Genomic DNA, 286,647 nt, shown 5'->3' with positions numbered 1-286,647 from the left:
CCCCTTCTTGGCTTCTCTGCTCAGCTGTTCCCTGCACACTTCTGAGGTGATGCTAGGTCAGACCAAAGTGGGACCTTCAGGAACTTCCAAGATCCTCTGGCGGCCGCTCCAGACAGGTCTTTACTGCCCCTAGATGACTAACTCCTCGTTGCCTAAAATTCCTTCATTTGAGAATCATGCTTTTGCATTATCAGTTCTAACCTCCTATTAAAAACAAAAAGTTCGTTTTTCTCCCTGAATTATAAAAATATATAACTGTGTAAAATAGAAAAAACTAGAACCTCCTCCGCACTCCGCCAAAGTCTCAAAACATTCACACACCCAGTACCTAAAGAGAACCACTGTAATATTAAGAAGTGTTTCTTTGAAGTCTTTAAAAATAAATCTGAGTTGTTTATTATTATTATTATTATTATTGCTTTATAGAGTTGTGATCATTCCTTATATCAATTCTGATTCCTTTGAAATAAAACCATTCCAACAGAAGCCTTTGTTCATGTTGCTTCAATCCTGGCTCCGCTCTGCTATTACCTGTGTAATCTTGGGCATGTGTGTCACTTAACCTCTCTGTGCCCCAGTTTCCTTTGCAGTTACCTGCAAAATGGAGATAACACCAGTATTTACCTTACAGAGCTTCTGCGAAGATTCAGTGAGATAATGCAGGTAAAATGCTCTGCCGACAGCGCAGTGCTGTGAATGTTAGCAATTTGGTCTATTGCTAGCACAGACATGGCTGATTTTGTTTTCCAGTGGGTGTGAATACTGCTACAATGAACACCCTGCGTGTCCGCAACTTTGTCCATATTGAGGGGTAATCCCTTAGAAGATACTCCTAGAAATGAAATTGCTAGACCAAAGGATCTAGACCTTTTTAAAATTCCTGATACAGATTGCTATTGACACTCCTGCCAGAGTGGAAGAATCCTGGTTTGATTTACTATTTATGTATTTGTTTATTTATTTATGCACTTTCAGCTTTATTGAGATCTAATAACGTACCACATACAACATTGTGAAAGTTTAAGGGGTATGATGTGATCATTTAATACATGCATATGTTGCGAAATGTTTACCATGTTAAGGTAAGTTAACACCTCTTGTGCTTCATGTAATGACAACTTTGTCGCTGTTGTGGAGAGCCCTGATTTTAGGTGTAAATCTGCATTCTGCAGGAAAGAACATCGAATCTCTCCTCTTTCACCCTACACAAATAACTTTTGTGGGTAAGGGTTTAGAAGCCGTCTCTCTCTGAACATGCTTGCCCAGGAGTCTGATAAGACATCTTGGCATCATCTAGGGACTTGTTAGAATAACCCTGAGAGCTCGGTTTCGTTCTCTGTAAAACTGGGGCAAGGATCTTGCCCGAGGCGTGGTGAGGCATAATCAATAGCTAGTGGCTGGAGCTGACTTTTGTCCTCCTGGTCATAAAAGACCTTTGAATTCCTTGGCCACTTTTGAATTTTTCAGGAAGAGTGATAACATTTAGAGCAAAGTTCATGCCCGTTGGCCAGCCTGCTTCTTTCCAGCACCCATGAGGCTGAGGGTAGAGAGGGGATAATCAGTCCCATAAGTGTCTGGCGGGTTCATTGGAGTTGGGGTCGTTGTGGTAGAAGACATTTCCCTGTTGATCCTTTCACATGTCACCCAACAGGAAATATCCCCATGCTTTATCTGCTACCTTACCCCTGATACAACTGAAGGTGGTAGGTTTTGACATACAGTAGACAGAGAACTTAGAATGAGGTGAGGCTTAGCCCTGATATGAGAAACTGATCAAACCATCACCACCCAGCCACCCGCCAACACTCCCCAGAAAGATTGCATCAAAATCCTCTCCACCTGGGTCTGGAACCTACATTTTATCAAGCTTTCCAGAGGATTTTTATCATCTAGCAAGTTTATGAAGGAAACATAGGGACCTACATATCCAAATAATATCTGCTCAGATCTCTCTGTGCTCAAAAACCTTTAGAGGCTTCCCACACTTCAGGCTAAAGCCACAGCTCTTGAGCATGGCATGCTAGACTTCAGGTCTCCTGCCCCTCTCCCCTCATCCACCACCTGCTGCACACACTCTGAGCAGTTCCTGGCATCTGAATACGCCTTGGACTTTTTGAACCAGGAGACCTTGCAAGCTCTTGCTACTTTGTTAACTTGATGAGATCCTTCCCAATGCCTAAGACTCAGCTCCAGTGTTCCATCTCCAGGAGCGTCCCTTGATCTGGCCTCAGACGGAAATGACTCCCTTTCCTCTGAGGTCCCATAGATTCTCCTCATCTACACCCTCACGTGGCTCTTGTCACTTTCCACCTCATTTTATAGGCTTTGTTGGCCTTGTCTCCTCAAAGTTGTGAAATGCAAACCTAAGCCACAAAGATATTCACTGAAGCATTGTTTACCATAGGGAAATAACACAGATGTTCCCAAAGAGGTGACTGTTAAAATATATTATGAGACTTCCTTCAATAGGGTGAAGAATATAGGTTCACAAGAACCAATTTATTTTTCTCTCGTTGAATATTGAATCTCTCAGCACTCAAAAAAACACCTATCATATAATAGATATTTGGGTTTTTTGAAAGAACAAAGAAATAAATGCTATAAATTAATTTCCACGGGACATCCTAGAGGAATGCTATCTAATTATTGTTTTGCTGCATAGCATATAAAGTGGATGGACTAGAAGAACAAGTGGTGGTTTGGAATGCTATGGGAAGGGGGAGCAGGAAATTCAGATTATAGAGAGAGCAGAGATTATAGAGAGAGCAGAGCTATCAAGTGGGATTTGGGAGGGTGTTAGCTGGATGATGAGCAATATAACTCTCCTCCACAGCTCACAAAGTCTTCAGTAAAATATACAGTCCCAGGAACAGGCAGTGCGTTGGGGATTGTATGTTTCTAAAGGGTGGAATGAAATACAGAGACTAGCTTCAATCACTTCAATCAGAGAACACCCATGGGTAACCAGTCACATCTGAGTATTATAATATAGAAGAAAATTTAATGATCTGGAAAGATGTCCACAATATATTATTTAAAAAAAAAAATAATTGGGTGCAGGAAGGGAATGTGCAATCGCAATCTCATTTTGGTTAAAATAGAAAAACATCTGTTTATGTCGGAATGGTGAGATTAAGAAATATTTTTTCCTTTATGATTATTTATGCTTTGTATTTTCTTTAACGAACATGCACTGCCTGTGAAATTGAAAATAACGCGAATTATTCAATGAGCTTGAGCTATCCTTACTGTGTTTGACTGGTGAGTAAAGAAATTGAGCTACAGCTGAAGTGACATTGTCGAGGTCAAGCCAAGGCTGAGTGGACAAATTGATTCATGGCCAGTTCAGTGACCTTTCATTTGACCGGAAGGAAACACCTTCCTACCGGTATTTTGAGTGCTTCGGACACACAGCATCTGAAAGATATGAAAGACTGGACCATTCCCTCTCCCACTCACTCCCGTTTGCTAAATTCCAAGAAATAGTCATTGTCGAGGAGGTTGTCAGTGGCTATAAGTGCATTCCTTTTCCTCCCATTTCAAAGGACACTCACCAGGTTTTCTTTTGCACTTCAGGTCAGTAACATGACCCTCCAGTTCCTCTGGGCAGAGAATCACATCAGCAGGATGGGCTGTGAAGCCTCCTGCAGGTTGAGCCAGTTATAATCTGTGACTCATATCTGCAGATAAAAATTCTCTATAAAGGTGTCTGTTGAGTGAGAGGGACACTCAGAGAGGCAGAGCTAGAAAGGCAGCTGGAAAACATACCTAGAGCATGAACTTACAGCCTCAGAACTGAAAGGCCCTTTGAGAGCATCATCTACAGAGGATGTGGGAAACTGAGGCTCAGGTGGCACAGAGCAACAGTGCAGCCCGGGCCAGAACCCAGGTAGTTTTTGCTTCTTAAGCATCTCTACATGCCATCTTTTTCTGCCCTTCCTCCCTTGCCAGTCACAGAGATTCTACGACACCTCCCTAGCCGATCTTTTGGCCCAGGGCTATGCTGCAAAGGGCCCTGTGAAGCACATTCAGGAATTTGGACTCTAACCTGGGGCAATGAGACACCGTGGAAGAATTTTTAATCAGGAGAGCAAAGGGTCAGGTCTGGATTTCAGGTGGCCACTGAAAGCCTCTGCTATGTATAGAATGGACCCAAGGAGGTTAGAGTGGACTCACGGAAACCACTGGGGAAACTCCTGTAATTGTCCAGGTGAGAGGGATGGCAGCCTGGACCAAGGTAGTGGCAGTGGAGATGGAGATAAGTGGGTGGTCTCCCTGACTCCCTCAGGCCCTCACTGATCTCCTCTTTCGGCACTTGAAGTCAGTATCACCCAATTTAATACCTAGTAATGGGTTTATATTTGTTAGGATTCTTCTAGGTATGATTTCACAGAAACCCGACTCTAACTCAAGCTCAACACTGTTGAGCAGTGTCAGGCACATGGTATGTGTTCAGCAAATAATGAATGAAAAAAGGAATGAATGGCTCTTGACTCTTAGATCATTGTTCTTGCTGCTTACACACTAGGCACTACTAACCTTAAGCTTAAGTCCTGTAACCTCGAGTACTCTGAAGGCCATCTATTCTGGGCTTGCACCGGTTCAGGAATCCGCTCTACAACGTGCCCGACAGATATTCATTTGGCCTGTTTTTGGAATTTTCCAAGGACAGAATACTCACTACTTCAAACAGCAATCCATATTTCAAACCAGTAAACAAACAGAAACATATTTTTTTGAATCATCTTTATTGAAGTATAATTTACGTACCATAAACTGTACCAATTTAAGCAGAAAATTCAATGAGTTTGAAAAATGTATACAGTTATGTAACCAGCACCACAATACAGCTTAGAATTTCTCCATTATGCCCCAAAATTTGCTTGTCTTTTGTAGTCAAACTGCTCTTCCCACCCCTGGTCTCTATTTCCTGTCACTATAATTTTGCCTTTTCTGGAATTCTGTTTAAACAGACTATACACTATTCTGTCTTTTGAGTCTGGCATATGTCACTTAGCATAATGCATTTGAGATTCATCTAAATTGCTGCACATGTCAGTAGCTTATTTCTTTTTATTGCTGAATAATATTCCATGGAATGGCTACTACCACATTTGTTCATTCAGTTTCTTTATTCAACCCACCACTTGGATTGTTTCCAGTTTTTGTCCTATTATTAACAAAGCTACTATGACAATTCACATATGCGCTTTTGTACATATGTTTTTCAAATTTCTATTGTATAAATACCTACAATAGGATTTCTGGGTCCTTTGGAAGGTATAAGTTTAACTTTTTAAAAAACTGCTAAACTATTTTCTGAACTGGTATCATTTTATATTTGTATTGTTTTGCATTCCTGTCAATATTGTGTGAGAGTTCCAGTTGTTTCACAAACAACTGGCACAAACACTGAGAATAGCCCGTTTTTAAAGCTGTGGGCACTGTAGAGGATGTGTGGTGGTATTGCATTGTGATTGTCATTTGTGTTTCCCTAATGACTAAGGATATAGAGCATCTTTTCATGTGCTTATTTGCTATTCATGTAAAATTGTTGTAACTTTAAAGCAATATTTTCTGCTGTTGGAAATCTCCAAGCTCTTTTGGTTTATTTCCATTTAACAAATATTTTTGGTCACTTACTTCATGTCATTTACTGTGAGGTCTGATGTACCTAATATTTAGACCCGGTCTCTGGCCTGGATTTGCTTAATCTCCTGGGAAATGGATGCTTAGAAGGAGACAGTGAAGGGCATTCTCCCCGGCAAGGGGTGATTTTGGGGGGAGGGAATGGGAATGTGTGGGGTGGGGGCTCAGGGGAACTTCCACCTTGGCTTTGAACTCTGTCATCACAGAGATACAGACATATTGTCATCATTCATCACACGCTCATCGAGCACCTACTTGAGTGGCCCAGATGTTGTGTTGACTTAGGGGATGGCCATAAACTAGACAGACATGGTCCCTGTCTCAAGGATCTTGTAAAACGAGAGCAACTAATTCACTCTTTTTCCTTTCGGCTACTTATATTAAAAACATATATCAACTTATCAAAGAATTGCTAAGTGATTAGAAAACATCAAAACATAGATTTAGGGCTAATTATATGTTATACAATTTTGCACTGATGTCTCATCAAGATGTCTTTCATTTACATACATACTTATATAGAGAGAGAGCATTTTGTTTTTTCACGTAGATTGCCTCACTGGGTCCACACCTGTTGTTCCAAATCTTGTCAAGTTTAACACTTGTTCAAGGCAAACCCTTCCAATTTGGACAATAAGTTATATGTTTACCCCACCTGTCATAGAAACTTGAATAAGTCATTTCTCCTCCCTGAGCCTCAACTTCCTCATTTGTACAACAGGCCTGGCTGTCCATTTCACAGAGATGTGGCTCCCTCTTCATTTAAAGGCATCTTGATATGCTGCAGTAACTGCGCTAGGCTTTGGGCGATGCTGTGGGTTAACAAGACAGGGTTCCTGCTCTCCTGTCTTGCTTGTAGACAAGCAAGATAACTCCAGAGATTTAATTTAGATCGGATAGTCAGGGAGAGTCTCTCTGAGCAGGTGAGTTGGGGCTAAGGCATGAAGAATGAGAACAGAGCATAAGGGGATCTGAGGGAAGAGCATTCCAGGTCAAGGGAATAGCAAGCGCGAAGTCCCTGAGTCAGGAGATAACTCATTACAAGGAATAGAATAGAGTTTGTGCGTAGGGTCGTGTTCTATAAACAGTGAAGAATCCCAACCGCAATTATTTTACCAGAGGCTTTTAAAACACTGTCACATCCTTTATCTTGAATGGTCCTCAAAATAAATTTTAAAAGATTGGAGGAGGAGGGAGAAGAAGTATTATTAATCCTGATTATGGAACAAAAAAAATTCCAAAATGGTCCCTCTATACATCTATGCTTAAATTTGACTTTATGTAGCTCCATTATCTTTTATTGCTTTAGATAACGGGACTCTTTTGGGAATTAGAGACATTTTTATACCTCTCTTTCTATTATGATATTTAATTATGTGGTTAAGTCCTCATGTATACTGATTTGCATCTATAGTCATAAGGATATTAGTTTTTAGTTTCCTTTTCTTGTGATGTCTTCTTCTGGTTTTGGTATTAGAGTAATACTGCATGGAATAAGTTGAGAAGTGTTCCTTCTTCTTCTATTTTTTAGAAGAGCTCGTGAAGAAGTTGAATTGATTCTTTTTTAAATATTTGGTAGAATTCGCCAGTGAAGCCATCTGGGCCTGGAATTTTCTTTGTGGGTAGTGCTTTGATTACTAATTCAATCTTTTTACTTTTTTCGGTCTATTCAGATATCCTATTTGTTATAGAATCAATAGTTTATGTCTTTCTAGGAATTTACCATTTCGCCTAATTTGTCTAAGTTATTGACAGTTGTTCAAAGTATTCACATAGATTCCTTTTTATTTCTGTAATGGTTGACAGAGTAATGTCCCTTCTTTTATTTCTTATTTTAGTAACTTGAACCTTATCTTTTTCTTGGTCAACCTAGCTAAAAATTTGTTCATTTTGTCAATCTTTTAAAAGAACCAACTATTGAGATTTTCTCTATTGTTCTTCTATTTCTTTAATTTTGGCTCTAATTTTTATTATTTCCTTTCTTCTGCTTGCTTTGGGCTTAGTTTGTTCTTTTTCCAGTGCATTAAGGTGGAGGTTAGATTACTGATATGAGATCTTCTTTTTAATATAGATATTTAATGATACAAATTTGCCTGTCTCCTTAGTTGTTTAACTTCAGAAGTCTGGGGTTCCATTGCATCCTCCCACCCACCCCGAAGAGGCTGGACTACAATAACCAGGTCTTGAGTCAGGAAGGCTTCGCTGGGTCCTGATACTGCCACTTAGGTGACCTTGGCTAAGAACCTGCACCTCTTGGGTCTCAGTTGTTTCTAATCTATAAAATAAAGTGGCTGAGCCACAGCATCTCCAGGGGCCTTCTAGTCTAACTAGCTTGGAGGGCGGGCTCACATCTGGCACTTCTCTGTATCCCTGTGGAGTGGACATCTGTTGTTTCTGCCTACTCAACACCTCTCACTCTGAAAAGGGCACATGATTTTTTGGGGAGTGGGGAGACACCCTTGCCCCCATATTATATCTACACCTGTGTGTGTGTGTGTGTGTGTGTGTGTGTGTGTGTGTGTGTGCATGCCATGGATCCCTCGACGCTCTCTAGAAGCCTATGGGTCCCTCCTCAGACTGATTTTTTTTAACTGCATAATATTGATGATATATGATTTAAAAGAAGTTGATTATATTGAAATAGTTATCAAATGATTAGAAAAACAAATTTGTCATATAGTAATAAGTATTTCTTTATCAATACATTAAATAACAAGATCTAATTTGTCTAATAACTACCACAATTTCAAAATAGTGATGAACATAAATAATATTTTGAGATATTTGTGACAATTGTGATACAATATGAGATGTCTCTGATTTCTGTTGGTGACAAAATTATAGGTACATTCATAATAGAATGGAATGGAAAATTTCAGTTAGAAGTTAATAAAAAGAGAGGTATAATATTTTCGCATTCAAATTAATGGTCTTTTATTTTAAAAAACCTTAGTTTTGGAGGTTTACATAAAACTGCTTGACTTGTGGATTCAGAGTTAGGCATATAACCCAGTGAGAGCCGATCAAAGCCAGGATTGGCTTAGCAATAGGCATTTGTATCAAACTGACACAATCAGAGTGAATCCCAGACTTTTCCTGGACAACTGAGACCGTTTCCTCTGCTGGACTTGCCAAGGAGATGGGTTTAGGCCTGAAGCATAGCACCTTGCCATCACCAGGAGAGAACTTGCCTCAGAATGAAGCCAACACAGAAGAAAGCAGAGTTGAGAAATGAGCATCTAAATCTTCTTGGGAACATTCCTCTTTTTAATGTGTTGATTATGAAGCCAATACATTATCTGTTAAAGCCAGTTTGAGTAGGATTTTCTGCTCTTTGCAACCAAAGCAGTTATAATGAATACAGTCTTGCAAAGCCTAGCAGAACGGCAGGCGCTGAGTAGCTTGTTGATGAAAGAATGATAAATGAATTTTAAACAATGTAGTAACATGATTAATATTATGTACTAAACTCTTATATGCAGATCTGGCTTGATTGTGTATTAATAGATGAAGAGCAAAATCAAAATATGCATTCCATAGGCTTCTGTTGGTTGAATGAATGAAGGAACATGTCCATTGTCATTCTTTTCTATCCCCAGCTTTGCCTATTCTTCAGTGGCATAACCAGGACTATGCAACCACCTGGAGAACACAAATCTAGACAACAGTTACAACTCAGGTCAGCGGCACACTTACACTGGGGAATACCACACGGCAATTTAAAGGAATCAGGTATGCACTGATTGACCTATATGTACTGATACGGGAAGACCCCCAAGACACATTACGAAGGAAATTACAAAACGATAACACAGAATGATTAACTTTCATTAAAAACAAAATCTCTCAAGCAAGACTTTGAGTTTCTCTGTGTCTATGTAAGTGGTTAAATAAAAAAAAAAGGTTGCTCATGAAACGCCAACAATGGATACCTCTGAGGAAGGAGCGGCATTGAGTGGAAGTGGTCATGGAAATGTCCTTTCTCTGTATTGTTTGCATTTTTTTATACACGGATAAAATAATTATGGGTCACTTGCATAATTTAAAATCATTTATAATGAAAAAATAATATAGCAACTCTGACAGAAGGTGGAATATTCCCTTTCAGCTTTTTTTTTTTTTTAACCCCCAAGGTGTCTGTCAGTATTCTCAGGGAAGCTGAAGAGGGCAGGACTGTGACCATGATGGTCTGCTGTGCCCTTGATGCTGGGCCCAGAACGCTATGCTGCACCCTCCATACCTTGCCATGCTCGTGAGGCCATGCCCTTTCCACAGGGCTCTGCAGTTCTGGCCACTCCAGGAGCCAAGGAGATTCCACCCCATATAAAACGCTCCTGGGGTGGCCTACTGACCTGGATTCTCCTCTCGGTGTTCTGACTCCAACAGGCTCTGCTGCCAAACTCCACACGGCCCAGATGATTTCTCCCGCAAACGGGAGAGGGAATCAGAGCATCTCACAGTCAGGGAAGACAGGCCTCAGAGAAGACACCCATCTGAGGCACGTTTGGGATGGCTCATCCAAACATGAGCTTAGGCTCATTCAGTCTAAGTTCACTGGTGTGCAGACCGGAACTCTGAGTCTCGGAGTGGAGAAGAGATTTATCTAAATATGAGTTTGGTGCCAGAGTGAGACTCCAGCCCCATCCCCAGTTCAGAGCTCATTCTAGGGAAGGTTCCCAAAAGGTCAACCACAGAACTACTGGTTTATGTTGAGATCTCGAGTCTCTAAAATATCCCTGTTACAGTGCATATCTGTTACTTAAGTGAAACATTTAGTACCCAGCAATACAGTTTATCAGAGGACCTGGTTTTTAGTATAGAAGGCAAACAGCAAGTTACATTTTACTTTATTGTAAAAACAAAATTGTAACAGCACATGGGAAAATATTAAAAGAAATTATTTCTGCCACTCTAATCATGCTTCATTTGTTCACCTTTATGTCACTGTGACACAGGAACTTTACATGTACATTTATGCGTAGAGCCAGAATCATTTAACAAACTTATAACCTTGTTTTACTTAATGTTATACATGTTTTCCTGTACATTTTCCATACAGTTTTCTACCTTCTGCAGAGTATTTAATCATATATAACCACATCTTCATTATTCTTATAAAGTACTTTATTAGGAAAAGCACAAGACACAATACACTACACAGATTTAACAAATATTAATAATTAAAAAAATACATTTTTAAAGAAACATTACAGGTTACACTTGGAGCTCTCTTCTGTGCATATACTATAATCCTCCCAGGATAAACTACATAATTTGCAAGGCCAGTGCAAAATAAAAATGCAGAGACACATTCAAAAATTACTGTGAGGAAGTGGTTCCATAGTGTAGTGGTTAGCATGTCTGCTTTATACGCAGAAGGTCCTGGCTTCCTGTCCCAGTGGAGCCATGGTCTGTGCTATGGCCATGTCACTTAGATGGGAGGTCACCTAGGGAGACCCGCTGCTATAGGCATAAATAATAATAATAATTTTAAAAAATCATCATGAATTTCAAGATGGGGATAGCAGAGCACTCAACCAAGCGTGGGGCCCTTCTAAGTGCAGGGCCCAGTGTGACAACACGGGCCATACACCTATGAAGCCAGCCCTGGCTCCCCTTCTCCTCTAGCTTTCCTACTATTGATCTATGTCTTTGCCATCCCATCTTTATGCTTTTGCTTCATATACATGTATTGACTAACATTATGGAGTGTTGTTTTGCATATTTAAAAATATTGCAAAAGTGGCATAATACTCAATGTGTCCTTAGGCTGGTTGCTTATTGCACTTGTTTTCGTGATTTATCTGTGTGGATTCATGTAGATGTTATTGATTTTCACTACTGTCTGATACTCCAGAGATATCTGTGATCTTACCATAGTGTGTAATCTTACCATAGTTCTTCTTTCCAGTACCCTCTGCATTTTTATTTTTTAACCACAATTGACAATACTGCAGTGAACATCTTTGGACTCAGTTCTGTGCACACGTGTGAGCTTTTGTCTACGGTCTGCAACTGGGTGGGGAACCAAACTGTTCTGTCTTCTCAGATGTTGAGGTTATTTCCAGTTTTTTGCTTGGCGAGCGTGTGTTCTCCCTGTGTGTCTCTACTTGGATGTCTCACAGTCATTTGAACACCCTCTTAAGACACGTCCCCCCATGTTGCCTCTCCTCCAAACCTCATCATCCATTGAAATCAGAAAGGGTGAGTGTCCTGACACTTCCTTTTAATTCCCCCAAGACTTCTTACCTGTGATCCAAGCCTACTGATTCCCACTCTAAAAGATGGCTCTAACTTATCTACTCCTCCATCTATCTCCTCCTTTCATTGTCTTGGCTCAGGACTCTGCTTCTCCTCCGGGCTCTTCTCCCAGCTCCTAACTGGTCCCTCATCCCCTCAAGTCTCCAGCCTCCCAATCCTCCACTGAAAAACTTATTCCAGCCTAGGAAGTTGCATGTTGACTCATCTCTCCCCTGCACATTGTGCAGATCAGAGTTGGGAGTTACACAAGAGCAAAGATTGTCTCATGGTTACTGCTCGTAGGCCTGTAGCACCTGGCATGCAGCAGATTCTAAAACTACTTACTGAATCAAAGTATCTATATAAAAACATCATTCTGTAGTTTTCCTATCTTTCGAATTAGGCCCTTAGGATAAATTGCCCAAAGGAGCATTATTGATGACTTAAGATAATGACTGTAAATTCAAAACCTTTTGTAGGTACTTAATCCACACAAAACTCCAGGGCAGGTAGTACAGATAGGATGATCCTCCCCAAGGAGTGATTTTCACAAAGCCAGTGACAGAGTATTCTTGCTATCTGCTTGCCTTAATTGATAGGGTTACTAAATTTAAATGTTTCCCTTTAATGTCAGTTGACTGTCTCTTTAAGTGTTGCTGTTCTGGTGCATATATATATATATATATATATATATATATATATATACTACACACACATGTACACACATATAGCACCAGAGATGGTAGGCCTTGGGGACCCTCCAAAGCTGGCCTCTAGGTTCTAGGGAGCACAACACCAATCAGAGGTCAGGCTGGATCTTGTAGGGACATCTCTGGGGACTGTCCCTCAGGACTGTGACTCTGCTGTTCATGGGCAGAAAAGTGAAACCTAAGGAGAGCTCAAGTTTTTAGTGCCGTGTGTGTGTGTGTGTGTGTGTGTGTGTGTGTGTGTGTAATTACCATCATCATCAAAGAAAATAAGAAAATAACTGCATATCTGGGCCTTTATTTCTCCATCCATTCTATGGGCATAAGCAGGGTTCTGTCTAGGACCTTCTGCTCTGCGGGCAGATGAGGAAACAGTTTGTTTCTATCCCTACCCTGCTTTATTATTCTGCATTCTTTTACCTGGACAGTGAAGCCAGTGAATAACATGCTCTGCACTGCCCTCCACAGTTCTAAAGTCCTATCATTCAACGGAAGGTGGAGATGGCTTTCTGAATTAACAGAAAACAGGTGTCTTTTTAGTTTTTCTTGGCTTAAGTTCCCGCCTCCTGGACAAAAGCTGGGAAATAGGTGCGTGTCTGGCTCCTTGGCCTAGGTCGTAGAATCACAGAGTTGTGAGTGTCTGGCAGGAAACCTCAGTGATTATCAACACTTATGTCCTATCTCCCTCATTCATTCAACGAAAATTTGCTAAGCAATTGTGTTGAGTAGCACGTGGGCAGGGATAGTAGCTGTTGTAGTCACTGATTTATCCATGGCACTTATGACATACAGGTGCTCATTAAACATCTGCTGACTGATGGGCGATTTCCTGCAGCAGTCATTGAAGGGAGCCTATTAAATGCAGATTCCTGGGCCCACCACCGGAATAACCTTTAGAGACAGGGCCCAGGTGACAGTCATGCCCTCCAGGGTTGCAGAACCATGGTTGTAGTGTCTGAATAAAGCATTCTCCTATTACCAGAAGGGAGGAGAAAAGGCTGATGTTCTTACTTCAAGTCTACCATTCAAGTCAAATAGGTTCATTTTGCTGTTGCCATTTCTGTGAAGCCTTCAGGAGTCTGGGCTTCACCTGGAGCATGCGCAGGGCAGACTTTCACCAATCTCGGGAGAGGCAAGGCCAATAAAAAGGCTGAGAAGATAGGAGTTGAGCCACATGAAGTCCAAGCTTAGCATTATTGTTACCTTTCACTTGAAAGTCATAAAATAAGATAGGTGCCACTGTTCCAGCTTCCTGGGAGTGGTTAGCTATAAAGTTTTTCTCAGTCTTTTCAAGGGATTATGCCTTGGACTGTGCGCAGACTTGGGTTCAAATCTCGGCATTTCTCTAACTGCTTGGTCTTGAGCTAATCACTTTAACTCTTTCTAAGCCTTAGTTTCCTAAGTCATAAAATGAGCAGCGCAATGTCAACTACGTAGGATTGTCAAAAACAACCCGAGATGATAGATACAAACAAAGTCAAGTGTCTGGTATATGTGCTCAGTACAAAAAAGCTGCTAGGTTTTGGCCGATACCTATAAATTGTCATCATATCTGGGCCGGAGTGTTTAGTCGACGGTCATTTAGCCCAGCTCTTTCATTTTACAGGTAGGGAAATAGCCTTCCAGAGGGGAAGCAAATTGCACAAAGTCATCCAGCACTTTCAGTTTCTTGGGGGATTCTAATCTCAATGAAGAACTTCAAGTTCCTCCACAGACTAGAGGGGGTGATGAAGCTGACAGTGTGGGTGGCCTGTGATGAAAGAATTCCTGGAATAAGATGCTTTTGAAAAGGAAGCTAGATATTTCAGGTGAGGTGCCTTTTCACTTGAGTTTCTTGCCAGCCAGTAGCTTATTCTGAGGGCACAGTGAGATTCGTGAGAAAATCCCTGAAGCTGGGCAGTTTGTGGCTTTTCTAGTAACACTGAAGTTTTAAAGACAAATGCATTTGGGTGAGCACTACTGGGTTCTTCTCTGGGAGGCCCTGCCTTGTACTGCAGTTCTGCAAGGCCATGGCCAGTGACGGCAGGCCTTGGAGACCCTCTAAGTCTGGCCTCTAGGCTCTAAGGGGCACACCACCAGTCAGAGACCAGGCTGGATCTGGTAGGGACATCCCTGGGAACTGTCTCGGAGGGCCCTGACTCTGATGTCCATGGGCAGCAGCAGAAAAATGGAGTCTTAGGAGAGCTCGAGTCCTCATTGCCAATGGCGATGATGCTGGCGATGGTGACACAGTGAAGAATAGCAAGTCCCTCTGCCCATTGAGGGGTCAATCAATTCTTTTTTTTTTTTTTTTTTTTACATGCATATATTTCACTCATTCCTTCCAAGGTCCCTGTGTGGAGGAAACTGAGTCTCATACTGGTTAAGTAGTAAGTGACCAGAAGCACAGAGTTAGTGAGCACCAGGATTCAAATTTAGATCTATTGGAGTCCAAGGCAGCAGCATTCTGTAGGTGCTGGAAGAAAGGTAAGTAACACTAGCCACTGTCTTCAAGAGATATATACTTTATCTCTATTTTTACAGATGAGAAAACAGAAGGCCAGAGAGTTTAGCATATTTCCCATGAGGTTGAGCACTGTGCCAGGCACTGCATTATCTCTTCAATCATCATAGCAGCCCTATGAAGTAAGTAATTATATGGTCCCCGTTTGTGTAGGTGAGGAAACCGAGGCCTGAGAGTAAATGACTTTTAGGGGTTCAAAATCAGGCAGTCTGATTGGAAGGCCCATGCTCTTAACTTCCTGAGTTGTCCACAACTGGAACAAGATATGGCAGAGCTGGTCCAGCACCCAGGATTCCTGACTCCCAGGGTTGTGCTCCAAGGCCAGATGTAGACTCTCTGTTGGAATTCATTGTTCCTTAAAAGTGCACTGGCCGAAAGCCCAAAGAGTGAAATCACACCCTGCGGTTCTGGGAAGCTCAGATTGGAGAAGAAGGAAGCTCTTGCTCTGGTGTTCAAGTCTGGGCAGGTGTACTGGGACTCTCTCTGTTTCCTCCTCTGACTGGGAGGGAGTCCATGCTCGAGCGGGGTGGGGCACCCTTGTGACTGCAGGTGAGGGGAGAGCAGGAGGCAGGCGCGCACAATAAAATAGGCCTAACTCTGTCCCGCCTTCAAGCCTTTATTGGGGCCGTGCCCTCATCTCCTGCCTGGCAAACAGCAGACCGTGAAGATGGGAGTTCAAGGTTGGAGTGAGAATACCTGAGTTCAGGTTCTAACTCAGGCACTCACTCCATGTGCACCTTTGACTCTCGGCAGTTTCCTTATCTATACAATGTGTGGTGGTGGTGAGGGATCAAAATTCTCCTGGTTTTTAGTTAACACATTATTTATTAAGTACCTTCTGTGTGCCAGGCGCTGGAGACATGGCAAGTACAAAAGCAGATTCAGGGTTTGCTTTCGTGGGTCTCATAGTCCAGCAAGGAGAGAAATGCATAGATCAAATCGTCACTAAAATGTAAAAAGACAGCTGGGACCAGTGTTTTAAAGGAAAGGCCTGAGGAGCTAAAGGAACCCATGACCGTGGGGAGAGGGCCGGGTCTGACAATCTGAGGGGCAGTGGGGAAAGGATGCCCTGAAGATGTGGTTACAGGGTGAATGGCTGCTAGGCAGGGCCAGCATTCTGTGTGTAGAGGCTATTGTGAGATGGTTCATCTGAGCAACTTGGAGAAAACTAGTGGGCCGGGGGAAGCCTGTAGGAGTCTGGCTACTTCAAGGCACTGTATGCCATCGTAGAAGAAATCATTAAAGTTTTTTTTTGTTTGTTTTTTAAAGGGTGTAGGGCAGTGAAAGGAGAGAGGGGGTGTGTGTGTGTGTGGCCAAACTAACAGAATATGAGTCAACGCATCTTTTAAGGGAAAGATAAAAATGCCACCCCTTCTTAGGAGCCTTCTCTGATTTCTCCACCTTTGACACTTGGTATCCCGCCCTCTCTGGCCTTGCAGCCCGGGTAGAGAAACTCAAGCCTCTGAGGCAGTCAGATCTAGGCTTTGTTTTTCTGCTGTTGAAGTGTACTGTGGCTTCAAACGAGGTCCTCTGCCTTTTCGGGACTCAGTTTCCCCAGCAGCGCAGAAGCGGGTTGTCTCGAAGGACCCGCCCAGCGCTAAGGCAACGTGATTCGTTCTGGCAAAAGTGGGGGGCTGCCCGCATTGCTGCGCAGGAATCGGGCTGCAGGCTGGGCACCGTCACCCTGCTGCAGGCGCTTTCCTCGAGGCTGGGGACTACTGGAGAGGATCGTGGCTTCAGACGCGGCGCAGGAAAGTGGGGGCTCGACCCCCGGCTTGCGCAGGCACCAAGCGGCCCCGCCTCCGCAGCCAGCGGCCCTGCGGCAGCTTGGGCCTGAGCTCCGCCCTCCGCCTCCCGCCTGCCTTGCTCCCTCCTCCCGCCTCCCTCGCTCGCTCGCTCCCTCCCCCCGGCCGGCTCGGCGCTGACTCCGCGGCACGCTGCAGCCGCGTCTGGAAGATGGCGGGGAACGACTGCGGCGCGCTGCTGGACGAAGAGCTCTCCTCCTTCTTCCTCAACTATCTCGCCGACACGCAGGTACCACCAGCTGGGACCGCGGGCCCAGGACCAGGGGTGCTGAGCTGCGGAGGCTGCCACCGCAGTCGCGGAGGCCGGGAAGCAGCGGTGGGCTCATTGAGGGATCGGGGGTTCCAGGCTGCAGAGCCCCCGTTCCATGCACCCTGCGATGCGCTCTGTTGGGGGGGGGGCAGGGAGCTTGAGGTCCCCCCCGCGCAAGCCAGAGCGTTGGGGGCGCTACGGCTACTGGGGAGGGTCTAGCCTTGGTGGCTTGCAATCTGCGTCCCCCGCCGGCAGAGCGGAGGGGTACCGCGCTTCCCTGAGGTGGAGCCGCGCCAAGGTGTCGGGGACCCTCAGGCAAGCTCTGCGTGCTGGAGGCGCGCCCTCAGGCTCGCGGCACTTGCTGCCGTACTTTCACGTGGACTTGTGGCCCCGGCACAGGTGCCCGCCTCCGTTCTCGGAGTCCCCTGGTTCTCCGGTCTCTAGTCCCCACGGTGGCTCCCCATCGGCCCAGTGGCTTCTCATCCGCGCCCGCAGCGCGGAGTTTCCTGCCAGTTGCCAGCTAAGGGCATAGGGGTCTGAGGGGCACATGGACATGCGGGCGGGGATCGCACCTTCTTGGTTTCAGAACCCGGAGGAGCCCCCTGTCCCCCCCGGGAGAAAAGCATGGCAGGATGGGGGTAGAAGGACCTTCTTGGGGCGCCTGGGTCCCCCTGCGGCGCGCGGCCCGGGTGCGCGCTCGGCGATGCTGGGGGAAGGGAAAGAGAGGCGGCGTCCCGGGCTCTGGCTGCGCCTGGGAGCCCCACCGGCGACACGCGCGTGACAGGGGAGGGTGCTCTAGTGTGCTGGGGTGGTGGTGGGGGGGCGAGGAAGCTGACGACTTGGAGATTGGGAGGGAGGGGGTGCTGCTGAGACAAGCGGCCACCGAAAATGCCTGCACAAGGCGCGCTCGCCCCCCACCCCTTTACTGTCCCCTACCCCTTGCCTGTTGCAAGCATAAAGTTTGGCCCCGTAGTTAGGGCTTTTTCTCCCGGCGCCAGGCTGCGGGAAGCCGGGAGAATGAGGATGCGGCGGAGCCCAGAATGAGACTCCGGATGCCGGCGCACGCTTGGGCTCAGAGAGGGGCCGCCGGGCGGAACCGGGCGCGGCTCGCGAGGACTAGTTTGGTACCTGGAGTAGGAGCGCCAGTGCCGGCTCGTTTTGCATAACACTGAAAGGGAGGGGGAAGGAGGAGGAGGGCGGGAGGGCTGAGAGGGAAACTTTGCTTCTTGTTATAATCTGCCTGTCTTTAGGCGGCAGCAGCTGTCATGGGACCGGGTGGGCGGGGAGAGGCTTGCAAGCTGACTCCGAGCCGTGAGACGCGACTTGGAGGGGACGCAGCAGCCGAGACGTTCAGCTCCCGGCGGACGCCGGGTGGCGACTCCGGGCTGGCGGCTGGGATGGCGCGCCGCGGCGTGGCGGGGTGTCGCCTAGAGGAAGCCCGCCACTCGCCGGAGAAGACCAGCCCTCGTCCGCTGCAGACGTCCATGCGTCAGGGAGGCGCGGGGCCTCGTGGTCGGTGGCGGGCGCGCTCGGGTGGGTTCCGGGCAGCGGCTGAAGGGGCTGGCGGCGTGCGATCGCCCTTCTCAAGACCGGGGTTGGGGGAGCGTGTGTGCCGACTGGGGCTGCGCGCGCGGATGCGTGTGTTTGTGTGCACACGCCGCGCGCGTTGAGCGCGTACTTTTACCTCTGACGAAACCGCAGTAGAGCTCCCGCGGCGGTCACCGGGCGCCGTCACACGCCCTGAGCCCAGGTCTGCGCAGAATGTCGATCCTAGACCCAGCACAACTACCGTCCCCAGAGCCCTTCGCCTCGCCCTCCCGCCGGGGACTAGAGGCACTGGGTGCAGGCGGGGCAGAGTTGTCCCTGGGAATGTTCTGTCTTCAGCCCTGGCTCTTGTCTGGTGTCACCAAATCTCTAGCCTAAGATACGGGTGAAGAAGGCCTGAAATAGCCAGAGACTGGTTCAGGGACCCAGAGCAATAACTGTCCCAGATTTTAACTCCATCTACAGTGTTCTTCTGCTCACCAATAATTATTTGCCCTATGAGACGCCCAGTGTGCTGACCCAGTAGGGAAGGATATTTCACCCAAGGAAACTAGAAAATTGGGTAATCAAATGTCAGCAGAAGCAGTTCAGTGAAAGTTAATCTGGGACGTTTGCTTTTTTTTTTTTTTTTTAAACCACGTGACAGGCTGAGGCTCTTCTGGTGATTTTTGCCGGCCCAACTTGGGAAATGTAATTGATAGCGGGAGCTTTGCAGCCGGCCCTAGAAGGCTCAGAGAGCCCAGCGGGAAGAGGACCAGGGCGGGCCATCACGTGCCTCCTCATTTTACAGTTGGGGATAGAGGCTGTGAGGGGTGAGCGGCTTGTACAGGACCATGCAGCCAGCGGGTGACAGAGCCACCCAGGGCTCCTGACTACAGGTCCTGTGTGTTACCTCGAAATAGCACTGGACTTGGAGTCAGAAGGCCTGAGTGGAGTCGCCTTCCCCACTCCCTGGCTGCGTGACCCCAGAGCAAGCCATTTTAACTCTTGGAGCCTCCTATCTACCATCTGTCAAATGGGGCTATTGATGCCGGCAGGAGAAACCAAGGGCCTGGTGGTGGGGGTGAGCACTGTTTGCATGTGCCTTGTCTGGTTCCTGCAGTTTCCTCCTTGACCCTTCCCTTCTCCCTTTGGAAGGGATGGGGAAAGTGAATAAAAAGGTAATTTATTGTCTTTATTCGAAAGGCTTGTTGTCTTTAGTAGCTAATCCAGGGTTAGATAGAGGGAGGACTTCTGTTTAGGAGACTTAACTTTTATCCATTCTGGCCAAAGTTCAGAAATCCAGCAGATCAAGGATTGTGAAAGTTTCTTGGAAAGGTTTGGGACATGTATTCCAAAGGACTTTGGATTGGCTTCACCTTTGCCCAGGCTGTGCCCCTTGCCTGCAATGCCCTCACCTACCCAGCCTGCATGGCCTTCTCTAGCAGGCTTTCCCAGCCTGGCTTGCCCCGCTTTCTCTTCTGCTTTCTTAGTTTGTGTTATACAACCGAACATTTTGTGTGTGAGTACTGTGTCCCAGTAAGATTCAAGAGCTAGAGTTGTGCCTTTCATCTCTTTGTGCCCCTGTGGCACCTGTCACCATGCTGACTTCCTTTGCTCAGCTCTTGGCTAGGCACATGAAGTACAGGCAGAGGAAGCTCCTGGGCTGGCCAGGGAGGCAGCTGGGCAGTGAATATGGGGAGAGAGGAATGCAGAGGGCTGCAGCTGTGGGCAATGACTTAGGCTCCAAAGGCCACACAGTAAGCCCATACTAAATATGGATCGTTTGAAGTCACTTGGGACATTGATCATAGATGTCCGAAATGTCAGAGTTGGCAGGAACTTTATAAATCATCCGGTCCAACCCCTTATCATTTTAAAAATATTTAATTGTAGAATTGTTAGAAAATATTGGCAAGCATAAAAAAAGAAATTGAAAATATGTAATCTTACCCAAGGGTTCACTATTAATTATTATGTATACTTCCAGACTATTTTCTTTCCTATTGATTCCTATTGATTATATCTTTGTAGAAAAATGGAGTCATTCTTTGTATATTAATTGTAACTTGCAATCACACTGTTGTAACTTGCTTTTTTCCCCTCCTCTAAACAATATACTGTGACTACCCACATCAATAAATATCCTACTTAATGTCATAATATCTTAATGATAATATAGTATTTCATTGAGGGTTGAACCAAAATGCATTTAATCAATTCTTTATTGTTAGTCATTTAAGCTGTTTTTTTTTTTTTTTTTTTTTTTTTTTTTGGTTTTGTTTTGTTTTGATTTTGCTCTTGTAAGCTGTGGTAAAATGACTATCTTTGCATATATCTTCTTTCCTTCATTTAAATTTCTAGAAGTGAAATTACTCTGTCAAAACAACTATGCAGGCGGTTCGTAAATGCATTTCTAGATTGCTTCTAGAAAGATTGTGCTAATTTACACACTTACCAGCATCGTGTGGGAATGCCTGATTCCCTATTCCCAGATAACTCTTGGTATTTTCATTGTTTTTCATTTTTACCGTTTGTTCATCAATAAATTCCATCATTCTTATTGTTTTAATGTGCATTTTTTGATTACTTGGGATGCTGAACATTTTTATGATTATGGGCCATTTATGGTTCCATTCTGTAAAATGCTGTTTGTAAACTTGGTCCATTTTTCAATTGGTATTCTATCCCTTCATTGCTCTAAAACTGGAACTGGGCATCGAGAAGGGCCCCCGCCACATGGAAAATTGGGGAAATGGCTTGAAGTCCAAGTGTTCTCTTGCAACATCTGAAATGTTGCTGCCTCCACAGCCCCCAGAGTAGGGCCAGCTTCTTTTCCAAGTCAGAGTTCTAGCCAGCTGTAGGAGCAGGTTGAAGTGCAGTCTTTGCTAGGTACCTTTGCCTACCCTTTGCCTGTGTGAGACCGGGGGAAGTAACTTCTTCACCCAAGCCTAGAAGGCAACATGTTTACTGGCTTTGTTTATCGGAGGCCTGGGCTCCATTTTCACTGGGGCTCCTTCACTAGTACTAATGATCAGGACACCTATGAAACCTAGGAAAGGCAATGGCCCAGCAACTGGGCCCCAGGGGCTCATATTTCCCCTTCACCTTGGGGCCCTCTTCTCTCCCGCTAGTATAAGCCAGCCAGAAGCTCCCCCATTGCCAGGGTGTGAGTCACCCTTTTCCTTCTCTCTCTGGAATAATAGGAAGAATACTGCTTTGAGTCAGAAGCAGTCTTGCAAATGGGGCCTTAGGCTTGAAAATGAGGCCATAATTCAAGCATTGCAGGGCTAACAGCTATTTCCATCATCGTCACCATCATCAACATTTATTGAGCATCCTCTAGATGCCATGCATTCTGCCCTGCCTTCTATTTGCATTATTATGTTTCATTCTCATAAAGATTTTACAAAGGCTTAGGTGCTATTTTTATCCCCATTTTATACATGAGGATTTTACAGTTTCAGAGAACTTACTGACTTGCTGAAACAATTTACCTACACTACCTTGGGAGTAAGTAGAGCCAAGATTAGTGGGCAAGGTTCCCAGACTGCCTGACTCCAAGCTCTGTGAAGACAGGGACACCTTTCTAGTACTGTCATCGTTGTGTTTCCAGCACCCTGAGCAAATGAAGGCACAGTGTGTGGCGAGGAGACAGGATTCAGAAGTTCCTCTACTTCTCTAGGCCTCGATTTCTCAATTCGTGAAATGAGGCTAATAGGCCCTAATTCTCAGGGTTGGTAATTAAATAAGATATACAAAATGGCATCAGCTGGCTACTCATAAAACTTAGAATTTTTGAAGCACATTAGAAGGGCAGAATGAGGTAGAAAGCTAACTCCCATCCATGCAATCTTTTTTTTTTTTTTTTTAATGTAAAAACTGAGACTTATACTTCTGTTATATAAGGGCGAAGGGAACGCAAATACATTCATTTGGAAGAGAATGAGGAGAGTCATTTACTGTCCTCCTCCAAGGTAGTCACTCACATCCATGCTGTCCACACAGCCGATGCAGAGTCAATGGGGTTGGGTCGGCCCTTCTGTTCCTTTCTCCTCTTCTGGTCTTGGTCCTTGTCCATTCACAGCTGGATTCCTGCATTACTACCAAACAGACCTTGGCCACACTAGGCTTTGCCCTCTCCCACTTGTCCTTGGCCCTGATGGCAGATCAGTCCTAAAGTGCATGTCTGATGTCAATCCTTTGCTCAAACGTCACTCATGGCTCCCCAGTACTTTTAAAGCCTAACGTTTAACTGACCATCAGCTACTCGAAGCTGGAGAGTTAGGCCTCCGACTTTGTCCTTAGTTGTTTGCTTTCCCTTTGGGATCCTGATCCACCCAGAACATGTCATGAATTTTCTTCCCGGGAGCTTAGACTCATTGCTCTTCTGTCTCCTGTCTCCGTTTCCACCATTTGCATCCCTCGTCCCGCAGGATCCAGCTCCCAAGCCCTTGTTTTGGCGACGCCTTCTCGCTCACCCCCAGGCGTAGCTGCTTCCTGTGTGTGGCAGCATGCACTCGCTTCGAAGTCAGCCTACCTGGGTTTGAGTCCTGGTCCTTCAAATTGCTGGCTGTGATACCTTTGGTAGGTCACATAAACTTTCTGAGCTTCCATTTTCTCATCTGTAAAGATAAAGATAAATATTCCCTTATGAGGTTGTTATAAAGAGTCAATGAAAATCAAATGGCAAAGCGTGTGTAAAGCACCTAACACAATGCCGGGAATATTAAATAAGCACCAAATAATAGATCCGTCTCTTCTGATATGGTTCACATTAAGTGTTACTTAGGAAATCACTCCAGATTGTTAAGCTCCACAAGGGCAAGGGTTTTTGTTTGTTCCATTCAGCATTCCCCCCCCCCCCCACAGTGAACAGACAAGTGCCTGAAACACAGTAGTCATTCAGAATCCTCACTGAGCTAGACCTTGAGCCTCTTCAGTGAGGTAAACACTTTTTTGTATCTTCAGACCATGTGTTTCTGAGAAGAGACAGATTAATAAATGATGATGGAATGACCTGGAAAATCCTCCTCATATCTCTACCCCTACCATTATAACATACTCATAGCCTACCTGCACGGCAAGGCCCCGCTCACACCTGTCCTGTCTGGAAAGCCTTTTGAGCTAACTGTTCTTCTGCATCTACCACTGACGTGGAGACTGCCACTTCCTATCCTGGGCTGCCCGTGTTCTTTTATCCCTGTGACTAGGTTGACAGCTCTAGGAGGGCAAGAAATGATATTTTTATCCTAGACTAGCACTGGGGTATCCATTAAGTAGATGAGTTTTTGAACAGAAGAATGTTTTATAGGATTAGGTATCAGGTTCTCTGAAAAGAATTTTGTATTTTAGAAATTTTACTGTGGAATATGTCAGACTTACACAGAAGGAACAAGTGGCAGGAAGGATCGAGTGCAATCCTATGCCCCGATCACAGCTTCAGCTGTTTGGGACCTGTTGCCACTCTTGGCTATCCACCCGCATACCACATCATCATGTCATCCGTGACTCTTGCAATATGTATCAGCAAAGAGACTTTTGAGTACTATTGCATTCTAATAATTGTAAGCTTGTTTCTGTTTTCCTTATTTTGTAAGTGATGAAATTAAGGCACAGAGGGTAAGGCACTCAAGGTCTTGGCAGTAGTGAGTGTCTAACCTGGGATTTGAATGTTGACCCCTGAGCAGCTCTCTCTCCCACCAGGCTTGGGAAAGCCCTTAGGGAGCATCTATCCCTGCCTTTTTCAGAAGAAGGGACACTGAGACACAGAGGAGAAGCCACCCAGCTGGAGGAGGCCCAGGTCCCTGACTCCCTGGCCAGTTATTTTCCAATATCAGGACTCAGAGGGGTGGGGTGGGAGTGGTGGGCTGATCTTAGTGATGGTGGTTTTAGATCTGGGGCAGGGTCGGCATGGATAGTCTTTGGAGATACACTGTTGCCTAAGGTGGTTGTGGGACCCCGGAGTGCAGTCCACCAGCCAGCTCTGCAAGTTTTTCCTGCTCTCACTGTTTCTAAACCCAACCCCACCCACTCCCCTTGCAGTTGATCTTGGGTTTTCCCACTAGGTGCTCAGGACTGCTCAATGAGGGAGACAGAGCCACAGGGTCAGCAGCCTAGGTTCACAGAGCTGAGAGGTGGGACTTGGCATTGCTGGGCTAGGCACAGGATCCACGGGCTCCTGGTAGCAGCCGGACTCCTGGGCTCCCTGCCCTGCCCTTTCCTTGGGGCAAAAACTGAGTTTCTAAAGTAGGAGAACTGGTCTATAGTAGGAGGCTTTTACAAACAGGGATAGCAAAGCCATTGATTAATTGTCCCCAAAGGCTATTGTTATTGCTTGGTCTTAGAAAACAGACTTTCCTTTCGGCTTGATTCTTCCTTCAGGTAGCAGAAGGCTTTGAATCCTGGTACAGGAACTCTGTTTGGCAAGCCCTGTGGCTATGGCACAAGATTTCTTTTGTGCCTCAGTTTTTTCATCTGGGTAATGGGACTAATAGTAGTACATGCTTAGTGAAGGCTAATGGAAACATGCCTGTGAAGTGTTTAGAAATGCTCAGTCATTAGGAGGCATCCTTAGTATTTAAAACAGACAAATCTAAACCCTGATGTTTATCTTCCCACCTGAGCTTGAGGTCCTTGATCCTGTCTAGGCTCTCAGGTTTCTTTTTCAGAGTGATATGTTTTTCTTTCCCCTAAACTTCTGGGGGAAGAGGAATCCATCCATCCATAGCAAGTGTGATAATAATGGCTTTGAAGAAACAGTCTAATTAGATGCCGCTTGAAGGGGTAAGAAGAAATATCAGATAGTGGTTAAGAGCTCTGGGCTTTGGATTCTAAATGCCAAAGGTTTAAATCAGGTGTCCACCACTTAATATCTGGGTGACCTTGAGAAAGTGTCTTAATTTCTCTGACTCCAGGTGCCTCATATGCAAAACCGGAAATAATACTATGTTCTTCCTGGGATAACTGAAGAGGATAAATAATGCTTGACATAGTAAGCTTACAATAAATGGAAGCCACGATGACGATGACACCAATGTGAATTTGAGCTTTCGGGGAGTTGCGAGTGCCTTAGAGACTACCTTGCTGAATGTCCTTACCTTGGATTGAGAAAAAAGACTAGGAGCAGACCAGGGGGTGCCTTCAGATCACCCAGCCAAGGCAGGACAGGGCCCCCGGCGGCCGTCTACTTGGCCAAGGCCGGCTCTGTGTGGCAGAGACTCAACTGTCTGGGACCCGCTGTCTGGGAACTCAGCTGCACAAGCCCCGTTGGCTGAGATGGATGCTCCCCAGCAAGCTCTGCAGCCATGTGTTTTTCTTGTGCTTGCCTGGCAGAACATAGTCATGTAGCAGAGAGAGAGAGCGAGGAGACAGTGGAAACCAGGCCCTGAGCAGTTGCAGTAGCCGGCCCACGAGTGGCTCCCTGATGTTGCCATGGCAAACAGCCTTGGCAACGTGGCTGCTTGAACCTTTATTTCTGGTCTTAGGTTCCTCTCAGGGAAGTGTGGTACCCAGGACACTGGGGAGGGCCCTGCCCTGGCTCCTTGACACCGAGGATGACCTGACTTTCATGCTGCCAGTAATCGCAGGCCACAGCAACCCCTGCTCAAAACATCTGCAGGCCCACCCTGTACCACCTGCAGAGCAGACTCCTCGATATGGCATTCAAGGCCTCAAATGCCTATTTATCCATCTAGTCATCAAATACTGTGTGACCGTGCAACACCGTACCCACTGCTGCAAGCGCAGAACAATGTAATATTCTTAACATGGACCCCAGTGTTAGGTGTTCCTAGTCTGTCCTCATCTGCAACTACATTCTCCAGCATTAATGGTGATGAGAACAGTTAACAACTGCTAACGCTTTCAAGCGATTACTCTGCCAAGCCCCATGCTATATTATTCGCATGTACGATCACATTTAATCTCAGGGGAACCCCATGAAGTCATCCCCACTCTTTGAGTGGACCGAGGCTGGCTCCAGAGTTTGCGGTGCTGGCGCTGCCCTACAGTTCCTTCTCTATGCCAGACAACCACGAGGACCCCTACCGCGAGGCGTCTGTCCCCCTCTCTGTCGCCAGCTGCATCCTTCACTGTCAGCTTGAGTGCCACCTCCTCTAATTCTTCCTCTCAGAAGTGGCCCCTTTTTGCTCTGTGATCCCACAGTCTGTTACAGATGGATTTCATGCCCTGCCTTCACTCTGTACTTTGTCACCCTGATGAGCTTATATTTGCCCTCCAGCTACCCTCAAACAAACAAACAAACAAATAAACAAGGAATGCTAATTAAAAAGGAGAATTTTGCATGTCCTGCCAAGGAGTTTGGATTTGGCAGGCAGTGAGGAGTCAGCAAGAGTTTATATTAATATTGTTATTATTAAAAATAGTAATCATAGAATGTAGCTAACACTTAGTGACCACTTAGTATATGGCAGGTATTAAGCTAGAGCCTTAATACCAGCTACATTATCCTGTGTAATCCTCAGATACCCAGTGAGATTGGTACTACGACAAATGAGAAAACTGAGGCTTTGAAAAGTTCAGTAATTTGCCCCCAATCACCCAGGCAAATAATAGGAAAGCTGGATTTTGAACCTAGGTCTGCTTGGCTTCAGAGTACATGATCTTAACTATTGCATTGTGGCTAATGTGTCTGAACACGTAGTCAAAACTGGAATGGGAGCTATGGGAAGCAGGAAGGAGGCGTCTTCACTTGACCTCGGTGTGGAGGGCGGGGGCTCAGTGGAAGTGAGTGGGATGTGGGGGAGAGAAGGCACACTGTAAGGGACTTGGAGTAGTGTCCCTCCAGCTAGGACAAGGCTGCAGAAGATTTGCTTTGCGGGGGATTTCCATGGAGAAGGAATATCCATTTATTCAGGGTCCACTGTGTGCCAGGTTCATCCCCATTCCTGACCTTCCCAGATCCTTGTTAAATGCACAACTCTGGTCCCAGCCTGCGATCCCCTTTGTTTATGCATTTATTCTTTTCTCTAACTGGTCAAGACCAGAGCCCCCTAAGGAAAGGGATCTCATCAAGCTGGTTCACCATCAAATCCCCCAGTGCACACTGTACACCCCCAATAAATATCTGTTGACTATTTGATGAAGATTGAATGAATAAACAAATGCTATTTGATCTTTCAGAAAATTCACCAACCATTTGCCTGGCTCCAGAGGCCCTGTCTCTGTGCTTGGAGCTGTGCTGTGATGCGTGTGTGGCGGGGAGGGGATAAGGGGATTGTACTGATCCCTACCCGGAGCCCATTGCCCTTGTCTCCAAGATAAACCTTATGCACAAAAGAATGAAAAGCAAAGACTTTTTGGTGCCTCCAGAACTCTCTATCAGAGCACACTTCCAGCAGGCAAGTCTTTGTGGAATGTTAAACCACTGTTAGGATTCCAGTCTGTTCCGAAGCGTTGCTCTGGCCTCACTGAGAAGGGGCTCAGAGCTTCAGGAGTCTTGGTGTCTGTGGGGAAGTGTCTGGTCTAATGTCCCTCCAACTTCCAGGAAGATTGAAACCAGCACCTTACTGGGGTTCATGTCCATTGCCCAGTGGCTTATTCCAGAGGGACTGGGCAGGCCGGCCTCCACTCCAGAGGAAGAAAGTGGGGATCCAGGGAGGTAAAGGGGGGACAGAACCCTGGGAGGGTGGGGGATGAATACAACACTCACCGCTCACGAGGATTAATTTCATGCCGTATCTTTCCTTGCTTGGCATCCCTTCAAGACTCAAGTCCCTCCCACATCTGATTCCCCTTCGCCCTTCTTGCTGAGTTCCCATTAGTTCTTAGTGTACGTGTAATTCTTACGAGCGTGGCAGTCTCATCCAGGCCTTGTGACATTAGAAGCAGCAAGTCAGTTCTGTTAGTATGTGTCTGCAGGCACTGGGCAGGTGTGAGGTTGCATCAGAGAGAGAAGCACGTGGACTGTGGCACCGAAGGCCACTTGGGGCCTTTGAGTGAAAAGACAAGGAAGCCCCTTGTTCCTGAGTATGTTACTGGATAAAAGTATGAAGCTAATGGGCCATAGAGAGCGTGACATCCCTGAGGAAAGGTATATTCTGCTCAGTGTTCTCTGTTCGAGGAAGCAAAGAAGAGTGAAATACATTTGGTACTAAAATAGAAAGTCTATCAAAAGCAAGAAAAGTTTCAAAGTTATCTATAAACTTAGCTTATTGTGAGCACACATTATTCCTTGATGCCAGATGCTCAAGTTCGCCTAGCTATAAAAGTTTCTCTAAAAGTGAGTGCTGTCTATGGCTAAGCCACCCTAAACGTGCCCCGTCTTGTCTGACCTTGGAAGCTAAGCAGGGTTGGGCCTGGCTAGTACTTCGATGAGAGACCACCTGGGAATACCTTTATGCTGTAGGCATAAAAAAATAAAAAAAAAGAAACAAAAAAGAAAGGAAAAGAAAAAGAAATAAAAGCGAGTGCTATCTCCGAATGTGAGATGTCGTCTTTTGTATTTCCAAGGCCGCATGGCGTAGTGGAAAGAAAGTATGTGGCAAAGGCTGATACCACAGACTTTCTTGTTTATTAATTTGTTCCTCTTTGGTTTCCTGTCGTCCCTGTGGGAATGGAAACTCCAAAGGACTGGACTTGCCAATCTGCTTTTTTCTGTGTCCCCAAGGCCTATAGCCTAGGGCCTGTACATGGTTGGCATTCATTAGATGTTTCTTGAATGAATAAGTGAATTCGTCCAATTCTTGTTGTGCTCTTAATCTGTATTGGCCACTGTGTGGAGCTCATTTAACCCTTCCAACAACCCCAGAAGATAAATACCATTATCCCCATTCTTTAGACGAGGGATCTGAGGCTCAGAAGGTGAGTTGTAGGGCTGGGAGATTTAGCTCTTTTGCTGACCAAGCCACGCAGAGGCCCCCAGGGGCCCGGCAGGCAGTTGTGACTAGGAAAGACTCGTGCCCTAGTGACCCGGTGACCTCACACCACTTTCTTCTGAGGGTTGGACAACACCTCTCCCTAGTCCTGTGGGGCAGCTGTGGGTACTGCTCAGCAGTGCCTTAGGCCTCTAGCTTTCCCCAGCACTTGCTCTTTGTCCTAGTGGCTAAGGGAGTGGCTGCCTGGCTTACACTTTGTGGACCAGCACCCAGCAGGAATGTGGCAATCTCCCACCTCTGGGGGTGCGGGTCAGGGTGGTCTGCAGGCTGGACACTGAGGCAGGTGATCCTAAAGCACAGTGGCGTTCTCTTGCCGCAGAGCCCTCTCCCTAGAGGCAAAGTAGGCCCGATTAGAGGGTCAAGTCGTGCGAGAGCAGGGTGGGTTCAAGAGTGAGGTGAAAATAATGAGAGGGAGGAGGAGGATTTAGACTCCATCCCAGAATGAGAAGAAAGACCTCCTTTGCTCAGGTGACCTCATGGTAAATTTTCAGTGATCCAGTTGCGGGACCACCAGAGGAAGAACAATACGGGCCAGTTCCAGGTGACGGTGTCCATGGGAGGCAGGCTAGAATAGTGATAAAGACCAGAGCTCTGAGTTAGGGTTTGCCATTTAGCAGCCGAGTGAATCAGGGCATGTTCTTTAATTCGCTTGGGCCTCAGTTTCCTCACCTTTGAAACGGGATAATATTATATGTCTCAATTGGTGGTTGAAACACTGGGAAGATAACACTGTCTGAATAACCTAGTGCAGTGTCTGGGTGTTGTTAACAATAATAATGACAATCAGCGACTGGATGATTTGATGACAGATCGGTGTAGGGAACCGGTAGGCAGACCCCCATGCTTTATAGCTCGTGTATCATCATTCGTTGCCTCCTCCTTTTTCTATCTGTGTAGCACGTATTCCCGCTGGGCGGGAAGCTAGGACCGTAGGTTTGAACAAGGCATGTTTCCTGTCCTGTGGCCATGGAGGGTGGCCAGCGCAGAGGGAGTGTCCAGACAGCTCTTGTAGCAGGAGGAGTATCGCCAGATAAGTGGCACACGATGCAGAAGGGCATCCTAGGCAGGGACCAGCCTGTCATAAGGCCCAGCACATCCTACGGCTGGTGAATGAGCAGTGAGTGACTGGGGGGAGGCATGAGCTGGAGGACTCCCGTGAGAGTGAAGAACAAATGGGATGACCTAAGTGCCCGGAGGAGTCACAAGCAGGAGCACCAGGATTTGCACCCCGAGAATCTAGCCGGAGGCTGCTTCGGGTGGGGGATGGGGTGGGAGCTGTTGGGGAGGGTGACTTTGACAGTGACTAGGTTTTCCCCAGGCCTCACAGGTAGGATGGAATGAGTGGTATCACCCCGTGGTCTGTGTCCCCAGTCCCTGGGCGTGGAGCGGAGGCGTGAGGCTGAAGCATAGCTTCTCACCAGCAGTCCTGGGCGAAGTCCTTTGCCATCGTGGTGGGGCCAGGCCCGTACAACTACCAGGTACTCGACAGACGGGAAAATTGGTAGCTTTACACAGCAAACCCTCAGTAAATTTAATGATGATAATTATTGCCATAATTAGTATTACTCCTATTACCACTACTATTATCCCTTTGACATGTGACTGAGAAGTTCACATAGCATTTTCACATTCATAGTTCACTTCCTTGTGAGAATTTTTATTTTCATTTTACAGATGAAGAACCTACAGCCCAAGGATGTAGAAGTATCTTGACCAATGAGGTTGCCCTAGTGGGAACTTGACAGGAATGTGGGATTTGTGGCCCCCCAAGTCCACCTGGTCAAGAAGGGACAGTTTTTGAAAGGGGCCCCTTAGCCATTCATGTCTGTGCCTTGTCTAAACTAAGTTCCCAGGATTATCTCTATAGAGCAACAAATCCCCAGTCTTTCTGGAGTTGCAACATTCTCCTATTGTGTGATTTCGCAACAGTTGCAACTCCTCCAAGAAGTGTGACTTCCACTGATTCCTCTGTAAGAATTAGAGAAGTGGAAATCTTTTTGAGAATTTCGCGGCTGCACTGGAGATGAGTGGAGCGCCATGGTGAAAACGTTGAACCTTTGGGTCTGGAAGAAGGGCATGGGTTCAGGCTCCTCTTTGCTGTGTGACCTTGGACAAGTCAGGACCCTTCTCAGGGCCTGAGTCTCCTCATCTGTCCCATCTCTGCCATGCTGTGACTCATCATTTTTCTATCAGGGAGCTGTCTTGCTTTTGTAAATTCTGCTTGGGGCAGAACTGTGAGGTTCTGGAAAGAGAGAGAAAAGGTTAGTTAGTTACTGGGGACAGATGGAGCTAGGGAACTGTCACATCCCAGACAGGCAACTGAATTTCCCTACAGCCAGCCTGGCAAAGCCAGTTGCAGGTTCTTAACCTTGGTTGCATCCCCTTTCCTGGTGACAGGTGCTGACTTCTCTGTGAACTGCAAATTGGAAGGAATGTGTCATGGGATCTTGTGCCTTAAAACGAGTGGGTTTGGAAGGAGGAGAAGGAAGAGGAGGAAGTCCAGGCGGGAGAATCCCCGATTTCCAACCTCCCCAGTGAATCACGGAACATTTGGATAAGTCACTCATGGGGGTGGAAAGATTGGGTGAAAATCAGGAACTTCAAAATCCTCTACAGCTAGATTCTATCTAAAATTGATGTCTTCCTTTTCCCCACAGTCCTGTTTTATCCATTTTGAATCATTTTTTGTAATGTGTCAAACTGCCTTTCAGTTCTCTCTATTTCAGTTAAAAAATACTTAACAGGGGAGGGAAGGTGTCAGTGAATTCTCAGATACCCTGGGGGTTCTTACACTCGGTCTTGGGTGCTCTCTGAGGGCCAGGATGGCCATTCGTGGGCCCTGGCCCTTGGTGTCTCTCATACAGAGCTGCTGCTGGCTCAACCATGAGGTGTGCAATTATTTAAAGAAAGCTCACATCAAGTGGAAAAACAGCAACCGTACTGACCATGTGGCCAGTAGGCAATTCAACACCAGAGCTACCCAACTCCCTCCGGCCCTCACCAGCTGCTGCATTTTGCAGTCGGGTGGATTAGGTGGCGACAGGACTGATGGGCAGGGCCAGGTGCCCGCGGTGGGTGCCCGTGCAGGCGGCCTGGTCCTGCTTCGGCCTGGAGGACAGGATCTGCCTGCATCCAGGCCAAGCTCTGCTCTGAGCCTTACCGAGAGTTAAAAGTTTTAAAGCAACTTGGTTGGATTATAAGGGAAGCTAAAAATTATGGCATTTAAAACAAAAAATTTATATTGTTACAACTCAGGCGTATGTTTCATTGTTCCATGGTTCACCATTGACCTCAAAGTGTTTTGAAGAAATAATCGATTGCCTTAAATTTCTTATTTCGTTTTATATTTTGGTTGGTTGTTCAACAATAGAATATGTAGTTAAGTTAATATTAAAAATCTTTTTAATAAAATAAATTTAATAATTTAAAAAATTTCCAGTGTTAGGAACTAACTTGTCATAGAAAGTGAGGCTACTCCCATCTTGTAACCTCTTCCTCTCGAGAAAGAACTCTTAGCAGTTTGGTGTGTTTAAATGCCTTTCAACAGAATATCTGATTATCTGGGTTCTTAAACATTTTTTATATAAATTATATATATTTTTTTATTGTTACAAAAGTGGCAAGTGTTAATTTATTGAAATTTGAGAGACTACAATTAGGTAAAAGGAAAACAAAATTCCAGCACCTGGAAATAACTAGTCAAAAGCAGTGTGTTTTTGTTTGTTTTTTTCTTTTTCTTTTAAGTAATGTCGTAGGTTCCACCTCCAGCTAAGCTTCACTTCTTGGGCACACTTTTCCTGCCTCCCAGCAGCTATTTATGGGCTGATTTCTGCTGGTGACCTTGAGAGGGAAAGATCTAGACTCTAGACGTGGTTGAACTGTTGCATACCATGTGACCTCTTCCAGCCCCTCTTCGTCCTTCAGAAAGTGGGAACTACCCCTTCATTGCTGTGAGAATACAGGTATCATGGATTTCAAAGCTCTTTGCAAGTCGTAGGGTCATAAACAGATATAAGGTCACCGGTGTTATGTGTGACTTCACCAACCCGCACCCGCCACAGTTACTGCTGCTGTTTTAACTTGGAAATATCTGATTACCTCCAAGTATTTCACATGACCAATTGCCATTATACCCCAGGATTTACTTGCCCCCAAGGTTTGGCTTTTATTCCACACACTGACTACCACATCCGTCTGTATATACGTCTGTTAATATGTGCAGAGCGAGATAAACACCCTTGCTGGTAGAGAAGGCATTCGAACCCAGGATTCCTGATTTAGACTCTGAGGCTGTTTGAAGTGTTAACTGATCCCCCTTGTGATTCAGGCTTCAATTGGAGCAGACCCAAGGGGAAGAGATTGTACATGTTTCTGTGGGTGGGGGTGGGGGTGGAGGCGGGGGCGTCACACATAGCATGCTCCAGGAAGATACAACTACCTAACAAGTTAATTTTCATACTGGTTTCAACATACGGCATTGTTCAATGGACAAGAGACAATAGACAAATCGCTTTTATATTTATTTTGAAAATGTAATATGTGCTCCTGCTTGAAAAATTGTAAAAGTATTGAGTGGAAGTCATCTTTGTCCTTATTGTATTCCTATCCGCAGAACAACCCTGCTACCAATTTCTAACATGCTCTTCAGAGATAAACCTTGCAGACACCAGCATATATATATATATGTTCTAATTTCCTGATTCCACTTTTTGCACAAATGGTAGCAAGCTAAGAACATTGCTGTGCAACTTGCTTTTTTCCACTTAATAATTTATCTTAAAGATCATCATGTACCATTATGTAAAGAAAGAACTACTGTATTTTTTGGCTTGACTCTAGTTTGCTTAATTAACCAGCCCTCTGTTGGGGAGTTAGGTTATTCCTAATTTAGTGCTGCTACTGTTCTGCAGTGAACATCTCTTGACTGTTAATTTGTATGTGTGTAAGTAGATGTGTAGGGTAAATACCATGGAGGTGAATTGCCCAGTGAAAGGCAATTGCCCAGTGCATTTAAAATTTTGATGAATATTGCCACATTCCCCTTCATGGAATTCTATCAGTATTACATTCCAACAGAAATGAATAAGAAATGCTTGTTTCCTCACACCTTTACCAACACAGTGTGGTATTAAACTTTTTTGATCTTTGCCAATCTGGTGTCTCTGTAGTTTTAATTTACAGTCTTTCTCAAATGGTTAGGAGTCACTGGTTTCTCTAAAGAACTGCCTATTGCGTTGGTGATGTTTTCTTATTGATTTGTATGGGTGGGCTTGTTTTCCCCAACCTTCCCTCACAGCACCCTGGGACTGTCTCAGGCTCCGCCCTCCCTTCTGGCAGCCTGGGTTGGAGGAGAAAGCCCACTGATTAGGATAGGGATTTAGATCCTGGTCCTGCCACCTACCTGCTGTGTGATGTGTGACCTTGACAATTCAATAACTCTTGAGTCAGTCTCTCCCACTCTGAAAGGTGAGGATGTTAGTTCAACAGCAGGGTTGTTGGATAGATGAGATAATCAATGGGAAAATGGTTTATAAACTGTAGAAAACTGTAGAAACATCACATTAATATTTACTTAGTTTCGAATGAGTGATAAGTTTTAGATCCCTAAAACTTTAGAGCCTAGTCATCTTGGTTAAACAGGTGAGCAAAGTGAGGTCCAGAGAAAATGGACTTGCCGGAGTCCTATGTCAGGGCTGGCCTGACGGGCAACGGGGCCCTCAGTTGTCTTGCTATATGGAAGGAGCCATCGACAATGTAAATCGAGACATCCTGATTTTTATAGTAAATTATCCCAGCTTGCATGACAGCCTTTCTCTTTCCTGGGAATGCTGTGTGTCCATATCCCAAGAGTCTGTACTTCAAAACTGAAAAACACCTAGATTGGAGTCCTAGTTCTGCTACCTGTTAGCTGCAGACTCTCCATCCAGTGACTTTACCTTTTGGGCCACAGTCACCTTTCCTATAAAGTGGAGGGCTGTTGAAAGATTCTGTAACCACGGTGGTTCCCCGTTTGGCACATGATGGGGCTTGGTCGATGATGTCATAATTACTGTTTCGCTTTGCAGGAGGCATGGCTGCCTGTGGTCAGGGAGCCAGGGACTGGCGTCTGACACCCTGGGTTCAAGGCCTTGCCCTGCCCTCCCTTGCTGGTTGGGCATCTTACTTCACCTCTGAGGTAATGATAGGAGTCCTGGACACACAGGGATGATTTGAAGAACCAGTGGACTTTGTATATAAAGTGCTCACACTGTGTAGGAGGCACTTAATAAAAAAAATAAGTTATTGAAAAGACACTTATGGAAGTGCCTATTATGTGCTGGCCCTGGTACAGATAGATGCTGGGGATTTAGCGGAAAAGAAGCAGGGGCCCTGGCCTTGGAGAGCGTATGTCCTAGTTTATTGTTTTATGTTTATTATTGCTCTTAGTCATAGTAATGGCAGCATAGCCATCTGGCCAGCATTAGGTCCTGATGTAGATTCTGTTTGGCCCGTGCCTAGAAACTCTAGAATACATACTCTGAGGAGATTGAGGGATTTTTCCTGCCCCTATAGATTCTGCAGATCTCTTCCTGTAACCTTGGGGAACTTGACTCAGCCAGCCCACTTCCCTTGACCTCCCACAAGCCATGAGGACCTCTTCTGCTGACCTGTGAGCAGAATGGATCAGAGCTTCCTTGACTGGGGCCCACAGCCCTAAGGTCCATTGCCTTGTTTGACATGCCACCAAGACTGGATCTGGCTGGGCCTGGATCTCCCTGGCTCATTGTTCTGCCAAGGGGCGTTTCCCTCTCATCCAACCCATATTTAATGCACATTTCCTGCTTAGACCTGGGGACACAGCCGTGAGCTAGATTCGGTCCTGCCGATGGCAAGCTGGCATAAGGAGACAGAAAATAAACTAGGTGATTGCAGCTAGTGATAAGCCCTGAGAAGACAATCAATAAGATAAGAACATGTGATGGGAGGGTGGGAGGGAGTCCAGCCACATTAGAAGGGGTGGTCTGGAAGCCCCACTGAGGTATGCTGAGGCCTGAGAAATTAGAAAGGAAGCAACCTTTTAGAGAAAAGGGGTCTAGGCAGTGGGGACAGCAAGGGCAAAGTTCATGAGTGGCTGAGCTTGTCATTCTCACAAAATATACCCAACTTATGCAAACTGGATTCAAGGGAGGCTATGTAGAGACCTGGGTGTCTGAGCATCTTTTCGGAGCAGGTGATACGCTAGTTATAAATCAGAGCAGGCCCCACCAGAGGGGATTTCTAAGTGAGCCTGGGTAAAGTGAGTGAATAAATGCATTTAAGGCCATCGCTTGAGCTACAGTATCTCTTTGAAATGAGTAAAATCTTCAAGATCTTTGTAAGTTGCAGAATTGAGGACTTCCCCTAGTTCAGAATAGCTCTGGCAGGCTGTCCTAACAGATGAGGACTTCCAGACTGGCTCTCCAGCTAATGGTGTCAGCATCCGCAGCCACCGTGGACACAAAGTCAATTTCCACCCTTGGATCTGCGATTTAACGCCTGGCTGCTCAGGTAGCTGCAGAGAGTGGAGGTCAGTGGGGCTAATTGGGTGGCTTAACAAGAGAGAGGTTCTTAGAATTGGAATAACTGGGCCCAGGGCAGGGTCAGGATGCAGATAAACCAGGAGGAATAGACCAGGTGGCTAGGCCTGAAGGAGGCATGGAGGCCCAGCCAGAAGGAGACGCTGGTCAGAGCTGGAGTGACATAGATTAATGTGGAGGCCTTGGACTCCCACGGACACCGCTGCTGAGGTGGGCACTGTGGGGCATTTTCTGGCCTGGATTAATCTCTCCTAGCAACAGACTGGGTGATTGGGACCTTTTCTCCTTCCCTTCCCCGTAAACCATGACCGTGGCTCCCTATGCCGCACATAGTACTGTCTGTCTGTGGTCAGTACCAACTGGTTCTGGGGGCAGGTATACCACATGATGGCCATGTGAGGGTACAGCTCACAGTGGCAAAGCTCAAAGGTCACTTGGCCATCTCATGTCCTACTGAATTGGGCTCCGGCTGGGTAACCTGCCTTTGGGGCAAGTCTAGCCTCTTTCCTGGTTCTCGGTCAGAATTCCCTTACTCATCCATTCACTCATTCACTCATTCACCTAATCAATCATACTGTCTTTTCGATTGTTCATTTATTCAACAAACATTTATTGAGCCATAGTGCGTGCCAGGCTCTCTGTTGAGTGCAAGGGGCGCAGTCAACAGGACAGAACATGCCGCTGCGCATTATGCACATCACCATCATGATGATTATGCTCGTCATCGAAGCTCCGCACGTCCGTTACTGTTGTGAGATGTGCTTCAAAAGACAAGTACTAGGACCTGGCTGGGGGAGACAGACCCACGCGGGAGCTCCAGGGTGGTCACGTGTCAGGGCGGGTGCCACCTTTTGAGATCCAGGGTAGTATTTGCGAGCTCATTGTCTAGGGATTCAAAGGTGACTGCAGGCCAGCTCTGCCAATGTACTCGAGCCTAACTCCCACGCTCCGGTGGCATTTTGTGTCTCAACTGTGGGGTCATAGCCTGCTTAAAAAAAAAAAAAAAAAATCAACAAATTTTTAGTAGTTATAAATTTTTCACATTTTCTCGTTTTAAAGCACATATAATTGATTAAAGAATTGGCCATTTTATATAGTCACAATTCCTCTGATTTACAACAGAGTAACTCCTGTTTGTTTTTCAAATATAAACAAAAATTTATTAAAATAATTTTTATAAAAGAATTAAATCTTTATCAAAGAAAATTAAAGAAATCGATATACCCTCCAAAAGGAAATAAAAGCCACCCGTACTTTTACTATTCTTCTCATAATACATTTTTTCTTTTGAAATAAATCAGATCATATTGTCTTTGTGACTTTTTCACTTAGCATTATATTGGATAATAGATTTTTATTAAAGTCTCATCAATCTTTATTAAGGTTTATAGAGGGTCTTTTCCATGACCTTATATTTTTTAACTCACTGTTTTGATGGCAGCAGATAATGTTCCTCATGGATATAGATTGAGATTCTGTTTTTTTTTGTGGTTTGGTCTCTCCTAGAGAGCCAGTTAGGTTTTATTCATAACCTCAGGCAAGTAATTGACTCCCATTTGCCTCTTTATTTTTTTGTAAAAATGGGCAATAACTACCTCTCTCTTGGAGTGGATGTTTGGGGTTAGCCAGCAGATGGGCCCAGTGCCTGGAGAATGCCATAACAAGAGCTGCTACCTTGGACCAGGCAGTGGGGTGGGGGGTGCTGCTGCCATTCCTGATTTGGTGGCCAGGAGCTGGAGATGCTGAGGGTTTAGTTGCCTGTCTTACACGGCTGCTGACCTGAGTGGAACTTAAGCAGCATATAAATGAGAGTCGGGCTGCGCCCCAGACAGGTGGGCTGGTTCGGTGCAAAGATGGTGCTTCTGCTGCTCTTCTCTCCCTCACGGACCAGAGGAAGTGCATTTGCTTGAGGACGACCCACATCCGTCACTAGGCTTTCTTCCAGCAGCAGTGTGGGGCGGGTGCAAGGCCCCTCCTTGGGAGCTGGTGAAGGGCCTGGCTGCCAAGTGCCCCTCAAGCTGAGGGCCACCCACACCTGCCCTGGATATCAGGTTCAGAGAGACTAAGCCACCTGCCCAAGTCAGGCAGTATGTTAGTGGCAGGGCTGGGATTTGAACCCAGGGCTTTCCTACCACGTCTTCCATGTTAGATTATGTGGGGGTTCAGAATGAGTCACCTCAAATTGTGCCTCTGTGGTGTGAGGATTGTTTTGAGCTAAAGGCAAACTTAACCACAATCTCAAGAGAAACTTCTGTCTGTCTCTTAACTATCGTAGAACTTGAATTAGGGGCCTTGCCCATAATAAGAGATGGTCAGAAATAACCTTTTTTGACCTATCTATAGGGCAGGGCGTACATGTGGGGTCCCTGACTCTCTCATATATATGAGGCGCCTATACATACATATCTATTAAACTTGGTTATTTCCTCTTGCTCAACTGTCTACTGTCTACTTGATTATTAGACCAGCCCAAAGAACCTTGAGAGCAGAGAAGAGTTTCTTCCTCTCTCATGATTCCTTCACCCAATGGGATGGAGTATCTGTTACGTGCAAGGAGCTATGGGGAGACAGAAAAAGAAGGGGCATGGTTCTTGCTGAACCGGCGCACACACAATGCAGGAGATGCTGCAAGGGTCAAGGCTGCAGCTGGGACGTCCTTCGACATACGCCGAGCTGGGGCCTGTGCGCAGCACTTGGACACAGCGTGAGCAAGCAGACCACATTGACCAGCAAGCCACAAACTGTCAGAAGGTCGAGGCTGATGGGTCCAGTGAGGGAAAGAACACTATGTCAACGGTTCCTGGAAGAATTGCTGGGGTGGGCTTTGATATTGGGCTACGCCAGCTACAGTGCCCCTGAAGTCAGGGACAGGACCATGGCATTGAATGGTAGCTAAGGGCAGCGCTTTTGACTAAGACAGTTGTAGTGCTGGGTCTGAAGATTCTGCCATTTAAAATGTTGTGTGAACTTGGGCAAATGGCTTGGCTTTTCTGAGCCTCCTACCTTGTTTAAAAGGATACAGGAATAAAATAAGAATACATGTGCCTAAGGTATCTACAGCAGCCATGTGATTGTCATCACAACTCCTTTATGCCACTGTCCCTCACAGTGGTGGCAGCAGGTGTGCAGAAGTCTGCGACATGCTTGGGATTGGCATTGCTTATATATTGTGGAGTGAAATGTAAGTGAAGCCCAAATGCTATGCAAATATGACAGACACTGTCCTACTAACGATCTCATGCATCTGCCACACAAATAAGAAAGGGACGGAGGCTTGCTGTGCCTGGCTACCCCTGAAGAAGGGGAGTTGCGGAGTCATTTCTGGAATTTGCCCGGAGGTGTAGCAGATCCCATCTGACCTGGGCCCGTGGCGCATTCCTAGTTGCTTGCCCATCCTTGAAGTAAAGGAAGAGGAAAAGGCTCTTGGCCTGAACTGGGGGAAGCAGGAATGTTTCTGGAATCAGGGCATAGTTCCTGCTGCTTCAGTTAATAAAGACGGCACGGGGCGTTTGGTGCATTTGCTCAGTGACTGGTGCTGGCCCAGTGTCCGGGCCCTGCTCACACTCCACAGCGCTGTTTTGGTTTTGTGGGCCCTGGAGGGACAGATTCTGCAGTTCTTATCCTGCCTCTGTAGCTTATTGACATGCCAGGCTGCGGGTCCCCATTATCCCCAGTCTCCTCATCAGTAACAAGGGGAGCACCCACTACCCTTCGGATGCCAGTAGCATCAGCCTGGTGGAATCATGAGGGTAAAACAGTGTAATGCATGCTTAAAGGACTTAGCACAGTACCTGTCACCAGTGTTGGTGACATGTGGGTGTTGAGCTGAATCTGTAACTTCTATCCTCTGGCTTTCCCTATGGTCTCTCCCTTGAGTTCCTCGGGTCCCTTCCGGGAGGTACACTGCCTGCCCCCTGGCCCCTGTCTCCCCCCTTCCCTGGCCTGCAGCCTCCCTCTTTCTGGCCCCGGCCCGGCCCTGCAGTTTCCATTTGGGATTCCTGGAGGAATCACAGTGGCGTTGAGAGCTTCACCGTGGCCCCTGGTCCTGGCTCTTGAACTTTTCTTCTTTTCTCCTATGAAGTTATAACTCACTTTGGCTCTTAAGTTGAAAGAAAGGCATCAAACACGTGGTGTGTGTCTGTTTCTTGTAGTCAGGGGATTTCGGTCGTGAAGGGTGGAGTTCAGGGAAAAGAGTGGGTGTTTTAAGCCTCTGCCGAGGCCCATCAAGCGTGGTCCCGGGTGTGGCTGAGTGGAATGTGTACGTGAGGTTGAGGGCATGGGCGTCCAGAGAGCGGGAACGCCTTCAGAGACCACCGCTCCTGGGGCTTTTACCCTGTTTTGGTCAGAGCTTCTGTGAGGGACTCTGAAGACTGTACGGACTCTTTTTACGTAAGAAAAAAAGAGTCAAAACACAGAAAAGTTTGCGTGTGATTCCGTAGCCTGATAGCCAGGCATAAGCCCAAAATAGGAACTTCTATTTGAGACCCTCCACCTTCATTGGACATAGGAACCGAGGTCCAGAGATGGACCCCCACACTCCACAAGAATTGGTAGAGGGGCTAGGGGCCAAGAGAGTGGGGATCAGAAGAAGTGGTGGTGGGGTGGCTCGGCCAGAGGCAGGGCTGGCGGGGTGTGCTTGGGAGTGGGGCTCATGGAGAGATGGCCCCAGAGGGACATTGGCCCAGGCATAATGGCCTCCAGCCCTGCAGAGGAGGCTGGGTCCACTATGGCGGCTACAGAGGGGTGGTGGGAGCTAGTTAGAGATATGGGGCCATTGAATTCATGGTGGAATTAAGGTGGTATGAGGATGACGTGATCCTTGGTTAGGAAAGGTACTGGACTCGGAGAGACCAGGCGTTGTGTTGGAAAGACCTCAGTTGTCACTGTTTCCTGTTTTTTCATTACAATTTTTTAAATATGCAGTACAATGTTATTAACTATAGTCCATGCACTGCAGGACTTATTTTATAATTGGAAGTTTGTTCCTTTTGACCATCTTCACTCATCACCCCCTCCCGCCCCTGCTTCTGGCGACCACCAATGTGTCCCCTGTATCTGTGAGTTCGTCGTTTTTAAGATTTCACGTATACGGTATTTGTCTGTCTTTGTCTGGCTTATTTCACTTAGCCTAGTGCCCTCAGGTTCCATTTATATTGTTGCAAATGGCAGGATTTCCTTCTTTTTTTTTTATGGCTGCGTGGTATTCTATTGTGTATATATATATGTGCCACATCTTCTTTATCGATTCATCCGTCCATGGACACAGGTTTTTTTCACACCGTGGCTATCGTGAGTAGCGCTGCAGCGAACGTGCCGGTGCAGCTTTCTTTTTGTTGTTACTGTTTTGTTTCCTTCTAATAAATACCCAGGAGTATTAACCTTCCTACTACCTGCCAACCAAGCCTAAACCAAATATCAGGCCTGCTCCTGGATCCCAGAGGGTTTAATGCGCTCTTGGTCTCCGCCCACAGCCAGCCTAGAGCAGCAGCTCATCCCTCCAGGCCTGGGTTCATACCCTACGGTCCTGCCTGTGCCCTTTACAGAGCATGGTAGCACCCACCATGGTTTCATTGGGTCCCACCGAAGGCAAATGTGAGATGATGGAATTGTCTGTTCATTTACTTCCCGTCCCCTGACCCGCCCCCTTCCACCAAGTCAGGTGGCTGGCCTCGTTGGGGAAGGTGAATGTTCTCTGAGTGGCTCTGAGAGAAGCAGATTTCCTGTTTGCACTTGAGAGCCTGAGTGTGCACCCAGTCCACACTCAGTAGGGGAGGTGGAAGGGTGTGAGGAGGAAAAAAAAAACAGCGTGTTTCTTTCCAAGTCGGTTTGGCTGGCAGTGCCGGCCTGGCGTGGCTGGCAGTGCCGGCCTGGCATGGCTGGCGTGGCTGGCGTGGCTGGCGTGGCTGGCCTGGAGATGAGGACAGGGTCCCTGCTTTGAGTGGACGGAGAGCTGTCCTAGCAACTCCCCGGCCCCTGCCCCTCTGCCAGGGGAGGAAGTCGGCTCTCTGCTGGGAACAACAGTCCTCTTTCTGCAATGTTGGATGTCTCAGCCCATTTCCCACGCTGGCTTGGCCGGCAGGGAAGGGTCTGGTCTGGGGTGTAAAGTTCAGGGAGGTTGGGTCTGGGGCCTGAGGGTGTGTGTGCAGGGGTTACAGGAGCCCACAAAGACATTCCTGTGCCTCCAGCTTTTCTCCCTGCTCCAGGACATGTGGTCTGTGTGGGACCTGCAGCAAAAATTCCTTGATAATAAAATAATTGTTTAGAAATGATGGGTTCCCAGAGGAGGAGTCTTCTTCCTACTTTTTCCTCTAAGTCTGTGGAGACACCATGGAGCTTTGAGGATGTGCGGCGAGGTGGCGTTAGGATGTCTCACAGGCATGGGGTCTCTGACTTTATCGAAGGGTAGGGTTGGGTCTTAGAACTGCTGGAAAATCTAGAGCCTCGTTCTTAATGTAGTGGAATTCTAGAAATCTAGAACCTTCTCAAATCATGAATTGATGGATATCCTTTGGTCTAAATTTCCTCTTAAAGTAAGAAAGCATCTCTCAGCATTCCTGGAAAATGCTGTAGTCACTCAGCTGTCACCTCTAAGGACAGAGCATTCATTCCCACTGGGGGTGTCACCTTCCCTTTGGGCATCTGACAGCTTAGGTGTTACTTTCACTGAGCTGAACTCTGCTCCCCTGGAACTTTCTACTATTTGTTTACATCCTTCTACATACAACCTTGTGTTTTCCCCTGACAAATGATAATCAAGATGGCTAAACGATAAATTGTAGGACAGGTGGCTTCTCGCTGGGACTGGAAGCCCGTTGAGGGTGGGGAAAGCAGCCCTTGGTTTTTTCACTTATGCATTGGATAAGGGATGTATTGGCTTCGTAAGGCTGTTGCAACGAAATACCACAAAGGAACTCAGGGGTTTCAAACAACATGTATTGATTATTTTAGCGTTCTGGAAGTCAGAGTCCAAAATAGGTCTCACTGGGCCAAAATCAAGATTTTGGCAGGGATGCATTTTTTCCTGAAGAGTCTAGGAGAGAGAATCTGTTTCCTTGCCTTTTCCAGGTTCTAGAGGCTGCCTGCATTCCTTGGCTCGTGGTCTCATTCCTCTGGCCTCTGCTTCCATCATCGCACCTCCTGTTTGACTCAGACCCTCCTGCTTCCCTCTGATCGAGATCCTTGTGATTACAGGGGACCTACCCAGGGAATCTAGGGAAATCTCCCATCTCAAAACGCTTAACTTAATCACAACTGCAAAATCTCTTTCGTCATGTGGGGTGCCACATTCACAGGTTTGTGGGATTAGGATGTGGACATCTTTGGGGGACATTGCTTGACGTAAGGGTGAACTCCATTATTTCCAGAGTCCCCACACCTCTTCGCTGTCGCTCCTCTGTGAGAGTTTAGCCAGGGTGACTGACGAGAGCATGTATCTGGAGAATGTGCCCGGTGGAAAGAGACTGAGAACATTGGGGTGAGGTGGAGTGAAGAAGTCAGGTCCCAAAGAGGCCAAGGGGAGCATTGGGATGGGGAGCATTGGGATGGGAAACCAGATCGTTGTGAGGTCTTGATCTACTGCGGCTGTGGTGTGTGGTTGGGATGGATGTGACACAGTGTGGGCTCAGGGACCAGTAGAGCCAAGAGCCAGCAGGGTGAGCCATCGCCCCACACTGTGCTAGGGTGGAGAGCCCTCTGCGGGGCCTGCTCTGGTCTACTCTGGGTTGAGGTTACCCCAGGACCCTTGGATAAACAGGCACAAGTGTAATGCTAGATGTCGGGTCAGAGTTTGTTTTAGTAGCTTTGGTGGTGAAGGCCTTTGCTGTGAGTTTGCTGAGCTGGTGATTGTGACCTGTTGCTGTGAGGGTGTTTGGCAGGGACTTTGCTGACTGTGTTGATGATAGGTTAGGGTGCGATGGTGTCTGTGTCGTGCTGGCCGTCGTGGGAGGTGGGGTTTGTGCTAATGATGCATCCATTGTGGTGTTCGGCGTGATGGATTTGGCTGTGGCGGTAGTATGGTATCGCTGTGGGGTGTGTTGTGTTCTCTGTGACCTACTGAATAACAGGTGGTGGCATTGTGGTGGGGTTTGGGGCGACAGCGCTTTATGACCTCGTGGTTTAGTATGACGGGGTCCTGTGCTGCTGGTCATACCATGGGGTTTACGGTCATGGTCCCAGCCGTGGTGGTGGTGTTGGGTGGGGTGTGGCGCTTGGTGTTTTTCCTTAATAGTGCTGACTGGGCTTGTGCGTTCAGTGTGCACCTTCTTGCAATGGCAGTTGGGGTCAGACGTGGCTGTGGTGGTGCTTTGTGCAGCCAAATGAGGTCTACATGCTTTTTCTGAATCAAAACACAACCTCGCCGCCCAAAACATGATGGCCTTTGTACCCTGTCAGTTTCTCTGCCTAGTGTTTTGCGGGGGCCAGTATGTGATTGAACGTGGCAGTTGACCTTTCTCAGCCCACAGGAGGGAAGACACGCTGGCTCCTTCTCTGGCCAATGGGCAGGGGTGGGGCAAAGCAGCCTCTGCTCTCAGAGGTTGTGTCTCAGTCTGGTCCCGTCCGGCTGCCCTCCTCCAGCCTGACCTCCTCCTGGTCCTTTCTCCACCTCTGTCTTGTGAGGTTCTATTCTCTTGAAATGATTGTTGAACTCCTATTTACCTTTCAAATACTCAATCCTCTTCCAGAAAACCTTCCCTGACTGACTCCCTCTCTCCCACCTGCCCTGACCCTGAGTGACCTCTGCCCATTTTGGGGGTTCCGTCATCCCTCGCTGTTAGGACCACTCACTCTCAACTTTGCATTTTACTCCTTTCTTGAGTAAACTTTTATTCAGTGCCCACCATTTGCCATCACTGGGCAAGTGAACAAGACAGACAGCATCCCTGCCTTCTTAGAAAGGGATGGAGTGAGGGAAAATGGACCTTTCCAGGTGGGAGCTGAGTGTAAACTTCTGAAGGAGGGGACTCGATTGCCTGGTTTGATGGTGATTCTTTAGGGCTGGGTGACTATAGGCAGGGCCCAGCCTACCAGCCTCTCCTGCCAGGCACCCTCCTGGTATTTCGCTGAAATGTCGGAGCTCTGTCCCCAGGATCTCACCCAGCCTGGTTCTGGGGCCCCATGGCAGCCTGCACACCCTGTCAATCAGAAAGGAGTTGTCTTACAGGTGTGCCTTGGGCCTTCGGCCTCAGCTTTGCCTGTTTTGGCCATTTTAGCACTACTTTGGGGAACAAATGAGGCACTTGTCCTGGGGTCCCCCTTTCAGCTCTGACCTGAGTGCCCTTTGATAGAGGCTAGGAGGTTTATAGCAGCAGAAGTCCAAAGGTAGGTTCCTTTCAGCGGCCATGAGGCAGAGAGCCTGGTGGAGCCCCCTGCTCCCCTTGGTGAGAGGACGCCACAGTAGAGAAGTTCAAAGGGTAGGCTCATTGGCTTGGGTTAAATCGAGTGTTTCTGCTCACTGTGTGTACTGGGCTCCGATTTCCTAACCTAGGAAATGGGACTGAAATTATTGCATACCCCTAGGGGGTTGTAAAGTTTAAATGAGAGGATACCGGTAAAGTGCTTAGCAGTAGGCCTGGCCCCGAATAAGGGCTCAGTGAAGATTTGCTGCTGCTGTTGTCTTTCTGGGGTCCGGTCTCACGATGGATGACCTGCCCGACCATAGCTGTCACGTCTGAGCAGGGAGTGAGGGATTGGTACTCCCAGCTGTGGCATTCATTCATTCAGCATGCAGGCCACATCCCTTAAAAGCCAGGCTGTTTTTGGGGTGCCAGGTTTTTAGGGATGAGCATGGCTAGGTCACTGCCCCACATGTGATCTGACTGCTGAGCGGGGTCTGATCCTCGCCCCCTTTCCCTCCTATCTGTGCCCTGCACTGATCGTGGTCACTCTTCTTTGTCACTAGGCACTGTCGGCCTGCTAAGAAAGTGGCTGAGATTCTCCAGGACCTGCTCATGGGAGTCATGGAGATGAGGCTGCTGAGGGCCTTTTGCCCAGGAGCTGAGAGCTGTCCCCAGATCTTAGAGTCCTTTGGGTAGCTGGTTCACAGTATAGATTCCAGGTCCTGGGTCCAGGTTGCTCGGGTCTGGGATTGGGATTGGCCCATATGTGTTCACAAGCCCCATGTATGGGTGACTCTGATGTGACTGGTCCACAGACTGGCATTTGGGGGCCATGAATCATTATTGAACAGAGAGAAAACTGAGGCTCGGGGTAAGGTGAGGACTTGGCCAAGCCCCAGAGTGGGTGAGTGGCAGAGCCGAAACTTCAGTCTAAGATTCTGGACTCCAAGTGTAGTGCTCCTTACTGTCCGGCATGGCTTTTTGGTATTATTACTCTGCCTCGGCATTTTCTAGGGTCTAGGTGGGCTCGTCTGAGATTGGAGGCCGTGACCCGCAGAGTGACATGTACCTACAATCAGAGAGCAGGGAGAGCTGCAGCCGGTGCTGGCGGCTGTTAGGTAGGCACAGACAGACAGAACTGGTTACACAGCTCCACCTGAACCAGCCTCCCCTTTTCTCCTTCGGTTAAGTGTGTTCACGGGCAGTTAAGGGGAATATGAGGGCTGTGTAAGGGTGTGTAGGGGTGGGGTAGGGCAGCTCCCTGCCATGGAGGCCTCTAACAGCCTCTTGACAGCTTCACTTAGCTGAACTCTCACCCCTCCTGCAGGAGCCATAACTACAGTCCGACGAGGCTGCAGAGGAGGCACTTCTGTGGGTCACTGGGGGCAGGGGACATAGCAGTGGTAGGAGGAGAGTTGGAGTCCCAGGTTCTCATTCCCAATATCATTACCGACTCCTTGTGTAACTTTGGACCGTTTCCATGGCCCTGCAGGCCTTCAATTTCCTTCCCTTCAAAGCTCAATCATTCTTGCTCTGCCCACTGTCCAGGTTGCTTGGAGGATGCAGTCGAGCGAGGCAAGCAGAGGATTCTTGGAAGAGAGAAAAGCATGCCTGAGATGGCACACAAGTTGAAACTCTCAGTGCCCGTGGCAGACAGAACTAATCGATCACCATGCTATCCCCGCTGAATCTAGACAGGCCTCAGGATCCTCTGCAAAACAATGCTTCCAGCAGTCCTCTCCATGAACTGGAGCTGGCTGGCACTTGAAATAAACATTTCCTAAGAGATCTAGAAAGGGATGCTGAATCTGCACCTGTGTCTATTTTGTGTTGAAGGCTTCCGGTAGGGATACCCATTCTTCCTCTGTCCTAGGATGGGAGTGAAAAAGTGCTCAGGGCTCTGTATCTCTGTGGCTTTTCTAATATGCATCTCTCTTTGGACCTCCTTCTCTAATTCACCCTTACTCCCACCCCCTGCTCCCCTCTCCACACACACACACCTCTCTCTATGGCAGCGCCGAAGAGTTTCGAGGCATTATTAGGTCCACTGGATGGTCTATAAGGAAATCGAGTGAGATGGAAATCAACTGATAGAGTCCTCCCTTGCCTCCTCTTGTCATTCTTCCAATGCAACCAAGCTGCCTGAGGCCAACATTGCCCCCTGGTGGTTAGCATTGAGGGAGCACTGATTGCCTAGCTTTCTTTCCACTACCTCCTTTCTTCTCTGGCAAGCCATGACCCCACTTCTTTTCCTCCATCATTGTTATTAGCTTCCTCAAGCAAGTATATTTCTTTTGGACCCCTTATGCACTCCATTCTAACTTTTACAGGTATTGTAGAAAAGACAGCAGAGTAGGTGATGGATGTGCTGAAAGACCACGGGATGGAAGCAGGAAGGGCCTCGTTTCCATTGCTAGCTTATTTTGTGACCCTGGGCAAATTCATTCCCCTCTATGAGCCTTAGTTTCCCCATATGCACTGTGAAAATTTTGCCTGTATTCAGTGTTTCCCAAAAGGGGTGCCCAAAGCTTTATAGGCTAGACATCTTTTCACTGTGTGGGACTGCCTATGCATTCAGGACAAACAGCATCTCGGGCCTCCAAGTCAAATCACTGTGCCAGCCTGGAACTCCCAAATGCCCCCTGGAGTGGGACCATCCATGGATCAGGGCATCCTGAGATCATTTGTGAGGTGGATGCTGGCTTGGGGAGGCCCAGGTAGGGTGTTGGTGCCATCTACGGCTAGGCTGCAGTGAATTCATCCAGGGGCCTTGGGAATGACCCACCCAGAGGCCAGCACCTTAGAGTAACAGAGGGACCTGAGCAGTTAGACCTGAGTTCATACCCTTGTTCTCGCATTTGCTAGTTCTGAGGCTTCAGACAGGTTTGAACCGGACAGTGTGTGGTCCCTAGTCGAGGGCAGAAATAGCCCAGTAACCTTTTCCCTTTGACAACAGTTGGGTGAGACTCTACACGTGCATGTGTGCACGCACACACACACGCCCACGTCCTCACGCTCCTGCCTGGCCCCTGCCCTTAGTCCGGATCCCACCCTCTACCCAACATTTCCTGGCATGTGACACTTTCCAGTTTGCCAGAGGGAGGTCAGGATTTCCGTTTTGCAGATTCAGGGCCTCAGGCTCTGAAAGGTGATGCGACTTGTCTGACGTATCAGGGCCGAGGCCAGAACTCAGCCTGAATCCATTTTTGTCGTTGTCGTTATTGCGGAGGCAGTTTTGAGGTTTGTTTCATCTACTGTTTATCGAACACTTTGTATGTGCCAAGGCTTTGGAATAGCTTTCTCAGTCACCTCTCTCTCTCTCTCTCTCCCTCTCGCTCTCACTCTCTCACACACACACATGCACACGCACACACACATGCACACACACAGTCTGCCCATTTTACAGATGTGGAAACTCCTGAGAGAAGTCCCCAAACACATGCCCACGTCACCCAGGTTGGCACGGCTAGGATCCGAGGCCGTTCTGTCTGTCTCCAGAGGCAGTTTCCCTCACCCGCATGCTCTCTGACCTCTTCACAAAGCCCAGCACCCCTCGGCCATCGCCAGCCCTGCTCAGCAGTAAGGCCTGGCCAGAGTGGTGCTGACAGCTAGGAGTGGGAGGGGGCTTGCTGGCTCTGCACCCAGGAATGTGTATTCCACTACCCTCCCACATTGGGAGGGAAGGGTTAAGTTCTGCCTCATCCTTCACGGATCACAGAGGCCTCTTCACTCCTTTTACAGCCTGGGTCTCCTCAGGAAACTGCTTGTAGCCTGCCCCCTCCCCCTCCATCCTAACTTCTTGCCTTCTTTGGTCCTCTCTCCCCGTGAGGGCTGTACCGCCCCATCCTCCTCCCAGAGCTCCAGCTTCCCAAGGGGGAAACACTTGGATACAGGGAATTAAAACTCTTCTTTGAACGAACACACATAGCATCCGGCTGCTCACAAGCATGGGCCAGCATCAGCTGGGGCTCAGCAGATGCCTTGTGCTCACAGGGGATGCATAAGGGAGGCAGCCTCCTGAACTAAGAGTGCTGAGGAGGCCCGTGCCCCCAGCAAGACTTGAGTCTATCTCTTACGCCCACCTACATCTTGGCAGGAGGGGAGGAGGTCTGTGAGGCCTCCTGACTCCACCTAGATCTCCAGTGGCCAGAGAGACCCCAGAGGCAGTGAGAAGAGCTTCAGAGCAGGGCTCTCGGGCTCTCTGGGTCAAGGGGACTTTCAAGGCTCTGTCATGGAGACCACCCACCATCTATTGCTTGCATCTCCTGCCATCACACCAAGCAGCTTGTGTTTGCACATGCCCAGTCACAGGGCCCTCGACTACCACACAAGGCTGCGCGTGACCATCTTTGGGTGGCTCTCTCTCAAGCGCTTCCTTAGGATGCATGAGCTGCAGTCTTGACTCCCACCCTTGGCCCTGGCTCAGCTTCGTGGGACCTCACAGAGTGAAGCTGTCACCTCCTACAGGTCACAGCCCTTCACGCCCCCTTTCTCCCAGGTTTCCCACCAACACCCCAGTTCACACGTCCTGGATCTGTAACTGCCTGGTGGTGGCTGGGTGATCTCAGGCAAGACCTGGCACTTGTGGCCTTAGTTTTCTTGTTTGAAAAAAGGGAAGTGTGACTAGCTGCATGATCTCAGAACTATCTCCTTAGTTTCCAGGATTCCATCGAAAGGGATTATCCAGTAGGTTCTAGAAGCATCTCACTGGGAGATGAGCTGTCCCCAGTGCCTGTATTTCACAGGGAGTTTACTTACAGACCAGTCTTTTAGGTGAGTAGGTACCCTAGGAAGCTGTTTCTCCCAACAATGTCACAGGTCGAAGGGCCATGTCAGTCTCCTCCTCAGAAGAATTTCCCTTGATTTTCATTAGCTACTAGATCTGATCCCAGCTGGGCTCTGAATCTTCCATGCAGCTCATAGAAGAGTCCTGAATTGTGTATCCCATCTCTGTCACATCTTGGGTACACGTCACAGATCATGAAGCTTCTCTGAGATGAGTCTCCCCATCTTTTACATGGCGGTGAGGGTGGTTAGACTCCCACGGACTGAGTGCAAGTGCCTGGCACGAGGTAAGTGCCTGGCACGAGGTAAGTGCTCAGTAACTGGACAACAGACGCTGTGCCTGGGGGAGGGGCCACATCTTCTGCCTGCGTGGTCGACTTCCGGTATGCCGTGGTCGACTTCCGGTATGCGGGTGTTGCTGGACCATCTCAGGCACCATACGACATTCGTGCCTTTAGGTTTTTATTGAGCATCAACTGTGTACTAGATGCTGAGGCTACAATTTGATGAAAAGACTGACAGGCCGCTGTTTCCATGGAGCTCTCCGAGATACAGAGATGAAGAGACCAAATGGCGACAAGCTCTGGGACCAGGAGGGGTGCAGAAGGAAGGACTAGTGTTTGTGGGGGGTGGAGCCATCAGGGGAGGCTTGTTCCAGGATTGACTTTTGAGACCTACTGGGAAGAAAGAGCATTGGCAAGCCTGGAGGGATCCCTAGAGGAGGCCGGTGTGGTAGGAACCAGGTGCGCAGGGCAGGCAGACACAAGTGGGGGTGGGGGCGCCTCGCGCGGGCAAGGGCAGGGCATGGACCGAGCCCCCACGGTGCCGTGTCCTGGTGCCTTCACCCCAGGTAGCTCACCTCTCTGTGATGTTTGATAAAGGAGGAGACAGAGCCCACCGCCAGCCCTGCCATGCGAGGCTCTCCCAGTTCAGTTGGCATTTCCTGGCACCCCGGGCCTGGCAGCAAGTGAGTTTCCCTATCCTCAAAGCTGAAAGGACATCTGGGTGAAAGGCCTTCCATCCTGGAAGGTGGAAAAGGGGAGCAGAGCCACGTGAGGTTGGAGTGTTGTCATCCCACCCACCCAGGAGGGCGAAGCTTTTCTCTGGGTCTTCTCTGACCCAGAGAAGAGCCCTGTGTGGAGAGTAGCAGGAGCCTAGTTTGGCCCCAGGCCTGCAGGGTTCAGATTCTCATCCTGACTTGTCAGCGGTTCTCAGTATGATCCACATTGACTCACCTGACCTTGAATTAGGTGGATTTCAAGTCAAATATTACCTAGTGTTGGTGGGCAGAGTCCAAAACAGGGAGGAGGATATCTGGGTTCTGGTCTGGCTTGTCACAAACTTACCACTGAACCTGAGACAGGACCCTTCTCTTTTATCTGAGCGAGAGGTTTGAACTAGGGGTCTGTCGCTAAGGCGCTTCTTGCTCGTACAGTCTGTTATTTTAGTTTATTCTAGTTTTGCAGATCCTTGGCAGAGGGGTGTTTGGGGGAAGGAAATGTGAAGCATGATGAATCTCAAAAAATTATGGATAGTCCTGAACATTTAACTGTGTTAATAGAAGTCCGGGGCCTAGAACTAGGAAGGAGATGGTTCTGTCGCCAAAGTAAGCAAACAGATGTGCTCTCAGAGGAAGGACTGGAAAGCGAGATGACTCTAAACCAGGTGTTCTTCCAAATGGCAGGCGCTGCAGAAGTGTGTAATCCAGAGGAAACAAGATTCCAGGGAGGACGCGAGAGCTGCCTGCAAATATTTGACATGGGAGAGGAGTGGCACTGGCGAATGGAGGTCATAAGGAGAGCTTCCAGCACAGGCTAAGAAGGAGCTTTCCAAAGGGCCAGAACTGCCCCCAGATGGAATAAACCAGCCTGCGTTGGATGGTAGGGAGTTTCCTGTCAGGAGAAGGATGAGAGGGCAGGGAGGAGAGTCACCTGGCAGGCTGGCTGTCCTTTGTCCTCTGGGGCCCTAGACTGGATGATTCCTGCCTGTTCTGGATGGCTGCCATTCTGTGACCTGGGTTTAGGTCTGAGCCTGCCAGTTCCTGTAGCATGACCTGAGGCCGTCATTTAACCTCCAAGTGCCTCAGTTTACTCATGGGAAAAGGAGAGAGAGCACCTGCCTGTCTTTTAGGCTTCTCGTCCAGAGTGGTTGAGGTAAAGGCTTTGGAGTTCTTTGCATGATGCGGCCCCAGATGTGAGCGAGGGATGATTATCATTTCCCCACTCTGCCTTGTCTGCTTGCCACCATGCTGACATTTGGGTTGTGGGCAGGACGTGGGAAATTTCTTTTTTTATAGCTCAAGCTAACTGATCTATATAGTTAAGGTTCCGCCTTAAGGAATTCAGTCTTTGGGGGCAAGGGTGAAGAGTAAATGCAGAGGTAGCAAACCCTGGCAGGAGTGCTGACATAATCCGTGGCCAGCACGGGCATCACTAAGCAATCGCCTCACTCTTTCCTGCTGATCAGGGATAAGGCCTCATAATTCTTACCCACATGATGACAGTTACTGTGAGGATTCGGCTTAAGAGGTGGACTCTATTCTCCAGGGGTGTATATATTTTGGTGGGGAGTGGAGGTTGGGTCACCTGTGAGCTAAATTAAATTTGACTGAGATGGCTTCTTGGTGGAGGTGGTTGTAGTCTAAACCTAAGAAAGGGTGAGATTAAAAGAAGAGAGAAGCAAGACGGGCACCCCAGGCCACAGGCACAACATAGGCAGAAACCCCAGTGGCATTGCTTGGGAGAAGGCCTCGTGGTCAGCCTGCGTGAGCACCGACCCGCGAGCCTGGTCCCTGCTCTACAGTCATTTACTGTGTGACCTTGGGCGAGGCCCATTCCCTTTGTGTAAGGTAAGGGATGAGAGCTGGCCTAATACTCTCAAAGCTATAAAGAAGCTCTAAAAAATTTTTTCTGCAAAGAACAGCATCCCCAACACACACACACACACACACACACACACACACACTCACACTCACGCACACACCTCCCCAAGCAGTGGGCAGTGGATTCCTAATGAATGCCTTGTTGGTGGCAGCATATTAAAGTGTGATCCAAATGACTCAGAAATCTGGGGGCTGGCAGCAGTAGCTATACCAGGATAGTTATTGAGGAAAGAAGCAAGACGTAGGCTGAGTCGGGCCTGGGCTTGACAGATCCCTGGATTTCTAGAGGATGGAGCTTTTTCTCTGAGGTCAGCAGAAGGTTTGGGTTCAGTGCAGCTTAGCTGGGTATTTGGGCCTCTGAACCATTTCAAGGCGCCTTTTCATTCTTGGCCAAGAGGGAGGGGAGGCTGGCTATGGGCAAGAGAGCTGACAGGTTCTCATCTATTTATAGCTGGGATTTTGGGGTCACGCGGCCCTGGGTTCTAGGATGGCCCCGTGCCTGGCCTTGCCAGCCAATCACAGGGCAGCTGGCCCCAGGGTCCTGCACATTAGCAGGTGCCCTAATATGAACTCACAGGGCTGGCCTGGGCTCTGGCCAGATGCTCAACATTCCCGCCTGACTCCCAGCGGGTCTCTGGTGTGCCGCCAAGTGCCTGCTGGGACAGAGGTGTGGGGGAGGGCAGAAGAGAGGAAGAGAAGAAAGGGCTTGTATGGAGGCCGCTGGTGGGGCTGTGAGGTTCTCAGCTCACAGGGTGGATGGAAGGTCTGGGTGCTTAGGACAGAGGTTCCAGAAGGTCTGGGTGCTTAGGACAGAGGTTCCGGAATGGGCACCGGAACTCCTGGGTCCTGGTGTCAGCATCATGGTGGAATAAGAGAGAGAGAGCCCATTGGCCCGCTCAGGCCTTCCTCACCCTTGGGACACATCTCCTCCCCTCCTGCCACACTCGACACCCCAGAAGCCACTTAGTTAACTTCCACTGAGACGTGCAGCCACCACTGGGATAACGACTTTGTCTTGACCAATCAGCACATTTGCTCCATCTGACTCTACTGGAAACTCAGTTAACGCTGTGCAGTTTTTCATAAAGATGGTATCGTGTTAAGGTAAAGGGGATCCATGACTTTGATGATGACTGCATGGGGTCTGTGAAATAGCAAACATGGGCTGGAGTCGTGACCTCGGGGAACTCATCTAATCTGTTGGGTCTTAGGTTTCTCATCTGTGAAATGGGGAGAACTCATCAGGATGCTTAAGGCCATATTAGAGGATTAGAGAGCATCCATTTGCTCTCTAATAGTGTTATAAAAACAAAAGCATGGCAACAGCCATATCCACACCCCCGCCTGCACACACACACACACTCACACACACACACACACACACACACACACACACACACACACACACACACACACAGGTGCCTGGGCTAGTCTGGGCCACGTGAGTATGGGAAACAGCCCAGCTTGCCTTCCTGAGGCTGACTGCACGGGTCCCCTGCTTTCAGGTGCCCCAAACTCAGCAGGTCCAGAATGGAGGCCCTCATTGCATTCTCTGCCCCCACCCCCACCCCATTCCCCTCGCCTCTTCCACCCAGATGGTGGCAGCCCTGAACGAGGTAACCCTCCTTAATTTCTTCCTCTTTTTCATTTTCCACAGCCCAGCCATCACCAAGTCTTTTCAATCTTACCCCAGAATATAGATCACAAGACACCCAGTTCATCTGCTTCTCTTCATTTTACTTCCTCTCCACTCAGAGGCCACTATGTCACACTGGTCAATGAGAAAGCCACATAACTGGACCTCCTGGTGCTATTTTTCCCTATCCTTCCATGGCAGCCAGAGTGCAGATTTGTCATGTCACCGTCCTGTAGAAGCCCCCTCAGCGGAGCCCTGTGATCTTAGGGCAGAGGCCAACCGTACCACCACCGTGGCCGAGAAGTCCTTTAGGATCTGGCCTCGCGTACTTCCCCCTCATCCCTCCTGAGTCCTCTGACCCTCGCTCAGGCCAACCGAGCTGCTCTCAGTTCTTTCTCTTGTGTTCTGATCACCTGGGTACTGGTCTGGGGCTTCCCCATCTGACCGGATGGTGGGACCCCATCTTTCTATCACGGCTGTAGCCTCAGTGCTAGGTAGGTGCCTGGCACATGTCATCACTGAAGTAACTGTACAGGAAAGAGGAAAATTTCCTCTCAAGACAGGGGGTACTGATATTCAGGGTTTGGGAGGGCTGGAGAGAAACCTCACTCAGGGTGGCAAGAACTCTGGATCCCAGGCTGGCCTCTTCCTTTGAGGCCTCCGTCTCTGGTCTGTATGACGAGGGGTTGGACAAGATGTCCCTGTCTGAGGGCCCTTGCAGTTTTAAAGGATGGACCTCAAGATAATCATGCTAAGAAAAAGTTCAACAGAAAAAGTTGAAAATCATATGATATCACTTATATGTGGGATGTAAACTTAAAATCAACAAATGAACAGAACAAACAAACAGACTCATGGACATGGACAATAGATTAGTGGTTACCAGAGGGTAGGGAGTGGGAGAGGAGTGGGGAGGTAGATGGGGTAAAGAGGGTCAAATATGTGGTGACGGAAGGAAATCTAACTACGGGAGGTGAACACTGTAAATATATACGTGCCTTACTGTTAAAGTGTACAGCTGAAACTTATTGGATTTCATTAACCAATGTCACCATAAAAAATAAATTAATTAAAAAAATAAAAATAATAAAAAAGAAAATAAAGGTAAAGCAGAAAAGAGACAAAAAGGCTAACTGCATGAACTTTGCAGCCGACAGACCCAGGTTTGAATCTTAGCTTTCATCCCTCATTGGCCAGGTGACCTTGAGCCTCTCTGAACCTTGGTTTCTTCCTCTGTGAAGGAGGGGTGGTATAATCATTTCTGCTGTCTCAGACGATAGGGTACAGGGCCTGACACTTAGTTAGTACCCAATAAATGGGGGATTTCTACTTTGTAGTTTACAGTCTGATAATGGAATGTGGCTGTTCGAATAACTCATAAATCTATCTATCATTAAGAAATATTTTTCCCCCATATATTTTAGTGCCAGGTATTTATAAAGAGTCTCCTGTGCATTTATTTGGTCTTTTTCTCCCCTGAGATCCCAGTTGTTCCCCTTCTCCGTACACAGGAGAAGACTTCTTGGTCTCCTAGTGGTACCACATAAGGGGTCCAAGTGTGTCTATGGAACCTGCTGTGGGTTAATGTTGTGGCTGTCAGGGACTGGTAGCACCTCAAACCCAGGTTGGCACTCAGGAGGCCAGAGAATAGAATTGTTCGCTGACCCTCCCTGCACATCTACAAGGTTATCTGCCCAAGGATCTGGGCTCAGAGTGAAGGCAAGCTGAGGCCTGAGTCTGACACCCATTCTTGGTGGGAAAACGCCCCCAGGGCCAAGAGCCAAGATCAGAGGCAAGTGGTATCTGTGCAGATGCCTTCCCAGACCCCCTGTCACAGGGCGGCCTGTCTAACCCCAGCTGCATGCATGCTGCAGACTATCCAGAAACTGGAGTTTGAGATGGTCAGGGAGGAATGTCTTACTTAGATGGTAGGAAAGGTGGAGAAGAATTTAGAGGGTTGGAGTGAAGACCACCTAACCGCAGTTAATGTCAGTAAAATGAACAAAGGAATCAATGAACAAAAGAATGAATAAAGGTTTTCTGCCAATAGAAGCAGGATCTTCTCCCAGGCCTCAGAATCAGAGCATTAATCCTTTGGCTCAAGGCTTACCAGTTTCATTAGGTGGCTAGAGTAGAAAAAAGACATTAAAAGAAAACCATAGAGTTAGGCTCAGTGATTTTCAAACTTTTTTTTATTCCACCCCAACATGCATGTTAGAAAACACAGGCTCAACTCCCCTAGTTACCAGCTGTGGCGCGGGTAAGAGAAGCCGTGGGGCCCTATGCCTGCTGGATTTCTTTTCCAACCGCATCAGAATGTGAGTGTTTAATTGTCAGGATTGTTTTGGTTGTAAGTGAAAGAGAGTTGACTAAAAGCCACCCACCCCACAACCAAAAAAAAAAAAAAAAAAAAAGAAAGAAAGAAAAGAAAAAGAATTAACTGAGTCCAGGAGCTTTATCTTTCCACTCTGCTTTCCCCCTAGGCTCTTCCCAGTCAGTAGGAAAAATGGCCACAAGGCCTCCTGAAGATCAGTTTAGCAACTTCGACTGGGAGCAAAGCATTTTTTTCCCCCCTAAAGTATCAGCTAATAGCCTGGGCCTGACTCCTTGTCTGGATTGGGGCCACACGTTTAGCCCTGAGCCAATTACGATATCTGGGAAATGTGGGTTCAGCATCACTGACCCATGAGATCTAGAATAGGAAGGTGTTATTCTCCAGGGAGACGGTGGAGGGATGAAAATTGTGCCCTTGAACCATCTCCTTTACATTAAAAGTGAACTCATTCTCTAGGTTGGGATTTTAAAATGTGATTAGCAACTGGTAACCTACCACCCCTTTCACCACCGGTCTATAGCCACCCAGAGGAAACCTGCTGACATTGAAAGCTAAGAACATCTGCTTTTCGCAATAGCTGACATGATTGCCAGTCATGAAAGTGAGGCTGTGGGGCCAGCTGTAAGTACGCCATCTGTGTTGAGCAGTTTCTTGGATGGAAGGAAAGATGGAAGCTGCTGTGACCACATTCTGTCCACTGGGACACTATAATCTCTGGAAGGATCTGCAAGGAGGTTGACACATGCAATGATGTGACTGAGCTATAGGTTCCCCTGTTTCCCAATCATAATTAGATTTGGAAATAATCTGAATTTGTATAGAAGATTCTGTCTATAAAATGGAACAGTCAGGTCTGATCATCTACCATCTGTGATCAATTGGTAATGACTGTCAAGAGAATTGTGTTGGAGAGTCCAAAGCTATGCTCTAGCTCAGCAGGAAGGAGGCCTGTGATTGATTGGCAGCCTCTGCAGCAGGCAAAGGCATTGAAAATCTGGTGTGATCACTGTGTAGTAGCCATTCCTGTACTTTTTTCCCCTTTAGCTCTCACTTTAGACTCGAATCAAATGAGCGCTTGCCTGGGAAGTGACTTAAGAATTCACAGACTTACATTGCTGGCTGTGTGTCCATGTGGAAATCATTTTCTCTGCTGAAGCTCACTTTTCTCATCTGCAAATTGGGACAAATAATCCAGCTGTCTGAGCCAAGCAGGGTTGTTATGAGGATTAAACGAAGTAATAAATGTGAATTATTTTGTCATACTTACAATAACACCAAGCGAAGAAATAAGCAAAGAAATGAATGACAAGGTTTATCGATAATTTGCTTTTCTGTCCATCACTCTGGGTGCATTCCTTCTGTTGGGAGTGAGTATCAGTGACCCCACCTGTGAAATGGGACCTGGTGATCCGTAAGGAATATGTGAAATGTACAGATTTCTGGGCTGGGGCAGGAGTTTGGACAGTGGACAGTAATGATTGCTTCGTCACTTGGGAGCTTATTTAAAATGCATTTCCTGGGTCTCCCCCAGAGATGATTTCAGGGCCTCTAGGGTATGGCCCAGGAACTGCATTTTTACAAACTTCCCCAGGAGATTCTGCAGCAGGCGATCAGAATCAAACCTTGAGAATGCTGAGTCCCTTGATATCCTTTTGACGACCAAAACCCATTTCACCTACCCCAGACTTCAAAAGGTACAAACGTCCACTTATAAAATAAGTCCTGAGGATGTAATGTATGGCATGGTGACTATAGTCAATACTGTACTGCATATCCGAAAATTGTTAAGAGAGTAGATCATAAAAGTTCTTCTTACAAGAAAAAAATTTGTAACTATCTGTGGTGACGGATGTTAATTGTGATCATTTTGCAGTATACACAAATATTGAATCATTATGTTATATATCCAAAACTAATATAGTGTTCTATGCCAATTACATCTCAATTAAAAAAGGAAAAGAATATCCTTTGATTCTATGAGGTTTCTCCTGGGCTTCCCCTCTGTCAGTCATCCCACTCCAAACTCTTAGGGCAGCCAAAAGACCCCGCAAGATGCCCAGAACTCCTTAACAGTTTTGAGAGATGACTCTGCTTCTTCATGAGCTCCCTGCCTTTCTGGAGGTATGCAGGGAGCCCCAGGGCCTGCTCCGAACTGAGGTCCATGAGCCAAACAAATGCAAAGTCTCCTTTGGTGCTGTGATTTCATTACCTGGAGAAGCTCATCTTTTAGAGCAAAAGTCAATATCTGCAAAATGGGTGGCGATTAGAGCATATTGAAGCTGGAGGGAAATTATTTTTCACTGCAGGATGACTTTTCTCCCCTCTGCGGACAGAATCTTCCCCGAAGGCCCAATGAGTAAAGGAAACTAGGGGAGCTGCTCTGAACAGACTGGCCCCACTGGCCACCTTCCCCCTTTTTACAACCTTTGTTATAGATTAAGATAATGAGGCCCATATCCCAGTGCCGGGTGGTTTTCCTGTTTAAATATGAAAGGATACATCTATAAAAGTTTCACTCATTCAACAAACATGGCATGAATGAGCACCTGCTGGCCCTAGGGGACCCCAAAACATACACCATAATCCCCTGGCCTTGGGTTTCAGGCCTCCCTAGGGGAAGTGAGGCGGAAGCAGGGCTGAGGGTGCCCCGTGGGCAAGACTTGGAAGGGCAGGGCCTTGAGGATGTGGTACGGAGAGCAAAGTCATCTTAGCAGGGAAGGCGGGAGCGGGGTGGAGTGGTGGAGTATGTACAAAGGTGCTGAGGTGGGACCATTTAGGGTGTTGGGAGTAAAGGGTAGGGCAGGGCAGGGCAGGGCAGGAGGCTGTACAATGGGAATTAATGCAGAGAGTCCTCTGTAGCCAGCAGGGCTCTTTCTGCTGTCCCCAGAACCCCCAGGGAGACTTCTGATCCTTCTGGGATAGGATGGGGTTTGGAGGGGCAGATGTCTTCCCTCTTGAGGCATCTAACATGTGGGATCCCTGCCCCTCACTCTTCACAGCAGCTTCCCAGATGCAGGATGGGGAAAGAAAGGCCAAGATCACCTCCCAGAATGAATTCATTCCATTTTGGGGATGGAGTAAGGGTAGAGTTCAGATTCTAAGTGTCATTTAAGGACTATAATTTTGTGGAGACACTGGACTAGGAAGCTGAGGTCTCATCTTGGCTGGCTACACACTGCTTTCCTCTCTTGTTACAATCTTTTTGAGACTCACTTTTCCCACCTGCAAAGTGGGATAATATCGATTTCTACTTTGGGTTGTCTTTAAGCTCAAAGACTATACTGATGAAAGATAAGAACCAGAAGAGCACACAGACTGGATGTGCAGTGATATTGATTAATTAAAGCAGCCTGCATCCTTGGGTGCTTGGGTATCCTTTGCAGTTTGCAGAGCCAGCTTCCATATAAATCCCATCACAGAGGACATTGCCACCTTTGTAACATTCTTCCTTATATGGAAAAAATGTGACTGCCATCCATCCGTGTCTTGGATCTGCCCTTCGGGCCCCAAGAAAGAAGTTCATGTGTCTTCTTGAAGACTTTCAGAGATGTGCAGATAAAAGGACAAGGACACAGCCTTAAGACCAGACATCCTCAGCTACTTAATCCAGTCAGAGACAAGGCGGAGCCCAGGTCCCTGGATTTGGTGGTGGGTGTGCTTTCCCTCCCTCCTGCTGGGTGGATCTCCCCCAACACAGCCTGCGGGGGGGGGGGGGTGAGGGGGCAGCTGCTGTGGCCTGCTCTTTCATTTTCTCCTTCCTGAGAACTGGGTGGAGTGCTGGGTGGAGGCGTTAGGGGAACTCTTGGGCTGGAGAGTGGTTTCTGCCTGCCAGGAGGAGCCCCTGACTCATAGGAGATTGTTCTCCTGTCAGAAGGGAGAAGTAGTTATATCAACAAGTCCCAGGGGAAAGACTAAAGGAAATTGGTTCATCAGAGCATCTTCTATCTTCTGAAAATCCCAGTATAATGTTAATAATAGCATAAGTAGCCCCTTGTTTACAAGAATGCCCTCTCACTGCCTCACTTGGCATCCATGCAACGAATGTTTATGGGGAGAACAGCTCACGCCCCGGCCTCCTCATGCCTCAGACACATCTCATTCCACAGCCTCTGCCTTCTGCAATCAGGTACCGAGACTGTGGTGGCCAAAACCATTACCACAGAGACAAGGTCCTGTTGTTCCTCAAATGATTCTCCTCCAGAGCCCACTGATTCTTGTTTTAGAGCGAGCCTCAGCTTGGAGATCTGGCTGGCCAATCCAGTGCAGGTGGGAAGGTACCTGAGCGAGGAGGAGAGGAACTTACTGAAGACAGCCGGCTGCAAGCCAAGACCTCAACTGCCAAGAGATGATGAGCGAAGGGCAGAGACAGGCAGCTCTGAAGACCCCGAGGGGAGGGGCAGTGCTGTGTCGGGGCAAAGAACCATGTTGAAGGGATGCTGGTTAAGATTGTTCCCCGGGGTCAGCCACGAAGCTGAGCAGTTCACTTTTTGGCTTAAAAGTCTAAAATGTTTATTGTCTGGTTCTTTGCAGAAGTTTGCCAACCCCTGATGGTTTGAGTTATCAAGGAAGGGTTAAAATTCAGCCTGAGTTAGAGCAAGACCAGGAGGCGTGAGGTCTCTTGGGGAAGGACTTGTAGACAGACCAGCTGACCGTGTGGTCGCCCATGTATTGGTGCTGTAATGAGTGGAAAGGTTTCAGATGGTCTGGATTTCATAGACTTATCGAATGGTAAGGCCAAAGAGGACATTAGACGGTATCTAATTTGACTCTTGCATATCTATATGGGGAAACTTAGGCCTGGGAATACAAGGGGACTTGCTTGGGAGGCAGCTCTCAGTCTCAAACCCAGGCCAGAGCACTTTGTTCTGATTTGCTATTTTATGGCACACGCAACACGTACACACACACGCACGCACGTGCACGCACAAGCAAAATTCTCTAAGCAGGAAAACAGCGAAGAGACGTGTTTGCCTCTAAAGCGCAGTTGCTTATTTTGTCTTTTCTCTGTTCCTTGCCTTTGCATTAGGAGAAGGGGGGGCAGGTGGGCAAGGATTCTGCTTTGCCCTATATAAGGAGGCTGCTGTCCAGCCAGGCCCATCCCATGGCAACAGGGCTAAAATGGAAACAGGGAGCTCTGTTTAAGGCAAGCTCCTGCACAACAGCTGCCTCCCGCCTGCTGTGGAGAGACCATTGTTTGCCGAGCACCTGCCCTTCCTGCGGTAACCAGATTGGAATGTAGGCACCAGGGGCCCACGGTCCTGGAGTGGGTCCTTTGTGCAGAGTTGGTGTCCCCTAACCCCGTGCATGCCACCTATACACCCTGCCTTGTGGCCAGGGCAATAGGGCATTCACCAGGAGCAGCCTGATGCAGTCAGAGGATGAGTCAGAGACTTCCCTGCTCGGAGCCTCAGTTTCCTCCCATGGAAAATAGGAGAGTTAGAATCAGTTCTGTCTAAGTTTAGGCCCCTTTCATTCTGTTGTTTTATAATTCTGGCACCTGTGCTCCTTTGAAGAGGCTCCGGAACAAAAGAGTTTTTGTTCTTATCCTGGCATAGAGGTCAAATGTCACGGGTTAGGGAGTCAGATTTCCTGGGTTCCATCCCAGCTCTACAACTTCTTTTGTTGGGTGTCTTCAAGGGAAGTTAGCAAACCTCTCTGGGCCTCAAGTTTCTGCACCTGTCAAACGGAGATAAAAAGGGAACCTACGCCTGGAGGTACTTGTAGCTATACACGAAAGCATAAGGAGGAGAGTGGGACAGAATGGCCGTCAAGGTCTTTTGCTGTCCGGGGTTCCTGATCCCCAGCCTTCAGGCAGGCCTCCCACCTGCTTCTGTGTCGACTGTGGAATTTCCTAAGCAGAGGGCACGCCACAGCTCCGGGAACCTGATCTGGAGATTAGAGGCCAGGGAGAGGCAGTTGAGAAAGGAGTGTGGGAAGTTTCCAGGGCACCGCAGGTAGAAGTGACTCCATGTGTGGGTGCCACATCCCTGCTGGCCCCACCCCCTCTAGGCAGAGTGGTCCAGGAAGGGAATGGCTTCTGAGCAGGATGAGGTTGCAGCATCATGAGGCCTGGGACACCCTCGCTTCAGCCCTGGCCCCACTGCATCTTTCTGTAGAATCGTCCTTCCCTTGTCTTCTGTTTGGGCATGTTTTTTGGAGGGACTTTTTTTTTTTTTTTTTTTTTTTTTAAAGCAGTATAACACAGTAATTAAGAGCCTGGTTTTGGCATCAGACAGCCCTCAACCAGCTGGGGGAAACTCATTGGTTCTCCTCAGTTTCTTTTTCTGTAAAATGGAAATAATAGCAGCTGTGAAGATGATATGGCATAATGCATGTCAAGAACCCAGCCCATTTTCCCATACAAAATAAGCTCACTCGGTAAAATCTGAAGAGTGCCCCTTAAGTGCCAATATACAGGAGGAAGCAAGACAGACTAGTGTTCAGCGATCAGGAATGTCCATGTGAGTGGGGATGGACAGGTAACAAGCACATGAACAGAACGGACAAGATTATTTCAGAGAGTGATGTGGGTCTTGAAGAAAATAAGACACAGCCATGTGATGGAGAGAGTGTCAGAGTAGGGACGGGTGGCCACTTTATAGTGAGTGGTCGGGGAGGCTTCTCTGAAGAGGGGACGTTTTGTCTAAATGTCAGAAGAAGCCAACCATCTAAATATGGCTTGTGCAAAGGCCCTGGGGCAGTGAATGATGTTTGAGCTCTGATATAAAGAATTTCTGGATGCCAGGGCCAAGGCAAGTGCGACAGAAAGTGGCCAGAAAGGATGCTGGCAAGGTAGGCAAGGGCCTTGTAAGCCACGGATGTTCGGATTTCATTCTAAGTACTGTCGGAAAGTCTTTGGAGAGGTTTGAATAGGGAGTGGGGTGGCATTGTCTGATTCACATATTTTTTAAAGATTATTTTGGCCACTGTGCGAAAGACCAGCTTGGGATGGGATTGGGCACGTATGGACGTGGGAGACCTGTTAGGCAGCACTGTAAGAATCGGGTAAAGCACTGTAAGAATCGGGTAAGAGTTGGTGACAGCATGGGCTCGTATGGCGACAGCAGGGATGGAGAGAAGAGGGCTGAGTTTTGGAGAGAGAGAGCGGACAAGGCTGGCTGATGGATCGGATGTGAGGGTGAGGGAAAGAAGAATCCTAAGTTTTGCCTCTGAGCAGCTGGGCGAAGGGTTTGCCATTTACGGGCAGGAGGAGGACTGAAAGAGAAACTGCCTTGGGTAGGAATAGAATTCCATTTGGATATAAGGTTGAGATGTCAATAAACCACCCGAGTGGAGATGCCAAGGAGACAGGATTTGAAAGGGCTCTTTTGCAGGAGTAGCTGAAGATACAGCTAATGCATAGAAGGACACAGCCTGTTTTGAGCTGCGGCAGACTGAGTGCGTTTCTAACAGGGACTTAACGCTCTTGCATCCCTAAGCTTCTGGATTAGCTTTAAGGGCCTCCCTCACTCACCCGACAGCCTCGCATGACCCACATCCTTCCCTGAGCCCCTGTTGGGCTCCAGGCCACTCAAACCACTGCCCTAGAGGACTGCTGATGGCACGCAGGTGGATCTTTAGGCCTGATTTGTCTGGGGGCAGAGCCTAGTGTAGCCTGAACCAGCTAGCCCAAAAGAACCTTTACAGGGTGTACCAAGCACTGAGTAAAATACTTTATAACTGAGCTTCTTAACCTCATGTCCACTGACCAACCCCAGGGGATAGAATTCACGGGGTCTGTGAACACGTATGGAAAAAATATTACATCTTTATTTTCACTAATCTCTAAGTGAAAATTAGTGTTTCCTTTTGTTATGAATGTAGGTGACAAACCATAAAAGTATTAGCGGTACCTGTGATTTTTGTCACTAATGGAAATCTTAGGTATTTTCGTATCATGTTACAGTTCTTTTAGCTATCTATAAATATTTATGCTCATAGCTACTTTGAAATTATGGGAGATTATTATACTTGCTACTAGATATTATACAATATAGTAATAAGGAAGCATGTTATATTCCTGTAACAAATTTACTCTTGTTGGTATTTTATAAATATATTTTGACATTATTTGTTTCCTTTATAATCCTGTATTTTATTTTATGCATTTAAAAACATTCTGAGAAGGAGTTTGTAGCTTTCCCCAGATTGCCAATGGGACCCGTGGCTCTAAAAATGTTAAGGACTCCCACTTTACAGGCATGATCTTATTTCTATTTTATAGATAAAGAATGCTAAGGCTCAGAGAGGCTCAGTATCATGGCCAGGGTCACACAGCTGGTTGAGTGACTGAGCCCACATTAATACAGCTCTTTTTAATTCTAAAGTCAATGTTCTTAACAGTCCTGTTGCCGTCTCTACAGTAGTACCATCAAAGAAAACTACAACCAATTTAAGCAGAATCTACAGCGCAAAAGTCATTCATATTTTATCTGAAAAAATTAATATAGCTTTTGCATTTTAGTCCCTAGCATGCCCCCCCCTTTTTTTAATAATAGTTTTCTTTACTAGTGAAATTATTTAATTTTCCATGATGCGGAATCTTGGGAGGGAAATGGAGTTCTGAGAAGAGGCACCATGCCTGTCCTGTGCCTTTGAGTATTTCCCAGCCCAGCACTGTGTCCCCCGTGGGCGTGTGGTTAGAGCCCGAGAAGCCTGTTCTCCACTCAGGGTTGTTTTACATGCTGCCTTATAAGCAGGCAGCCTACTGAGCAAATGAAAACACCAAGGCCTCAGGCCATGGGGTGACTTGCCTTATAGTCACATAGCTTCAGCCAGTGGATTTCTAGTTCGAACTCTTCCCCGCCTGTAACTTTGGTCCAGTTCCAATATCACTAACTTAGCTGAGTGATCTCAAACGTATTATTAACGTTACTGGGACTTAGTTTCCTCATATGCGAAATGGACTACCCATCTTTACTTGGTTGTTAAACAGTATACATGAGAAGTGTGTAGTACGACACAAAAGAGAGGTTCATCGAAGGGTAGTGTTTATCATGGGCCAAATATGACCAAGTTCTCGGAGGTCCCAGGCAGGGGCTGAGTGCTGAGGAGGGCAAAGACCACCTTGATACCTGCGAGGTGAGATGGGATCATCACCAAGCTCCCACCAAGGCTGAGAGCCACGTCCAACCTGAGGTCCAGGCTCAGCAACAGCCCAGAGCTTCCTAGGTGAGCAGTCGGGACTGGGGACTGGGGGACAGGCTGCCACTTCTCATCTCTGTCTCTGCCCTTCCTCAGAGTTCCAGCACCAGCGTGGTGGTTTTATTTCATGCGCTTCTATACTTAATAAGCAGGACCATGATGAGGTTTGGTGACCTCAGGGCCCAAATGGACTGTCTGTTGGCGTAAGTGGTACTTGAGTCATTTCCCAGGAAAGAGTGCTGGGCAGGCTTCCAGGAGCTGAATTTACCCTCTGATTCTCTGCTCTCCTCTTCTCCTTCCCACCCCCAAGCTCCATTTTGGAGTTTTTAGCTTACTTGCCTCCATAATACCAAGGACCAAGATAAAAAGCAAAACAGTTACTCATTCACCAGGGATGTCTGTTGACCCAGGCCCTGGGGATCCTGCCTGGCTGGGGGCCCCCATGTTTATATGCATGTCGAGGACACAGGCTCAGTGGAGAAGGTGCCCAGAGAGATGAAGGCAGAATGTGGCAGGAATTAAGAGGAGAGACAGGCAGGGGCAATCAGGGCAGGCTCCATGGGGGAGGTGGCATGTGAATTGGTCTTTGGAAAATTGGTCGAAGCATGTGTATGTCTAAATAAAAATAAAAACTTCAATGAATAAAGAAACATATAAAATAGAAAGTAAATATTGTCTGACTTCCCCCTATCACCAAGCAACAAACTCAATATTTTCTTGTGCAGCCTTCTAGCAATAATCTATCAACATAGGAACTATTCATCTATCCTTCCATCCATTGATTCATCATTTTTAAAAAATGTACAAACAGGATGATAGAATGTTAACTTCCCCTTTTCTCTTAACCCAGTCGTTAATCTTCCCATAGCAGTGCACGTGGGGTGGGTGGCTCTGACCAGTGGTGTGGTCCTTGCAGGCAGCTGGAAGGGCATGGACGAGATGAGAAAACCCATAGTATGTATGAGGAATTTTGGCAGAGAATGAGGGAAGAAGTACTGCCAAGTGGTTAGGAGCCAAGCCTGACCTTTGAACTTGGAAGACCTGGGATCAAATCCCAGTTCTACCACTTTCAAGCTGTGTGATCCTGGGCAAGTTTCCTCACCTCTCTGAGTTTCCATTCCTTCATCTTTCAAAGGTAGCTAATAATAACTCCCTTCGGGACTGTCGGAGATTTTCGGTGAAAGCGCTTACCACTCACAGAGGCACTTGGTAAATGAGAACAGCCCCCCACCATTGTTGCTGCCATAGCTGTCATGTGTCAGCTGGGGCAAGGTGCAGCTGAACCCTGACAGGTAGGGCCAGGTGCATGTTTCTGGAGCGATTTTTAGAGAGAGGAGGGCCAATAGATCAATCTGAAGCTTAAAATAGTCTGGAAGTGCAAGAACAACAATAAATAAATGGGTTCCGGATGCTTTTAAATCTTGGCATTTCCTGATCTCAGCTCAGCTGGTCCAGACAGTTTCATCAGCATTTACTGCTGAGGCCGGCTGCGTACGCCTCCCCTGGCCATGGTCCAAAGCTGCTTTCAAGAAAATCAGATCTAGAAACGTTTGGATCTTTGGCGCTGGGCCTGCAGGCCATGGATGTAAGTTGAGGATCAGGCAGCGTTGGGGTTTGTCTCATGTGTGTGTAAAGTTAAGGCCTAGGAGATAAATGAGAGGGAAGGTGAGACCTCGTAGGACGTGGGAGTGAGGTGGTTGCCAGAGAATGGAGTCTTTTATTCGCTCTGCAAGTGTTTATTAAGCACTTACTATGTGCCAGGTGCTGGGGTTTGCATTAATCAAATGTCCATGCAAATAAATGTTTAATTTACCAATGGTGATAAGCTCCAGAAGGCTCAGGACCTCCAGAAGGCTGCGAAGGGGTACAATAGGCCTCCTCATCTGGTCTGCGGGGCTTGAGAAAAACTTCCCCCAGGATGTAGAATGAAGGATAGATAGGTGATAACTAGGCAAAGCGGGTCTATGGGTGAGGATGACGTTCCAGGCAGAGGGAACGGCAAAGGCTTTATGGGGGGAGAGATTCCGGCAAGTACCAAGGTGGAAAGAAGGCCAGGGGGGCCAAAAGTTAGGGTTAGGGGAGTGAGTTGATACTATGAAATGATGATACAGAACAGGTAGGCAGGAGTCAGATCATGCAGGACCTTACAGGCCTGAGGAAGGGTTTTGGTCTTTATTGGGGAGAAATCAGGGGCAGGCACATCTGCATCTTGAAAAAGATGTCTGTGGTTGCTCTGTGTCCAGTAGCCTGGACGGGGCTGCAATAGAAGCAGGAGGCCATGGCTGCCATTTAAGGTGCAAGTTGATTGTGGTGTGCACTGAGTCAGTCAGAGTCTGAAGAGTAACATGATTGGGCGACGAGGGGGCCTCAGTGGCCCAGAGAAGCTGCAGCTGTTCCAGTGGTTGCTTCAAGATTCCCGTGCCATAATCTCACAAATGGCCCTTGTCGTTTGAGCACTTACTTCACACCAGACACTACGCAAATTCTTTCTCATTAAATCTTCACAAGAACCCTAAGGCAGTGGGTGGGCTATTATTATTCCCATTTTACTAAAGCCCAGAGAGGTTAAATCACTGGGCAATGTCGCATGGCTCAGCTCCCCATTGTCCAGCTCTTTTGGGTTGACTGTCTCCTGGGTTAGTGTCCTCCAGTTAAGTTTGACCTTTCTCAGGGCCCAAGCCCTCTACTTCTGTCTGTTGTCGTAGTGCCCCTTGGCATCGTGTCTGCCCTTGCCATAGGACTGGTTCAGAGCTGGGCTGGAAAGGCATGGTCATGTGTGACCTGAAGGGACACAGCCCACTGGCCCTTGCTCTTCTATCCCTCCCAGCCTGCTGGCTTCTGGCAGTGCTCGATAGCCCCTGTTTAGGGCATGAGCTGAAATGGCCTCGTCTCTGGGTTTCACATGTCGCCTGCCTCCTGGGGATTCAGATGGTCGCTACTGCTTGTTTTTTATTTTGCTTCTTAATTTCCTCTCCTCTCCTTCTTTCCCTCTGTCTCCATCTGTTGCTGCCCCATGGGGATCTTTTCTTCAACTCCCAGATGTGCAGGCAGGACTTGGAATGGAAGGAGAGGCCTTCTTCCTTCTGGCATCTCAGGAAGGGAAGGAACCAGCAATTTGGGCAGCTGTTGCCTGCTAGACACTGGGCTGAGCTGTGGGCATGGGTGATCTTAGGTAACCCTCGCAGCAGTCCCATGAGGTGTATACTTCATCTCTACTCTACAGACGGGGACACGGGGGCTCAAAGGATGTAGATGCCAAACCCAAGTTACATTCTACGATCTGACTCCTGATTTAAAAGTTTTTGCTTCCCAAACTTTAGTGTGTGCGCGAGTCACCTGGGGACCTTGTTAAATGCAGGTTCTAATAAGGAGGTCCAGGATTCAGCATGGGATTCTGGAGAATCTAACAAGCTCCAAGTGAGGCCGATGCTGCTGATCCAAGGACCATACTTTACGTAACATCGTGAGGAGCTCCCGCGTGCCCTCCCCAACACTGGTGCAGACACGCACTGCCAGGATGCTCCAGGCCATAGTGCTTGCTGCACCCACAGGCTTCCCGACCACACTCGGGACATCTCAGACTGACCCTGCACGTCTCAGCCTCCAAGCTGACTGACCACGGTCTCTAAGTCTAGCCAGTGTTGGAATATGGGGCAACTAAGCTCAGAGAAGTGCAGGGACTCATCCAATGTCCCATGCCAATAGTGCAGAAAATTCAGGCTTGTGACTCCCGTTCAGTGCTCTCCATTATTGCTTCAACTAGGAGTTAAAGGTCTCGGGGTTCTAGTCCTGCCCCTCTCCTTAACTTGCAGTGGGACTTTAGGCAAGTTACTTCCCCTCTTTGAACTTAAGCTTTCCCATCGTAAAAATGGCTTAATCTCTGCCCTGTTATGAGGATCAAATGGGAGAATATCTAATTTACAGCAGAAAGGATTTGTTTCAAGCCTGAAGACCCCAATCTTAGAAGGGCAGAAGAAACCTTTAGGGTGAAAAATGGATTCAGGTGGCATTTACTCACATGTGGGCATGGTGGGAAACTCACTCCATGAAAGATCCCTCTGTTCTCTTTTTGAGAGTTCCCTGCTTCCTACTTGTTTCCCATCGGGCTTGGCTAATAATCAAGCATTGTCAGATTGTTACCCTTTCAGAGTTCGGTGCCTGTAATTCCACCATTAGCACACATTACAGAAGCCCTGGCTCTGGCAACAGAGCCTGTGGCAATACCACCCTGTGGGACACGTTTCTGTTACATGGGAAAAAGGCAAGAGGAATGTGTGATTTGTTTGACACAAATTCATTTTGCACGCCCAGTTAACACACTGCTATATACAGCAGGTCCATCTGTGGCTGGCAGGAGCTGGCGCCTTGGCCACACGGCGCATGAGTGCGTGGGGGTCCGCGAAGCAGGCCTCCTTGGCCTCCCTTCTCCTCTGGCCCTCGCTGACCACATGACCATGGAGGGCCTGCTGGGGCCCAAGAGAATCTGTTTCCCACCAGCTTTATCTGGGAGCACATGGGTCTGGGATTCTCATCATCTGACATACTGGAAAAGGAAAGGCAGGAGTTTCCATAAGGGAATAAATGAATGCAGAAGGAAACCACCACCACCACCCCAGTAAAGGGTGGCGCATGAGAGGGAGGCCTTGCCAGCATCACAGTGATGCGAAGCAGAGATGCCCAAGCTGACCCGAGAAGTGCGGGCTCTGCTCACCCCTTCTCCCACCTGCCCCCACTCATTCCACAAAGGTTTCGTGAGCGCTTGCTTTGTGCCAGATACCGTTCCACGTACTGGGATTCAGCAAAGGACAAGCCCAGGCCCCTGTTCTCATGTAGCTTACATTCTAGAGAGGACACAGACAGTCCCTGGACTCGGGATGTGGATGACACACGACGGTACAATCCACAGTGGCCAAGAAGGTCGGGGAAGGCCTCTCTCGCTGGGACCGAATGCTGGCTACGTGGTCTGGGACTTGGGAAGGTGTCCCAGGTGGAGCTCAAGCCTGGAGGAGTTTGTTCCCGAAGAAGACGGCCACTGAGTCGGCAGTGCGGGGAGGGCGGCAGAGTCCAGGAGATGGTGGGGGAGCGGGCAGGCCCAGGCTACCGCGGGCCTCGTAGGCCCAGTGAGAACTTCCGGTTTTTGTCAAGGGCAGTGAGAAGTCAGGGAAAGCTTTTAAGCAGGAGAGCGAGTGACTCACTCTCATCTTAGCTCTGCCTCCAGCTCCCCAGTGCTGGCGGCTGAGTCCCCTGCCTTGGTTCTCTGCACCCAGCGATTTGTTACCTGGGCTTCCGGAGCCCATAGAGACTCTCAGAGGTACTAGCAGGGCTTTGAGAACTCTTTTGCCTCCCCATTGTTTCAAAGTCTAGTGGGTAAACCTGCACAGAGCTGGGAAAAAGGCTTTTCCCCCATGCTATCTTGGACAGCAGCGGTCACCATGAGTGGAGAACAGGAGGCCGTGGCAGCAAAGAACGTGGCGGTTAAGTCTGGATTCACGTTTCACTAAGCAGAGAGAGTCATGTCGCCTCTCTGATCCTCAGCCTCTTCATCTGTTAAAGGGGTGAATTTTAAATACCCACCTTGCTGGGCACTCTTGAGTGGTGGGCACCACCTACTTGGGGAGTGACTTCCTAGTCTGGGTATTCAAATTAGCCTCATAAAGCCCTTAAATTGTCCATGAAATAATGAGTCTGAATAATAGGTATGAGTGTGTGGGCATGGGAAAATATAGAATTCATATGCAAATGTAATGTCACTGTATTTCTAATATGTAAGAGAGAAATAGAAATTTGGCTTTTTATGTATTTGTTTTTTGCCGAGCTTATACTGTTGAATTCACCCAGGTTAAATAAAAGTATGATGGGTTGCCACTGTATGGTTTTCAGTTCATAAAAATGGAAAACCTAAATAATCAACTCCCTCATAATCCCTCCTACTTCAAAGCCCAGGGCCCTGGCGGGCTGTGGGGGTGGAGATCAAGCAGGGGGTTCCCTAGGGAGCCCAGCGTGGGAACTACAGGGCCAGATGGGCTGCGCAGCCCCTCCTGGCTCCCACGCGGTGCAGCAGCCCCAGCAGGGGCAGTTGTGGGTTGAGCATTGCTGAGTCATCTCTCCCTCAGCAGGTCGTGTGTTGGCTGACAAGCCGAGGCTGGTATGTTGATGGCAGAGCCCTGATCCTAGGTTCTCGGGGAGCCGACTTAAGCCCCTGCCGGCTGGGCTGGGGGTATCCTTAGCTATCCACTGCCTTTCCACCCATAAGACAGTCCCCTCCCTGCTCAGAACCCCCAGGAGGGAACCACCTTCGGGCTGCCCTTTGTAGGGGAGCGTGCTCCCCACAGGCTCCCTGGCACCACAGCAAGGCGGCCGTTGGCGCTGGGCAGCACTGGGCTGAAGATGTGAGCTGGCACCTTGCTGGCCTGTTGAGCATGACATTTCCTCAAATGCCATGAAGGGGCTGCCTGACCTTCACTCCCCTGCCAGGACCCCCTTTCTGCTTCTTTCTGGGTTATTTATAACAGTGTTAACAAGTAAAGGGCTTCTCAGCCGATCCCTGGCCCGGCTCCCTCAGTCTCTCCTGCCAGCCAGGGCAAGAGACACATAAATAGAACCCAGGAACACGGACACTATAGGACCCCCGAGAACACCTCCAGACAGAGTGTGCTGGGCACTTTTTTTTTTTCCTTCTAGGTTTCTGACACTTTTTCAGATTTATTTTTATTTTCTTGTAGTAAACTATACAAAACAAAATTTACCATTTTAATAATTTTTACGTACACGATTCAATGGCATTAAGTACATTCACAGCGTCGTTCAAACGTCACGATTATCCATTTCCAAAATTTTGTCATCATCCTGAAGCCAGGTACTTTTTCAGTCCGTCTGACACATGAAGATGGCTCCCCCCCATTTCCTTCCTGTGGGCATATTCAGCTTTTGAGGAAAGCCCTCAAAATGTGGCAAGGAAGGAAGGGACCTGCCCGTTTACGATGGCCGCAACTTGACGAGACTGTTGGTGGTCACCCCTTTCAGCCACGCGCAGGGGGCGCATGTCTCAGGTTGAGCGCACGTCCCCGTCGGCCTGCCTTCCACGTCAGGAAAGGGATGAGAATGCCAGTCAGCGGAATGAAGGGGATGTCCTGGTCGCGGGACATCTGTTCTTACCTCTCTCTTCTTAAGTAAAATCGACTCATTCGGCAAACTTCACTACTTTCGTTATAAATAGGGCAAGCGTTTTGCAACTCACCTCAAAACTGAATGCCACTCACCACTCTGTGGGACCACTGATTTTACCTTTGATGAGAATTTAGTAACAGTTCCTTACTTAGGGACGGCCCTTTTAGAGCTTCCCCACTTTTTCATTCAAATGACCTCGTTTTACAGGGCTTGGATAATTCCATAGCAACCAGAGGGTTATAGGCCTCATTGCAGAGATGGGAAAACTGAGGCCCCAGAAGGACATGATCTACGATGTGACCCGATCTCATTTTAGTCACCTACACATACAGTAACTTGTTCACCATCTCATTCCATCCAGACCAGGATTAGGGTGAGGCAAAGGAGATGCTTGCTTGGCCCAGGCACAAAATTTACAGAGATGCCAAAGAATTCAGTTGTCAAGATAAATCGAATTTTAATGCAATGTTTAAAATAATAACAATAGATGACAAAATTTCCATGCTGAACAAAATCCCAAATAAAAAAAAAAAAAGGTAAGAAAGAAAAAAAGGCAAAAACAGTAAGTGTCATGCAGAGCCAAATAGGTACCTGAAGCCAAAGGAAAAATCAGCATCAATGACCCTCTCTTTATTTAGAATTTTGATATTTTGTACAACATGGATTTTTTTTTTTGCATTAGTTATTTTTTCTCCCACACTATTGCATTAAATATGATCCATCTCGATACTGAGTTTTTTTTGGTGCCCAAGGCAGTTGCCTCCCTCACTTCACCCTAATCCTGGCCCTGATTCCGCCTTGCAATCTCGGTGCCCTACTGTGACAGAGGATGCCCCTCCCTGGTCCCCGGGCCTCAGGTCCCCATATGCTAAGACCTTTTCAACCACCCCTGCGTGTCAAGAGAGCAGCTGAGGGTGGCATTTGATCCCTGCAGTCTATTTTTGTGCCTGCCCTTCAGTGACTGATAAAATGTTGCGCTCGGTAGAGCTGATGTGTTGAAATGGTGAGTGTCAATGTCAGGTGGTTTGTGTGATCGGATATCTTCATTCTTGACCTCGCAAAGGGGCCTGGAACCAGAAAAGAAAAGACGTTATTGGCAGTTTCGCTCCCCCAGAGCTGGACAGAACTGAAATCGTTATCTGGTAACTGAGGCTGCCAGGCAATTTGGCCTCCTCTTGGGGCTGTTACAGAAAAAAATGTCCATTTTGTACTCTCTTGCTTTTGTGCACTGCCCTTTACAGTTTACAAGGCACTGCCACGTTCATCTCATTTTGGTTATTGAGCACCTACTATGTGCTAGGCCCTAGAGAAACAGCAGGGAACAAGACAGACACGGCCCCTCAACCCGTAGAGCTAGCTACTAGCTAGGGGAGGCAAGAATACACAAGGAGATAAATGAACACTAGGGAAGAGTTGGGAGATAGTTGGTGGTGATGGTTGCACAACAATATGAAGATTCCCGATGCCATTGAATTGCACACTTAAGAATAGTTACCATGGTAAAATTTTTGTTATGAATATTTTACCATCATTTTTTAAAATCTGGGAAATAGGGAGCAAATATCAGAAGTACTAATTGAGGGGTGATGGGTAAGAGAGAGACGGGTGGCCACTTTCGGATATAGTGGTCAGGAAGGCCCATTTGGTGGGGACACTTAATCTGGGATGGGGGTGATGAGGGAGCGGCCATGCAAAGATGAAAGAGAGAGGAGATGTTTTAGGCCCAGGGAGCTGCCGGCACAGAGGCCCTGGGGTGAAAACTCAAGCTGTACACCAGCCATGAGGGAGCCAGTCTCTGGAGATGCACAGAAGCCCGGTGGCTCCCCGTTACCAGCAAAGGACGAGCCAGGGCCAGCTCTGCCGCAGCGAAGCATAACAAGAGATACCTGCACAGCCTTTGCTGTTCACGAAGCACTTTTCCTGCCACTGTCCCTTGAATTCAAGAGGCCCTTGAATTCAAGTGCATAAAATTGACTGCAGTTGTAGGCAAACACAATGTGGATGTCACGCTGCCCTAAGATACCCTTACTCGCTTGCTCGCTTCTGTCAGAGAATGTACTTCGAGCTTTTATTGTTTCAAAATCAAAATGAAATGCACCACTTTCTGGGCCTGGGGCAGCCTGTGCCTGCTAAAAGGCAACCCCGAGAGGTGCCAGGATCTGCAGTGGGGAGAAGAAAGAGCTGACAGTGCCCTCTGAGACAGGGGAGGGAAGTCTGGGTTCTGCATAGCCACGTACCAGGACATCCAGGAGTTGCTCCACCCCAGGTAACCTCACCTGGGCATAGCTACAAGAGACTTTACAGATCCCTGTTGGATAAGGGGCTGCTTGCAGGAAACAGAAAGTGGGGAAAGGAGATGCCTGAGTAAGATAATACCCGACCCAGGAGACTTTCTGTTCTTTCTTTCCCTTGCCTTTAGAGGGGAAAAAAAATGTAACACAAACACTTTGGTGTACAGGGCACAGCTGTTAAGGAAATGGCCTGTCATTTTGGAAAGAACTTTGGATGGAGACTCTGGAGATCCCAGTTTGTGTCCTGGCTGTATGGATCTTGGGTGACTCCCCATTCATTCTTTCTATCTGCAAAATAAGGCATTAGTCTTGAGAAGTCTTTCTGCAGACTCTTCCAGTGCCCTAACCCCTGGTTCTGTGGTTTGGCGGTCTATCGTAAGGATTTATTTCCTGTCCTATGAAGGTGGGATCCATACACGATAGTCACCTTCTCTGATGAGAGTGGGAACTGTGGCTGGTGGTGAGGGCGAGAGAAGGGAATTCCTAGGAAAATGTCAGTGAAAACAAAAAATCATCAAACATAATGCCTTACATTACCTTTTAATGAAGCCGTATGACACATCCACTCCTTTTTGCCAGTCTTTTGCTATAGGATTGCTTGCGGTGCTGGCTCTGAAATTCCAGGTCATCTCTCTGCACAGTCCACAACCCCAGCGCTGGCTCCTGGTTCCAGAGTGGGGATTCATCCCGTGGGACCAAGAATTTAGGCTCTTGTCAAGTAATCTGAGTGCAGAATCCTTCCAGATTCTTGCCAATTTCTCCAAATCTTTTACAATGATCTCACAGACACATTTGACAGCAGGTTTTTTTTGGTTTTTTGTTTTTGTTTGTTTGTTTGTTTTAAGCAACTCAACTTTATTGAATCCTTCCTTCCACAGCCTTCAACCTAGTTTCCCTTAAAATCATTTCTTTTGTATTTATAGTTTCTGTTTATGAACCACTTAGTTAAATTTTATAATTATAGTTACCAATGGGTAACACAACCTACTCCCAGTAAACAACCCAGCTGGTGGGAGCAGACGTGTGGATGACATAGAATGCCTTATCTGAGGCCCTGAGATATGTCGGGCATTTTTTACAGGGGTGATGGAGAGGGTTGGTTAACTTGGCTGTTTGGTTAGGTGATCGGGGAGCTTCTATTGTACTGAAGGCCTGAGGAAGTCTGGTTAGGATTAAGTCTGTCCTGGCCTTGCAACCCAGTTCTGAGCACAGGACCCCATTTTGTTCTCTGGCCTGGAGAACCCACTCTCATCAGAGCTGGTGACCTTCTGTCCAGTCACCTTACCCTAAATCTTGAGTGGGCAGCTGCATGGCTGGAACTTAGGGTCCCATTGGCCAGGGCTGAGCATCAGGAGGTTGTGTTTGGCCGGCCGGGGGTCACACACATGCTCCCGCATGGAAAGGGCCTTGAATGCCAGCTTGAGATGTTTAGCTGCGAGTGTTTTAGCAGGAGATTCTTTTAGTGGTCTGGTTTATCTCTAATTCCAGGATGTTTTGTTCTTTTAACATAGGCTCGGAGCCCCTCCAGTTTTCTACTTATTCTTGCTGGAGCTTAACTTCATATTTGCAGCCTCCTGAGTCTTATTTCAGAGGATGCTGTAAGTTTTCCTATGGAGACTAAGACCAATTACTCTTCCTACTGTTCTCCTAGAAGCCTCTTTAGGAGTTTCGAACTCATTTAAAAGACAGTGGGAAGATTAATTTTTTTTTTTTTTTAATGGAAGAGAGATGAATTTGTCTTTTCCATTGATGGGTGACAGAAACTCCAACTGTCATGTAATCTAGAAGGGACATTTACAAAACCGAGGCGTTCACGGAATAGATTGGCTTCAGGCACAGCTGGATCCAAGTGTTTAAATTATTATTTTTTTTTATCCAGGGAATCTGTCTCTCTCTGCTTCTTGGTTCTTCATGTTCTGTGCTGGCTTCGTTCTTAGGCAGACTCTTCCCAGGTGGTGACAAAGATGGCTGCCAGCCTCTGCAGAATTAAATTCAACCAGCTGAGCCCCTTGTCCAGATGCTCCAGAAAATTCCTGGTGTTTACTCCTACTGCTGTCAAACCAGTTGTTGTGGTCACTGGATGGAGCACGTTAATTAGCCAGCTCACGCCTACCTGGGTGGAGGAGAGCGGCAGCGGCTGCCCCGAGGAAAATCGGTGGGCTGCCACCATCAGGAAGGGGGATGGGTGGGGAGCCAGCCACATAACAGACGTGGGAGGAGGAGAGAAAAAACATTTGCGTAATGAAATGGCTTTGTGGGGACTTCATGACTACTTACCTCGCTTCCTTCCTAGACAGCAAGTAGAGGCACAGGGTCCTAGGCCTAGACCAGGCCAGTTCTAATTGACTAGTGGTGGCTGCTAAGGCTCTGTGTTGAGTAACCTTGGGGCTCAGCAGGAAGGAGAGCTCTGATTAGTTAGTGGCATTTGTGCTTAGGGAGGCGTGAAAGCGCCAGGTACCTGCCACCCTAATAGATCTCGTGGTCAGTCTGGGCATTCCTGACAGCAGTTTAAAAGGGAAAACTTGCCTTAGGCCATCAAATAGAACTTCTTGTCAGTGGCGGAGGCCCCAAGCTGGTGGTAGGGCAGTACTTAGGATGTCCAAGATGGCGGTCAAGAAGTCTGTCAGACCTGGGGTGGTGGGGACTGGTGCTCACCATCCCAGGCAAGCCCAGAGAGAGCCAGCGTGGTCTGGCTGTTGAGGCAAGATCATTCCTCCAACAGAAACCATGAGTAACACTGGAATCGGGGGCTGGTCAAGGTTGAAGGAACACAGGATGAGAGATCGAGTAGGTTTAGGACTGAGGGGAAAGGTCAGCAGACAGATCTGAGAAGCATTAAACCTCCCATCAGTCAAATGGAGACACTGACCATTGACTACTTGCTGTATCTTGGGAAGGTACCAATGAAACCATAGCTGTGAATGTCACTTGAATGTCAACTGTGGTAAGTGCTGTATCTGTAACCGTAATTCATGCTAGGCTCCCAGCCTATGTTACTTTAACTTTATAAAGCCCTGGGAGGCAGGGTACTTTCTATTCTCCCAATTTTGTCAGTAGAAATGGAGGCGGCAAAAGTTATATCCTGACCTCAAAGGATTAGTATTAGCAAAGCCAGAGCCTAGTGCTTTGTCGTCCTTGTCGAGGCCTCTTCCCATTTCAAGACAGTCCTCTCTGCACCTTTGTCTCCCCGTCTTTAAATTGTTTATTCATTAAATGCTGAGTTTGACCTAAATATTTCCCCCAAACCTATGTGGATCTCAGAGACCGGATAAGTACAGAATTGTATCAAATACTTGAGTAAGAGAGGTGCCTATGGTCTGTCTGTCTGATTCTTTTTCCTAGAGGGTGCAATGAGAATCTGAGTGGGAAGGTGACTAGGGACAGACCCAGAGCCCAAGCTCTGTCACTACAGCTTCCTTCCACTCGGTAACTCTGAAAATATGCTCTGGGCCAGGCACTAAGCGAGGCGATTTGCTGATTGCGGTCAGGAAAGTGGAGCCACCAATTTTTCCTGAAGATGCATTCTTTCTTCAGCAAGGAATCGATTTCTGCCAAGATGCACAGGCTTCCAATGAAGCCACTGAGGTGAAGCTGGATGAAACACCACTAATCCACTGCCAAGGGCATCTATCTCCCTGGTTTGGGGCAGCCACGGCCCTTTCAGACTGGGATGTGGGGTTACTGGAGGAATGACGAGGAAGGCTCCGCCACCAGCAGGGGAGTCCCGCAGCAGGGGGGTGAGCAGACCTGTGGAGGGGCTGAGGCCGCCAACAGCACAGCACGTCTGGCCCCAGACCGTCTCTGCATGGCCACGGACTTGCCACGTGTCTTGGATTTTTCGTGGCCTTTGTCTGAAACTCCATCTCCCCATCTGTAAATGGGAATAAATGGTCTCGGATGTTCCTTTTAGTTTTCAGAAGCAGGATGTCAGACGATGGCACAGGCTTTGTAGGGAGCAAAGAGACTTGGGTTTGAATCTCAGCTTCACCTTTCTGGGACCCTGGGTGCTATGGGTTGAATTGTGTCCTCCAAAAAAGGATATGTGGAGTAGTCCTACCCAGAGGTGATCAAATTAAAGCGAGCTCGTTAAGGGTGGGCCCTAATCCAGTATGACTGATGTTCTTATCAAATGGGGAAATTTGGACACAGAGACAGGCTCGCGTAGATGGAAAACACATGACGCGACAGAGGGAGAAGACGGCCATCCACAAGCCAACACGAGAGGCCTGAGAAGTAGCCAGCCCTGCCGACACCTAGATCTCGGGCTTCCGGCCTCCAGTGCTGTGAAGCAATGCATTTTTAGTTGTTGAAGCCACGCAGCCTGTGGTGCTTTGTTACCGCAGCCCTGGCAAACTGATATAAGTGACTCGATCTCCGACTTTCCCGATTCGTCACGTGGAGACAGTGATACCCGCCCTAGAGGGCTGTTTTAAGAATCTGATGAGAAGATGCACTTAGCGTGGTCCTCGGCATATAGTAAGCTCTTACTAATAGCAGTAGTTTGGTCCTGTGCTGTGAACTCGGGGCTCCACGGGTGGGGCCCGTGGAAGGTGGCCAGTACAGAACAAGAAGGCCTTAAGCCAAAGAGAACTGGGTCACCTGAGGCACCCCTTCAAAAGCCTCTCTAAAGATGGAAGAGGCCAGAGAAATCACTACTAATGCAGCGCTTAAAGGTTTTTAGCTAGAGTGGCCTCGGCCTTAATTGACAAGGCCGTGGAGCTGAGGTTTCTTTATTTTTATGTCCTGGGTACACTATGAGTGTGTCGAGCTGCTGTGGGTAATCAATAAGTGCAGTAGCCGTGTCCATTTTATGGGTGTTTGTAAAGGAGGTGGTGTGGTTTTGATGGGTAGGACACTCACTGGATGACCCTGAGCAAACCCATTATCCTCCGTGGGCCTCAGTTTCCATTAGCAGCAAAGTAATGGTGGGAGATAGACCCACCAAGGTGGGCGTTAAGTGGCATCCCTAAACCTGGAAGTTAAGTGTCAATTCCTTGTGCTGATAGGCATCGTACACGCATATCATATGAAGAGCGTAAAAGCTATTCATAGCTTTTATCTGGTTCTTGAAGGGGCCTCTAATTTTCAAATTTTCCACAGTAGCTCAGGGCTGCTGATTCCCGGCTGGTCTGGGATTCCAGGACTCTGATTATAAAGTTGTTTCTCAGCTTCAGGAGCAAGTCCTACAGAGGTGGCTGCAGTGAGAAACTAGGATGAGAGAGATCAGAAATATACAGAAAGAGCTCCCCGCGAAGCTTATCGCCGGGAGCTTCGCTAGACATGGAGGCCCCAGCTGCCCAGCACCCTTGAGTCTCTGCTCTGGGGCCCCCTTCCTGCTTCGTAGGCCCTCGGTGGATCCGGGTGGTGCCTACCCATCCCTCCACCTCCTCCCTCCTGGATGCCTTACCGGCCTCACCCATCTGCCTGCTTCTATGCTGGCCCCACCCGCATTACACTAACCATCCCTACCCGGTCTGCCTCCACCTGCCTCTCTGAAGGCATCTGCTCCCATCCCCCCAGCTCACCGAGCTGCAGCCTCACTGCCTTTCGGTCAGTGCGTCTCACCCCGGAGCTCGTGCACACTTGGGCCTTTGCCTTTGCTGGGCCCCCTGCCTGGAATGTTCTTCCCCATGTCTTCCACAACCTGTCTCCCTCCGCCTTCAAGCCTCGGCTTAGATGTCATCTCTTCTAGGAAGCTTTTCCTGAACCCCCATTAAGACAGATTCTCCTCCCTGTTATCCTCCATCAGTGCACCTGGTTCGTTTCCTTCCTAGCGTTAACACAATCCATAATGAAACATTTATGCGCTTCCTTCCCTCGCTCGGGTGTCCACTTGTGCAGGAATGAACTGAGTCTTGTATGTCACTATACCTGGCTCTTGGCATTTAATAAACACTGGAATGTACCCACTATCATGGCTAAAATTAAAATGAATGACAATACCAAGTGCCGGTGAGGGTGCGGAGCAATCAGAACTCTCACGCAGCCGACGGGTGTGTACAGTGGCACGATCGCTTTGGAGAACAATTCTGTAGTATTTATAAAGTCACACATACATGGACCATATGGCCCAGCAATTCTACTTCTAGATATTTACCCAAGAGAAATAAAAGCATATGTCCACACAAAGACAAACAGAAATATTGCAGACGTATTCGTAATAGCCAAAAACTAGGAACAAATCAGTCATCCACCTAGAGCAGGTGATACTGCTGTATCCCACAGTGCCCCTGGGCAGGGAGGAGAAAGGAGCCTCCCAGGGGCAGCTGAGAACCCAGCAAAGTGTCCCTTCGGCTGTGGCGGTTGAGCGATGGTGACGAGCGGTTAGGGTGTTGGCGGGGCCCGGAGTGACATGGTACTCTGTATTCGTGGACGTTTAAAATGTGTGGGTTGGCGAAAGATTGGGCATGGGCAGATGGAGGGCAAGGGAGATTCGAGGATGTCCCTGGAGACAGAGAGAGACTCGCTGAACACCATGCTCCCTGACCTGAGAGCAGGGGACCAACCACTTGAGAGAAGCTGACCCTCGTGCTATCCATGCATGCAGGATTCTTGCAAAACGCCAATTAAGACATTTGACCTAAATTTGGATAAAAGCCTTTTTCCTGTGTCAAGTTGAGCTAATAATACACATTTATTCATAATTTATGAAGCCTAGTAAGTGGGAACAATTAAGGAAAAGGCCTGGCCAAAACCTATTTCTCCTCAGTGTCACATGGGCCCTTTTTTGTTCTCGAAGGCAGTCCCACCCCTCTCTGCCTGCCTTGAAATGCTGTTATTTTTATTTTTTGTAATTTGTCATTGCTGTGAGCTTCCATTTCCTGTGCACTTACTCAGCCAGGCTCTAGCAATGCCCTGTTTCATGTTAACTGTGTGTGGCAGGTGGTGTCCCGTTTTACAGATGAGGCAGTTGAACTGCAGAGAGGTGAAGGGATGTGCCCAAGGTTTCGCAGCTGCTGCGTGGGGATCGTGATCGATGTCTGCCAGACCCCAGGGCCGATGGCGTGCTGTTCAGTGTCAGCCTCCCGGCTCTGGCTATTTCAGAAACTGATAAACTGGGGAGACCAGGGTCAGAAAATGATTGCCTTCGGATCCAGGGGTCTGGGCTTAGGCCTAAGCGTCTGTGTTATTTCTAACACACTCCCAGTGCTCACACTGCCCGTCGTGGGACCGCGCTCGGAGGCGCTGTGTCAGTCGGCGCTATTACTGGAGTCCTCCATGCCTTTATCCCACCCCGCCCACCACTGTCGGAGGGTTTATGGCCTTCTAGACCTTTCCCTGTGCGTTTGCATGTGTGTTATTGTACGCAGAGAAATGCGTAGCCTGATTTTTCTCTTCACACGTGTGGGATGATATTCTACCTGCCAATATTCTGCTATTTAGTTTTTTATTTAACGTGTCGTAAAGAGAGTATACATCTGCCTCATTCTTTTCAACAGCTCCATAATATTCCATGATACAGGTGATTACAGTTTTATTTATCTATTGTCTACTGATGGGTGGTCTTACACTTTTAGACGTTATAGATATTCCTGTAAAATCCCTGGGAATGTGACTGTTTATCCACAACACAGTAATCGCTCAATAACATTAGCCATTATTATTGCTGTTTTTGTGTTTCATTATTACTATCGAGGGAATGTTGCCTTCTGGAAATTCCCTTTCAGTGCGGGGCAGTCATGTGAAGGAGTAGCTCTATTTATAGGTGCTAATAAAGTTTTCAATAAAACATTTCTGGTAAGGGAAAGGAGGTGGCTAGGTGGGCAGGGCCTTGCGGGATGCGTAGGAGTACAGAGGAGAAGGGAAGGGAGCAGCAGGCAGGATTGCACTGCCAGGGCCTAGCTTAGCTCCTGGTAGATTTAACGATTGCAGGAGAGCAGGGCAGACTTTTACATTTCTTGGGTACTCGGCAAAATCAGGCCTGGCCGAGGGCGACTGAAGGTCCAGGCTGGCAGCATCATGAGTAAGAGGGTCGCCACTTGGGTCCAGCCAAGCTTAGCTCTGACCAAGCCTCCTTCCTTCCTGTCTCCTCAGGTGGGGTGCGAGGAGGAGCAACTCTGCGCTGACTTTCCAGAGCTCGACCTCTCCCAGCTGGACGCCAGCGACTTCGACTCAGCCACTTGCTTCGGGGAGCTGCAGTGGTGCCCCGAGAGCTCCGAGACCGAACCCAGCCAGTACAGCCCCGAGGACTCGGAGCTGTTGCAGGTATATCCTCTCGAGCACGCCACCCCCTGCTCAGCCATTCCCCTCTCTGCCGCTGAAAGCCTGGTTCTGCCCTGCACCACCTTCTCCTGCACTTGCTCATGCAGAGAAGTCTCCTCCCGGCACCTGCCTCTCCTACTGGATTTGTACTTGATCTTGGCAGCCCTCGCCCCACTGCGGGCCTGCGTTATCACCTCTGGAAAGTTACAGCTGGGAAGAGCCGCTTTCTCCATACACCCCCATCGGAACCCAGCCCCTCTGTGGGTCAGGGAGGGTTCCAAGTCCTCCCTTCCCTATGGTGTCTCACTGAATTCTTATCTCTACCCTGTGAGGCAGGCGCCATTATTCCCCATTCTACAGAGGAAAGAGCTGAGGCTTAGAGAAGTTAAGTCATGTGCCCAGGGAAGTTTACTTTACCTACTCAGCAGGGAGCTGGATTCAAACCCAGTCTCCCCGCCTCTCGAGCCAGGGCTTTATAACTATGGTGACACCATACTGGGAACCACTCACATTTACTGAGCACCTGCTCTGTGGCAGGACTGTCCCTGGTTGTGTATACGAACTCATTTAATTATCTTATAAACCTCTCAGACATAAGTACAGTTACCCCCATTTTTTAATCGGAACCTGTAGTTTCTTTAAAATGAGGCAGCACGCTATGCATACATATGCCTCTCATCCAGGGTGCTCCCAGCGCCCAGCCTCCGGGGCATGTGATGGGTGATGTTTATTTCCTTTGAGAAGCCCTCCAGAATGGAAAAATATGATGTCTGGGGTTTGCTTCAGAATAAAGCAAGTTGCATGTGTGGGTGTGTTGGTGGCCTGGAGAGAAATAGACGAAAGAAGATTGGCCATGTGGAAGGCGGGTGATGGGTACATTCGCATTCATCATTCTTTCCTTGAAATATGCTTCTCCATAAAGATTGGGGGAAGATGGTGCGGTTCCCTGCGCCTGTCTGGCAACATAGTAATAATAACAACGTACCGTCTGCCAGATGCCGTGCTGGTGTGCCGTGAGCATCATCTGAGATAGTCCTGCTGAAGATTACATCATTCCTTCCAGAACTGTTTATGGAGCTCTGTGTGTCAGGCACTGTGTTCATCAGTGGACTGGGCAGTCCAGAGGGGAGGTTGACCCTAGATCAGCGAACGCATAAAGAGTAGTCATTGAGACAAGGGCGCCAAAGGAAATAAACCTGAGATGAGAAGAGGGTCTAGAGACTGACTGGGTGGTCAGGAAAGGCCTCTCTGAGGAGGGGATGCTTCAGCTGAAGGAGGAGAAGGAGGAGCCTCATGACGATCAGAGAGCAGCGACAGAGCTTTCCTGAGGGAAGAAGCAGTAAGTGCAGAGCCAGGAAGCAGGAAAACTTGCTGTGCTGGGGAACATAAGGGCTGGAGGGTAGTAGCTAAGAGGAAAATGCCGGGAGATAAAGTCAGGGAGGTAGGCGGGGGCCAGGTCATGCAGGGTCTCATGGGCCATGGTAAGGAATCTGGATTTTTCCCAAGACTATTCTAACCTATAAGTAAAGGGCTGTTAAGGATCCATTTTACAGGTGAGGAAAGTGATGCTCAGAGTGGTTAAGTAACTTGCCAAAGTCACACGGCTAGGAAGGGTCAAGGTGAAGACTCTAACCCAGGAACCCATACCCCTCACTGCCACACAACCTCTCTGCCAACCCTGTGAGGGTCAGCAAGGTGGGCTCTAGTTCTGGCTCCATCTGGTGATCATTTTTTATGCAAACAATGGGAAAAGGACCCCCGCTCTGCTGCCCCCTCCCTCACCGGGAGCCGACATCTAGAAAATGCTTTCAGGTTGTGGAGACTGATGAAGGAGATGAGTTTAGATGCTATGCAGAGGCCGTTCTCACCTAACCGTATAGGTCCCCATCTACTCAGAGACTGGCCAGACCCACTAGCAAGGTCCTGCCAAGGTCCCACTATGCGCATAAAATAGTCTCAGGCACAAGTCAGTGTGTTGTGGCCCCAGGGACAGCAAGGACAGCAGAATCCTCACAGATGGTCCAGACTGTGGCAGAACCTGCCCACCCAGCCCCTCCCCACCCATGGCCTGTGTCCCCCACCTGCTCTCCCAAGACTAGGCCAGCTCCACTGGTTACACGCCACTGCTCCTCTGTGCGTGAGGTTATGTGGCTAATGCCCCACTCTTCCCCCGCCCCTCGTAAACCCAGTGAGCACGGGGATCGTCACAGCGTTGTGCGTTGTTGTGGTCCCAGGTGTCTGCACAGAGCCCAGCACTTTCTCAGGACTTAATACCTTTTTATCAAATGACTACATCCTTCAACGCCCAGCTCTTATGCCGGTTTCTCCTAACTAAGGCAGTTAGTTGGTCAGTGACGTCCTCTCCTGGTCTCGCATCTTGTGTGTATGTGTCTATATATGTCCTTCAGACTTCGAGCTCCTTGAGAACAAACAGCATCTTATTGGTTTCTGGGCCCCTCTCATATTATAAGGACTCAATCATATGTGTTGAATGAAGGAACTGATTGTAATATTTTCTTTCCTCCCAAGGACCAGACATGACCCATCCTACAACCTTGAACTGGGACTCGGGCAGAGATTCCAGTCCTCCCTCTGCCACTAGCTCGGACACTGTCCTCATTTGATCAGTGGGACTCAGAGCTGTGCTGCCTTGTGTCAGAGTTGCATTCTAACAATCAAATGGTACCATTGCTATGGAAACAGACTGGGAGAGTGGAGAGCAAGCTATTGTTACAGGGTTGACGACTCCTGGGAGGTAGGGACAGTACCTTCTGTGAGTCCTAGAGCCAGGGCCACAGCAGGCACCTAGAAAACATGTTTGGAGGAAACGAGCATTTGGTTGTCCTGTCACACTGTGCTGTGTGGCCTTGGCAAGTAGCTTCCTTGGGTTGGGCCTAAGTCCCTCCATGCTAGGAATGAGGAAGGGAACTCAGATTCAATCAGTAGTTGAATCTGTTTAATCTGTTGTGGGGAGACTCACGGGGTCCTTTTAGACCCTGATGAAATGGACTAACACCCAGGAAAAAAATGGGGAAGACATCTCCTGGGTTTCCCAGAGCCTGGTTAAGTCCTCCTGGACTGCAGAGGATTTCTGAGTGTTCCTCTGGCACTAGTAGCCTAAATATTCTGCTCTGTGTCATTCCTTCAAGCCACTCTAGGCCCCAAATGAAGCATTTTCCATCAGATTTCTTAAAGACTCTTTTTCCTCTAGCTTGAGCTCAGCTCAGGAAGGTTGGGGGTGGGGCCAAGTCTATTAATATCTCTTCCTCAGCTGATTAACTCTCCATTAATTTGCACTCCGTTTCCAAGCAGAGCTGGGAGAGTCGAGCTAATGGGCCCGGGAAGAGGAGAGGGGCGGCACAGCTCCCTGTGATGTATTATCCCAGGGTGCTGGTGGGACAATGCTGCAGGCGGGAACGGCCTTTCTTCCGGAGGGCTCAGGGCCTTCAACCCCGCCTGGCTGTCCCCAAGCTGGAGCAGCTCAGCGAGGGCTGAGGAGCGCACGGGGGCCTTTTGTTAGTCATTTTGTTTGTACCAACCTGTTGGCTGCTTCCTGAGGTCTCTATTATTTAGCGTGGTGCCTGGCACACAGTCAGTCTTTGACCCCTTCTCTGACTTGCTGTGTTTTGTGACCTTGACAAGTCTCTTTCCTGGACCTTCATTCCCCTCACCCTAAAAAGGATGGCAAAGAAGCAGTTGTTGCCTGGAGGACTGTGTTAAGAGAGATGCTGGTGTGAACGGAACAGCCACATCTGGTTAGAGATAAGGGGAGTGGTGGCACTTAGGTCACGTGTTTAACAGTCCTGGCCACTATGTGATCCCTGAGGGATCCAGCTGATATTTGCCATGGTAATATCACTGGGCCCTTGGCCATCCCCTCTGTGAAAGAGGGAATTCTCATTCCATCCAGTGTCGATGACTCATTTCTGAATAACTTCTCTCTAGAATGTGTTCTTTGAAACCCTAATCTCAGTTGTCTCCCTGTGGCCAGAATTCATTGTTTGGCTCATTCATTCTTCCATTCGGAAAAGTCTTCCATGCTTCAGGCACTGAGCTAAGCACGGGAGCACTTTCATTACTACTTCCAGACTTGCCTTCCTTGTAGACAGCCAGGGATCATGGCTTCCTATTTTACAGAAAAAGCAGTAAGGCTTAGATGAGGGAAATGACTTATCCAAGATCAGTCTACGGGGCAGAGTCCTGTGTGGTCAGCCCCCAAGAGTGGTCATTTCGCCCCAGGTTCCAAGATCTTAATTTCCTGGCGGGCTAGACACATTGCTCTGGGGACACGGGGACTCTGGTCTTTGGGTGAGGATGGGGGACAGTCAAGTGAGCCCCATCACATTCTCAAGCCAGAGTCTGTGGGCCTGGATCCGCCCTCCCCCCATCCCCGGGGCCTGGGTCAGGCCCAACCAAAACCTTCTTTTGACCTCTCTTTTATTCTTAGCTCTGTTCCAAAAATTACAAACATGCTCGTTCTCCTCTCCCCATGTCCCTTTGAATTACTCAGCTGCTGCTCCGGCTGCAAGGCCTGGAACAGATTTAGTGCGGCCAAAGGCCATCACGAGATGTGTATTTCAGATGAACTTCCTGAAGAAAGGATAAACAGCCAGACCTGGGATGGGAAAGTGTGCTGGGGGAGGCATCATGTGACAGAATGTGCTTCCCGCCAGAACAGGCCCAGCAACCAGGGTTTACTAAATCAGGTGCTCGCTGCCTCACCTAGAAGCGGTGTGATCTCTGGACTCCTGGCCTTCTGGGTGTGGGGGCGGTGGGCTGGTGTCTGAGTGGGCTGGAAGCGTGCTCACTGACCCTCCTTGTTATAGGTCTTAGACACCAGAGAAGGAAGGATCTTGGTTTATCTGTGCATGGCATGCTTGGTCTAAGCCCTGCCTGTTCTGGGTTTGTTGTATGACCCTGGACAGCTCGCTCAACCTCAGTTGCCTCATCTGCTAAATGGAAGTTAGAATAGTATACCCCTCTTAAGAGCTGTTGGGAGGTTCATCTGTGACAGTATTTACCAAGCCTTTCTGTTCCTCTCATCGACCAAATTCTTCGTCTCAGGACTTTGCGCTTGCTTTTCTCTTTGCCTGGAATCTTCTTTCCTCTACCCTTTGCCTGGCTGGTGCCTTCTTGTCTTTCAGCCTAAGTTTAAGTTTCAGCTGCTCAGAGCCGTCTTCTTTGACCTCGAAAATAGCCTGTAGATCTTTACCGTGTTCTCATTCTCCATCCCAGCTTCCTTTTATTTTCTTTCCAGTCTTCCTCACTCTTTGAAATGATCTCGCTTGTTTCTCTGTTTAACTCTTTTCTCCACTGGAGTGTAAGCTCCATGAGGGCAGGGGCTGTATCAGGCTTGGCATGATGTATCTCCAGTGCCTAGATGATGCCCAGCACAGAGCAGCCATTCAGTACGTGTGTGTTAGGGGAAGGGAGGAAGGGAAGAGATGGGGAGAAAGTCCCACAACCACTACCACCACCACCATCATCTCTATCATCATTACCAGAGTCATCACCACCATCATCATCATCATCATCATCATCACCATCATCGCCATCAATATCATCAACACCATCGCCATCACAGTAGTAATAGTAATAGTAATGAATGCTTATCATGTGCCAGGCACTATTTCCTAAGCATCCTACATACGTTAACTCATTCAGTCCTCAACGATGACCTTATGAAGTAGGTACAGTTGCTATTCCATTCGACAGATGAAAGAGCTAAGGACCCACCATTGATAAGTAGAGGGTCTGGGATTCAGTCCCAGCTCCAGAGCCCAAATTCAACCATACAACTCTCCGTGATGAATGAGGCAAGCAAGTCCTGGGAACCCGCAGGAAATTAGTAGTTGTGATTGTTATTGTCATCATCGAACCCTGAAGCTTCCAGCCTTTCCATTGTCTTCTATGTCCCCAGAGTCAGGGGGGTCCGGGACCTGCCATAGGATGCTGCTACCAATGGCATAGGCCAGCTTCAGGGCTGTGTCCCAGGGGTTGGACAAAGGAGGCTGCAGCGTCAAGCTGCTGTCTTTGGTGGAGGGGACAGGTGTCTCTCAGGGGGCAGCTCTGTGCCCAGGGTCACATGCTAATGAACAGCAGAGCCCAGATTGGGATTCCCAGGGCAAGGCCATTTCCAGTGTCACCTGCTTCCTGCTCATAAACTTCTGGGATTCCTGGAGAGTCGATAACACATTCCCTGGGCATCTGCTATCCCAGCAATACTGAGGATCCGATGGAGGAAGCATCCGAAAGGGTTTGGCAGGACAGTGATCAGTGATGGTGGTGCAGCCTGTGTGTGCGGAGCACGTTTCCGCCATGAAGACGAATGAGCCCAAGGTATTGACTAACCACGTCCCTCTCTGCTTCACCTACCCTTCTCACTGCAGATAATTGACAGCGAGAATGAGGCCCTCCTGGCAGCACTCACCAAGACCCTGGATGACATCCCCGAAGATGACGTGGGTCTGGTCACCTTCCCAGCTCTGGATGGTGGAGATGCACAATCCTGCACCTCAGTTTCGCCTGTCCCCTCGTCTGCGCCCCCCAGCCCCTCCCTGGAGCCCCTGGCCCCGGCTCCAGCCCCTGAGGTGGATGAGCTCTCGCTGGTGAGACTCTATCTCCAGTTGAAGTGATGGTGGTGGCCTGGGATGTGGTGCCTGGTTTCAGGGGTGGTGGATGTAGGGAGTGGGCTTCACAGCAAACAGCCTGGATAGGATGTGTGAGGCCTCCCTGGGCCTCACCTTCCCGGAACCTGTACAGCCACGGAGGCTTCACCTGCATTCCGTAGGCCCTTTGGGATTTCGTGGATTCACCCTGTGTTACAACCCCTTAAAATCACATGCAAACATTTTCCTAAAGATTATACATACATACGCAATAAAAATCTAAGCAGGAAACGTGGACAGTTAAAAGCAAAACCTCCTTACCCATCTCACAGTCGATTTTTCCTTCCCCAGGGCTTTCCATGCTTACTGATCTGTTATGTGACTTTCCTCTTTCACCTTTTTTTTTTTTTTTTTTTACAACAAAAGGGGGCCTACATTACACACTTTCTGCACCTTGCTTTTCTCATTGAACTGAGCACAAGTAGCTCTGTTTCATCCTTTTTGCTGTCTGTATAGGTTAAACCATAGTTTATTTAACCAGTTCCTTGGCTGATGGATATTTATCTTGTTTTAACTGCTTTATTGCTACAGTGCTGTAGTCATTGTTCTGTTCAGCCCTTTGCCACGTGTAAATGGGTAAATTCCTAGAAATGGAATTCTGTGTCTACAGGTAATGCGATGTTTCCAGTTTAGACAGGTATTTCCAGATTGCCCTCCAAAGAGGTTGGACTGGTTTATATTCCCACTAGCAAAAGTTAGATGCTATCTGTGTAAGTGTATGTGGGACATGCGGATGTGCGTGTGAAATCACAGCTTTCTCCGGAGAAAGTCTCAGCTTTTATCAGATTCTCAGAGGGTTCTAGACCTCAGTTGCTCAAAGCCATCGCCCTTTGCGTATTGGAAGCTGAGGCGTTTTGGGGTGTGAAGTCCAGCTACACTCACCTGTCTTGGGCTCCTCATCTTGGTGCTACGGCCCCTGGGGGCTGGCAAGATTAGGAAATTTAGAGACCGTTGGAGCTGAGAGGAGTCTTGAGTCACAGAGAGTTTTGAGCTAGAAAGGCCGTTAGTGACCATCAAGCCCAGCGATGGGATAACAGACGCCCAGAGTGGGGAGGGCCTCTTCCGTGGTCACATAGCGGGCTGGCGTGCCAGCGAGGGCCGGATCCCAGGTGTTCTGCCGCCTGGTCCCGAGTGCCTTTCCTTCTTTTCTGCTGGCTGTAAGTTCCCCCAGCAGCTAGTGTGTGCTGAACACATGAATATGTTCCGTCCCACATTGTGGCTCCTGCTGATAGGGGTCCTGCTTGCTTTCAAACTGGAATCAGACCTCCTGGGTTTGAATCCCAGCTTGTGTATCCCTAACCTCTCCCTGACTCAACTTCCTGGTCTGTAACGTGGGGTCAAAAATAGTGCCTATCTCAAAGGATGTGAGGAGGAATACAGCAGGTACTATATGTAAAGCACTTAGAACAGTGCATAATAACCCATAGAAGTTGCTCAATAAATGCTATCTAAGTAATAGTCCAGCGCGACCATCAGGAATGAGGAATCTCAGTGCCATTTCTGTGCCAGGGCTCTGGAGAGGGACCAAATTTCCAAGAGGCAGAGAGCGACCCCTGCTGGTCACAGGTTGTTCCTTCCTGTGCCTTAGACGGCTTCCATTCCACACAGGTTTTCAAGCACCTGTCTCAGGCACTGTGCTAGGCACACAGGAGATAGACTCACCCGCTAGACTCCCAGCACACCAATAGAGTCCTAGAAGGGCCCTGAGATGTCATTCAAATGCCCAGTTCTTAACTTAGAGTCATAGATCCCACAGAGTCCACCAATGGACTGACAGAGACCCACAGACCAATATACCTGTGTGTTTTTCTGAGGTAAGCAGCGTCTAGTGTATTCTTAGAGGGACTCCTGAGTTGAAAGCGGTTCATATTGAGTCATTTCATTCAGTACCAATGGAGAAGCCAGGGCCTAGAGAGGGAAAGCACTCGCCCAAGGCGTCATGCTGAATTGGGGCCAGGCTGGGCCAGACCAGGTCCCTTCACTCTGGTCCACGTCTGAGAATTACACACATGCGTGTGTTGATTTGGGGTCTAGGTGGGGCAGGGCAGCCCTCCAGCTCCTAGGCGTCTGTGGGATGGCCTTTGCTCCGGTTCCCAAGCCTTTGGCATTCCTCGCTGGGGTGACCGGGGCGCATGTACCCCAAGGAAGCACTCAGCGCTGTAGCAAAACCCGCCATACTTTCGAACTTATTCTCAGCCTTGACTGTGATAGGGTGGGCCTCTGGTGTGCTCAGCTCCCAGCTCCTGTGGCTGGGATGCACTGTGCACCTGCTCTCTGGGTGCAGAAGTATAAGAGTCTCCGCAGTTTTTAAAGAAAAATTAGAAGAGCCAGACAAGCTTAAGTGTTGTGTGCGTCCACTTGTGTAGGGACAGCTGGGGGGCTGGAGGTACTATGTACACGTACATTCTTGTGTGATCGAATCCCACCTCAAGACAGAGTCTCAAGAAAGTGGTTAATAGCAGTTGCTTCTGGAGCGGAGAAAGGGGACCTTGGCAGGAGGAGACTTGCTTTTAATTGTCTACTCAGTATTTGTGGTATATTTTTTCCCCACCAGTTAGAAGTTTACTTAAAAAAACAAAAAACAAAAAAAACAAAAAAACGAATTTAAAAACAACATGAATAAGCAAAAAGAACAAAAAGAAAATCAGCTGGAATCCCACACCAAAGGATCGTTGTGGTAGCCAGCCTTCCAGATTGTGTGTGTGTGTGTGTGTGTGTACGCGTACGTGAGTTACAAGCAGATGCAGAGTGTCCCAATTAAGTATATACACCACATTTAACAGAAGAATGGGTTAATATTACCCAAGGTCTGTTTGGGTTTCTCGAAATCACAGATATTCTTCTTAGGTAATTGACTCTGAAAAGGATTGTACCTTTTATTGGGATGCTTATATGTGTTTGGGGTTGTTAGACAATCTGCTCTCTGTGCTTAATATATTGGGGACATATTCTAGATTATTAAATGCCCGTTCTTCCCATGGTCCTGTGACGACCCGGGTCAGGGTGTGGTCAGTCCCGAGGGGCTAGCTCAGGTTCAGGCCTCTCCCCACGTTGCTTCTCCATGTCTCCTGGCTACGGCTCAGCCCCCGCTCCTCCCTCTCCCCTCTGCTTCTCCCACAGCTGCAGAAGCTCCTGCTCGCCACCTCCTACCCAGCGTCCAGCTCTGACACTCAGAAGGAAGGGACCGCCTGGCGCCAGGCAGGCCTCAGGTCCCAAAGTCAGCGGCCTTGTGTCAAGGTATTTTTGCACATGCCCCCAAGCCCACCTGGGCCCCCAGGTGGCTTCTGGGAAGTACAACCTTCAGCTCTCGTTAGGGATATCAAGTTCCATCAACTTCCAGTCCCCTCTTTGCTCCTCACACGGCCTTGTAACTGGCATGCTGGGCACTTCTTGAGACCTAGGACAGTTTGGGGTTCTAGAAAGAGCCCTGGCCGTTCTCATACACGTCCATGATCCAGGCACGGTATTAGGCACTGGGTTAGATTAGGGACCAGGAAGATGTGGCCTGCCCTCAGGGGGCTAATTCTAATGCGGTGACAGCCCAAAACGTAAGAGCTCGTGGTCGTGGAGACCACAGTAGTAAGGGGTGTGGATTTCATTTCGAGGGAGCCACTGGAGAGTTGAAAACTCTATCGTAAACACCCAGGAGTGAAGTGAGTTCCACTTCCTCCTTGGGCTCCATCTTACGAGTCTTCCAAGGAGAGGTTTCAGAGGTGATTTTCCAGAGTTCCTATTACTCAAAGCCTCTGCTCAGCCCTTCCACTCTTGGACTAGGACACTCCTAAAGGGACCTCCTGAGGGCAGAATCAGATGGCATCTCTCCAATGGTGGCTCTGTGTAGGAACCTGTCCCCGGCCTGGGCTCCCCTTGGGGTGGGGTCCTGTCCCTGTGCCCTCTCCCTACTTGTCCTGGCTGCCTTCCGAAAACAAAGGCCTGCCCTCACGTTCCATCTGTCAAGGGGGCAGCAGCTAAGCTCTTTGGGGAGCCAGCTCTTTGCCCTCTGGGAAGCTAGGAAGTCCCCCAGGAATGTGAAACACACCTGACAGCCATCTGGGCCCAGCAAAGAGACAAGTGCACTGGAGGAAATGCCCCACGTGGACAAGTGGGGACAGCTAGGGCTGGAGAGAGCTGTCAGCAGGCCCGGACTGCAGAAGGCCCTTGACACCTGGCCAAGGGGCCTCAGCCCCTTTATCCAATGGGCACTGGGAAGCTACTGCATTTTTCTTTTCTTTTTTAAAAAGCTTTATGGAGGTGCCACTTACATATCATAAAAGGCACCTGTTTTAGAAGTACAAGTCAATGATTTTTAGTGAATTTACGGAGTCGTGCAGCCATGACCACAACCCAGTTTTAGAACATTTCTATCATCCCGGGAAGATCCCCAGTATCCCCATTACAGTTAATCTGTTCCCGCGCCCGCCCCAGGCAACCACTAATGTACTTCTAGGCGCTCTTACTGAAGGCTGTAGTGCAGGAGAGGGGGATGGCTAGCCAGGGCAGGCTTTGTGGTGAATCTGGAAGGGGCAAAGTCCATGTTAGGAGGCTGCTCATTCCTTCGCTCATTGCCTGAGCATTGCCAGGTGCCAGGCCCTGTGCTAGAAGCTGGGCGTAAGGTGGATGAAATCTGGTGATTTCAATGATCCGGGTGAGGCGTGCTAGGCCTAGCCAGTGGCTTCCTGATGGGGCAGAGGGGGAGAGCAGTGCAGGCCTTCCTCCTCACTGTGGTCTCTTTCCCTCCCTAGATGGACAGCACCCAAGAAAAGAAGGTCCCCACAATGCAGTCTCAGAGCCGGAGTTGTACAGAACTGCATAAGCACCTCGTCTCCGTGCCGTCCTGCCTCCAGGCTAAAGCCTGTTCCCCAGATAGGGGCCTGCAGCCACCGGCCCCCCTGAGTCCCCGGCTCCCTGCCAAGGAGGATGAGGAGCCAGGGGAGGCCTGCCTGAGCCCCCAGCCAGCTCCAGCCTCTCCCCAGGACTCCCCAGTGCCGGGCACGGCAGGCCCCAGTACCCAGGTGCCCCTGGAGAACATGAAGGCGGTGGTACAGCTCATTCGCTACATGCACACTTACTGCCTCCCCCAGAGGAAGCTGCCCCCCCAGGCTGCAGAGCCGGCCCCTCAGCCCTGCAGAAACCCCTCCAAGCAGGTCAGACCCTGGGTCCGGTCTCAACACCCTTCCAAAGCCTCCTGGGCTGAGTTCTCCATCCTGAGGGAACTTCTGGCTCAAGACGTCCTATGCGATGTCAGCAAACCCTACCGCCTGGCCACACCTGTCTATGCCTCCCTCAAGCCCCGGCCTCGGCCCCAAGACAGCCAGGCCTCCTCCGGTCGCCCATCCCCAGTGGAGGAGGTGAGGATAGCCGCTTCGCCCAAGAGCACTGGGCCCAGACCCAGCCTGCGCCCACTGAGGCTGGAGGTGAAAGGACGGGTCAGCCGGTCAGCCAGGCTGCAGCAAGAGGAGGAAGACGAGGCGGAGGAAGAAAAAGAAGAGGAGGGGGAGGAGGAGGAGGAGGAAGAGGAGTGGGGCCCGAAAAGGCTAGGCCGAGGCTCGCCATGGACCAGGCTGGGGAGGAAGCTGGAGAGCCTGGTGTGCCCCGTGCGGCGTTCCAGGAGGCTGAACCCCGAGCTGGGCCCCTGGCTGACGTTCACCGAGGAATCGCTGGTCTCTGCGGAGCCTCAAGGATCTCTGCCCTCGCTGGGCCTGGCTCCCGAGGCCTATGACACGGAGGGGGAGCTGGGCAGCCCTACGGACGAGGACAGTGGCCAAGACCAGCAGCAACTCCAGGGACCCCAGATCCCAGCTCTGGAGAGCCCCTGTGAGAGTGGCTGTGGGGACACAGACGAGGACCCCAGCTGCCCACGGCTTCCTCCCAGAGGTAGTTGGAGTCGGTGGTCTGCACGAGGGGGGGCAGGGATGGGACACGGCGTACCCCACGGGCCCCTCCCCTCTCTGCCTCTCAACTGCCCTTTCTATATGATGGCTCGTTGGGCGGGTCTCCAGGCATCACCCCCAAATCTCTGAGTTTTTCATTATGCACGGGCCAGGCGCCACTTAATGAACAAGGCGGGAGATGCCTGCCTCGACGGGGCTTGTGTTTCAGTGGGGGAGACAGGCGATCCAAAAGTAAGCAAAAAGGAAGACAATTACATGTTGTGCTAAGTGCTCTAAAGAAGACTTCCTGGGTGATAACATGACAGAAGGTGTTTCTATACATTATTCAGCGCCACCGTGAAGTTGAATTTTAAATGGTAACCATAGGGGTGGATAATAACATTTATCTATTGTGTACTTTCTGTGCCAGGCACTGGTCTATCACAGATTATCCCCATCGACTTCTCACAGGAAGCCTGTGTGGTGGGTTCTGTTATACTCTTCATTTTAAGACACAGAAACGGAGACACAGTGATTCCTTCAGCTCATTAGTCCTGCATCCATCTGTGTCAGAGCCCACAGCTCCTGGCCTTGGAGCAAGCTCCGCCCGGCTGTGCTACACTGTGTGGCCAGAAGGGGTCGCCCTCGTACCCTTCTGCTCTTTTCTGCAAAATCCAGTCGATCCCGTAGTGGTTAATGTTTTGGGGAAGAAGGTGGCTTTGAGTTGTCCCTGCCCTTCCCTAAAAATGACAGAGGCTTTTGGGTCACATACCTGTGCTTGGTACCAACGGAAGTGCGGGGTCTTGTCCAGAAGGAAACATTGGCTAGCAATGCCATGTTGAAGAATCTTAATATATATATTTTTGTTTGCTTTTCAGACTCTCCCAGGTGCCTCATGCTGACCTTGTCACAGAGGTAAGCTTTTGGAAATTATCGGTTTATTATTCCGTGAGACCTCGTCCTGTTGAGGCTGTATGTTGAGGGGCTGGCCTGGCCCCGCGCCCATGCCCTCGGTTGTCCTGTGTGGCCCTCAGGAGCCGGGCTCCCTTAGAAAGGAGTTTGTTTTTAGAACTTGTCCTCTCCAGGCTCAGAGAAGGAGCTCTTTTCCTCACAGGGAAAAGTCGATGCTGCTGCGTGGTTTGGGGCAGGTCTGCGCCCCTCTCTGGGCTTTATGTGCTCGGTCTGTAAAATGAGGTCGTCCGCTTCCCCCGTCTCCACGCTCCAGTAGATCTGCCCTGCGTCTCCTAAAAGAGCTAGGCAGCTTTGAATTCCTCTAAAAGCCAGGATAGGGGGTCGGGGGCGGCCCCAGCAGCTTCTCCCCAGGCCTCAGTTCCTCGGGCGGCAGAACCAGGGTCTGTCACGGGTTCCCCTTGCCCTCCTTGGTGCTCGGGGAGGCGGGGCCTGCTGCTGACTGGCCTCTTTCCTTTCTGTCCTCCCCGTCCCCACCAGTGACCCTCCTTTTGGCAAGAAGAGCTTTGAGCAGACCTTGACAGTGGAGCTCTGTGGCACGGCAGGTGAGCCAGGGGCTCAGCTGTGGGGTGCCCATGGGGGAGCTGGCACGACCCCTAGCAAAGAGTCCCCCGTACTGAGCAGCCCCTCAGGCAGCGAGGGGTGCCCCAATGAGCCCCCCCTGCCACTGCATCATAGGCTGCACTGGGTTTTGAGACACACACAACGGGGCATTATAAGGAGGAGGGTCGGGGCCTGGCTCAGCTGTTCAGCTGCCAACAGCCAGCACGTGAGCTGATGCTGGGGTCAGAAAAGAAAGAGCCACAGTCGTGTGGGAGACAGACTCACACTGTGACGAGTGCTGTTCTGTGCGCACTGGTTCTAAAGTGGGTGCAAGAGCTCTGGGAGCACAGAGGTGAGGTGTGGGGGGCAGGAGCAGGGCCTGGGCAGATTTGCAAGGCACCCGGAGGAGGCGGCCCTTGAGTCGGGCTCACAGAATGAGTAGAAGTTAGAGTGACAAGGGGAGGGCGTCCTTGGCGGGAGCGTCGGCGTGAGTATAGGCACAGAGGAGAGAAAGTTCAGGTGCACTCGAGAACACTGGTCACCTGACATCGTGACATGGCAGAACTGGGGGGTCAGCAAAGAGCAACCACAAAAGGCTAAGAGGAATGCCAGGCCGAGGGGTTCGGTCTGGATCCTGTAGACTTCAGGAGGCCCAGAGAGGAAGCGATCTGTGGCATTTTAGCAAATCCCTTCCGGGGCAGGATAGAGACTAAGGTCAGATTCAGGAGCACTAAGGACACTGGTGGTCAGATCTAGGTGGGAGGTTTTCTGTGGTGCCTGCTCCCTCTCTGCCCTGGGAGATGTCGGAGGCTGTAGGGAAGGAGAGTTGGGAGGGCTTGTTGAATGCCTGGATGACCTGGAGGCTTCAGGTCGTGCTACAGAATGGATGGCAAATGGGTTTCATCACATGCCGGCTCCAAAGAATAGATGATGGACTGTGTGAGGAGCCTGGGCCATGTCCAGGCTCATCCGCAGTCTGGTGACCCATTAGTGATGCCCGCCATCCATCGGGTTGGGGAAGTAGGGACACACCTTGCCATCCCAAACTAGGGTTTCAGTGATGTGTCGCTACTTCACGTGCTTCTCCTCTTGCATGGGTAGGACTCACCCCACCCACCACACCTCCTTACAAGCCCACAGAGGAGGACCCCTTCAAGCCGGACATCAAGCACAGCCCAGGCAAGGACGTAGCTCCCAGCCTCCCCACCCCAGAGGGCCTCCCGCTTGGGGCGGCCACAGGGGCGGCCCACAAGCTGCCAAAGAAGCACCCGGAGCGAAGTGAGCTCCTGTCCCACCTGCGGCATACCACAGCCCAGCCGGCCTCCCAGGCCGGTCAGAAGCGCCCCTTCTCCTGTTCCTTTGGAGACCATGACTACTGCCAGGTGCTCAAGCCAGAGGGCGCCCTGCAGAGGAAGGTGCTGAGGTCCTGGGAGCCAACTGGGGTCCACCTTGAGGACTGGCCCCAGCAAGGTGCCCTGCGGGCTGCGGCGCAGGCCTCCGGTAGGGAGGAAAGCAGAAACCGTGACGCAGGGACACCTCCCAAGGACAATCTGCTGCTGAGAGACCATGAGATCCGCGCCAGCCTCACCAAGCACTTTGGGCTCCTGGAGGCCGCCCTGGAGGATGAAGAGCTGGCCTCCTGCAAGAGCCCCGAATATGACACTGTCTTTGAGGACAGCAGCAGCAGCAGTGGCGAGAGCAGCTTCCTCCTGGAGGAGGAAGAGGAGGACGATGAAGAGGACTCAGGGGTCAGCCCCCCCCATTCTGACCACTGCCCCTACCAGAGCCCACCAAGCAAGGCCAGTCGGCGGCTCTGCTCCCGCAGCCGCTCCAGCTCCGGCTCCTCATCCTGCCGCTCCCGGTCACCAGCCACCCAAAGGACCTTCAGGTATGGAGGGGTGGCCTCAGGAGGGATGATAGGCAGCTGAGAACTCCAGTTCCCAGGGGCCCAGGAGAGGGAGGAGCCTTGACACCAGGGCTGCGTTTCCTCGTGTGGTCTGTGTTCTGGTTACAGGCCCTGGAGGTGAGCAAAGCCTGCTGAGTGACAGTCGGGAGTGGCCGAATGTCCTGGCTTCAGGAAAGGAAGAACACTTACTTTCTGGCCATTTGTGGCTTTGTGTCTAAATGAATTTATCCCTTATTCATCCATTTTCTGCTTTAAATTTGTAAAGTGGATAGGTTTTTGTGGAAATATATGTCTACCCACACAGTTTGATGCCTATGTGACACTTACATGTAATGAGATTAGCATAATTCTAATCTGTGTTCTGAAAAATACCTGGATTTAATGCCGTGGTAAGGCTTATTCTCATTTCTCAGTGTTGCTGAGTTGCACTGTGACTTTCTGCAGTCAGCTGCCCCCCTGGGAGCTCTTCGCACAGGGATGATGATGCATCATGAGCCTGTTTGCTTATATTTGCTCACTGAACCGGATTGCAGAGGGAGCTGACCCAAAAGTCAGCGGGGAGCTGGGCAGAGAGAATGGAGGTCTGGCATATTTTGATGGAGACAGGTTGCTTCTTTTCCTCATGCCAGCGAGATCTGACTCTTCCTGGGGAAGACCTGAGGTCCATCCACAGATGCAAGACCCAAACTCTGCCTGAGATGCACCTGAATGGCCACTAGATGGTAGCCTTGAGTCTAGAGCTGTGCCGCTGAGTCACCTGGAGGGCTGGTTACCATGCAGATGGCTGGGTCCCACCCACTGAGTGTCTGATTCTGTAGGTCTGGGGTTGGGGGTGGAGAATTTGCATTTCTACTAAGTTCCCAGGTGATGATGACTAGTCACCAGAGTGCCATACTCTGAGCACCAGAATTTGGTAATAGAAAGATACTTTTTCTTAAAAAAAATTCAGCTTTCTTTTTATATATCTATACCAGCAGTTTGAAAATCTGATTAAACAAAAACTCTTCTCCCCGTTCGAATGTGCATAGACATCTACTGGACATTCAATTTTAGGGCATTCCCCAGACACTAATGTTAAGAAGCCCTGGACTATCTTACTGAAAATGAGTTCCCCAATGATTTCTCTAAAAGCTCTTCTATACAGTAAGCCAGGATGACAAGTCAGAGCCATCTTCTCTGAGTCCTTTTTCTGGCCGTTCTTTCCCCAGTGGTTGCTGTGAGCTAGATGACTCGGTTGTCCACATTAGGCATTGTTTCTGCAACGTTTGTTCAGAAGCTACTGAGGTTCTCTTCCTCTTTAAATACATCCCCCAAGGCTAGAACTGGAGCTGCCTGGCTGTCTTCTCCCCTGACCGGTTCAGGGGTTTGTGGGTATGGCCTGCGTCCACAGGCTTGCTGGCAAAGAGTTGGGAGCCTCCGTAGAAACCTCCATGGCTTCTCCTTTCCCGCTTCTCGCTTTTGGGCCAAGTTCAGGCTGTTTTTTTCTGCTCTCTAGAGAAAGTTAATTGGTTAACGCAGTTCCTGTTTAGCTGCCTGGCAGAGCTTGGTAGCAGGTAAGTCTATAAACTGGTCATCAGTCTTCTCCGGACCCACATTTCTTTACCTGTGCTTTCACTACCAAACACCAGTCAACAGGAAACACTTTGAGCTGGTTTAACAACACAAACCCCAAATCCCACAGTACCTTCCGGTCACTCTCAGCTCTTCAAGTGGAGAAACTGTCAATTCCATTGCAAATAGATGATGATAACATATTTGTATAGCACTTTAAAGTCTGCACTTCACATCCCCCTCTGTTACCCTATTTGAGCTTCACAGGTGCGCTTGGAGGGTGCATCTGCTTCTTATCCCCATTTTATAGATAAGGAAGCTGAGGCTCTAAAATGTTTAATAGAAACATACAGCATGTGATTATCAAGTAGTTCCTGGGATAGTATTTATGTGCATTTTCTAATTTGACCCTCATAAAAGGATAAGGAGGCGGATACAATAGAATCTCCCTATTTTACAGATGAACTGAAGCTGAGAGGGCTTAAGTCACTTGGCCCAAGGTCACCCAGCAGGCAGGTGGTAGAGTCAGTACACAGGCACAGGCTGGCTGAGAGCCCTGCCCTTCCCCTCTGCGCTGTATCCACAAGGATGCAGACGGTGTGCGGCAGAGCCGGGACCCGGCCGCACCCCCCATGCCATGCTCCTTGCACTCCAGCAGCCTGGCCCTCTGCAGCAGAGGGCAGCGTGCAGACAGGTAGGAAGGCGCAGGCATGTGGCATCCAGGCGCCTCTTCAAGCTGCGTGTCCAGACCGAGTCACCAGATGGCCGGACTGGACGTGGGGCGGTGATGGCAAGGGTTGCTTCTGGGCTAGGCACCAACCCCTGGGGAGCAGTGGCTCTACATTCAGCAAAACTCCTTCCTCTGCCTCCTCCACATTCTAGCCTTCAGCAAATCTCATCCTGGACCTGAGCCTCAGGCTTTTTTCATCTGGAAAAAACAGGAAAACATAAGTCCTCAAAATGTTTTTTTTCATCAGATCAAATATGACGATGAAGTGAAAGGGCCTTTCTACCCCTAAAAGCATAAAAAGGCCAGGTTCAGAAGGGTTCCAGTCAGCCACATGCTGGTTCCCAGGAGTCTAGTCCCAGCAGGTAGCAGAAGGCAGTGTCGGTGTTTGGACCCACACACGGCTCTGGGCTGTCACTGCTGAGGGAGCAGCCGGGCCTCTGCAGGAGGGGTTCTAACCGTTCTGCCCTTGTGAGTGAGTTGTAGAGAGGTGTCCCTTGCCTCCTGGAGCAGCTCCGCGCCCCCAATCCCGTTTGGTCCCTCCAGAGAGTGAGTGCCTCTGCTTTGCTTGTTCACTGACAGATGTGAGAGCAGAGGGCCGTGTTCAGACGGAACGCCAAGCGTCCGGCACGCCAGGAAGCGGCGAGAAAAGGCCATTGTAAGTGACCTGGGGCCCCAGAGCCCGGAGCGAATGGGAATGAGCAGGGATGCCAGGAAGGGCCGGGCCTTCATAGGCCTGCAACCCCGTGAGGCTAGCTTTGGCCTGCAGAAAATAATTACATTTTCTTTCATTCAAAAAATCACAAAGGTCACCAAAGGGCATCAAAGGTGTCACCGTGCAAAGTGCAGCCAAGGGACTGGCTGTGAAGCATGCAGTTGGTGGTGATTCAGGGCCCAGTGTCAGGGCCCCCAGAGGCCCAGGGGTCAGCAGAGCTGGGCCGACCAGGCCACGCACCAGCCCCGCCGCCACCTTCTGTGTGACCTTGGGCAGGTCTCCAAGCTTCCCTGAGCCTTGGTTTTCTCATCTGTACACAAGGGAGTTGCACCTTATGCTTTCTTAGGGTATCCCACTTGATCAGGGCTAGGGGACCAAGGGAACCTGTCCCTTGCTCCCCACTCACCTCCCTAACCCTCCCCCATAGTCAGTCCACAGTCCACATGCCTGGGGAACCTATTGCAGCGCACCCCACAGGGAAAATTCATCGGGAAGCTTTGGGGGGTGGGGAGGGGTGGAGCCAGCCCCTCCATGTCACTAGAGAGAAAGGGGAAGTAAGACAGATGCACAAATGACAGATACTTCATTGCTTTCCGCCATGATGGGTGCCTTATAGCAGAAGCAGAGGCACAGATAAGGTGTGCCCACACCGGGTGCTTAAAACCACAGCCTGTTCAGGGGCCTCTTGGAATCTACTTGTGGCCACTCAGCAGTTATGACATACCTGGCACTGTCCCAGGCCCAGGACAACAATGAACAAGTCAGATGAAGACCCCACTCCCATGGTTGGGGCAGAAGGAAGAAGCAACAGACTCATAAACAAGGAATATACACTGTAATTGTAGGTTGGGTGAAGTGCTATGAAATTAATCACGTCACCACTAAAACGTCTGAAATAAACAGTCGTGTTTTGACTGTTGGGGAGGATGTATATCGATAATGGTCTGGGGAGGCGTCTGCAAGGACTTTGTCCCTGAGGGATGAAAGGAGCCAGCCAAGCAAAGATTTAGGAGAACAGTGAGAGGGGCAGCGGCAGGAAAGTGGCTGGAAGTCAAGGAGCTGCAGGGAGGCTGAGGGAGGGGGTTTCTACTTTGAGCTTAACTGAGCCGCATCCTGGTGTGGGATGCACAGTTCCTTTGACTGCCGGCAGCAGAGCCTTGCTCTGGACCCTGGGCCTGTGCTTTCCTCCCTGCCTGTGGCACAAGAATGGGATGGCTCCAGAATCACTGGTCTTAACCTGTTCCTGGAGAAAACCTGCCCAAACCAGAACCTGTTGGTTTTGCCCACAGGGGCACAGGTTCCCAGGATCATGCTGGAATTTCTCCAGGAGGTCAAAGCTACTCTTCCAAGGGCAGTAGCTTTAACTGGAAGAATCACAGACTGGAGAGGAGAGGAGGGGAGCTTTCAGCTGGGCTTGCCCCCCACCCCTTCCCTCCATTGGGCTGTTCTAGGGGCCCACGGGCATGGCACTGAGCTCACCTGAAGGTGACTTCAGTCACAGTGTCTACACACTGCCCTGGCAAAACTGAGGTTAAGGTTGGCTCCAGTAGCCCTATGTCCCCTGTCCCACTGCTTTCCTCCCAGCCCGCTCTGACTCCCTCTACGATCTGGCTCCCAGTGCTTGCCCACTGCCACCTTAGCAACTTGCCTTTCCACCCCAACACCTCCCCACTACCAAAAAAATCTCAGACTCAAAACAAATACGGAAGCGACTGAGTATGCAGTTATATTAACAGTGATGAACACCTCTCTTTCTTTCACCCAGTCTCTGCTCATTTCCTTCAAGGAAGCAGTTGCTTCCTTTGGGGGGGTCGCTTCCCCATTCAACACTCAGTGGACCCCCCTCCTCCAGCACGACAGGTCCTCTGGGACACCAACTATCATTGTTTTCTCTCTGACTCTGGTCCTAGCTGGTGCTGCTTGCTCAGTCAAGCATCATGGACTGGGGACCAGGACTCCATTGGAGCCCACCACCAAAGGGGCTCCAGGAAGCCAGGTAATGACTGGGTCTCTCTGTGTCGCCCTTCTCGAGCAGGGCGAAGGCTGTGTGGTATATGTTCGAAATCTCTCCAGCGACATGAGCTCCCGTGAGCTGAAGAGGCGCTTCGAAGTGTTCGGGGAGATTGTAGAGTGCCAGGTGCTGACGAGAAGCAAGAGGTGAGTGGAGTCAAGCTATGGCGGGGAGGGGGAAGGGAGGGACATAGGTCCTGATCCAGGGCTGGCCACACAGTAGATGCCTGAGGAGATTTGTGGGAAAAAGTTTAACAAAGTCCACAGCCTGGACCTGGAGAGCCAGGCAGGGGAGCAAGATCAATAGGAATCCTGCAGCACAGTAAGAGCAGTGAACACATGCTAATTAATGGTCTGCTAAGTATCAGTCAACTTCTGTGCATTCTCTTAAACTTCCCAATGTGCCTGTGAGAGGAATGCACTCATTCTTTCCAAAGCTGTCCTTTCCAGGGAGCTCAGACAAGTTAACTGAGGAGCTAGTTAATGGCAGAGCCAGATCTGCAGCCCATTTGTGTGCTTCAGGTTCTCCACCTTGGAGCTGGTGGAGGGCAGCAGACAGCCCCTGGGGCTTAGAGGCACGCTTGCATTGGAACCTCACTGAGCTGCAAGCCCTCGATTCTTCTGTAGCAACCACTCCTGGAACCTCCTGCTCTGCTGGGCAGCCTGGTTTTTCCTCACTCACCTGGGGAAGCAATATTTCATCTATCAGTGGTCTGCAAGAAGAACAGGTTACATATAAATTCACAACTTAGATGTCGAAATTTTGTCAGCATCTTCCATTATACTCGCAAACTAAGTTATTAATGTTTTTAAATTCTAATTTAATAAATGTTTAAAAGCTTCAGTGAGAAAATAGTGTCTGCACAGGAATCATTACACGTCCATTAGGAGGGCTACAGAAAATAATAACGAGTGTTGGCGAGGATGTAGATATAAGGGAACCCTTGAACACTCTTGGTGGGAATGTGAGCTGGTGCCAACAGCCACTATGGAAAACGCTAGGGAGGTTCCTAAAAAATTGGACATAGAATTACCATATGATTCAACAATCTCATTTCTGAAAGCAAGATCTCAAAGAGATATTTTGCACACCCATGTTCATAACCCCATTATTCACAATAGCCAAGAGGTGGAAACAACCCACCTGTCCATCTGCAGACGAATGGATAAAGAAAATATGGTATGTGCATACGATGGACTATTATTCGGCCTTAAGAAGGAAGGAAATCCTGTCACATGCTACCAGCGTGGATGAATCTTGAGGACATTGTGCTAAGTGAAATAAGCCAACAACAAAAAAGACAGATACTCTGTGTTTCCAATTATACAAGGTACCTAGAATAGTCAAATTCAAAGAAACAGAAGGTAGAATGGTGAGTACCAGGGACTGGGGAGAAAGATTCAGGCCTCTCATGGCCTCTTGGAAGGGCCAATCTTGTGTTCACAGCCAGCTGGCAGAACCGTGAATACTGTTTCTTTGACCTCACAGGGCCAGTAGCTGCTCTGCCCTCTTGAGGGCCATTCTTCTTGTTGGCTTAATGGTATAGAGATTTTGCAGGATGAAAAGTTTCTGGAAGTCTGTTGCACAACAATCTGAACATATGTAACACTATAAAACTATATGCTTAAAGATAGTAAAGATGGTAAATTTTATGTTATGTGTTTTTACCACCGTTAAAGAGTCATTACACAAATGGAACTCTTCATTTATGTGCAATCTTCAGGATATCAAATGAAGATAACATGTGAAAACAGCCAGCAAATTAATCTCTAAAGAGAAGGGTCAGTTTGTTAAGAATTTAAAAAGCACACGCAAGTCTCAGACACATTACCAGTCTCAGACATTGGAAGAGGCAGAAGGCGTCCAACTTTGGCAACTTTGGCCTGGCTCAGAGGATGGTCAGGAAATGTGATTCAGTTGAGCATTTATTGGGTACCTACTGTTGGTGAGCCTGTCTTGAGTGGTGGGGGAACTCAAGCTGTCTCTGCCCTTGAGGAGTCTGCATAGCGTTCACGGAACTGAAAAGTCAGAGTCGGGGTGGGTAGAACTGACTTTAGGCCCCCGTCGCCTTGATATCCTTCTCAGGCAGGCTTCCCTCATGGTGGCAAAGTGGCTGCCTCCAGCTCTAAGCTTTATCTCCTGCCACGGGGAGCAGGAGTCTCCCCGCTGGTTCTAGCACAGACCTGGGATGAATTCTTTGGGGTTCCACTTTGGGCAACAGGCTTGAACAAATCATTGTGGCCGGGAAGGGCCACAGTCGTGTGGCTTACCCTGGCCCCGTTCGCCCAGCTGAGCACATGGTGCTTTTGTCAGAGGAGGGGAAGTGGATGCGGACCAGGCAGATGCAACAGATATCTACCACGAAAGATGAGACGTGCACAGAACGCCGGCAACATTAGGGAGGGCTAGCCAAAGAAGTGGTGACTGAGGCTGGTCTTGAAGGATGTAGGAGGGGTAGGATGGGGCCATAACATGACCTGAGGCAACTGGCCCAGTAGCACGGTCCCCCTTTCCTCCCCCAGGGGCGAGAAGTACGGCTTCATTACCTACCGGCGTTCTGAGCACGCCGCCCTCTCGCTGAGGAACGGCGCGGCCCTGCGCAAGCGCAATGAGCCCTCCTTCCAGCTGAGCTACGGGGGACTCCGGCGCTTCTGCTGGCCCAGATACACCGACTACGGTAAGGATGCGGGGCCCCGCCTCATTCCAGTAAGACCCAAAGCACGAGGGGCAGAGACCTCCCTTGACGGAACCCAGACCTAGAGCCCTGTCTGGACCTGGCTCCCACATCCAAGCTCCAGTGTGCTGATTGGTGTTAACTTCGCAGCTACCTGGCCTGGAGGCTGCTATCTTGATTTTATCTTCTGGCCTGTGGTCCATCAAAAAGAGAGATTCAGGCCTCCCATGGCCTCTTGGAAGGGCCAATCTTGTGTTCACAGCCAGCTGGCAGAACCGTGAACACTGTTTCTTTGACCTCACAGGGCTAGTAGCTGCTCTGTCCTTTTGAGGGCCATTCCATGATGGCCCCAATGGGCAGCAGCCTTGTCCATTAAGGGGCCACAGTGAAACAATATTGTCACCATGCCCTCACAATTTGGGGACAAGTTGATGAGAAAGGACGAAGACGTACAATTGTAGGGGCGAGTCCGAGGCAGCCTCCGTAGTGTAGGGCTGAGCATCAGGGGACCTAGGCCAGGCAGCGCTCCACCTGGGAGCTAGTCCCTTATCTCTAGAGTATAGCATATCAGAGCTGGGAAGGAGCGCTGGGGTGCTCTAGTACAGCCTTCCCACAGACAGGGCTGCCGAGACCCTGAGACATCGGTGACATGCCATGGGTGTCACAGCAGCACGGCAGAACCAGTGCTCGCTGGCCAGTGTTCTCTGAGGCTTTGGGCCACATCAGCTCCCCGGGGCTGACCCTGGCGGCAGATTTTCTGATCCTCTGGCCTGTTTCAGTCGCTGACCTTTCCCACTCACTGACTCCTCCACCTCCCTGCCCAGATTCCAATTCAGAAGAGGCCCTTCCTGCATCAGTGAAAAACAAGTACGAAGCCATGGATTTTGACAGCTTACTGAAGGAGGCCCAGCGAAGCCTGCACTGATAACAGCCTTAACCTTCGAGGAATACCTCAATACCTCAGACAAGGCCCTTTCAATATGTTTACGTTTTCAAAGAAAATAAGTATATGAGAAGGAGAGCGAGCGAGCGTGTGAGAGAACACACATGAGAGCGAGAGAGACTTGAAACTGCTGTCCTTTAAAAAAAAAAAAATCAATGTTTACATTGAACAAAGCTGCTTCTGTCTGTGAGTTTCCATGGTGTTGACGTTCCACTGCCACATTAGCGTCCTCGCTTCTGACGGATTGTCCCGGATGCGTCTCCGAGTGCTGGGTCAGTCACCCATCTGCCCTTCCTTCCCGACCGACTTCCCCTCGTAGACGTGCAGCCGTGTTCACCATAACATTTCTTGTCTGTAGTGTGTGATGATGAAATTGTTACTTGTGAATAGAATCAGGATTATAAACTCATTTTTAATTGAAAAAAAAAAAGTATATCCTTAAAATAATGTATTTATGGCTCAGATGTACTGTGCCTGGGGTTATTGTATTGCTTCCTTGATTTTTTAACTATGCACTGTCGTGAGGTGTTTGCCACTGAGCTGCTCTGCTCCCTTTGCCAGAATGCCCCAGAGGTGCCGGGTGGTCAGTAGACTGGTCCCAGGGAAGGTGTGGCCTGCAGCCACAACGAGGAGCAGTGGAGAGATGTTTCTGGGCCTTTTCTGCCAAGCCCTGCTCTGTCTCTCATTGAGTGAGTGTGGGTCCAATTACAATCAGAGTCCTCACTTGGTGCCCAGCGCTCACTTAGAGTTTCTGCCTGGCCATGAGTCCTTCCAAGAGGCCAAGATCTTTGTGGACCTTGTAAGAAAAGCAAGGCTAGTTACGTTATTTCTCTTATTCCAGGTGAGGTAGGCAGTGCCCCAAGAGGCAAAATGACTTGCCTGAGGTCCCAAAGCCAGTGAGAGGGCAGAGCAGTGACCCAGCCCAGGCCCCCTGATTCCTGAGCCCATGCTCCTGCAATAGCTGGAGGAAAGATGTAACGTTTCAGGAGCTGGTAGGTAGGGGCGAGTTCAACTGAACTGGGCAACAGGCTGGAAGCCTACGGGCTCATCGTGGGAGTTAAGTCAACAGCTGACTGCCAGCATTAGGTGAGTTCAAGTTCTGGGGTGTGTGTTGGTCCTGTGGTTTGCCTCCACCTGTGGACATAACCATTAGGGCTTCAGTGACACATCTGGACCGGCATGGAGAGGCAATCTAAGAGCAGTCATCCTTTTTGGGCCAGTCACCAACCCGTATTACTTCCTTCACCATATCTTTCTTTTTCCTCAGTTGTGAAGTTGTTTTGGGGGTATGGGGAAAGGGGAGCAGGAAGAGGATGTGAGGGTCGGGGACAGATAAGACAATCTCCAAGCTCCTTTGCAACTTAGAAAACATGCTGATTGGATTTTACTTTAAAATTTGTGTTCTTGAGTGATTCAAAGCCATGTCCAGCTTGGATGTCGTGCAGGTGCCTTGGGGGCCACCCGTGAGGGAGAGCGTGGCCCGGCAGGGTGTGAGCATGTTGCTTCTGCCTCAGAGTAGCTCCAGCTTGATTTTTTTCAGACATCAGGGTTCCTTGGGAAAATTTTATATTTGAAAAGAAAAGAAAAAAGGTCCTGCTGTTTAAAAAAAAAAAGTTCGAAATTGACTCATTAAACTAAACAAGCTAATTTAATGTATTGCTGGTGCCAGGCCTAGTTCTTTGAGAATCGGTAGTTGATTTTTTTTTTTTTTTTTTTTTAAGATTTTCAAATACCTCAGTACGTGAACAGAGCCGATGAACTTGTCCTGGGTAGTGAGCATACTCTAAGCCCACAGAGAAGGCTGGAGGAGACATGCTTTAAAGAGAACAGGGAATTTGAGCTTCTGTGCGTCAAGTCATTTGACCTCTTTGAGCCCCAATTTCATTTTCTGTGAAAGGGACTGAGGGGGAGAATTAGTCAAGTTGTTCTCCAAAGTCCCTGCCAGCCCTAACAGTCTTAGCTTCTAAGTCATTGTCTAGCTCAAGATGGCAGATATACTGTATGTGTGTCACTATAACCACCACCTTGGCCAGAGACAGACACAACTTATCTACCACAGCACTCATGTTCTTTGAGCCTGGTCCTGTCATTAGAATCCTCGGCACAGTGCTCTGGGCAGACATTAACCTATTTGACATCCTGATCTAATTTTCGAAAGGTTTCCATAACACAAAATTGGGTGGCTGGGCTTCGTGCTGGCCCATCTCTGTCTGTCATGTTGTGATCGATGAGAGAAAATTCCCCTAAAGTCATTCTTTGGCATACAATTCCCAATATTTCAGTGACACGCAATCACATTTGGGGTGGGGGTGGGAAACGGAATAGCTGATACGAACATGTTTGGCAAGGCAGGGTTTATGAGGATGGACCAAAAAAAAAAGGAACTTTCCACAGCACAGACCTGAACATTTAAAATTCCTTTTATAGCTATTCACTGCCTAGCACACAGTAGGCACACAATAAATGGCTGTGGAATAGAGTGGCAGGGAATAGAATTTAAATCCGTCTGCTGCCTGCCCTCTGGAAGCCAGTAGGAAAGAACTCTGGATTCAGAGTGGGGCTAGGTCATGTCTAGGCCCCTCCTGTTGGCTTCTTCCTCGATTGCACTAGGCCAGGAGTTCTACACTGGGCAGGTGGTGCTTTAGGGTAAAGAAATTCAGATTTTGAGTGAAGGACAAGCCTCTCCCCTCCTCTGGGTCAGCTGAAGCTGTCCTTTCACGTCAGGTTAATACAGGGGTCTTAAAGTTACTTAAACTTGGCCCTTGAACAGAGCAGAGATCTGAGCAAGGCAGTGGGGTGTGACGTGCCTAAGGTCAGAGCTGGGGGCTGCTGATGAGAGAGGATGCCTGCCAAGGACATCGCTCAGTTTCTGCTCACCAGCCCATACCTGAGAGGCAACAGGTTCCAAAGCTGACTGATCCTGCAGACCACCTCTATCCAGAAGACTCATTCGGTGCTGTGTATTATTTACCAAGGAGACTCCAAGGTCTCTCCAGGAAAACGAGCGAACCTTGGTCTCTCTCCCACCAACTTAAGCAGTAACCCAGAGGGAGCAGCTGCCATTGGCAACCATCTCGTTGTAGCTCTGCGCTAGTATTTGCTCTCGATGATGTTTACATGTGATTGGCATACAGCTTACTGTAGACCGTGTCGGCAGCTGCCCGCGCAAGGCAGTTTGTACTGTCCATCTCTGTGCTGTGCTGGCGTTTTCCAAAAATACCCGATCCAACCGCTAAGTGGAATTCTTCCATCTCCTTCTTCAGTCGATACCAGGCTGAATCAGAATCCTCACTCTCGGGGGCTCTGGTTATCGAAGGAAAATGCATCAAAGAAGTAAAGAATATGAGTGCATGGAGTGTAGCTAAGGCTCCCACCCCCTTCCCCCTTTATACCTTGCTCCCCAATCAGAAAACTCCTTGGAGTCTAAAAGCACCCGTCAGGTGCCTGCACCTGCCATGAGATCTGGTAGCGTGGCATGTGGGACATGCTTGGGAGAGGGGCAAGGCTTTGGGGGCTTCGGGGGAGGGAGAAGGAAGGAAGGAATGCTCTGAGCTCAAAGACTCAGTACCCAAGCCCTGATGTGGGAAGAGATAACGCAGTAAGGGTCCTTTCGCTGCCTAAAGCCTGTCGATGTTCTGAGGGCAGTTTCTTCCAGGCGTGTGCAATACGCATGCCCAGGCTGCCGTGCAGGCAGGGAGTGGAGCGGGCAGGGAAGGCATTGACAGCGAGGTCCTTCTGCATGAACTGGTCGAAACTCCATTCCAGGCCTTGGCTTCAGTTGAAATCACAGCTGAGCCTGCAGCTTGAGAGATAGGTCATCCCAACGGTGAAGCAGAAGCCGCTCCAGAGGATTTGTTGATTTGACTCACTCGATGTCAAAACTGCAGTAATTTTCTTAGCATTTGAGATGTAGCAGTTCCCCTCAGATATGACCAAGGAAGGAAATTAGATGTACAGTAGCAAATAAAGTAAACCTGTTGGTTTCATTGGCCAAAGAAAAAGGTCCTGCTCACCCCTTCCCACTGGGGTGGAAGGAAACCGGTTAGTACTTACGTGCAATATGTTTAAGCTGGTCTCCAAGTTCCTGAGGCATTTGCACACACAGATGGGCTTCAGGACCATGTGCCAAGTACAGGGTAAATGGAGGGAGAGCTTGGAAGCTGGGAAACCCACGTGCACAGAGACACCCAAAGCAGATGGGGGCGGGGAGCTGTTGGGAGCTTGCCGCACAATGTCCAGGAAGTAGGCAGAGGCTGACTTTGCATTGAACCAATAAAAGCACTTTGAGAAAACCACAACACTTCAGTTTGTCTCCATGTGTCCACACCGGCAAATGTGGGTCTCCTTTGGCAGCGTGAGGTACTGTCGTCCTAGGGATGGGGCCAGGACATCGGGAAGGAGGCTGATGTGAGGGAGGAGAGAGCAGAGATGCCTTCTAAGACATCAGCAGCAGGAGAGCCCATCCTAGGTTTTGGATCTTGGTACTTATTTTTGTAAAAAAAAAAAAAAAAAAAAAAAATTAAATAAAAACCTCTCAGCTGATTAAAATGGATTTACAGAGCAAGTCATATAACTATAAGCCATCTCAGTGTGAGAAATTCGATGTTTCTTCCTTTCTATGTGATCCTGGGCTCCGTGTGCTCATCTAGTAAATGAGAATATTGGATGAGATGAATCCTTAAGTCCTTTCAGCTCTGATAGGCTCAGATTCCCTTCCCTGGCTGTGCCCAGCTCGTGTTCAGGGTGAAGATCTCTGCAAGGTAACCAACCAGCAGCAGATTCAAACCCACACGGTCCTGGCCGGTCCTGGCCGAGCTACCTTATAGGAGGAGGCCAGCTCCCCAGGACAGATCTAAGCCATAGTTTCTGGTGGGGATGGTGAGTTCAGCCCCCCTTGGCTAGGTGGCGATGTCAAGAATCTCACAGTAGCCTTGTCATCGTGCCCACCAAACAGTTTTTAATCCGAATGTTGTGACCACTTGGCTGTTTCTCTTTTGCTCTCAGATAATACTAGCAATACACTGTTTTTTTTTTTTTCCAAAACAACTTAACTTAGGCACTTTTCACACATTTCTTTCAAATGATTGTAAAACATATGGGGCAGCAGGAGGCCTTGATCGCGCTGCATATGTTTAGGGCAGCTTTTGTTTTTTTGTTTCTTTAATGGTACAGCAGCGGTGACTGAAGCTTTGCGATTTGGGGGGACAGATTTTCAGATATTCTGTTGCATCGGAACGCCTTGCACATCTGTAAGCAGCGCAGAAATCCAACTGCCTGAATCGGGGGCTTGGAGAATACACTTTTACAGGTGGTCAGTCCCCAGGCTGTGCAAAAGCACCACAAAGAGGTGTTTATGTAGCTAGAACCCCTTCTGTGCTGTATTTTTTTTTTTTTTTTTTTTTTGGTCAAAGGATCCTTCAAGGGAGCCTAATAAAGTCTCCTTTTCCACTTTGCTAGCCTTGCTCTGGGTGACTTTTGAAACGGATTGGTTCGCTTCCACCTCAGCACTTTGCCTTATCAATGTCTAGTCGCCATCTAGTGGCCAAAGACTGTATCCACCAGCTACCCAGATGGAAGGCAAATAGATCCTTTCCCCCACCTTGCTATCCAACACCCACTTTGGGAATGAAATGTAATGTCATGAGCAAACTGTCCCTGTGTTTAGAGCCCAGTGTAACACCAGTCAGAAGACTCCAGAAGCAACCCCTTAGACACGCTCACTGGCTCTCCTGTGGGCAGAGGAGAAGGAGTGGACCCTGTGTCTAGGGGCCTGGGAGGGGTTTACTGTAACTGCAATACTGGCAGCCCAGCTGCTGACCCTGTTAAGTGAACCTCTGCTAGGTGGCCCGCATTGTACCCTCTGGACAAGCAAAGGTCAGGTGTCAGGATTCTGAGTAGGGGCTGGCCATGGCTTTTGATATGGCCCACCGAATAGCCAAACAGTTTATTTTTTGTCGTTAGTTTATTTTCGCTTCTTGTCAAGTGTTTTTGTGTTAGGAATAAAAAGTCATAAACTATTTCCGACTTTGTTTCTTGACAGATGTTCCGATTCTGGCGGAACAGGTCGGAAATCTCAAGGGGTGCGTGGTCAGGGTGGCCGATGGAACAGGGAGTGGGCCACTTGGATTTCCAGATGGTTTCTGGGGAGAACGGTCATCCCAAAGTCTGGCTTGGTGCAATTTGCTCTGGAAATTAATACTCGCCCCCTTCACCTCCTTGTGCTGTGGTGTTAGCGTCGGCTTTGAGCACCTGCTTCTTCCAGAGAAACCAACACAAGATCTCTCTCTCTCCAACCCCAGATTTCTAAAGAGACGGTATCTGTAGCTAGCCTTAATCGACTGGGCAAGGTGGTCCCTATGGTCTGTTCCAGCATTTCCAAATCTTGGACTCAAATCTTTTTCTCTTGATATGACTACGCAGCCTAGAGAATTCTGAGCAATAGGAAGCCAGGACTTTCCCCAGCTCTGTGACAGGGTCAAACCAGGGAATGGCTAACCTTGTGAGGTTTGAGCATCCCCAGGGGTACTACTGTAGGGGGCATTATTTATTAGGAAGCTCAACAAGGTAACTACAGCCTGGGGTGCGTGAGTGCAAGCCTGTGTGTGTGTGTCTGTGTGTCTGTGTGCACGCATGCACCCGCATGCCTGTCCGTGTTTGTGTGTATGTGTGGAATTACATTGATGCATTTCTTGAGAAAGGTGCAAGAATTTCACCTACACAGAGGGACACATCTGCTTTGTTATTTATAATAGAAAGCTGAATTTTAGTTTTTTAAAGGACACTGCTAGTGATTGGGAATTGAGGTTTTAGTTTTGCTATTTTTTTTAATTGGTAGAGGATTTTTATATATTTTTTCCATTTTGTTGGGTTGTGTCCTTATTTATATAAATATTTTATCCGTAAGAGGCAAGGAAGGAATCTTCTTTGCTTTTAATTATTGTGGTTGTCATCGTCCCTATTTTATTTCTGGTGTGATTTATCTGTCCTACCTTCTAAATGAGAAAATGTTTTCCTGTATTTGTACATTGTCAGATTCTATAGTTTCATAGATAATTTAACCAAATCGCTCTATGTATTATTATTCTGTGAGTATAAAGTTCTATTTTAACGTCTGTAAATACTTCAGAACTGGCTTCTTTTCTCAAACTCCCACTGCGGAGTTATTGTTTACATCACAAAAACTGTAGAATCTCTATGCTCATGTACTGTAAATAGTGAAGTGATCTGCTTATAAATAAACTTAACAAATACACTATGGAGATTAAAAGGAAATACCACCCACAGCTCTGCCCAGGCGTGTCTTTCTTTCTTAGTCCTGCGCGCTTGTTGAGGGACATTCTATCCTCCAACTGGAAAAGGGCTCTGGTTCAATGTCACCCGGTCCAGGTGTGTCCCCTACCCCACCAAGGTTTTCTGAGCTCACTTTTCTTCCTTCACGGCACTTTTCGGGGCTCATAATGAATCATTCAGACTTTCCTTATGAAACAGATAATTCTATCACCAGCTTTTGCCGTGCCTTTTATAAAACCATGCCACTTTCTGAACAGGACAACTTTGTTTTGGTGTGTTAGCTTTTCCATGCAAGCACATTAAATAAATGTGCCGAAAGAGACATTTTGACACTGTGGTTTCAGGCAAAAACACTCACCAATTGACAACTCTAAAGTAATTTCTGGTCAGAGGACATGGAGAACAGATTTGAATTGTGTGCCATATTTGGGTGAACGAAGAACTTTTTCCTTTGCTCACTTACTCCCCGCAAGAACAGTGAAGTGGCATTTTCCAGGACTCTCAGTTTTTCCTCAGTTTCAAAACACTCTTGGGTTTAGCCTTGCTTTTGCCCTAAAGATGCTTTAATGTTAGTGTTTTTATAAGTGCAGTTGGAGTGCAAGATACTCATGCGCCCCCAGACGGTTGAAACATTAGTGAAGAAAATTATATACAAACGGGAACAGATACAATAAGCCATTCCATGCCATGTCATGTGCAGACTAGTCTCAATTTTTTTTTTATTATCTACAGAAACTAGTTTCTTATTGTTCAGGTGATTTATTTTTTCAATCTGGAAATTGTCTGGATGTCTTTGGTTGGAAGGGATTGCATCCTGATTCTTCCTTTTAAAACGAATGGAGGCGTTCGCACTCAGCGACAGCATTCTCTGGTATGAACTGGGGTCCTCAGAAAAGTTATCTATGTGGTTGATTGCTCAGTATCTGTCACCCTCTTACCAGATGGTGAACTCCAGGAGAGCAGGGCCACTTCTCCATTCATCGCGGGGCGCCCAGCTCCATTAATCAGAAATTCCAGGATGGATGAGTGAGAGGCGCCTATCCATAGGACTATACACAGCTGGAGAGGCAACCAGGCCACAGAGTCACAGAACTAATCCCTCCAGAGATGCATTTCATGATGCAAGGAATAAAATGGGAAATTTAGAGCCTCAAGACGTGCGTTTGAGACCCAGCTCTGCCACTTCTGTATTGTGCAAACTTGGACAAGCCACGTCTTTGGCCTCTGGTATCCCCAACTATGAAACAAGATGGTCTGCTTAGATGAACTCAAAGGTCCAGGGGAAATTGTTATAAGCCAGGAATCTATCAGCTTGCTTGGCTTTGAATCCTGACTCTGCCACTCATCAGCGGGGTGTCCTTGGGCAGTCTTCCTAATCTCTCTGAGTCTCTTCCTCATGTGATAAATGGGGCTAGTAATAGCTTCTACCCTAATAACATGGAGTTTTTGTGAGGATGAAGTCAGGTTGCGCTTCAGAGGCACTTAATTGACATTAAGTACAATTATCATGCGTGGTCTTGCTTGGTGCTGACCGCAGCCCTTGAGAGGCGTGGCAAGGATTATGGCCCTCAGTTGGCAGATGGGGAAGGCTCAGGACAAGGCAGAGCAGAGGGAAACAGTCCAAGAAAAAGCCTGGACCAGCAGCATCACCCATACGCTTCTGGGTGACACATTTCTCCTCTTTACCCTGCCACTTAACCCTACGTGTGTAGGGACATGCCTCAGTTTAGAAGACCACTGCTCTGAGAGTATCAATTTCAGGGCAGAAAATGTAGCTTGGGAGTTAAAGATGAGGGTTCCAGACCCAACTCCCTCCTGACACGACCTGTAAATGTGGGCAGGGCTCACATGTCAGGAGCAGGGACCGTGCCCCCTGCACACTGTGTTCCCTGTGGACTTGGGCATCTGCTTCTGAAGGGAAGCCAGGGAACGGTGCCATGGACTTCGCCCAGCCCATCCCCTCACTGGCCTTCGGTTTCCTCATTTATCTAAAAAGGCAGAGGTTAGAGTAGATCAATGGTTTACGAACAGTTTCAAGAAACCACGTATTTCCTCTCCTCAAAGCGACAACTTTAATATGTTAGCTTCCACAAAACGTCCCGTTTGGGAGGAAGAGAAGGTCTAGAGCCAACCCCGTCCCCCCCGCCGCCCCCTTACAGGAGAACCGGGACCGTGTTATACGCCACCACAAGGAAGCGGATGGATAAATCCAGACTAGGGGACAACTGACCCTGTTCCTGCAACAACAAGTCGCTGGCAAAGAAAAAAGGAGGAAGCACTGTTATAGATGAAAAGAGACTTAGAGACATAACAACTAAAAGCGTAAACCTTGTGTGGATCAGATTCAAGCAAACTGACTAAACACTTGCTACAGTGGGGGAGGATCGGTTAAGGACTGCTGTCAGGAGTCGGGTTCCTCAGAAGGCAGCCTCTGCAGTGGACTCGGGCTGCTGGGTCATTAAGGAGTGCCCTAGAAACCGACGCCAGGGGAAGGGAAAGGAGAGGGAGCGGCCAGAGGGAGAGGCTGAGCAGCAACGCGAGCCCAACCACACCCCGGGGGGCCCCACGAGGAGTCCACTAGGTAGAGTGGCCCTGTAGAGGTGTCCCATGTCGGGCCAAGATGGCCGGCCCGTAACACCTGGCATAACATAGTCACAGGATGCAGGCCACCCTGGGGAAGGGTGTGACCTTGGGCAACGTGTCTCCACCCAGCTGAGGTCATCCCCAAAGGGGCTGACGCAGGGCTGTCTGCCAACAGCTCTCCCGACCGCTGGGGCCACGAGTCCTGCCCTCTTCACGAAAGGGTCTAAACCATTCATCACGTTATCTGCAGCACCTGGGTATTATATGTTTGTTTGTTGCATGTGATAATGATGTGGTTCTGTTAGAAAGTGCCCATATGTCTTTAAAGATGAAGTGAAATAACATGTCTGGAATTTGCTTTTAGATATTTCAGCTAAGAAAATATTGAAAAAGAAATACAAAACGGCAGATGAAGGAAATGTAGCGACATCTCGATACTTGAAATTGGTGATAGGTGGGGAGTCATTGAATAATTCTCTACTTTTGACAATGAAAAATTTTATACTAAAATACAAAATGAAAGTGTAAGAACAAAAAGGATTTTAAGCAAGCGAGTGAATCGGCATTAATTAAATATTTAATTGATGTCTACGAAAGCTACAATGTTGGTCTCAGCTCAACAAAAAGTTCTCAAGGCTGAACAAATGTTTGAAAGCCACTCGTTCAGATGTCAGTTAAATTCTCACTCAGCTTTCAAATCCTGTGACTCTTCCACTTCTCAGGAAGGCGTGCAGTTTGCCACCGGCTCGGGCGACCTCTTCTGGCCCTCGGGTCCCTGCTGCGCTACTGGACGCAGCAGGACTTGGATGCCGGCGCGCCTCCTCCTGGGCCAAGGTTCCCCCCAGGCTGATTTCCTGCCGCTGCTGCGGTCAGACAGGAAAGAGAACACACCAGGTGAGAGGAGGCTGCAGAGGGCTTCCCCTCTGCTCTGATGTGAGCCAAGAGCTGCAAATTCAAAGGCTTCCAGAGGCCAAGAGATAAAGCACACGGGCAGAAGGCAAGCCAAGTATGAGGGGAATCGGAGCGACCAAGGATGTTTCTCTACACTAAGAAAAATGACAGTCATGATAAATGGTGACACTTGGCACCAATGTCTGGGAGGTCACAGGGAGTTGTGGGGACTGTGACAAACTGGAGCCATCCCCTGTCCCGTGTAAAGGGGGCAGTGGCCGCTCAGCTCCAGCTCATTGTTGTCATGCAGAAATCCAGACTGATGTGGCCAGATCTTGATCTTTTCAAAAGAAATGCTGGAAATCTGGGTTTTTAAAATTTGAAATATCCCCACTTAAAAATGTAAAACACCAAATATCCATTTTAAAAAAAAAAGCAGACCAAAGAAAAAACCTCTGTGGGCACTAAGTCTGCACAGACCTGCTGCTCGCCCATGAGATAATCTGTGCAAGTTAGAGACACTCCTTCCTCAGGACACTTCACTGCCAATTTTCTGGGAAGTTGTGATTATGATACAACTCTGTGGTGAGCATGACACACAGGACGCCTCTGAGAGTTGTGCAAAGCACGAGTCACGAAACCGTAGGTGGCGGCCCCACGTTGGCAGCCACCAGTCCACACCGCCCAGAGCAGGGCTGGGGAGCCGGCGGAGTCCATGCTGAGAACCATGTGTCGAGGGACTGCATGCAGAGGAGGGCCGTCGCGGTGGGGCAGGGTGGGGACCTGAAGCCTTGTCCTGTGGGAGAACCACAGCCACACAACCAGGAAAAGAAATGACTTGGGGAAGGAGGACCTTGCTGTCCACTGCGATGAGATGGGGTTTGATTCCTGAAGGCCAGACTATGGCCACTAGGTGGAAGTTTCAACAAGGAGAACAATTCCAGCTTAAGGAAGAGCATTCGAACAGCGGTGCAGAATGAGGTTCTCATGTAAGGTAGTGAGCCCCCCATCGCTGGTAGTGGGCAAGCAAAGAATCTTGATGGTATGGATACGATTTAAAAACCAGACAGAAAGCTGGAAATATGGCCTCAACAATTACTTTTAACCAATAATTCTAGGTTTTCTCCTCTGTCCCTGGGTAGGGCCCTATGTCCACAGCCTTAGAATTGGAATCTGCCTCCACTGGTTGAGGGTAGTTGGGGACCCCTTGCTGGGAACCTTAATCTTGGGAACCAGGCACTGCCACTTAGTATTGTGTGACTCGGCCACAATACTTCACGTCTGCAAGGCTCAGAGCCCTACTATGCAGAATGGGACTATAACAGGTGCCGGGGAGGCCCGAATGGGACCCCAGGTGTGAGGCTCTGAGGCCAGGCTGGGCCCTCCGTGAGCGCCCAGTGCTGGGGGCGGGGCCCCCTGCCGTCCCTCTCCCACGAACCTTGCTTGGCGGCCTGCTGCTTCTGCTTCTCCTCTTCCAGAGCTTGCATCTTGGCATCATACTCGTCGGCAAGCGCTTTCCACTCCTTGCGGTTGTTGGTGATCCCGTCCAGCATGGGAGTGATCTCCTCGTGGAAACGGGAGAATTCCTGGAGGAGAGAGAGCCTCTGGCACAGGGGCCACCGCCTGGAGTCCATGCTCGAGGCCGAGGCACAGCTGGGAATGTCCAGCCCTGGAGTGAGCTGCCCAGGCGGGCGGCAGGCTTCCCGTCACCCAGCGTGTGCATGCTGACGTGTACAGACTCCTGTCAACAAGATCCCAACCCTCTCCTGCTTAAAGCCCTCCGGTGGCAACTCCTGTCTTTCAGGGTGAAGCACAACCCTCGTCACACGGCTTTCACGCCCCTCCAGACCCAGTGACCTGTCCCCTTCTCCATCCTGGACCCTTCGGGCATTCCAAATCTCCATGGCTGGAGTGTGTCCCGCCTTCTGTGGGCTTCGCACAAGCTCTCCCACAGGCTGGAACACTCAGACTTGTTTCTTTTCCCGAGGCCTCCACTTAAATGTCACCTCCTCAGGGAAGCCTCTTCTGTCACAAAGACACTCAGTAAACATTTGTTGAGTGAACTCCGGATATTTCAAAAATGATTCTTAAGTTCTCTTAGCTCTAAGAATACAAATAATGCCTTGACCACAGCCCATCACAGTTCATGAAGTGCCTCTCTCCTTTGATCCTCAGAAGCTCCTGTGAAGTGGGAGACAAGACTCATCGCTCCCAGATTTTTAGATGGGGAAACCGAAGATGAAAATAGGCGGAGTAGATCTGCCCCAGGCAGGGACGTCAAATTCAGGGCTGGCTGTGCTCAGAGCCGCCTGAATTCAGATCTAGGCTCTGCCCCGAGCTGTGTGGCCAGCTTGTGGGCAGGTCGCCTACAGGGCCATGAAATCGAGACAATATAATACCCACCTCCCAGGGCTGCTGTGGTAACGCACGTAGGGCGCTGAGCCCAGTCTCTCCAGTTTAATAATATTACTGACGATGGTGGGGAGCACTGACCATCCTGCCCCATTGCTCAGAGGACCCCTAGGAGCCTGTGCCCCCTCCCAGGGAGCATTTGCACCTCTAAACGGGAGGGCGGCAGCTCACACAGCCTCCCCTGAACTGGAGGTCGGGCGTCCTGGCCCTACGCCTGTCTCACGGCTGACTCCAGCGACCCTGGCCCTGTCATTTCTCATCTCTGACCTCTGTCTCCACGTGTGTAACATGGTCAAAGTAAAAATAACAAATGGGAGGCGGCGGTGGCACGGATAACATGGAGTCGGGAGCACCGGCTTCCCCGAGAGGGAGAAATTCACTTTGGGCAAGAGCTCAAGGAGAAATTCCAGATCCCTTTTTGACTCTTCGTTACATGTCCGCCAGCTAGGGAAGGTAGGAGGGCATACGTCTGCTACATTCCCCCCTTCCCTGGCTGACACCACGCTCGGTCATTTGTCCCTGGCCTGGGTGCACGATCGCACAAGACCCCAAGGGACTGGACGGCACTGCAGATGGGCAGCACTTTGTAAAATACCACCCACTGGTCACTCGCCAGGGTTTATTATTCCTGAAATAATGGGAACCCCAAATTTATTAAAGACAAGGACTTGGGCCTGAGAAAGCAAAGAACTCACCTTGTAGACAAAGGTGCAGACGAAGTCAATGAAGCCAACCTGAAGCTTGGGGAGCTCATCCGCCTTGTTTCTGTCCATCATGGGCTGTCATGAGGGAGAAAGGGTTAGCTGCACCGGGCTCCCCCCGGCACGGCGCAGTCAGAGAGGCCCACCCTACCTATGAAGCATTCTTGCTATAAAAAAAAAAAAAAAAAGGAACCTGATATTCATCAAGCATCCAGATCTGACTAGCAGTTGCAGGAACTATGAGGATAGAGGAATATATTAAATAACACCGTGAGGGCTCAATCAACCACATTCAGAAACCAGACAGCAGAAGACCTACCTTCTTCAACAAATACATGGTGTAAAAAGAAAAAACAAAAAGAGGAGAAGGAAACTGCTACTAACTAAAAGAGACTTTAAGAAAAATAACTACCGGAGGACACGTAGTCCTTGATCGACTCCTGATTTGAACAAACCAAACTAAATTATTTTTATTACTCAATCAAAGAAAATGAACAGAGACAGGGGAATTATGTGATATTAAAGAATTATTACTGATTTTGTGAGTGTGATGATGGTATTGTGGTCCTGTGTGTGTTTTTTAAATTCATATCATTTAGACGTATGTACTATTTATAAAAGAAATGACGTCTGGGATTTACTTTAAAACACTTCGGCCAAAATATAAAAACACACATGAGAAAGAATGAATAGATAAAACCAGAACGGCTTGCTGTTGCTAATGGTCGGATCCGGCTGATGGATACATAAAGCTCATTAACTATTCTCTCTACATCTGAAAGTGTTAAAAAGGAAGAAGAGGGATCCGAATCCCTTAGCCCCTCAGCATCCCGTTCGCTCCAGGATGCTCGTGTGACCCTCAGAGCACGCTGCTCATCCTCGAGCCTTGACTGAGCCCCGCCTGGTACCCCAGCATTTTTAGCACTCTCGCTGGTTTAGCCTGTCCCTATATCTGTGGTTCTGTCCCCAAAACGTCTGTCCCTTTTGCCCTGTCTTTACTTCTAGCCCCACCCTAGCTCGGGACCAGCGGCGAACCCTCTAACTGGGTCCAGTCGAGTCGACTTTCGGTGTCGACTGGTTCTCAGCCTGACGGCGTCTTCCTTCCCCTGGCGCGCTCCGTGCCAGGGAGGTGGCCCTCAGGCTGCTGGGACTGAAAGGAGAATCCAAGCTTCGGTGTCCACCTGTCAGGCTCTACTTAGCTGAGTGAGCTAAGGACACGTACGGGACAGCGGGGTTCCCAGACTCGAGGAGGGCACTCCTTGCTGGGTTCGCCCCCCGAGTTTCTGCTTAGGTAGGTCTAGCATCTCTCATATGTTCCCAAGTAAGGAACTGTTGATGGTGGTGCGGGTCTCACACTTGGAGAACTCCATGCATTAGGCGAAGTTCACTTCTAGGGTAACGTCCTACATCTCTGCGTCTGGGGGGCCCTTCTCCTTGCCGCAGCAAGGTCTCGGCTCCCATCAAGGTGAGATCACACGCCCAACGTCGGGCCGACGCCCCCTCTATACTCACAATGGGATTCTGTTGCAGCACTGTGCGCTCCAGGTCGCCTTGTTCCCAGAATTCGGCAGCAACCAGCAGAGCTACCTGCAACAGGGAGACACCACGCCCCCGCCCCAAGTCAAGCCCCAGCTCTATCCTCCCACTCCTGCTCCCACCCACTTGGGCTTCCAGCTCAGCGGAAACATAAACCCCACCCCTGCCACGTCCCTCCACACCTCTCCCTGCACTCTGCTGCCATCAGGGGGAGACGTCCTAAAGTGACTTCCCTGTCTTGGCAGAGGAGGATGGAGTGAGGCGGGCTGTCTCTGGAGCGAGAGAATCTAAGCTGCCTTAGCTGCTGTCACCAGCACTGAGATTTCCCTCCTCTTGGGTCAGGAGGAGCCCATACCTTGCTCTGCACCTCCCAGGGCTTGGTAATGGCTGAGAGATCACAGGCGGTCATCATCATGGCCCTGGACACAAAGACACCATCCATCAGCCCAGAACCATTGTAAAGCTGCACGTACTGGTTAATGCCACCCATCTCTCTTTTCTCTGCCCCCACTAATAGGCAACCTCCCTGCATTGTGAGGAGAGGGGTCACTTCCCCAGCACATCTGGAGGCGGGGCTTTGAAGTCAGACAGGTTAAGTCCCGCCTCTGCCAATTACCGGGAGTCTGACATTGGACGATTAAACCAACCTCTCTAAGCCTCAGTTTCCTTGTATGTAATAATAATGGTACTTTCCAAATGGAGTAGGCGCAGGGTTAAATAAGATAATGTGTGTAAAAAATCTTAGTTAGCATAGTGCCTGGACATAGTATGTGCACAGTAAAGATTGGTGATTACCATGAGCATGCGTTTTTACTACATGCCACTCACTGTTCTAGGCATTTCATAAACGTCGACTTCATTCAAATTAAATCTCATCACATCTTCAGAGTTCTTTCTCTCCTGCCATGTTTAGAACAATGTTTCTCAGCCTTTTCCCCATCACCTTCTCGCTTCTACTGTCAAAGACTCTTTTTAGACACTCTTTCTATAATTGCTCCGCCACGAAATTTTAATACCTGTTTGGAGGGCCACAGACCATTATAACATCTAAGATTTTTTTGCTCCTCTCCATAAAACCGCTTTTTACCCCATGGGCAATGCATGGGAGAAGAGCAGATCAGTCATTGTGGGGAAGCCGTGTGTTAAGAAGAGGAAGCATTTGTCAAAACTCGTAAATGGTACACTTAAGATTTGTTTACATCATTGTAGATATAGTTTACCTTAAAAGGAAAAAAAGGAGCTATAAACAAATATTGACCTCTTATTAATGATGTACATGTTGAAGTATTTGGGGGCAGGAACGTGCACTGACACCTGCAACTTACTTTGAAATGCATCCAAAAAATAAACTGGATTGACAGATAGATGAAGGGATGAATTTATAGCAACATGTTAATGGCAGAACTGGATGACGGGTATAAAATTCGTTCAACTCTTGGTACGTCTGTAAATTTTTCTTTGTAAAATGTTGACACAAGTAAAAAAAGTGGACTGATCAAATTTTTAAGAAGAAGTAGTGGAAGGGATTTGGGAAAGAAAGAAAGGCTTCAAGGATAAAGTCTTAAAGGAGTTTCACAGTACCAGGAAGGTAAGATAGGTGTTGTTACACAGATGGGTACAACGTAAGACAGAGAGGGAGGGGACACGAACAAAGAATTGGAGCAAGAGGGCGGGGGGGATTTGAGGTGTTTCAGAGACAAAGGCTCAGTGGCATGAGCATCTGGGAAGGGAATCCAGGGCCACTTCGTGTGGGCGTTAATTCCAGGCTGGGAGCGTAGACAGTACTCAAAACGTGGAGAACTGCTGAAGGTCTAGGGCCTGGTCATGACCTCTCAGAGCTGTGCTGCGGGAAGGCAGGTTGGCAGCACTTGTGGGAAGGAGGAGAGATGATGCTGTAAGCCAGGCAGGAGGGCACAGGACCCGGCCTGCAGCAAGGCCTAAAGGCCGGGAGAGCGTGGGGTCAACCCCTGCCGCAGTGTCATCCTGACCTAGCGAGGCTGATGGCCCGGGGCTGCAGGGAGGGGAGGCAGTGGGAGAAGCCTGGGGCTCCGAACCTAACTGCTGCTTAGGTGATTTTACAATCAACCAGCAAGACCTGGCATAGGTCACACAAGCTGGTCTGGGAGGCCTTAAGAATGCTTCATGAAATAATAACAGGTTTACATATCTTTAATTAAGTAAACCCTCAAAACTTCATAGAATTCTTTAAGCAAATAAGCTTCCAGAAATTCATTTCCAGAAACACCTTTACACTTCGTAATAACTTCAGAATACATGCCCTATGTTTAATGTCAAGTGTTGCAGACGTGTTACGCTTACTGTCAGGTAGGTTAAGCAAATGACTGCTCAGCTGTGGATATGAGAGTCACCGGCTCCTTGGTACCTGTCAGTGTCCGCATTTGACGTCCGCCAAGTGCGGCTTCAGGAGAGCACTGCGTGTTTATGTTCTTTGGCTGGAAAGATCATGTGAAAATCACTCCCAGCAGTTTGGGAAACACATCTAAATGTTTTATAGACAGAGATTTAGTGTGCGCGCGCACTCGCGCATGCGCACGTGGACACCTGGGTACCAGAAAAGCTAATCCAAGGCCTCGTGCCCTAAAGACAAGGCATTACCTTGACTTCGGCATCATCCCCTACGTGCCAAGGTGGCACACTAGCCAATGGGGATCCAGACAGAAAGCTCATAGTCAATTAAGTAACAAAAAACAAACAAACAAAAAACCTGTTATCACAATATGCTAAGTGGGATGGCAAGGAGAAGCACAAGGTGCAAAGCAAAAAATAATCCAAAGGTGAGAGAAACTAGCTCAGCTCGGGGAGCTTCCAGGAGGCGACAGCGGGGCAGGGCCCCGAGGGGTGCATAGGAGTTCTCCTAGAGAAGGGAGAAGAAAGGGCACAGTGAGCAGAGGTGCAGGGGGAGTAGTAGAGATTGCCACACGGCAGAGCGCTGTCCAGAAGGTGACCATAGGGAACATCCATCTGTCCATCCTAGTACACGTACACGCGCCAGATGTTGAGCAGTGAGTGGCTGGTTCACGGGGTGGCCACTCTCAGAGAGCTTGCAGGGAGTCACACATTTGTCACACAAATAAATGTAAACATGTAAACCAATAACTGCTCTGAAGGAAAGGGGTTCTATTCTGGGAGATAATCTAACAAGAGACACTAACCTAGATCTGGGAGGTCAGGGAGGGCTTCCCTGAGGAGGTGACATGGAGTTGATAGCTGCAGGAAGCGCCCAGGTGCACAGAGCTGGCTGACTGAAATGAGCCGAGTTCCTGCTATCCTGGCCCATCCCCAAGGCAAATATCCTTTTAACTCAGCATTGCAGCTCAGTGACACTGATCCTCTACCCCAGAAAGCATCCCAGTCAGCTTGGACAGGCTTCAGGCACTCACTGGAACGACACCTGGCTCGGAGGGTGTGGTGGGTGTGGCCCGTAGGGGAAGGCCTATGGGATGGAGCCTGAGAAAGCTGTGGGTGCACAGGAGAGGGGTGGGGTGAGTTGGCTTCTAGTCCTTGATGCTCTGCCAATGCTCACATGACACTAGGTAAGTCGCTTTGTCTCTTTGGGCCTCACGTTTCTAATTTGAAAAACACTAGACCAGGAGCTGGAAGCTTCTTCTGTAAAGGGTCAGATAGTCAATATTTTAGGTTTTGTAGACCACAATAGTCTCTATTGCAGCTACTCAGCTCTGCTATGATGGGATGTGAAAGCAACCATAGATAAGTAAAGTCGGGGTCGCTCATCTGTTAGGCTGAGTGCCTATCACCTCATTAGAACGAGAGACACTCCTATCACTCAGAAAGTAACAAGGGTTTTAGAACTCTGTGTCAGGAACTGGGGACAAAGATCAAATACATAAAGCTTATACCATGGGAAGCACCTAATACCACTGCATGCCATGAGCAATACTGCACAGCACTCCGCATGCTCCAGCTCGGCCCCCATGTAATCGATAAGGTAGGTGCTACCAATCCTCTTTGACCAAGGAGGAAACTGAGGTACAGAGAGGTAAAGTAACCTGTCCAAGGTCACACCACCAATAAGTGAGAGAATTGAGACTTGAACCCAGGCTATCTGGTGCCAAAGCCCCAAGTGTGTAACAGCTACACTCTACTCAGGTGCGAAGCAGCTCTAACCGTATATCTAACCACCTAATCAATGGACCCTAAGATTACACCAGTGGTTTTCAGCAAGGGTGATTTTACCCCCAGTGGATATTTGACAATGTCTGGAGATAATTTAGGTTGTCACAACTGGGGAAGAGGACTTGCTACTGGCATCTAGTGCGTAGAGACTAGAGATGCTGTTAAGCATCCTATGATGTATAGGACAATTCTCCACGACAAATATTTATTGGCCCCAGATGTCAATAGCCTTAAGGTTGAGAAATCCTGCTTTATGGGTCTTGGAATATTTTCCACTGAATGGCTGCCTAAAGAATTTTGAAAATGCTTACCTTTTTGCACATTTTTAAGTTGATATCTTAACTATTTTATCGTAAGTTGAAATACTTGCAAAGGATCCAATGTATAAATTTAAAAAACGACCTTCTAAAATGAAATAGTTCTTTAAGTACATGATGCCTTAAATACAAAGGAATCTAAATAGCATAGCAATTTCATACCAACTACCAGCTTATCATCTATTTAAATACACATGAAAAAGCTTTTAAGAATCTAGAATTTACATCCTTTTTTGTCTCCATAAACTTGTATTTTTGACTTCCCCCACAGGTTTTCATCCTGATGTTTTTATATATGTGTGTATGTGTGTACGTGTATATATATGTCTGTATATAAATCAATGAAAGACTTTCAAGTATATATGTATAATACATATGAAAATTCTTTTATTGATCGCCCTTTCATATCTATCTGCAACCAAATATACTCATTAATTAAACTTACATAAAGATTTTTTTATTTGAATATAGGCCTCCAATGTTGAATTTTTTTCTTTTGGATTAAGTTATTATTATTACACAAGTAACCAATACAAAAATATATGCATTACCTATTTTTAGAAATAATTATTAAACACTCAAAGTAAATTTTTTTGGAAATTCATCTTTTAATGAGATGGGATGGGGCTGTTTTTTAAAAATCAGTTAATGAATGAATATTTCTTGTTAGACTGAGATAGGATTTAACATCTATTTTATGCAAATTTTTTACTTTTATAGATGCAGGTAATTAGAAACCTTGGGAATGGAGGAGTTTTATTACAATATCACTCAAGTCTTTGAATTCTTCCAAATAAACTGTTAAGAATCATACTGTGATCATTATTCTCAATGATCAGTCAGCTGGAGATTCAATTAGATTCTCCTTCAATTTTATTTAAAATAAACATTACAATCATTCACTTCTTCAATTTCTGGGAAGCATGCCATAAAGGTCTGACCAAGAATTTTCATATGATTATAAATTACACCTTTCACACTTTCTCTGCAGCACTTGGTTTCACCTGAGAATGGGTTAGGTCAATTAAAACATTATTAATTGTAATATATCTTCCAGTGTTATATTTTTTATAAAGTGCTTTTAACTTACAACAAGTTTTAACTATGTTTCATCAAAACTTTGAAGCTTCAGATTTGACTCATTTAATTTATGAGAATGCCACACAGCATAATCGGAAATTCCAGTCTTTTACTGCCAATGAAAACAGGCAAATCAGACTTGTTTCTGTCAGAGAGAGTCTGATTTTATTTTTCAGTTCAAATGAGCACGTTAGAATATATTCTGATGACACTCACCTTATTTTTTATTCTTAATTCTAAGAAAGGTAGAGGTAGATAGATGGTTATGTGTAGGTAGAGCAGAAAGACAGACAGAGACAGAGGGACGGATGAAATCAGGCGCTGCCACCTTCGGTATTTGTTATTGGTACGCCTTTGCCCTGAGATCAGGGAGCTGACCTGTACCTTCTCTGAAGGAAGGAAGATTGTTGAATGAAAAATGCCTCAGCTCCTGCTGCCCTGCTTTACAACTCAATACCAAATTCTCCATTGCTAATGCCTTGTTTTGCTTTTAACAAAAAAAAATATCTATAAGACAGGGAAGCCCTGAAGGGATGATAATGTCATGATTACAAGTGGCTTCAAGATGCCAGTATTGCAAATAGTCTCTCTGTTTGATGCCACAGAGGTCTTTGCACCATCGGAGGGTTTGAGAAAGGGCAAGTTTGCCAGTATTTTATAAAGTTGGAGAGGAATGAGGGAACTAACAATGCCCACCCATTGTGCTTTCTTAGGAAGATAATATTAAGAAAGAAAACAGGGATTCCCTCGAGGCCATCCAGGCCCCTACACATCTTTGGATCCGGGAGGAAGTGGGAGGGGTATGCGTGCCTCAATTTAAAGACTTCCACTTAAGACTACCTTGGCTTTTTCAATGATTGAAGTCCTGCCTCTGGTGTTTAAAGAAATTGAATCTTGTAAATCTTTTGTGTCATTTCTTTGTAAAGTCTATATGTCATTCCATTGTATGAAAGTGCCATACATATTTATAAAAAATTAGGAAACAGAAACTTCATTCAAAACGAAGTAGGGAGGCCAGAAGGGAGAGCCCTTAAGCCCTACATTGACCCCAAAGCACCAGGAAGAACTCCGATCACAGCGCTCCCAACTTCCTCTTCCCTTTTATATTCAGAGTTCACTCCTAAGTTTTAGTGGATGCATACGTGGCGTGCCATATAGTTGCATGTTCCAGATTGCAATTCTTTGTCGTTCCTGAACAGACCCCTTTTGCTGGGGAGATATCAGGCTTTTTGTTCAAGGTCGACATATTTAACCTGATGCCCCATCGATGGATATTTAAGTTGCTGTCAACCTTTTTGTGTGTGTGTGATTATAAATAATGCTGTGATGGATAACTTTGCACATACTCCGAGGCACATGTGTGGGACGCTACCTGGAGGGCAAATCTTAGGCGTGGGCCTGCAGCTCAAAGAGTGCGGGCATCTACGACTTTGCTAGGTTTTGCCCACCATGAGCGTTGCACCTATTCACGGTCCCAGCAGACTGCCTGCTGGCCCCTCACTCTCCCCCACACAGTGTGTGAGCAAATCTTTCAATATTTGCCGATAGGAGGATGAACAATGATATCTCACTGTAGTTTTATTTGCGTTCCTTTTCATTTGAATAAGGTCATCTTTTCCTATGTTTATATCACTCTAATTTCTTTTCTGGAAAATGTCTGTGTGTGCCCTTTGACCAGCTTTCTATTTGATTAGCCTTCTTGAATTGTGTAACACTTTATTTACTAAGTAAATTAGCTCTTTTTTCTGTCAAAAGTGCCACAGATTTTTTTTACACCATTTATTACTCGCATTCTGATTTCAGCTGTGCATTCTTGTGTGTGTTGTGTAGAAATTTTTAATTTTTATGGGTTTTTAAATTTATCCATAAATCAAAAAATTTTTAATTTATCAATCTATTTATGACTTTTGAATTTTATGTCACACTTGGAAAAGTTCACTCTGAAATCATTCTTTTTAATTCTACCATGCTTTTTTCCTCACTTCCTTTTTTTTGTTGTTTGTTTTCTCATTATTTTAAAATCCTTGATCCATCTGGAATTTATTTTGCTATGAGAGTGAGATAAGGATCTAGCTTTGGGACTACCTACAGTATAATACAAAATAAATAAATTTGGTCTTTACCCCTGGTTTCTGGCACAGAACTCCTAAAATCCTTAGAATTTCCTAAGCGATTGGAGTGCCTTTTACCCTTAAGAAGCCCCTTTGGGTTGACATTAATGAGGTGACCTAGGGTGAGGTCCCTCAATGGACTCAGGATAGGGCTGGTCACCAGAAAAACCAAGTGAATAGGGGCGGGGAACTTGAAGGGATAAAGGCAGGGAGTGGCAGGGGGGAAGCTGCAGGTTAAGCTCTATAAAAACTCTTGAACAATGAGATTCCATGAGCTTCAGGGTTGGGAAACGCATTCACTTGCTGAGAGGGTAAAGCATCCCACTTCCGTGGAGACAGATGCTCCTGTGCTAGGGACCCTTCCGGACCTCACCCTGTGTATCTCTTTATCCAGTTGTTCTGTATCCTTTATAATGCTTTCTATAATAAACTGGTAAATGTAAGTAACATTTTTCTGAGTTCTGTGAGCTACTCTGAACATTAATTGAACCTGAGGAGGGAGTCTTGGGAACCTATAGTTTTATAGCCCAGTGGTCAGACTCACAGGCAACAACCTTGACTAGGGATTAGTGTCTGAATTGGGGCCAGTCCATGGGACTTGAGTCCTTCACCTGTGGGATCTGAAACTCTCTCCAGGTAGACATTGTCAGAAGTGAGCTAAATGTATGTGACACCCAGTCAGTATCCACCAAGAATTGGAGAATTGCTTGGTGGTATTGGAAAAAATACCCATCGAATCACCTCATGGCTCCAACATGTGAATTTATCCCTTTCTCCATCAGTATAAAATACACTTTTAACACAGACACAGGTTTTCAGGTCTGTCCCATCCCCCTGTCCTACTCATGACTAGGACTCAATTGCCTTCGGTTCTGCTCGTCCTTATTATTACTCATGTATTTCAGAATTTTCTGGCTATTCTTACATACTTACTTCTCTTAAGAATTTTAGAATTGGCTTCCTAATTATCCCAACAAAAAGCAGGTCTTTTCCTTGGAACTAAATCAATAATTAATTAGGGAGAACAGACAATTTAATAGTGAGTCCTCCTATCCAAGAACAGGGTGTTCTTTTCACTAATTCAATTTTTCTCCTTCACTATTTTGAAATATCCAGCGGGGGCAACTCCTGGTCCACCTGGGAGCAGCCATAGCCTATTGTGCCCCCTTGTTTAGCTGAAGCAGGTCACACAGCTTCCCAGGATCAGGTGACCTTTGTGGAGGCCTGGTTGGACAACTGCAGAACTGAGGGAAGGACAAGTTGCTGCTTGCCTCCTCTTCTCTGAGCCTGTCCCAGTGGCTGTTCAATCTCTGTTGCAGGGACTTACAACGTTTGTGACTTAATTAAGCCTAATCTCCACAGAAGCATCTGGGGATAAATAAAACTACCAGACACTTCTTTGGGAACTGGGTCAGGACTCATCTCTTCTGACCTTGGGACCTGTTGCAGGGAAGCCAGGGACCCATCTGGCTCAGGCTACACATCCATAAAAGGCCTCACATTTACACTTCTCATTAAGTCTTCTTAGCAGACCTCATACCAGTGAGGCACTATAAATTTCACATAAATCATGCAACTAATTTGTAAATAGCACAGCTATATTGCAGAGCATTGCTATATAGAAAAGGATACTAAAAAAATTAAGCCTTCATATTTTGAGTAACACATAGTTATCACTCGAGTCATGATTGGTATAACGGTCTGTGTTTTATCAAAATTATAAAATTTTATGACATAAATACTTCAAATATTATACTTTTTGTATATAAATATAATAAAATACTGTCTTAAATTTTAGTGCTAAAATAAAGATTGAACATATATCATAATTTCTGCAATTGTGTTTTGGCATAACTTCATTTGTTTGTATGTCAAAGACCTCCAAAATGAGGTGTCCTAGGGGGTCCCCTGAGGGCAGCGAGGCCTGCAGCAGCTCGCCTTAGGACCCTGGGGTTTAAGCCCTATCTCGACTCACATAACGATTTCCTTCCGTGTTTGCTCCAGCATCATGTACTGTGTCCAATCCTGCTGAGTTTCGTACGTCTTAGATTGATCCACGATCTTTTGGAACATTGTCCTCTTCCTATGAAACACACCAGTTTGTTAATGGAGCAAATCTCAGAATAAGGCAACACCTGGGCTTCTAACATTGGTTATTTCAGGCAAAGACTTATTAAAACAACATAATTAACAAACCAAGGTTCAAAGAACCAAGGCCTGGGAGGGAAGACCTAGGTTTCTAAGTCTTCTGCCATAGACTTGTTATCTGATATTAGCAGATCTCTTCCTGTGGATCTCAGTTTCCCATCTATACAGTGGGCATAATAATATCTCTCTCACAGAGTTGTAGTGAGAGTTCACGGTCCACAGCATAAGGGTTGTACCTGATATTCGGTACATATTAAATCAATCAGAACTACAGTGTTTGTTATTATTACAATTATCGCTATTATTATTCTTATCCTTAAAATGAAAAGAAATACCAACTTGAAATACAGGGCGAGGTCTGTGGCAATGATGGCTATGTCCATCATATGGATTGCATGCTCATGCTGCCTGCGATTGAGGTTTTGAAAGATATTCAGGCTCTAAGAAGAAATGATAGGAGAGATGTCAGAAGTGATGCTGGCAGTGAAGTCACCCAACTACCTGTGGTCACCCCAGATGATGGGAGAGGCAGCCCAGGCTAATGGGACAAGCACCACATGGCCTCTCTCAGATTTCATTTGAGACGGGGACTCTTGTGCAGGTCCCAAAGCCAGTGCAGATGGCCCTTATCATACCTCATCTCTCAGCAATGTTTTCCCAAACTCCAAGTGGTGTCTTTCCAAGATGGAGGACCCATGGAGCTTGGCCAGTGGGTTCTGGGATCTGAATGGGAGAGAAAGACAGAGACACATAGAGTGAATCAACATGGAATGGTCAAGATGAAAGTTGAAGACATCATCCAATATTGCCAACTCCTAATTCTGTAGGCAGAGTGGCTGAAGTCCAGGACTGAGAAGGACCTTGTCACACAGTGAGAGAGTGGGAACTAGGATTAGATGTCAGGTCTCTGGATTCTCAGGCTTTAGCTTTCTCCACTACTGATTCTGAGGGTCTCTGGGGGGTCATTGACACCTTAGAGAGTCTGTTGAATAGTGTGGAACCTTATCCCCTGGAAAAAAGCAGAAACACACATAATGCCAAATGCAATTTTAGAGATTTATGGATCCCTTATAGCCATCTGTGGACATTGGCACTGGGCCATACTTTAAAGATCACCAAGCCCCAGAACCTTTATACCTGAACGTTAGGGGAAACCATTGAATTCTTACAAGCTGTGTGTATATCTTGTAGGAATAAATAGCTTCCTACGAGGTGAATAGTAGACAAAATCTCTAGCCTCGGAGAAGCATGCACCTATTGAGAAGACTCGGAGAAGCATGTCCTAGTGCTTGTTAATGACTTGCAGGCTATGGGCCCAGAGCAGAGCCTTAGTTTCTTCACCTGCAATATGGATGTAATACTAGTCCCTGCTCTGCCTTGCCCACAAAGTAGTTATGAGCATTCACCAAGACCAGGATTCAAAGACTATGCTTCATAGGCTGCCTGGAATATAAGCTCTGTGAGGACAGGAACTGTGTCTGTTTTGTTCACCACGGTACCTCTTTGCCTAGGATAGGGCATACCACACTTCTATTTGTATTACCCATATGAAATGAATGAATGAACCATTATTATCAGTTATTAACATCTTGGCTTAAATTCATTGAGCAGGTAGGAAAGGAAAGAAGAGAGTGAAGGAGTTTAATGTATTAGTTTCCTATTGTTGTTATAATAAATTGGCACAAACTTAATGGCTTAAAACAATGAAAATTTATCTTACAGCTCTGGAGTTTACAGTCTAAAATAGAGCTGCAGGACTGCCTTCCTTTCTGGAGAGTCTAGGGGAGAATCTGTTTCCTTACCCCTTCTAGCTCTAGAGGCCACCTACATTCCTTGGCTTATGGCTCATCTTCCATTTTCAAAGCCAGCAGCATAGTATCTTCTCTCCTCTCTGAGCTCTCAGCTCCCTCTCATAAGGACTCTTTGGATTACATGGGGCCCACTCAGATTATCCAGGATAATCCCTGTATTTCAAGATCCTTCACTTAATCACATCTCCTAAATGTTAGGCGATGTATTCTCAGGCTCTGAGCGTTGGAGCATGGATGTATTCGGTGTCAGTATTTTGTTTGTCGAAGGAGTATGCCAAGACCCAAAGGGGAGGAGGAAATGGGAAGCTGTAGACAGTGGGACTTTCCCCTGGCCAGTGAGACTGTCTGGGAGCTGTTCAGATTTGGATAATGAATCCCAGGGGTGGGAAGTAGGGAGGGAGGCTGGTAAGGGCTGACTTACTTCATCTGGTAGAGGTTGTTGGTGCCTCTGTGGTCAATGTCATGGCAGAAGGCAGCGGTGACCATGGCCAAGGCCTCCAGGTCCGTGAAGTATCGCTTCAGTTTTCCCGTCTGGAAGGGCAATCATAGGTGCCACTCACTCCTGTCTTGTGAGGTTGGAGGCAGGGCTGAGAGGCCAGGCAGTGGGGAGAGGGCCTAGAGCTTGGAAACATGAATCTGATCTTGGCTCTAACCCTGGTGCTACAGAGTGACCAGATGTTTGTTTACCTGGGATGTGGAACTTTCTGTACTAGAATGGAACAGTGCCAGGCAAACAGGGATGATTGGTCACCCTACTCCTGAGTAACCTTAGCTGGTCCCATCTCCCTCTGCACCTCAGTATCCCAATCTGTACACTGGAGGCGGAGGACATTAGACTGTTGAGAAACTTGCAACCATCTGGTTATAGCATTTGGAAGCTGAACATAGCTAGACTGGTGAAGCTAACTAACCTTCCAAACCTGGTCTACCAGTTTAAGCACAGCCCAGAAGAACCTTTCCCTGAGCCTCTTTCAAATACTTAACTCCTTGTTAATGCTGGGTGTTGGAGTAGAGGGCGGGGAAGAGCCCTGGAGAGGTGATGCTGACTCTGTGACTCATAGAAATAATTCAAGTCTAAGTGGTGTCACTGTCACCTTCTGTGGTGACTTGCCCAGAATTTCTGCCTCCAGGCTCTCATGCCTACTCTGGTATGACCATTTCAGCCTCAAGAGGAAGGAATGCAAATGAGGAGGCTGGGCAAAAACAGAGATTTGCATCATAATCTGAATGGGAAGACACTTTTAAATAAAATATAAAGGACTCTGAACCCACTGAGCTAAAAAGATGAACACAAGTACATATATGTATGTCCATCCAGGGACACTGTAGCATTGTTTGTAATAGTGAAAGATTGAAAACAACCTTCATGTTCAACATTAGGGGTATATTTAAATAATAGAGTATACTATGCAGCTATAAAATTATATCATGGATAAACTTTGAACACGTGCCAGTGAAATAAGCCAGGCACTTAAGGACAAATAGTGTATGATTCCACTTATACTTACATGAAGTACCTAAAGTAGTTGAAATCATAAAGATAGAAGGTAGAATGGTGGTCAGCAGGGCCTGGGGAGAGTGGGGATTGGGGAATTTTTGCTTAATGGGACAGAGTTTCTGTCTGGGAAGATGAAAAAGTTCTAGAGATGGATAGTAGTGGTAGCTGTAAAATAATGTGAACATACTTAATGCCAATAAACTGCACACCTAAAAGCGGGTTAAAATAGTAAGTTTTATGTTATGTATATTTTACCACAATAAAAAAATATTTATAAAGAATATGACTTACATACTTTCAAGTGAAAAAAAGAATATTACGGAATAATATTATTCAATTGGTTATAAACAAAATAAACTGTGTATATGTACAAACAAATATGTCTCGATGGTTCTAGAAGAAATTTGTTAAGTTGTGCCTGCGTTACCTCTGAATAACCGAACTGGGGTTGGGGGTCGACTGCAGCTTCCTTTCACTTTTTATTTTATACATTTCTCTATTCTTGGAATTCTTTACACTGAGCATGTCCTCTTTTTGCATATTTTTTAAAAAAGCAATAAATAGAAGAACAGCCCTGCTGCTGCTGTGTGGAGCTTCATGAGCTCATCTGGTGCGGCGGGAGCCCCCAGCCTGCGTCATCCCCCATCGCGGTCGCCGCTCCTCCCGCCCCACGGCCGTACCACCAGCAAGGAGAACATGGTCTGCCCCACGTTGAAGCCGTGTCGCCAGTTGTGGTAGGTGATCCTGCGGTAGCCCTTGCTCAGGGAATACATGAACCGCACCAGGGCCTGTGGACACACACACATCAGTGAGGCAGCGCACTCCGGACAGGCGCCCTGGGCCCTGCCTCCCAGACCGGAAGCCGGGAACTAGCAATAGATGCAGTAACGCAGTGCAAGCAGTTTGCAGATTGCTAAATTCTATGGAAATGGACGTTTTGAAACCAGGTAGATGTGATTCACTCCACTTATTCCACTAACTGAGTTTCATCAGTGATTCCCAAACTGTGTACCCGTAGCTACGGTCCTGAGAGAAGCTAACAGAAGGTTTTCAGGAAAAGAATACAAAGGGGGTCTTTAAATCAGTGGTTCTCAAATCTGAGTGCACATCAGAATCACCCAGAAGGCTTGTTAGAACTCAGTGTCTAATTGGTTAGAGCTGAGAGGGGAAGCAGGGAGAGAATTTGCAATTCTGATACATTCTCAGGTGGTGCCGACATGGTTTGGGGCAATACTCTGAGAACTGCTACTTGAATCAAACTAGTCTGGGAAATTCTGCACAAAAAATATCTCATGCCCACCTTCTCTGTCCATTCCTCACCCCCCAGATGTTCAGAACACCGTAAAGACTCCTGCAGGGAAAAAGTCCTCTTTAAATGGATGTAACCCACATTTCCCACCCTTGTTTGATGATAAGACCTTTTGTTTTGCATTCCATATGCACATAGCCTTCAGAACTCAGTGCGTATGAACTCACATCAAGAACCCAATGTACCAAAAGCACGACAGTTCAGAGGAACTGTGTATCCTTTTTTGATAAATGACTCATCTGTGAACATGACTAATGCTTTAAATCCTAAAAGCCAAAAATAAACTCTTTTTAAGTATAGATTGAGTTTAAAAAGGGACTAGAGCAAGCAAGCAAGCAAAAGGGAAACCAAAGAGGTTTGTTTTGACCTCACCTCCTGCGGAATATGAAATTTATCCACCACTCTGAGCTCATAATACATCTGAATCCCACATTTCACCAGCTCCAGTTCTGTCAGGGGCAAGTCACTGAAGTGGAACTTATTAATTTCGTATTTCTCTGCGTCTGGCAGCTCCCCTTGCTGTGGAAAAACCGAAATCAAGTGATTAGGGCTCAATGAAGTTCTCCCAGGTCTCTCCCCATCTTCCCCCCAGCCCTGCCCTGGTTCCAGGTCAGCTGGGAAGATCAGAGCAGAGTCGCAAGGCTCGCAAGGCTCGTCCTTTGCAGAGAAACGCCTGCACTTGTTATGTGTCAGGGCCAGAGCTCACCAGGATCTCAGCCAGCTCTTCTTCCTCGCACTCCCACGGCTCCTTCCCATACGTTTCTCTAGTTTTCTGCCAGGACCCAAAAAAGCAGAGAGAAAAAAAGGTGTTACTACATCTAAGATCTAAACATGCCTCCACTTTTCCATATCTGTTTTCCTTCTTCTTCCAAAGTCCTTGCAACAGAACCACCGACTCAGAGAGGCTGCTGCTGTTCAACATTCATGGACAAGCAGATTCAAAATTGTAGGCTTTGGAGCCATGGAGACCTGAATGCAAACTCGAGCCCTGCCACTTACTAGCAGTGTTATTTGATCCTCCATTTCCTCATCTGTAAAATGGGGTCAATAAAAGCACCTAATTGGTGACTTAAAATTAGATTATGCAAAGTTACTTTAAATACACACACACACACACACACACACACTTAAATTAAATACATAACGAATGTAAGTCATTGAAGTGTTTGGGACATAGAAAGCACTAGAATTGATATCGCGGTTGATATTTTTATTGTTATTGTTACTGATTGGGAGTCAGGAGGCCTCGCTCATTGTCCTGGTTCTTCCTTTTACTTACCGTGTGACTTGAGGCAAGTCCCTGCCCTTTCTGGACCTATTTCCTCACGTGCCAGAAGGGAGGGGAACCTGGATCTAGTTACTTGAATTTCTTAATCCGGGGCACAATCTATTAATTTTTAACAGGTTCACTGAGGCTATGCCTCCATAGGGTCCACATATCCATCATTACTGGGATGAAATGATCAAATTTGTTGTGATGTCTTCCCACCTAAAGAAATTGCCCCTGAAAACACTGGCCTGTGTTGTTTCAACTTGTGAGGTGCATAAACAAGGTCTTGGGAACTCAGCTGGATATCAAATCCAATGCCATTTGGCTAATCCAATTTAGCTCTAAAATCTTAGTCTCCTTGAGACCAAAATCCCAGGAATGATGAATCAGTAATTCTCACATATCTCATTCAATATCTCACCCAAGATAGAACTCTCCTCTATAGTATCCCTGACATATGATCATCTAGCCTTTTCTTGGATACCTCTCTTGATGGTACCTCATGAGCTGGCCTATTCAAAAAAGTGGTAGAGAATTTTCTCATCATCCTAATAAAGGTTAAGTGAGATCTATTTAATGAATTGGGTGATTTGGGGACAAGTTACTTTCCCCACGGGGCCTTGATGTCTTCATTTCTACTGTGGGGATAGAAAGCCTTAGCCTGCCCACCCTACTGGGCTGTAGTAAGCATCAAATGATATCATAAGTATGAAATTGTCTTATAAACTGTAAAGTAATGAAATTATGTGAAGGGTTTCTACTAACCTCTAACCCCTCTATCTTTGCTCACCAAACTCCTCTGTGACCTAACTGGCTCTTCCACCTGAGCTGACTCCCAGGAACGAGTCTCTGAGAAGCTGACCATTGTCCACTGGTCAGTCAGATAGAGCTTCCTCCCAGCAGGGACTTTGGTTGGATGACTCTACTGCAGTACCAAGTTGGCCTTGAGCACAATGAAAAAATGGAGTTTCTCTATCTGGTAAGCCAAGGATTGGCCCGAAGACTATGGTGATCCTACAAGGGATAGCTGTCCTCAGGCCACACAGAGCAGCCATTATGTATGACTCTTTGGCACTCGTCGATCCATCCATTCAACTTGAGGGCCCGCAGCACCTCTGTGTGAGGCAGAGGGATAAAGCAGGGAGCAAGCCCATCCCTCCCCCTCATCTCTGCCTCATGGACCTTTAAGTCTCATTTTACTCTGGCCATATCACCAGAGCACAGTGTCTGCTAGAGCAGGAACAAGAAAAGGACTTTACTTACCAGGATTTCCTGAATTTCTTCATTGTCACACCTCACGTGATATTTTACCATTTCCTGGAAAATATCTTTCCTATTTTCAAGTCTGTTCATTGACTCATAGGTGTCAGGATTTAAGACAGACCAGCCCAAGAATTGAGCCAAAGACTGGGAGGGGAAAAAAAAAAGGAAGGATCAGAGGCAGAACAGAACAGCCAAGTTCGATCCTGCCTCTGTAACTTAGGGCAAGATCCGCTAAGCCTCTGCTTTCTCAGCTGTGGATTTGATAAGCCATGTGCTGCCCTTCTCAAGAGGTGTGAGGGTAAAATAAAATAATGGATGGGAATGCACTTTCAATAAAGCACTAACACACATAAAGCTTCATTCTTATACACAACAACGTCACAAAAAGGAATGCGTTGTGCGTGTGTGGGGACAGGAGGTAGAAGGAACCTTGCACTTTTTTCTCAATTATGCTGTGAATCTGAAGCTGCTCTAAAAAATAGGTTTATTAATTTTCTAAAAATGGAATATGGATTTCTCTGACAACATATGTCAGGCAGTGCAGAAGTGAGAACAAAGAAAGTAGGCTGAGTCAGAGTAGTTTCTACAGGAGGGCTCCCCACCCCTCCGCCAGTTAGGGCAGCAGCAAGCCAGGGACCCACCACGTGGCTCTGGAAGTCCAGCTTGTTGCAAGCAGAGTCTGAATCTCTGAATCTTAATAACAAAAGACCTTGCAAACCTACCTCCATGAGGGTCTCATCCATTTCATCAAAAGGTTTTCCATCTTTGCGATTGTAAAATGTAGCCACCCCAACAATTTCTTCCTTCTTGTTCACAATTGGCATAGAAAGGACATTTTTAATCATCCATCCAGATTCATCCAGAGGCTCTTTCTACAAGAGAAGAACCAGAGTAGTTTTCCTTGGGTACCAGACTAGAGGCAGCTGTGATGGACTTCATGCTGTATCATGACCCTGACTGGAGGAGGAGGCAGCAAGAGGATAGACTTGTTGGATTTTGCATGGGTTTAGTCACCAAACACCTTGAGCAGAGAGCCTATCTGGTCGGAGCTCCTTGAACCAGATAGTATATTGTTTTCATCCCTCAGATGTCGAGGCCATTGTGTGCCAGGCAGCTGGGGATATAATGATGTGCATGAACAGTCCGGGGACCTAGTGTTCCCCTTTCAGATATAAGTGTTGACAGGCTTAAAAGGGGCCACATTGGGGATTCTTATAACTTTGAATTAATCATGTAGGTGTAATCTGCACCTTTGTCCCTTGATCTGACTTTCTGTGTTACTTTGGCATGTCATTTTATCTCCGTGGGCCTCAATATTCTCATCTGTAGATGGGGGCAGGAGTAAGAGTATGCGCATCATGGAACAAATGGGAAAATAGAGGTGAAATTTCTTGTTCAATCATAAGATGCCCTTTGTTTGTCACTTCCCATCTGTCTGAGCCTCACTTTCATCATTTGTAAAATGGAGATAACTGGACAAGATAATCTCTAGACTCTTTTCCCACTGATTCATCACAGCTTACAATGTACAAAGAACTAAGCTAGAAGCTGGGGAAACCAAGGCAAATAAGGCAAGTAGGTTGTTCTCAGTGTCGGGAGCCATTTTTAGACATGATGGAAGCCATTATGAGGCACTGAAGAAGTCACGTAGCTAGAAGCCATAACATGGCTACTGAGTTTGCTTAAACAATGGTTCTAGGAAACGAGAAGTTGAGTTACCTTGGTGAGCCTCGTAAACTCACCTTTTAAGGTAACAGAATGTTTTACAACCATGGAGACAGGGATATGTATGATCATATGTAATTGACAAGCATTGTTATAGATATGTATGGTGTGCTTTGCTATGGTAACATAGTGATTGATTACGGTATTCGAAAATCACATAAAAAAGCTATGCTAAATAAACTCTGGACTGCAGCTCTGACTGTATGCCCTCCCGGAAAGATCTTTTCTGTCTTCTCTCTTTTCCCTTAGGCTTCACCCCCCTCTTTCAGGTGCTGTTTGATCTCAGCCGGCTGGCTCTGGCACCTCAGGTTGCTCATAATCTGGAAGGTAAATGAGCAATTATACCACATGTGGGAAGTTCTTTATGGTACTGTGGGAGCCAGAGGAGAAAAAGAAGTCAAGGAAGGCTTCCTGGAGTTAGAGTCTTCCAGTTTGAAAGTTCCAAGATTCTTAAGGTGGGGAGATGATAATTGTTATTATTTAAGTAACACTGGAACTCAGAACCTGGTGAGAGAGTGTCTCCAGAGGAATATAGAATATCACCCAAAAAGCACAGGACTACCTGCCTTCCCCCAACTCTCTACCTAGCCTTCAGGGAATCCCATCCCTCTGAAAGTCGTGACATGGAGACAGATTTTATTGAAAGTAAAATGGTAAAACATTAAAGATTTTTAAGCAGGGAAGTTACTCGATACAACCTATGTGTTAACAAAATTACTCAGGCTACTTAGTGGAGGAAGAGTGGGAGAGGGAATAAAAAACAAGATGAGATTTGATTTACTAATGTGGGTAAACCGTAATTCATTGGATGACTTGGGTAAAGAACCAAGTTCTTTCATAGTTATAATCAAAGTGGCAACTCTCAGCAACAGTTTTGGCTTGTCACACTGATACGGTCAATATCACGACACAGACATACAATTTTAACTTTGGAAGTATGTTTTCTCTGAGCAATTTCATAACATTCTTTAAAGACTAAAAAAATTCACTAAGTTTTCCAGCAGTTGATTTTATTCCCTTCTTAATTATTTCCTGATTGTTAATGAGCTATTTTCCTTATGCCTAGCATGCAAAACTCAACAGATATTAACAGGACACCTAGAGCCGATGATGTCAAGAAAGATAAAACCCAACCCTTGACCAAAAGAAGATAATATTTTGCTGAGAGAAGTAGTTTAAAAGACAAGAATTGATCATAAAATATTAAGTAAGAGAAATACAGTAAGAAAGAGAAACTCCTTGGTTTGGCCTCTCACGCCCTGTGTGATCTGGCCTCCGTCTGCCTCTGTAGAATCTCCCCATGCCACTCTCCTCCTTAGTCTCTCACACGGATTCATTGATCTACTTTAGTTACTCCCATCAAGTCCTCTCTTTCTTGAAATCTTTCCTTTCTTTACTAACAAACATAATTTCTCAGGGACATGTTCCTTGATTCCTCTCAGATTAAGTCAGGCCTACCCCGGGAGGTTCTCTCTTCTATTCCTTAGCTTTTCTCCTGACCAGCGCCCCACATGCCTCTCCCCCATGTGATCATGAGCTCCATGGAGACAAAGACTACACCTGTCTAGTCCACCATTGTAACCAGTGTAGCATTGTGTTTATGCCTAGTGTGGAGGATGCCCTCCATGAACATTTGTGAAAAAGACAAAACAAACAAAATCAAGTGGAATACTAACAATATTCCATGAAAATCCCAAGGAGGCAGAAGTGATATTCAGTCAGGTAAAACACATTAAAACTTTATCAAAATTTCCTAGCAGTCGAGGTTGTCACTGAGGGGCGGAAGGGATTCCGGCGGGACATGAAGGTTGGGTAGAGAACAGCATGAGCAAAGGTCTTGAGCCCAGAAAGCAAAGGATGTGAATGTTAAAACCAAATGGGACTTTGGAATTCACCAAATTAACTAATTCCCCACTTCCATGCACACAGAACTTCTTTTTCTATTCATGTTTTTACTTTGTTAAGTCTGCTTCTCAATAAAGTAGATGGATTCTAATGTATTCTAATCTTCTTTGCGGGGGAAAAATATCATATGACTAAGAGAGAAAATTTTAAATGACTTACCTGGAATTCAAAAAAGTCTTCTGCAGGTGCATTCATGATGTTGCAAATCTGAAAACCGTGAAGAAGAATAATGGAGCTGTAATTAGACTTGTAGAGTACCTAGTGAAGCATTGCATGCTATTTCAGAAACACCGTGTCCTTGCCCAAGGCATTCGCATTCTTTTCATTAGGTAGACATGCTCAAGATGATTTTGAATTATAACTGAGACTACTGGACAGAAAAACTACCTTATAAATTATTTCTTACCGTCTGCCTAACTCCTGAGTCACTTCCGAGCTTTGAAAAAGTTAAGGCTACAATTTGTTAATATTAATAGTTGTACAGTGTCCTGTTTTGTTGTTCTCCTCTTGTTGCATATTTGGGTTGTGTCCTGTTTTTCCTTTTTATTAATATAAATAATGCTACTCTAAGCATCTTTGAATCAATTGCATTTAGTTCTGTTTTGAAAGGGATTTTTCCTTGGGGTATAAACCCCAAAGCAGAATAAGAAATAAAAAGTGTTGTAGCTCTGGTTGTATATTGTCAGATTCCTCTTCTGAACATTGGACCACTTTACCCTACCATGCAGATAGCACTTACCTAATCCCTGAAGAGCCTTGCCCATGGGGACAGTTGCGTAGTGTCTGTACTGCTCAAAGGCATATGGCTGAGGAGATGACTGAGATTTGAAATTCAGCCTGTTCTTGACTTGCAGAGCTGTGCCCCAAGACTTTCTCTTTTCATACATCGAGAAGGGACAGCTTTTTCTAGTTCTCAAAAAGGCACCATATGGGCTTACAGTGACCCTGTCTGTCCCAATGGACCTGATCATCTTATGGTCTCAGAAGGTGAGCTGTCATCCTTGCTCTTTTATAAAGACAGTTCACCCACTTCGCCAACCTCCTGGCTTCTCTTTGGACCAGTTCCATTAGTTGTCATCATTCTCTCCTAATCTCTGACCTCTCCGAGGGCTCTTTCCCCTCAGCCTGTGAGCATGCTTGAGTCTCTCCCATCTTTGACCATGAAATCTTACCTTGACTCAACATGGTTTCCATTGTAACAACCCAAGCTTTCTCCTCTTTTCTCTGACATTGTCATTATCCATCTATAACTCAGCAGACCGCACACTGGTTTCTGTCTCCACCTTGCCACTAAATCTGCTCTCATCAGTCTCACCAATGACCTCCTAATTATAAAACCCAATGGGGTTTAGTTCTCATCACATAGACCACTTTTGTTGGATTTGGTTGTCTCTCTTCTTGTTGAAACTTAGGAATGACATGGAGGTGATGTGCAGCTAACAGACATGACCCTTCTCTCTGGGATAGGGTATGTTGACCCCAAGTGGGTGGGGCATGGTGGGAGATAGAGCATTTGAGCTCTGCTGTACATGGTACGGCTGGAAATGTAGTAGAGATGAGGGGTTGGGAATGGCAGCTAAGTCTCTGGTATGAGAGGGTGGGACTTAGTCCATGGTGAGCCTGGAAGACCAAATAGTCATGACTTTGTCCCTGACATATGTATAAGTATCTTTATTTGTCAGTGAGACTATGCACCTTTCCATCTAAAGATTATTTCTGTGTATTTCATATTTTCTCAAATGTCACAGTTGATTCAATCTTTTCCTTGAATGAATCAACTGTGAAGCGAATTGAGAAATGAGAGAATCAGACTCATAGAGATCCACACTTCTCATCATTTTTTCCCACTCTCTTGATCTGAAATCCTTTCACTGTTCTACTTGACTCGACTCTACCTCTTCAAGGCTGTATTACTTACCAGGCCATTTTGTGCAACATAAGTGGGGAGACCACTTACTAAAGCCCAGTGGTCAGGAGGTGGATTCCTGTAGAGACCAAAGACAAACGGTAACTTTTGCTGTAAGGACAGTTGGACTAAACACTTGAATCTGGGTCTTTGCCATCTCTATACCCTCTGGTGGCTCCCAATACTCACTTATATTCACTATACTTGAACGAGCTCCAAATCTTGACTAAGCATCTGAATGTCCAAATTTAGATACTGAGACAATATGATAACTACATTTTATTGACTGCACACTGAGTTTGACTATCCAGGAAAAGAGATAGCATTCATTCAACAGATTGTTATTGGCTGCTGAGCAAAAACAGATACCATCATTTTCCTCCTTTAATACTTATATAGAGAGAGTCAGCTTAATACCAGAGAGAGTGTGGGGAAACTCATCTACGGTGAGCTCCTATCATCTACCAAGCACTAAATTAGGTACTTTATATGCTTATTTATTACAATTTTTGGAATTACTATCTTTATTATGAAGGAAAATATACATGTAGAAAAATGCATTAAAATCTTCATCAATCATTTAAAAATGAACATCTGTGAAACCACACTCACATCATGAACAGCCTTGTCTGTACCTTAAAGACCCCTGACCTGCCCCTCCCAATGGCAGCCTTCTCCCTAGCCCCAAAGGTAACCATTGTTCTGACGTTATAAATGATATTCTTGCTTTTCTGTAGTTTTACCACCTAAGTAAGCTTTCCGGTATCCTATAGTTTAATTTTGCCTGTTTTTCAACTTCATTTGGATGGAATCATGTAATATGTATATTTATTTGGCTTCTTTTTCATGTTGGTGTAATTCTTTCTTTTTATTGACTTCGAGTTTTCCCTCGTATGACTGTTTAGCACAATTTAACCTCTCAACTATTGGTGGACATTTTCCCTTAGTTTGAGGCATATAAACAGTGAGGCAATGACTAGTCTGGTGTAAATGTGCTCTCAATTCTACATGGTATATACTAAAGAGTAGAAATGCTGGCTCATAAGATATGCATATCTTCAACTTTACTAGATAAGGCCGAATTCTTTTCTAAGGAGGTTGTACCAATTTTTACTCCCATCAGTGGTATATTAGAGTCTCTTTTGCTCCATGTCTCTGTCAATACTTAGTATTTCTGACATTTAAAAAATTTTTTTAGAAGATTAAGAAAGTTTCTCAACTATGAAGACAACTATGTACAATTATGTCATGTTTCTCTTAATGTGGCAAATTATACTGAATGATTTTTTAAAATGTTAAACCAATCCTGCATTCCTGGAATAAACCTATTTGGGTCATGATGTATAATCCTTTTTAGTTATGATTTGCTAAAATTTTATTTAGGATATTTGCATCTAGGTTCACAAGTGAGCTTGGTCTGAATTTTCCTTTTTCATACAGCCCTTGATAGGTTGTGATATCAATTTTATACTAGCCACTTTGTTTTTCTATTTTCTTGGATAATTTGTATGAAAATTGCATTATTTCTTCCTTAAGTATTTAGTAGAACTCACTGCTGAAGTCCTCTGGGCCTGCAGTATCTTTTGGGGAAGATTTTGGTTTATTTTATTGCTATAAGACTATTACGGTTTTCTGTTTCTTCTTGATTTGTGTACAGTATGTTTTATTTTCCTAGCAATTGGCCCATTTCATTTAGACTTTAAAATTTTTCGCATAATATCCTCTTGTTATATTTTCAATGTCCGTGTCTCTGTAATTTATCCCCCCTTTTCATTCCTGATACAGCTGATTTGCTTTTTCTCTCTATTTTTCTTGCTCAGTCTTGCCCAGAAATTTGTCAATTTTATTACTCTGTTCGAGGAACCAGATTTGCTCATCATTTACCTTTATCTACTTTGCGAATTTCTGGGCCAATCTTTATTTCTTTTGGATTTATTTTTGTTCATTTGTTATTAATTTACTGAGATAATGTGAAGAATAGCTTCTGTCTGCCCCTCCAGATCCACTCTCCAACCTGCTCCTTCCTGTCCGCTGAGGCCCATCTGTACAGACTACATCAACATGGCTCCTGGCCTTCTGACTTCTGGCTGATTTTGGCCCAATGGGGAGACATGGCCAGACTAGAGGAAGGCAGAGCAGTGGGTTGGGTTATTTATTTCCTTGGGTTTCCCCTGGCAAGGTTGCTTTGGGCTCACTATGTTCTTTGACTGAAGAGAAATGCTCTTCTCAAGGTGTCCTGCTCTACATGACTCTGTCTCCTTCTAGGTTCTAGAAACTTCCTTTCGGCCCAGGAGTGCTTATAACAACGCCACTACTAGCACATTCTCTTGCTGTTTCTTTCACTCCATCCACACCTCTGTAATTTGTTCCTTTGTAAGAAACCCTCTTTGAAATATCCTAATTTGAATATGACACTTATTTTCTGTTGCGACCCCAACTGATACAGGTGGGTACATAGTTCATTACTTTCTAAGCTTTTATTCTTTTCTAATATGTATATAAATACGCATATTATTATAAATACATATGTATTATTAAAATATATTATAAACATTACATTTATTATATTATAAATATTATATTTATATTGTAAATATTATAAATATACAAATATACATGTAAATATACACACATAAGGCTGTAAATTTCACCTTAAGTACAATTTTACTTCATCTCATAGGTTTTGATATGTAATATCTTCGTTATTTTTCAGTTCAGAAAATATCCTAATTTCCATTGATTTATTCTTTTACCCAAGGGTTATTTGTGGATGTATTTTTTTTCAGAAGAATATTTCCTAGTTTTTTAGTTGTATATTAGGATTTTTCTAATTAGAAGTGACTATCTTTATCTCGACTAATGCTTTTTGACATGTCTATTTTTATCTGATACTAATATAGTTACTTCAGTTTTCTTTCAATTAGCATTTTCATGGTAAATCTTTTTTCATTCTCTTACTGTTGAGCTCTCTGTATTCTTATCTTGTAGATAGATTTCTTGTAAACAGGATATACAGTATTTCTTCATATCTAGGAACTCTAGTTCTTTGACAAACTATTTTTCATATGCAACAGAGAAAGATAAAATGTTGCCCATTAATCTGTAATACAATGTTCTTTAAACTTGTCATTATTACTTTATTGATACCATCAGAGCTCTTTCAGAATTTAGATATAGATTTTTATCATATTTTATACTTTTTCCCTGTCTTTTTGTGCCATTCAAAGCAACTTTTGGTTTCAGTGCTGCATCATAATATAATCTCTTTAATCTCTTTAAGTTACTTTACATGACAATTAAATTCAATGTGGATACAACTAACAACGCATATAACTCACCTGAAGACATAGTTACATGAATGGTCATGACCAAGTGCATGCATAGGTAGACAATAACAACTATATCTGACTATTGTCTGGCTGACAGCAATTGTACAATGTCATTGATTATATTTCAGAAATGCAAAAAGTAAAAAACTGTGCATCTTAGAATCAATGAAATACGAGAGATTAATTATGTATCCAGCCTGGCAATCTTTGTCATTTAATGGGAATGTTCAGTTGATTTACATTTAAAGAAATTACCGATATATTTGGATTTAAATATCATCTAATGTTCACTTTGTACTTTTCCCACATGCTTTCTGTCCTTTCTTAATTTTTATTTTGCCTTCTTTTGGTTTGACAAAGCATGCATTTATTATTCATTTTTCCTCTCTATTAATTCAGATGGCATATACTGTGGGAGCCAATGTTTATAAATATTCTGACTCTCATTTTCCTTTGGGCACATTTCCTGTTCACCTGAAGTTAAGTATGGCCATCTGACTTACGGGATTACTTTGATGTCTTCTTTGCCATGCAGGATGTAGTCAATGACCTTGTAAAAGTTGATTTCCTAGGCAAAAGAGAGAGAAATATGTACCTTCACAATCTGAGACAGAACTTCAGAAGGAGTGTGTCCATGACACAGGCCTTGTTCTTTGCTGTGTGCCCTAGGGTTTTCCAGAAGCACCAGCCTGAATTTCTAAGGTCGTGTCCCAGCTGCCTCTGAAAATCATTTATTTTCAGCTATCTCTTAGTATTTTGTGTACTCCTTAGACCCAGCCTACGGTGGCCAAGCAGGGGCTGGGATCCGGGGGCAGGAAAGAGGGATAGGAAGTGTTCCAAGGGTATCTGGAGTTTGAGTACAAGAAGAAAGGGAGAAAGCAGCTGCTCAAGTTTAGAGAGAAAAGGGGGTAGAAAGTTCTTGTCCCATTCAGAATCACTGTCAACCCAGCCATTCTCCATGTAAGACTCAGCTCCATGGTTACGGTGCCCTTTTTCATTCATTCCTACCCCTCAAATGCCCTCTTTGCTATGTCAGCAATTCCAGACTTGTCTTCTCAATCGTGCCTCGTGCCTCCTAACTCGCTTTCCAACTCTTTCATTCCTCCCACCTTCTCGCACCATTAAAGCTCTCACTTTATTAGAATAAATCTGTTCAATGACATGACTTCCTAACTGGTAGTTCTCCATGGAAAATTCCATCACCTTATTTGATCCTTTGAACTCCCAGGTGTGAAAGGCAAGTTAGCAACCATCAAAAAATGGGAAAAATGAGACCCAGAGAGAGGAATGGACTCATTTACAGTAGGAGAGTGAGCCAGGACCAGAACCTTGACTTTTATGTTCAGTGCTCATTTTGCTATGTCACTTAAGGTTAATAGCCTAAAGCAGTGTTTTGCTCTCTGCATCACTCTCACTTAGAAGAGAACTATTTACAGTGTGGTCCCTGGACCGATGATACCTATCTGCAAATTATTTGCGGCCATTCCTTGATGAGATAAAAATAGACATTGAGAGTTGGCATGGAGAAGCTTTTATAGCGGTTTTACTAAGTTAGATCTGTTGAAACTAAAAAAAAAAAAAAAAAAAGGGAAGACATATTTTGTATGTCTTCTTAATTTTTTTATTTTTCATTTTGAAAAGTACCAGTCCAAATGGATTGGAAATTAAAAGCAAAACAAAACAAAACAAAAAACCCTATTTCTTTACTACAGATGTTCTGAGACTGCTCTAGAGATTTAAATGTAGACACCTAGGCCCCACTCTGCCTCCTGACTCAGCATCTCCACAAAGAAAATTCCTGATCCAATCAAAGTTGTCTGAAGGTCTATTTGGTTGACAGGAGATAATGACTTTCTTCAGGTCTATGTGAGAGAGGCTCTGCTCCTCAACAACCAGCATTGGCAGCAGCTACGGTGACTGAATCCTTCCAAGAAGTACACTCTAGCTTAACAGGAGACAGAAGCTAGAGCTGTTCTAAAGACATCAGCAGGCCCAGGGTAGACGTGAGCTCTCTCGAATAGGAAGTAACCAAGTGGAGACTAGATGAACCCCACCATGTGAGGAAACGGAGCTGAGACTAGATCTAGGGTGAAGACTTATGGTCTACTCTTGGTTTTAGCATCTGTACTCTCTGGGCCTCAGTTCCCCCAGCTACAAAATCAGTGGTATTCATTGATGCTGTTAAGCAGCAGAACTCCTCCCCCAAAGCATTTGATGTAATCATATAAAGCGGATGAAAGTAGAACTGCCCTAATGGCAGCAGAGTTGGGTACATAGGGACCCTCATCTCTATTCTTTCATTCCCTTTTCTGTCTTCCTCCTCTCCCATTAACCTCTGGCCAAGGCAGCCATTGCGGAAGTCTAGGGTTCTAAGACAATCAGAGATGTTTAAAAAATGGGCTGGATAATCCCTAAAGCCCCTCCCAGCTATAATTCTGAGACTGTAGTTTGGATGGTTGGGAATATCCCTCAAAGATTAAAATGTGCATATTCTTCGACCAGTAATTCCACATTATAGTGATGGATCCTATAGATATACTCCCAAACAGGTAAATGTGTCATTTGCCCCATCCGGGGGTCTCAGCCAGACTGCTTTAAAAAGCCTGGAGACAATGTAATGGCCATCGTTAGGAGAATAGTTAAACAAATTGGGTGACTGCATGCAGTAGATATTCTGCACATCTCCAAAATGATGAAGCCATATCTATGCTGATAGGGAAGATGTCAAAACACAAGCAGGTGGGAAAAGTAAGACACAAAATGAAATCATCACATTTGTTGAGGGTGGGGGTAGTCGAATACATCTACATATCCAAGAATATCTGGATACCCACAGACTGCTAACCTGCCTCAGGAGGCTGGATTTCTGCATTGTTCCCTTCTGTACAGTGTGAGCTTTTCACTGTGCTCATGCATTACTTTTTCAATAAATATAAACAAATTGTGCTAAGAACACTTTTTAGAAGTGAAGTTATAACCTGTAGGCAGTTCTAGAAAGCAAAGAGACCAAATTATCTGCTGGGGCTTTGTAAGAGCTAAGTTCCGACCTTAGGAGGAGGAGAAGGCTGACTTCTATAACCTTCTCGACCTTCTTCAGGTCTTTGTGTTAGGGCCATCTGTCTTTGGGCATTGGATGCTGACTGCAGCCCCAGGCAAGCTGCCGGCTCCGTGGGCCCTGCAGACTGCCCTGTCCAGGGGTAGTCATGAGACTCTTTTAGAAAGGTTAGAAATGAACATGGTTTTTTTTTGAAACCCGCAGGAGAATCAATTTGCTTTCACAGAAAGCACAAAAAGGTCAGTGTGCTTTAGGTAAATAGGGCTTTTTTTTCATATACTGTAGCTCAGTCAAGTTGCCATCAAGGCCATATTAATGTAGGAATTCATCAGCCTTTGGAAAGTCAAAACTGAGCCACTAAAGAGCACTTTTGTTACCTGAGCAGCTAAGGCTGTAACACAAGGGTCTTTGAAAGAACCACAAATACAGCCCTAGCCAAATCACCGTGCATGGAAATATACTAGTTTTAAAATAAGCGTTATTTTTTTTTTCACCAAAAAGCCTAATTAGCCTGTATAACTTTTTAATAATTAAAATACACATGTAAAACATTTTATTTTTAAAGGAAATGAAGTGAGGCATAGCTGCTATTGCGGAGCTTTAAACCCAAGATTTGGGGATGTTAATTGGTCAAAATTCAGATAAAAGCTGTATTTCTCATGTGAATGTGACAGATAAAGTGCGAAAGTGATGTCAGAAGGCAAAGGGAATGTTGAAAAGCATGACTGTAATCAGCTACCAGAAAAGAAAGCATCCAGGGTTTGAATTTGTGCAAATGATTTGACCCCTCCAGACCTCAATCTTCTCAACTATCAAATGAGGGGAAATGAAGACACCTCTTTCACAAACAGAAGAAGAGCGAATGGCATAATCCAGGTAAAGAACCTGGCAGAGAGTGTGATTCAACCCAGGTAGCCACGAGACTGAAGTGCCTACCGTGTATCAGCATATAATTTCCTTTAGTTCCCAGTGTGCTACTAGGTCACCTTGATTACTCAGGCATTACAGATGAGGAAGGTGAGGCTTAGAGAGGTTCCCCAAGGCCACATACCTGGCTGGTAGAGCAGGAATGTGAACTCAGGCTTTCTTCCTCCGTGCCCATGCTCCTTCCAGAAGATCCGCTTTTGGCTAATCCTGTCATGCTGTGTCTGGCCCAAGCTCAGGCCTATGTGTGTTTTCCTCACTAGCTGTGTCCTAAACCTGGAACTGACTTTGGAGATAAGTTTGGTCACAGTGCCCCATAGATGGGAAAGTCAAGTTCATGCTACAAGTTAAAAACCAACCAAAATCAAAGTACTTTGCCTTCTGGCCTTTTCTGTCACAACATAATGCCTCATACTCTTGCAAGGACTGACTGAGCTCTTACCACCTGAAGGGGAGAAGGGTTTGGAAAAGAAAAGTCTTAATCATGAGTGTGTCAGTCACCTCAGTAAACCAAAACTTCTTGAATTAATCAAGTGATGGGCAGCTCTTCCTGGGCTGGCACTCAGTGTGAAAAGGTCCTGTTCAGTTCAGTCTTAAAGACTGGGGTGGTTGAGGGTGAAGAGACAGATTAGTTAGAGCCCAACATTTCTCTAGCCGTCCTGGAGTTAACCTCAGGGCTCAGCTCAGGAAGCTGAATATCAAAGTTGCTAAAGAAGTTGAAGTTAATTGAAGTTGGTGGTGTCTGAAAGCTATGGTGATCTCTATTCTAGTTCTTCCCCTTGTAAACTTCGAGAAGATACATGTTCAGCTCATATGGTAATTGGAGAAAGGTGTCCCCAAATCGTTTTTGACGGTAGCGCATGATACGCTCCTTGAAGAGTCAGTCTTCCCAAACGTAATCACGAAATTGTGTGAGTAAAAGAGTAGTTTAAAACTGAACAATGGCAGGTTATAAAGGTCACTTTGGATAAAGCACAGCAGACCACATAGATTCCAAGGTTAAAATATTTTCAGGTGTGTAAATGAAGCTCATAAGCAAGAATTGAATTAAGACTAAACAAAGTCTATCACACACACACACACACACACACACACACACACACACACACAGCCCTTTATTTGGACTAGGGTTAAGGGTTAAGGTGGGCTGGGTGGAATCAAGCCTCTTAGCAGAAATTTCAGATAGGCTAAAAGAACTTGTGGGGAAGAGCGCTGGACCAAAACTCAATTCAGGGGATGACTCTGCTGCTTACTTATCCTGTCTGGCCTCAGCTAAGATCATTCAGTCATTCTACGGGTGCTGTAGGCCATTCGAGTGCTAAGTCTGTTTACCCTGCATCATCATCGCATCCCCACCTCTATTATTTCAGCTTCTCTAAAGTGTTTGTGCTTCGCCTTTAAAATGAAGCAATGGTATGAGACCAGAGATAACAAACTCAAGTGCCTATAGGCCCAATAGAAATATAAACAAAAGCGGGGGGGGGGGGGGGCGGGGCGGGGCTGAGTATACACAAGTGGGAGTGATGGGGACTGTGGCAAACCAGAGCTCAGGCCACATTCCAAAGAGACAGCTGATACTCAGCTCCAATTGAATTACCCCCGCGGGATGTGGGTCCAATTTTGACAGATTTTCTACCTTTTTAAAAGAAACTGAGAATATATATATTTATGGGAAATATCTTGATTTTTAATTGCTAAGCTACCAATTCTAAACATTTTTTTAAGTAAAAAGATAGCTTTTTAAATGTATGCAGCCAACAAGTTTATCTATTGGCTCAAACTGACCTTCTGGCTACCAATTTATATACTCTCAATTGGATATTAAGGATATTTCTAGCTCTAATTGTCTATAATTCTGAACTACTGGGTGAATTCTTCCGCTATTTTCTCTTCTGTGGAATGAGAATGTTGATTCCTTCTTGGTAAACCACACCAGGTTACTGTGAAACTCTGGCGAGATATTAAAAAAACAACTTGCAAATTACAGGGCTTGATAATTTTAATGAATTACCATAACTTCAAAGGAGAAAATCCAACCCAGAGAAAATAAATATTCAAGTGATAAAGACACATCAGCAGGTTCTACAGTGTCTGATACTTTCATTTCATTCAACATTTGATCATACTGAATCTGCCAGAGAGAGACCTACCCTTCCATCTGGAGTCCTGGGACCAGTGTAAGGTGGAGCCTCACCCATCAGGACTGGCCAAACGTCAAAAAATTCCTAAGAATTAGAAAAACAATAATTACATGTTGTGAAAATACATGATTGAAAGTTTAGCTAAAGTAATGTTCCTTAAAGTATCATTTATAATAGTAAAAAATTAGAAACAACCTAAGTGTCTAATAAGAGGGAACTTAATAAGTCAATTATGGTATACCTAATAACGATGATGCTACAGATGTTTATGTATTGATTAAAAAGGTGTCCATGATACACTATGAGTAAAAAATGTGAGGTGACAAAAAATTACAGATCGTGTAATCTCGATGTTTAATTATACATAGAAAATGCTCTCAAAAATTCTCAACAAACCATTAACAACTGATTTTCTCTGGGTGATTAGAATAAGACTATAATTTATTTAGCAATATTTCCATAGTAAACTTTATTGCTTTCATAATCAGGAAAAAAAATATTTTTCCCAGCTAAGAAAGAAAAAACGATAGTGCCAAATATGGACAGATAAACTCATATCTGAAATCCGAGAAGAAAGGATGACGCCTAAGACAACAGGCAAAGACACGGGCGGAGGGAAAAGGGTCAGCGAGGGCGTTGCACTGTCATGCAGGCCCAGGAGAAGGAACTGACTGAGACGGCGCGTGGGCTTTTCCCTGCTACTTTTCCATTGGTTCTGCTGCTTGCAGAGCCGCACAGCTTGTGGTAGGTCGAGCTTGGGCCTGCAGAGGAGGCCTCTGTCCTCCAGTGCCCACTCTGTTCATTCGTCTGTTGGTGTTTGGGGACAGTGATCAATTAGCACTGGGTTATAGTGGGTAGGATGCCAGTCTTTCCTGTTCTTGGTCTCTCTCTTGCTTGAACATGTTTGCCATGGTAGTTTGCCTATTCTAATATCATCCAGAGAACAAGGAGAAGGAAGTCACATAAAATTCAGATTTTTCTTGACTACTGAGAAAAGGAAGAAATTCTGGGTGAAAATGTGAAGCCATACTAGATATACTGAGATGGATAAGGCACAGTCTGTTCCTTGAGGAAACTTACTGTCTCATGGAGGAGACAATCCAGTACTCGAGTAACTATAGTAAGGGAGATGGGGTAAGAACCAAAATAGAAATGGAAGGACATGAATGTTAGAGGAGCCCAGGAGAAGGAAAAGTACTTGGTGCTGACACCATCTGTGCCAAACACTGAGTGTCTCTGAAGATTGATTGTTCCAGAAGGAAACAGAAGTTGCCAGCAAGGGGTCGGGTGGAAAGTGGGGCATGTTTATGGCCTGCCTTCTTCTCTCTCTCTTTCTTTCTCATTTTTCTTCTTTCTTTGATTTTTAAACAGCTTATTGAGATATAATTCACATGTCATACAATTCACCAAGTTCAAGTGTATAATTCAGTGGCTTTTATTGATTTCTTTCATAATGTCAGTAGCTCAGTACCCGGGGCGGGGGGAGGGAGTATAGGTTTTTAGAGTGATTGGAGGTAGACCAGCTCGCCTCTAACTGCCAAGTTGTTCCATCTTTTGGGGATGACTAAATCAGAATATTTTTGCTGAAATGTGACTTTCCCTTTCGAGAGAGAGTTCAAAAGAAACAGAGGGTGGAACCTTGCAGCATAGAGCTGCCTGTATCTGGGGGCAGATCATTTAAGGTACAAACTGAGCACCTTAAAATGGAGTTTTTTAAATTTCACTACTCAGAAATTCTTTTGGTTAAAAAAAAAAAACATTCATTTGTATGGATTCATTCATATGCTACTTTCTGAATTAGTATGAAAGGGCTTATTGATGGACTTAGCAATATTTGGCAAATATTTTAAGAGTATGAAAAAATCAAATGGATGACTGCACTAGAACCAGAGGCTTCCTAAAATCAGTATATGGCCCAACTGTAGCCGAATCGCTTAGGGAGCTATTTTAAAGGCAAAAATGAGAATAACAGACCCATGAGCATATGAAATTCTGGTGTATGATAAAATGGCATATCAAAATTGTGGCATTTCAAAACAGTGGAGCAAGCGTAGACTACTTTTCCACTGAGAAAATATGGGGTGGGGGGAAAAACTTTCCCCAACCTCGCATCATACTCATATATTATTTCAAGATGGATGAAAGACTAATATAGAGTAATCAAAACAATAAAACACTAGAGGAGAACACATCATATTATTTTATATTCTCTTTATAATATTGAGGATAGAGAAGTCTTTCTTACACAAATCCAAAATTCAGAAGCCATAAAAGAAAATTTAAGTCTTTTGTATGATGAAATATGCCATAAACAAAGTTAAAATATGATCCACGGGAAGAGAAAATATGGTTGCAGCCTGTGTGACAGATATACAACCTCTATCATACATAAAGTACTCTTATATTTTAATAAGAAATAGACAATTCAATTTTAAAGGTGGAAAAAATGATATGTCAAAGTAATACATGAAGAAAGAAAAATTAAATTACAAATGAACAAAATATATTTATCCTCACTGGTAATCAGTGAGAAACAATCACAATCAGAAGTAAAAAGCAATAACAATTTTTGCCCATTCAGATAGGAAAAATAAAAAGATGTATGACATTCAGAATTGGTAGGAGCATGGGGAAATGGAACGCTCATGAAGCGTGAACACGAGTGTAAAATAGTACAGCCTTTAGAGAGAAAATTTGGGAAAAACAAAATAAAATTTTGTCCCAATAATTCTACTTCCACAGCTCTGTTATATAGATATTCTCTGTTCAAGTGCATAGAGATTTAACTCCATGATCGTTTGCTGCAGAATCATCTTTAATTGCAAGACTGCTTAAAAATGATTTAAATGCCCAGCAATAGGAGAAAGAATAAATTAATATGGCATATTCATACTATTCAAAAGAATGAGATAACTCCATGTGGACTAAAGAACATAGGAAGAGGATTTCTACTTTTGCTAATGGTGACTCGTTTGTTTCAGACCAATCCTCTGACTGAGAATAACTATAAAATCTAGACTGTGTGTATGTGTGTGTATATGTATAAACATTTATTTGAAGGCGTCGTGGAGCTAGCAAGGCAGCAAGGACCTGATGGGCCAAGATCCTACAGAGAAGGGAAGCCTGGTTGTGTGAGCCCAACATTGGATTCGAGTTTTCCTTTTGACCCCTTGCTAATACCAAAGATGATGTGGAGCAGCTAGGAAGCTAAGCAAAGCTTTCAGCAGATTCATGGGCTAGAAGAACAAAATTAGAATTTAGGGTCTGCCAAGTAGGAATACCTTTGAAAACATCTCAGACTTTTGGCTGGGATCTCCTCTAAGGTTTATAACTCTAGGTATAAAAGTGAACCAAAATAGACTAGCCCTTGCAAAGTGTTCCAACAAAAAAAAAAATAGATATGTAAGAAAAGAATTAACTGAAAAATCAAGAGGGAAGCAGATTATGGGAACAGAATCATAGAAGGTATCTACAGATATTACAGTCATACCCAGACTCTAAAATAACTGATTGTGTCCAAGAAGTCAAATATAGAATAGAGAATTTTAGCAGAGAACTGGGAACTACAAAAAAAAAAAAAAAAAATGAAATGGAATTTCTAAAACTGAAAAATACATGAAATTAAGAACACAATAGGTAGCTTTAACAGCCAATTAGACACAACTGAAGGATTGGTGATTAATGAAAGATAGATAAGAAGAAATATTGAAACTGAAAACAAAAATACAAAAGGAGACAAAACACGGGCATGTAAGACACATAAAACATGTTGAAAAAGTCTAATATTTAATAACGACAGACCTAGAGGTCTTTTTACTAGTGAATGATATCAAGACATTTTATAAAGATATTGCAATTAAGACAGTATGACATTGCAGAAGAATAAATAAATATACCAATGGGAGAAATAGAGAGTCCAGAAACAGACTCCATATATATGGACACTTGATTGTTGATAGAGGTATGATAGCGAAAGGCAGTCTTTTTAATAGAATAGCGAGGAAAAAAGTTTTTTTCCAATAAATAGTGCTGGGTCAATTGGATAGCCACATGGAAAAATTAATACTGACCTCACACTATACACTTTAAGTATTCCAGGTAGACTGTAGAACTTCAAGCGAAAGTTAAAACAATAAAGCTTTTAGAAGTTAACATAAGTGAGTATTTACATCACCTTGGGGCACAAACCCCAATAACCCTAAAGGAAAAGATTGGTAAATTGTCCTACATTAGAACTCACGACTTACATTCATCAAAACATACTATTAAGAGAAACAAAGCACAGAGTGGGGCAAGATATTTGCAATGTGTGTATTTAACAGGAGGACCCGTATCCATAGTTTGTAAATAACTCCCACTAATCAGTAAAATCAAAAAGGCAAGAGAATTTTTTTTTTTTAATGGAGAAAAGACTTGAACAGGTACTATGCAAAACAGGATATCCAAATGGCCAATAAGCATGAAAAAGTGTCCAACCTCATCAGTAATTAGGAGAATGCATGTTAATAACCAAAAAGATAACACTACATGTTCACAACAATTAATAAGAATGGCAATACCAAGAACTGGTGAGGAAATCCTCCTACATTGCTGGCAGGAGGTAAAATGATACATTCATTTTGAAAATCAGATAGACTATATCTATTAATACTGTTACCCGGAACTTCTAATCCTTGTAAAATGCCTAAAAGAAATGGATTCAACTGTGTACCAAAAGATATGTATTAGAGTGTTCATAATAACAATATTCAGAATAGCCCAAACTTGAAAACTCAGATGTCTATCAACAACAGAAAAAATAAATATTTTGTAGGTTATTAATATAATGGAACATTCTGAGGGAATGAAAATGAATGAACTAATGTTATGTGGAGCAACAAGGAGGGAGCTTACAACCAAAATGATCAAAAGAAGCTGGACACCAAAGAGCACATATTTGTGTGATTCCATTCATATGGACGTCAAAGGCAGGCAAAACTAACATGGCATTAAATGTCTGATAGTTGTTACTTTCAGACAGGAGTATGTGAAAGTTACTGCAAAGGCGTAAGGAAGGGGCTTTTGAGGGGTTAGAAATGTTCTATTTTTTTCATCTTATTGATGGTTACATGAGGATGTGATAAATTATTAAACTATTCACCTATAATTAGTGCTCTTCTCTGTGTATATATTATATTTCAACATAAAGACTTATTCAAAAGAATCCATGTATACTGACATGGAGAGATATTCACAAAGCATTAAATATAAAAAGCAGATATTCAGGAAATGTGGCCCAGCAATTTTTAAACAGTTCCTCAGAAGATTCTGATTCACTGTGACATTTGGGAGTCTCTGCGCTAGATCTAAGGTCTTTTCCAACCCCAGATCCTGTGATTCATGTATTCATTCAACCAAATATCTGGAGGGTCTCTGTTGGTCTGGGCACCACACTCAGTATGACAAGGAGCGCAAAATGAAACTGACGGGCATCCTTGTCCTTGGGTCTTTGGGATAGGAAATCACAAATCTAGGTAACTTTGGAAATCTACTCCAAGGCAGAAAATGATTAGCCTCAAGAGAAAAGATAAAGAGCAATGGGAGTGTTGGTTTAGGAAAACCGAGCTAAAAAACAGAGCTAGAGACTTTCTCAGGCTCTGCCTCCCTAACCAATGCATTTGGGGCAAACCCAGCCCCTGAGCATTCTGATGAAACAGACCTAAGTATCTGCCTCCACTTCACTTGCCTGGGTCAAACCTGGGCTCTACAAACCATAGGAAAGGTTTTTGCCCACCTCTGAGTACATTTTCTGAGAATTCCTAAAGTTGGCAACTTCCTTCTTTCTGGACTTTCCCCCACAAAGAAACTTCTTTATTACTCAACTTCACCACCTCATCAAGCCTTCTCACATGTGCTTGCTTTTCCAGCTGACTAGGGAAGATACAGGTTGTTTGTACTCACCTTGCCCTATAGTAGTTTTTCTCTTTTAAAGTATAAAACTATGAAAAACTTTTCACAACTATCCACATCCTCCCAGCCTCGTCCCTGTGCAACTAAATGGGCAATACAAGCCTGGGCTCCTCTCAGAGGGTATGTGACCTGCTCTTAGAGAGGTACACTCCATTCTCACCTTTTGCTTGGTCATGTCCAAGAGCCCCACAGAGTATCTGTCACAGTTGAGGAAGGCTCGGACTGTGTACAGGGCTTTGTGGAACTGTCTCTCGATGTCCGTAAGCTCTTCAAAGACTTTGCTCCCAGACCACAGCAGTATCTGAAAAAAACACAAAACATCGTCAAAGTTTTTGAGGCACAAAGCAGAACTCACTAGTGAGAGAATAATAGCAACCCTCTTGTCCTGGTGAAGCTTTCTAGAGTTTATCTCATTTAATCCTCACAACGACCCTGAGATAGAGACAGTATATTTATCCCCATTTTTATAGATGGAGAAACTGAGGTTCAAGGAGATGAAGTAACTGGCCAGCTTGCAACTCTTTCCATTTGTTTTATCTCACAGTTTGTTAAAGAGAATAATAATAACGAACATTGATTAAGTATTAGTGCTCTACACACATTACTTCATTTACTATTGACAATAATCATTTACGAGTGGAACCATAATTATCTCCATTTTTCAAATGGGGAGACTGAAACTTGGAGAGGCTAAGTGATTTGCTCAGGGTCTTAGAGCTGATAAATGGCTTAACAGGAATTCAACTCCAAGCTGTCAGACTTGAAAACCTGTACAGGTAATAACTCTGGAATATAACTTTACGTATATCTACTACCTCATAACACTGGAGATGGTGCAAAGACACTTTACGCTGATTCCCAGGCTGCCTTTCCAGCCTGACCACTCCAATGCTTCAGTAAAGGCATGCGTCCAGTCCAGTCCCTTGAGCCACCCCCTTACCTGGCCACGCCGGGTCTCACAGTTGTGCAAGTAACTCAGGTGGAACACCTTCATGATTAGATTTGCAAAATTTAGGTACTTAAGAAGAATCTGAAAATCAAAGAGCATGAGAGGAAATAGGTGAGAAGGAGAAACCCTTCTTGTGGCCACTTCTACCATCAGCAAATGTCTGAATATTTTTAAAGCTTCATCAGAGACAATTTGAGCAGATAAGATTATGGAATGCTGACTTGACTCATAAAATATTACATTATAAGAGTAATTGCAAAATGTAGGATGTTGATAGGGGTGTAGTAATGAAAAACAGTTACTATTTATTGTTTTCAGTCCCTGTGATGTCATTTATATATGTTATCTGATCACCACAATTACCCCAAGAGATGAAGACTGTAAAGTCATCCCCATTTTAAAACTATATGTTAAAGCTCAGGAATCATACACCAAAATAGGGAAAGCCCCAAGTAATTATTCCTCATAGATAAGAAAACAGAAGTTCACAGAAATTAAGTAACTTATCCAAGTCAGTTAGATATTAGCAGAGCAGAACAATCATCTCTACATTCTTGGCTCCGAAGCCCAATGTCTGAACCATTATTCTGTCCTGCCTCCCTCAGAGAGCATCAGACTAACCCCCTTGTCTTATAGGTGGGGAAACTGAGGCCAGGCCAAATAGCAAGGTTCAGAGGACTTCATGAGCTGGGAGAACGTGCTGGCATGGCCACCCCAGCAGTTTCTAAAACATTCTTACCTCTTCATCTCTCTTGGTGAAGTGGGGCTCACCCACTTTATTCACAGCCATGATTATGGCCACCACGTCCTTCCCATTCATTATGGGAGAAGCCAAGATGTTCTTGGTCTGGTACTCCGTGAGCGTGTCCACGAAGTCACAGAAGTGTTCATCCTGAAGTTAGGCAGAGATAACCATGCATGAGCAAATGAAGAGCAAAGACAATAAAACAATCCCAAATCCCAGGTGCCCATGGTAGGGAGTGGGATGAGGGGGCTCCTTATTCTCTTGTTGACAAGAGAATGAAGACATTTTATCAATTTCCCTCCAGCAGGAGCAAGGCAATCAGAGAGGATTTCTGCCTTGGAAGCCTCCAGGTCCAGGTGAAGAAGAAAGTCTGAGATTCAGCCTACTAAGGACTATGGAGCAGATGTGAGTAAGGCACTGGGGAGGGTGTCCTAGGAGTGGGGGGCAGGGGTGTTGACTTTGTTTGGGGAGGAGAGGTTAAAGAAAGCTTTCTCGAGGTGATAACAATTAAAACCAAAATAGAAACTTGAGTGAGGAAAAGTCCTTCGTGAGTATAATAATCACAATTGCTAGCAAACATTGTGCCTGGTGCCTTACTCACTTTAATCCTCTCAATAATCTATGAGATGGACACCATCAGTCGCCCATTTGCCAGAAAAAGAAACTGAAATTCAAGGTTAAAGTTACTTGTTATTTGTATGTGGGTGACTCCAACATCTGCCCTCAGCTCTGCTGCCTTTTCAGGGAAGCCTGGTTGAGGTTAGACCTGGGTCAAGGTCATTGAACAAAAGAATATATTACTTTGAGCTTTTTTAACAATCCAATTCCAAGTCAGTCCAGTAGATATCTCCATTCCACAAATATAATAGGAGCCTTACCATGAGTCAGGTCTTATGCTAAACTCGGGGTACAGGGGAGACTAAACTTCAGGCCAGCTCACAGATAATCAATAATAGTAATACAGGACATTGTGGTTGGCTCAAAACTGTGAGAGTTTAAGAGAAGCACACACGGGGAGGCCATTATAGGGTGGTGTGGTCCTTGTGGTCAGAAAGAGGAGTCAGATCTTGAATTACTATCTTAAATCCAAAAGAAACCACCTTTCTGTTTCCTGGTAGCAGTGTAAGGTTTCCCAACCATGAGCTTTGCTTGGGACACAAGCCAGCCTAGATTTTTCATAGTTCATGCTGTTCTGAGAATGGAAATGTATTTGAGAGAGCCAATTCAGAGAGCTCTGCAAGAAATGAGTGTGCAGAATCTTTCCCACGATTCAGAAATTCAGTGTGATGTTCTGTATCTATGGATTTCTTCCAGCTGGACTGGGATTAAATAAACTGGCAACAGCATTGTTGTGGATGAAGCTGTCTCAAACCAGGTGAAGGGTAAAGGAATTAAGAGAAACCTGTCATGCTGTGCTTGAATTAGCACTGGAGGATTAAGCAAAATCTCTAAAGAGGCATTAGCCAGCCGCAAAGCATTTTTCCATGTCATTCTCTAAGGACACCGATGAATCCCCAAACCTGGGTCTGGGTGGGGCACGCTCGGATTCATTTCATAAGGTCAGATCAGTCTTGTAAAATTTATCTCTACCAAGGAAAGCAATATTTGAGTTTCACTTGCATCTGAAGCAGATGTCACTAAATCCATCAGAACCCTCCTTCCCACTGAGTTCTCAGCCCTGGAACTCCCCTCACAAATCATACCACTATTAATTGACTGGCGTTTGCACCATCATTGTCATCCTTGTATTTTCAGCATGTAAAGTCTTCTAAACAACTGTGTCATAGAACCTAAGATCATCAGAGACAGAAGGGGCCTTAGAAACCACGTAGTTCAAGTTCTTTGTTTCAAAGCCCAGGAATCAGATGCCAGCTAGGGAAAGTCCCAAGTCATTCATTCACTCAGTTAACATTAATAGAGTGCCTTCTTTAAGCATGGTGGGCACTGTTTTAAACCCTGGGGTTACAGCAATGAACAAAAGGAGCAAAATTCTTTCCCTGGTGAAATGGGAAAGGCAGACAAACGGAGTAGGCACACAAAAAGCAGGTAAACAACCAAACATTCTCTCTTCGGGTTGTGGTAACTGCTTTGGAGTAGATAAACTGGACGATGCTATAGAAAGTGATGGAAGGGATGGCAGGCCAAAGCTACTTTAGTCAGTCATGGCAGCCAGAGATGATTCTCTGAAGAAGCAATGCTGAGAAGTGAAGCATCAGAAGAGCCAGGCATGCGAAGCAGGGAACAGAGAAGACAAAGGCCAGGAGGGACAATGATCCGAGAAACAGAAAGAAGACCAGTGTAGCTGAAGCATGGGGAGGGAGGGCAAGGAAGGTAGAGAGAGGCAGGCAGGACTCATCCTGCAGAGCCTTGGAGGCCACGGTAAAGGGTTTAGATTTTTATTCCCAACGCAATGGAATAAATGCTTCTCATTCTCACATTCCTCAATTCCTCTTTCAAACATTCAGTTACAAAACCAATGTGTCTCATGATGAAATCTACTGTTTATTGAATAATAACGATGTACTAGGCCCGGAGCCAGATGACTTACATATATTATCTTATTAACTCTCACGTCAGCTCTGTCATATAGAACTGTCACTTCCCCTGTTTTATAGACAATTCCCTTGCTAGCAAGTGGAATCACCACTTCATTCATTCATTCATTCATTCATTCATTCATAATTACTGAGCACTGGCTCTATGAGAAGCATTGGATATGCCAAGACCAGTAAAAAAGATGAGGTTGTCCTCATTGGGTTCTTACGATATAGTGGGGACATCATGTAAAACATGAACTTACAATCCGAACCATAATGTAGGAAACCCCTGTGGGATAAGCCATACCCCGAAGCCCCAGCTAGGGAGTATCCTCTGAGTGGCCTCAGGGGCCAATCAAGTACATCGCCAGTAGTTGAAACCTTTCTGGGTCTCAGTTTCCTCTTTGGCAAAACCAGAGTGTTGAACCAGATTCTCTTTGAGGTTTCTTTCTGGTCTAGAGCACTGAGTTCCAAGTCCCACAGGAAGAGCAGGCGAGCAGGAGAGCAGGATGATGGCTGTGAGAGTCCCTGGAAAGACAACCCTCTCCGGTTTCAGTCTTCAGAAATGGGATTTGTTGGTGTCTAGGAAAAACTCACTGTTTTCCTTGACTCGCCCCTTACTACCACATTTCTGACACCAGGTGTGTGGCTATTTTTTCCAACACTGACCAATTCTCCAACACCAGCTGAGTGTCCTACAAATCAGTTCTGACACTATCTACCTGGAGTTAGCATTCGATCCCACAAGTTAATGGTTCAGTCTCATAAGAATACCCCCGCTACAGACCCCAATAGCAGGTCCCAGGTTGTCTCCTGTGTTTCTGACTGATCAGCTGTAAACTGGAGTTCCCATGATCCCCTCCTTGGGTTGGATAATTTGTTCGAACAGCTCACGGAACTCAGAGAAACGCTTATGCTCACCAGTTTATCACATAACAAATGATACAGATAAACAACCACATGAAGATATTCACAGGGTAAAGTCAAGGAGGGTCCTGAACACAGAAGCTTCTATCCCTATGAAGGTGGGATGGGCCACCCTCCTGGCATGTGGATGTGTTCACCAACACAGAAGTTTTCTGAACCTCATACTTTGGGATTTTTATGGAGGCTTCATCGCACAGGCATGATTAATTATACTCCATTTCTACCCCCTTTTCCCTCTCTGGAATATGGGGGGTGAGGATGAAAGTTCCAAGCATTTGATCATAGCTTGATCTTTCTCATGACCAGTTCCCATCCTGGAACCCACCAAGAGTTCCCTCATTAGAAGAAAAACACACGTACCACCTAGGAAATTCCAAGGGAACTTTGAAGCTGGTGTCGGATGCTCCTATCACTCAGGGAATTACAAAGGTCTTGGGAGCTCTGTGTCAAGAGGCAGGATAAATGCCAAATATATATTTCTGATTATAGAATGCAATATCATAGTCAACTAGAGAGGGGCTATCATTTATTCATTCACTCAATAAATTGTATTGAATACTCATTCTGTCCCAGGCACTGGACTAGGGGCCAGAAACTAGTGGTAAATGAGACAGATAGGATCAGACAGTCTTCATGGACTTTCCTAATAAGTGACAGGGTAAAGAATAAATATACAAACAACTATTAAATGGCAAGTAGGGTTGCCAGATTTAGCAGATAAACACAGGATGCTTAGTTACATTTGAATTTCAGGTAAATAAAAATCAATTTTCAGTATAAGTATATCCTAAATATTACACAGGATATACTTATGCTGAAAATTATTCTTTGTTTATCTAATAAATTTAACTGAGCATCCTATATTTTATCTGGCAATCCTATTGGCAAATATTCCTGAGGATATTCCAAGGATGAATAGGAATTAGCCAGAGCATGGGGAGCTACATTACAACCCAGGGAAACTTCTCCATTCATGACTTCGCATTTCAAAAATGTCATGATTATAAACCATTTCCCAGGTTTTTGAGGGCACTTAAGGCTCAGAGGGTCACTTATTGGTGTTTTAGGGACAACTTAGACCCCAGTCTATACCATCTTCCTCCTCCTTCTCCATTCAACCCCCAGTCACCGTCAGAGCTCCAAGTAGAATAAGATTTCTCAAAAGGAACCATAGGAGAAGCAACTACGTGCACGTGCCAAGTACACAAGGATGGCTGGTCTGGACTGACCTGAATCCCCCAGGCCTAAATCACCAACCAGGAAGACTGCCCAAGGGTGAAAAGCTCCCAGAGAAACACAGGTGTCACTTCCAGAGTGAAACAGAACTGTCCCTTAGCGCAAGCCTCAGAAGACTCCTGGACTGGGATCTTTTAGACTCAGAGAACCTTCCTAAATCCTCAATGCCTCAACACCAGGGTCCAGAGAAGCCGTTGGCACCTCTGCTCTCTGTTTTTCCCATAAATAGAATCTAAACTGAAAGCTCTAGAAGGGCAAGACTGGATTCTTCTCCAAATCCCATGCAGAGCTGGTACAGCATCCATTCTAACAACAACAAAACAGCAGTAATAGTACCAAGAAGCAGGAGCTGCCAGTATGGGCCATTATAATTTGCCCTGAACCTTGCTAGATGAGAAATAATTATCTCATTCCTACAACAATGAAAGGAGGGTATTCTCACCCCATTTTATAAATTAGGAAGTGAGCCCAGACATGCCAAACACTTTGCCAAAGCTGTATTCTTAGAAAGTGGGTAAGTCATGATTCACACCCAGATCTGACCTCAAAGCTTAACATCTTAACTTTCTTCCATATGATCTGAAGTACCCTTTGGTAAAGAGCACCTAGTCTAGTGACCTCATTTTATAAATAAGGATGAGGTATAGAAAAGCAGAGGAATGAAGAGCATGGACACAAGACTAAAGTACCTGGGTTCAAATCCCCACTCTGCCACTTTCTATCGGTGTGACTCTGAACAAGTTACTTAACCTTTCTGGGTTTCAGTTTTATCATCTGTAAAACAGCGATAATCAGAGCATGTCATAAGACTGTGACAATCCGTGTTGGTTACAATGAAAGTCTAGAGAGACTTGAAGGGAGAACAGACTCCAATCCAGCTGACTGAGTCCTCAGGAAAGCCCCCTGTGTGCGGAACCATTATCCCTACCCTTGGATGTCCAAGGGGAGATGTGGGAGAGAAAAACTCCATGGGAGGTCCCGCCCAGTGTGTTTCAAGAAAACCATTTCCCACAAAGGCCCAAGTCTAGATTTCTTATCTTGCCGAAGAATCCATGTCAAAAAGATGACCCGCTTGAATTCCTGTGTGTGTCTGTGAATGTGAAGTCCTGTCTCTGCCCTAACTCACTGATGACTTTGAGCAAGTCCTTCCTCAAGCTCTTCTGGCTCCAGGCTTCTCGTTCATTAAATAAAGTTGGTTGGATGAGATGATCTCTGAAGCCCTCTCCCTTTTTCCCTTTTAACCATAAGACCCTTAATTTGAAATGAAGTCAGAGGTAAGGTGAGCAGGAAATCACAAATAGCCAGACTGGATCTTGGAAATGACCAAACACAGGCTCCTGTTTGGCCAGAGCAACAATCAATGAGACTCACATAGCCTTGCCATCATGGGGCAAACATTCTTTCATGTTAGACAGGTGTTAAAGGAATTACAGTTGACCTTTGAACAACATGGGTTCAAAGGCATGGGTCCACTTATATGTGGACTTTTAAAACCTACTCAGTTAAAAATTATGTCGTCCAAGGGTCAACTGTATTAAACAATTACCTGATTACGAGTCTTTTACACCAAGTGTTTACTGAGCATTTGCTTTGTGCCAGACATTTGCTCGGTCCTAGGTCCTGGGATAAAGTAGAGAATAGGGCAGGCCTGGTCCCTGGCCTCCAGGGCTTATTGTGATAACAGGTTTTAGGAAGGAGATTGTAATAGAGGGATCTGTGATGAACTCCCTGAGGAAGTGACCTTTAAGCTGAGATCTGAAGGATGAGTACAACTCAGCCCAGGCAGAGGCTATGGGAAGAACTGCATTAAGTGATTTATCCTAGGAGATAAAAAAGGTCTTTGTCAGAGCTGCCAGTGGAATCCCACAACCACTGGCCTCTTAGAAGAAAGAGCCAAGTGCTGGCCCAAGTGATCAGCGTGAACACTTGCAGTGATGAGGCAGACTGCCATCATGTCTCCTGATGTAATACACAAAGGAAAACATCATGTCACCTCTATGATATTCCTGCCAGAAACACATAACTTGAATCTAATCATGAAGACATATCACACAAGCCCAAATGGAGAGACATTTCTGCAAAATATTTGGCCTATACCCTTCAAAAATGTCCACATTGTGGAAAACGAAGCCAGACTGAGGAACTCTTGCAGATTCATGGAGACTGAAGAGACAGTGCTATATGGGCCCAACTGGGAAAACTGGCAAAAATCGAATATTGACTGTTTATTAGATAACGGAATTGTATCAATGTTACATTTCCTGAATTTGATCATTGAACTGTTACTATGTAAGAAATGACTTTTTTCTGGAAATACACAGCAAAGCACCTGGGGTTAAAAGGGCATGCTGTCTGCAAATGACTCCTAAATAGGTCAGAAAAAATAGAGATATAAAGCAAATGAGGCAAGGTGTGAACAATTGGTAGGTTTAGATGAAAGATACACAGTTTTTTGTACTATTTTTAAACTCAACTTTAAGTTTGATTTTTTTTTTCCAAAATAAAAAAAGTTATAAATAAATAAAGAGAAGCACCAAGTCACCATCAGCCCAGTCTTGGTGGCCAGCAGCTCCCCACTCTACTTGTACCCCGGAACCCCATGGAATAATGCCTCCCTGCCCTCCCTCTGTTGGGAAAGAAGATACCTCTTCTGTGTTGGGGACGTTGACAATCTTTTTAGAGTGTGCGACATGGCCCACCACGCCCATGTCCAGGGGGAACACAATCTCTGAGTCAGGCACCACCAAGCAGTCCTCAAGAACGGCATCTTTGTGGACATTAAAGAGTCGTGTGGCTAGCTCCGCGATGCCATTTCGGGCCCTGTACATGAACAGGCTCATGCGGTCTGCCTGCAAGAGGAAGCACAGCTTCTTCATGACGTTGAAGATGCATTTCTCTGCCTGCAAATTCTCCTGAAAGTCCCGCAGAAGGTCAAAGATGATTTCACTCTCCTCCACGCTGTTCAGCGAATGGTAGTTGCTGAAGTCTACGGCTGCCTCCTTGGCCCCCAGCAGGTCTGAGATGACCTTAGCCCGGTAGCGGAGGTTGTAATACTGTTTGGCAAAGCCAATATTCGAATCCAGGAACTTCTCCACCTCCTCTGCTGTCACTTCACCCATGGCTGGGAAGTCTACTGGCTACTTCTGTGGTAGGGCTGAGGCTGATCTTCTGAAGGTAGTTTTGCTGTCTGTGGCAAAACTGAGTCAGGATGCGTTCTGCTCCACCCGGATTTCTCTGAGTCTTGTCTGTAAATCTCACTGATATGAGAGGGAGTGAGCTTGGGAGATTAAATCATTAATATTCCCCATGAACAAGGATTATGAGGATCAAAGTGTTCCAGATGCTGCTGGGCCCCAGACGGGAGGTGAGAGTTTTCTTTTCACCTTGGTCCCTTAACAGCTGAGAAGAGATTTTTGCACAGACTGGGAAGTTCAATTAAAAACAAACGAACAAGCAAATAAACAAAAAAAAACAAAACACTAGAGCAGAGGCTGCAAAGTGGCTGCACAGGAACAACCTACTACTGTAGATGTGTTTTCTCTGCCCAGTATGGTGTTTCTCAAGGTTTGACATAGAATCCTACATTTCCTGCTGAGATTCATTTGGCTTCTCTTAGAGAATTGGAAGATCTAATAACTGTGTCCACTTTCCTCCATAGCAGAAATGGCTAGCGTTGAGTGGGACTGCCCACCCAGCTGCCATCCTCTGGCCCCTCGCCCACCCTTCCATGCTCGCTTCTCCAGGGCCTCCCCAATTTGGGACTTCCCTTTGCATGTTCACCACTTAGCCTGCTTCTTTCATATACGTTGTGAGTCTGGCACCTATGGGTCCCGATCTCACAATCTCTGCATCAGTCTTTCTCAATTTTAGATTTCAAAAATTCTGTAATTTTAGAATTTGAAGGGCTCTCATAAATACACTTTTCGTAGTTTTTCTTTTATTACAAAATGCAGGTTCATTGTAGAAAATAAGCAAAGAAGACCATTAAAGTCACCATAACCCTGCTACTCGGAGGTAACCTCCAGTTAACATTATAGTTTTCTGTCCTTTCCATAGAGGCTTGACTTTAAAATCTATTGCTTGTCAAGTTCCCTGATTTTTCTCTTGGCACTTTAATGTGCTTTTTCTGGCACAGTCTCTACTTTCTTGGATTGTCAGTCAACATCTAGACATAATAGTCTAGATGTTGCTGGCTCCAGTGAATCTCCAAACACAAGAATCCTCACTAGGGGAGAAGAACACTTTCTTTCTAAAATTTCTATGTACTAGAATTTCCCTGAATGTCTCTGCTAGAGCCCAGCATCCCTATGTCGTAAACACTGAGGAATGTAGGATTATAGCTCATTGCTGGTACTTTGAACTTCGTAAATGAAATTTAAAGGAAAGTAGATTACTTTCCTTATTGTAGAGTGTAATAAATTCTTGGGAGAGGCACTGCACCCATTCAGCACTGTGTGTACAGATGACCCCCTGGTCTGGGCAGGCCATGCAGCAACCTGAACTTCTTCAAACACTCCCCCCACGATTGACGTGAGCCCTCTGTTTTGAATGCTCTTCCCCAGCTCTCCATACACCATCTCCTTTTCAACCTTAAGGTCTCAAGGTCTCAGTTCATACTAGTCATCCCTGGCTGTCTTATCCCAAATAGTCCCCAAACACCCTCTTCCTGGTTCCTGCCTACCTTGTCATCCTACTTATTTTATTTATTGCATTTAGTACAATTAGAAGGTATCTGGCTTGTTTTTGCTTCCTTGTCTATTGTTTGGCTTCGCTTCTTTCCTGTGAGTTCTGTGAAGGCCAGGTCTTATCAGAGCTGATTCCCTAGGCCTTGTAATGCTTCCTGGAATATCCTTGATGCTCGGTAAATATTTTCTTTTTCTTTTTTATTTTATTTTATTTTTTTAGGTGAGGCAACCCTTGGTCGACCTCACAGATTACAAGGACCTTTTCATCTTACAATCTCCTATTTTTTATTTTTTACACTTACAGCACCTGGTCTTTCTAGGTGGTCTCCCATATGAGTACTAACCAAGCCTGACCCTGCTTAGCTTCCGAAATCAGACAGGATCGGGCTTGTTCAGGGTAGCATGGCTATAGACACATTTTTTCTTTTAATTATAAGTCTATGATGGTTAATTTATGTGCCAACTTGACTGGGCTAAGGGATGCCTAAATAGCTGGTAAAACATTATTTCTAGGTATGTCTATGAGAGTATTTCCAGAAGATATTAGCATTTGAATCAGTAGACTAGGTAAAGATCATCTTCACCACTGCAGGTGAGCATCATCTAACCCACTGAGGGCCTGAATAGACCAAAAAGGTAGAGGAAGGGTAAATTTGCCCTCTGCCTGAGCTGGGACATCCATCCTTCCCTGCCATCACATGCTGGCACTCCTGGTTCTCAGACTCACACCAGGAGGTACACCATCAACTCTTTAGGTTCTCAGGCCTTTCGATTCAGAATGAATTAGATCATGGCTTTCCTGGTTCTCTAACTTGCAGACAGCTGATTGTGGGACTTCCCAGCCTCCATAAATGCATGAACCAATTCTCTGAAGAGCCCTGACTAATAGAAAACCCAATATATTTTGGCTAAAATTTTATAAAATACAGGAAGGCAAGAGACTGTCATTTGTGCACAGCAGTGTCATTCTATCATTCACGTACATTTTTCTCATTAAAACGTATACTCAAAAAATAAAAAAGACAGGAAGACATACAGGAAAAATTAAAATCAAACATAATCTTAGATATTACCAATTGTCAATATCTGTCGTATATTTAAATATTTTTCCTGGAGAATATGTATGTACGTGTGTGTATTCTTAATCTTGGCACTGTTGACATTTTGGGCCCAGCGATTCTTCATTGCAGGGGGCCGTCCTGACATTTTAGGATATTTAGCAGCATCCCTGGCCTTGACCCACTAGACACCAGTAGCACCCTCCCTCAAGTTGTGATGACCAAACATGTCTCCAGACATGTCCAAATGTCCCTTGGGAGCAAACTCACCCCAGTTGAGAACCACTGCTTTACAGTTAGATTTTTAGGTTGTTTCTAATTTTCTAGTATTATAAATAATGCTATAATGACCCTCCTTATATTTCTTAGTAAAAATATCTAAAATTGAAATCCCGGGCCCAAAGAGCTTGCAGCTGTCTATCTAAAGATTTGGATAAATAGTGCTAAGTTCATTCTCCAAGCCTATACCAGAGTGTAGTGTATGAGAGTGACTGTCCTTATCCCCACCCCGCTCCTCAAAGATTTAGCAACTTTTCTTAATCCCGGCATTAACAGCTTTCCAAAACTTGGCCCCAATACATCTTCTTACTTCGTTCTTCACAATTTCTCTACGTATACTCTAAGCTCCACCTTAATGTTTTTCATTCTTTCTGGCTTTTGCACCTTCATTCTTGCTCTCCCCTTGGGTTGTCCTTTACCACCTGGCTCTATTGCCATTCCCCCCATGGATTCTTTGATGTTCCAACTAGACTTTTTTTCTACTTGGAACCCCCAAATGATTGGTTTCCTTCTATGCTTGTGGGAGTTTCTGCATTCTAGGCTGTATTATTTCTGTACATCTGTACTATCATTAAACTTAAGCTCTTTGAGAATGGGCATAAAAAAAACTTCACCTGTTTTTGGAAGTCTCCAAAAGATCCCAGCCCAGGTCCTTTTCCATAGTATGCCCTCCAGGCTTAGTCTGGTAGAGAACATAGGCAAACATTTTGCAAGAAATCTACTTTCACCTCATTTTCCAATATGCCAGAATGAAGAAGGCAAGCCTTTTGAAAACTTTCAATCCTAATTGTTGGGTAGGAACAGATAAGCTGATATTTGCAGTAGGTTACCTCCTAACATGTCTGTTAAATGGGCCTGATTTCAAACATCAGTGGAAGGAAATCTAGCTTCTTTCATTGGGAGCAGGGGCTGCCAGGAGGGTTAAAAAATATCATTTTGTGTAATCTAGTTTAGAAAAGTACATGTACTTCTAGGTAGAAGAAAACAGAATTGTAGGCCTAACTATGCCACGGACTCATTCTGTGACCTTAAAAAGTCTTGTCCTCACTCAAGGCTTTGGATTTCCCAATTAACAAAATAAAAGAGTTTAATAATGTGTCTCTAACACTCCTGGACACCTGACTCTAGATGGGTTTAGAGTAAGGGAGGACCGTCCAGGAATGGCTGACCTCTCTATTTCTTGCCTTGCTAAAGGAGCCTCCTGCAAGAATAGCTGGAACTATTTATTTGGAATGATCACTGCTCCAAGATCCAAATTTCACAGATGAGGAAACTGAAAAGCTTTGAAAAGTTAGTACACTCAAATCACAGGTGAGTTTTTAAAATTCTTTTTATTGAGATATAATTCACATAACAAAATCACCCTTTTAAAGTGTGCAATTCAGTGTTTTTTAGTATATTTGTTATGTTGTGCCGCCACTAATCTGTTTTCTCATTCTCTGATAACCACTAACTTATTTTCTTTCTCTGTATGGATTTGCCTATTCTAGGCATTTCACATAAATGGACTCGTAGAATACATGGCCTTTTGTGTCTGACTACTTTCACTTGGCATACTGTTTTCAAAGTTCGCCCATGTTGCTGCATGTATTATTACTTCATTCTTTGTGTGGCCGTATAATATTTTATCGTATAGATTTATCACAGTTTGTTTATCCATTTATTAATTGACTGGCATTTTGGTTATTCTCATTTGGGGGCTGTTAAAAATATTCATGTACAAGTCTGTGTAGGCATGTTTTCAATTCTCTTGGGTATATACCCAGGAGTGGAACTGCTGGGTCCACAAGTGATTTTAAGACTGCGCTTAGAGGTAAAGATGAAGGAATAAAGGGAAAAAATAGGACCAAATAAGGAACCCACTGGGTCAAGGAGAGGTATTTTGTAAGGCACCTTTTTAGGAAGACCAGGGCTCTGAAATTCAGGACCTGCTCGAATGGGAATGGGCTGATCAGTCTATTAGTGGCCACCACAAATTCAAGTGTTGGGTGTAAAGGTCTCCACAGGCTCCCCACCATTCATCACTCCTGCTAGTGGAATGGTGAAGGAAACTGGGAGGTGGCGAGTGTGCCAGTTTGTTCAGGGAGGATCCAGAGAGTAGGACAAGCCAGCAGGACAGAGATTTGTTACTTTACAAAGGCAGTACCTAGCATGCTTTAAGAGGTGGAGCTTGGGAGTTGGACCTGGGACTGAGTTTGGGCCTGTCATTTGTTATCTGTGTAAATTATTTAATTTCTCATGGACCTCACTTTGATTATCTGTAAAATTAAAATTATTTTACATGGTCATCGTGGAGATTAAATGCGATTATATATTGTATAGTGCAAAGCTATGCATGCAGTGCCTACTAAGTTGAACCATGTGAAATTGCCCCTATCGATCTCTTTTGTGTCATACAAATGGCAATTTTATACTGTTCGATGTAGGAATTATTTAATCATTGTTAGTTATAATTATAAAATTAATGGGATCATCCTAAAGATAGTGAGCTCCTTGTCATTGAGGCTATATAAGCCGAGGACATAGGAAAGAGGATTCAGACATCAGTATTTAAGTAGAAAGTCGAATCTGAGACTAACAAGTCAGTAAGGAAAATGTTTCGGTCTTCCCAGAGGAATAAGAAAATGGCCTAGGATGGGGGTTGAGAGAATAGAGAGAGAGGAGTGGGTATAGAAGCAAGAAGACATGTTGGCTGACTGGGATACAGAAGCAAAAGAGACAATGGTTCAGCCTGGGTAATTTGTGTGTCATCGGGCCCCAGTAGGATACTGGGCACTGAGCATTCCCCTTCAGGGCATTTCACTACTGTTAAATGTTATTTAGCCTTCATTTCCAGATTAAAGGCATTTTCCTTTCTGGCTTGCCAAACCCCATGTTCTCTGTGAAGCCACAGAGGGAAGACGATCTCCCTGGCCCCATCGGCTAGCCCTTAGAACTGAGGGAACAGCCTGGATGCTCTCTACCCTCATATTATGCCACATTGGTACATTCCCATGTTTCATTTGCTCTTACCCTTAATCTAGATTTGATATCAATTCTAAAATGTCCGGCCACCTGTCGAATTAGTGACTTTATTCATCTACTTGGGTTTCCTGTCAGGTCTGTCTCTGGAGCTTGGCTAGTCTGTGAAGTTCTCTTTGTTTTATCTTGAGGGTCTAACCTAGGTCAATGTAATAGCCACGTAAAAGTTTGTCTTTATGTGCATTTTTTGAAAACTCTGATTCTGAAAGGGATGTTTAACTCAAAAATATTTAGGCACTGTGAGGAACTCTGAAAAGTCAGGTAAACCTAGGTCCTAAAAACATGCTTGGTGACCATACTAGTAGAAAGGCGACAGGTATAAGGGTAAACTTGAGCTTTGAAATCAGAGTGAGCTGAATTCTAATCTGTAATTTACAAACTTTCAGAATGGGTGGATTATTTAATCTCTAGTCTCAATTTTGTCATTTGCAAATAGTGGATAACAATGATACTCATTTTATAGAGCTGTTGTGAGGATTAGAGACAGTATATTAAAACAGTTCTCGATAAATGTAGCCATTAATAATGATAATGTAAGCTAAGTATGAGGCATTGATATTCAGTAGAAAGCAGAAGTAATACAAATATATCTATTTTCCTATTTTTTTAACCAAATCTTTTATGATTTTTCTCCTTTTAAAGTAATAAATCTTTGTGTTGTAGAAAATTCAGAACATTCAGTAAGTAAAAAGAACATATGGACAGTCACCACTCAGAGAAACATTTTGATACACACTCTTCTTTTCCAATTATATAATTTTTAAAACAAAACTATGGTTGGGCAATATTTATTTTGTTTGTTTAATGATATATGTAAACATCTTTCTGTGTCATTAAATAGTCTTTTACCACGTGATTTTTAATGGCCTCATAGACTTCTATTGGGTGGCTGTAGCATAATTTAACATACTTCTTCACCTGTTGGTTATCTAGACTGCTTCTAATTTTTTAGTATTTTTAATGAACATCTGTGTAGTTAAATCTTTGCACGCTTCCTTAATGATTTTATCTTCTTAATAAAATACTTGTTCAGAAAGGCAGAACAACTTCACTACTAATTTTTAAAGAGATTGTCCTATCTGCTCAAAATATGAGATTTTAAGTAAAGACATAATGGGCAAGTCAATATTTTAATGATCATTCCCCCCCCCTTTTTTTTTTTTTGGTGTTTTGCCTTTTTCTTTGCCTTCTTTATTCAGATAGAGATTGGGAGAGAAAGGGTAGGTTCACACAGATTTAAGAATACTTATTTCTTCCTTCACACTTATTTAACATTGATCAGTACTCCGTCATATGGTTCCACCAAACTATAAAGGAGGTTGAGGAATTTATTCTTGTTGAGATAACATTCCATGGTTACTATTTGTTTCAAAACATTTGCTTTTGACCAGAAATTTCATTTCATTTCATTTGAGTTCATTCCATTTCACTTTATTTCATTTTATTACATTCCTGTGGTAGTTCTTATGCTCAGATCCCATGCTCAAACATGCTGGTATGCACTTTGGGTGTTTTTGTTGAGTTTTAGATGTTCAGCTTATTGTTGTTTCAAGGGGAGAGATCTGGGGACGTATCTCACTCTGCCGTGTTTCTGACATCAGACTAGATCATGTTCCATTTTGACTGACCATCTCCCACAGCAGCTAGCTCATATCCCTGAAAGAACAAATCTGGGATGCTGAGGCTCATGATTGCCATGAAATGTCAAACAACAGATCACTTTCTGTATCTAAATATTTTTAGCAAAAGTGACTTGTTCTCCTTCACCCTGGATGTAAGAGTCACATTTCTTTTCTTTCTCCAAATCAAATTTTATATGTTCCAAGGTCCCATCCCACAGTGCTGGCAGGATATTCAATCCTGATAATTATTATGATTGCTGCCTCACCCCAGGGCCATGTGAACATCTGTTGGTCTAATTCAGGCCAGCTGGGGAAAAGCCTGCTGGCCTTCAGTCCACACTGCTACCATGAATGTCCCCCTCATCCAAGCTGGTATGACCGCTGAAAAGGCAACATATCTATCTCCACTGGGGCTCAGGGGTCCTTGTTGTGGCTCTAGCCTCCCAGGGCCACCAACGGCTAACCATGTAGGAAGCCTTCTCACCTGTCCAGGGCAGGGAGAACCCAGATCCTTGCCACTTAAGGAACCTGCAAAGCTTAGCGCTCTGTTTTAATCCCGGGGGAAGCACTTTCAAAAATCTCCTTTCATCGACTATTTGGCTGTCCATTTTTTCCCCCCTCTAGGACAATTTACCTAATTTCACCTAAAGGCCCAAAGCAAGAGGGGATCTCTTCTTGAGCCTATGAATAGTTACTTCCTTTCTTGCTACACAGTGGCCCTGAGAAACAAGAGATCAAGAAGGGCCAAGCCTCCCCTAGGGACTGGAGGAGATGGGGTAGAGGTAAAATACCTATAATTGTTCAAAGTATTATTCGTAATATTAACAGAATGGAAACAACATAATGTCCTTCAATGTTTGAATAAATGATGGTACACTCAAACAGTGGAATACTACGCAGCCACTGAGGCCAAAGATTTCCTGTCCCGCATGTCCTTCTTACAATGTGACTTTGACACTTCTCCCTTTCAGACTTGGGGTCTACTGCTTTCTCCTTAATTTTTATGACTTATGACCAACAAAGTGCAATAGAAGTGAGGCCATGTGACTTTTGAGGCTGTACAGTGTGTCCAAAGAGCTTGCTGGAATGCTGGCTCTTGAAGCCTTTAGCTGTCACTTAAGCATGGACTGCCCTGAAAGTACCATGGTGTGAGGAAGCCCAAACTAGCTCACACAGAGAGACACAAGAGAGGTACTGAGACACAAAAAGAGATATCCAGATGGCCTTCAGCTGCTTCATCCCCATCCTCTGTCCCAACGCTAGCCACTACCTGACTATATAGCTCTATGAGAGACCCACTCAGTCAAGTTCTTACAAATTCCTAATCCACAGAAACCATGCAAACTTACAAAATAATTACTGTTTTAAGCCACTAAGCTTAAAGTGATTTGTAACTCACCAATATAACCAGAAAGCAGCTCTTTATGCACTGATATGGAACAATCTTCAAGGTATAATATGAACTTTTTAAAAGTGTAGAAAAGTGTATATTGTATATTTGTTTCAAATATATATATATATTTTAAGTCTCATATAGATCAGTAGTTTGCCAAACATAGGTGTGCATTAAATCTCTTGGGAGGGGGGATCTTTAAAAAAAATGTCGATACACCAATTCAATCATAATATCTAGGGATGGGACCTGAGCATTGTTATCTTTTAAAAGCTCTCTAAGAGATTACAATGTGCAGTCAAAATGGAGAACTGTTAGTATAGAATAACCTGGAAGGCGACACAGGAAACTGGTGCTGTGTTTGCTTCCAGAAAGGGATACTGGGGTAAGGATGGTAAATGTGGGAGGGAAATTTACTTTTCATTGTAAACTCTGATCTTTTTTAAATGTTTACTTGGACGTGTTACCTATTTCTGAGAACAATCAAATTTTTTTAAAAAAGTAAAACACCTATAGTAGTGAAAATGAATCAGAATAGCAAATGGGGAATAGCTCATTCAATAATGGGACTCAGGTCAGGGCCCACTATAGTGGAGCCTCAGAGGAAGTGACCTGTCCTTCCTGGGCATAATGGGAATTCAGGAAGTGCTGAGGAGGTGAATGCTGAAGTAGTTTCTGACCTGAAATGACTTATTTGCTGACCCACAAAGACATCCACTTAACTACATTATTAGTTACTTGTTGAAAAGCAGTTTGGGACAGAGTAATGCCTAAATAATATGTTAGCCTCTGGCTGCCAACCACCTCTGTGAACCTTAGACCAACAGGAGGAAAAATGCCCAGGCAAATGGGAGGGGTAAAGACATTTGGGTTCTGGCTGCCTGGGCTGCTGATCAGCTGTTATCGAGGAAAAGCAGATTGATTATTAGCCATCCCTCCATTAGCAGTGATTTCATTATTTGTTTCACCTCTTAGATTCCCACTGCAGGGAATTGGGTGGGACATTGATCAAGGTAAGGTAGAATGGCGGTTCCATGGGGCCCCTGAGGAAGTATATGTGGGGAAGTGGGGAGATCAAGACATTAAATAGCCACCTGGGATGCTGAAATGAAAGGCAGAGAAGCTCCAAGGGCTGACCTAAAGCTTCCTCTAGAACTATCTACCTGCATTGGGTCAATGCCACATGTTCTTGGGTTTTGGCATCTGGCAGCTCCCAGTTTGAAAGCCCACATAGATTAAAACATATGGAATAAGAGAAAGTAATAACCATTCTTAAATTAAGCCAGTGTTTATTGGTGTCTATTCCTCACAAAGATGGCGGTGAATTCTTATATTTGACTAAAGGTAAGTGTAGTGGTTAAGAGTGGGCTTTGCAGTCAGATGCAACTGGGTTAAAATCATGCTATTGTCACTTATCAATTATGAGCCCTAGGGCAAGTCACCTAACATCTCTGAGTCTCATTTCCTTACCTCTAAAGGGAGAATCATAATATTGTCCTCCTTTTGTCAAAAGCTACTGTGAGGGTTAAATAAGATAACCAATGTGAAGAGTTTTGTGCATCCCCAAATAAATATGCAAATCGGCAGCTTTTGTCATTCTGCTTGTTTTGCAGCCTATTAGGAGCTGACAAAATACTTTATGCCCAGAGTTTTACTTGACCCTCTCCAGGACTCTGGGGGCAGGCCATTAACTACCCTTTGTAAGGTGAGAACATTGATGCCCATTGGGGTGAGGTGATATGTCTCTAGTCATAAGAGGCAGAGTCAGGAATAGAACCCAGGTGTTCTGGTTTCCTAATATGGCTTGTGACTCTGGAAGCTCTGAATCTGGTGGGTAACGGAAACTTGAGGATCAACTCTGGATAGTAAAGGAAATTCCTTAAATGACTATGAAGAAGTTCACTGGAAAGGGAAGGAAGTTAATATTTTGCTTCCTTCACAAGTCCTCTTTCATTCCCATCTAGTAGGCCCCCACAGGCTATAAACAAGAATGGACAACTTAATATATACTCAATATCTAAATCAAGTCTAAGACAAATTTTGAGCCCCAAATTTAGAATGTCATATCTATTTTTAAGTTTTAAAAGCAGGTACTCTAGGGAAAATATCATAAAGATTCTTCAAAAAAAAAAAAAAAAACTCTAGTACAGTCTTGACAAAACATCGAAAAAGACCGTCAAGCTGAACAGCTGACTGATGACAACCCTAGTTGTGACATCTGTTCTTAGCTATATTTTCCAGAGCATCGAAGTTATTCTGCTATCTCCCAGCAAATTGTCAAATCTGTCAGGAATTACTGTTAGGTTACAGTCATAACTGTCTATTCATGAAAATTTTAAAAACAAAAACAAAAAAACTACCAATAAACTTTGGTCTTTAAATGAGTTCTCATTTAAAAATTAATAATAATAAAACTATCAGAGGGTGGACAGTTCTGGCCAATGATTAAACCAAGATGACATGATAGGATGTGACTGGCAGAGAAGGCGTCGCTGAGAGGTCAGGCCTTAAGGCTGGCACCTGAGAGACTAGAAGAAACCAGGTAGCCAGAAGCAAGCAGCTTGGTGGGCAGAGGCCAGGAAGAGTGGAGAGTGATGAGGGCGGGAGAGATGCGAGGTGACAAAGGAAGGGGCCAGGGCCTAGACCATTCAGGGCCTTGAAGGCATAGGGAGAGATTTGAGTTTACCTGTAAATGTCACTGAAGGTATTAGAGGAGTGGAATTACATTGCAAATTTATTTTTACATCTTATTTACATTTTTTTAAATGCCTCTGGCTCCTGAGCCCTTCGAATAAGTTCCACTAGGGCAAGAGCCTCTAACTTTCTTTTCCCCATCTAAAAAGAGGGGTGGGAGAGAACAGGGTCCCAAGGAGTCAGAGATAAAGACGATGTCCCTCGCAAACGCAGAGCACTTTCCAGGCTCCAGACAGAGCGCTTCCGCGTAGTTCTGGATTCGCGTTCCTTGCTACACTCTTGGGGTTAAGGTGGAGAACCCATGAACCGCCCACTTAGATGATTCACCACAGCCTGAAGCGGGAGAGGAACCTCCTGGAACGCGTGGCCTTTCTTCCCAGGACAGCCTATCGCGAGGAGGAAAGCGGCCAGGGGGCGGAACTCCCGGCAGTCCCCGCCGAGTCATTGGCTAGTAACTGCGTCGCTCGCCTACCGTGCCACGTGACTTCCACATCCAAGGCGTTTGCTTTGGGCGCTCTTTCTGCATCTCTCCTTGGGTACCTTCTCCCCGCGCCCCTCGGTCCCGACCGGCTGGGTCCCGCCTCCTTCAGGGATGGACGATGGGCGGGGGAGGGGACGGACTGGTAAAAGGGAGGCCGGCCCAGGGACGGGCCGTCTCTGTCTGCGCAGCAGTTTACCCTCATACCCGCACAGCAGAGGACGCGCCGCGGGACCTCTTCGCGCCGGACCAGGGAGGTGAGAATAGCCGAGGGGAGGCGAGAAGGGGGAAGGGAACGATGCCAGCCCTCCCGCCGTCCGCGGGCCCCCCCTTAAGGTTGTCCCGGCCTGTGCCCCAGCCGTGCTGGGAGGAAGCCCAGACCAACGATCGCCGCGGGCGTCCCGGCCTGGCCATGGATGGTGGGCATGCGTTGGGGATTTTCCCTGGGTCGGCAGGGGCAGAGGCAGGGCAAGTGTCAAAGCCACACTCCTCCACCTCGGTGATCCCGGCTCAGGTCCTCGGACTGAGGGCTGCCCACCCTCCAGCCCACACATCAAACTGAGTGCTCCCGCACCTCGCAGGTAAAAAAAAGTACAGCTCTACGGACCAAGTCTTTGTCAAACCATCTTCAACCCAGATATCTGGGAGCAGGACCCAGCAATATATGAGCTGCCACCACCACCACCACCCCTACCACGCAGACAGATGAAACGGAGGCCTGGACACCAGAGAGGACTTGATTATCTTGGTTTTTAAAATTACACAACTGGTTAAGTGCAAGTCAGGACTTGTATGTAATTCTTGAAGATTTACAGACTATGTTGAATTTCTTTCACTGGATAGATGGGGACACTGGAAAGACAGAGAGAGGACCAGGGCCTTGCCTTGAATTACACAGCAGGTCATTTACAGAGCTAGGACTTGTACTTCCAAACTTGTAGAATGTCATGCAGGGCCCTTGCACAGACTGGGACCACAGTGGGTTAGAAGCATTAAGGACTTTAACTCTTTTCTGGCATCCAGTCTTTTTTCTCCTTGTCCCCAGGGCTCTTTATGTGAAACCTGGTACTGATGTGATAATCAATATTGGGTTAAGCAGAAGACCTTATTTTTGAAAACTGAATCAATAAGAAATGGAGAGTCAAACCTGTTGGAAAGGAATGAGCTTTTTTCCCCTCTATGAATCTCAATAGACAGAGACTGGTAGCTATTATTTACTGAGTAAATGCTATGTGCCAGGCATTGTACTAGGTACTTTACTTGCGTAACTTTGCAACAACTCTGCAAGTTAGGTGATGCTATCCCTATTTTACAAGTGAGAATGATGTTGAGTAGAATGAAGTTTTTCACCCAGTGCCATGCAGCTGTTGAACAGTGTAGCTGGGATCTGAATAGAGATCTGTCTGACTCCAGAACATACCCAGTGTTTCTCCAAGTTTGGCCCTCAGCTCAGTATCATCCAGGGTGCAGTCTTAGATTTCACCCCTGGATTTGTCTGAGAACCTACCTTTTAACACATCTCTAGTTTAATATATCATTGTATATACTGTAGGGTGCTGCCTCCAAGAGGAAGATCTAGACATGACACATTCAGGTGATTTTTAAGCATTCACATAACTTTTAGTGGGCATACCAGCCCCCCCCCCCCGCCCGCACCCCGCCCCCCCCCCCGCCCATCCCAAGGCAGATGCTTGTCAAACTATATAATTTCTTTCAAAAAGCTTAGTTATGCTATGTGGGAGGTAGAGGGAGACCTCACAATATTTGGTAAGCACTTATTCAGGAGATACAGCTGTGAACAAAACAGAGCAAGTCACTGCCCTCATGGGAAAGACGATTAACAAGAAAGTAAATGTATAGTATGAGCTAGTGAGAGGGTCAGGGAGAAAAGTAAAACAAAGGAAACAGTGCAAGGCAGGGATGGGCCCAGGAAGGAGGCATGGCGGCAGCAGTGGTGCTCTTTTATATATTGTGTCTAGGAAGGAGCTGATTAAGGCAGCATTTGAGCATTCCAGTTAGAGGGGCAGCAAAAGGAGATGGAGGTAGAAAAGCCTGCTTGGCTTGTTTATTGTCTGGGATACAAATTATTCTGTGCAGCCACAGAGGGAAATTTTATATTATTACTCCTAATAGAAAAAGGAAATGAAAATGTTACCAGCGCATGCGTTTAATATGAAAGATAAAATAATTTCATTCTTAATCCTTTTACTAGACCCGCTTCAAGCTGTTTGTTACCATCACCATTTAAAATTAATAAAAACGAATTGAGAACTTGGCCACAAAATATTGCTTTGTACTAGTTCCTAAGACCTCTTAGCAAGGAAGCAAATTTGGGAGCCATGTGGTATTTTAGAAAAAGAGCTAAACTTGGAAATTGGAAGATGAAGTTTGAGAATCTGGTTCTACCAGTTGAACAAGTCACTAAACTTTGATTTTTTTCATACTAGAGATAGGAATTCATATGCTGTTCTCAGATTTATTGAGGAGGCAGGTGGGAGATACATGTGAAATCTTTTTGAAAGCAGTGAATTACTATGCAAGAAACTACTTATTTGATCATGATTTTACATTAAGTTATTTTCCTTTGGATATTTTATTATTTTGTCTTGTATTGGACTTGATACTAGAAACAGTATGTCATAGTGTTTGCAATACTGACATAAGCCTTATGGTGGTTCTTTTTTCGTCACAGACATAAACGAACAAGCTAATCATTTGTGTTAATGGAAGATAAGGAAGATTTTTTTGTCTTCATTATATTTACTTGAAACTTCACCTATTTGTTCATTTTAATAAACACATATACATAGCTATACATACCAAGTGTGAGGCATTGTGTTAGCGCTGGGTTATGTGGAAACAAGAATGACTTGGTGTCTGCCCTTAAATGTATAGTCTAGAGGCATGTAAATTATTTAAGTGCTAAATAGTTATAGGTAATATGTTAGAGAAACATAGCCCAAGAAGTTTTGACCCCCTTATACTATGGCATTTGAGGTGAGCCTTAAAGGATCAGAAAAAGGACCGAAATGGAGAGAGAGAGAAGGAAAAGACATCTCAGACTAAAGAAACAACATGAGCAAAGGCTCAGAGGAGCTAAGGATGCATAACATACCGTGGATTTGTGACTGGAATACTGGTGCGTAGAAGGAAGCAAAGGAAAGGCAGTTTTAGGCTTGTTCACAAAAGACTATACTAAAGTTTTTAGACTGTATTCAGTAGGAAGTGGGAAACTCTGTAGATTTTTCAAATGTGTATCCGATCGGTTTAGTCTCGTGTTGTTAATGAATGCTTCTTTTGAAGAAGAGGCAGCATAGCATAGTGGTTAAAAAATGTTTGTTCAATTACGTGTTTAAAGCTAAAAGATGTCTGCAGCTTTCAAATAGTTTGGGGGAAGGAAGAAAAAAACAAGGAAACCCGTGTGTATGAAGAGACTGCAAAAGTGTAGAGTAGCAAAACTGGTGAATTCTTGAATTGGTAAATAGGTGAGTTTGTGAATATACCTGTGTTCCTTTCTTTCAATTCTTTGGGAGATTCAAAAAGTTTCAAAATAAGCAGTCTAGAAACAGAGAGCAGTGTGAATACTGGAAAATTATTTCCAAACTACACAGTCCATACTTACTCCAGCCTTTTTCTAGTCTAACAGATTTCTCCATATAAGAGAAGAGACTTTTGGTAGATGATTTGTTCACATGAATAGCAGATTAATGTTAAGATTTCAAGTTTTCCACAAACTTTAGATGTAAGTTATTTTATATGGTTCTTATTTATTTCTCCTCTATCTTTTTTTTAGATTTTTCAGTCTTTTCTATGATTCTATTTAATCTCCTTTGTGTTATATAACCATCACTACTATCTGTTTGCAAAATTTGAAACTCTGTACCCACAAAGCAATCTCCATCCCCCTGCCAGCCCCTGGTAACCAATAATCTATTTTCTGTCTCTATAAATATGCCTGTTCTAGATATTTGATATAAATGGAATCATACAATATTTGTCCTTTGTGTTTAGCTTCTTTCACTTAGCAAAATGATTTCAGAGTTTGTCCATGTTGTAGATGAGGAGTATCAGAACTTTGTTCTTTTTTAGTGGCTGAATAATATTCCATTTTATGGCTTATATCCTATTTTGTTTATCCATTCATCTGTTGATGGACACTTAGGTGGTTTCTACCTTTGACTATTATGAACATTGGCATACAGGTATTTGTTTGAGTCCGTGTACTCAATTATTTTGGGGTATATACCTAGAAGTGGAATGGCTGACTTATATAGTAATTCTTTTTAAGGAACCACCAAACTGTTTTCCACAGTGGTTTTACTACTTTTCATTACCACCAGCAGTGTATCAGTTACCTTTCAAAGAAACAGATATCCAATTTTAAAAGTCAAAGTTAATTGCTTTTTGAAAATTTTTTGTTGAAATATCTTTTTAAAATAAAAACTAATCTATCCACCAAAAATTACCTATTAAGTGCCCCCTGTGAAATAATTCTATGCGAGGTGTTGTGAGAGTACACAAAAGTATAAAACATTTCCCTGAAAAAATTTTAACATAGAATGGGAATTCAGAGAAGAATGAGATACCATTTATGTGCTGATGACCTATATACCCCTCCCCACCCCATTTTTCCAATTTTGGCTTCTCTCCTGTGCTCAAGACCACCCCCACCCCCACCACCATTTCTGATTGTTTACTGGGCATCCTCATTTGGATATCTTATAGGAAGTTCAAACTTATGAAGCCTAAAGTCAAACTTTTTGTTGTCTTGTATCTTTCCATTTTCTCCTCCATATTCCCATTCACCATCCTTTCTTTTGTGTGATCTCCCTCAGAATTCATCTTCAATTTGTTCATTTCCTTTAAGTACCAGAAGAGGTAATAATTATTTATCAAATGAGTGATATAGTGATTTTTTCACCAAAAACCTTCAGGGCCTATGTTCTACCTGCAAATTAAAGTCTACTTTTTTCAACCTGCCATACAAGGCCCTCCAGAATCTTCCTCAGATACCTTTGCAGCTTCCTCTCCAACTAATCTCCCATATGCATTGATACTTGAAACATACCATTCTTATTTCTGATTCTTTTCCTCCAACCTCAGAACTATTGCTGTTTGTATTTTCTTCTCCCTTACCGGTTTCCCAAGTCCTTATCTTTTCAACTCTGACTCAGATTTTAGAGCCCAGGTGTTCTTTCCTTGAAACCTTTCTAAACTATTCTGGCTCTTACAGATTTCTCTCCTGCTTAGATGCTATGATCATAAGTAGTTGACAGCTTCAGTTTTATTTAGCAGTAAGGTTGTGGCATACATACACAGAGCAAGGCACGATGATGGAACCCCACTGTGTTTCAGAGGCAGATTTTTCCTCTGAAAACTATCACCTTCTGAAAAAGCATTTCAGTTTCATTTTATGCGTACTATTAGATAAAAATTAGATGCTGTAATTACTTACCAAAGGTAGACATTGTTTCACTCATATCTGTAAATTTTCTAATAGAAGTTGGCTGACCACCATCAGGCTTGGATCAGAGGGACGTCCACTGCTCTTGGACTCTTAGTAACTCACATGTACCAGTCCTGCTGTTTAGTCACCTGGGTAAGACTGCTTTCTATGTAGTCACAGCTGCACATGCCTAGTTAAAGAAGAAAATATAGAAATGTCTTTTGTGTTAGCTAAACTACCATTATACTTTAATATATGCATATGTAAATGTATTTTTCAAATATTATGTTTTTTTTCCCCTCCAATTTCTGCAGGGTAATATGGAAAGTTTAAACGTTTTCCTATTGAGTCTATTCTCAATTATTGATGTTAATATAAAAGGGGGAAATTCACCTATATGATACAGTAGTTTATTGAAATTCATGGAACATGTAGTTTGTATTCTAACCTTAAGATGAAAATCTGTCTGTAGAATATATTCTAAGGATAAATACTGTAATTTCTTAAATTTTCATTAGCAATTGGTAAATACTATAATTAAATCAGTGATGGGCTTAGGCACATGAGAGGATTTTTGTGCAAAAAGGAATACTTGAGAAATATGTTCCACATTAGATATTTCCACTTGAAAATCAACAGTGCTTTATATCCAACTTTTTTCTGTATTTGAGTTATTTTAGTGACTATATTTGTTCCTATTTTGGAAAGCATACACCTGGACACTTTCAGAGATGAACCAAAATGAAGCTTGCTTTCAAGGAGCTTAATTTGTATGGAGATCATAGCTACAACTTCATTTAAGATAATTTTTAGTGGTTTTATACTGTTTTGGGTCTTAAAATAGATTTGAAAAGGAAATGTAGTTTTGAGGACAATTTTCGGGGTGAGTAGGGATAGGTAAGGAGATTATAGAAAGCTTTTGAATTGAGACTGATGGCAGAATCAGTTCCACTTCTAGGACTTTTTGTGTTGATTACCTAAGTTTCTGAGAGCTAGAGATGGGAAAATATCGTGGCAATGAGTTATAGAGAAAGGAGAACTGGGTAAAAGTTTGTAGATGTCAGTGCTAGATTATTTTAGATGGCAGGTAGGTGAATCTGGGATACGTAAGGTAGTTGAATTCTTAAGTGTTTAGATATACATGAACTTTGAGAAAACTCATTAGATAGGAGGTAGGAATAGTACCATGCTCAAAAAAGAGCTATTCTTGGAGTCCTAAAATCTGGATTTTATTACCTGAGTGAGTCACTTACAAGCTAAATAAACTACTAAATTGCTTTATAATCTGTGTAAGTATTTAAAGTGGATTCTACAAAAAATAAAGTAAAAAATAAAGTGGACTTCTTCTAGACAGCATATAGTTGGGTTTTTTTGTTTTTTTTTTTTAATCCAATCTGAGAGTCCTGTCTTAATTGGAATGTTTAGACCATTCACATTTTTTATGTTTTATGTCACATTATTTATATGTTTGGATTAAACTCTGCCATCTGCCAGCAGTTTTCAATTTGTTGTATTTTTTTTTCCTTTTCCTGCTTTCTCTTGGGTTGAGAATTTTTTATGATTCCATTTTATCTTCACAATTGACTTATTATGTATACCTTTAAAATTTTTAGTGGATACCCTTGAGTTCACAATATACATCTTTAATCAGAGCCTACTTTCAAATACTATTGTTCATTTCACATCTAGTATAAGACCTTACAGTCCCCATTTATTGTGCTATTATTTTCATACATTTTATTTTGTATATACTATAAACAAAATGCATTCCTACTTTTACAGGCCATCCTGATACCTTTTCTGGAGAAAAAACTGCAGGGGGATCCAGGCAGAGATGGAGAAGAATCCTTGAATGATTTATACTCTTGAGAATTACTATACTCAGTGAATTATTTGTTTTGACTTGGCTGTTTATGGTCTGATTCTTTTTTTTCCCCCCTGACCAAAACAAATGAGGTTCAACTAAGGAAAGTGAATATAAGATACCTACCCCAAAATGTAACTCTCATGAATGACAAGTAGAACTGTTAAAATGTGCGAGCACTAAGAATTAATCAGTTAACTGTGGTATTTTCTCTGGGGTAGAAGGCTGAAGCATCTATCTCCAGAAATGTCTTCAGATAGTACAGAGAAACGTGACCTTCCACCCAAGGACTCAGTTGAAGGAAGTTACCAACACACTCATCCATCTAGGATCCACCTGGAGCTTGAAAAGGAGTCAAGTACTGACTTCAAGCAATCTGAGGCCAATAATGAATGCAGACATTATCCTAGGATCCACATGGAACCTCGAGAAAAATCAAATACTAACTATAAGCAATTTGTCATCAAAAAACTACAGAAGAGTTGCCGGTGCAGCCCAGACAAAGCAAAAAATATGATTTTTGGTTTCCTTCCTGTTTTGCAGTGGCTCCCAAAATATGAACTGAAGAAAAACATTTTAGGAGATTTGATGTCTGGCTTGATTGTGGGTATCTTGTTGGTGCCCCAGTCCATTGCTTATTCGCTCTTGGCTGGCCAAGAACCGATCTATGGTCTGTATACATCTTTTTTTGCCAGCATCATTTATTTCCTACTGGGGACTTCCCGTCACATCTCAGTGGGCATTTTTGGAATACTGTGCCTTATGATTGGTGAAGTAGTTGACCGAGAACTAACCAAAGCTGGCTATGACTCTCCCCATATTGCCCCTACTTTAGGAATGGTTTCAAATGGGAGCACATTATTAAACCATACATCAGGCAGGATATGTGACAGAAGTTGCTATGCAGTTAGAGTTGGCAGCACCGTGACCTTTATAGCTGGAGTTTATCAGGTAAGAAACAATGGAACGAGTGGTTGTTTCTGGCAAAAGAAATTGCTATGCATGAAATCTCAGATCTGTAAGAGATCTTAAATATTGTGATATTAAAACTCATTTATTGAATGCTGAAGATACGTGAGGGATTGAGCCAGAATTCAAACTCTACAGGAGTGATAAGGCTGCTGCTCTTTTTTTGAACCCAAGGCTGCCTCTTAACCAGTGCATTTCAGTCAGCCAGATTTTAATTATTTGGTTGTAAAAATTTAGACCAGAAAGGGACCCCAGACCACCCAGTGCAACTCCTTAATTTTTTATGTCAAGAAACATTGCTTTGCTTGAGACTATGTGTGGTTAGTTATTGGCAGAGTCAGCATTAACAGTCAGACAAGGGTAACAGAAAGAAGCGTGGGAGAGGGGAAGTTTTTCAAACAATAGATCACTACTCCCCTTCCTTTAGAATTGCTGCTCTGGTAACTCCCACCAGAGATAGTTCTCTTGGACTATTGGAGAGGGATAAAGTTGAGGACCACTATTTTATATTATCAGTCAGGAGAAAGGATTAGAAATGAAATTCTTGAGTTTCCTATAGAATCCACTAATCTCCCATTATCATCATGCTCCTGCCTTTTGGCATCCAGGAGTCAGTAAATTTCCAATTTGAGTTTTTATGATTTTTTGTGGATCCTTGTGAGTGTCAGTAAAATGAGCCCTGTCTCTGTGAAATGAAAGGACTGATATGTGATTGCATTTTTTCTAGCTCTGACAGTCTGTGATGCGTGACGGTATGTCGCCATGCAAAGGGGTGGGAGGAGCATGTACGTGAGAGCACGTGAGCTGGAGTGATACAGGATTTAGAAGCTCTTTTCCATTTATATGTAACACTTGTATATCCTTCTTTCCAGGTAGCAATGGGCTTCTTTCAAGTGGGCTTTGTTTCCGTCTACCTCTCAGATGCCTTGCTGAGTGGATTTGTCACTGGTGCTTCCTTCACTATTCTTACATCTCAGGCCAAGTATCTCCTTGGGCTGAAACTTCCTCGGAGTCATGGTGTGGGCTCACTCATCACAACTTGGATACATATCTTCAGAAACATCCATACGACCAATCTCTGTGATCTCATTACCAGCCTTTTATGCCTTTTGGTTCTTTTGCCAACCAAAGAACTCAATGAGCACTTCAAGTCGAAGCTTAAAGCACCAGTTCCTACTGAACTCATTGTCGTTGTGGCAGCTACATTAGCCTCTCATTTTGGAAAATTAAATGAGAAGTACAATACCAGTATCGCAGGACATATTCCCACTGGGTTTATGCCACCCAAAGCACCGGACTGGAACTTAATTCCTAGTGTGGCTACCGATGCAATAGCTATTTCTGTCATTGGTTTTGCTATCACTGTATCACTCTCTGAGATGTTTGCCAAGAAACATAGCTACACAGTCAAAGCTAATCAGGAAATGTATGCCATTGGCTTTTGCAATATCATCCCATCCTTCTTCTACTGCTTTACTTCTAGTGCAGCTCTTGCAAAGACCTTGGTTAAAGAATCAACAGGCTGCCAAACTCAGCTTTCTGGTTTGGTGACAGCTCTGGTTCTTTTGTTGGTCCTCCTGGTAATAGCTCCTTTATTCTATTCCCTTCAGAAAAGTGTCCTTGGTGTGATCACTATTGTAAATCTCCGGGGAGCTCTATGTAAATTTAAGGACCTGCCCAAGATGTGGAGGGTTAGTAGAATGGATACAGTTATCTGGTTTGTTACTATGCTGTCCTCTGCACTGATAAGTACTGAAATGGGCCTGCTTATTGGGGTTTGTTTTTCTATGTTTTGTGTCATCCTTCGTACTCAGAAGCCAAAGAGTTCATTGCTTGGCTTGGTGGAAGAGTCTGAAATCTTTGAATCTATGTCTGCTTACAAGAACCTTCAGACTAAGCCAGGCATCAAGATTTTCCGCTTTGTAGCCCCTCTCTACTACATAAACAAAGAATGTTTTAAATCTGCTTTATACAAAAAAACTCTCAACCCAATCTTAGTAAAGGCAGCTCAGAAGAAAGCAGCAAAGAGAAAGATTAAAAAGGAAACAGTGACTCTCAGTGGAATCCAGAATGAAGTTTCAGTACAACTTTCCCATGAACCCTTGGAGCTCCATACCATAGTGATTGACTGTAGTGCAATCCAGTTTTTAGATACAGCAGGGATCCGTACGCTGCAAGAAGTTCGCAGAGATTATGAAGCCATTGGCATCCAAATTCTGCTGGCTCAGTGCAATCCCTCTGTGAGGCATTCCCTGGCCCAGGGAGACTATTGCAAAAAGGAAGATGAAAACCTCTTTTATAGTATACATGAAGCGATGACCTTTGCAGAAGAAACTCAAAATCAGAAAGGAATATGTATTCCCAATGGTCTGAGTCTTTCCATTGATCAACTGAATAAGCAGATGGAAGGAAGAAGAATGTCTAGCCAATAGCAACTTGCACAATTGAAATTTTAACCTATTGGTGAGACATTTTTTGAAGCTGATAGCCTTTGTAGATACACAAATACAGTAGAACTCGTAGTTAGGCAAAATTGAAAAGAAGAAAATATGCAATTTCAAGCTTTCTTGCAGCTGTGAGATATTCTTGGGAGTTAAATATCTATTGAATTGAACTGTGAAGTAGCCCTAAAACTTAATGACTATTCTCTTTTAGGAGATATGCATTTGAACTCTTTTAATTCTCCAGGAGGTAAAAGGGTAAAGTTGGCACTTAACATGAAAAGTGCCAGAGCCTACATGATATGGGTCTTTGGAGGGAGCCTGGAAAGGAAACAGGGAAAGAATATTGTGCCTGCTCTCGTACCAGCAGATCAAGGGGCTTCTGGAGCACAAGGTAATAACTAGACAAGTTTGTTCTTATTTGTACTTCTCCATACCCAGTCTTTGCTCCCCGGATGGCAATAGGATCTCTGGCTTTTTAGTAGGAAAGCATCATTCCTTTCCTGAAGGCAGGGAACCACAGGCAGAGTTTCATCAAGAGTCTGATGGCTGGGCACGTTTGTGAAGTCTTACCAGCCAGCTTCACATTATATAGAACACTCTTTGTAATTCATTTGATGATTTCAGTTATGCCTTTTTTTAAAAAGTAGGTAAGCCAAGAGCTTTTCATAATCAGGAAAAATAATGGGAATCTTCTTTGTCTTTTCCGTGACCTCTGTCTCTGAGTATTTCTCTACTGTATTTAGTGTTTTGCCCATGGAAACTGCTATGTCTGATTACTGGTGACAGGCTTGCCAGATAAAAGGCAGAATGCTGACTCTGCAGTTCTACACAGCATTTTAAATGAGCTTGAGGCAAACTGTTAAAGCTAGATTGCACATGGGAATGATTGACAGTTTCCCTTAAGAATTTACTTAATAGTGAATTTTTTTCCCTTTCATGGCATTTTAGCAAGGGTCGGCTGGGAATTGACAATCTTTCTCAAATAGAAACTCCTGTTCGTTCCTCTGTTAGAAAAATGTATTGTAACCAGTGGAAAAGAATACTCAGAAGCTTCCAAAGGAACATCAATAATTAATTTATAGATGTTGTAGTGAAAACAAAGCTAATGCTTACTGCCATGTACCCTATTGATTTATAATAAATATTGATGACAGTGACAGCTTCTAACAATTTGGGGTTCCTAAACTATTATCCAGGAGGATTTAGAAGCATCACATTCAAATAACCCAGTTATTTATGAATTATTTATGATAGCTGGATTTGATAATAAGATTTGATCCTTTACCTGATATTTCTCTCCATATGTGGATATAAACAATTCTGAAGCTTTATGCAATTAGCAAATTCTTGAATTGTGTTTTGATTTGTACCTCTCCCACCCAAACAAGGAATTCTGGTTTTGATAGCCAGTTGTAAAAACATTTAAGATTTCACTAAAATTTAAATCTCACCCTCTCTTTTTAGGGTGAAGTCTGTCTGTACTCACATTTAAAAAAATTTTTGGTTGCTGGTATTTAAAGAAATCAAACCTGAAAACCAAAGCCTAATTCACCAACAAAACTAATGTGTTCATTTGCTTTCATACTCAAGGCCATGGACTTTTAGTTCATTAGGTGATATTTTACAAACTTTATTGATATAAAAATATCTTGCTTACTCTAATTTGACAAATGTATAATATTCTGAGTATCCTGAAATAGTCATTTAATTAAAATGTAGTGTGTATACTCTTACCAGCTAAAACTTTTACAACCTTATTTTTAGATTTGTTATTATTAGGGGTGGAGTATGCCATGGCCCAGAGAGACTAAGGATGATATTCAAAAGAGGGGTGAAGGAAATCGACTCTCTAACCAAACAAGGGAGAACAAAGAGAGACTCAATTGAAAAGGATCCATTCCCTCCTTAGCCCCACACAACAGTGGGGAGATCAGGATTAGGAGTCACATCTTAGTTTGAGAGCAAGGTCAAAACTGGGTTCTGTTTTTTCTCGAAGGGGATGGGGCACAGATTCACCAAAGATGAAAGAGCTGAGGGGCATGCAGCAGCCAGGGTTGGGGCAAAAGTCTTGGTTGACCTACTCTGGAGCACTAGTAAGTGTAGTACTATCTGTGCCTTGGATGGTGGTAAAATTGACAGATGCCTGGTTAACAATAACTTTTTAAGATTGTAAATTAGGACCAAAGGAAAACGAGATTTGGGTAGTCTGTCTTACTTTTTAAATAATAATAGACATTGAAGCCAAATTTGTTGAAAAAATTATTGTGTGGTAAATGGTCATCTTTAGAAGTATATCATATTCTCTTAGTAATTTGTCATTTAAGAATACATTGTCTGGGTGTTAGCCCTGATCTTAATATAAAAATGAGAAAAAGGCTGAAGTGAATTTCTTGGGAACTTAATTAAAATTGTGTCTAGGAGTTATAATGAAAAGTTCAAGGTCTGTGATCCTTATTAATGTTTTTAATGAATTGTTTTCATCTATGTAGTGCTATCGATGAGCTATAGGTTTTTTTTGCATCAATGTAGGTACTATCTGAAATACTTCCTGAGGATCTATGCAGGAGTCTAGGGCTCTGTACCAGGTGCTGGACTTTGGTACTAAATCCAGTAGGTGGGTTGTATAGCAACTCCCCTGGGTGACACATAGGGACACTTGGAGGTACTTTATGGAGGAGCTGAGCTCAGCCTGTACTGAGGTCTGAGCAGGAGGCTTGGATACCTCCAGTCTATTCAGGGAATGATTCCAGTGACACAGTAAAAACCCAACCAATAGGATTTAGACTATGCTTAATTTTTGTTCTTTAATGTTTCATTTTTTTTTTCCCACTAATGTTTTCTTTATCAGTTCTAGTGATGCCTAATTCGAAACTGGGCTCAAAAACTACAAAAGGAGGATTGGATCTTGAAAGCTTTTAGGCTCTGAAGTAATTTGGCTTTTTTTTTTTTTTTTTTTTTTTTGCACAAAGGTTTTAGATAACTATGAATGGAATCAATAATTTGAATGCTAATAATAAGAATCAAAATGATAACGTAATAGGCCAAAATAATACCCAGCTGTTTTATCATAGCCTATTATTAAAGTAACATACAATTGAAAACTGTAAGTTAAAGGTACATTTTAGTTTTTTTTTAAATTAGTAACAGGAATGGAGAATTTAGATTTAGATGGGAGTGGGGGAGATTTGTTTTTATAAGGTAATTTTTATCCTATTTTTTTAAAAAGTGCTTTGCACTTAAAATTTTAAAGTAAACATGTTGAATACAGTTAGGAAAGTTAAAATGAGCATTTAACTTATACTAAGTAGTGGGGTTTTTTGGTAATTTCTTTTTCTCATTGATGCAAAATAGGAAGGAGATACTAAATTATGAAAACTGGAATAATGGAGGACACTAAATGCCTTTACTGGAAATACCATGTTTAGAAGTCTGCACTGGAATCTTGTGTAATCTTTGTTGGACTTGAATTACGACTCTGAAAAAAGGCCAAATAATTAACAATCTTATTACAAAATACCAATCACTAAATTTCTAACTGAAGGTTTTTTTAGTTGGCAAACAGACAAGCAGCCTAAGCTAGAAAAGATCTTTAATTGCAGGTTAAAAATCACATTCCCCACCCCTAAAATAGTAAGATACTTAAGAGTCAAACAACTGTTGGCTTTTCAATTCAAATCAGCTGGGAAGTTACTATTTGAATTCTGATGCTGCCATGATTTCTCAAAAATTAGTGTGAACAAACCAGTCTATATAAAATGCAGTTTTGTATATAGATCAAGACAATATCATCAGGGTGACAGGTAAATGAACTCAAAGTCTCAGTCTTATCTATTCACTAAAAAAGTACACTGCCTTTCAATTATTCAAGGTCAATGACTTTTAGAAACTTATTTTATACCACATATTTTTTTTTTTTAAATTAAAGCAAGTGCCTTGATGCTATTTTACATAAATCATGCTAAACCTCTATGGGACGAGGATGAGTTGTTAATGGATTGCAGCCTACTGCAGGAGAGAGGAAGTTGGTTAATAGCAGATCTTTTTCTTCTGGAAAGATATGTTCATGATGTTTACTATGTAAGATCCTACATGTGTTGAGATCTAAAGGTGTCATTGCATTTGTTTGCTAATAAATTGTTATGCTAATCAAATATTACTCTGTGTCTAAATTACTTAAGTGCAATGGGGTGGTTCTAACCTAAATGTAAGAAATACATTTAGGTCACCAGTGAGCTTTAAAATGGCCTCTTTTTACCTTTGGAAGCGTAATACAGTCATTAATTTTTCCCAAGTATAACAAAAGTATCTGCCCTTATAGAAAGCCATAAAGCACAAAGAAACCCAATTCTTTCCTTTTTGCTTCTTAGTCCTGAGGATTCAGTTAATCCTTTGGGTAATCATTTTTTTTTATCAGTGAAGAGGGGAGGAGGCCTAGATTGCTTGAGGACCCTTCCAGCTCTCATGTTGCATGACTCCTGTTACTGAGTTAGAATCAGAAAAACCAAATCTGACTCATGTTTTCCTACTGTCCAACCTCTAAATTTTGTTTTGGTAAGTGAATTTTGAGCCACATTTTTTTCATCAGTAAATTATGCTACACCTTGCACTGACTGAAAGAATTGGGGGTGGAATTCCTACCTAGTGCGTAATCCTTCGTGAGGAATAATCTGCACCCACACCATCTCGCTATACCTTCAGCAGAGCCTCTTCCTAAACGTGCTCCCCTTTCCACATCTCTCAACTCTGAGGAAGTGGAAATATGGGTAAAAGATAAAAAGGATTAAAGACAGTTTTCAGTCTTTCTTTTGCAGTACTTAGTTACCTTCCTTCTCCATCTCTACCATGTCAGAGAAATTACAAGTGGCTGCTCTTAAGGTTTCTTCAGTTGGCTAAATTGTCTCCCTTACATAGTCCCACTCTGCCCTCTTGTGGCCAGAATATACTACCACATTTCACTGCAAAGAAATATGGCTTCAAGTAGCACAAACAAAAAAGTTCTTTAACTGGTCTGCAACTTTGGAATGATACGATCTGAGCTTATTTGTCCTTTTGTATTGTCATTTCCTGTAAGTATTAGTTGAAACAATGCTTGAAATATAATAAACGAATAACTCTTAGCTTCCTTTTTAATTAAAGAGCCCTTCTTAGGAACAGGGTAAGGAAACTCCTTGAGTTTTATCTACTGATCAGGCTGGGTGGTTCTGGAACATTGGACCTCAAGATCTGTTAATAGAAGAAAGGGCTGGTAAGGGAGGTCCCTGTCTCTAGGTGGTATTAGTAAAGTTCTAAATAGGAGTGGATACTAATCACAGATACACCTTTTTGTTCTCATGACAGCACAATTGAGGTAGTGTCTAGTCCCAGAATCTTGGCCTACAGAGTAGAATGGTTAATGGGGGCAAAACTAAGTCCTCAAGTGGGTCTGGAGAATGGCAGGGAGAAGCCAGAGAAGTCTTATTAAGACAGCCAACTATCTATCTCTTTTAGTTTAAAAAACAAAGCATCGAACAACAACAAAAACCCCTAATGTCCAATAGAATCAAAGGGTTAGCCATTTAAACCAGACTACAGAAGCTCTTTCTTTGGGATATTATTGTCATGTACTGGGATCTAATTGATATGTTAAATGAGCCAAGAATGTGAGATTTAAAAAAAAAGTTTAAGCACATATTTACTGACTACTACTATATGCAAAGCACTTAGAAAAAAGCTTTTCATGCTAAAGTCTTGTGTATATAAATAGACAATCCCACAATGACATTCAATGGAAGGAAACAAGTTTACCTATTAGAATCCATTATCAAAGGACAGGTTATCCTGGACTGGAATAACATTTGAAGCAATGATATTCATGGAAAAATCTTTGCAAATCCTTTTAAATAGAAGACAACTCTACCTTATCTCATTTTCTAATACAATCAATGCTTCATACAGCTTTATAAGGTGGCTATGACACATTATGTGTCTATCAATTTATATACAGTTAAAGAGCCACAGAACTTGATAAAACATTCAAGTGCTTAGCTGAGTGATAGAAACAAGAAGTACTGAGGAGTTGAGGGAAAGAAGTGTGGTGAGTCTTCAAGAAAGGGTGGAAGAAAGAGGACTCCAGTTAGCTCTTGAAGAATGTGTAGGGCCTAGCTTGGTAGAGAGCAAGACAAGGCATTCAGCCAAAGGCACACTAGCAGACATGGGTATGGAGTGAAAGACAATGGCTTGTTCTGGGGTAGCGCACACACTGGATTGTGCTGAGCAACCAAGTTGGAAATGCAGGTTGTAGTCAACTCTAACATAACACAAGGCAGACTGGTGCTAAAACTCCGCTGAAAAAAATTTAGTCTGATTTTTTAAGCATTTGAGAACCACCACTGACAGGCAGGGGAAACAGTGTGATCCCAACAGATGAACAGATTAACATTAAGTACAAAATGGACATCAGAAAACAGACATAAGGAGAAAGGTGAGGGAATTGGGGGGTGGGGGGAGAGCAGGAGTCCTGACACAGATGAAAGCAATGAAGGTGCTGCCAGTGAGATAGAAGAACCACAGCACTTAGCCAGAAGACACTGTTTTCCTCTCCTAAGTGTTAAAAATGTTAAATGTGTAGTACTTTTAATTCAAATTATACTATTTCAAAAGGAAAAATATCTAAATAAGCTTTCAAAAACATCCATTTGAACATCTGCTGGGGTTTTTTTTGTGTGATTATTGTTGTTTTGTTCCATGTGGAAGAACTTTCTATGACTAATTCAATGTGGAAGCAGAACTTTCTACAACTAATCTGCTTTATACAACTGATTAAGTAACTACAGAAAGAAAAATAACTGAATTGCTGTGTTTCTGAAATAGCCACAAAATTAACCTGAAGAGGGGAAAAAACTACACTACAACACTAACATGTATTGTACCTTCTAAAAATGAAACTGGCATTTATCTGGCTTATTACGAATAGATACGAGAGTTATAAAAGAGATTAAGAATGCCTTCTCTACAGGAGACAAACTTTAATATAAATTTGATTACAAACTTAGAGTTTTAAATAATTTAAAATCAACTCTGCTCTAGCAGACTTCTTCAAAGAACAAACACAAAGGAATAAAGCTTATTTATGAAGTAATTTTAGTGAAAGCAAATGTCGAGTGCCCTCATCCTAATTACATGGTCTAGGCTGGATTACACATGTGGAGAGGAAAAGTGTGAATAATCCAAAAAGAGGATGATCCAAACACTCTCACACAGCCATCTCTCGCCAAACTTTCCTCTTACCTTATCTACAGAGAGGTGCACTGGGTTATATGTTCTCTGCCATGACCCTGACTCTGATATTATACTCTGCCTCCCAGAGCATATCACGTCTCCTCTTTAATGCACCTTATTTCACTGTACCACAACTCCTTACTAATAATAAGCCTGAAGCACTACAATAAGTGTTAATAGGCTAGATGGCTCCTGTTAATTCCTTGGGCACAGATGAATGTACCTCTACTGAATACTTGGCTAACTGGTGAGGCAGTCAAGAGAATAGCTAAGAAGGTTCTAAAGTTACTAAATTAGCAGAAAAGAGTTAACATCTCTGTAGTAAGAACAGATAATACTTTTTTTTTTTTTGACAGGGGTGGGGAGTATACAGGTAGCCAGCCAGCTGAAGACAAAAGTGCTAAATCCCTGCTAGACAGTGGTTCTCAAAGTATGGACCATGAACCACATCAGCATCACCTGGGAACTTGTTAGAAATGCAAATTCTTGGGCCCCACCTAAGACTCACTGAAACAGAAACTCTGAAGGTAGAGCCCAGCAATTTGGGTTTTAGCAAGGCTTCCAAGTGACTTTGAAGTGAAGTGAGCTAAAATTTGGAAACCACTGAGCTAGACTTCTTGGGAAAAAGTTGGTTCCAGGCCCACAGTGTGTTTCATCTTCTTGTGGTTAATCCAACAGTTTCCAGACTTTTCTGTACATATTGAAATCACTTGGGAAGCTTCAAAATATATTAATGTCTGTGATCCATCACCAGAGATTATTATTTAATTGGTCTGGGATACGATCTGGGCTTTGGATATTTTTTAAAGATCCCCAAGTGATCCTAAGGTGCAGATACGTTTGGGAACCATTGGATTAATCAAAAGAGAACATACGTATTAGTCAAATTTCATTTCTAACTTCCATTTAAGAAAGTTTCCTGATTATTTCAGAGGACAGGAATGTTGTCATATAATGTTTAACATTTAAGTTCCACATCCTATCTAAAGAAATCTAAAAGATTTAAAGATTCTTGTAAACTGCATCTTCCAAAGTAAGAGGCAAAAATAATACCTACATTATTTTGTTTGAAGAAAATCTGTAATTTTAGAATCAACAAGAGTTTGTGTCACTCTTCTCATTAAATAGTCATCTATGCCATTTAGCTGTCCAAAAATGGTATCAGGAACACCTACACAAGTGGAAAGGAACCATCTAAGTTTCTGTACACTTGAGATGGCCTCTGTGATGGTGATTTTTGGCTGCTGTGGTAAAGACACCTCCCCTTCATCTTCACTTCCAGCTTCATCAGTATTTTCATCAGCCACTGTGTTCTGAATGACCTCTGTGTCTATCAGCTCCTGAGAGATGGTGAGGTCATCATCTGCGGTGACAAAGTCCTGGAATTTCACTTCATTTGGGACACATGTGGCAATAGCCACTGAGTGCCACAACTTTTCAACAGCAGTATCTGTTTCACTGGCTGCTGTTTCTTTGTCAGAATCTGTCAATTCCATGGGGACGATGCCTGCCTTCTGCCAGCATGTCACCACTGTGGACTGCTTGACTGACCACCATGCTGCAGCAATCATGTCAATGGCCTGCTTGATGTCCACTTTTCTTTGGTCCTCACTGCTGTTGAGCTTGAGGAGGATTTGTTTTAGAAGGCAGCTCCTGTACAGCATTTTCATGGTGTGAATTATGCCAAGATTCAGTGGCTGCAGGACGGCAGTACAGTTTGAGGGCAGATAACCCACCTGAATCCTCTCCAAGCGTGGAAGCATACTGTGAGCAGAGCAGTTGTCAATCAGCAGGAGGATCCGGCGCTCTGCCTGCTTCATCCTGGCATCCATTTGCAGCAGCCACTCATTAAACAGATCCTGTGTCATCCATGCCCACTGGTTGGCTCGGTAGTCACAAGGGAGGGAATGGACGTTCTTGAGGCACTGTGGGTTGGCTGACCTACCAACAATCAATGGTCTCATTTTTTCAGTCCCTGAAGCATTGCAACAAAAGAGTGCTGTCAATCGCTGCTTTGCTTTCTTGCCCCCTCTACAATGGTCTCCTTTAGCAGCCAGCGTGTGCTGGGGTAGCAACTGGAAAAACACTCCTGTCTCGTCAGCATTAAAGATATCATCTGGGCTGTAGTCAGCAATCAGTTTTATAATTTCCCCTGCATGCCATTCGTTAACCTTATCTATTCCTAGACCATTCATTAATCTGTCACTATCCTCTCTACAGACTGCTTTCAACGCAATTCCGTGCCGATCCCTGAATCTGTTCAGCCAGCCCACACTTGCTTGAAAATTGTCATAGCCAAGCATGTTGGCCAAATTTAGTGCTTTTTTCCGAATGACAGAACCAGTCACGAGAATGTTTTTGGCATGAATTTCTTGAAACCAAGCAAAAACAGCCTTATCAATGTCGTCATAGAGAGCATTCCTCATCCTTTTCCGCTGTGGTCCCACGGATGCCTCCCGCACCTTTTCTTCAAATTTGGCACGATCTTTTAAGAATGTAGACAAAGTAGAAGGGGTGATTCCAAATTCTTTTGCCACATCACCTTTCCTCTTACCTGAGTCTACAGCTTCTACAACTTTCATTTTCTCCTCCAGGGAGAACTGCCGACGTTTCTTGTTCCCCTTGTTTGCCATATCTGCAGAATGAGGGCTGGGCCACAACTACCAGGGCTGTGTTCACTCCTTCACGTGCTTTGTTTTGCTACAAGTGTGGAAAACTGAGAAGACAAAATGGAGTACCTATCAGGAACCAAAGATAATAAATTCCCCCTAAAAGATGGGTTCAGATTTTTATAAATCCTATTAGGAAATGATAAGGCCAAAGTCAAGAGAAGATAGGGTTCATGCTACTGACTTTATTTATAGAGATTACTCAGACTCACAGAATGTTTGAAGTAGAACAGATCTTACAAATAATCTAGTTTACTTATACTTTCTGAGCCTCTGTAAAAATAATAATGTCTGCTCTGCCTACTATGAGAATATATTAAATAACAGATAGTAAAAGAGTTTTGCAAATAGCAATGCACTGTATAAATCCAAGGGATTATTATTTGACTCATATTATAGATATAGAAACTGAGGCCCAGGAAAGGGGCATACCCAGATTCATATAGTTCAGATTTCTTGACTGAGATTAGTGCTATTCCTGCCACTCTATCATCCTGCTTTAAATTCCACCAAAATGAGATCTTCTAAGCTTTATCACCATTTGGCTGAGAAGGATGTTCACTGTGGGTATATGTTTCTGGTAGCCATACATTCATTTAATGAATATTTATAGGAGCCAACATGGTAAAGATACAGTGATGAACAACATAGTCAGGGTCTTGCCCCTATGAAATATATAATGAAGTGAGGAGAGATAAACAATATGTGAACAGATAAATTAGAGTATGATATGTACTACAATTAAAATAAACGATCCAGCAATAGCAGTTTTGGCAATTGCTTGCTTAAACCCTATATCATGAGAGTCCTCAAAGGACAAGAGAAGTTGCTATGACCTTATGTTGTGACTGCCTCTTCCAGAAGACTGACTTCTACTACCACCTCCACACATCTATCTATTCAAGGCTTTCTCTATGTGCTAAGCACTGTGCTCAATGCCAACCATACAGAGATGAATGGGGCGTGGTGCCCGCCACTGAGGAGATTACCAGGGAAGAAGGGAGGACAAACACTAGAGTGTATGGGATATTATGTGTGAGGTTACAAAGTACTATGAACTAGAACATAGAAGTAGGGATGATTAACTGGGTGGGGCATAGATGGAAAGTGCACTCCAAAGAGGAAACAGTATATTAATGTTGGGCTTCAAAGTACAAACAAAGAGGAATTCGGCGATGGAAAGAAATATGTGTAAGAGCAATGAAGTACTACAGAAAATTAAATTGCACAGTGAAGAAAAATACAGGTCTTCAGAGAAGAAAATAAGGGCCGAATCACAGAATGACCTAGTCAGGATTTTAGCCTGATTTGGGGACAATAAGAGGCCTTTAGAAGTTGACTTTATTTTTGTTTTCTTTGAATAACATGCTTAGATTTGTGCTTTGGAAAGAGTCCTTTGATTGTGAAGTGAAGAACCTAATGGGTTTCCTAAAAGGTGGCCCTAAGTCTAAAGATAGAAGCAGGTTAGTCTAGTAGGCCATATACAATTTAGATACATTGAGTTGGTAGGAAGCTACAGAAAGATTTTAAGCAAAAAAGAAATGTGTGAAGAATGGAATCAAAGGTGTTAGGGGAAAAACGGGGAGACTAGTTAGGAGGCTGTTGCAGGAGTCCAGATGGGGGATAATGGTGGCTGGGAATAGAGTAATAATGGAGATAGTAAGGGGCCATTTTTGCATATCTTGCTGATGAACTGGATGTGAGGTGCAAGAGGAATCAAGGTTAACTCCCAGATTTCTGGCTTGAGCACTGAACAATCCAGTGGATTGGTTCTGAGATGAGAACCAATTATTGAGGATCTACTTCTTAAACATAATTTGTTACTCTACATGCTTAATATAGCTTACATGTGGTAGGACTGCAATTCAAACCCAGGTAGGCTCACCATAAAGCCAGTATTCTTGACACTATAGAGTGCTATATAGCTTGTTCTGGGAACTATCAGTATTGAGACTAGGCATGGGAAGAGAATGAAGCAAGAGTCAAACCTGGCTTATAGGTCATAAGAAGTTTGAATTTTCTTCTAAGTGAATGAGAAGACACTGGAGGGTTTTAAGTAGGGAGTGACCTAATCTGATTTTCAGTGCAAAAAGATCAATCTGGTTATGTGAAGATTGTAGAGAGACAAAAGTGGAGGTGGGAAGAAATTACATCAGTATGTTGGTGACTAGAATATTGGTGACAGTGGTAGACAGAAAAAGGTAGGTAGATTATAAATATGTTTGCAAGATAATGAGGGTCGTGCAGGGACTTGTACAAATGTAGGACAATCTGTGACATTGGCAGGAAAGGACAACACAATCCTTATTTGATTCTGGAGCCTCTCCACATGGTTATTCAGCTCGGTTTGAATTACTTCAGGAACTCACTACCATTATTGTGTTTGGGACAGTGGGAGGCACGGGCTGAGGGCAGACCACTGGGGTGAGGCGGACGGCTTGATGCGGTGCTGAGAAGAACCCTATCCTGAATGAGCGAGGACAGACCGAGAAAGGCTGGGATGAGGCCTTGAGCGCCGTTCTTAGAGAGTAGTAGTTCTGGGGCTTCCCAAGGCCCAATGTGGCTCTGAAAGGTTAGGCGTGGCCTCGATTCACCATACTCGGCACAGCCCCGCCCAAGTTACCTGAACGCCCTACGTCAATGGGGGCAAAGCGGCCAGGGCTTCCCACCGCGGGTGGCCGCAGCTTCCTCCTCCTCCCGAAACCTCTGGCCGGAAGCAGTCCGTCTGCCTTAGCATCCCCCCTCTAAGCCTCTAAGCAGTACCTATGTGCCCGCCCCTCAGCTAGGGCTGGATTGCTGCGCCTGCGCAAAGGGTTGCACGCAGTCACGCGCGACAGGCCGCTTCCGGTGCGCCGCGAGGGCCGCCGGGACTTGTCTCCCAGGCGATCCTTGGTGTGTGCTGGTGCTGCTGCTGCTGCTGCCACCGCCGAACCGGTGCCGCGGCGACGCCCGTGTATCTGCAGTCTTCCTCGGGCTCCCCGGGGCTTGACCCCCGGGGCCCTCGGCAGGCGTTGGTGAAGAGCCTGCAGAGCCAACCTGTCCTCCCACACCCTTCCTCCAAGACCCCATATCGCGACTCCAAGGTGCGAGAGCGAAAGGGGCTGTCGCGACTCCGCACCGTGTGTCGCTGGGCGGGGCCGCGGGGCCGGGGCTCCTCCAGCCCCCGGGATGCGCGCGCGAGCTCTCGCCTCCACTTCCTTGTTGCCACTGTCACGACTGGAGCCGCCTCTCGCCGACAGCGGGGAGCGCAAGTGCGCCGACCAGCCACCTCGTCGAGCCTCCAGGCGGGGCGCCTCCGGGAATGTGAGTCGCGCAGTTTGCTTGCTCCTCGGGGTAAGTCTCGTCCTCGAGCTCCGCGCTGCACCGCTTCGCGACCAGCTTGACGACCTCGAACTGGGTGCTCTCTCTGAGCCCTATTACAAAGTAGGAGCTATGAGCGTTAGTTTCCTCCCACATTCGTTACCTTTGGGACATCTGAGACCCAGAGAGAGAAAGGAACTAGCCCAGAGTCAAACCGTGACCCATAACTGAGCCGTCAAAGGCAATCTCATGAGGTCGGGATGAGAATCTGATGAGACAGTGAAAGTGTCTCACAAATTTTAAATACTGGCCTTAACACTCCTTTACGGGTGAGAAAACTGAGATTTAAGAGTAAGTAGATTGCTCAAGGTCATAGAGCTCTGCGGGTGCTGTTAAAATGAGTAAATTAGAACCCAGATCTTCTGCCCTCCAGAGCCCTTAGTTTTAATATTTATACTGTCCTGTCTTTTTTTTTTTTTTTTTTTTTTTTTTTTTGCATTTCTATATTGAGGATCTGAACACAGTCTTGGACTCAGGCTTAAAACTGGGTGGTCTAACAAACAAAAACCCAGGTTAGTCTCTTCCTGCCCCCACCCCAAGGCGGTTCTAATGCTTTTATTTCCTATCTTGTTTTGCTCTCGGTTCTAAAACCCTGTATGCCATTCTTTACAGATACCAGCTTGTAGTTTATTGCTTTCCTCCGCAAGACTCTGAAGAGTTGAGAAATAAGTTGTTGGGGGGAAAAAAGCACAGTCCCCACATAGCTTTGATTTGAACTCTAGCTTCCCTTACCCAGTGAAGACACTGGCCTCTTATCCAGCCAAGTTGTGGGTTATCTCCTCTTCCAGGGTCGCACTATGACAGAATGGAGGTTGTGTGTGTGTGGTGTGTTTATAATGGGAAGGGAAATCATTTAGAAATGACAGAACTAGAAATAATCTTGGGAATAATGTGTTCTTTTCCTGGGATATATCTTTTAAAATTATAGGTGAAACATTTTTTTGGTATACATTTCTAGAGGAAGATTTTTAGCTTTCACGACATTCTCAAGAGGATTCTTGCCTCCCTAAAATTTAGGAGCCACTGATTTCAGCCTCTATATTACTTGAAATTTAGGGCGGAGAATATACTTGTCAGAGGTCACATGGTTTGAGTTCAGACTTAGATCCAGGTCTCCAGATTCAATATTCAGTGCTCTTTTTGTCATTGTACCTTATCATTTGTGTAGTGAGGTCTAAATGAGATGCAAGTGGGCCTTGTAATATACACATCAGTCCTGTCTTTACTACCACAACTCCCTTTTCCCAGATTCCTTGATTCTCTCAAAAACTTGACAGATTTTTAAGAGCAAGCATATTAATTCCCTGTCCTAAAATTCAGGTAGTTTCTGGGAAGCTTTCTCCCGCCAAGGATTTTTTCTCATGGGTAAAACTCTAACTTAGAATGTGGCCACAAGTCAACTAACTCTTCTTGAACTAGTCATTCAGTTGTTGTATGCCCTTCCTTTTTCTAGGAAAATCTATTAGTAGATTTTCTGTTTCTCAGGCTAGTGGCAGAGAGCTACTGTTGGTCTGTCAGATTACTCTTCACACCTGTGCTATTCAATATGTAACCACTGTATGTGGTTGTTTAATTACAATTAAACGAAATTAATTCAATTTTTAAGTCACACTAGCCATATTTCAGATATTCATTAGCTATAAATGGCTACCATAGTGGAGGTCACGGATAATAGAACATTTTCATCATTCCAGGAAGTTTATTGAACAGTGCTGGTTTAGAGGGTTGCCAGTGGAGATGGGGGAGCAGTGTAGTATAATGAATGAAGGCTCGGAGAATTGGATTTTCAAATTTAAAAATTTGTCGTTCAAGTCCCTATTTGGTGTGGTGGTTTAGGGCAGGTTGGTAAGCATCTCAGCTACAGATTATTCATCTTTCATAACGAACCCATTCTTTTATATAGCACTTGACTCTAATAGTTATGTCTGTGATTTTCTTGAGCCTTGGCACTATACATCTTTTTTTTATATACATGAGAAAATTAAACCTAAAGCAGCTAAAGGACCTGCCCAAAGTGACACAAGCCACAGAAAAGAAATCTCTTATATATAGGTACTTTATGTTTGAATGAATGACTGAATGAATCAGTGAAGTAGTTTGCTTCAGGTGATGAAACGTGAGGGAGGAGCCAGAACTTCTATCTCCTGGCCAAGTATTCTTTTTACCTGTTACCATATGGAATTCTTGTAATGTGGATCTAATACATCTTCAAGTTGAAGGATTATTATATTTTATGAGTGAATATAAGTGAAAGGTCTGTCTAGGCTGGTGTTGCTACACTTGTATGGTCAAAAGAATCACCTGGGGCACTTGTTAAGCATGCAAATTTCCATACCTTTTAGAGATTCTAATATAGAAGGGCTGAGGGGGAACCTTGGAGTCTGTGTCTAATAAGTACCTCCCAGGTGCTTCTTGGGACCTGCTGAGTTTGGGAGATGACTCAGTCTTAAGGCCCTGACAGAGATAAGGGATCATCTGCTGTTTCCTTTAGGGTGGATTCTTGAAATATGTTTGTGTTTGACTTTCTTCTAGCCATGGATGCATCCTATGATGGTACTGAGGTAACTGTTGTGATGGAGGAAATTGAGGAATCCTACTGCTATACCTCCCCTGGGCCACCCAAGAAGAAGAAAAAGTATAAAATACATGGAGAAAAGGCCAAGAAACCCAGGTTAGCCAACATGTTTTAGTAGCTGGCGTTTATAAACAGTAGCTGCTTGGAGAGCTATATTGAGGAAGACTGGGTCCAGATTCACTGAGAGTGCCGTGTCAATTGTTGAAGTCTCAGGATGGGCATTGGGGTTGGAGAGAGAAGGAGATGGTGATGTGGGTTGTGACAGATTGGTGCCAGCATTTGCCATTGCTAGCCATATTGTGGTCATATTTCCAGGTTGTCAGTGGAAATTGTACCATACAAATGGTGGATGCTGTGTACAGTGGGTCTTTGAATGACATCGATTTTTTCAACATCATTTTGTTAAAACGTTGTTGCGATGTTGTAGAAATTTAACTCTTGTTTATATCAATTAGCCTATGGTAAAATTGGTTTAATTATACATTGTTGTGCCACAATTCTAAGAACCTATCAATGATATTGAGTGAAGAGTTACTCTACAGAGGAACTATGTTATTTTATTTAGTATTACTATTGTTGTTATTTAACTATTTAAACTAGTGCATTAATAACAATAAGATTGTAAATAGTGCCAATGATATCTATCAAGAATATCCAAATTGTAGTTCTATTCTCTGGCTTAACTGTGAATGCTCCAAACTTCTTGCTCTGGTTCTCAGGTGTAGGTCACTTTGATAGTTCTGCTTGCTTCCCTCTCTCAGCCCTTGGGAGGTGCTGTTGGCCAGTGAGATGACCAAAGTCTGTGCGGAGGAGTAAAGAGTATGAGTGACAACCAGACTATGTCATCAGTCCCCTAAGTAACCTTTCTGAGAGTGGAATGACAGGGCACCCGTATCTGTCTTTGTCCATATTAAGTTTTAAAGCCAATCTTCTTTTCAGAAAAAGTCAAAAACTGGAAAAATAAACCAAAAGTAAGTCTTTGCCTCCAGGCTTCTGAAAGGAGAAACCTCCTATATGTCATCTGGGAGAATTATTTAACTATTTCTTTGTTCTACTTTCTATTTAGTTAAATGCTTTGAAATGAAAAGTCGAGTTTCGTCTCTACCTCTTCACTACCCAAACTGTATCATTGTAATATTTACTGGTTGAATGAGGGAAAACCTTAAGCCATTGCTTCTTCAGGTCGGCGTACCTTCTATACTATTATGACATCTACTTGAAAGTGCAGCAGGAGCTCCCACACCTCCCTCAATCTGAGATCAATAAGAAGATTAGCGAGAGTTGGAGGCTTCTCAGTGTGGCCGAAAGGAGTTACTACTTGGAGAAAGCCAAACTAGAGAAAGAAGGTTTGGATCCTGTAAGTAATTTTTTTTCCCAAATAATTTCTCCATTAAGTCAAACGGTGAAAGCCTTGGAGAGACCAACACCCCTGTTTTTCTTGGGAAAACTTTGAATTGAGTCGTTTTTCTCTCTTGAGTCTGATATTGTCTGTTTTAATTTGAATGATGCCCTCCACTCTCTTATCCTCTGGTTGCAGGAGTATGTGGAGCTGACATTTTTTGAGTTATCTGCAGTGAGCTCTAGAGTCTTTTTCTGGATTTTAGCTTTTCTTTTCTGAATAAAGAAGCCCCTTTATCTTTGTGAGTAGCAGATATTAATTTCCTTTAATATTGTAGCTTATTTAGGCATTTTTCCTACATCATGAGTTTTCATGTTACAAATGTAATATAATTAATTTGTGTTGTCCTGACTACTGTCAATTATAACATAATCGGCAATTAGGCTTTGTGTTTAGAGGTAGATACAGTTGCTTTGTGTAATGCCACATTCTTTTCCTCACCACTGGTAGTTGTAAACTATGCTAGTAGCAAAAATGCAAGATTAAAGCCCAAGGTGATGGAGGAGACTGAAGCTTTGAGTGCATGGATTAAAGAATAATCAAGGAGCAGTTTAGGTTTGTGTCTGTTAGCTATTTTGTTATTTTAGTTCGCAATAACAAAATGCACTGATGACTGTTAATACCACTGTGTTTTTTTTAAACTGAAATTCCTGCAGGAAAATAACCTTGTTATTGCAAGCCGAAACCTTTTAACCTTAAATTCATTTTTCAATTGAAACACTTGTCTCTAACATCCTTTTTGGTAATGTAGAGCAAAGGTTCCTCAGGAATTCAACAACTATGTTACAGCAGAATAGGCTGGGGGGGTTTTCCGCCCTAAGTGGGTCCTGTCTGCCACTGCCATTTAGATATTTTGTCCTTATTGGCTTGGTGTTCCTCTTCAGGAACAACTTTGTGTTACGTACAGTTTTGGAGTGCCACTGTGTACTCCCTCCCCTGGATGATTTTTTTATAAACTGTGAGTCTGGGAAACAATAAGTGTTGGAGGGAGAGAAGGCAGAGTCTAGGAAAAGTACACATACTTTCTTTGGTTTCTCCATTATAAAATCAACAATCTTTTTGCTCATGATAATGAAAACTTCCCTATCCTAGAGTTATATGATTTCTAAAGCTAGATACCAGGTAGGTCCTACTGAAGACTTTTTAAAAATTTTAATTAATCTTTTAATGATTCTACCTTATCCACTGTAAATATATATCTACCATCATTTTACCACTATCACCACAAACATGAATAGAATAGATTAGCTCTGATAGTAACCTCGAAAGACCCACTTAAGCTCTGAGTGTTGGTTTCCTCATTTATAAAATGGAGATAATAGTATCTATTCACAGTGTTTAAAATAGATAATGTGAAGCACCTAGCTGAGTTCTTGGCACATACTGATTTGGTCAATAAATATCACTCTTTAGTAGATTAAATGTTCAGTAACCATATAATAAGAAAAAGTGGTATTTAATGCACATCTGGAATGCGCTAAAACTGGGTGAGGCTTTATGTACTGTGTTTGACCTCTCCCAGATTGCTTGGTGTGAAGGTGAGACCCTCCTGCCTGCCTACTTTGGAAGCCTGTCAGAGCCTTCGTGGCAGGCTGTTTCCTCTGCAGCCCCTCCGGCCTCATGCCAAGTGGCAGGGCCCATGGTTCCAGTGTTACTCCATCACAGTCTGTAAGATGACTGCCATTTAGGCCATGTTGGTTTCTCCGTGCTCAGATTTGTTGATTAAGTCCAGATCATCCTGTGCATTTAGTTTCGATCTCCTGACCTGTTTGCTTCAGAGGGTGACTTGAGAATGTCATTTTTCCATTATCTCTTTAGTAAAGAAAAGCTCCATAAAGGATTTGGTGTCTGCTTTCATGTTTTATCGGAGTGCTTCCTTTGTACCCTAAGTAGACTCATCAGCTACTTGCTTTTGATTTATTAAAAGGATTTTCTTGTAATTGACTTAGTGTTCCTTTTAAAAGTTGCTTCTGAAATTATTTTTTGCTCCATTTAATTTCATTCCTCACTTAACTGTTCACTTTGAACTTTTCTCTTTTCCTTATTGTGTAACTCTCAATTTAAATTGAAGGTCAAAACACAAAAGCACCTTTCTCTGGTGTCAATTAGCCATGCTGGGTTGTGCTTCTAGTACCTAGTCTCCTGGCATCTTAGTAGACCTGGCATGGAGCCCCAGCTTTTCTACTTAGTAATTTTGTGTTTTGGGAAAGTTGACCTCCTTGAGCTTTCCATTATTTCAAATGGAAAGAATAATAGCACCTAACTTAATAGTGTTTTTTTTTTAAGGTCAAGAAATTATTTTCTAAACCTGAAGATCCTCGGTCAGTGTTAATATTTATATTCTTTTCCCCACCCCTAATATATTTAGGACCTTGTCAGATAACATCTCCCAAATGCACTTTCTCTCACGAAGGCATCTTAGCTTTGTGATCCATTCATCCTGTTCTTTTTGAGTCCAGGAGAAACAAGTAATGTCAAAATTATTGCTGCCTGGGTTCCAACTCAGCCTGTTGACTAATTCAGGCTTTTTGGTTTTTATTACACATTATACATTCTGCTACTTTGGAATGCTAAAGTATCAGAGCTGGAAGGTCACTCACTAATAGCTAGATTCAGCTCCCTCATTTTACAGTTGGGGAAGCTAGTCTTAAAAAGGGCAAAGGATTTGCTTAAGACTTTGCCACACCTGAGATTCCCATTCACACATGCCATGATGAATGCTCTTTGCAGAGTCAAACCCATGTTATCTGTCTCCTATGTGAATGAGTGAGGAAGCTACATTGGCTAAAGTGTGATTCAAATGAAGATGACATTGCTGTTACAGAGGCTGATCCTAGCTAAGTCTTAGGTCAAGGGAGTAGTGTCTTTCTAGTCCTTTATGCAGGGGGGAAAAAAGCTCAGAAGTGTATATCCATGTGGCCTTACTCCATTTATCTCTGCTTATCTCCCCTTTGTTGGCTTCCTCATCTTCAGAACTCTAAGCTCTCTACACTGACCGCTGTGGTTCCGGACATCCCAGGTTTCCGCAAGATCCTCCCCCGCTCAGATTACATCATCATCCCCAAGAGCAGCCTGCAAGAGGATCGGAACTGCCCTCAGCTAGAGCTGTGTGTGGCCCAGAACCAAGTGTCCCCCAAAGGACCGTCTCTTGTATCCAACAATGCCCTGGAAACAGTGTCCAGCCATGCAGGCATGGCAGAGCAGTGCCTGGCTGTGGAGGCCCTGGCAGAGGAGGTGGGAGCCCTTGCCCAGCCAGGCGCTGTGCAGGAGCTCACCACCTCAGAGATCCTCAGCCAGGATGTACTCCTGGAGGAGGCTTCCCTGGAGGTCGGGGAGAGCCACCAACCTTACCAGACAAGCCTGGTAATCGAAGAGACCTTAGTGAACAACTCACCAGACCTCCCCGCTGGAAACCTGGCTGTCCCTCACCCCCAGGTTGGGGAGAGCATGTCAGTGGTAACAGTCATGAGGGTAAGTGGCTTTGGTACTGATGTTTTTTGCTTTCTCGAATTACAAAGAAGGCAGCTAGCACCATGCAGTGTGCTTCTGGGGCAGTGGTTTTTAAGTGTGCTGCTGATGTGGCACTTCCAGTAGGACTACAGTCCTCTCAAACCTTTTTGCCCTTGAGTTTGCTCCAAAGTTATTTTCAGTTTTTCAGGCAGTCTCACAGCCCCTCTTGACCAGTATAGCTGGAATTTTCTGCACGTGAGATAGTACATAATACATTAGCAAGAGGGGTTAGAAATATTTGAGCTATCCATGAGTTTAAAGCCACGATCTGGCAGGTTATTAGTATCGGTCAGGATTTTACGTTCTCTGAAGTTTTTTTTTTTCAGCAAACACATGACCTCTTGAACTGTGCAGGAGAACTTTCAAATGGTCTTCCTGGGAACAGAGTAGGTAGGAAGAGGAAGTTCTCTTCAAGGCCAGTTTGATTGGACTGATAGCTGAGAAAGAAGCAGCAAAGCTCCAGAGCTTAAGTGTCATGCCCAGTTGAAGGAGAAGAGCAGTTTCAGTGATCACACAGCCTGGCCCCTGGAAGTGGGCAGCTGCCACCATTCCCTACCCCAGGTAGGATGTCAGAATATTGAGAGGACCAGCATACTGCAGCCCCTGTGACCCGGACAGAATCTATGCCAGGCCTAAAACCATTTTATTGATTGTTGCCTCAGTGCTTTTTATGATAATGAAGCATGCCACTGTTCAGGTTAAGGCAAATTGATAGGGTGCTAAGAACATTTGACAGGCTCAGAGGGTTAGGTTCTTTCACTAACTGTTTATGTGATCTTAGGAGTCCTCAGTCTGTTAGAACCTCAGTTTCCTTATCTGTAAAATGAAGGTAGCACATTCTCTCTGGTTATGGTTTTTCTCGCTCTTTTTTTGCTCTTAATTAAACTTTATTTTGAGATCATCGTAGACTCATTTTTTTTAAATGAGCACACTTTGGTTATTGGATTTGATCTGATCTTACATTGTTGGGGGAGGCCCTGGTTGTTCTTCCTTTGTCTCAACAAAACTGTTCTTCTCTCCCTGTGCCCACAGGATTCCAGTGAAAGTAGCTCCTCTGCGCCGGCCACACAGTTCATCATGCTGCCTCTTCCTGCATACTCAGTTGTGGACAATCCCACCTCCATCAAACTGGTCAGTGTGGGATATGATGGAGATTAGGGCCCTGTAAGAATTCTCTTCCATGTGGTTTTCTAGAAGTCTTAGAACCTTTGGACATTGGGACTGACATAGTTCACAGAGATTATCTGGTCTAGGTATTCTTAACTGGGAGGGATGGGTGGGTCTGTGATGGGGCTTTACAGGCTCCATGAACCCCCTCAAGTTACATACAGACTTTTCTCCTTGAGAATATTTTCCTGGAATAGGTCCCATGGCTTTCATCAAGTTTTCAGAAGTGTACATAATTTAGAAAAATGATGGGCCACTGATCTCATTCAGTTCTATTATTGTACAGATTAGGAAAATGGCCCAGAGAATTCTTTACATGAGATAATTCATAAGTACACTATAGATTTATCTGTTTCTTTTTGCAATACTGTTAATTTTATATCATGTATTTCTGTTATTCAGTATATAAACATTTTGAGTTATGTCCTCTTGATAAATTGACCCCTTCACTAAGAAATGACTTTATCTCTGGCAATATTCTTTTCTATGAAACCTACTTCATCTGATATCCAGCTTTCTTTTCATTATTGCTATAAGTAAGGTATATCTTTTTCTATCTTTTTGCTTCTAACCTACTATTGCTTTGTATTTAAAATATTATTTATGTAGGCAGCACATAGTTTGGATCCAAGAGTAAGATCTATCAGTCTCTGCCTTTTAATTATGGTATTTAGGCCTTTTATATTTAATGTAATTATTGATATGGTTAAATTTACATCTGTCAACTTGGTACTTGTTTTGTTTATGTCATGTTTTGTTATGCTTTCTTTTGAATTGAACATTTTATGAGTTTGTTTTATTTCCTTTATTGACTTATTAACTATTAACTTTGTTTTGCTTATTTTAGTGGGTTCTTTGACATTAATACTACACATCCTTAACTTATCACAGTCTGTCTTCTAAAACCTCTCCTATGGATAAACAATGTATTCTTAGTTAAGAAGTTGTAGTATCTTAAAACAGGAACAACCACTGCAACCTGATTCATGGAGAAACTGCTTATTTCTCCTGAGCCTTTGTTCTCCTGGAAATTACTATTCTTGCATGGTCAAGAAGTGTCAGCCAAGCTTTTCTAGAAAAGCTGAGGAAAGAAACATGAGCCTTAAACACCAGCATTTTTTCTAAAGTCATTTCTATAAGCTAATATTTGGGAATATTGCCTAATTTATGGTAAATTATGTATTGAACTAACTGAACTTAAATTTTCACTCTGCTTTCTGGGGATATTCAGAATGATTATTCTGTATGGGGCTACCATCTGAGAAAAACTAAGGGATGTTTTATATCCCATTAATTATAGCATTTCACAAACCTGTAGAATCTTTTACAGTTTATTGATGTTTACACATTTATTACATTCCACATTTGCTCCTTAAGATAGATCCATGAAGTAGGAAGAGCAGATGATTTTACAGAGGAGGAAACCTAGGACCCAAGAGCTAAGGTGGCTTATTCCCAGGTCATTTACTATGTCAGTGGCAAAATTGGAATCCAAAGCTTGGTTTTTTTCCTTGGTGTCATACCACTTCACACTCATCCTTGACCTGCTTCTACTGTCATAATTACCTTTTCCTTAGGTGTCCTGAAAGAGATAGCCTAGTGGCAGCCTGGTGTTTCCTCAAGGGCGGGGGGCGGGGGGGGTTGCTTTTTTGGCCAGGCTGGAAATGCCAGAATTAATAGCTGAGTAAACATTCATAGGTGATAGGACAAATTTGACATGGAAGTGTTTTCTTTGAAATATCAGTCTAGAAATGGATGATGGCTAATTTCTATTTGTAACTGAAATGCATTAACCATTGTAATATATTCTGTTCAAAGGGGAATCAGATGGTAAGAGCCAGTGACTGAATATATTCATATGCAAATACAGTTGACCCTTGAACAACAGGTAGCTAGAGGCACCAATGACCTGCACAGTTGAACATCTATATATAACTTAAAGAAGTCTACCCTCAGCACACTTGGATTCCCAACCAGGAAATTAAAAGTAATTAAATTCTGTTGAGTGTCAGAGGATCTGGTTTCTACTGAAATTCTCTCTCATTTTTTAGTGACTATGGTCTGTTTTTTAATCTCTGAACTCTAGGCTCTCTAATTTTTAATAAGAAGAAAGGTGAAGCTTATTTTTTGAAATATTCAGAACCATACGGTACAGCTGGGTATATGGAAGGAATCTTGAACCAAACGTCAGAGAGATCTGATTTCTAGGTCTAGTCTAGTGCTGCCCTTGAATCACTACAATTTGAGACAAATCATTTAACCACTCTAAACCTCAGTAGTAATACCACCTACTTCATAATATTGCTGAGAGCATTAAATGGAATATTTTGTAAAGTATTCGGCACTGTGTGGTACCCCACTCAATAAATAGCAACTCTCCTCATCATTTAAACAATTGTAATTATGTATAGTGATGGATATTAACTAGACTTATTATGATCATTTTGTAATATATACCAATATTGATCATACACCTGAAACTAATATAATGTTTTATGTCAATTGTATCTCAAAAAAATAGCAGCTATTACTATCTTTATTTTTCTGCTACTTAACTGTGTAACCTTGGACAGCTATCTTTTCTCATTTGAACCAAGTCTCCATTTCTAAAAAGCGGACTGGTTGTATCTTAGCTCTTTTTTAACTTGACTTTTTATGATAACATGAGTTGCCTGTCCTTCTGCAAGCTGGTATCCTCCTGGCATTCGTGTGGTTATAATGGTCACCAGCACCTGAGAGGGGTTAGGCTGTGGTGTTGATTCTGATTCACTGTCTTCCTTACAGACTACCACATACACCCGCCGGGGCCATGGGACATGCACTAGCCCAGGTTGCTCCTTTACATATGTCACCAGGCACAAGCCACCTAAGTGCCCTACCTGTGGTAACTTCCTAGGAGGGAAGTGGATCCCAAAGGTAAGGTCCATTGTCCATTGCTGCTTTGGAAGCCTCACAAAGTAAGCTTCCTATTTCCTTTAACAACAGATAACTTTAAAAATTAATATTATTTTTTGGCTATCTAAGTTAAGTCAGTTTCATTGTAGACTGTTTGAAAGGAAAGAATAAAATGTTATCTATAACCTTATGACATTCAAAGAAAAAGCCATTATTAGTTGACATTTTGGTGTTTTTTTCTGTGACTGTATAAGTTCTATATTTTTTATTTAACATATCATGCCATTAAATATTCTTCAAAAGCATTATCTTTAATTGCTTCATAATTGCCCATGAATGACGACGATACCATGTTAATTTATTCATTTCCAGTTAGGGTGAAATTTTACCAGTCCATTCTCTACACTGACTGCTTAGTTATTCAGATGTATCGTTCACATCTTCTCACTCCTTAGTTCAAAGTCCTTTCAGTCCCCTGTAGCTCCTATTAAATGTGTAGGTTTTTAACCTAATATTCAGGGTCTTTTATAGTATAACTCTGACTTCCCAATGTGTACCTCTGTCTCTCACCAAATAAATGATGCTCGACCAATAAATGAGCTTCAGAACTGTGTCCCTGTGAAGTACAGTTCAATACATTTTTTTATTACCTGTTTTATGCTTGGTATTGATTATATAAGTCACATATACTTGCCACATTCTGTGAGACTATAAATTATTTTGGGCCAAAAGGACTAGCTAGAATAGTCAGGGATGATTTTTATAGAGGAGGTCATCTGGATGGATCAGTAGAATTTACGTAGTTAGAAAAAGAAAGAGGGCATTGTTTTGTGGTGATAGCTTAGGCTAGGATGGTATTTGTCATGCATTTAACTCAGCATTATCCAAATTTATTTTCGTGGAGAAAACTTATATAGCAGTATACTTACTTACTAAGTTTCGCTGGAGCAGTTTACATAGAACATCTCCTTGAGAAATACTGGACTGATGACTTTTGCCCTCTGGCTGAGTGTTGGAGTTCAGGATAGCCACCAATTGCAGGAGACAGAATAGGATAATAATTTAGAACGCAATTCTGGAGTCAGCTTCCTCAGTTCAAACCCCTGCTTTCCCAAGCTTTGTAACCTTGGGCAAGTCATTTTATGTCTCTGTTGTTGATTTAGATTTCATTTCATTTGTAAATGGAAGCTAACAATAGTACCTACTTCATTAGCATAGTTAGTGGGGTCAAGTGAGATTATCCATGTAAAGTGGATTATACATTCCTGGCATACGTTAAGTCCTTAGGGTTTACTGCTGTCATTATTGGCAGCAGTAGTATAATTATCATCTCTATTATTGCTAACTTCACTTCAAGGGGGAGGAAGGACCTAGTGCTAATGTATCTCAGGAGGTTTTGCCGAGTTTCTTATGTCCACCTCTGGTGTGCCTCTGTGAAGCCATTCAGTTTATTCCCACCCTATTTATTCTCCCCAAAATGTACTTCCTCAGCTACAGTAGGGAGATTGGATTGGATAGTAGATCCAGATAGTCAGAACCCTCTTTGGCCCTTCTTACTCATGCACAGCAGGTCTGTCTAATGACCTTACTTCCTGTGCTTTTGCATGGAAAAGTCTAATTGATCCTGTGCCTTGATTCATTCAGATTATATTTTTACTTTGGCTTTCTTTTCTTTTTCATATTATGTCTACCCGGCCCACCCCATTTGATTGAAATGAGCTATGTTTCTCTTTCTGAGGTCAAACTCACGACATGAAAACAATTTTTTTTCTTAGCAACTTGTCCCCTGTCTTGACTTGCCAAGTCAGGATTCCCTCCCCCCCAAAGGTTTTTTTGTAAAACTTACTATGTAAAGAGTAGATACTATAATTTCTAAATCTCATAGGAACAGAATAAGTGAGTGCGAGGAGAAAAAGTATAACATTTTAGCATTAATGCACTTAGAATTTTAGAGGTAAAAGTGACTTTCATTAGCTAGTTCAACTCCAAGTTTCCAGCTGAGTAAAAATAGATTCAAGAGAAATAACTCGTTAAGTCCACTAATTATGCTAGTGCCTTTTCTACTAAAACACACTTTTCTGGCATTGCTGTGCTGTTTAGCTGCAGAGTCTTAAGATTTCTTGAGTACTGATTTTCAAAACAAGTATAAATAATTTCTAAAAGCTCCAGATATGTCCATGCCAGTCAGGAAATGACTCACCTTTTCTTGTATTGTTGTAGAGTTTATACTGGCTAAAATTAGCCCAAGAAACATGTGGCACAGTTCCCAATGAGTTGAATGGAACAAAAGATAGTATATGAGGTTCTTTAGCTCATTCCTGTGGGCTCTCTGATAGCGTTAATTGAGGTCTCTGAGCGGGCAGTGGTAGTACTTGCCTTCCATTTTGAAAGAAAAGTGACATCTAAAAATGGTAGGCTGAGTTAAGGAAATGTGAGATCACCAGCTAGAGTTTTTGCGCTGATTGCTTAAATTATCCCGTCTTCCTACAAAGGATTTTTGTCTAAAATAGCCTACTTAAGTGGGCAGTGTTTTACTCAAAGATCTCATCTCGGGTTTAGTTTAACTTGTCTCCTGTTTTTCTGCTGACTTTTCCCTCTTTAGCAGTCAGTAAGCCCTGTGCAGTTTTCTTGGAGTTTTTCTGTATATTTACTTGTCCTCATGAGCTCGTGGGTGTTAGAATCTGAGAATGCTTTACTGGAGATTTCTTAAAGGTCATCTTTGCTGGTTCTTAACTGTAAGTAGCATGCTGCCCAGGGGGCTTTGGAAAGGTAAGGGGCTTTTGGTAGTCAGTGTCTGGGAGATAATACTGAAATTTAATGTCAGCCATAGATGCTATTATAGGAGGAGGCGGTCCTACACCATGAAGAACTGGGCCACCTGAAAGGCTGTCTTGTTGCTATTGACAAATGCTGAGAGCCCAAACCTCTCTTATAATGGGGAAGTGAGGGTTCAGATGAAGCTTACCTTGGGTCACTTAAGTAATTAGGAGCGAAGCTAAGCCTAGATAAAACCCAGTTTTTATGTTTTATGTCTCCTAGTTTATAATGCCTTTCACTATACACATGAAAGGAGAAAACCTTTCTGAGACCTATCCCAGAGACAACCATTATTAAAAAGAGAAATTTTTAAGTATGTATGTGTATATAAATATATGTATGTGTGTATATATGTATATATAAATAATTATATTTCCACAGCACTGCTGATTAGATAAAAGCTAAGGCATCAAGAAATTTTTAAAAGTAGGTCTAAGATACCAGCTGGTATTTTTAGTGAGTTTGAATATTTTGTAGAATAATTAATATGTATGAGTTAATTTGACCCAGTGAGAAGTTTGTAGCATATGTGTATGTCAGCCTTAAGACTCATCTGAAAGAATCCAGGCCAGATGAATTTTCCCCACTGGAGGTAGAAGTTTTGAGTCTGTACTTGTGAGATTGTAACCACATTGGGATTAACGATCTCATAAAGGGACCACCAAGATAAACAACTTAGGGCTTCTAGGCCCAGTGTGGCAGCATGTAAACCTCTTTCTAGATGTAAAATAGGCCTTGAATAATCCGAGGTCAAGGTAAAAAATGCCAGCATTTATTTGCCGAAACCTCAAGAGGCATGCCAATAAGAAATTTGTTAGGAGGAGAACAGCTTTATCCTAACTCAGGCATTGAATACTGAAGTGAAAGGGACCTGGAGTCAGAAGTCTTAGATTCAGACCAGTTTTATACTTGAGACCTTTTTTATCAGTTGCTTAAGCATTATTATAAGGATTAAATACTTAGGAATGTGTTGTTAGTTATAAAATAACATATGCATACAAGATGTTTTTTGTTTGTTTGATTTTTTAGGAAAAGCCAGCCAAAGTCAAAGTGGAATTGGCTTCCAGTGTCTCTTCCAAAGGCTCTGTGGTTAAAAGAAACCAGCCTGTCACCACTGAGCAAAATTCCTCCAAGGAAAATGCCTCCAAAATGACTCTGGAGAACTCAGAAGCTGTAAGCCAGCTCTTAAATGTAGATCCTTCAAGAGAAGTGGGTGAGGAGAATGAGTGGGAAGAAGTGGTCATCTCAGATGCCCATGTTTTGGTCAAGGAATCTCCTGGGAATCGTGGTACAGCAGTCACTAAGATGCCGGTAGTCAAGAGTGTCGTGCAGCCTGAGGTCTCTCTAAGGACAACTGAGAATGACAGTCCTGGACTAGACATACCACCACCAGCCAAGGGGACCAGCACCACCAGTCTGCTCCCTGCTCCTAAAAAACCGACAGGGTAAAACAATATGTTTCTATAATACAGGATTGCATTTAGGGTAGCAGCTTGGGAAATGTCTCATGTTTTGTTCCATGTCTTTATAGCGTGTCTGAGAGGCAGCAGAGCCATTAATGGCTCCTAGTTTAGAGCTACAGAAACTGAGGCCTAGAGACATGGGATGATTTATCTTTCCTCTTATACTCTGCTATCCATGCCCTGCTATCAGATTCCCTATACAGCTCTTCCTGTCAGTCTCCCTAAAGCAGTTGTAAGGGTCTTTCTGGTACAGGCTGTGGGCAATGTTATAAACTAGTGTTCAGTCCAGTGCTAGATTTGGAAAGAGAGACCTTATTAAGACATCTTATAGAATGATTCCTTCCTGTCTTGGTAGTCAGAGAATTCAGTTTTGGTTGTGACTGTGTCCCTGGCTTTCATTTGACCTCGGGCAGAGTCACTTCATGCTTCTTGTCTTCTGAATAATCTCAAGTTGGGTATTGAAAAAATCCTCATCCTTGGCAGCTGATAGGTGTCTTGCAGATAGGTGAAGGTCCGTAAGTGTGGGCTATCTTTCCCTCCTCTTTCCCTCTTCAAAGGCTTGACTGGGTTCTCCAAGTAGCCCCTTCCCAGAAGTAGTTGTAGGCTTGTAAGTGAAAACCCTTATTTGTTTGTATCAGTGGTTCTCAAAGGAACAGTTTTGCCCCTGGGGGACATTGTGGCAATGTGTAGAGACCTTTTTAGTTGTTACAACTGGGTCGGTGGACGGGGTACTACTGGCATCTACTGGGTAGAGGCCAGGGATGCTGCTAAGTATCCTACAGTGAAAAATCTGGCCCAAAATGTTAATACTGCCAGGTTCAGAAATTCTGGTTTATGTTATTATAATACAAAAATTTTTATTGTTGAATAGGAAATATATTAACATTGTTAAAACTCAAAAGATATAAGGAATATACCCTGAAGAGATCTACCTTCTATTCCATCCTTCAGTCATTCTTTTTCATTTCCCAGAGATAATCAATAGCCCCACCTTCCAAGCATATACACATACATAGGTGTGTATGGCTCATTTTAGAGGTACAGAAACCGAGGCCTAGAGACAGGGAATGATTTACCTTTCGTATGTTTATATGTATGTGTATATGTATATATTTTTTCCTCCCGTTTTCTCCCACATCTTGCATTTTTTTTTAACAATATACTCTGAGATGTTTCTGCATCCTTAGAGAATGAAGCTGTGCACTGTAGACCTTTTATTTTGGGCATGCAAACCACTTTTGCACATGTGTATTGAGGCCTTCGATGGTGCAGGCTCCATGCTCAACATGGGAGCTACAAAGATGAAAAAACCCTTTGTTCTCCTAGGTCAAAGCCACCTTTGTGTGGGAAATTAATACACTTCAAATATTTGCTCTAATTAGAGGCAGCTTAGATATTGTAACTACAGCTGTTGTTATTCTATACTGTAGGCACTGTTTTGCACTTTTTTATTTTCATAATGACCCCATGAAGTATATGTAATTTACTATCCCGTTTTACACATTAGGAACTTCAGGTTAACAAAAGAGTGAAATTGATTACCCAGGGCCACACAGCTACTTTAAGGTTTCATTTGAACCCCATCTATCTAAAAGCCTCACAGTTTAACCACTTCACTATCCCTCCAATAAAGTCGCTATTTTAGAAATTGCTTTTTGGTTTTTTCCCTGTTCATCCGAATTTCTAGGAGATAGCCCTTCTTATTTTTTTGTTTGTTTGTTTGTTTATTTGTTTGTTTTTCAGAATTGACCTGCTCAACCCTGGGCCCAGGGTCCCAGAGCTTAAAGGCAGAGCACGGGGCAAACCTTCATTATTGGCTGCAGCAAGACCTATGAGAGCAATTCTTCCGGCCCCAGCTAATGTGGGCCGAGGCAGCAGCGTGGGACTGCCCAGGACCAGGCAGGCCTTTTCCCTGAGCGGTAAGGGCTGGGACAGACCTGGGAGAAGGGGTTTTCTAATGGGAAGGGGTCAGGAGTTGGGACTTGAGAATGGAAATGAGAGACTTAGGGAGACTGAATGTACTCTTAAGTTACCATTTGACTCCTGATTGTCTTAGATAAGGCTCCCTCTGTGAGAACTTGTGGCCTGAAGCCAAGCACTCTGAAGCAGCTGGGCCAGCCCATCCAACAGCCATCTAACACTGGTGAGGTAAAGGTAAGACCCATTCCTTTACCAGAGTGGGAGCTGTTATGGGAGGTGGGGCACTTGGCTGGCTGCTCTAAGAGTAGGGCTTTCACTTAGTGTCCCAACGCCACAGGCAAAAAGCAGACCCTCCTTCTTACTCTGCAGGGCCTCTGGGAGGCGGGTTAGCATGAATAAGTTATCTGTTTTTTAATTCATTTCTTTTCTTGTTTTAAAATGAATGCATGTTTTTAAACTTTTTATTTAGAAATAATTTAAAACTTAGAAAAATTGAGTAAAAATTGACAAAAACAAAGAGCACCCATGTACTTGCTACCCAAAGTCACCTATTGTTAACATACTAATACATTTTGCTTTATATTGTGGTCATGAGTGTCCTCCCCATGTATATGTATGTGTATATGTATAAAATATACATAATTTAAGGGTAAGCTGCATTGTCTTTTACTCCTTAATGGTTCGGTGTGTATTTCCTAAGAATAGGGATATTCTGTTACTGAAACATTGATACAATGCTTTGTAGTTTGTATTCCAATTTTGTCAGTTTTACTAATTATGTGCTTTATAGCTTTTTTCCACTTCAGTACAGGGTCCAGTCTAAGATTAGATAGTGCGTTTAGTTGTCATGTTTCTTTAGCCTCCTTTAAAGAAATGAATGTATGATTGCACTAGAAAATATAGAAAATTCAGATAAAGCAGAAAGAAAATAGTCCCTTATAATTCTGTCACCCAGAACTAACTACTGTTAACAGCCTGGTGTATGCTTATTTAGTCTTCAGATCCTTTCCTGCATTTGTGTGTGTGTATTTTTTAATGAAAAATTTTAAACCAAAAAACATGGCTCTTGCTCCATATACTGGTTTGTAACCAGTGCAGTTCATTCAGTTTCATGATATAGATATTAAAGATTTACCAGGTGTAAAAATTCCATGTACTCAGCACATTTATTCCTAGATTTTGTGTGTGTGTGTGCGCCATATGTGGCTAGAATAGTTATGATCAAAATTTCCTAAAATCAGCATTTTCTTTTCTTTTCTTTCTTTTTTCTTTTGTTTTTTTTTAACACCTACAGCACCTGGTGGTCTCTCATCCAAGTACTTACCAGGCCCAACCCTGCTTATTAGCTTCTGAGATCAGACGGGATCAGGCTTCTTCAGGGTGGCATGGCCGTAACTAAAATCAGCATTTTCAGCAGACCACTTTTTTTGACCATGACCCTCAATAGGAAACACTTTTTTATATCGCAGCCCAGTAAACATATACATACACGTTAAAAGTTTAATGAAGCTATGCCCTTATTATGCGCAGCCACTTGATATTTTCCATTTCTTTTTTCAAAGTGCTAGTTTCAGCCCATTAAATTAATTTTACAGCCCCTCAGTGTATTGTGGCTTATAGTTTGAAAAGCCTATCATGGACCAAATTGGAACAGGAAAATCGGTCTTCTGTCTCCCTTGCCATGTGCACTGTGTCAGGTAACTTCCTTTATTTGATAGTTCTAAATTGGCTACAAGAGTTAACAGCTGGCTTTTACTTTGAAGGCTGATCTGTTTGTCAGCAATTGAGTGCATGGGTGATCTTGGGATACAGAAAGATAATTTATTCTGCTTCAACCACTTTGTAGATTTCCAGGCCTTAGATTCCCTTCACTTGTGTAAACTCCCAGTCTTCTCCGTAGTTTCCTTTTGTTTTGACAAATTGCCATGTCTTAAAATAAGCCCTTTTGCCAGTCTTCATTAAACCTGTTAAGTATGTAAAATCTTATATTCTGAAAGTAACTTAAATTCAGTATTATGGAATACTTTTAATTTAGAATGCTTTTTTTTTTTAATCTTTCTTTTTTAATTATGTAAGTAATCTCTACATTCCACATAGAACATTTGAAATTTGATAGATAGTGGTAAAAGGGGAAACAACCATGATCTCCTCACGCTGGGTATTTTAGCGAACAATCTGTCAGACTTTTTTCTATGCCAGTATTATTAACCACATATTTGTATCTGTAGCTATTATATGCTTTTCTCACTTGATAGGTAGTTTCAAATCTGATTCATAGTGTTTCTAGAATGCAGTGTTAGAAGCTGCACAGAAGAGTGTGGCAACCCATGAACTTGACAGGGACACTCAATCTTTGGTGGGCTGCTGACTGCTGGCTAGCATGTGGGGGCTCATGTGGATCATAGCTCCACAAATTCCCCGAGAAACTATTTCAGGACACAGGATCTCAGGGGTTTGAGGTTCAAAAGCACTAAATAACTTGTTTTGATCCACAGCTACCAAATGGCTCAGCCAACAGGACATCTCAGTTGAAAGTTGTAGAGGTCAAGCCAGACATGTTTCCTCCATATAAGTACAGCTGCACTGTTACACTGGTAAGTGCAGCCAGGTGATGGGTTGACACAGAGGTGGTTTGATTTTGTGGTTGGGGACGAGTAGGAGTCTAAGGCGGGTGGGGAGTGGTATTTAAAAATGAGAGTAGGGTCGGGGTAGATCATTGATTCTGAGGATCTCATCACTGATACAAATGGTAGCCACCGGGTAAATCAGCTCGGTTTGTTGTTTTTTCTAGGTAAGATTTATAAAGCTGAGATCAGGATATTGCTACTGAAAGTAATTGGAGACAAGAATCCAGTGTGGCTTTAGCATTTAACAGTCTTTGGACCTTTTAGCCTGTAAAATGTACTCCACAGCCAAGTTTGGGAAATGTTGTATATTTCCTCCCTAAACCAGAGTTACATTCAATACTAGTATTTTAAAGGGTTTAAGAAGTGCTCTAGTAAAGCAGTTTATCTTGTTTAGTCACCAAGGTTTTTCTTCCCTCTCCCTTTTATTTTTAATAATACATATTAACATCCCAATAAACAAATATGTGACTCTGGTGGAGTCATCCTTTTGAAGGATAAGCAGCATGGAACAGTGGAATAAATACTCGATGTCAGAAGAGCTAGTCCAAAAGTGGCTTATCTGCTAGCATGCCATGTGACCTTGGGCAAGGTTCTTTCCTTCTCTGGTCCTCAGTTGTCATCATCTGTAAAATGCTGCATTGGTTTAGATATATGTTGGGGCTTCTGTTGCTCTTAACATTCTCTAATTTTGTTGATCCTTAAGCTATCAATCAGCCAGATACCTTTTGATGGGTTCTCTGGCTGAGTTGAGTAAAATGTATTGATTTTGAGAGAGCAGCTAGAATTTTTGCAGTTCTTACCTGATAAAGGTAGCAAGTGAAGAGAAAGTCATTCATTCAAAAAATGATTTATTGAGCACTTCCTCTGTGCCAGGCCATATGCTGGGGATTCAGTAGTGAACAAGACAGCACAGTTGGGTTAGTACCTAGGCTGGCCTGATCCTTAAGAAGAATGTGTCTCTTATCCTCAGATCTACTCAGGTTTCTTTATCCAAAGACCTAGTTACTACCTTCTGCATGCCATGCATACCCTCACCACCACCTCCCTTTGGCTACAGGAGGCCACCAGGTGGAAACTTCTCAGGACCTTTTCTTTGGCTAATTAGACAGCAGCTTGTCATAGGAGCCTAGATGCTGGAGCTTGGAGCTTAGATAGTTCAGAAGTTACAATTTGTCTTTAGGCAGGGACTGAAATTTTTAGTTTACTAGTCTCTATTACTCTTTATTAGAACAGGCCTGCTTCACTCTGCCAATTGCCTGGACCCAGAAGGCATTCGAATTTCCGACCTTTGACAGTCAACTCACTTGTTTCACAGCTTGGGAAGGACTTGCCAAAATTATACAGGCTGCATTAAGATTGAAAGGGGATTACTGCAGAAAAAGATCTTGCATCAAAGCTCTTTGGAAGTTAGTCTAAAATCTGGTATTGCAGTTGCCACTTCTCTGATTTACTGACAGCTGGTCATCCTGGCTCTTGGTTCTGCCCAGGTGTAATTCAACTTTTGAAGAATTGAATGTTGGTTTTACTTTTTTAGGATTTGGGGCTGGCTACATCAAGAGGCCGGGGAAAGTGCAAGAATCCCTCTTGTAGCTATGTCTATACCAACCGGCATAAACCGCGGATTTGTCCCAGCTGTGGTTTTAACCTTGCCAAAGACCGGACTGAGAAAACTACCAAGGCTCTCGTGAGTTCCTTCCCCAAACACCTCCCTTGGCCTTGGGTTGGGCTCTGTTAGCGGAATAAAAGGATTTCTTAGTACATGATAGTATTTAGAGCACCAGAACTGGAACCAGGTTATAGGTTCTGAACCTGGCCAAGTGCCTTCTTTCTGGGCCTCAGTGCCAAGGTGAGGGGTTGACCAGATACCTTGATCTCTGAGAACCTTCTGGCCAGGTGAACCAAGAGGTCATTCAGCAAAGAGAATGGTAACAAAGGCCTTAAATAGGATTCAGAAGAATGGCAGGATGGAAGGGTCGATAGAGTTTTTTAGCTCTGAGGCCTGATAGAGGACCTATAAATAGTGTTTGGTGAATCATTAGAGAATGGCAGTCCCCAAGCCTTTGTACAGTAGATCACCACTTCTCCCATCTTTTGCAGAGCTTTTGACCAGTCACACAGCTTCACTTCTAGTGGGCTTGGCAAACCTACTCTGAAGTTGGACCAAACTATTTGGAGAGTAAAACACATTCTACTTGGCTCCTTAGGGCTCGCTTTTTATTATTAGAATGAGGAAAATTGGGCTTTTTCAGAGATCCTCTGAATTTTCACATGCGAGTTTTTTAAAGTGACTAGAAAGTGACAGCATCTGAGGCAGCAAATGAAATAACTTGGATGAAAGTAATCAGAGAAATGTCAGCTGATCTGCCTTGGCACACGGTAGGTTAGGATTCTAGATGGAGCCTGGCCACGCCAGACCTAAGGTGGACCTTGCAAATGGGCAGGATTTGAGTGGAAGGGGAAGGCATACTGTACTCAAGGACAAGTATGAGCCAAAGGGAAGAGGCAGGGAGTTGCTGGGTGTTCCACTTGGAGAGCGGAGAGGGCGTATGGGGTGGAGTGTAGAAAATAGGCTTGAAAGACACAGCAAGGCCACATCATGGAAGATCTTTAGTGTTGGACTGGGTCCCACTGACTGTCCTTAAGCTAGAAGAGGCCCAGAAGATTACATGAGGAGGTAGGTTTGTGGAGGCTCAGGAGTGGACAGGACTGAGAGGTGGACAGAACTGCTTCAGACTTCAAGGTTTCTTTGCATGTTGGGAGAGGCCTTTCTGGCAGATGAATCTTGTACCCTGATCTCCAGGTCTGTTTCTGTGCTTAAGGTGGTGCTCTGAGGTTATCTTTGTGAAACAGGAAAGTGGGACTAAAAAATGTGGGCAGTGATGGTTTAGTGGGAAAACTTTGGAGAGACCTGGCTGGGGCAACCCTGAGCTGGAAGCTTTCTGTCTCCTGAGTTTTTGTTTCCCTGTCAGTAACACAGGGTGGTGAAGTAGATTAAATCTGGACATTTTATTTTCAGGGCCATGAGCCCTAGAGAGACTCAGGAATCTCTAAACCCCAGAGGTTGCAAATAAATGGGTCTGTAGCTTCCATCACATTCTTCTGGTTCCATCTGATGCCTTCTGCTGGCAGTGAGCTTTCTTCCTGGGTTCTCCACGTATTTAATTGCTTCTCTTCACCAGCAAGACCACACCCTATTTTGACTCCCTTTTTTAGCTCCCTATGTGACTATAATCTCTTTCTAATCCTGGAGCTTACATACACAACATAATAATGTGTTGATCAGTAATTATGGATGAAATTGTGTTGTGTAGGTAGGTACTCTGAACATACCTTTCATCTTCTGTAGCTGTTAGTATAGTTTGCAACAGGGAAATGGGTGTTGGTCTCTTGATCTTGGATGATGAGGTGACTTAATTTTCTAGGCCAGGTGGGAATTCTAGGGACCTGTTGCCAATTGATTTCAAATTTCACTTTTACTTATATTCTTCTGTCTTTGGCTAACTGGTGGCTGTCTACCCCCAAGACTCCCATCTTCAGACGTTCCCTCACTTTCTAATCTCCTGAATTTTAGGAGAAATACAATTTTATTATTGTTTTCCACACGGTAAAACACAGGTTGGAAACCCAGAGATCTTTGTGTGTATTACTCTTTGAAGCTCCCTGGTGGCTGTACATTTCCTTCGTGGTTTGTCTTCAGCAGCTATAAGATAGCAACATCTCTGAACTGGAACAGTCTTCCTTCTTTTCTGTCTTTAACCTGTGGCTCAGAGCCAAAGGGTATATTCCTGCCAACTGATCTTCCCGCCCGTGGTTCAACACGGTCATGACAGGGAACATGCAGCCTCACTGGAGCAACTCGATTCTAGTGTCAGCCCTTCATCCATTCTTTCTTTCAGCAAGCATTTATTGAATGACCACTATGGGTCAGGCTTTTGGAGATACAAGGGTGAGTGGGACATGACCCCTTTCCATGAGGAGCTTATAATCTAGTGTTAGAGAAAGATAAGTAACCAAAATATTATAGACAGTGAAACAAGAGTTGTCATAGGTATGCAGAGTTGATAGAAAGCTCCTTATTATTAAGTACGTAACTTCTGCAAAGCAACATATAATATGTCCAGGAAATATGAATTAGCATCTTTTGTGTACCCTGGCCTCATGCTGGAATTGGGACTCATTAAATAAGCAGAGACCCTATACTCACCGAAGAGGCAGGACAGTCATTTACCAACTGTGAGACAGTGAATTCTGCAGTAAAGAAATGGACTCTGAGAACATGAAGGAGGGAATAATTCAGGCTGCATTTGCACAAGGGGTCAGGGAGGAACCTCCGTTGAAAAGGGACCTACCTGAGAAGGACCTTTTTTTAACGAGCATTTCAGAACCTTGTTCCTGGAAGCCTCTGACTAGTGTATAAAGCCTCTGACTTTGTGCATCTTATACCTAGATGCACAAAGCATTGAAGATAAATAAGCAGTACATATATTTATTTTTCAGAATTACCATTCATGGAATTTTCATTGCATCCCAGGCACTGTGCTAAGCGCTTTACTTATAATATCTGGTTTACTCTGTATTAGTATTTTGATCTTCCAGTTCATAGGTGAGGATATTCGAGGCTCAGAAAGATGAAGTAAATTGCGTTGGGTCACACATACACAGTTGTAGAGTGGCATGTCCAGACCTAAAACCCAGGTCTGTTATCCTCTTAACCCCATTCCTGGTGAATGGGAGCTGATACTTGAGCCAGGAAGAAGCCTGTGTAGAGTCTCATTTTTAATAGAGAAACTGAGCACCAGAGGGAGAAAGCATCTGCCATGAGTCACAGAACGAGTTATTAGCTGAGCTGGTTGGGAACCCAGGTTTCCCATTTGTCAGTCATGGGCCCATCCCTTTGCCACGCACAGCCTCTTGGTCCTGGATGCTTATTGATGGATCTGTTCTCTTTCCAGGAGGCGAGTTCACCACTCCCAGAAGTGCTGAGTGCCACAGAGCCCCTGAGCACAGCCCAGAGGGAGATTCAACGCCAGTCTACGCTGCAGCTGCTGCGCAAAGTTTTGCAGATTCCCGAGAATGAGTCTGAGCTGGCTGAGGTCTTTGCACTGATTCACGAACTCAACAGCTCTCGACTCATCCTGTCCAACGTGAGTGAGGAGACAGTCACCATCGAGCAAACCTCTTGGTCGAATTATTATGAGTCTCCATCCACGCAGTGCCTTCTCTGTAGCAGCCCATTATTCAAAGGGGGACAAAAGTAAGCAGCCATTTCAGATTTACCCTGTCCCTAGCTGCCTTCTCTCACTTGGCCCAAGCTGTAACCTTTGCAGATTTATTTTCTGCTCTTCTCAGGTTTCTTTTACTTTTCCAATTGCTAATTAATAATAATAATTAGTAATTATCCATTATTTCCATCGGAAATGCCTGGAAGTTTTTGTCACCAATTTAGGATTTAGGTTACATCCGGACTTCCCAGCATAATGTTTGGATTTGGGAGTCCAGTGAGATTGGTTAATTTGGGCAGTAAACTGAGTTATATTAATTTAGGGGGTGATTCTACAGACCAGATCTCAACAAAGTTGGAACACCCACCTAGAAAATGGTGGAACACAAGCTCCAGCACCTCCATTTTCCTGCTGCATTAAAGGCTTGAGAATTTTTACTATTCATCGCTGAACTCTGGATATTGATTAAGTATTAAGAGGTTGATAACCCTTCTGTTTTTGTTCGTGATGTTTTGGGTACTAGCTCCCTGGCCGGACCCCAGGAGTGCTGGCTGCTGACGGCCAGCCGGCTGCAGGTAGTGACTGCCCAGGTGAAGATGTGTCTCAATCCCCATTGTCTGGCTCTGCACAGCTTCATGGACATCTACACAGGTGAGTGCCAGCCTTTTCCCAAAGCAGGCTTGATCGAGAACAGCCTGCGTGGGTCAGACTTCTGGTCTTTTGAGTACTGGGACCGTCCCTCCGTTAGGGCTTCTGAAGAAGAGGGAATTTCTCCGCCCCAAAAGATTACATTTACCTTATAAATATAAAAGCTAGGACTCTATTATCCAGTACCTTTAAACAAAAGTACTTTTAAAATAACAAATTTTCATCGTGGAAGAAGTGGAAAATGCTGACAAAAGAGGAAACTAAACATCCGTAGAAATTTTGCCAAGAAATGAACACAACATTGTGCTCTCTGATCTTCCAGATGTGGCATTCGTGCATGCAGAATATAAGAATGTATGGAAGGATTTATAGGTTTATTGCTTTTCTTTCAACAGAAATGTGGTTGTGCTGGATGTTATTTTGGAATGTGCTTTTTTTAACTTAGCAGAAAACCATGGGCATGTTTCTATGCCAGCAAGTGGAGAAATACATGGCCATTTTAAAGAAATATGTGGTACTCCATTTTAGAGTCCTCTTTGTAATTAAATTTTTTATGTCAGCCTTAATTATTTCCTTTGGGCAAATGCTCAAATGTGGAATTGCTGTATATTCACCTGTTTCTCTTCTACTCATTCAGGAACATCAAAAATTTATTGGCTATTAACCACATACGAACCATTCTGAGAATTTGAATCTTGAGTTATATATGTACACTTGGGTGCTGAAGATTAAAGAACATTTGTTACTTATTCTCTTTGTCTTTAGAATATTATGGTCCCTTATTTTGAATCTATGTTTTTAATTTCTTATATTGCCAGATTGAGTTTTACTTTTATATTCCTGCCAACGGTTAATGAGAATGCCATTTCCCTGCAGTCTATCTAGGCCAGTAGTACCTTTGGATTTTATATATATATATATCGGATTATATGTGTATATATATATGTGTGTGTGTGTATGTGTGTGATTTTTAACTTTAAAATTTATACAGTAAAAATTTCTTTGTTTAGTTTGTACAGTTCTGACTTCTGACAGATTCATTGAGTTATGTAACTGCCACCACAATTAATATACAGAACAATTCCATTACCCCTAAAACATTTCTCTTGCACTGTTCCTTTGTAATCAAATGTACCCCTCACCCTTAACCTCTAGCAATCTTTTGATAATGCTCTATTTCTGTATTTTTTTCTAGAATGCCATGTAAATCTAATTATAATATGTAGCATTTTGAGTCTAGCTTCTTTCACTAAACCTAATGCTTTACAAATTCATCCATATTTTATGTATCAATAATTTGTTCCTTTTGTTGTTGAGTAGTTTTGCATTGGGCGGACTGCCACAATTTATCTGTTCACTTGCTGAAGTTGAATGATGTTTGGGTTATTACCAGTTTTTGGCAGTTATGACTAGAGCAGTTAGTTATACACATTCATGTGCAGGCTTTTGCGAACATAAATTTTTATTTCTTTTTGGTAAATACCTAAGAGATTATTACTGGGCTATATGCTAAGTATATGTTTAATTTTATAAGAACTTCCAGACCATTTACCTAAGTATCTATCAGTCATTTTGCATTCCTCCAACAATGGCTGAGAGTTATGATTTGTTCCAGTTGTCAGCACTCAGTATTGTCCATTTTTCTGTTTTTATGTTTTAGCCGTTCTAATACATATGTGTAGTGGTATCTCATTGTGGTTTTGATTTGTATTTCCTCAATGACTAATGATGTCAAGCATCTTTTCTTGGCCATCTGTATGTCTTTGGTGAAGTATCTGTTCTATCTTCAGCCCTTTGAATTGGGTTGTTTGGTTTTTTTCAGTTAAATTTTGAGAGTTCCTTATATATTCTAGATACAAGTCCTTTGTCATATAAATGATTTGCAGATATTTTCTTAGAGTATGTGGCTTGTCTTTTCAGTCTCTCAACAGAATCTTTAACAGAGCAAAAGTTCTTAATTACTATAAAGATCAATTCATCATTGTTTTCTTTTAGGGATTATGCTTTTGATGTTATATCCAGGATCTCTTTATCTGAGAGAAGATGATAAATATTTTCCTTTGTTTTCTTCTAAAAGTTTTATAATTTTATAGTTTACATTTAGGTCTGTGATCCATTCTGAATTAATTTTTGTATAAAAGATGAGGCCCATATCGAGTTTCTTTTTTGCCTAGGGATGTCCAGTTGTTATACTACCATTTGTTGAAAAGTAATCCTTTGTCCAATGAATTGTCTTAGTTCCTTTGTTGAAGTCAATTCATCATACACGTGTGAGTTGATATTTCCTCAGTCTTTTCTGTTCCATTGGTTTATATTATTTATCCTTTTGCCAGTACCACACTATCTTGATTACTATAGCTTTATAGCAAATCTTATAATTAGGTAGCATGAGTCTTCCAATCTTGTATTTGCCTGAATTGTTTCGGCTATTTTAGTTCCTTTGTGTTTCTACATAAATTTTAGAATCAGCTTGTCAGTGTCTACTGAATCCTGCTAGACTTTTCAATAGGATTATATTGAATCTATAGATCAATTTGGGGAAGTTTGACATGCCTAGAAATATTAAGTCGTTTCACCTGTGAATATAGTCTGTCTCTCTGTTTATTAGGTTTCCTTATTTCTTTCCTCAGTGTTTTGTAGTTTTCAGCATGTGTCCTGCACATATTTTGTTCGATTTATACCTAAGTATTTCATTTTGTTTAGTCCTGAATGACATGTTTCAATTTCTAGCTGTTCAATGCTAGTATAGAAATACAGTTGGGTTTTATTTATTGACTTTGTGTCCAGTGACCTTGCTAAATTTACTTAATAGCTTTAAGGAACTTTTTGTAGATTAATGTAAGCTTTAAAGGTTATCAGTTTGACAGGTAAAAACTGGTATATCATTTCTTAATTTGTTGTATTTCTTTGATTACTAGGAAAATTATATGTCTTTTTTTATTTTTTCCTCCTTCATGAATTTCTTTTTGAGTATTTCCATTCTTATTTGGGCTTTTTTTGTTGACAGATATTTCCCAGGTTATGACTTTTTTCTTTCTTTTTTTTTTTTTTTTTTTGGACAGAAAGATTTGTTTTCATTTCTGTGTAATCATTGCTTTGATCTCCTTTTTGGCTTCAAGATGCCTTAGGTATTATACTCAGAAAGCTCTTTCCCAGTCCGTTATCCCCTTCTTTAATGGGAACACATATTCCAAACTATACTTTTGTGCAAATTTGTGCATTATGAGTTGTGCAAAAGTAAAATCACCCTCTTTTATTTGTCTTAAACTGACTGCACTTAAATTCCTCTGAGTCATTTATCCCAGAATTTGGTGCAGGGGTGATTTTAATAGCCTTTGTCACACCCCCTACACGTACCTGGACTAAAGGATTCTCCTGGCCTTTCCTCATGGTGCACCTGTGATAGATAGAGGGAAAGTGACTTCTTTGGTTATAGGGTCATAAGGTCAGAGCTGGGTAGTAGGGAGCTGTTTCTTTGTGTGTATGTGTTTTCAGAAAACTTACCATATATTTTATTACTTGCCTTTTTCATTTAATAATGTATTATGGGTAACTTCATGTCAGGTTTGCCTTATTCTTTGTAATGATGCATAGCTTGCTATTTTATGAATGTACCATAATTTATTTAACTATTCCCCTATTGGGCATTTAGTTTGTTCCCAGTTTTTTTGCCACTGTGGATGATGTTAAGTGAATTTCCCTGTTGCCTCTTCTTAACCTACAGGTCTCTTTAACGTGGGGAACAAGCTACTAGTGAGCCTGGACTTGCTTTTTGCAATCCGAAACCAGATAAAGCTGGGAGAGGACCCCAGAGTGTCCATCAGCAGTGTTCTAAAGTCAGTGCAGGAGCAGACAGGTAAAGATTGGTTCCCTTCCTTTCCCAAGGTTAGTCTTAAGGTCCCTGGGAATTTTTAGTGATGGGCTTTGGTCTAAAGGGCCATCTTGGAGGAGAGTCTGATATTTTGAAAAGTAGATGTTCTTGGCTTCCTCTTGAATTTTACAAATGCCAAACTAACTTTGGAAAGCATGAGTCTATCCATGCATCCAGGGCCCCTCAGCGTGAGATTAAATTGATTTTTAGGAGCTCTTCCTTCGATCACAGGTAGATTTGGCTTCACTGCGTGTTAATCAGACTCATTTTGAATGTACAGCTTTTAGAAGTCTGCTACCAGCCCCAGAGGTCATGCCGAGATCTGAGGGTGGGAATCACCTCCTTACTATTAGAAATTATTTTTCCCCATTCTCTCCTTATTTCTGTTTGTTCGTTTCCCATTGCATTCCTACAGACTAGTCCCCAAGCACCTCTCTTGCTACAAGGTCAGATGGAATGGAGCAAAGGTTCTAGAGTCAGACAGGCCTGTGTTTGAGTCTTGGTTCTGCCACTTAATGGCAATGTGATTTTGAGCTAAATTATTCTCTGTGTCTCAGTTTCTCCAGTTATAAAATGAGGATAGTAATAGCTCCTAGTTCATAAAAATGGGAGAGTTAAATGAGATAATGTATTTGAAGCACTCAGCACAGTATCTAGTGCCTAGTAGGTACTTAGTACAGGCAGCTATAACTCTAGTGGAATGGCTCGCTGGGTTGCCACTTGGGTACTTGAAGACCAAGGTGCTTGACCCTCAGGGTAGTTAGTACTTAGAGGAGAAGCCATCTTGCAGAATTGCTATTCTTGCTGGTTCTTCCCCAGTAGCCTCGGGGTTTTCTTCTTTGACCTATTCATAACTCTTGCTCTTCTTCCAGAGAAGACGCTGACCTCAGAGGAGCTGAGCCAGGTGCAGGAACTGTTGTGCAATGGCTATTGGGCTTTTGAGTGCCTCACTGTTCGAGACTACAATGACATGATCTGTGGCATCTGTGGTGTGGCTCCCAAAGTGGAAATGGCCCAGAGGAGTGAAGAAAATGTGCTGGCACTGAAGAGTGTGGAGGTAAGTGCCTCTCAGGTACCATGGGCGACCTTTAGAACTGTGCTCACACTTTGGCAGCCATCTGCCTGCCTGATGTCCCCAGGGTCAGATGGCTCCAGTCTTGTCCTGTGTGTGGAGAGTGGCTTTTTCCTGCCACTGCTCAGGTTTTCATCTAAAGAAGGTCAGATGGAAATAAAGACATTCGTTATTCATTCAACACATTTATTAAACATAAAATAAGTGCACTTTTTAGACACTTAAGAAATAGCAGTTAAAAACCCCCACAAATTTCTGTGCTCATGAACCTCACATTCAGGTTCGGGAAGATAGGAAACAAATATTAACAATTATGTGTAGTATATTAATATTCACATATACATAATGTATTAGCTAAGGGGAACATAGTAACTTTAAATAAAGCAAGGTGAGGAGAAGAGAGCAGTGTGGCGGAAAGGGGGATTCCTGTTTTATAGAGGGCAGTCGGGGATGGCCTCTCTGATAGGGGGCATTTGAATAGAAATTGAAGCCCGCGTAGCTCTCGGGGAGGAACATTTCAGGCAGAGGGAGCAGCAAGAACAGGGTCTAATGTGGGTTTGCTGGGCATTGTTGAGAAAGAGCAAGGAGGCCAGTTTGGCTGGAATGTGTGAACAATGGAGAGAGTGGCAGAATATGTGAGATTTGAGAGGCTATGAGAGGCTAGACCCTACATGGGGTTTCCTGGGCCATTTTAAGGACATAAACCAAGTGAAATAGAGAGTCTCTGAAGGGTTGTAAGGACCTGATCTGACTTAGGTTCTTAACTAGAAAATGTTCACACAAAGGTAACACCAAACTCAGATGGCTTAATATATTAATTCTAACAAATAGGCAAGTAATATATGATTCCAATCACAGAAGAAAGCAAAGGCAGGTATATTTATTCGATTCATTGTATAAAGCCGTATAACCTTAAAAACAAAACCAGACATTTAATATGAGAGAAAAAATTGGGGCTGATCGTACTCATGAATATAGATGCCAAAATCTTTAATGAGATAATAGCACATCAACTCTAACAGTGAGTAATTAATTTATCATGACAGAGTTTATCCCAGGAAAGCAAGATTGTTTCAACATTAGAAAATGCACTTATGCAGTTCACTACTTAACAGATTAATGGAGAAAACCCATATGACTATTTCTTTAGATGTGAAAAAAACTTTTAATATTATTTAATACCTATTTATGATAAAACTCTTAGCAAACTGGGAATAATAGGGAATCTTCCTTAACCTGACAGAAGAGTTCAAAAAATCCCGTAGGCTAATTAACTCACAGTCATGCTGAGAGGTCCGATCTGCATGCCTAGGTGTGCTAGGTGTGGAGTGCCCATGTGTGAGCTCTCCCTCTCTGAACTCTACACCGCTGTGACCAAAGAGGACTGAACAGAAAGTGAGTCTTTAGGCGCTGACCTGCAGCTCACCTGTTCACCGCTAGGGGAAGTGCGGTACTGGAGAAAAGCTTTGGTGTATTTCGACATGGCCCCTAAGCATATTAGGGATTTAATGCATAATCTCTTTCTTCTCAAAAAAAAAAAAAAAAAGTACATATGTTGATTTAATATTTCTATTTGAATAATAGTGGTATGTAACCAGACATACAAAAACAAGCATATTGCTTTCTGGAGCTTTCTAAGTATTCTTTATAGATAAAAAGAACTATAAAAATTGTTTGCTTTCGTGTGTTATCTCACCAAGAGACTTCCAGAGTCATTCGTATCTGCTCGCTTAATGGTAATTTTAATAGGAATGCAGCTACAATTTATTGAGTGTTTTATTATACATGCCCATTCTTACTCTGTGCTCAATGCTTTACTATATAACCGATTTCCTGCCCCAGCCCTGTGAGATTTGTGTAGATGAAGGGACTAGAGTCCAGGCGACCTTGACCAGGCTCACCCAGCCAGAAAGGGGTAGAGCTGGGATTTGACCTTGGTCTGGCTGTCTCACTTTCTCACTCCAGAGTCTGAGCTTGTAAGTACTGCCATGCTCACCAGTACCTCTTGGGTCTCTGAGCTCTGGTTTTTCGAAACACATCTGGCTACAGAGACCTTTTGGTTGCCAGAAAAGACAGAAGGCTACCTCCCTACAAAGCTCACATGTCTTAGTCCTACCTGGCACCTGCCTTGTCCTGATCAAGGATCTTTCCTCATGGAGTTGTATCCCCTCCATTCTCAGTATGCATGTCTCAAACCTTCTATGGTACTAGATATTTCTTTCTAGAGACCAGAACTTACTTTATTTTTTCTCTTTTGTGTGTGCAGAGTGATACAATGTGTGTGGGGAGGAGGGGTTGGGAGGTATTCTGAAGTCTGAAATAAAACAGGAAGTTACTGAAAGAAACTTAAATATGCAGTTGTCCATGAGGAGACTGGTTGCCCTCCATCAGGGACTGTATAGCGGAGGACCCTCTGGACTAATAACAACAGCCTTATCAGCTTGTGCGCACAGCATACTCTGTTGGCATTTCCTGTCCCCTGTTCTTTGTGGGAAGGGTGGGCTCAGTATCTTGTGAAATTGTGGTGTGAGGCTTGTGGCATTTGCTCAGAACATGTGAGTTGGGAAAGGAAGGGGAGCAAGATGGGTGAGATGTCTCGTGTGGAGCAGTGGTCCTCAGATTTTGTGGGCATAAGAATTATATCAAGCGGCGATTCGCAAACTTTTGAGCGTTGTAGGGCTTGCTTGGCCCAACCACAGGGTTTCTGATTCAGTAGGTCTGAATTGGGGTTGAGAATTTGCATTTCTAACAAGTTCTCAGGTGATGCTCATGCCATTGGTGCAAGGACCACACTTTGAGAATTGCTCGCATAGGACATCTTTTTAAAATGGAAACTTTATTAGTTCATATAGATTGAGATGTGGTCCAGGTATCAGTATTGCTAAGTAACATGAATGACTCTGCTTTAGGTAGTAGGGTCGAGGTAAACAATGATATATAAGAAGAAAAATCCATAACACAAGTCCTAGATGCCTGTAATAGCTAAGTAAATGCTGCATAAGGTAGAGGAGATAGCCGTGTGCTGGCAAGGTCTGGCAGGCCCCCGGAGGAGGTCAGGGATCAACAGTGCCTTGGAAGTCGGTTGAATGTCACTAAATTTTATTCCTATGGTTCCTGCCAGCGGGGAATAGGGATTAAGGGTGTGGGCTTTAGAACTAGACCTTTGTTCACATTCTTGTTTTGTCCCTTAATCCAGTAGTCTCACCTCAGATACTCCTAGGGGCGTATGGTAGTAATTAGACAGAGTCTAATATATAGCAAATACTCAAATAGCAGTTCTCCTTTCCTTGCGAGGCAGGGAAAATGATATGAAGAGTTATAGAAGCAGAAGAGACTTAACGACTGTTCAGGTCTTTGGGAGTGCTATAGTATAGGGGAAAGGAACGGGCCAAAAGGCAGTTTAGTACTGAGATGGCAGATCTGGGGGCATCCCAGCAGCGCATGGCTTTCAGACCTCCCACCCCAGCCTTGGTTGCCCCGTGTATCAGTAGGCTATTGTGTTGCTAATATTCTGTGGCTCCTACAGTTTGACCTTTTTTATCCTGACCTTTTAGTTCACCTGGCCTGAGTTCTTGGGCTCTAGTGAGGTAAACGTGGAGGACTTTTGGGCCACGATGGAGACAGAGGTGATTGAGCAGGTGGCCTTCCCTGCCAGCATCCCTATCACCAAGTTTGATGCCTCTGTCATTGCCCCCTTCTTCCCACCACTCATGAGAGGAGCTGTGGTCGTCAACACTGAGAAAGACAAAAACCTGGATGTGCAGCCAGTACCTGGTAAGGCCACCTGGTGGCTGACTGGGGTCAGGGAAGGGCCCAGTCAAGAGTCTGGAACATTGTCCATGGCAAGACAGTACAAATGGCAGAGATGGGGCCAGGCCCACCTGAAGCGCTCCTTCTGGAAATGATAGGACAACCTGTGACAGTCCCCTAGAGATTAAAGTCATGGTGCAGAGTTTTGAAGAGCTTCCAGTAATATTGTATAGGGCTGGCCCATATAGCCTGCTGTCAGCCTTTGGGGGTGCACTACACCGAACAGTGGAAATCATTTGAGACTGCCTATGATAAGGCTCCAGCCCCAAAGATTTTCATTGATAAGCATAGGGGGAGGTCGGGAAGGCTGCCTTCTAAACAGTCTTTCAGATGGTTTTGCAAATGCTCTGTGGATATAAGAAGCCCTGGACTACATGTTGAAAGCATAGGTTTCTGACAACATAGATGTGAGTCCCAGCTATATTCCACATGTGACCTCTACCAAGTCCCTTCATTGCCCTGACCCTCATTTACAAAGGGGGCACGATACTGCTGCCCACCTCCTGGGTTGTTGTGAAGATTAAGTGATCTAATACATAATGTGGAGTGAGAGGCTTTTCTTTTTCTTTTTCTTTTTTTTTTTTTTACTGCAACTCACAATAAGAAATAGTTCTGCATCATGACCCAGCATGATACTCTCATAAATATGTACATGTGTGTATATTGGTAATTAAAACAAAACTTTCATAAAACAGTACTTTTTCTTATCAAGTGCAATATACTTTATTTTCTATTTTATTTCATTAGTTAAATTTTGGATATGACCTGATAAATTTATTTTTTAAGTATTTAATATACTGTGATCCACTTGTTCTCAGACAGTTCGTCCTAACGCTAGGTACTGAGGTCCCACCTCTTGTTTCCTGCTTCAAGGCCCAGGAATTATTTTTTTAAGACTCCCACATATTTCTGTTGGTTAGGTTCAGGAACATAATATATAAAGAACATTTTTTAAATGGGAGCTGCTGCTTCTCTTGTTTCTGCAATTGTGGTAAGCATCTGAGATCTTGGTTCTGAGAAACCTTGAAAGCTGACCCATTTTATTTTATTTTATTTTATTTATTTATTTTTTTGCAAGGATGCTCTCCTGAATATCTCCCCTAGATGTTCAAGGGCAGAAAGCCACTTCTGAGAGACCTGCCTTGAGTTCGCCTCCTGCAGTGGCCAGGGCACTGCTCAGGGCAGAGCCTGCTTCTACTTGCTGTGTCATAGGCCTAGTCCCCTCGTTCTCACCCTCAAGCATCAGGGACTGCTTGTGACCTCTGTTGGCTGGTGGCAGTGCCCTCCCATCAGCACCATCATCTCTTACAGGCAATGGCAGTGCCTTGGTGAGGCTGCTCCAGGAGGGCACCTGCAAACTCGAGGAGGTGGGCTCCTACAGTGAGGAGGAGCTGCAGCACCTGCTGGGGCAGTGTGGCATCCCCTTTGGGGCAGAAGACTCCAAGGTGAGTGCGGGGGCAGCAGTGGGACGGGGCTGTTGGGAGTAAGCTGGTCCATTTTTCTGGGCAGGGATGGGCATCTGTGTTGGATAGAGGGCCCAGCAGTCAGGAAAGCCTGAGAGATGGCAGCCAGGTCCTGACATGCATGTGAGACCTTTCCCCCTGGTCAGTTCCCCTGTTGAAGGTAGTGGGTTCAGACTCCGGCTGGGGATCTTGAATCTCCTACCTACTGCGCATGACCTTGGATAAGCACTTTGTATTTCTGAGCTTCGTTTTCCTCATTTGCAAAGTGAAAATAACCAAAATACCTACCTCACAAGGTCGTCAGGAAGGTACTTGGTGCAATGTCTGATTGTCACCTATCCAGGCTCTTAGAAAATGGGTGCTGTTGCAATTCATTGTGTGTGTCTTCGCATCTGTGTTTTAGCCATACGTTTATTTTCCTTTATATTGATGTGCCATTGAAAATTTTAGGCTTCGTTGTTCAGACCAAGTGTTAGCATCCCTTTGAAGCTTTCCCTGCCCTGGAAAAAGTAGGAAGAACCCAGGCCTCAGAGTGGCCTGGACAGAGTAACAGCTTGATCAGTTTGTGTTCTGGTCCTTTATGCGCCTCAGGGTCCCCATCTGTACCTAGGGGACATTGGGCTGGTGAGCCTCCAAGGCCCACTCTGGCCTTCACAGTTTCTTTTGCTTTACATATTAAAGTGAGCGCTTGGTGCCGTGCACCATCACTGCTGCGTTTTTAATCTTATTCTTCTGCTCCAGGACCAGCTCTGCTTCTCCCTGTTGGCCCTCTACGAATCTGTACAGAACGGAGCCAGAGTTAGACAGCCCCCGCCTCATCTCACAGGGGGTAAAATCTACAAGGTGTGCCCCCATCAGGTGAGAGGATAGCAGAGAAGAGCATGGGGCTGAGTCTGAGGGCAATGCTGGATGTCTCCACCCTGACAGATCAGAACCTGCCCGGAAGATTGCATTCATGCGACTGGGCCATCTCATGACAAGCACTTGACAACACAGGAACAAATGTTAGAGCCATAGATCTCAGGGCTGTGATGTGGGGGCCATATTATTTGGTGGCAAAAGCCAGGCCCGGTGGGTGTAAAGGTGGAAGGAAGAACCAGAGGCAGAATTTTCCAATGTCCGCCTAGCAATAGAGTGGCACTTGGGGACCCTTCCAGTGGAGGTGTTTACTAGCCTGCATCAGGCTGCTAAGGAACTGCTCAGAATACAGATGCTTAGACCCTACCCACAGAGGCCGACGCCTTAGCTTTGGGGTGGGGCCCAGGAACTTCCACTTCAAGCAGTTCTTAGCCACCAGTGCTGTGCAGCTGGGATTGGCACTCCTGGGCTAGATGGTGGTACTGGGTAGGGTGAAGTGGAAGGGGGTGGTGGTTAGAGCAGATGCCCTGTGGGTATTTCAGCCCCAGTTGAGGACCAGATGCTCCCAACTCCTCTTTCAGGAGGGCGAGGATGAACTGGTGACTTTAGGCACAGAAGTAGGAGGGAGCAACATGTCATGGACTCTGCAGGATGGCTGTGGCTTCAGTCATGAAATCTAGTTGTTCATCTACCTGAGAAAAAGCCAGTGAGGACTTGACTCTGTCTGCAAATCAGCTTCTTACCCTGTGTATCATCCATCTCTATCCCCAGGTGGTCTGTGGCTCCAAGTATCTGGTGCGGGGCGAGAGTGCCCGCGACCATGTGGATCTGCTTGCCTCTTCCCGCCACTGGCCGCCCATCTATGTGGTAGACATGGCCACACCAGTGGCCCTGTGTGCTGACCTCTGCTACCCAGAGCTGACCAACCAGATGTGGGGCCGGAACCAGGGCTGTTTCTCTAGCCCCACAGAGCCGCCTGTGGTGAGTTTTCTTTTGAGGACCAGGAATAAATCCTGCAAGCCAAGCATGTCTACCCCCGGGTTCTTCAGGAAGGCTTTCTGGAAGCTGTCTCCAGCATATTTTTTCTCTCTTAGCATTTTGTCATGTTGCTCTGGAACCAGAATTTACTCCACAAATTTTTACTGATCAACCCCTGTGTGTGTGAGGCCACAGCATGTTACTTAGTGTGCCCAGGACACACAGTATCTTGAGGGTTAAATGGGTTGCCTTCCAGGTAAGCCTAGAAACTTGACATCCTTGAGATTCATCATGTACACTAACATAGTAAGGGCCCAGCCAGCCCTGTCTTGGATTTAACTATGAATATATTGCATGGCATGTCTGTTATGATCCAGAGGCACAGCGGCTTAGAAAACACTGACCCTATCCAGCCCTCTCTTACTAAAAGGAGGAAGTAAGGCCCCCGCGATAGACTTGTCCGGTGTCCCCCAGCAGGCTAGTGGCAGAGCCCTCATCTCTGTGTCTTGGTACATGGTGGCAGGCAGTACTTCTTACCAGAAGCATGTGCCCTCCAAGGCCATCTGTGCCCTTTGCAGGAAGAACCGTGAGGATTGGTAATGGGAGGGATGGGACATCACTGTCATCACTCACCTTTTCCTGATTCCCTGGGGCTCACTGGCTCTGAGCTTTTCTGGGCACTGAAAGAGGCTTCTGAGCCTCAGTGGGAGTCACTCCCTTCCCGCCCCCCTACAGCCCCAGCCTGAATTGACCAGGCGTGTTAATAAACGGGGGCCCAGGTAATCCAGCATCCACTCTGCTTGCTATCCCTGTTATCACATGAGGAAACCGAAGCACGGAGTGGGAGGAGACGGGACTCGCCCCGGGAGACATGACAGGTGGTGATGTGAGGGTTTAAACGGCTGATGACCCCACAGCCTTCACTCTCACCACCTCATCAGTTGGCTTCTCTCTTCTAGAGCGTGTCCTGCCCAGAACTCTTAGACCAGCATTATACTGTGGACATGATGGAGACTGAGCACTCCGTCCAGCACCCTGTCACCAAGACTGCTGCACGGCGCATCGTCCATTCAGGCACACAGCCCAGTCCTGCTGACCCCAGTGCTGGGCACCACTCCTTGACCCTGTGCCCTGAGTTGGCACCCTACGCAACGATTCTGGCCTCCATCAGGGACAGCAAACCAAACTGTGTCCGCCAGCGGCCCATCGCCTTTGACAACGCCACCCACTATTACCTCTACAACCGCCTCATGGACTTCCTCACCAGCCGCGAGATTGTCAACCGGCAGATTCACGACATTGTGCAGAGCTGCCAGCCTGGCGAGGTTGTCATCCGTGACACCCTTTACCGCCTTGGGGTAGCTCAGATCAAAACAGAGACAGAGGAGGAGGGTGAGGAAGAAGAGGTGGCCACAGCAGCAGAATAAGCCAGGCTCTTATGCAGGGACTATACCATCTCTCAAGCCATAGTGAGGCCCTTGCCCAAGGCACATCTATTCAGGGGACCAGCAGGAGCGTTCACCAGTGTCGAGGGCCTCTGATGCTGGGTCTGACCAAAGAGCTCCCATTTCCTGAGCATGGTGGGGCCCGGGGTCCTTGGTTCTCAACCTTCCAGAAGTTGGGAGAAGCACCAGTACACTCCTTACCAACCTCGAGAGCACTTGGGACACACAGTATGTCCAATAGAGGGGTAGGGAGGCTGAAGGAAGGCTGCTAGCTGGTGGCTCTCCTGGGACCTGCTGCAGGTCAGGGCGGAGGTCTCAGGGCAGGCTAAGGCAGAGGCCAGCACTCGGCGGGCAGGCTGCTGAGGTAGCCCTTCCCATGCCTGCAGCCACAGGAGCAACTTAGCCTGTTGCCTTTGCCTCAGGGCCTTGGGGGCCTTGTGAGCTTTAGGGGCCTCTTTGGGCTCTTAGTTCTCCCAAAGGAAGAATGCACTTCCCTCCTCCTCTTCCTGCACCCAAGGCCGGGGATAGCTGCGGGGGGAGAAACAGTCAACCACAGCTCTTCCAGGACTGTCTTTTCTGCCCGAGCTTTGAGGAAGAGGATCCCCCTCTTCCCTTCCCTGGCCACTGCTGCTGCACCCTACATCCCCTCTGGGCCCTAGACCCTCGCCACAGAGATGTGGCCCACAGCATGACATAATCTGGCAGCAGTAGGAAAAACTCCCTTCTGTGAAGGGGAAGCAGACTGGGCTGTAGGAAGCAGCGGGACTGGCTCAAGTGCCCAGGGATCGCTTAGGGCACAGGAATTGGCCGTGTGTTATTTAATTTATTGAGAGGAGTGGAGTAGGCGGCTTTTTTTCCCCTCCCTCTTCCCCCCAGCGAGAATAAAGTTTATTAAATTATCTGGTTTTGGTGAAGCAAGAATCAGTTCCATGCTCATTATGTGGGGTACAGTGTGGTTGAGCTCTGGAGGTGCTGAACCGGTCGCTTGATGTGAGGAGGGATGGCAGGAGGCGCCAGGGAATCCAGAGGCCTTCATGAGACAAAGAGCCAGAGGTGCTGTGTTAAGGCTGTTAGTTTAATGCTGACAGAGACATCCCGCAGCGTGACTGTTAGTTATGATGAGTCAACTTGGGGAAGTGCATGCTGCTTGCTTGATGTGGCCAGCCACACGTATCCCCGCCTTCCAGCTCAGGATGACGGGACTGGGCAGAACACCCTGAACTTTTAGCTGCCATCTGGCTCATTATAGCAGTACCAGATCCAGGGCCGGGTAGGGCTGTGGAGAGAAGGGCCGGGAGTAGGAGTTCTAGCTAGATTCTTACAGAGGAGCCACCCTGCACCAAGGGTTCTAAGCCAAGCACAGCCTCCGAGAGCTGTCCACTGTCACTGTTCCACTCGGACAGAGGGTCCCTCCACTCTGCTAAGGAGCGTTGTTTTCTCAATGTTAGGGCAGCTCCTGGGAACTTCATAGGTACAAAACTAGTCCATTTCCATCGGGACATGAAGGGGTAGGGGTGGGGGTCCTGACAGTGGGAACAAGGTGAAGAGGGTGAGCTGGGGATTCTCCCAGTCGGCATAGCAAACATGTGGCCACAGTGTTGAGAACAGTGGGCGGGGAGGGGCTCAGCCCCAGCCCCTGACTGGCAGTGATGGCCCAGGTCTTGGAAGTGGGGTCCTCTCCAACCTCTCAGGGGTCCCACATTCCTGAGTTTCAGAGCTGGGCCAGGCTGTTCAGTGACATGACCAAGGGCGGAGTCTGTGTTCTCCCCATGGCGCCCCATCCATAGAGGAGTCGAAGCTTGGAGGAGGAGAGAGGCCGTGCTTCCCTGTCCCCTCAGCAGAACTGGTAGTTGTTAGGCTGCAGCAGGGGCTGGGCAGTGTCCCCCTGAACGCAGCAGGTCAGCTGCTCACTGGAGCTCTCCTCTTCTGGCTCACTGCTGCTGCCACCACCACTGCTGCTGCCACTCGGGAGGTTGGTATAGCCCTGCAGGAGGGAGAGGCCAGGGGAGCGTCAGTCCTGATTGATCCGGCCCAGCCTGGCCTGCTGTAGCCTCCCGCCCACCAGGAGCCTGACCTCGCTCACCCGTTCTCTGCTGTCCTCTTGGGCCTGCTCCTGAAGGAGAGAGCAGATCTGCTGGAAGGTGGGTCTGTCAGTGGGCTCCAGGGCCCAGCAGGCCTGCATGATGCTGTATCTGAGACAAGACAAGAGGCTGCCTGTGGATCTGGGAGTCATGACATGCACATCCCCTACAGAGTCCTGCCCAGCAGAGGTCCCAAAACCTGATCAAAGTGAGCTTAGCACAAGACATGAGCTAAGCCCTTGGCATATATTATTTAGTCTTCCCAGTAACCCTTAGAGAAAGGTCTTTTGACAACTGAGGGAAAAAGTTCAGAGATTCTATACAGTGAGGCAGCTAAGAGGCTGTACAGTGGCTGGCCAGCACCGTAGATCACCTGGACAGAAGAAGTGAGAAGACCCTTCTTTGCGGTCGTAATAACAGAGTCCAAGTCAAAAACGTATCATTTAAGTCAGGACCAGCCCGGTTGAGAGCCCTCTTCTCTGAGAACATCTCCCATGCTGCCTGAGAAACCAGTGGTAACCCTGAACTTGATAAAAGGGGCTTGTTATTTAGTCCACTGTGAAGGACGGGAAGCCTGGCCCTGGAACATTGTGGACAGGGAAAGACAGGGCCACATGCCTTTCCATCCCCTTCAACCGAAGGCAGAGCGTCCCTCCTCCCTGAGGTCCTTCACTTACATGTTCTTTGGAGCAAATGCAGGCTGAGCCATTTGGTATCCGTCCTTCACCAGTTTATAGAACTTGCTGTTCACCAGGATGCCAGGGTAGGGGTTCAGCCCTGCAAAGGTCAAGATCATACCATACTCAGTGCTCCCCACTCCACCCACACACATCTTGGAGAGGCTGGGGTTCCACAGTAAACAGGTTGTTGGAGGAGTGCATTGAAGGGCTTAGCCCAATGATCCTTACAAAGATCCCCAGAGCTCCAGAAGTGGGAGCTGCGTCTTTAAGGATGTGCACGTTTCAAATGAGGAGAAATAGCATTCTAGGAAGCAGCAATTGTGCAAGCAGGCAGATGGGGGAACAGCCCAGAGGGAGTGCCTGTCAGGGTGGAGGGTCTGCCCAGCCCACGCAGGAGCTGCAACACTTGGTTTTAAGACTCTTTGCCATTGCTTCTTTCCCACCAGCCCTTTCTCTATCCTGAGCACCAAGCATCCTCGAGACATAAGACACCACAGGTAACCAAACATGAGTCAGTCTCCAGGCTGAGCCTGCACTGGGCCAGCCACTCACCCAGTGAGAAGATCTCCCAGAGGAGAATGCCGTAGGACCAGACGTCACTCTGAACTGTGTAGACGCAGTCGAAGATGCTCTCTGGAGCCATCCACTTCACGGGCAGGCGGGCCTGACACAGCAGACCCCAGTCATCTTGGGCCCTAGCTCACTACCCCCTGCCCAGCTTGACCCGCCCTTTCCAGAACTCACATTGCCCTTGACGATGTAATTGGAGTCATTCATGATGTCTCTAGCCAGCCCGAAGTCCCCAATCTTGGCCACACGCCCACTGGTCAGCAGAACATTTCGGGCTGCCACGTCCCGGTGGATGCACTGAGGGGAAGCGCTGCGGGGTTAGTCCCAGCCCCTCCCCTACCTGAGCCCGACATGCAGGAGGAGCAGCGAGAGCCACAGAAGGCCTCGAGGTCCTCGTGGAGCGTGTGGGCATCAGTTTTGGGCCTGACCATGAGTTCCTGTCCCTATCTTATACCAGGGCCCAGCGTCTGAGAAAACTTAATATGGCCAGATCATTCAATGTTTAGGAACTACCATTATTCTAGCCTTCTAGCCCCGAGCAGCAGGAGCCGACTTAGAGCTAGGAGGTCTGCTCGGGCCCAGAAGCAGTGAGCAGTCTCTTGCCCGCACGTGCTCCTAATAACAGCAGCTGCCACCTTCAGGGCCCTACTGTGCCGGCCCTCCCCTACGCATCCACACACATTGTAACCCTGCCTTGCCCTCACCCCTGTGAGTGCCATTTGTATTGATACAGAAACCAAGGCTCAGAGAATTTCAGTTATTGCTCAAAGTCACACGTAAGTGGCAGCCAACAATCAAACTCGACTTCCAAGTCATGGTCTAGGGGGCACGGTCACAGCTCCCGCTCCTGGGGCACTTCTTCCTGGGCTGAGTGTATTGCACATGCCATCTCATAGCCTCACGACAACTCCAGTGGAAGCGGGGGGTCGGGGGCGGGCGGTTCTATTCTCCCCATGAGATCGTGTGCTTCTCAAGGGAATACAACGGTTATCTTGTTCACACTGTTGACTAAAAATGAAGGAATAATGCCTATTCTTGGAAATGGGACCCTGCCGCACGCCGGGGAGACGGGTGCTGCTCAGGCTGGGGCTCACGCCCTCCAGGCACAGCTTTCTCCCACCTGCTCCCGAGGCCCTTTGAGGCTGCAGCCCAGAGGCCGTGTGGCTGCTGCCTACTTGCTTGGTGGAAATATGACTCCTTCCTTGTCCCTTCACACTCTCTCCTTTCTTCCCCCTCATCTTCACTCCTCGGGCTTCATGGGGGCTCAGCTCCCCTTCCCGCCTTCCTGGGTTCCCAACTCACGTTCTTGGAAGCAAGGAAGGCCATGCCCTGGGCCACCTGGCTTGAGAAGTGGAGCAGGTCCTGCAGCTCCAGCGGCCACCCATCCTTGTCCAGGTCTGGCGTGGAGAGAGATGTCAGGGGAGCCCACCGCACCCCTGCCCCTCCCTGCCCAGCCCCCAGGGGCCCCTTCCCTCTCCCCCTGCTACCTCCTCACCTTGCTCAGAGAAGGAGTCATTTGAAGAAGTGGAGACGGGCCTCATCTCCACATAGGTGTCTACGCCCTGGCTGGAAAAGCCACTGTCCCTACATAGAAGAGAGGGCCGGGGGCCCGTCACCACACTGTCTATCTGGCTGCCAGCCACTCAGCAGGGAAGGGAAAGGACCTTGGGGTCAACTGAACATCCCTTGCTGACAAGGAACCCCCCTGCCATATTCTGTCTGAGTGACCGTTGATCTCCGCTTGGATGTCCAGCGAGGGAGCTGAACACCTCTTCTCTTTGGGCAGCTCTGCCTGTTAGAGAGTTCTTTACTATTCCTAGTACCAGTCTGCCCCTGGGATTCTCCTCCTCCTCCTGGGCCTTGCTCTGCCCTGAAGGGCCACAGAGAAATGAGCTTCCCCAGAACCACCCTGCACGGATCTGAGCATATGTGAGGGCCCCTTCTTTGAGCCCTCTCTGTCTAGGCAGTGGCTTTCACCCCTGGCTTCACAGTAAGAACATCTGCAGAGCTTTTAACACTCCCCATGCCCAGACAACTACAGAAACTCTAGGGGCAAAACTCAGTCATCTCCACTTTTAAATCTCTCCTTGCGATTCCAGTGGGCAGCCTGAGTTGAAGCAGCTGGTCTGGAGCAGTGTTTCTTAAACTGTAATTCACATGCACAGAATTACCTGAGGAATCTTCTTTAAATGCAGATTCTGACTCAGCAGGTGTGGACAGGCCTGAGACTGAGCATTCTAACAGCTCTCTGGGGATGCCTATGAGTCCTGCTTAGGATGGCAGGTAAGTATGAGAAGCACTGCTCTAGACCAACTAGCTGCTACGGCTTCCAATATCCCAACCAGATGAGTTCTGGACCACTCATCCTCCTGTCCCCTCTGTGATAGAGATGTGTACCTTGGCAATGCCCATACGCTAGCGTTCCCAGAAAGAGACACTAGTGTTTCATTTGTGGACTGTTCCTGGCAAATATCCCCTCCCTTGACCTAGAAACTATGCTTCTATTAATGTAGCCTGAGTTCCTGTTGGCAGGATTGGTTCACATGCCATTTGCCCTTTAACTTGCCTCACTCTGTGAATCTTTTCCCCACCTGTAGGTTTGAAAATGGAAGCTAATACTTTGGTTCTTATTTTGATTTGATCTGGCCTGAGGTTCTAGCCTACAGAGGCCCCGTGTAAGCCACCCTCTCAGAGGGGTGTCAGAGAATCAAAAGAGGAAGTAGATTCCCCCCCCATATTCAAGGACACTGATGAAGTGAAATGGCCTCCTTCCCCTTTTGCCTCCTCAGGCTCGGCAGCTGACAGTGGCCAGTATCGGGGCCCAATATACACCCTTCTCATTCCGATCCTTCCCTGGCCCCCCGCAGCCTGGTTCTGAGGCTCCTCAAGCCCCAAGACTGAGACTCCAGGAGAGCAGTGTGGCTCAGGCAAGCACCTGACCAGGAGTTACGAGCAGAATCTAGCCCAGGCCCCACCTCTGCCCCTAACCCATGTGTGACACAAAACTGGCCACTTCCTCCCTCTGGTTCCCCATGTGGCTCTGTCCATCTGCCTCTGGGTGGCTTCCAGGGCTCACAGCATTACAGAATGACAGGGCAGGAAAGACCCAGAGAGTCAACCTCCGGACCAGCGACCTGGCTACAGTCACGCTGCTCTGCCCCTTTCGCCCAACAACCCACAGACTCTGTTTCCCGCTTCTTGGTGGTGATGTGGGGACTCAACATTGGCTACTCCTAAACAGCACATGCTCTGGGAGAAATGGGGTGATTACCCCCAAGATCTGCCCATCTCTGGCTAGGACCCCAAATGGTCTTGGTTGATTTTTTACATACACGTTAAAGTAAACATTTCACTAATGCTTGTCTCTGCCAGACTGTAAGCTGCTCATCTTTGCCTCAGTATTTCTAGGATGCAGTAGGTGCCCAAATGTTTGTTGGACGATGAGAATGGGTAGTAGGAAACCTGAGTTGCCCACCTAGTCTGGAATGGCTACTACCCATGGTGCAGGTGGGAATGTGAAGGCCGCAAGCCACCCAAACCTGAGTGGACTTTGGGGACAGACATGGGCCCCCGCCTCCCAGTCATGGCCTCCTTCCTGTCCTTGGCCAAGGTAATACCTGCGGACGTATTTCTTTTCCAGGTGGATGTTCTTGTAGCCAGGGTCCTGGCCAGGACTCAGGCTGGGTCCCAGCATGGCCTCAGCCTTCCTTCGAAGAAAGTTGAGCAGGTCGCCATAGCAACAGTACTCAGTGATGACCAGGACAGGGCCTAGAGAAGCCAAGAGAATGGGGTGGTGCACCCCTTAAGTCACTCCCTATGTGAACAGGAACATGGGATGGGGGAAATGAGGCAGCCTGGACTGGGACCTAGAAGCCCTATCAGTCTAAAGCAGAGGAATCTCAAAAAACGAACAAACAAACAAACTGTAGCCAAAGAATTCTTTCCTTGGAGAAAATCTATGGCAGTTCCATAAAGTTCAAAGCTTCTACAGAAGGGGATGAAGCACACTCAGAGTCCCAACAGGCCCTTGGGCATTTCTACGGACCCCGTGATTAGTGTCCAAGTATCTTTGGGTAGGGGCTTCCTAAATGGTAGATTTGGGGGCTTTACTCCAAACCTGCAGAATCAGACTGGCTAGAGCAGGGCCCAGGGTTTGCCCTCTTAGCAACCTCTCCAGAGGCCCGCTTTTGTCTGAGAGCCACTGCCCAGGGCTCCCAGAATCATTTGCCATCCGTAGGCAGCTTAACTAGTTCAGGCATCTGGCCCAGGAATTTAAGAGAGCTGAGATAGAGATCCTTCCTTCCCTTGGAGGGGATGGAAGAGGAAGATGGAATTAGGTGGCCCTGGGGCCCTGAAATACCTGAGAAGCCCAAGGCCATGGTCCCCGTGCCCGCCAGGGCCCCTCACCTCCGTGAGTGCAGGCTCCCAGAAGGTTGACTATATTCTCGTGCTGGCCCAGGTGACTCATGATCTTCAGTTCTGACATGAGGGCCTCCTTCTCATCGGTGTGAGCCGTGGCTGGGAGATGGGGCCACAGGTCCCACAGACGGGGAGAGGACAGGACATGGAGAGCCACACAGAAAGGACACACCCAGATAAGCAGGCCAGGGGTATCGAGACCCCCAAAGCCATAAGCAGCCAAAAGAAGGTGAAGGAGAAATGCAGACACACAGAGGGGAGTTAGAGAGAGGGGAGAGATGGCCAGTCACTGAGCCCGTCTCGGGTGGCAGAAAGCCAAGCTGTGGCCAGGCCATGGCCCAGGGTGGCCTCTGTGCACCCCAGCCTCTTTGGGACTCGGTCAGAAACCCCTCCACACCCGGGAGTTAGAGGGAGCCAGGAGCTCACAAAGGAATCCAGGAGTCCTCACCACCAATCCCAGGCTCTGTCCCCCAGGCTCTGACAGGTTGAAAATGTGGGTAATGCCTCTTATGGCGACCAGGCAGGCCCTCCCCCAGCATGCACCGCCTCCCACCCACTCCTTCACATTCCCCAGGTATCTCCCTCACTCACACTTCAGCATCTTCACAGCCACCTTCAGGACCGCATCTTCCTTGCCCAGACCAAAGGCCGTGGCCTCTACCACCTTCCCAAAGGCGCCAGCTCCAAGGGTCTTACCTGCCACACATACAGACTCCTTAGATCCCTGGGAACCAATGGGTCCTCTCTCTAGGGGCCCACAGGCACCCCAAAGCCCATGCTGCCCTGTGATTCGAGGGCCTGGTGGGCTGAGATCTCATCTCACCAAATTGCAGGTTGTTTCGGGGGAACTCCCACTTCTCATTGTAGGGCAGCTGAGTGGGATCAATGAAAGTATAGTTGTTGCCCTCATAGCTCTCAATGATCTTCCAGCGCACCCGGTACTTGGGCTTCTGCAGAGGGACAGGGAGGAAGCATGTGTCAGCTGGGCCTGGCTGGTGGATCTTGGATCTCAATCCCGACTCCCAAGGGCAGGGGGAGTGGACAGTCCCAAGGCTCTCTGCAGGAGGAGGTGGGACATGGCCTGAGACGTGGTGAGAGGGGCCGAGTCTCCTCATGCCCAAGGCACTGAGAGCCCACGCCCTTCCTGGCTTGACCTCACCGTGCGACCTTCCTTTCCCCAAGCCTCAATTTCTCTACCTGTGTATTCAAAGACTTGGACAGGATCACCTCTGAGGGCCTTGATAGAACTGATAATTTGGTTACTCCTGGGCCAGGAGGGAGGGTGGAACTTGAGATCTGTTCATCCATCCATCTATCCTTCCATCCAAATATTGTTTGTTGTTATTTTTAATTGTGGTAAGATACACATAACATAAAAGTTACCATCTCAACCACTTGTGAGTATACAATTCAGTAATGTTAAGTACATTTACAACTGATGTCCAGAACACTTTTCGTCTTGCGAAACTGAAACGCCACACTCATAAACAACTCCCCATTGCCTTCTCCTCCCAGCTCATGAATCTGACTATTCTAAGTGCCTCATATAAGAGGAGTCATGCAGTATTTGTCTTTTTGTGAAGGGCTTATTTCACTTAGCACAATGTCTTCAAGGTTCATCCATATCACAGCATGGGACAGAATTTTTTTCCGTTTTAAGTCTAAATAATATTCCCTTCCAAACAGTTCACTGAGCACCTATTTGTGACAGGCATCGCTCATTCAGAGTGGAATAAGACGAAGTCCCTGGCTCATGGAGTTTGCATTCTAGTGACTAAAACAGGCGTTCACCTCAAAAAAATTATACGTATGTCATTTTCAAACAGTGCTGTGAAGAAAATAAAGCAGGGTAATGGGATGGAGAACGATGGATACGACTGAAGATAAGTCAGGAGAAGCCCCTGAGGAGGTGAGAGGAGCCAGCCGTGTGGCCCTGGAAGGCAGCACTTGACGGTCTCGGTGAACAGACATGCAGAGGCCTGACGGCGAGAAAGGTCTCGGCAAGTCTGAGTGACCGGAAGGTGCTCATCCATGTGGCTTGTGGGGAGCAGGGGAGGTTCTAGAGCTATGAAGGTCATGAGAGCTGTGACAAGTGAGAGGCCCTTTCTGCCATAAGGTGGGGAGTGTCTGGGGACCTGAGTTCCTTCCCAGGCTTTACATGCTCTTACGGACCACCAGCAGGAACAGAGCTATTTCTAGGAAGGAGGAGCAGCTGCCTCTCTCTTTCCTGTCCAGGGTGGCAGCTGCTCAGGGGCATCATGCCAGGGGCTGCCCATGAGAAGTGCTGATGGAAGACAGAGTTTAGGTAGAAAGTGGAAGCTGGACTTGGGCGGTGGAGGACACCGAGGCCCTGGGTCAGCAGTCCAACTCGCTTTCCTGTCAGCCCCCTTGGGGACAGGGACCAGCTGGGCTGTGCTTAGCAGCTGGCCTCTTTCATGGGCACCCAGGCAGGGCAGGGGGGGGCTACAGGTTGTGTGAGTGGGCGTTCGGGGAGGGAGGAGGGTGGCCTATGGCTGCAAGTCTTGCTGGGTAAAGAGACAAGACTCCAGAGAGCCATAGGGAAGAACTTCCAGATGGTGTAATTCGGGAGAACAGACTGTGCTTAGGTGTAAGGAAGAGCTTCCAGGTTCTGCCTGTGGGGAACACTGCAGGTAAACTTAAGGACACCGTGTTGTACCTTAAGAGGAGAGTCCTACATGGGACAAAGGAGGAACTTCCTGAGTCTCCGAAGATTCAAACCTTGTGTGTGGTGCCTCCCCAGCCCGAACAATGGAGACGGAGCCAGGAGGGGATCCTTGGACACCCCCCACCGCCACCACCTCACCAGCTCCCCGGCCACTTCCATCTCCAGGAGACTCTGCGGCCAAGGCCTCTTTGTCTCCTCACCACTTCTCCTTCCTCTGTCTCCTGCAGCTGGGCCTGAGTCAGCCCCCTCCCCACCACTGCCCCCAGCCAGACGGGATATTGGCGAAACAGAGGGGAATGGAAGGAAGAAGAGGGTGTCTGGATGGAATCTCAGATCTCTGGATCCCAGACGCTGGACCTGGAGGAGGGAGCGGCTCTCTCCCACCTGCCTCACGCATCCCTGCCCATCTTCCTGGCAAGCGAACCCCAGCTTTACCAGTACACCGCCCAGGTCTGGGCCGCTGCCATCCTGGAAAGGGCTCGCGTGTAGCTAGCTCCTCTGCAGGAAGAGGCTGGGATGGGCCACCTCAGGCCAGATTCTGTAGTGTCAGTGGTAGTGATTATAATGACAGCGGTGCGTGCTTCTCCAGCATTTCCTGTGAGCAGGGTCCTGGCCTACGCAGTCAATATGCGTCATCTCATTTATTCCTCAAAACGGGCCCAGGCCCTTTGTCTACCACCAACTTCCCCTCGGCAACCAAGGTGGACAGGAAGCGTCAAAGTCACTGCTACCCTCCCTACTAGGCCTGCTGGTTCTGGCCAGGTGGATGTTCTCTGCCTCAGGAAGGTAGAGATCTCAACAACTCCCATTGGATACCTTGAGGACCCTCCCGTCTATCCCGAGTTTGCCCCGAGGTCCCCCACCTCCATTCTGACTCCCAGAATCCCAGCCTTTCCAGCGGCCTCCCCATCCCCTTCACTCTTCCCTGCCTCATCCTTGCCTCTTGCGTCCAACCTCCCTGCCGCCTGCTGACTCCTGGCCTTTCTCTTCCCCCTTTGCACCTCCCTGTGGTATCTCTGGGGGGCAGAAAGGTGATGACTCAGCCTGCGGCAAAAACACTCCTTCCCCCAGTCGAGGCCACCCTCACATCAGGCCTGGCTAGTGAGGACTGAGTCCCCAGAGAAGGGCCGATGAATCCCAGGGGACAAAACAGAGACTTGGACTGCAGGCTCTGAGACAGGGCCATGACCATCTTGACCGCCTTAAGGTTTTGTTCCATGGGATGCCCTCGTTCTCTTGGTCTTGAGTGGGCTCAGGGGACAGATGAATTTCCTGGATGGAAAATAAGGTAATGGGGAGTACACATTCTAAAAATGGTCCCACAGAGAGAAGGGAGGGTGTCCCTAAACCACAGCCAGCCAGTGAGGCTGGCAGCCCGAGATGGTGAGGGTTGGAGGGGGGACAGAATTGGGAACTGGGCACTTCTCTGGAATCTCTGCAGGCCGCCCCGGGCTGAGGAGGCGGCTCTGTGGGGCACTGGGAGGCAGTTTTCAGCTCCATATAAGGAAGAATTTTGCAAGGCAGAGCTGCTCCGAGAAGGAACAGGGAGGTCACAGAGTGAGTGAGGTCCTATCCCAGGAGGTGGACGAGCAGGGCCCAACACCAATTCGGGTGTGTAGTCAAGGAGATGCCCAACCTCAGACACCCCTCCAGTCCCAAGAGGCATGAGCTAACTTGGGTTCCCCAGTGAACGTCTTCCTGGAACAAGAGTGTGCAGCTTCCACTCTGAGCGTTGTCTGTGCCCAGCACCCTGTGGAGCCCGCTACATGAATCTTCAAGACAGCCTGGTGGGGTGGCCACCATTATTAATGCCATTTCACAGATGGAGAAACTGAAGCTTCGGGATACCAACTTTCCCAGAGTCTCCTAGCCTGAGACAGGCAGAAGCAGGATTCAGACCCAGATTCATCCAACTCGCAACCCCTGGTTGGTAAACCAGACCATCGGCAGGCTCGTGGAATGTCAGAGGAGGAGGCCTGTTGAAGGCCACCAGTCCCACGGTACAGGGCGGGAAACTGTTTTGAGGGCAGTGAGTCACCCGAGATCGTATGGTAAAACAGGGTCAAAGCTGGACCCAGATCCCCAAATTCTTGTCTTGAGGCCCTGGTTTCCTGGGGGCTGCACCCTGAGCTGCCTCCCCAGGCTGGGTGCTGGCATGAGCGTAAGAAGCCAAACTCATATCTGATCTGTCCTATCTACTCCAAGTCCTCTTCTCACACTAAAACCCCCACGGTAGGTGTGGGGTAGAAGTTATTCACCCCTTAATCATATCACTCCCTTATGCAAACCCACTGACAGCCCTGAGCCTACAGGATAGTGTTCAACCCTCGGATCCCCAATCTATCTCCACCTGCATCTTCTTCTAGGTACCGGTATATCCGGAACTCACCTTGGTCTTCCCCACCTTTTGCACACATTGCCCTCTTCCCAGGAGACACCCTTTCCCTGAGTTTTCTCTCTCCTTGCTGCACCCTCCCATCATCTAAGGCTTTTTCCTCCCATGCCAAGCCACCTCCTCCGAGCAGTCTCCCTTCCCCACCAGCGAAAAGGACCCCTCACCCGCTGGCCTCCACAGGCCTCCAGCCTGGCCCTCTCAGCATCTGATCACACCGGACACCATCTTTTGTGCAGGCAGGCAGCTAGGCCAGGTGGGGAAGGCCATGGGTCTGGTGTGGGAGGCTCCCGGAACCCTTGGTCAGGGAATTCAACCTTCCCGAGCCTCAGTCTCCATATTGTAAAATGCTGACTGCTACAGTCCCTGCCTCCGGGTGTTGTAAAGGTAAAATAAGATGACTCGGTGTTTTGCATAATGGTTAAAAACATGGCCTTTTAAAAACCAGCCTCTGCCACTGACCAGCTGCACACCAGAGCAACTGTCTCAGCCTTTCAGAACCTCAGCTGTTAACTCTTTTAACTCTTAACTTAGTGATACTGTCTACATGCCATGGCTGTTGAAGGCGTTAAATGGGAGGATGCAGGCAACACAATAAATAAAAAATGCCCTTAAAATCGCTATCACTGATCGTGCACTGATTGTGATGGGCAGCACTCCAAACATCACCGTGCAATAATAAATGGTAGCTTTTAAGAATAATAATAATAATAATAATAATGATAATAATTAACAAAGAGGCTGATGATGGCCAGGCCTTCCTCCTCCACTAGACCACCCACCACCTGAGAGTGAGACACAGGCCTGGCCCGTGATGTCCTCCCTGTGTGCCTGCAAGCTTCTGGCTGGGACAAGATCCATGCTTACGCTCTCCTACAACCCATTTGTCTCCCTAGAGCATCTTTCGCACTTACTCTTCTGAGGAATTGATTAGTGACTGTCTCCTGCACTAGACAGTGACATCTAGGAGGGTAGAGATTAAAGCTCCAAGTTTTAGCCCACCCAGCGCCCACTAAAGAGCTGTTGGCTGAATGACTGGCTGACCTAACGAGTGGATGTCCAGGGCCTGAAATGGGGATCCGTGTGGCCTGGGGCTGCTGTCCTGTGGTCTGGCACACTCGTGTGGCCTGGCTGCCCCACCCTGCCCAGTCTCACCTGCTTGTACTTGTACAGAAGCAGCATGAGCAGCAGCAGCAGCAAGACCATGACGGACACACAGGCGACAAGCACTGGTGTGAAGAGGGGCTCCTCAGGGGGCTGTATGCTGGTTCCTGGAAAGGGCGGGACAGACGAGTGAGTGGCAGAGGGGGCCTCTGTGGCCCCCTTGCCCCCACTGAGAATACGCCAGTGCTCTGCCTGGAACACAGTCAGTACTCAATAAATGCTCGACTGAGCAAAGTGTCCTCTCACCTAGAAGCCCCCAGAGCCTCAGGGAGCCTTCCCGCAGACCCTCCCCATCCAGGGGCAGGGAGGACTGACCCTCCAGCTCTGTTCTTGCCCGGCCCCAAACCCGGCAGGAGTCACAGCCTTTTGTGGCTCGAGTCACACAGCACCACACCTGCCAGACCAGGAGCCCCTCCGCAGCAGCCCGTCCTAACGCCTTGGCTTGCACACACCCCTGGTGACGGGGCTCACCACCACACGTCTGGGTAGCGCGAACAAAAAGCCTAGATGGGAATCTGCCTCCCTGGCCATTCCCTGCTGCTCTGTGAGTCCCCTTTAGAAACACTCAGCCCTCCCGAGGGTCTGAAAGCCAGGCTCACAGCCCCTGGGTCTCCTCTTCCTGGATCAAGAACCCAGATTCTCACGATGTGTTTTGAACGACATAATTTCCATCACCTTACTCAGATCAACAGTGTAGGTCTGAGGCCAAATCTCATCAGCCACGTAGGAAGTGTGTGATGTCGAACCTGTAACTTCTCCCTAAGCCTCAGGTTAATCATCTCCAGAGTCAAAAGAAAATAGTTTTCACTTTCTTGGTTTGTGTAAATTCATTTAGACAATGCCTGTAAAGAGTTTAGTGCAACTCCTGACATGGTGCAAGCATTCAATAAAATGCCGGCTTTATTATTTCTAACATATGACCACCAGCAGTGAGACTGACAGCAGCCATGGGCAGCTGTGTGTGGAGTCGGGCCCTGGCGGCAATTGCTCACAGGCCAGCAGCTGGGGCACTGGAAGGCCACTTTCGAGTCAGGCAGGGGCCCTCGCTCTGTCTTCTCTGGGCCCAGAGAGCCTCGCCAGGCCTGGCACCCTGAGACCTGCCTGTAAGAAACTGTGGGCCTCTGCACAGGATCTGAGAACTACCCACGCAGAGCCTTTGTGGAACACAGACAAAGGCATCCTTTCCTCTTTGCAAATGTAGCCTACATTATTAGTGCCCGGGGCTGGACATCAGCCCCACTCTCAGAAAGTGGCCCTGAGAGGCTTGGGACCATGTCTCTGGTAGGAAGGGATTCAGAGAGGGATGGAGAAGGCCACCAAGGCTGGCTGGCCGTGGGGTGGGGTTGGACTGCATGCACTTGTCATTGTCTGCCTCCCTCACCAGCCTCTAAGCTCCACGGAGGCACGGCTCCCCTGCGTCGAGTGAGTGTGCCTGGCACACAGCAGACGCCAAATACGTACTCGTGCATTAATGAACGAGTTAAAGTGCGGGAGTATGATCAGAGGGGCCAGGTAGGCTGTGCTTGCCTCCAGCTGCTTTCTGTCTATACCTCACGTATGCTTCCCCTCCACCCTTCTGCCCCTGCCGCTAGTCCTGAGAGTTCTAGACTCTCCCATCTGGCTTCTTCGGGAGACCTTTGCTCAGGAGGAGCCTGGCATGGGACCCACAGAGGTAGGACTCAATTCAGCTGGGATCTGCTCCACGTTAGAACTCTGGCTCCCTGAGCTGGGGCAGTATCCTGGGCCCTCCTCCCTGCCCGCCTGGAGGGGCAGGTGACTGCTCACCTACAGATATGTGCGAGAAGGCCTGGGAGCTGTTCCCCGCACTGTTGTGGGCCCTGCACTCATAGGTCCTGTTGTGCTCCAAGGTCCCCATGACCAGCAGGCTCCGGACAGTCACTTTGTGGAAGGGCTTCTGGCTTAGAATCTCAGGGTGTGGGTCCTCGAAAACCAGTGCTTGGGCCTCATCACATCTGGGAAGAGCAGAGTAGGGCTCAGAGTGTCAGGGTGCCAGCACCTGCCCCAGCCTCTCAGTCTAAGTGAGGAGAGGAGCCCACTTACCTATCAGTATGGCCACTGCACTGCACCCACGTCACATCGGGCTGGGGGTACCCAGAGGCATCACAGAGCAGGGCACCAGAGCCATTGATGGGGTTCCATGCGACCCTTACCTCCGGGGGATCTGAGGAGGGAAGGCAGAGCAGAAGGAGGAGGGATTAGCCCAGAGGCCCCAAGTCCCCCTCCTGACCACCTTGCACTGAACTTTCTCTCCAAGCTTATCTCTCCAGGCAGCCCCGGAGACCCCACATCCCTAAGCCCCGCTCCATCACTTACATTGAAGGGTGAGATTAAAGGTCAGAGCATCCTCCCCTCTGGCGTTTCTGGCCCAGAAGGAGTAGCGGCCAGCCTCATCGGGCTTCAGGCGAGGCAGGTAGAGGGTGGAGGTGTACCTGTGTGAGAGGAACAGGACATCTGGGGTAAGCACCAGCCCAGATATGCCCCTGACTAGGACAGTGGGCTCAGACAACCACTCTAAAGAGCTTTGTTTTACTTTTGGTAAAGTGTCCAGGGCACAAGGGCCTTGGCTGAGCCAGGAACTCAGGGTGGGTGCCGTTGAGATATGGGAAAACCATCGACCCAATTTCCTCAATTGGTTGTCTTATCTGTAAAGCAGTTTTGTTCTGTGGTTTGGCAGAGGTGATGTCTGTAGAGTGCCAACACTGGGAGGCACATCACAGGCCCCAGCGAATGTGCCTGCTTCCACCACCATCGCTGGACCAAGCCATCCCTGCCCAAAACGCCAGCATCCAGGTCAGCTGCCATCCCTAAAGCTCTAACCCTGCCCAGGGAGATTGTGAGAGGGATGAGAAGCAGGATGTAGCCATGAGGTTACAGAGACCAGGGGTCAAGTCCTGGTGCTGCCATTTCTTAGCTGTGTGACCTTAGACAAGTTCTTAACCTCTCTGATCCTTCACTTCCTTACCTGTGAGGGCAGCATTGATGGTAATTAACTCACAGACTGGGCCTGAGGATTAAGGAGATATGTATTCAGAGTGTTTGACACCAAACTTGACTCACTGTAGGCGCTCAATTTAATGGTGCCTTATATTACAGAAAAAGCCTGGAAGCAAATGCTAACGATAAAATTTATCCTTGGCTGATTTTAGGTAATTTTTGAGTGTTTTTCTTACTCTCTATTTTAAAATTTGTCCATAATGCATATGCATTGTTTATGCAATAAAAAAATGTTTTTAAAAAATAAATTATAGTAAATTACCAGCTCTTCTTCAGAAAATGTCTGCAACCACTACCAGATTAAAACCCATTATATTTAAAGAGTATTCAGACCTTTGGCATACAGAACTTTTGAAATAACTAACAATTTACTTCTTAAACTGAAAGATTTCCGTGCAAAGTCACCATTATGAACAGCATACTCATCACATGAGGTAAGTTTGGTGGCTTTTTGGCACATAGGCTTATCTGCCTTGCGATGAATGGCCCCAGACTACTGTGTTTGAGGGGTTCTCCCTGGTTCCTTTCCACAAGGTCCCTGTTGCTTATGGAACCCTGAAATCTGACTATGGACCAGGCTCCCTCCCAGGGGTCTGTAGACTCCAGATTCAGAACTGCTACTTTAGATGACAGGAACCTAGAAATCCTGGCCAGAAACGATAGGGAATTGGAATAAGGAAGATGAGGACAAGGGAATGTCCTTGTTGATTCTAATCATCAACAAACAAGAGTTCAAGAGCCAACGAGGTTCAGGCTTCAGGAGCTATAAAGAAAACCTCAGAGAGGTTGTGAGTTGGAAGGTGTCTAAGGGATTATCTAGCCCAGGGATGGCAAACAGGTCTGCTCTCCTGAGCCAATTATGATGGAAATACTGTCTGGAGAGTGTGTCGAGGACTCTGCGTCTGCATCTAGACTCTGCGGGAAAGCGGCTTAGGGATACCTGTCATGAGCGTGGGAGAGGAAGTTATCACACGCACCTCGTATTCACTGTCCACGATCAAGCTGTATGCTCTCATTCAAATAGAACAAAGTAAAAAACACACATACACACACACACTATCTTAACCCCTTTAATTATCAAAGAGGCATCAGTGTTCCTCTTAGGGTGGAAACTCTCTCAAATAGAAAACTGCCTGTTTGGGCCACTTTGGATGGAAAAATAAGACCTTGAAGATATAATCCATAAGGAGACAGGAAAAAGAGATTTCTAAGATGGTACGCATGTGGGAAAAGCAGGATTCTGGGAGAAGAAGGGATGTAGTCAGACAGCACTTTATGAGAAGAGTTTGAGCCTCTGAGGGGGTGGCCCGTGAAAAATTCCAAGCTGGGTGACCACACGCCCTTACAGAACCTTTTGATGTGTCTGTGATTGAGTGGTGTTCATTCCCTCTGCTCTCACCCCTAAACTGTGAGTGGCAGACAACCTGTACGATCATTATTAGGAGTGTATCTGCAAGTGGAAATCATGGGGCATTGTCTTCTACATTTGGATTGGCCATGAAACAAAATAATGAATGAGAATGGGAGTTCTTGGATGATCATGAGAATGTATATCCACAAGAAATAGTAGAATTCTTGAGAAGGGCATTGGATTTCCCAAAGATGTGGGACAGAGGGGTATGCAAATTTAATCTAAATCTCAAATACAGATGACTGACATTGAAGTTCTATATAGTCAGGGAAAGTGAGACCCGGAAAGGAGAAGGGACTCACTCTAGGTCATACAGCAAGGTTGAGACATGACCCAAATGTCCTGACTTCTGGCTAAAGCATTCCCCATCTGGTCAAGGGACTATGCAGATGGGAGCTGATAAGGTGGTACCTGTATGTGTCCTCGATAGTAGCAAAATTGAGCTTGGACTTGTCGTTCGAGAAGGGTCCAAGATAGGTCCAATTAAAAACTTGTAGGCCTGGGTAGGCCTCTACTATGACTTGGAGGTTGAGCTTCTCACCCATGGCCACCTCCTGGAGGAGGTTCTGCTCAGTGGTCAAGTTCAAGTAAGCACTCTCTGGAAAGCAGAACACATAGAGATCTGGCATTAGTGGGAAGATGTCCTGGTTTGTTTATTTGGTCATCCATCCATGGATTTAGTCATTCAGCTGGACCCTGCCGAGTGCCTTCTGTGTGCCAGGCACACAGTTCCCATCTCTAACCCGGATGTGCCCTCCGACATCTCTCTTCCCACCACCTGCCACAGAAGCCCAGGGCTTCAAACTCCTCTCCTCACTGAGTCCCTGGGAGAACCTGAGACATTTCCTATTCTCCTTGATGTCTCCACCTCCTTATTTGCATAATTAAGAGATTGGCTTCATCTTTAGTTATAACTTTTTGAAAAAATTTTAGCAGTAAAAAAAAAGTCTGTTTTTTTTTTTTTTTTTTCACATGCCCCCATCCATTTCCTCTTCCTCTGGTAATAGTTCAATCAATGTGGCTTCCACACCCAGCATGTAATTTGGGCCAACCAATAAGAGTAATGTGTCCCCTTTGGACCAGTGATTGGTTTGGTATAAGCACATGAGTCCATGAATCCATGAAACTCATTTCCATGATTTTCATTGGAACTCTGGGAAGAGAAGACCTCATTCCAGTGGGGTCACCATGCCTGGTGCTATTAGGGAACACACACTAAAAAATGTATAACTGAGAGTTGGGAAGGAACAGATTCTTGTCCACATCATCTGAACACCTAGATCCAACTGTACCTGAAGTTCATGTCTATGGGCATTTTAGCTATAAGGCCAATAAAATACTCTTTCGATTAGGTTAGTTTAAGTCGGCTTCTGTTAACTTGTACCTGAAGGAGCCCTGACTAGTTTCTTCTAATTAAAATGTGCATAAATTAAAGTCAAGCTACTCTGGGGGGTCTGAGAAGGAAAAGAGGAAGGAATCAGCTCGAGGCCCCAAGTCCCCTTGGTGTTCTCAGGACACCCCGTGTTTCCCCCATGATCACACTGGGTGAGCACTGTCTGTTCACATGTTTAAGAGACATAAATGTCTTAGGCAAAAATGAATGAATGAATGAATGAATGAACAATGAAGTCCAGTAGGAAGCTACTAAACATCGAGCCCAAAACAGAACAAAACAATGCTAAACAAAAATGCGGCAATGCACTATAGGAACTCCAAGGAGGGATAGAGGGGTTCTGGGGGAGGATCTGGGAAGGGTCCCAGAGATTTGGCTCCCTACCCAGGCCTAGGATCAGGGAATTCTAGCAGAGGTATTCGTAACAGTGTCTTCTTCTCTCCCGTCAGCTCCCTCCTTCTCAATCGTGTTACGTACCTCCCTCATCCCAGAATTCCTGCCAACCTCCCCCACCACCTGGATGCTCACCTACCACCCGGAAGACCATGGAGGTGGAGTGGGTGCCCTGGACGTTGGTGGCCACACAGGAGTAGTTGCCGGCATCTTGGAAGCCTACTTGATCGAGGCTGAGGGTCAGGACTTTTTGGTAATGGTTGTCATAGAAGTCAGAGTGTTTAGGGATTGTGAGCTGCAACCAGAAGGAATGAAAATGGTATATCAAAGTTGTTTAGGGATTAAAAAGGTTTAGGTTCAAATCCTCAGCCTTTAAGGATTATCTTCCTTGCTTGGATGAGGGATTGACTTCTGAGCCTCAGTTTCTTTATCTGTAAAATGTGACTGATACTGACTGGCCCCACGCTCCTAGGGCTGCAGTAAAGAATTAATAAGACATTGCATGCGAATGGCATAGGGCTATGCCTGGCACACAGTAGGCACAGTGGGAGGGAAGAGGGTTCCCAGAAGCAGCCGAACGCCATTTCCTCCTGCCAATACTCCCCTTTCCTCCCTCTGTATCAAAGTCTTTCTGAAATAGCCTTATAGCCCTGGGCTTCAAAGGTAGCCTAGGAACGCCTTGCTAAGTCAGAAGTGAGCTGACATCTGGCTCTTGTCTACGGGCTGGGGCAAAGGTCATGGGTAAAAGAGGCAGAATACTACTTCCTCTACCTGACCCCACAAGCTTCAGTGGTGTGAGCTTGAGACATGTTTTCAACCAGCTACTGACTGGCAGCGATATGGCTGGTGAGTCTGCCCGCTTCTCTGGGGGCTTCATCCTGCAGAGCCTGGTGTACTGGGAGGATGGGTAGACTTTACCCTGCTGCCTCCCCAGGGACTGACCTTAGTGTTTCCTCGTTGCAGAAAGACATCAAAGTTGACATCGATGTTGCTGGCTGAGCACACAATCTGGGCGGCCTCTCCACGAATCCGCACTAGTGCTGCAGGCTTCAGCGTCACAGTTGGGGGCCCTGGGATGACTGAAGCCAGGGAAAGGGACCCATGAATACTCAGGCCAGAGCTATTGCTCTACTCCCTACCGTGGGTCCCCACTGCGCTCCCATCCCAAACCCTGGGAGGCACCGTCAATGCCTTAATTTTCCCCACAGTAAGTCTTGTCTCCTACATAGACATTGAAAAGCCCGCTTCCCTCCATCACCACCGCCTCTCCCCGGACTCAGAACCATCCTCTGCTCTGGGCTCCTGCAACAGCCACCTGGAAGGCCTCCCTGCTTTTCCCTCCAACCCCACCTGGACCCCTCAGAGCAGCCAAAGTGAGCTCTTAAGAAGGTAAATTGAATCATGACTCTCTCTCTCTCTCGTGCCAGTATTCAATTTAGAGGCTTCCCTTCACTCTCAAAATAAAAGCCAAAGTCTTTCCCACATCCCCAGGCCCTGTTACTGACCATCTGAACACCTGCCATCCTACGCTCACCGCACTGCAGCCGCACTGGCCTTTGCACGGCACAGCCTGGCACCGGCCCCTTGCTCCTGGAGTGCTCTCTCTCCCACACTTTGAAGGAGTGCCTGTTCTCGCCCTCCAGCTCCTTCACCCAAATGTCCCTCAGAGAGGCCTTCTGTGACCAGTTTAGCTGAATTAGCCTCACACCTCCCCTCAATCCTCAATCCCAAACACACACACACACACACACACACACACACACACACACACACACACACACACACACCCAGCTTTCTCCGCCTGGGTTTCCTATTAGTCGCAACTGGTATGTTATTCACTTTCTCTCTAGTCTGTCTTGCCAAGTAGGGGGGCAAATCTATAAAGACGCTGCCCCCAGCAGCTAGCCCAGTGCCCAACATGTAGTAGGCACTAAATTAATCTTTGTAGCTATTGCCGTGGTTGAAAGACAACATAAGCCAGTTTCCCAAGGTCCAGAGACACTAAAGAGCTCGTCCAAGGTCACCGGGGGCGTCATTGCAGAACTAGGGCCCAGGGCAGCCCAGAGCCTTGCAGGATGAAGTTCGGGGAAAACGGCCTCCTCTGCCCACAGAGTGGGTTTTTTTCACTTCCTTGGCGAGTTTTGTGGCCTCAAGCCCATGCTGCTCTGACTTCTTTACAGGGACCTAATTCTTGTTTCAAGCCCAAGTCCTGAGCCTGGGGCCTCCTTACATGTCAGTCCTTCCAGAAACCAGAATCCTGTCCACCAGCCCGGCAGGGGCAAGTGGGAAAAAGAGCAAGACCACACCACCACTGCTCCCCGCGCCCGCCCACGGTGAGCGCCGTCTCACGTGGCCACCGCCACCTCCCTGTCACTTGGCTCACCACCCTGCCTTCATGTGCCCAGTGCCGGAGCGCCAGGCCGGCACCGAGGGGGAGACCCACATCTGAGGGTGTGGGAGAACGCCCGGAGCCTCTTCCCACCTCCTGACTTCGTACCTGCTGTTTCCTCTGCTGAAGTACATCTTCGCAGGGCCACCTCTTTCTCATCATTCACATTTCAACTCAAATGAAACGTCACTCTCTCGGCAAGGCTCCCCCACTCCCTGTCCCCACGCGCTCTACTCCGTCACCTCGTTTAATGGTTTTCCTAGCATGCTTCATAATCTGAGGTGATTCTGCCCATCGAGTCGTGTTTTTTTGCATGTGGTCTGTCTCCCTGCCCACATACCGGACTTGTCCTGCCGCCGTAGGGGCACCATAGATGACCGTAGCATAATTGAAAGTAAGAAATGAAAGAAGGGGGACGCTCGCTCTCTCCCATGAGGCCCGGACCCCGCCGCCGCCGCCGTTCGCAGGGCTGCCAGCTCTCCGCCCGCCCTCTCCATCGGGTCCGCCCATTCCTGCCCCACGTACCTTTCTGCACTTCAAGCCGGATGCCGGTGGTCGTCACCGTCCTGCCGGCTACTTGAGCGCTGCATTGGTAGTCCTGACTCTCAGTGAACTTGGCCTTGTGGATGGTGAAGCCGTGCCGGGGTGAGAAGGAATAGTTGGTTTGGCGCAAGACAGACCGGTTGCGCACCCGCACCAGTGAGACTCTCGACTCCAGCTCCGGATCGGTGAGGAGGCAGGGCAACAGCGCATCCTCCCCCACGAACACCGTCACTTTTTCAGCCAGCACATTCCAGGGCCGAGCGGGGTCTGGGGAAGAGGGAGGGAGGATCGCAACTGCCCCCTTTCTCCCCAAGGCCCGGTGCTCTCTGGACTTCGGTGATAGGGAGGCTCAGATATGCTGATCATTTGCCTGAGGTCACCCAATACCAGGGAAATTCAGCTGATGCTTCAGAGTGGGGGCTCTGGAGCCAGGGCCAGTCTCACTACTTGATGCTGTGTGACCTTGGGCAAATGATTCGACCCCTCTGAGCCTCTGGAAAATGGGCATAATCACGGAACCTACCTCACAGGGTTATTGTCAGGATACTTTCAGTTACGAGCACAGCCACAATTCCTTGTTCACGGCAGGCACTCAGTTCGCGTGGGCCCGTTTTTTCATGGTTGGTAATAGTAAGGCCCAGCCCTCCTGCTAGGCCAGGCCTCTTGGGTATGGGCCCAGGTTCCTCACCTTTGACATAGAGGTGGATGGTGGCGCTGCCCCCCAGGGGGTCTCCAGGCTCAGTGCAGCGATAGGTCCCGGTGTTTTGGAAGGTGGCGTTGTTCGTGGTCAGGATGCTGCTAAGGCCCTCAAGGCCCAGGGTCCAGTATGGGAAGGAGAGGGGGCCATCCCATTCCACGCTGCCATTGCCCACACATCGCAGGGTCACTGTCGAGCCTGGCTTCACGACCAGCTCAGGGCCGCTGGGTTCTATCACTGGTACCCCTTGAGCTGGTGAGGGGCAAAGAGCAGACAGATGTGAGGTCTGAGGCGATGCTCTCCGGGCCATCCCCTGCCGCTGAGATGGGTGGTGTCCTCGCAGCGGGGATGCTGGTGCTAGGGTCCAGCTGTGACTTGCAGCATCGCCTTTAACAAGTCCCTGCACCTTTCTGGTCATTTGCTCAGCCCCCCATCCCAAACTTGCTCAGGGACGGACTGAAGTCTCCAATGCCCAGCAGGCCCCTCCTCCGAGACAGGGGCTGGGAGCTCTCCCAGCTTCCCACCCGGCCACTGCCCCACAGGGGGGCTCTGCTGCCCCATGCCTCAGTTTTCCCAGCTGTGAGGGCATCATTCCTCTCCCCAGGAGTAGATTCCTTCAGCCTCCTGGAGTAGGCTGCATCCTTAGTGTGGGGGCCCAGGGCCTGGTTCAGAGAAGGGACTTGAACAAGCGAAGGAAGATACAGATGAATAGAACGTTCATAGCAAAGTCATTCAACTTAATTCACATGGGGAAGGAAAAAAGAGGTGTAGGATCCTGGCCCCGCAGAATTAGAAAGGCCCTGCTGCGCCCACCCCCATTGTGAGTCTGTAACACAGTGGGTGTTTCAGAGTCTCCGTGCCTCAATATCCTCCCTATGAAGTGAAGACAATAATTATACCCATTTATTGAGATGTCAGGACATTTAAATACATGGAAAGCCTTTAGACCATCACCTGCCACCAAATAACTACTCAGTAAGAGTTAGTCATTACATTTATTACCTAGTCTACCCCAGCAGCCCACCCTGACACCCCAGCACTGCTTTCTTTATTGGAGAGCCAATCTCTTTTAAGGAAAATTTTCGTGAAGGAGAAAAGAGGACTTGAAACCCATATTGGGCCCTCCGGGAAGAAGACCCGTTGCCTCTGCAGAGTCAGCATTTTTTCCAAGGCCTAAAATAGGGGCTAAGGAGGGAAGTGAGAGCTGATTCAAGGCCTTGGAGGGGCCGCCAGGCGCCCTGGCCTGTGTGGGCGGAAACACATTGCTGGCGCCCAGCCTGGCCCCCATTTCCGCTCTGCCCGTGGCTCTTCTCCCCGGGATGCTCTCACTTCTGTTTCCTGACCCTCCTGACCACTGTCCCCTCTTCAAGGGAGAGATTCCCGGGAAAGGAAGTGCCATCTTCTGAGCATCAGAACACCCTGGGCCGCGGGGCCTGGCTCTGTCTGCCACCGGCCCACGGGGTGCCCTGCGAGTGCGACCCCTTGGTTCTGGTAATAGGACGCTCCAGCCCCAAACGCGTTGGGTGAATTCGGGGCTTCTCCACTGCCCTGTATGCAAGCTCCTCAAACGAATCTATTCATCCCCGCCACCACCATCGACCCCAGAGTCAGAAAGATCTCTGTCAAATGATTACAAGAGGGCTTAACTTATGCTTTTATTTTGTACCCATCAAAGGCATGTAGCCTCTCTGCCCGAGCTTCTGATCGGCAGAAAGAATCACGTGAGCTGGTGGATACTGCCAAGGCCGACACGGGGGTGGGGGGGTGTGGAGAGGGAGGTGCTGTAGCCCTCCTTTGCCAATGTGACCATCAGGGAGGGGAGCAGCGTCATTTCAGGCAGGCTGTCTGCAAATAGAGCTGGCACTGCCCTATTACCGCTGTAGTGATGTGGGCCCCAGGGTGTTACTGTAGAGAGGAGTTTGGACTGTGGGGTCGTATCAATGTGAGCCTGAACCTTGGTTCTCCCTTATAGCCTGGGTAGGTGCCTTCACTTCCGTGACCCTTGGGCTACCCTCTCGTCCAGTGGCATAATCCGCCTTCCCACCTCTGAGCCGTCCCGAGAGGATTCGGTGAGGAGACACACAGCTCCTAGCTCCGTCATCTGCTCCTGCCCCGGGCTACTGCTTCAGTCGCCACATTTCTGATCTCCTTTCTGGTCCTGACATGCTGATATCTAAAGTTTTTAACTTTTGAAGATCAGAGTCGGTGACTGTAACCATCACACGGTCTTGGATTCTGTGTTCCGCTTCTGTATCCACTTGGTTTCACAGGAGCCTCTCCCTTCCCCTCCCCTGCCCTGTCCCTCTAGCCCCTGCCTCGGCCTCCTGGAAATGTGGTCAGAGAGCGGCGTCTGTTCTATTTTGTCATGTCCTGTTGTCTAGATATTCATGCAGGACAAGACTGATACCCTCAACTTCTGCCCCCAGCTTCCCCAGCACCGGCAGGAGGGGAAAGCCTGCTCAGGACTCGTCTTCCCTGCACTGGGCACTGGGGCGCGGTGAACCCCGACCAAGCCCCTCTCTGAGCCTATCCAGTTTTCACCCTCTCATCTCAGCTTCCCAATTCTCTCCACGCCCCAAACCTCCGTGCCTCCCACTTACTTGAATGACCCCTCCATCATCAGCTCCCAGGACATCCCTCAGCCCCACTCCTCTCCCCTAACACACACACGCTGGCCTGGGACACAGCCCCTCCTCAGCCTAGGATCTTCGTAAGCCTCTCCCCATCTAGGGTGCTCGACTCCATCCCTGGACTCCTCACAGCAACACCCTCGCGGCTCCATTCGCTCACCTCCTCTCTCCTTCCAACCTTTCATCTCAGTCCCCAAGGAAGGACCATTGCCCCTGGGGCCTTTCCAAGTCAGGTCCTGCCTATAGTCAGTGAGCTGGCAGAGCCCTCAGGGTTCTCTGCGGCCTCCCAACTCAGGGTAGCTATGGACCAGCAGCATCAGCACCTTTTAGCAGCTTGTTAGAAATGCAGAATCTCAGGTAGCACCTGAAATCTACCGAGTCAGAATCTGCATCATAGTAAGATACCCAGGTAATCTGTGTGCACAATGAAGTTTGAAAAGCCGTGCTGTGGTCTAGTCCCTCACCACCCCCACTGCCTACTGTTGAATAGATGTGGACACTGAAACCCTGAGAGCAAAAGGAGCTCGTACAGGGCACACTCAGTAAGTCAACGTCAGAGCTGAAACTTATCCACAGCCCGAGGTGGGCGCCTCCACCCCACTCACACCCTCTTTTCCCTCCACTGCCTCTCCAGAGCGGATAGCCACAAACCTGCCGTCCAGGCTGAGGAAATAGAAACGCAGTGAGGGGCAGGGGCTTATGGAATCCTTACGCGGGGGCCCTCTCCGGCACATCTCCCCCAACCCACGCCCAGGGCCCTCAATTCTGCTCTTACCATGCCGAGCTGTGGCCACAAGCAGGACCAGGAGAGCCCCTGGGCCCATGGCCTCGCTGGGGAGGAGGCAGGCTGATGCAGGGCTAGGGGCTGGGCAGGCACTGGGTCTCCCAGCTGCTTGCTTTGCAGGGACCAGGGACCAGGAACGCTGCCTGGACAAGTTCCTCTTGCCGCACCGACTATTTGTCTTGTTTCCCTCTTCTTCCTCCTCCTCCTTGTGCTGATCCCCTTCTTCCCCTTTTAGCTAAGCAAGGCAACCACAGAGTTTGGAAATCTTGGGTCTTTAGAAGAAAACAAAGCCATGACCCCCAGGGGGAGGAGTTGGGAGTCAGGGGCAGGGCCAGCCTGAGACTGGGGGAGAAGTTTGGGGCCCTTCTGAAGCCACCCGTGAAGGGTTCTGTCAAAAGAGACAGTCCCAAAGTCAAGCGGTCAGTCAGGCAGTAGCACAAATGGGGTTCTTCAGAGCGGCCAGGTGGCTATGCCAAAAGGGGTTTGGTCTGAGAGAGCCTTGTAATAGCAGCAAGAAGCTTCCATTTATAGGACACTCACTAGCCAAGGCTTTGACATCCATGATCTCCTTTGGTCCCACAAAAACTTTATGTGGTAGGTACTACTATCATTGCCATTTCACAGATGGGAAAACTGAGGTTCAGAGAGCTCACACGCTTAAACTTGCTCACGATTATAGTTTCCAAATGGCAGAAGTGGAATTTGGATCCAGGCAGCCTGGTTGTAGAACTGCCTTTTTGTGGATAAAGTTATTTATTTGCTTGTTTGTTTGTTTGTTTGTTTGTTTTAACGAAGAGTCTAATTGCGCTGCTGTATTTCTTAAGAAAAAAAAATAGCATTCTTCTGCCCCTCTTTTCCTGGAAGTAATTGTTTTTACTCCTTTTAGTTAATTCTCTTAGTATTTCCTTTCTTGTTTCTAAATAACATGGTTGTAAAGTCACTTCCTGAAACTAAAAAATCCCAACATAACATTGATCCAGGAAAAGGATCATTCTTATCATGTACTGAGATGTATTTCAGGTATACGTTTTTTGTTTTTTTTTTCAGGAAAGTTTTTGGACCTTTAGTAATCATGAATTCCAAACAAAACTGACTCTAAATAAAAAAAAATCTGAATAGATCTATAACTAGCAGAAAGAGTAAATAATAGTAAAAAATCTCCCAAAGGAGAAACGCCCAAGACCAGATAGCTTCACTGGTGTGTTCTACCAAACGTTTAAAAAATAATGAATGCCAATTCTTCTCTAACTCATTCAAAAAATAGGAGATAAGGGAACACTTTTCAACTAGTTCTATGAGGCCAGTATTACCTTGACACCAAAGCCAGACAAAGATATCACAGGAAAGAAAACTAGACCAATATCTTTTACAAATATAGATGCAAAACACTCTACAAAATACCGGCAAATCAAATCCAACGGCACATTAAAATGATTACACATATGACCAAGTGGGATTTATTCCAGAAATGCAAAGAGGGTTCAACATATAAAAATCAATCTAATACACCAGATTAATAAAATGAAAAAAAAATCCTACATGATCATCTCAATTGGTGCGAAAAAAGCCTTTAACAAAATCTAACATGCTGTCATGATAAAACACCAGATAAACTATGAATAAAAGGCAATGCCCTTAATATGATTAAGGTCCTATATAAAAAATTCATAGCTAACTCGATGGTGAAGGATTAAAAGCTTACCTCCATCAGATCAGGAAAAAGACAAGGACGCAGTTTTCACCACTTCTATTCAACATCATACTGGAAGTTCTAGCCAAAGCAATCATGAGGAAAAAGAAATAAAAGGCATCCAAATTAAAAAAGAAATATAAAACACACTCTATTCACAGATGACATGATCCCACATATAGGAAAATTCTAATGAATTTACAAAACAAAATAAAAAACCCTATTAGAGCTAATAACTGAATTCAGCAAAGTTGCAGGATACAATATCAACACGAAAGACTCGATTGTATTCCTATACACTAGCAATAGGTAATCCAAAAAGTAAATGAAAAAGAAAGTTATTTGCAATAGCATTGAAATGAATAAAATGCTTGGGAACAAATTTAACCAAGGAGATGCAAGACTGAAAAACACAAAACATTGCGGAAAGAAATTAAGAAGTTGAAATAAATGAAAAGACATTTCATATTCTTTAGGAAGATTTACTATTACAAAGATGGCATACTCCCCCATAGTTATCTATGGATTCAATGCAGTCCCTATTAAAATCCCAATGGCCTTTTTTTTCAGAAATGGAAAATGTATGACACCAATACTACTGATTCTCAAATACATACGAAATTTCAAGAGACCCCCAAATAGCCAAATCAATCTTGAAAAAGAACAAAGTTGGAGTCATACCTCTCGATTTCAAAATTTACTGCAAGCTACAGAAGTCGAAACTGTGTGGTATCAGCATAAGGATATATATATATATATATCCAGAATCAAATAGAGAGTCCAGAAAGAAACCTTCACATCTATGGTCAATTGATTTTCAACAAGGGTGCCAAGACCATTCAATGTGGGAAAAAAAAAAGTCTTTTTGACAAATGATGTTAAGAAAACTGGATAGCCACAAATGACAAAATGATGATGAACTCTTCTTACTTCACACCATACATAAAAATTAACCCTAAACAGATCCAAGATCTAACTATAATGGCTAAAACTATAGAACTCTTAGAAAAAAGCATAAGGGCAAATATTCATGACATGAACTTGGAAATGGTTTCCTAGATACATCACCAAAAACACAAGCAGCCAAAGAAAAAAAGAGTACGTTTGACTTCATCGAAACTAAACATTTGGTGCATCAAAGGACATTGCCAAGAGAATAAAAAGACAACATGCAGAATGGGAGAAAATATTTACAAACCATATGTATAAGAGTTAAGTATCCAGAATGCGCGCGCACACACACACACACACACACACACACATATATAAAGTATATGTATATATATATGTTATAACTCAACAACAAAAAGACAACTCAAATTTAAAAGTGAACCAAAATGTTGAATAGATATTTCTCAAAAGAAGATATACAAATGACCAACATGCACATGAAAAGATGCTCAAGGTCATTAAGTCATCAGAGAAATGCAAATCAAAACTACAATGAGATACAACTTCACACTAACTAGGTTGGCCAAAATAAAAAAAATAAAAAATAAAAAATCAGAAAATAACGAGTGTTGCTAAGAGTGCAGAGAAATTGGAACCCTTGTACATTGCCGGTGAGAATGTAAAATGGTGCCAATGTGGTTGTAATCAGATTGACAGTTCCTCAAAAAGAGACAAATAGAATTACCATATGACGCAGCAATTCCGCACATAGGCATACCCAGAATAATTAAAAACAGGGACTCAAATACTTGATAATAAATGTTTAGTACAGCACTATTAACAATAACCAAAGAGGTGGAAACAGCTGCTGAATGAATAAACAAAATGTAGAATATCCGTACAACGGAATGTTATTCAGCCATAAAAAAGAGTGAAGTACTGATACATGTCGCAACACAGATGAACCTCAAAAACATTATACTAAGTGAAAGACGCCAGACACAAAACGTCACCTATTGTATGACTATATTTATAAGAAACATTCAGAACAGATAAGTCCACAGAGACAAAAAGACTGGTGCTTGCCAGAGGCTGGGGTGCGGGTGAAATGGGAAGTGACTACTCAATGGGTACGAGGTTTCGTTTTGGAATGATGAAAATGTCTTAGAACTAGATAGAAGGGATGATTGCACTACACCGTGAATCTACTAAAGGTCACTGAATTGTACACTTTAAAATGGTTGACGTTTAAATTTTTGTTATGTAAATTTTACCTCAATCTTAAAAAAGAAGGTATAGACTTTCTTAGAAAAGCAAAAACTGAGAGAATTCTTTGGCAGCAGACCACCATTAGAAAGAAAAAAATGTTAAAGGGAGCTCTTCAGGCAAAAAGCATGATTCCAGTCAGAACTTGGATATACGAAAAAAATAAAGAGTGCTGGAAATGAAATAAAGGTAAATATGAAAAATACTTTTATCTTGCTTTTTATTGCTCAAAAACATAACAGACTGTCTAAAACAGACATTTGCAAATTATTCTGTGACTATCCAGATAGTAAATATTTTAGGCTTTGTGGGCCCTAAAATCTGTTTTGCAGCTACTTAACTCTGCCATTATTGTGCAAAAGTAGCCATAGACAATACATAAACCATGGAGTGTAGCTGTGTTCTAATAACGCCTTATTTATGAAAACAGGTAGCAGGCTAGATTTGGCTCATGGGTTATAGTTTGACAAGCCCTGATTTAACACAAAAGTAGTCGCAATGTACTGTATGTTTATAGCCTATGTATGAGTAAAATGTATGACAACAATACTACAGAAGACGGGAGGGAAGAAAGTACAATATACTGTTGTAAGGTCCTTATACTGTATTTGAAGCACCACAATATTATTTTTTGGTAGACTTTGCTTAATTAAAGATATATATTGTCGATCTAAAATAATCACTAAAAACTTAAAAGGTATAAATTATAAGCCAATAGTAGAGATAAAATGGAGTCATAAAATATACAGAAAAAGAGTAAAAAAGAAAGAAGACCAACAAATAGAAAACATCTAACAAGATGGTAGATTTTAATCCAACTGTACAACTACTAACTTAAATGACAGTAGTCTAAATATAACAACTAAAAGATAGAGATTGTCGGGTTATGTTTTAAAAAGCAAAACCCAACCATTTGCTATCTACGAGAAATCCACTTTAAATAAAAAGACTTAAATAGGATAAAAGCAAAAGGATGGAAAAAGATAGTTTATGGAAACAGTAATTTTAAAAAGCTAGAGTAGCTCTATTAATATTAGACAAAATGGACTTTGGAACAAAGGATATTTCTAAGGATAACAAAGGTCGTTACATGTGACAAAGGAGTCATTACCCAAGAAGATATAATAATTCTAAATGTATATGCTTCTTAGAACAGAGTTTTAAAATACATGAAGCAAACCAATAGAAGTAAAAGAAAAGAGAGACATATCTCTGCTAACACTTAACTCTCAGTAATAATACAAATAAAGAGAAAATCAGTAAGGATATAGAAGACTTGAAAAAACTATCAACCAACTTGAACTAATTGATACTTATAGAATACTACATTTAACAACAGCAGAATACACATTCTTGTCAAGGATACATGGAACATTCACCAAGATATACCATATTCCAGGTCACAAAAAAACCCACAAAACATTTAAATAACTAAATTATATAAAGTGTTTCTTGTACCATAACAGAATTAAACTTTAAATTATTGATAGAAAAATATCTGGAGAATCTCAAATATTTGAAAATCGAACAACAAAGATAAACAAATCATGAGTCAAAGAGGAAAATCACACAGAACATTAGAAAGTATTTTGAATTGGATGAAAAGAAGGAAATGATCTGAATTTCACCTTAAGAAACTAGAAAAATGAAGAAAAATTAGACCCAAAGCAACTACAGGGAAGGAAACAAAGATAAAAACAGAAATCAGTGCAATCCAGAACAAAAAAATTTAGGGAAAAATTAATTAAACCAAAAGCTATATATATATATATATATATATATATATATATATATATATATATTTATCTCCAGGAAAATAAAAGAATGACACAAATTACAAATATCAAGAATGAGAGAGTGGATATCATTGCCAAACCTACTGACACTAAAAGGATGATAAGGGAATACTATGAAGAATTCTAGCTGCATAAATTCAACAAGTTTGAAAAAAGGAACAAATCTCCTGAAAGAAACAAACTGCCCAAGCTCACGCAAGAAGAAATAGATAACATTAATAATCCTACATTTATAAATAATATAAATTTGGGATATCATTTCTCCAGGTTGAGCACTCTGGTCCCTTAGCAGTCCTCCTACGACACGATCTCCAAACACATTAAACTTATAGTTAAAAATCTTGTAATGACAACAAAAAAATTCCAGGCCCAATAATTTTGCTGGTGAATTTTACCAAACAAATAGAAAGAAATAACACCAATTCTATACAAACTCTTTCAAGATGCAGCAAAAACATCATTCTACAGTCCTATTTGCTTTCCCACTCTTTTGTTTAACACTAGTGCTCACCGTAAGATATTCATAGATAAAGAGGATCTAGCACCCCAAATGGAAGTCCCCCCAAATCCCTTTCCTCTCAATCACAGCCCTTTTCCCAGCAACAGCCATTGGTAGAAGTTATGTTTGCACCCTTCTCTGACGTTTGCCCTGCAGGAACAGTCTCATTCAAGTATCCCATCCATCCATCCATTATCCATTCATCCATCCATCTGTCCATCCATCCGTCCATCCTTCCTTCCTTCCATCCATCCTTCCATCCACTCATTTATTTGTTGATACTTTATCATATGCTATTTATTGCACTATTATCATTTAACAACATATTTTAGAAATCTTTCCCTATCAATTCATAGGCATCTACTTTGTTTTTTAAATTGCTGCATTGCATTCATGGTATGAACGCACTATAATTTATTTCACCATTCCCCTTGTGAATGAATTTAGATTTTTTCCCCTTGTAAACTATGTTGCATTGAACATCCTCACACATGAATCTTCGTGCAGGTGTGCCATCATTTGAGCAAGATCCAATCCTGGAAGAGCTTTGCTGGTTCAAAGGGTAGGTACATTAAAATGCGGAACATTGTTAAATTACCCTCCAAAAAAGGCTGTGTGAATGCTCGTTCCCATCAACAGTGTGTGGGAAACACAGCTTCACTATATTCTTGCTGACATTGGATATTTTTGATCTTTAAAGTGTTTCCCAATCTGATAGAAAATATATTATTTCATTGAGACTTGAATATGAATTTCCCAGATTAGTGGCGAAATGAACTTTTTTTCACATGTCTATTGACTCTTCGGCCTTTCTTCTACAGATATCCTTTGTCCATTTTTCTGTTTCTTGTCTTTTTATTGATTTGTTGAGACTATTTATATTCTGCATTAAGTCTATTAACCTTAGATTACATAAGTTGAAAATATTTTCCATCAGTCTACCACCTCTTTTTACCTTTCTTTTAATTGGTATATTTAATTACACAGAAGATTTTACTTTACTCATAATCAAATTTGTTGTCTTTTTGTTTCTGGCTTCTGAGTATCGTGTCTTGCTTAGGAGGGGTGAACCATTTATTGTTTATAAAGCACTTTCATTTCTATTTTCTCATACAGGCCTGGGCCACATGGGCTCAGTAAAGTACATATAATCTCCATTCTAGAGATAAGAAAAGGGAAGGTCACAGAGGGTAAGTGACTTATCTCATGTTATGCAGCTACTTTGAGGAAGACTCAGAACCAGAATTGGGATTCTCAGGGTCTCAGACTTAGGTCGCCACTTCCTGCTACCTGGGTCATTGGACCAACACCATTCCCCACAGCCCCATGGCATCCCAGGCAGGTCACCTGCGTGTCAGAAAGCTGGAACCCTTGCTTCCCTGTGGGGGTACAGATCTGCCTCCCTGGTGCACCTGCCTGTCAATCCTGGTGCTGTGTTCTGGACCCCTAGACAACTCTGTTTCTGTCTCTTGATAGGCTTCCAGTGATGTGAGGTATCCTGTGGTTCTTGGGGGACATCACTTTTCCAGGTTGAGCACTCCGGTTCCTTAGCAGTCCTTCAAGGACATGGTCTCCAAACACATCTGGTCATCCTCACTTTCATCAGATCTTCAACAATGTGTGGCATCATTAATGTGACATTAATTTTTCCGAGTTCAACCTGTTTAAAGGGAGACTCTTCCTGTGGTGACAGGGGTACAACCAGATGCAATGAGAAGACAGAGGATAGAGAGTCTGCCAGGGCTTCAGAGCAATGGCTGTAGAGCTGGGCCTCGGAGGAGTCCTCCAGGCAGAAAGGAAATCCAGGAAAGGGAGTTGCATGGGGGCAGAGAGGGTGAAAAATCAGGGCTCCCTGTGGCCAGCTAGAGGCATGGAGCAGAGCAGAAATGAGAAAAGGCGAGTTCCAAGTACTCAGGGTCCCTGACATCTGCCTGGGTGCTCAGAGTGTATCCTGTAGGTCATGGCTCTTAATGGGAGCCTCTAAGAGTAAGGGACCTCCAAGTGCAGTCCAAGGACTCCAGCCTCAGAATCACAGGGGCACCTCTAAAATGCAGTTTCCAGGGCTATCCCAGGCCTCCTGAATTAGAGTGGGAGGCTCTCTAGGGGATTCTGATGTCTAGTCGTGGCTGAGGCTGCTGTCCTCAAAAGCTCACAATGGCCTCAAGGAAACCTAAGAATCTTTAACATATAGGTAAAGTTTCTCTGATCTCAGGGCAAGGCGCTCGGCTTTCATGCAATTCTCACAAATCCCTGGCCCAGGCTGGCAGAGACCTCCCTCAGGTGGAAGGTATTGAGGGAGAAAAGTGATGTGGCCAGCAAAGGAGGTAAAGGCCATAGTGGTCCTGAGGGGTGCCCTAGACCACCTCAACAGAACCCATCTTTCTCCCCAAGATCAGAGGAAACTTCTTACCCTGTTATTTCTGGCCACCCAGTGAACCCCTATAGCTCCCCAGACTCCCTACCTCCAGGAGGCTTCCTGTCCCAGCCAGACGAGCAGGTGTCCTTTCTACGCATCCCGGTCCTCCCAGCCTCACCCTCACTCCAGGATTTTCCTCACTTGGCAGGCCTCAGAGCTGGATCATGCCCTCACCGTGTGTCAGGCAACGTGCCAAGCACTCTTTGGAGTAATCTCATTGAATCTTCAACCCTAGAGGTATCTGTTGTTATTATCCCAAGACTCAGAGAAGTTAAGTCACTTTTCCAAGATCACACAGCTGGTGAGAGTATTTCTGCCTCTTGAGCCTGAGGAATGCCTGATCATTCTGATCCACTAACTTTAGATGTCTGAAGGATGAATGAGTCAGTGAATGAGAGCAGTGCTGCAAAGCTCTGTGAGGAAGAAGGTAAGCTCCTCTCCTGGGAATACGGCATTTGGAGGCCTAACATTGTCTAAGTGTTGTTTATGTGCCAGGCACCATGCCAGGCTCTTTGCATATTTATCTCGCTTAATCCTCTTAACCAGGAGGCTGGTTCTATTTATTATCTCCATTTTGCAGATGAGGAAACCAAGGCTCAGAGAGGTGAGGTCACTTGCCCAAGGTCCCAGAGCCAGCAGATGCCAGAGCTGGTAGCTAAAGATCACCATACTGCACAGGATGACCCTGTACTAGTCACCAGTGGACATGGGGTCAAAGTGTCCTGGGGTTCAGTGCAGTGACCCCCTGCTGAGGAAACTGAGTGGTGCTCCCAGGATGGTGCTGCCGGGATGGTGACCAGCAGGAATCCTAGATTGACATCACTCTTTCCTGTGGCAGAGGAACTTTGAGAACAGTTTACATGTCAGCCCAAGGATTAGGAAATCCTGAGGCGACTGTATGGGTCGTGTCACGTTTCCGCACATACCGAGGGCCCAATCCTCATCTCCCTGCCTGGCTCCTGGCTTCAGGCCCCATGACAGAGACAGCTCAGCCCCACTCTCCTGACCACTCGACCCCAGCCCCATCCCAAGCCCAGGGAACAGCCCATGCCTGGCAGATAGTGGGAGCTCGGTCAGTACCAGATGCATGAATAAGTGAGTAAATGGATAAACAGATGAAGAGAGAGTAGAAGCCATTCTCTGCTTTCAGAGAAACATTGGCGAATGCTTCATGGGTTGGGCCCTGTTCCGGGTCCGGGAAGGAGAAGGCTCGGGGTTCTTTCTGGCCTGTAGGGCCTTCACTACCCTGCTGGGCGGTAAGACAAGCACCTAGGTGGTGGGACTATAATGCAGGTGACAACACTGACATGGATCGATATGGACATGATTTATCATCCAAAGAGGGACCTTTGAAGCCAAAAGCGGAGCCATTAATAATTGCGCTAACTCAGGGGCATAAAAATGGACCGTTTCGAGTCATCTTGTCCATTGGTGCCCTCTCTTTGCACCAGTCTCTGGAGTAAAGTTTTTGCACAGATCATCTCATTTGGTCCCCACAGCCACCTTAGGGGCTAGCCATAATTATCCAATGTTACAGATGAGGAAAGGCAGATTCAGAGATGGTAGGTGTCCTGCCCAGGGTCACACAGCTGATAAGTGGCAGAGCTGGATTTGAACCCAGGAACTTGGCCCCAAAACCCATGTGTTTTACCGCCTGCCTTCAGCAATGGGCTCTGAAAGGTCAAAGTAGAGGGGAATGGCTTGGGCTTTGGAGCCAGACAAGCCAGGAATTGCATTCCCCACTCTTAGCCGTGTGACCACAATCAGGTAGGTCCCTAGCCTCTCTCAGTTTCTTCATTTGTAAAATGGCAGAGGGGTTACTGGCTCAAACCCAGTGAGACAATAATGAGGTGAAGTGCATTCAGCAGATATTAATTGAGCATTTATTCTGCGCGTGGCCCTAGAAACACAGTGGTGAACATGGCAGGCATGATCCCTCCCTTCTGGAACTCACAGCCTGGTGGCAGCGCCAAGACATAGGGGGGAGTCGCAGGATGTCCTGGGAGCACCGAGGGGGGAAGTCAAAGAAAAGTCTGCCTAAGCTGAGAAGGATTTGGAGGGGGAGATTCAGGGAGGACACATGGTAAAGGCCTAGAGGTGAGAGAGTTCATAGGACATCCAGGGGCTGAGGATGTCAAATAAACGTGAAGGCCCATCAGAGGCACAGAGGACTGGGAAGAGAAATCACTTCCAGCCGAAAGATCAGGAAGACTTCTTAGAGGGGGTGGCTTTATGCTAGGCTGGGTTTTAGGGGAAGAGTTTGCCCTTTGGCTGTAGAGGGCTGGGCAGCATCAGCAGAGGTGCAGAGGTAGGGCTTCTGCACAACAAAAAGAAATGGTGGACAAAATGCAAAGGCGACAGACACAATGGGAGAAAATATTTGCAAATCATATATCTGATAAGGCGTTAATATCCAAAAATATATAAGGAACTCATACAACTCAATTTAAAAAAAAAAAATCCAATAAAAAGGGGGCAGAGAAACTAAATAGACATATTTCCAAAGAAGATACGCAAACGACCAAGAGGTACGACATCTCTAACCATCAGGAAAATGCAAATAAAAAACACAATAAGATATCACTTCATACCTGTCAGGGATGGCTATTATCACAAAGATGAGGATAACAAGTGTTGGGGAGAATACAGAATGCACTGTTGGAAGGTTGGCAAGC

General features: G+C 45.5%; 6 protein-coding genes and 1 pseudogene across 15 annotated transcripts; 3 read left to right on the top strand and 4 right to left on the bottom strand.

The window, feature by feature from the left end:
- The first annotated feature begins 17,014 nt into the window (after positions 1–17,014).
- On the top strand, positions 17,015–114,015 carry PPARGC1B (PPARG coactivator 1 beta). 3 transcript variants are annotated; one of them, XM_016150372.2, is made up of 12 exons: positions 17,015–17,133; positions 84,741–84,911; positions 91,298–91,516; positions 94,697–94,813; positions 96,319–97,450; positions 98,325–98,361; positions 98,896–98,960; positions 100,060–100,846; positions 103,725–103,800; positions 105,893–106,014; positions 108,391–108,545; positions 109,367–114,015. In XM_016150372.2, the coding sequence occupies exons 1-12, from the start codon at positions 17,056–17,058 to the stop codon at positions 109,465–109,467; spliced, it is 3,060 nt and encodes a 1,019-aa protein (XP_016005858.2). In that variant the 5' UTR covers positions 17,015–17,055; the 3' UTR covers positions 109,468–114,015. The 3 variants fall into 3 exon arrangements, 2 of the variants coding, with proteins under 2 accessions (XP_016005858.2, XP_036080593.1); XM_036224700.1 differs by having other exon boundaries at positions 105,890–106,014; XR_004952058.1 differs by lacking the exons at positions 103,725–103,800; positions 109,367–114,015 and having other exon boundaries at positions 108,391–108,502.
- Positions 114,016–119,918: 5,903 nt separating this feature from the next.
- PDE6A (phosphodiesterase 6A) lies at positions 119,919–189,985 on the bottom strand. Of its 3 annotated transcripts, XM_036224701.1 has the most exons (23): positions 189,874–189,985; positions 171,834–172,037; positions 164,483–164,635; positions 163,735–163,824; positions 162,955–163,095; positions 156,855–156,929; positions 151,229–151,293; positions 147,409–147,475; positions 145,650–145,697; positions 142,583–142,732; positions 141,861–142,004; positions 140,034–140,099; positions 139,700–139,846; positions 138,699–138,806; positions 136,942–137,051; positions 135,345–135,432; positions 135,049–135,149; positions 134,537–134,644; positions 125,254–125,317; positions 124,875–124,949; positions 123,357–123,440; positions 121,688–121,835; positions 119,919–120,221 (listed from the first exon to the last, which is right to left on the bottom strand). In XM_036224701.1, exons 2-23 carry the CDS (start codon positions 172,026–172,028, stop codon positions 120,142–120,144), a joined length of 2,307 nt encoding a protein of 768 aa, XP_036080594.1. In that variant the 5' UTR covers positions 172,029–172,037; positions 189,874–189,985; the 3' UTR covers positions 119,919–120,141. The 3 variants fall into 3 exon arrangements, with proteins under 3 accessions (XP_036080594.1, XP_016005862.1, XP_016005861.1); XM_016150376.2 differs by lacking the exon at positions 171,834–172,037 and having other exon boundaries at positions 189,874–189,975; XM_016150375.2 differs by lacking the exon at positions 189,874–189,985 and having other exon boundaries at positions 171,834–173,079.
- Positions 174,169–174,287, bottom strand: LOC118606284 (annotated as a pseudogene).
- SLC26A2 (solute carrier family 26 member 2) lies at positions 184,486–199,292 on the top strand. 2 transcript variants are annotated; one of them, XM_016150378.2, is made up of 3 exons: positions 184,486–184,675; positions 191,647–192,679; positions 193,570–199,292. In XM_016150378.2, the coding sequence occupies exons 2-3, from the start codon at positions 191,975–191,977 to the stop codon at positions 195,127–195,129; spliced, it is 2,265 nt and encodes a 754-aa protein (XP_016005864.1). In that variant the 5' UTR covers positions 184,486–184,675; positions 191,647–191,974; the 3' UTR covers positions 195,130–199,292. The 2 variants fall into 2 exon arrangements, with proteins under 2 accessions (XP_016005864.1, XP_016005863.1); XM_016150377.2 differs by lacking the exon at positions 184,486–184,675 and adding an exon at positions 189,920–190,017.
- Positions 189,951–208,388, bottom strand: TIGD6 (tigger transposable element derived 6). Of its 2 annotated transcripts, none has more exons than XM_016150381.2 (2): positions 203,456–205,060; positions 189,951–190,054 (listed from the first exon to the last, which is right to left on the bottom strand). In XM_016150381.2, exon 1 carries the CDS (start codon positions 205,029–205,031, stop codon positions 203,457–203,459), a length of 1,575 nt encoding a protein of 524 aa, XP_016005867.1. In that variant the 5' UTR covers positions 205,032–205,060; the 3' UTR covers positions 189,951–190,054; position 203,456. The 2 variants fall into 2 exon arrangements, with proteins under 2 accessions (XP_016005867.1, XP_016005866.1); XM_016150380.2 differs by lacking the exon at positions 189,951–190,054 and adding an exon at positions 207,691–208,388 and having other exon boundaries at positions 198,277–205,114.
- On the top strand, positions 207,966–249,088 carry HMGXB3 (HMG-box containing 3). Of its 3 annotated transcripts, XM_036224699.1 has the most exons (21): positions 208,271–208,400; positions 210,960–211,098; positions 212,185–212,359; positions 215,375–215,872; positions 216,944–217,042; positions 219,863–219,994; positions 223,820–223,963; positions 224,060–224,235; positions 225,997–226,172; positions 226,310–226,407; positions 228,669–228,767; positions 230,335–230,484; positions 233,753–234,054; positions 234,546–234,673; positions 238,395–238,526; positions 239,414–239,598; positions 243,168–243,387; positions 244,735–244,868; positions 245,628–245,744; positions 246,516–246,725; positions 247,682–249,088. In XM_036224699.1, the coding sequence occupies exons 2-21, from the start codon at positions 210,962–210,964 to the stop codon at positions 248,147–248,149; spliced, it is 3,780 nt and encodes a 1,259-aa protein (XP_036080592.1). In that variant the 5' UTR covers positions 208,271–208,400; positions 210,960–210,961; the 3' UTR covers positions 248,150–249,088. The 3 variants fall into 3 exon arrangements, with proteins under 3 accessions (XP_016005856.2, XP_036080592.1, XP_016005853.2); XM_016150370.2 differs by having other exon boundaries at positions 207,966–208,400; positions 223,820–224,235; XM_016150367.2 differs by lacking the exon at positions 208,271–208,400 and having other exon boundaries at positions 208,964–211,098; positions 223,820–224,235; positions 247,682–248,149.
- Positions 249,089–249,221: 133 nt separating this feature from the next.
- On the bottom strand, positions 249,222–275,659 carry CSF1R (colony stimulating factor 1 receptor). Of its 2 annotated transcripts, none has more exons than XM_016150373.2 (21): positions 275,406–275,659; positions 271,992–272,252; positions 271,286–271,570; positions 269,314–269,450; positions 268,507–268,666; positions 266,997–267,183; positions 264,494–264,609; positions 264,221–264,341; positions 263,945–264,132; positions 262,151–262,266; positions 256,741–256,867; positions 256,509–256,613; positions 255,906–256,016; positions 255,116–255,266; positions 252,994–253,082; positions 252,801–252,895; positions 251,673–251,795; positions 251,481–251,592; positions 250,926–251,025; positions 250,242–250,359; positions 249,222–250,151 (listed from the first exon to the last, which is right to left on the bottom strand). In XM_016150373.2, the coding sequence occupies exons 1-21, from the start codon at positions 275,452–275,454 to the stop codon at positions 250,002–250,004; spliced, it is 2,901 nt and encodes a 966-aa protein (XP_016005859.2). In that variant the 5' UTR covers positions 275,455–275,659; the 3' UTR covers positions 249,222–250,001. The 2 variants fall into 2 exon arrangements, with proteins under 2 accessions (XP_016005859.2, XP_016005860.2); XM_016150374.2 differs by having other exon boundaries at positions 250,251–250,359; positions 275,406–275,658.
- Between the last annotated feature and the right edge of the window lie 10,988 nt (positions 275,660–286,647).

The sequence above is a fragment of the Rousettus aegyptiacus genome, unplaced genomic scaffold (assembly GCF_014176215.1).
Source record: "Rousettus aegyptiacus isolate mRouAeg1 unplaced genomic scaffold, mRouAeg1.p scaffold_m13_p_7, whole genome shotgun sequence".
Taxonomy (NCBI): Eukaryota; Metazoa; Chordata; class Mammalia; order Chiroptera; family Pteropodidae; genus Rousettus; species Rousettus aegyptiacus.
The sequence above is the reverse complement of the archived record's forward strand: the minus strand, read 5'-3'. Positions and strand labels throughout refer to the sequence as shown.

Excerpts from the sequence above, each read along its gene's own strand:
- PPARGC1B (XM_036224700.1), top strand. The coding sequence starts at position 17,056 with ATGGCGGGGAACGACTGCGGCGCGCTGCTGGACGAAGAGCTCTCCTCC. Across the intron at positions 97,451-98,324 it reads CCCACGGCTTCCTCCCAGAG|ACTCTCCCAGGTGCCTCATG; the intron begins GTAGTTGGAGTC and ends TTTGCTTTTCAG. Across the intron at positions 98,961-100,059 it reads GGAGCTCTGTGGCACGGCAG|GACTCACCCCACCCACCACA; the intron begins GTGAGCCAGGGG and ends TTGCATGGGTAG.
- PDE6A (XM_016150375.2), bottom strand. The coding sequence starts at position 172,307 with ATGGGTGAAGTGACAGCAGAGGAGGTGGAGAAGTTCCTGGATTCGAAT. Across the intron at positions 163,096-163,734 it reads GTGAGACCCGGCGTGGCCAG|ATACTGCTGTGGTCTGGGAG; the intron begins GTAAGGGGGTGG and ends TGTTTTTTTCAG. Across the intron at positions 134,645-135,048 it reads GACCTCGCCCTGTATTTCAA|GAAGAGGACAATGTTCCAAA; the intron begins GTTGGTATTTCT and ends TGTGTTTCATAG.
- SLC26A2 (XM_016150378.2), top strand. The coding sequence starts at position 191,975 with ATGTCTTCAGATAGTACAGAGAAACGTGACCTTCCACCCAAGGACTCA. Across the intron at positions 192,680-193,569 it reads TTATAGCTGGAGTTTATCAG|GTAGCAATGGGCTTCTTTCA; the intron begins GTAAGAAACAAT and ends CCTTCTTTCCAG.
- TIGD6 (XM_016150380.2), bottom strand. The coding sequence starts at position 205,031 with ATGGCAAACAAGGGGAACAAGAAACGTCGGCAGTTCTCCCTGGAGGAG.
- HMGXB3 (XM_016150367.2), top strand. The coding sequence starts at position 210,935 with ATGTTTGTGTTTGACTTTCTTCTAGCCATGGATGCATCCTATGATGGT. Across the intron at positions 211,099-212,184 it reads GAAAAGGCCAAGAAACCCAG|GTCGGCGTACCTTCTATACT; the intron begins GTTAGCCAACAT and ends TTGCTTCTTCAG. Across the intron at positions 219,995-223,819 it reads GAGGGAAGTGGATCCCAAAG|GAAAAGCCAGCCAAAGTCAA; the intron begins GTAAGGTCCATT and ends TTGATTTTTTAG.
- CSF1R (XM_016150373.2), bottom strand. The coding sequence starts at position 275,454 with ATGGGCCCAGGGGCTCTCCTGGTCCTGCTTGTGGCCACAGCTCGGCAT. Across the intron at positions 256,017-256,508 it reads GGCTGTGAAGATGCTGAAGT|CCACGGCTCACACCGATGAG; the intron begins GTGAGTGAGGGA and ends CCCATCTCCCAG. Across the intron at positions 251,026-251,480 it reads CTGGGAGATCTTCTCACTGG|GGCTGAACCCCTACCCTGGC; the intron begins GTGAGTGGCTGG and ends TGACCTTTGCAG.